The 243793-nt window shown below is 38.7% G+C and overlaps 1 protein-coding gene, 1 non-coding gene and 1 pseudogene across 3 annotated transcripts; 1 reads left to right on the forward strand and 2 right to left on the reverse strand.

The window, feature by feature from the left end:
* The first annotated feature begins 13327 nt into the window (after positions 1–13327).
* LOC148162374 (U6 spliceosomal RNA) lies at positions 13328–13430 on the forward strand. Its single transcript, XR_015766913.1, has one exon. It is a non-coding gene; the product is annotated as a U6 spliceosomal RNA (small nuclear RNA).
* A 69237-nt stretch (positions 13431–82667) lies between these two features.
* On the reverse strand, positions 82668–240771 carry AGTPBP1 (ATP/GTP binding carboxypeptidase 1). Of its 2 annotated transcripts, none has more exons than XM_028122253.2 (26): positions 240594–240771; positions 214591–214655; positions 203582–203706; positions 186655–186722; positions 183690–183753; positions 183121–183267; positions 182182–182313; positions 179822–179915; positions 173065–173102; positions 169764–169972; positions 167353–167530; positions 158133–158230; positions 153333–153449; positions 142178–142890; positions 134969–135052; positions 133305–133391; positions 133072–133220; positions 114892–114979; positions 111432–111576; positions 108525–108678; positions 107213–107393; positions 105199–105328; positions 104027–104158; positions 101779–101955; positions 97853–98013; positions 82668–83389 (listed from the first exon to the last, which is right to left on the reverse strand). In XM_028122253.2, the coding sequence occupies exons 2-26, from the start codon at positions 214620–214622 to the stop codon at positions 83212–83214; spliced, it is 3681 nt and encodes a 1226-aa protein (XP_027978054.1). In that variant the 5' UTR covers positions 214623–214655; positions 240594–240771; the 3' UTR covers positions 82668–83211. The 2 variants fall into 2 exon arrangements, with proteins under 2 accessions (XP_027978054.1, XP_027978055.1); XM_028122254.2 differs by lacking the exon at positions 240594–240771 and adding an exon at positions 240418–240507.
* Positions 225481–227014, reverse strand: LOC148162375 (annexin A2 pseudogene; annotated as a pseudogene).
* Positions 240772–243793: the final 3022 nt, after the last annotated feature.

Consider the following 243793-nt stretch of genomic DNA (forward strand, 5'->3'; position numbering starts at 1 on the left):
ATGTCAGGCCTCTGCTGCCCATATAGCTGGTAGCCACTGTCCTACTATAATATAACCACTTTCTGACACGACTGTCATTTGTTTCATACTGGAGTCATTAGTGCTCTGCCTACACAGATTTTTCTCTCTCCTCCTTCGTGTATGATAGGATTGCACTTCCTTGATCCCTTGATTAGATATAGACCTATGACTCCCTTTTGCCTGAGAAAAGTGATGTGTGTCACTTCTGGATGGAAGCTCTAACACCCAGTGCACATTAGCCATACTATTTTGGCTTCTGCTAAACGAGAAGCTCTCCAGATAGTGGCTGTTCCAAAAGCCGGGATCCTGGAGTGAGAAACAAACCTATTATGTCAAGGCATGGAGAGTTGGGGGCTGTTTGTTACTGCAGCATGACCTAGCCCATGCTGACTTCTACTCCTATATCTTAAACGAGGGTCGCCAGATACTGCTCACAACATAGCCCATGCTGACTTCTACTCCTGTATCTTAAACGAGGGTCACCAGATACTGCTCACAACATATCAAAACCCAGTGGATGCAAGAGTGAAAAATACACATTTAATTTTTAAGTAATCAAAAGTATTTACATTTTACAATATTTGCATTTTCAAAACTGTTCTTCTGTTTTATAATAACTACAGATTATTATATAATAATGACAGATCAGAGGTTGGCAAATTTTTCTCTGAAAGACCAGACAGTAAATATCTTAGCCTTTGTGGGCCATATATATGGTCTTTATTGCAAATATTCAACCCTATTGTTGTTGGCTTTTTTAATATTTATTTATTTATTTTAGAGAGTGAGAGCACAAGCGTGCAAGTAGTGGGTGGGGCTGAGGGAGAGATTCTTCAAGCAGACTCCCTGCTGAGCATGGAGCCTGACAGGGGGCTCGATCTCATGACTCATGAGATCATGACCTGACTGAAACCAAGAGACAGATGATTAACCAACTGAGCCATCCAGGCACCCCAACCCTGCTGTTGTAGCACTAAGCAGTCATAGACAACATACAAGGGAACATCCACGGCTGTATTTCAATAAAAATCTATTTATAAAAATAGATGGTGGGCCACACTTGGCACACATGGCATGATTTGCCAATGCCTGATAGTGATCACTGAAGAGGGAACAGAACCAATCAACTTTGTACTGACTTCCCCAACCATTTGGCTTCATTTATTGATTTACACAGGGTTCATTACACTGAAAAATCTTTCTACAGCTCCATTCAGGACAGGAATCAAAGCCTGAAAATGAATTAATTTCAAAAATTTTAGAGCTTCTGTTAATTAAATAACGGCGCTGGCCCCACAGGGAGAGAAATGGTATAGTTAAAGAAAACTTCATCATACAGGGAATTAGGAAAGAGATCTTTTTTTCCTAAGTGAGAGCCATTAAATTTTTCTGATTTCATCATGACTGGATATTTACTACAAGAAATGAAGCATGCACTGAAGCCACAAAAATACAATATACAAAATTACTCAAAGGACACATTTCCCTAGGTACCTTGCATAAATATTTAAAGGTTCTTTTTGTAAAATTTTCAACCAAACACACTGGAAAACAGTTGCTTGTACAATGCAAATGTAACTCTTTTCTTAAAAAGCAATTATTTTTATCAACGAATTGAATTTTCTTAAAACGAAAGAAAGGGCCAATTTATTTTATTTTGAGCAGTGAATATAATAAGCACAGAAATAAGTGAATAAAATAAAGACAAGGTTCTGGAACTACTAGTTATTGTAGTAGGGTGTATTACTGGCTCAGAGTTCTTTCTTCCTCCCTGATCCTTGCCAACATTCTCCACTGTTCACCTCCCCATCCCACTGATGTTGTGCTCAGCCAAGTGACTAGTTTTGGCCAATGGAGTGTCAACAGAAATGACAGTGTGGCATTTCAGAGCAGAGGCCTGTTTTAACAACCACTCACAAGTTTGTTTTCCCCTCTTGCACTCTGCCATCTTCCATGGGGAAAGATGGCCCTTTGTAGTTGCTATCTGTGATGCAGAACACATAGAATAGACTTGAACTTGAACCCAAAGCACAGCCATTCCAAACAATCTACAGATCTGTGGGTGACAAAATTAATGTTTGTTGTTGTATGCCATTGAGATTCTGGAGTTTTTTTGTTATGCAGTATCATCACATTAATAACTAATACAGCTATTATTTACCATGTTATATTTTTTCCCGTTTTATATTATTTACTACTTTACATTACTATTTTTTCTTGCTTAATCAGAAAATATTTTTACATTGTCATATGAAAAATCATGGTTTGTAAATAAACTGTCATCAGTTCAATAAAAATGTATCAACTCTTAATAAACCCACCTATCAAGTGTGATTAAGCCTAATAATTTCATGGAACTCATTTTCAAAAACTTCTTAACTTTCCTAATTTTTAAATGGTGCAGCAGGGTAGTATTTTGAAATACTAATAGATGTGTCCTTTACTATTCCTTATGTTTCATCAAATTATTACCTGTAGGACCTTTTCTCAGTCCAAGGGCTAGAAAAGAGACACCTCTTAACTTAAGAAGTAATGTTGCCAACTATGGGTTGCAACCATTAATGGATCACCAAATTGATTAAGTATGTCTTAACCAAGATATTTTAAGTGAAAAATAGATTAAAAGGGGCGCCTGGGTGGCTCAGTTGGTTGGGCATCTGCCTTCGGCTCAGGTTCATGTTTCCCAGGGTCCTGGGATTGAGTGCTGCATCAGGCTCCCTGCTCGGTGGGGAGTCTGCTTCTCCCTCTCCCTCTGCCCCTCCCCACTCATATGCGCATACACACCCTCTCTCTCTCACTCTCTCTTGCAAATAAATAAATAAAATCTTTAAAAAATAGATTAGAAAACAGACTGTATCACACATAAAAAGGTAAATATTCTTTTGCAAATATATGTGAAAAAAGAGAGACTGAAATGTGAAAAAAGTCCAAACAAAAACAACTAGGAATCACTGTCTTAAAGGAAGTTTATTTTAGTGGAATTAGAGGCATCAAATATTTGGTTCCAGTTCAATACTCAACCCTTCTCCAAACTGCAATAGGCCACTTTACTTCCTGAATCATTCTGGGGCTTATATTTTTCCTTACATATAAGGAAAAAATGGAAAGACATAATCTAAACATGGAAAAGACCACAACAAATAGTATACAAAACAAAGAATTACTGAAGGCATTTCCATTAAAATCAGGACCAAGATAGAAATGTCTACTATGACCACTAATTTCCAATAATGTTTAGAAAGTTTTAGCTAATGTGCTAAGACAAATAGAATATGAAAAAGAAATATCTTGGGACACCTGGGTGGCTCAGTCTGTTAAGCTTCTGGCTTCGGCTCAGGTCATGATCCCAGGGTCCTGGGATCAAGTCCCACATGGGGCTCCCTGCTCAGTGGGGAATCTAGCTTCTCCTTCTGCCCCCCTTCCCCACTCATGCTTGCTCACTCACTCTCTCTCTCTCTCTCTCACAAAAATAAATAAATAAAATCTAAATAATAATAATAACAATTTTAAAAAGGAAAACAAGAAATATCTTTCTTTACTTATTGATGACATTATCGGATTCCTAGAAAACTTAAGATTTAATAGAAGACAATTAATTTGGTAATGAGGCTAAATACAAAATAAATACATAAAATTAACACTGTTTATCCAGATCAACAATAATCAATTATAAATATGTGTGAAAAAAATCAAGATCGTGATCAAAACCATATAATATATAGGAACAAGAGTGATTTTTTTAAAGCTATAGGACATAAGTGAAAAGGCATGCCACACAGTGGGAAGAGATATTCACAAAGCATGTATTCAACAAAAGAACTTATAACCAGAATATATATATTCTGGATATATATATATATATATATATATTCTAAGTAGGCTCCATGCCCAGCATGGAGCACAATGCAGGGCTTGAACTCACAACCCTGAGATCAAGACTTGAGCTGAGATCAAGAGTCAGATGCTTAACAGACTGAGCCACCCAGGTGCCGCCAGAATATATTTTTTTAAATCAATAAGAAAAAAAAAAGCCAGTCCATTAAAAAAAAAAAAAGGCAAAAGACTTAAACCAGACACTCCATAAAAGAGGTTATCCAACTGATAAATAAGCATATGAAAAATATTTAACATCATTGGTCACAATGAGATGCAATGTACTCATCAGAATGGCTAACATTGTAACAACTGACAACCCAAGTTGGCAGGAATGGGGACATCTGGTCTGTCACAAAGTTGGCAGTAGCGTCACTTGGCACAGGAACTTTGCAGAACTCTGGCATTCTCTGTTAGAGGTGAACATCTGCATACACACTGCCCAGCAATTCCATTCCTGGCATATACTCAATGGAAATGTGTCTGTAAGTGGACCAACAGACGTATATAAGAATGATTTGGGCATTATTCATAACAGCCAAAACGTAAAACAACCCAGATGTCCAGCAAGAGTAGAATGGAGGAGTAGAAATGTAAATGATACACCCACTGTAGAAATGTTATGGTGATTCCTCAAAAAATTAATCATATGGTCCAGCAATTCCACTGCTGGGTATACACTCAAAAGAGCAGAAAGCAGAGATCTGAATGGATTGCTGTACACCGATGTTTCCACCAGAATTATTCACAACAGCTAAAAGGTAGAAGCGACCCAAGTGCCTCTCAACAAAAGAATGGATAAACATGGAGAAAACAAAGTGAATGGGAAAAACAAAAACATTCCACACGATGGAATGTTATTTAGCCTTAAAAAGAAAAAATCTGACTTATGCTACAACACAGATGATGAACCTTGAAGACATTATACTAAGTGATGATGGGAGAGAGTTTGCCAGTTCAACATGGTTTTCTATAAAACACAACTTACATAAAAATCTTAACCTTAAAAAATAGAATGAACATGGGATGCCTGGGTGACTCAGTCAGTTAAGTGTCTGCCTTCGGGTCAGGTCATAATCCTGGGGTCCTGGGATCAAGTCCCTCACTGGGCTCCTTGCGTAGCGGGGAGCCTGCTTCTCCCTCTGCCTTCCTCTCCCCCTGCTTGTGCTCTCTCTCTAAAACCTTAAAAAAAATAGAATGAATGATTTTGCTTAAAGGCGAGAAACTCTTAAGAACGAGTAATGTACAAAAAATAAATAAATAAATAAATAAATACCCTGACTGAAATAAGCCAGACGCAAAAGGATCAATATGATATGATCCCACTTATATGAGGAACCTGGTGTAGTCAGACTCTTAGAGGCAGAATGATGGCTGCAAGGGGCTGGGGAAAGGGGAAATGAGGAGTTATTGTTTAATGCCTATAGATTTGAGTTTGGGATGACAAAAAATTTTTGGAGATGGATGGTGGTGATGGTTGCACAACAATGTAAATATACTTAATGCCACTGAGAGCACACTTAAAAGTGATTAAAATGGTAAATTTTATGTTATTTATATTTTACCACAATAAAAAAAATTATCAGTGGATTTGGTAAACTGTCATACACTCATATAATGGAATAATATACAGCAATGAAAATGATGACAACATGGATTTTAAATTTTTTAAATCCAACAGCTCAAAAAACGTGATGTGTATGTTTGAATATATATAAACAATGACCAAAAAATAGATGCATTTTACATCCTTACAAATACAGAAAACATATTTTTGGCCATTTTAGAATTACATTATATTCCAGCTTTATCCAGGAAGCCTTCCAAAAACTGAGGCCAAGAAAATTTCAAATGATCAAGACAAATACTTAGATGAATTTTCTTTTAATATTTTTTACTGAATAAACAAAAAGCAGAAGCACCAAGCTGCCTAATTCTATCCTGGACACTGGCATCCCCTCCCCAGCTGCACTGACCGTTCCCTCGTGCCCGGCTCTGGGGTCCTAATCAATGGCTAGGAACTGAAGTGGACAAGGCAGTGGGTGCTTGCTTCTCCAGTACGAGATTGGGAGGTGGGAGGGACAAAGTCAGGAATGGCGCTTGAAGAGGATTCTTGCCAAGACTGCAATTTTTTACTTACTGTTTCTGATGCAGGCAGAGTGATAGATTGTTTCAAGTGGCTAAGAAATACAATGTATCCAGTTACTCAGCAGTCCTTTGGGGGAAAGAGGATTGCCGGGGCTCCCATCAAACAGTGAACCGCAGGAAATGCACAGGTACTCATCCTCCTCCCTTGAGATCTGAGAGGAGGACATTGGCAGCACCATGCACAGCTGGGGGGTCAAGGCCAACTCATACCCAGAGCCAGGTGAGCCAGGCCAGACTAGCCCTCCACTGCTCCAATGTCAAGTGGGCGGAAAAGAGCAATGGGGAGCCAAGGAAACAAAGTAGACCCAGAGAAAAAGGAAACAGTATACTCAGGCTACTGAGGAAAATCCACTGTGTTTATTAAAAAAAAAAAAAAAAAAAAAAAATGAGGAGCGCCTGGGAGGCTCAGATGGTTAAATCCTAGAGATTAAAACACTGTAATAGGAGCGCCTGGGTGGTTCAGTCGGTTAAGCGTCTGCCTTCAGCTCAGGTCATGATCCCAAGGTCCTGGGATCGAGCCCCACATCGGGCTCCCTGCTTGGTGGGGAGCCTACTTCTCTCTCTCACTCTACTGTTTCCCCTGCTTGTGTTCTCATGCTCTCTCTGTCAAATAAATAAATAAAATCTTTAAAAAAAAATGAGAAACACGCAAATAAGCAGAAAAGTTATTACAGAAACCCGCAGCCCTGTACTAACTACTCTCCTAGGATTCTCTCCCAGAGCCTTTGGAAGGAGCATGGTTCTGACCACACTGTGATTTAGCTGCCAGAAGTGTGAGAATTAATTTCTGCTGTTTTAAGGCACCCACTTTGTGCCAGTTTGTTATAGCAGCCCTAGGAAACTAATAGAGCGAGATATTCAAAAAAGGGTATTTGAAGTAAATGGACATCTGTAACAATAAAATAAACACCCTTTATCCATAACCTAGTTTATGAAAGAGAAGTTACTATTTGCTTCGAAGCCCCTCCAGAGTGCCCTTCCCAGATCACTGTCCCCACCCTTGTCTCTACTACCCGAAATTTTGTGTTAAGCATTCCTTTCATTTTCTTTTTAATTTCTTTATTCATACATATATGGATATATCCCAAAATAACATGCCTGTTTTGAGCTTTTGTAAAAATTGAGTCATACTTCATATATTATGTGTTCTTTTTTTAAAAAAAAGATTTTATTTATTTATTTATTTGACAGAGAGAGACACAGCAAGAGAGGGAACACAAGCAGGGGGAGTGGGAAAGGGAGAAGCAGGCTTCCCCTGAGCAGGGAGCCCAATGCAGTGCTCGATCCCAGGACCCTGGGATCATGACCTGAGCCGAAGGCAGACGTTTAACGACTGAGCCCCCCAGGCACCCCTATTCTTATGTGTTCTTTACACAATTTTGTTTTGAAAAGTAATTCATGATGATGTGTTATATTTCATATACAATCTATTTATTTTGCTACAAATCATGCTTAAGTGGTTTCCTAATATTGTGTTATTATAAACAATCTTACCATGAACGTTCTTGTGCATGTCTCCTAATACACATGGACATTATTTTAGAACTATAAAAACCTGGATTACAATAGGTTTAGCATTGAAATAGAGTTTCTACATACCAGAAGAATTGCTGAATTATAGGGTGTGTTTATGTTCAACTTTATGAAAAGTATACTTTAAGTACATAGATAATAGAATTAAAAGGAACTTTTCAGATGTCAAAATCACAGACTTGAAACAAGATAGAAAGGATGAGATTAAAAAAACGATCAGTTAATAATTCAAAACATCTGACAAGGATAGGAAAGAAACACAGATCAATCTCACTTATGAATACAGATGTGAAAATCATAAGTAAAATATAAGCAATTCAAATGTAAAAGTACATAATAATAAGATACCAAGTTGACTTTACTCCAGGAATGCATGCATGACTAAATATTATGAAAAATTCATATAATTTATAAAATGAGTCAAACTATAAAACATGAAAGTATATGATCATCTCAATCAGTATTAAAAAGATTGGATAATGTTCAGAATCTATTTCTCTTTCAAAAAAAACTCCTTATGAATCAATACTAGATAAAGAGATTCTTAACATGATAGAAAATATCCACATCAAATTAGGAACAAAGATAGAATGCTTGCTTTCACATCCATTATTCAAACTAAAATTTCTAGTCTATGTATTAAGAGAAAGTGAGGTAAAAATATAAAGGAGACAAAAATAAAAAGGAGAAAAGTTATTACTCAGAGATAACATGATTTGCAAGTGATTTTTCACCTAGAAAACACATGATCAAAAACCTTAGACTGTAAAACTTACCATTGAAAAATCTCCCCATAATGGAGACAGATAAACATACCACTCGGTAGTGTGTCCTGCAAAGACAATTTGTCCTAGAGTATTGGCACAATGTTTTTAGTGGAGCAACGGATTAAGTAAAAGACTGGCATTAATGATCCATGTTGTATGCAAAATGTTAACTACTGACACAGGCATCATGAAAAAAATGGTCACATCATTAGAGGAAACAGCCAGCTCACCTCCCTTTTCTTGTGCTCACTCCCAAACATAACTTTATTGGACGGAAGAGGGAAGGGAATTGCCTAACATTTGTATCATTATCTCTTTTCTCTCTTCCTTCCTCTATTTTTTTTTTCTGACAGAACAGACATTTGAATTCATGTATTTCAAATGCATATATAATCTAACATCATTATAAATAAAACCTTGATATCCAGTTGTGGCCATTTGCAGATTCTGTTTTTGTTTCATACCGAGCTTGATACAAAATTTAACCAGCTACAAATCCTATCTCTCAACAAATAATCCTCTCACACCAAAAATATTAGTGAAAAACTAGAATTTGCTAAGATACTGATAGTGCAGGAAGTCTTGCATGTGTGGGGACTGGGGTATATGGGAAATCTCTGTACTTTTCCTTCGATTTTGCTATGAACCTAAAACTGCTCTAAAAAATAAAACATTTTATTAATTAAAAAATAGAATTTGCTAATTATGTTTCAAAATTAAAGAGCACCACACAGTGCATGTTATTTCCAACAGGCAACTCCTTTGGACAACCAGGACCCCAGCTCTTGGCCCCAGAATTAAGAGGCTACCTTCTGGCTTCTTCCAGCTGAACCCATATCCATGATTTGGGGTCTACAGAGCCAAAAAGCTGTCTCTCAAGAGCCCGTGTCCTAAACGGTCCTTTTGTCCCTCACCTACTCTCTCTCTCCTTTTCTGTCTGTGCAACTTTTCTCTGCCTCCCTTATTTTACTTGTTATTATCCTCAGAAAAGCTTCTTTTTATTTTCGTCAAACCCAAAAACCAACCAAAAGTTAACATCAGCGGCAGAGATTCTAAAACAGTCTTCACCTCACTTACAAATACACACTTCACCTCACTTCCATACACAAACACCAAGTCTTTCTACATATAAACAACTGTTAGAAAATATTAAGGAAAAACTGTCCTTTCACATAGCAACTAAGACAAAATAACCCGAAGTCAAATCAACAAAACATGTGCAGGATTTATATGAAAAGAATTGGAAACTTTTATTGAGGTACCTGAAAGCTACAAAAGTAGAGGGATACACTGTAGTCCAGATTATAAGCTTCTATATTGTAAAGATGACAATTATCACCAACTTAGCATCTAATGGAATGCAATTCCAATAAAATTCTCAATTCTGTTTGTTTATTTTAAACAATAAAAATAAATAGAATAATAAAAGTTGTGCATTATCTTGCCGTGAAGAAGGCCTCAGAAGCATAGAATAAAATCAAAAATCCAAAAGTCTCTCTCAATAGACTGCACACATAAAACTTAGAATTTCTGCATGAAAAAAAAGCTATGAAAAAGTAAGAAAATGAAAAGGCAGATGACAAGCTAAAATAAATTTACAACATATAAAACAGAAAAAAGTTGACATATTCGGAAAAGGTATTTTTAATCAATAAAATATTATGTAACTAGAAATAAGTGAAGAACATGAACAGGTCACAAATGGCCAATAAAAACATAAGTACTGTCCAACATCAATAGTAACCAAAGAATGCAAGTGTTCCTAAAATAAGATAATTATCCTTGATCACCAAAGATTTTTTTTATACGTATTCTTAAGGATTCAGGAATTGCACATTCTCATACACCATCATAGGTATAAACCTGTATAACGTAAAAAGTGCCTTGGCAGTAAACATAAATCCATAAAACGTGCATAACATTTGACTTAACAGTCTTTCTTTCAGGAATTTATTCCATGGAGATAGTTATACAAAGAGTCTAATTATCTGAGCAAAAGAATGATTGTCTTGACCTTTATGAAAAGTGAAAATTTAGAAAAAACTTGAATGTCCACCATCTGCCCCAGCCCACTAAAATAAAGCATCGCAGGGTGGACTAATGGACAGCCATCAAAAATGACGTTACAGGCTCCAGGAATTTCGCAGCAGGAGCAGGAGCAGAAGTAGCCTGGCACCTGCCCTCCCCGCAAGCACCGCCAAGATGCCCATGAGTAAGGGTGATTCGGCCCAAAGGCAGTAAAGGAACCCCAAGCTATCAGCAAAATGGTCCACCAAACCTGTTTCTGCAGAAGTTGAAACCAGCCCTCCACCCCCACAAAAGGCAACAGGGAACACTCAATCTTCAGAATACAAACAAATAAAGGAGAAAAAAGGAGCAAAAGAAGAAGCTGAAGTGGATCACAAAAAAAAAAAAAAAATAGACTGATCTGCAGAAAACAGGACAAACAGGAGCCCCCAGCCCCTGATGAAGCAGGAGCAAAGGAAGCTGAGTATGGTGATGAATATCCTATCCCAAGTCTTCTCCGTGATCCCTACCCCTCCCATCCCTCCCATATTATTCAACTGTGCTGTAAAGACAAGATTTTTAGAAGCTCTGGAAATAATTAAGAGGTGTTTTTTTCTTTTTTACATATTTAGGTAAGTGTAAATGCTTTTTCTTCAAAGGTTAAATTAGGCCCTGTTGTCTAGTGTTTCTGCACAACCAGAAATTAAAGGACTATTGGAGTAAAGAAGTCTTTGACATCATGTGCACCGATTTACCATCCCACAGGCTGGAGGTGGGGAGGGTTAGAGCCTATAATACAAAGCATAATTAAGTGCAATGCACACTCATAATCATGCATGTAGCATGTCTCCAACATTTCAAATTGCGAATCTTCTATCCCCATGTTCTTTGGTAGAACAGTTTTTTCAAGGCACCTGCTCCCTGACTTTGGCTCTCCCAGTTAGACTTGAGCGCCACCTGTGACATTTCCGGTAGCAGCAGTCCAGTTCACCCTGCAGTTTTGCTAATACACTGCTAAAGATGGGACTTTTTTTAGAATGTTACAAGTATGATATTACGTCATGGATTAGTGGAATTTTAGACTTTCACTGAAGTGACTGGGTAATTTTTTAGAAAAGGATTGCAACCGTTCTTTTTTTAGATTGTTAATACTTGCATAGGAATTATGTATAGATTCTTATATGTAAGAATTGTGTATAGATTGTTTATACTGTCTGTGAACAAATCAGGCAGAAGCCTTAATATCTCAATTATTACCAAAAAAGGGGGGGGCTCCTTGGTGGCTCAGTCAGTTAAGTGGCCAACTCTTGATTTTGGCTCAGTCATGATCTCAGGATCCTGAGATCGAGTCCTCCATTGGGCTCCTCACTCACCAGGGAGTCTGCTCTGCTTGAGGATTCTCTCTCTCCCTCTCCTTCTGCTCCTCTCTCTCCCTCTCCCTCTCTCTCAAATAAACAAATCTTTTTCAAAAAAGGGGCACCTGGGTGGTTCAGTCAGTTAAGTGTCCAACTTGGTTTCAGCTCAGGTCATCATCTCAGGATCCTGAGATCAAGCCCCATGTCAAGATTCTCTCCCTCTCCTTCTGCTCCTCCCCCACCACCACTTGCACTTGCTCACTCTCTGTCTCTCAAAAAAAAAAAAAAAAGATGGTGCATATATACTGCATTTTATTGAATCAAACACCTACATTTTTCACGTAGGTCCCGCTGTCCTCCTAACTGCTTGGCCATGCACAAACTCCAGCAAAGTTTCCATATAGTGATCATTTCAAATTGAGTTATGCACTTTATTGGTAGCAGATCCACTGAGTTTAACTGTTATTTAAAATATCTGTCAAAAGATTTCACTATAACTTCATTAGAACAAACATATAATGTATACAGAAAGATAAGGAAACAAAAAAGCAAGCAACAAATTTAATATTACTGAAGCAAATAATCTTCATTGGAAGAATGAATACAGTTTCATATTTTTTCTGGAGAAGACACAACCAAATGCTTAATGGGTCAGAAGAAAGAAAATACGCAGAAGTTGCTGAAGATGAGAAAATACAAAAAGACTGCTATCACACACCATGCAATCCAGCTGAAGGGTGGAGAAATGCAAAACTCAGAAGAGATGAAGGAAATTTTAAGAGCATCAAGAAGCTGGTTCTGTCAGACAGAGAAAGACAAATACCACATTGATCTCACTTATAGGCGGAATTAAAAAAAAAAACTCACAGATACAGAGAACAGACAGGTGGTTGCCATGGGTAGGGGCTGGGGAGTAGGCAGAATGAGTGAACAGGGTCAAAATGTACAAACTTCCAGTTATAAAATAAGTAAGTCCTGGGGATATAATGTACAGCATCGTGACTACAGTTAATAATACTGTATTATATATTTGAAAGTTACTAAGAGATTAGATCTTAAAAAGTTCTCATCACAAGAAAAAACATGTGTAACTATGTGTGCTGATGAATGTTAACCAGACTTATCATGATGATCATCTCACAATATATACAAATATCAACTCATTATACTGTATACCTGAAACTAATAAAATGTTCTATGTCAATTACACCTCAATTTTTCATAAAGATTTTTTATTTATTTATTTGAGAGAGAAAGCAGAGCGAGCGAGAACATGAGTGGGGGGGAGGGGGCAGAGGGAGAGGAAGAAGCAGACTCCCCAGTGAGCAGGGAGCCCGACGTGGGGCTCAATTCCAGGACCCTGGGATCACGACCTGAGCTGAAGGCAGACCCTAACCGACTGATCCACCCAGGTGCCTCTACACCTCAATTAAAAAAAAAAAAAAAAAAAAAACAAGAACCAGGACCACCAATGAAGCATTGCCCCATAGTTTAATTGGCAGATTTGTTTCCTTTCTTTCTCAGCAGTACATAAAATAGATACTAACAATTAATGGTATCTTACACTCATTCAATGAAATATAGTTTCTTTGTTAACATGAAAGATATCCTTGTACACTGTAAGTTTTCCTTTCAGCAGCACACATGCTAAAATTAGAATGATCCAGAGTTAGTATACCACCTGTATAAGGGCAACATGCAACCTCATGAAGTGTTCCACAGTCTTTCTATTTCTTAATCTAGGTGTTTATTCGTGAACATTCACCCATCTGTACACTTATGTTTTGTGCACATTTCACTAAGTGTGCCATGCTTTAATGTAAGTGTCTTGAAATATCAGCAGAGAACAGTGTATAGAGCATGGATGCCATTTTTTGTAACTGGGTGCAGGTGTGCACATATTCTCCCATTTGTTCGCACGTTTGTGAATGCAGGTATAGAATCTAAATGTCAATAGGAATTATCAAAAGACAGGTAGCTTTCACTTTCTTCTTTATGCTTTTCTGTGTCTGAAGACTTTTTCCAATGAGCACATTGTTTCTTTCACAATCAGAAGAAAAAGACCTACCATCACTTTATGAACACATGCACATAAAACCAAACCTGCATATGCTTTGAACAGCAATTGTGCTTCACAGAACTTGTGTACAGAAATAATGAAGGATGTATACAAATTAGCTATTAAAATACTCGTCATATTCATATCTTCCACCCAGTATTTTCATTTCTGAGAATGTAGCCTACAAATGATTAGAGATATTGACAAATATTTATTTACAAAGTTTTCATCATAGTGTTTTGTAAAGTATCAAACACTTCCAGTAATATACGAATAGTTAAATTACTGTACATTCATACAATGAATGGATGTGGATTTTGAAGAAAATGTGATGATATAGGAGATGCTTATTAACACTGTCAAATGAAAATGTGCAATACAAAACTCTAAATGCAGTATAAACCAAATTTTGTAAAATATGCATAAAATAAATATATAAAATATATATGCAAATAAAAAAGGGAGAAATACATGTAAATGTTTATAGCAGTTATTCCTGAGAAATTTTTATTTTTTAATTCTCTTTTTATACCTCTCTGCATTTTCTAAATTCTGTAAAATGAGTATTACATATCCTGTAATTTTTAGAAAGTCACTTTTTAAATCACTGCAGTCACAGACACTTAATCCAGACAGCAAACATCCACACCAAAGCAAAATGCTAATTCTACAGAGAAGCACAGAAAGTGCCCCAGGCCTGCTCTGCAGCCCTGTACTCACCGTAATTGAAGGATGGCCTGTTATTTAGAGTCTATTGGGTTCATTTAAATGCAGTCCTATTACACCTGCTCCTTTTATTTCCTTGCCCAAAATAAATTACAAATACTGATGGAGGCAGCAGAGGAATGCAGTTGTCAAGAGACATAACAATTAATGTAAAAGTGAAAGAAAAGAAAAGAAAAAATAATAGTAGGCATTGTCATAATCCAGGGTTGTTTAGTCACAGGACATAGAATCCTATAGACTTGAGGGCAATAGTGACTCACATCCAGAATGTGAGTCAAGTCATCAAAAACTTTTCTATGCAACACTTCTCTATTAAAAACCCTCAAGTTATAAAATTTCATAGAAATGAGCAGAGTTACAAAAGTTAGACCAAGGAGTTTTGTAATTCTTTTGAATGCATAACAAATATTTATTTTAATAGGTTAATATTGTACTACCATATTTATAGAGAAATATAAATAAAAAATATAATTTTTGAAGGATCAGAGTTTGAAATGTTTGTCTTACACCATAAATGGATCATCTTGTGCACTGATTTGGTTCAGAATTCAGCAAATTAATATCTATGTTTTTTATTCACTCTTTTTATTACTGAACACTTTATTAATACACAAGATAAATTCAGAGAATCATTCTATTCACATTTTTACTGAGAATTTCCCTATTAAAAAGAGAGAAGAAGTAGAAAACACCACCTGCTCAGTAGTTAAATTATCTGTCACCTTATGATTCTCCTGGCAATCTTATAAGGGATCAGAAGAACAAACTATATCCCTAGTCTAACACTATTGGATGATTAAATCAGGCAACATTTTGATACATAATGAAGGACCTCTTTACCTGACAGGCTCCCTATCTCTTATGAAAAATATAAAGCAAAATAGATCATCTTCATAATACCTATTATGTTACACTTTACATAATACGGTGGAAGGGTCTTTACTTCTATCTGCTCATGTCTTCTATAAGTCACAAATTTTTCTCAATGTAAGCACCTAGGATTTGAGACAAAGGAAAGCAATTTTATATTCATAACAATAATAATCATATATACAGATCTGTCTATCTACATATAGTGAGTTATGCAGTGAGTCCTATATTACATGGTAAGGGCAGTTACATTTAGAAAGGATTATGGGCAAAGATGACTTATGAATAAGAATTGCACTAATAGGGGCGCCTGGGTGGCTCAGTCAGTTAAGCGTCTGCCTTCGGATCAGGTCACGATCCCGGGGTCCTGGGATCGAGCCCCATGTCAGGCTCCCTGCTCAGCGGGGAGCCTGCTTCTCCCTCTGCCTGCCACTCCCCCTGCTTGTGCTCTCTCTCTCTCTATCAAATAAATAAATAAAATCTTAAAAAAAAAAAACAACTGCACTAATAACTTACAACAGTGTTTTTCCCAACAGTAGCTCATAAATTATGGGGAAAAGTATTCCAGTTAAGAGGTATTTGCCTAATTTTTAAAATATTACATGAATGGCTGAATAGTTAATGGTTATCATTTACTAATATTTGTAAAACTTTTACATTTTATGTATATTATCCCACTGTTTCCAAAAGCATGAGAGATGCAACAAGCAAAAAAAGCCATTGCAGATGACTGGAATGAAGGCAACCGAGGCTTAGCCACAACAGTAGGGCACATGCAACATACACAGGAGACACCCCTGAAGCACCAGATTCTGGTAAACAGGAGACACTGCACTGCAGGGCACTACAGGACCTCCTCCTCACAAGGCCACTACTTTCAAAGAGCAGGAGACATAGCTGACTTTCCTAACATACACTGGGAGTTAGGCAAAATGGGGAGACAGAGGAATATGTCCCAAATGAAAGAACAGGACAAAATCACAGCAAAAGAGTTAAAGGAAACAGAGATAAGTAGCATGCCTAATAGAGAATTTAAAGTAATGGTCAAAAATATACTAGGTGGACTTGAGAAAAGAGTGGAATATCTCAGTGAAATCCTCAACAAAGAGATCAAAAACAAAAAAGAACCCATCAGAGATGAAGAACTCAATAACTGAGATTTAAAATACACTAGAGGGAATAAATAGTAAACAAGAGGATGCAGAAGAACAGATCAATGACCAGGATGACAGAGTAATGGAAAGCAATCAGACAAACAGGAGAAAGAAAAAAGAATAATAACAAAAGAGACTAGATTAAGGGAACTCAGCAACACCATCAAGCATAACAACAATCACATTATAGGGATCCCAGAAAGAGAAGAGAGAGAAAAGGGGGCAGAAAATTTATTTGAAGAAATAATAGCAGAAAACTTGCTGAATCTGGGGAAGGAAACAGAAATCCAGATCCAGGAGGCACATAGAGCCTCCAATAAAATCAATCCAAGGTGATCCACACCAAGACACATAGAAATTAAAATGGCAGAAAGTAGGGATAGAGAGAGAATTTCAAAAGCAGCAAGAGAAAAGAAAACAATTACATAAAAGGGAAACCTGATGACCCTATCAGCTGATTTTTTAGCAGTAACTTTGCAGGCCAGAGGGAGTGGCATCATATAGTCAAAGGGCTGACAGAAAAAACCTGCAACCAAGATTACTCTATTCAGCAAGACTATCATTCAGAATAGAAGGAGAGACAAAGAGTTTCTCAGAGGAACAAAAGTTAAAGGAATTCATCATCCTAAATCAGCCTTACAAGAAATGTTAAAGGGGATTCTTTGAGTGCAAAGGAAAGATCATAAGCAGGAATAAGAAAGGTAGGAAGCACAAAAGAAATAAAATTAAGTATATCTATAAAAATCAGTTAAGGGATTCACAAAATAAAAAGAATGTAAAGTATGACATCATATATATAAAATGTGGGGGGAGGGAGTAAAAATGTAGTACTTTTAGAATGAGTTCAAACTTAAGCAACCATCAATTTTAATATAAACTGCTATATGCAGAAGATGTTATATGTAAACCCAATGGTAACCACAAATCAAAACCAGTAACAGATATGCAAAATACAAAGAGAAAGGAATCCAAGTATATCACTAAAGAAAGCCCGCAAGCACTGTGAGAGGAGAGCAAAAGAAGAAAGGAACAGAGAAGGACTACAAAAACAAGCATAAAACAAGTAACAAAATGGCAGTAAGTACACACCTATCAATTGTTACTTTGAATGTAAATGGACTAAATGCTCCTAGCAAAAGATAGAGGGTGACAGAATGGATTAAAAGCAAGATCCAACTGTATGCTGCCTACAAGAGACTCATTCCAGACCTAAAGACATATGTTGATCAAAGTGAAGGGATGGAAAAGGTATTTATCATGTAAAAGGAAGTGAAAAGAAAGCTGGGTAGCCATACTTATATTAGAAAAAATAGACTTTAAGACAGAGTGTTACAAGAGACAAGGAAGGAAACTATATAATCATAAAGGGAACAATCCAACAAGAAAATATAACAACTGTAAATATTTATGCAGCCAACATGGTGGTACCCAAATATATAAAGCAACTACTAACAAACATAAATGAAGTAATCGATAGTAATATAATAATAGTAGGGGATTTTAACACCCCCCTTACATCAATGAATAAACCATCCAAACAGAAAATCATCAAGGAAACAGTGGCTCTGAATGACACATTGGCTCAGATGGATCTAACAGATATATTGAGAAGATTCCATCCTAGAACAGAATACACATTCTTTTCAAGTGCACAGGGAACATACTCCATATGCCACAAAACAAATCTCAACAACTTCAAAAAGACTGAAGTCCTACAAGGCATCTTTTTTGACTACAACACTATAAAACTAGAAATCAACCATATGGAGGTTAAATAACATGCTAATAAACAATGAATGAGTCAATCAAGCAAACAAGGAGGAAATCAAAAAATACATGGAGACAAATGAAACTGAAAACACACTGGTTCAAATCTTTGGGGTGTGGAAAAAGCTGTTCTAAGAGGGAAGTTTATAGGAATACAGGCCTACCTCAAGAACCAAGAAAAATCACAAATAAACAACATAAGATTACACCCAAAGGAGCTAGAACCTTAAACCAGAATAAGGAAGGAAATAATAAAAGATTAAAGGAGAAATAAAGGAAAAAGAAATTAAAAGAACAATACAACAGATCAAGGAAATCTGGTTCTTTGAAAAGATCAACAAATGATTTATCCAGATTCACCAAAAAAAAAGAAAGAAAGAGAAGACGACAATGATGATTCAAACAAAATCAGAAATGAAAGAGAAGAAATAACAACTAACACCAAAGAAATACAAATAGTTGTAAGAGAATATTATGAAAGATTATATGCCAGCAAACTGGACAACCTAGAAGAAATGGATTAATTCCTAGAAACATAACCTCTCAAAACTGAATCAGGAAGAAGTAGAAAATCCGAACAGACTGATTACCAGCAATGAAATTGAATCAGTAATCAAAAAACTCCCAACAAACGAAAGTCCAGGACCAGACAGTTTCACAGGTGAATTCTACCAGACATTTAAAGAGGAGTTAATACCTATTCTTCTCAAAATTTTCCAAAAAAAAACAGAAGAGGAAGGAAAACTCCCAAATTCATTCTGTGAGGCCAGCATTACCCTGATTCCAAAACAGATAAAGACATTACAAAAAAAGAGGACTATAGGCCAACATCTAATAATAATAAAATAATCTAATTCAAAATGGGGAGAAGACATTTCTCCAAAGAAGATCTACAGATGGCCAACAGACACATGAAAAGATGTTCAAGATCACTCATCATCAGGGAAAAGCAAATCAAAACCACAATGAGATATCACCTCACACGGGTCAGAATGGCTAAAATCAAACACACAAGAAACAACAAGTGTTGATGAGGATGAGGAGAAAAAGGAACACTCATGCACGGTTGGTGGGAATGCAAACCATGCAACCACTGTGGAAAGTAGCATGGCGGTTCCTCAAAAAGTTAAAAATAGAGTTACCATATGATGTAGTAATTCTACTACTGGGTATTTCCCTAAAGAAAAGGAAAACACTAATTCAAAAAGATATATGCACCCCTGTGTTTACTGCAGCATTATTTACAACAACCAAACTATGGAAGCAGCCCAAGTGTCCATCAGTAGGTGAATGGATAAAGAAGATGTATATTGTATATATTTGTATATTTGTATATATACACAATGGAATATTACTCAGCCATAAAAAAGAATGAACTCTTACCATTTGTAATAACATGGATGGATCTAGAGAGTATAATGCTAAGTGAGATAAGTCAGTCAGAAAAAGACAAATATCACATAATTTCACTCATATGTAGAATTTAAGAAACAAAACAAATGAACAAAATAAAAGAGACAAACAAAAAAAGCAGACTCTTAAATACAGAGAACAAACTGGTAGTTACCAGAAGGGAGGTAGGTGGGGGGATGGATGAAATAAGTAAAGGAAATTGAGAGTACACTTACTGTGATGAGCACTGAGTCATGTATAGAATTGCTGAATCACTATATTGTACACCTGAAACTAATATAACACTGTACATTAATTATACTAGAATTTTAGATTAAAAAAATAATAAAAGCATGAGAGATACTCTTCGACAAAGCAGTTCTGTGATGAAGTAAGCTTAGGAAATACTACATCTTTCTTGGAAATTCAATGTCTTTAATGTATCAAAGGTTCTGAGAAGGTCCAAGGTAAATACTTTGTCTAAATTAGAATTGCCTAACATAGAACTTCCCAAATGTATTTGACCATGAAACTCTTTTTTGTTTGTTTGTTTGTTTGCCACCTACTAATATCTCATGGAACTAAGTGTTCCTGGGATTACACTAGAGAAGCTTTATCTTCAGTTTCCAATAATGAAGTTGACCATGGAGAAGCTGGAAAAACCTGTGGAAGATTTCACAGTGGTAAGAGGCAGAGCGAGTCTTCTGACCCACATCCATGGTCTTCCCATGATAATTTCTCCATCACTCGCTTTATGGTTAATAATAAAGAAGCCCAGTGAAGAAGAAACCTTCCAATTCTCATTTAAAATGCATTCTCCTTGTTTTGTGATTTTTCAGTTGAAAATGAGTCTAGTCTTGTCAATAGTCTTGTCAATTATTAATGAAAAAATGAGGGACTTGTAGCAGGAAAATAAATGCCTTATGAAAACTGTAAAAGAAATGAGGGGGTACTTTACTCTGAACATGATTAGTTTTTCTTCTCTTTAAAAAACATTGCATTGTGAGTTTTCATGCAAATAATAAAATATATAAGATAAATTACCATTATATATTATGCTCCAAAACCAATTCTTGAAACTATACAATGGAAAGAACTGTAAGAACAGTCACTATGCACATCAGTGGGCTTTTTCATGTATTGCTGACTAAATGGCTCAAATAATATTAACAGTGTATTTCTTGTGTTTAAAAAAATGTTTAAATTAAATGCTAAGAACACTCTTACTGAGTTTGTGTGATATGCCAAGTACTTTGTATACATTCATTTCATTCTCAGTGGGACCCTGCAAAGTATATGAGGTATATGCTCTTATTCCCATACAGAAGATAGGAAAATAAAGGCTCAGGGAGTTAGCACAGAATTAGGAGCTCCGAGCTCTAGAACCAATGTGCTTCCGTTTAAATCCTGCCTCTCCCTTCTGTGTGACCTAGCAAGTCCCTGGGCTTCCCTGTGCCTCAGTGTCTTTATCCATGGGGACAATAATCCTCAGAGAAGCTGTCATGATTAATTCAGCCTCAAAAAAATGTATGTTATTTCGAGGAGCACCTGAGTGGCTCAGGCTCAGTCCGTTGAGCGTCAGACTCTTGATTTCAGCTCAGGTCATGATCTTAGGGTTGAGAGTTCGAACCCCATGTCAGGCTCTGTGCTCAGTGCAGAGTCTGCTTCAGATTCTCTCTCCCTCCTGCTTACTCTTCTCTCTCTCCCTCTTTCTCAAATAAATAAATAAAATCTTTTTAAAAAATATATGTTATTCCTGTTTTTAAGTAAATTTCACAAACTCACTGAGTGGATGCTTGTTCTCTCTCATGGAAATAACCAGCTCCTTCCACCTTCTGAATTCATTATCCTGTAAATGCTTTAAGTCTCAATTCAAAAGCAGCAATGTGCGTGATACTTCAATCCACTGCATCCAGATCACAGAACAAGCCCCCACACTTGGCATTCCATGCCCATCACTTTTATACACTGCAGGGAACCATGGAGCCCAGAGGCCCGGTTCTGAAATGCAGGCTGGATGCTGCAGGGCACGCCCCCAAGAGGACAGACCGGCCGGGTCCGAAACCCCTGGCTTCCTGATTGCTTGGCATCCTTCCATATTCTGTGAAGATGTGAGTCAACAGAGCACATGACTGAAAACATCCAAAAACAAAACAAAACAAAAAATCTCGGGGCACCTGGGTGGCTCAGTCGTTAAGCGTCTGACTTCGGCTCAGGTCATGATCCCAGGGTCCTGGGATCGAGCCCCGCATTGGGCTCCCTGCTCTGCGGGAAGCCTGTTTCTCCCTCTCTCGCTGTGTCTCTCTCTGTCACATAAATAAATAAAATCTTTTAAAAAAAAATCTCGCAAGAAAGGATGGAGAAGTTTGTATTTAACATGCTAAACTGTAATTTTCTCAGGCTTGTGAAAGGGGTAAGGAAGAAACATCAAAAAAGCATTCAGAAAGCTGACTGTGACCACGAAGAAAATTCACTTCAGCTGAGCAAATATTTATTGAGAGTCTACTTGCTCAGGCCCTGGCAGATGCAAACGAGTGTGGGACTGGAATTTTACACAGTTTATAATTGGGCTTCCTATTACACATGGCAGGCTGAACACCTGTGTTCTCTCCCCAAACCCATCTAAAATGACTCAAAGAATTTCTCAAAAAGAAGAAACGCAGTTTAAGCTCACCGCCTCAGCTTACCCTCATCCTCACTCTCAGCTAATGACCTCACCTCACGTTCCATGAAAAACCTGAAGCAATTAGAAAAAATGCCCCCAGCACTCAACGCATCTACCCCCCTCCAGCTGCCACAGCATCTGCACCCATGTGTTCTTCCTTCCTCTTACTGAAAATGAGCTAAGCATGAGCACTTAAGGCTGCATTGCAGTTGTAAAGCTCCCCATGCTGCCAGCTAGTTCAGGGAACCACTCCAACATTCTCCCTGTCCCACGCCACCATGTTCCCTCTCTCCTGGGCCATCCTGTCTGTATACAAACTAGCTGGAATTCTCCTTCCTCCTTCAGCTCCCTCCATATTTCTCCATACAAAAGGTCTGCAAAGCCATCTTACACACTATTTTATTCCAATTCCTTTCCGTATTTAGGACCACCCCAATCAAGTTTCCCACTCACAATCTTAGCGCGCCTACCAATGATGTCCACATTACTTATTCCAACAGTCAACTCTCTCCTTTCCTTACCGGGCACAATTTATCACTCCCTCTGACTTGATACACTTCTCTCCCTTTGCTTCTCTAACAACACACTCTTCTGACTTCCCCACCTTACTGGTCCCATCCCTCACATTAACCCTCTGTTCTCTCTGCCTGTTCCAGGGGCAACTCGGATGCCACATGTTGAAGTTGGTGGCATCAAAAGATGGAAGGAGCCTGAGTCCCTCAAAGGTGTAGAGAACAACTTTTTACATCCCTGATGACCTACACTGGGAAAGAAATAAATCTTAATTGTGTCAAGCCAGCATGATGGGGAGGTTGTTTATTACAGGAGTTAACATTACTTAGCCTGACTAATATTCTCAACCACTGTAATAGGAAGGCAATGAAAAATCTGATAAATCAAGAAACAAACATTGAAGAAATTACTTAGATATATGGATGTACACAGCAAAAAAAAAAAAAAAGCGAAAGTGATCCATCCAAGGAATGGAACTAGGGTGGGGTGGGGTAGGTGACTGCTGGTTTTCATTATAAGCCTAAAAGTAATACCTACCTTTTAACTATATTTTTGCATCACTTAAATAAAAATATAAATTATTGATTTAAAAGAGATTTCTAAGCCAGGAGAAGTAGATAGTAAGTAGATAGAACATAGACAATTATAGAATACATACTATAAAAACCCAGTGAAGCATGATGTGTCATGAGTAAACCACAGAAAAAGTTCTTAAAAGAATCAAACACACTTGAGTGTAATAAAAGTTGTGTTCAATTCAGTTAGGTTGTTTTGTTGTAGATTTGGGGTACGATGGCTTCACAGAGTGTAAAAATCTTGGCAGTGTCTTCTTTCTTTTCTTTTTATTCTTTTTTTTTTTTTGAGGAAGGGGGACATGGAAGAGGAAGACATTTTAAATAATAAGTGGAGAAGGCCAAAAATCAAGGCTTTGCTAGCACACTCTTTCCTTTGTGCAAATTTTTTTAAAACACCCCTTCCTCATGATACTTTCATCTGTTGGAAAATTGCCTCTAACACTTACGTTGTTAGAATGAGACACTTTACTGACATCTGGTGGATAAACATCATAATACTCAAGTTCAAATACTCTTACCTGCAAAGTGAATTGCCCTCCTTAGATGTGTAATTTGTTCCGTGCACAACCTGTACAACTCATGCTTTGGGTGCTGTCATTCCTAAAATACCTGTTGACCGCGCCAGGCCTTGTAGACCCTGACCCCTCAACCGATCCAACTGCTAGCTCCTCTCTATCCCCTTCTCTTTTCCATCCCTTTCTTTCTCTCTTGGCCTCTTGTTGAAGAGCGCCTCTCCCTCCAACATACCACCCCCTTCTTTTGCAGAGCCAAGGCCTTGGTTTCACCAAACAAGACCCTTAGAGCTTCACCATCTATCCAGACCTCTATCCAAAACTAAGATGTAAATCCAGAGCGTGTTCTTAATAAAACAAATTATTTTCTACCTCAATATAAATATAAGCCACAATTCAGTATGTCTTTTAATTTAAGGCCCTCTGCACCAGGTCAAAGGGGTCTGGAGTGGGGTGCCTATAGCAGAATCTTGCTCTGAGGCTCTCCCAGCTCCACCCCTAGGACCAGGAACACAGCTGGCTTAGAAGTCAATATTTGCCACGCCCAGTCGGATCATCTTCAAGGGCTCACCTCAACCAGGGACCAGACAGAAAAGCAATGAGTGTGCTTTCTTCGCTTCTCTTCGGAATCTAGGCTGGTTTTGCTGATGTTTGCCTGGAGCCCCTGCCTGATTCGGCTCGGCTGATTAAAAGGCAAGCCTTACTTATTTTCCTCTGCCATTTTCTGGTTTCCTCAAGGGATTGGATATACATCTGCAGAAGAAAAGCTTCATTCTTTCTGGGCCTAACTCACCTCTTTCTCTTTGTGAGAAATTGAATGAACCGGCCTATGATTTGAGAATGTAGAGTGGCCCAATCCCTTTTACCCACGTGCATGGCTTGATGCCACCGATTCTCTATATTACTCTCTAAAACCCATAATCCCAGGTTGGATTAAAAGATTTATCTTCAATGAATCTCTTTCTTGCCTCCCCTCTCCCCTAACACTAGTAAAGGGAAATGAGGTACCTTCAAGCAGGCAACCCAATCTCAATGACTAGCTTCCGAATTATTTTGGTTCTTAAACATGCTGAACTGTAGGAAACATTGTCTAAACCACATGTAGTATAAATTCAAATGTCTTTAGCCAATCTCTTCATAATCTACTGAGTTTGAGTCCTGGGGAAATTTTAAGAAATTGGGCTAGCTTAGGCTAGAAAGGAAAAAAGAGAAATTAGCCACGGAAGGTATGAATACCTTCAGATATAAAAAGAGTTACTGTAAGAGTCTTACCATCCATTTGTATTTATGTCCAATAAAATTAGCTTAAGTTGCAATTAAACAGCATTGGGTTAGAGAAAGATTTTAAACACGCAGATGAATAAGCTCTGGAAGCCCCTCCTCACTCACACGGGAGAGCTTTTGGCTTTGTTGTAAACCCACTGGAGGCAGGGGGATGAAAAGACGGCCTCCTGAGCTCCCTGGAGCTCGAAGTCTACGCTGCTCATTCAACAAGCACTAATTGGGTGTCTCTATTCGCCAGACACTGATGAGATGAGGAGTACAGAGTAAATCAACTAAAATCCTTGCCCTCAGGAGCTCGCGATCTGCCGGTGGACTCCAGCTTGCACAATCCTGAAACAGCTCAGTTTATCCAACGGGTAAGGGGAGGTCACTCCCTTAAAGTCCTGCTGATCTGAGCATCTCTCAGACTCACCTGCCTGTGTAAGTGTGGTTGTAATGTAGCCCAAATCACTGAACACCTGGAATCTGTGCCCTCCCCGAGAAGATCCCTTGGCTCTCTATTAGCCAGCCAGCATGGAAACAAAGAGGGTTTTTTTTAAGCGTCCTAGAAGTTCCTTCAATTATACTATATGTTAGGAATGACTTAGGAGTAACATAGGGAGGGAATGTGACCCCAAATTGGAAAATTCAATGCCGCTCTGTCTCTTCTGCAGCTGTAATCAAGACTTTCCTTGTCCGTCCAGGATTACAAGGTTTGTAAGAAGTCAGAGCAAGTGTAAAATCAAGACTACACCCACTGAAATGTGAAAATGTTATATTACCTATTATATGATCTGCCCTTCTTAGTCCTCGTAGAATTAAGTCATTATTATCATGCTTAATTAATGATCATTTTTCATAGGTCCTATATCAGTTAGGATTCTAGAAGACATGACACATTCAAATGAGACTACTTCAAGAAATACTAAATAAAAGAACAATTTTAAGCTGCATAGGGAAACCACCAGGAAGGGTACAGTCCCCTAGACTAGTGGAATTGGTACTAGACACTTGGGACTCAAAGTGGGAGGGAAGGAGTGGTCACCTACAAGAAGGTATAAGTCATGCAGAGGATACCATTTGATGAGGAGCTGTGACCTCCTGTGAAAGGGCACAGCCATCCAAGCCCAGCTCACAGGGAGCAGAGATCCAGGAGAACAAAGACCCCAGCCCCACTCCCTCCCTTACTCCCTCCCTCCTTCCAATACAAGTGGAGCTGAAGGGCAAGGAAGCCCATTGGTTCCCTCAGGATCATTACCAAGAGGAGGACAGCAAGGTAGAGTAGACATATATGGGCAAAGAAAACATCTAGCCCAGAACCCAAGGTCTATGACCGACATCCAGTTCCCAAGAGTTCCCCAAACAACTTTAAAATTAACTCAGTCCACCCCAGGTGATAAGAAAACAGATGTAGCAAATTCTCAGTCCAAACTGGACCATCCTTCTGACCCACCCTGCCCTTTTTCTAGCCATGTATCATCAGATGCCAATGGACATCCTTAGTAAGGCACCTGAATGTGTTCATTAACTCCATGTGGGAAACACTTTCACAATGCATATGTCTATCAAATCTCATGTTGTATATTCTAAATATCTTACAATTTGTTTAAGTATGCCTCAATAAAGCTGAAAGGAATAATAATTTTTTAAAAGATAGAAAAATAATAATAAGGCATCTGAAAAGATAAAGATACTGGTAACAATTTAATAAACGTATTTAAGATGCAGGGTCAAAAGCATGATTAGTAAATGGAGGAGCACCAGTAAAAACTGAAAAAGTTTCCGCTACTTTTTCTTCTCATTGTTCTATATAATCTATATTGTTCTATCTATATCTATAGATATTTATTCTAAAATAATAGAATAAGACTTTACATTCAAAATAAACAACCACATACCAATATTTACTTTTTCTGTCAATCAAATCCCACTGAAATAATAAAAGAAGTAGTAATTAAAATAAATCCATAGCAATTCCCATAAGCCAGGGCAGTGCCACCAGAAGACCAGACAATGACAAATTTAGAGATAAAGCAGAATGGAAACAGTAGATGCCAAACTCAATGGACCTGAAGAGCTCATAAACCCAAAGTCAACAGAGAGGGGACATCAATAATAGTGGGGATCACTATTCAGAACCTCTGAATAAACCCAAGCCGGCAACAAGGGACTGGAGAAAGAGCTGTTGGGAAGCTAAAATCTGATCATTGGCTAGAGCCTTCTGAAAATGCACTTCTGATGTGGCAGCGACCCAGGGTGGTTGGTGGGGCCACCAAAGCTGACGTTTATAAGGAACAAGCAGTGCTCTTGGAACCCAGAAGACAAGTTACCAGCACACCTGTCTAGCCATGTACCTGGCTAAAAGAAAGCCATGCACCATGAGGGGTGAGGCTCTGGGACCGGCACTATGGCCCTTTGGAGGGGCTCATGCCCTCCAGGTCCACAAACCAGCTGATGCCAGAACCTTCCCCAGCCCAAGGAGTCCAGCAGGTGAGCAGAGAGTGAATTTAAACCACAGTAACATTCCACTTTCTAGCTGAGCGGTGGTGGTGGAAACAGTTATTGTTACATTATTTATACTTCTTGCATGTGTAAATACTTCATCATTTTTAAAGAACTGGAACTTTCAAAGAATTGTTTACAAGTTTTAAAGAACTCTTGTGATAGAATAATATTTATCTGAGTATTTCCCTCAGTTTCACTTCAGCTGCCTTTTATAATAATTTCAAATAATATTAAACTTAAGAAATATGGTTTTTAAAAATACATATGGTATAATCCCACTCTTTTGAAATTCTTTCTGTATGTGTGTGTGTGCATGCCCGTGTAGATGCACAGAAATGTATCTATTTTGGTGTTCAGAAAATATTAACACAGGTGTGCTGGGGATAGTTGGATTTAGTGTGCTTTGTCACCTTCATTTTGTAGTTTTAAAAAAACATGTTAATTTTTTATAATGGGCATGTGTCATTTGTGGAGAACAACAATCAGTAGACCAAGGAGCTGAAATCCTGGAGATCTAGACTACTTGCCCTTAAACATAATGCAGAGGGAAGGAATGGGAATAGTCTCCCGTTTTCTGAGGAATGACTGAGGCTGGTCAGGACACCAGATTTCTGCTGGTTCACTGAGAGAGAGACGGTCAGAGAGAGGTTCTGGGCACCAGCAGCCCTGTTAGGATATCACTGACCCCAGCACCAAGCCCAGCCTCCCACTCCACTGAGCACAGCCATGGAGACAAGCAAATCACCAGCAAGACTGTACAGCCAGCTCCCTCACACTCTCACTCTCTCTTCCCACCCCCACCCCCCCCACACACACGCATGCGCACACACACGCACAAGCACACACACACACACACACACACACACACACACACTGTTTAAAGGTCGAATGAACCACAGGAGGAAGCATACCCTCTTTACTGTAGCACAGCAGAACTGGGGAAGAGCTACAACTTCTTAATCCCACCACTTCTGGGCCTGCCAATCCTCAGCCATACCAGTCGCAGCAAAAAACCCTGAACAACCAGCACCAGAGACTCGGGCCTCCAGAGGAACATGGGGCACCTGATCCACCAGCAAATGTGATTCTTAGAAAATCTGGAGACAGGGACATGAGGGATTCTGAGAAAATCAGGGGAGAAGTGGCCTCAAGAAAAGACTAACCTTCCTGCCAAACTAACGGGTTAGGACTCAGGCTCTTTAGAACCAGGGAGATAAGAGTGACCTAGTCTATTCTTCCAAGATGTTCTCATCCATTCTCTCTCCTGTGTTACTTTTCTTTGCACTGTCTGCTGATTAGAAGGACGGAAGGAAGGACTGCCATATATTTATATTTTTTTGTATCTTCATCCATATTGCTATAAATATGTATATATTGGTGTATCTCTGATTTGCTGACTCAGTCTCTCATTCAATTCCTTCACGACACATATCCCATTAGCAATTATTTCATTTACCTGACAATTTATTTACTCTCCCTCCATACCACACTGGAATATAATCTCCAGGAGGGCAAAGAGTATACCAGGTTTGTTTATCTCCACCCCACCTACCCCCACCACTGCCCCCCCCAATAAAACACCTGTAAGCTTAAAATAGAGCAAATTTGGTAGGTGAGGCTACACCGGAATGGGAGCAAATGCCGATGTCAGGGTCCCAGAGCCTCAGGGAATCACAGTCACCTGCAAGGGAACAAGGCCTTGAATCCACTGAAAATGAGACCCTTGCAAAAAGCCAGGACACCTAAAGTGGCTCAATGAAAAAGCGGGCAAGGGGAAATTGACCAGAATCAAAGGGAACCCATTAGGGAACCTACCTGCTTCTACCAGCTTCCGGCAGAAAAATTAACAGTCATCAGTTCCTTGAGATACTGTAAGCACAGACCTGTTCTCACAAGAATCTGAGAAGAAAATCCCATGCTGACTGCGGTGGCTTGGCAATGTGTTGGCGGGCTAGGCCGGACCACAAGCCCCAGAATTCCCTTCGTCACGTACTTCCGGTTAGGGTGGAAGACAAGAGACTTGTGGGAGGTTTGGAGGAAGGGAGAGGAGTCCTCCCTTGTTGTGGCTCGCCCACATGCCCACCCACTTATCAGCTGGGTTACCTCGCTGCCCGCAGGCCGCTGACCAGCCTACAGCGGCCCCTCCTTCCTCCGGAGCCTCCTTCATCTTCTCTGACTCCGGGGCCACATGTGTGTTCAGCTTCCTGACGAAGAGCCACCAACATCAAAGGTAACACGAAGGGACAAGGGTTCCCGCGTGTCCTCATGGGAGGTTCTGGTATGCGTTCGAGCTTGCCCCTCTTCTCCCTGCTCTATGCTCCTGTTGTCTTCCTGACTGGCCTGCGGGACTTCAGGCTCCAGCGTCGGATGCAGAGAGCGATCGTGACCAGCCTGCGTGAACAGTGGCCACAACTGCATCAAATCAAATCCTCTGAGGACTCCTAGTGCGCCTGCTGCCCCAGTGGAACCCCGATTGATCCTGATCCTCAGAATTTAGAACAGAGGAACAGAACCTCAAGGATGGGTTCCCCGAATTGGTTCTGGGCTTTCTTTTTTTAATTATTATTATTTTAATTTTTAATTGAAATACAGTTAGCATATAACATGTATTCGTTTTAGGTGTATAACATAATGATTTGGTATGATCTCCACAGTAAGTCTACTTAACATCCATCACCACACAATTACAATTTTTCTTTCCTTGTGATGAAAACTTTTAAGTTCTCCCTTAGAAACTTTCAAATATACCCAGAGCAGTGTTAACCGTAGTCACCATGCCGTACATTATATCCCCGGCCTTAGTCATCTTATAACCGGAAGTTTGTACCTTCCAGCCACCCTTCTCCCCAAACCCCCCACAGCCACCAGTCTGTTCCCTGTGTCTAAGTGATACCATACAGTATTTGCCTTTCTCATCTGATTTATTTCACTTAGCATAAGGCCCATCCATGTTGTTGCAAATGGTAGGCTTGCCTTCCTTTTATGACTGAATAATATGCCATTGTGTGTATATATACCGCATCTTTATCCATACATAGTTTAATGGACACTTAGGTTGTTTACATATCTTGGCTATGTAAACAATGCTGCAGTAAACATGGGGGTGCAGATATCTTTTTGAGATAGTGATTTAGTTTCTTTCAGATAAATACCCAAAAGTGGAATTGCTGGATCATATAGTAGTTCTATTTTTAATTTGGGGGGAAACCTCCATACCGTTTTCTGTAGTGGCTGCACCAATTTATATCCCCACCAACAGCACACAAGGATTGACTTTTCTCCATATCTTTGCTGACACTTGTTATTTCTCATCTTTTTGATAGTAGCAATTCTAAAAGGTACGAGGGGCTATCTCATTGTGGTTTTGATTTGTATTTCCCTGATGGTTAGTGATGTTGTGCATCTTTCCATGTACCTGTTGGCTATTTGTATGTCTTTGGAAAAAATGTGTATTCAACATTGCTTCCCATTTTTAAATTTGATTGTTTCTTTTCTATTAAGCTGTTTGTCTTCTTTATATATTTTTGATATTAACCTTTAATCAGGTATGATTTGCAAAAATTTTTCCCCTTCCTTAGGTTGCCTTTTCAATGTTTTGATGGTTTCCTTTGCTGTGCAGAAGTTTTTGTTATAGTTTGTTAGGTTTTGTTGTTTTTTTTTAATGTAGTTCCTTGTTTGTTTTTGCCCTTGTTGCCTTTGCTTTTAATGTCAAATCCTAAAAATCATTGACAAAACTGATGTCAAAGGTTCTAGAGTTTCTTCTGATCTTTAGTTCTCTGGTCTAATTAGGTTTAAAGGCATTAGTAAGTCTGCTTCTGCTGGTAAAGAGAGGACTGGTTTTTAGTTAAGCAATAAACCAAAACAAAGCACTGTTTACATTACATTCTCTTAGCTAGCCCTGCTCTGTGTCAACTGTTCTGTTTCTTGAAATGTTTGCTCCAGGCCTAAGATTACAAATTAGAAATTACATTATTCTTCCAAGTTGTGCCTGAAGACTAGAGGTTATACATTTTAAGACATATGATTTTCATGTTTTTATTTGATTTCTTAAAGCTTAATTTACCTTTTATCTTTACAAATGTATACATAATACACACATTTTTTTTTCCTTTCTTCATTGATCCATGCTCTTGATTAACCGTTATTTCATGTCATTTGGTATCTATTCACCCAGAGCCTTTCTATGGAAAATCCCTCTATCCACAGCCGCATCGGCCCAATGTTAGAGTATTTGGCCACTTCACCACCTAGTCTTTGCAGATTGGATTGGAAATAAACACTTAACCCAAGGGCACCCAATCCATAAACTTGCCAGCAAATATGACATGGCCTATCCTAAGAGGAACCAGAGTGAGCAGACTTTCTCTCCAATTCAAATTGGAAAAATCAGAGATAATGATAGTCACATGAAAATTAAAGTAATTGGGGGAGTGTAAACTGTGTGTAGATAGACCAACCCAGCCCACAAATGCTGTGGAATAAAGCAGGACACGCAGAAGGCTACAAGGATCTTGAGAGGGAACAGGTGGCTCGTGAAATAGAGTAACTGAATCCTGGGTGCTGTTCAGTCTTTGCCGTTTTCCCAGTTCCAATTCTAGATCCAGTCCTTGTGTGCCATTTTCCTGAGTCATTTTCCTCAAATAACAGCCATCAAAGGCTTATCAGCACATAACAGATCAATATTTTTACTATTAATTAATAAACTTAGAAGCAACAGAAAAACTGTCCCAAAAATGACAATGTTAAGATCACTGACCAGTAAATAGCTCTTACAAACCAAAAAGCAAATTAGACCCCAAAAGAAATATGAGCAAAAGAGAAACAAACACTTCAGAAACAAAGAAATATACATTGCTAATGAACATAAGAAAGTAATCAAAATCAGTTGTAAAGGAGAAAACCAGTGATTTAAGTAAAATATGATTTTTTTTTTAAGGGGACGGAGGGGCAGAGGGAGATGGAGAGAGAAAAACTCTCAAGCAGGCTCCACACCCAGCACAGAGCCCACCTGGGGCTCAGTCTCACAACTCTGAGATCATGATGTGAGCCAAAATCAAGAGTTCAATGCTTAACCAACTGAACCACGCAGGCGCCCCAAGTAATGTGATTTTTAACATATCAAATAGCAACATTTAAAAATGAATAACAGAGATGAGGAAATTCCAGGGTTGGGCAATCAGTGCAAAGTATACACATCTCCTGAGGAGCCTGCCAGCCTAGGGAGTGGGGAAGGAAGGGAGGTGGTCACCGAGGACAGGCCCCTCAGGAGAGGATTACACTGTAGAGAGACCAGGCTGAGGTTTGCTAGGCTAGTCTAATCTAATTTCTCCTGGTCTCCCAGCACAGAGCCCTTGGGACACCATTTCTCCAGTGTTTGGAGTGGTCCCTGACAGTCCCCCTTCATCTGCACATTCATCTGCACCTTCTCACCTCCTCTCTGTCCTGGAACATGAAATCTTTTTAAAGTTTAAAGCCAGGTTGCTGACCATAGCTAAGAGTCTTTTTGTTTTTTTGTTTGTTCATTTGTTTTGTATTTTATATTTCATATATAAGTGAAATCATATGGTATTTATCTTTATCTGACTTATTTTGCTTAGCATAATACTCTTAGGTCCATCCATGTTGTCGCAAATGGCAAGATCTCATCCTTTTTATGACCTAGTAATATTCTATTTCATATATGTTTCACACACACACACACACACACACACACACACAACCCTTCATCCATTTGGTTGCCAGAGGTAAGGTGGGTGGGGGGATGGGTGAAATAGATGAAGATGATTTAAGGGGTACAAATTTCCAGTAATAAGTCACACAGATGAAAAGTGCAGCATAGGGAATCTAGTCAATAATATTGTAATAACATTGTGTGGTGACAGTGACTGTACTTACCATGGTGAGCACTGAGTAATGTACAGAATTCTTGAATCAGTATGTTAAAAGTTGAATCAATTGACTGTACCTCTGAAACTAATATAACATTGTATATTAACTATAGTTATAAGTAAATAAAGCTGCTATAAACCTCCTGTGAACAAATGAATGTAGGACATCATTAAATTATGGACCTCACCATTCAGTTATCAACTTACCTCAGCCTTTCTGGTCTGATTCTCTTCTACCTTTCTTTTCACATTGCTCTTAACAAAAGTGTTAAAAGAGTTAAGCAAATGGCTGGAAGAGGCTTGGTCAGAAAATCCACCAAATGCTCCAAGTGTTGCCGATGCTCAGAACGACAAGCTTTGTAAATGTTCTTGTAAAACAAAGGTTTCTCCCATTTTGGAGGTAGAAACAGCAGATACATCCAGCATTGGTAGTTCAGAATTTATAGTTTCACCAGAGAGAAAAAAAAAGAAGAAGAAGAAATCACCAGCAAAGACTTTGCCTCTGGGAAAGATTTGGTAAATATTTAAGATTCTAATCTCAGTATAAGTTGACATCCTCTCCCCTAACCCCGCCCTGTGGGGCCTTGTCAGCTAATTCATCGCCCTCCCAACCATGAAAAGAACATTCTTTTTCACAGAAGAGCTCCCAAGAACTTCCAACGCAGGGAGAAAAACATCTCAACAATAGTAGTTTCAGGGGAAATTTACAGAAGGAAAATGCTCAAATGTAGATGGGTGATGGAGCTGCTCTTTGGCAAATCTGTAGCTTTGGGAGAATATTGGGACAAGGGAAATTTGAAGTGGTCCCTGAGGCTACGGACAAGGAAACGGAAACTGAGTGGGCAAAGGGAGGCTGGAAGCTCCCCCATGAAGTTACTTAGATGGGGGTGAGCATCACAAAAGTGTTAAAACCCAAACATATTGTACATCTGAAACAAGGGTTTGAGACTCCTAAGTGAGTCATCCAGGTAGTTGAGCTTTGTGAGGACAGAGAATTCAAATTCTGAGACTGCGTCAAGGCAGATCATCCAAAGCCTTGCTCACGTCAAGGCAGATCATCCAAAGCCTTGCTCACACCAGCTAGAGCGAACCTTCACAACAGGGTACACTGAGATCTGAAACAGGAGGGCACAATGGTTTAAAGCAGCTTTATGATGCTAACAACTTCAACATAAAGGTAATTTACGCTTAGATGTGAGGAAGCCATGCTGTGCCTCACTGTGGGGTTCCTGCAGCTTGCAATGCGCATGGCCATAGCCAGCATCATGACTGCGTGACATCAGGGCATCGGGGTCTGAGGACACATTCTTATGTGGAGCTTACCCTTTATGGCAAGCTTGGAAGAGAAATTTTTGAATTAAAAAAAGAGAACTACATTTTGAAGATCCACTTTGGGGTTCTCCAAGTGACAGTACTAAAAGCATTTCCAAACAACTTTAAAAAGTGGACCTTGCTCCCAGAAGCACATCTGAGGAATTGCTAGATAACCAGTGGTTAGCAGGCCATATGCTTTCTTTGGCAAGATCCACCAAGGTACTAGAGATTATCTAAGAATGGAAAATCAACCTGGGGACTGATGAGGAAAACAGCAGATCAGTCACTCCATTTAAGAACCGTTGAAAGTTGCCAACCCAGGAGAGTGTCACTGGTTCATAAGACTGCCATTGGAGTAGAGGCAACCCGGCCTTCTACTTGAGAAAATGGTCTCCGGTGACCAGTAAGAAGGCAAAATGGACAGTTTAGACATGTTCTCTCCAGGCTCCATGTCTAGCAAACTCTTCTAGTTGGGTTTGAGGAAGAAATAATAGAGAAACCCTCTGTAACTTCAAGCCAAGGAAGAGCAACCCAAGGCACTACTAAATGTGATGCCCATGTAGGACTGAAAAGAAGGTTTACTGTTTCCTCCCATACTGACAGGCTACTCTTTCTAGGGCTAATGGGAGGCTGGGAGAGAGAAAGGACAGACTATGCCAAGCCTATTAGTGCTGCTGACCCCTACGTCTGCCTGCATCAGTGTAAAACTGAAGCCGGTTATCTCCGAAGCTACATACCCTGCACAGGGGGATTGAAGGACAGCCACCTCTTGGCTTGATGGCAGACTGCAGGTGGAATCCAGTTAAGCCAGATGCAAGGGTTATCTAGGTAGACGCCTTCAAACCAGCAAGACTAGTTGGGGAGGCTTCAGGGGATACTTGCTCGGTTTTACTTATATTTAATTTTAGTCACATTTAAAGGTGAATAAGAGAGGCCAGATATGATCATGGAGGGAACAGATTAGGTGCACTTCACCCTGGAAGACTTGGTTAGCACATTGCTAATAAGCTTGCCACAGTCGTTACAGGCACGTGCTCCAGCCACTTAACACATGTTCTCCTGGTTTGGGGTGGCTAGAGATTGCTCAAGACGACATAGTTTAATTTTAGAAGAACAGGAGCTTTTATAACTACTTGCTATTAACCTACTGCTAAATTCCATATTTTATTGATTAAATTGATCAGAACTACATGCTAACTGTGCCCCCTCCAAAAAAAAAAAAAAAAAGATTTCTGCAAGGGTGTGGTGAGATTCACCACTGGTCATAATGTAATTCAGAACACATTTTCTGAAAAGTAGTGGAACATGCAGCAAAAACCTTAAAAGCATGCATATTCTTTGCACAATCGTCCTCCACCTCAAGTCATCCTACTGTGAAGGGAGGGCAACTATGCCCCCTCCTCAGATTGCTGTGACAGCTGAAATTCTGTGTTCAGATCAACCGAAAGGAAGAGTTGCTCAGTAAACGCCACTTCATTTCTCCCTTCCCTCTGGTAAAAGCCCATCTTGTTCATCACCCATGGCCCTTTGCTACGTCCCACATACGCACAGCAACTCAATGGAGACCATGATTCCCTGTGTTACTATGGAGATCTGGTGCCATGTGACATACACTTTGAGATGCCTTTTAAACAGGGAAGATGACCAGTGTGAGTCCAGGGGCAAGAAGTCAGGTGCAGCCAGCTCATGAGACATTAAATTCATGATGTCCTCACTTTGTTAGCTTTCTGTTCTGAACAAATAAGCCAAGGAGATAGAAAATGCACCAAGACCATTTGTTGTGTACGCAGGACTGCCACATGTCTGACCTTATTTAATCTACCCAGCAACAACCTGAAATAAAGCATTAACTCCCTGTAGCTCGGAGTAAATAAGTGGTTCCCACATGGCAGTCAGAGGTAGACCCATAATTTGAACCTAGGTCCTCTGACTCTTGAGACCCATCCAGGATCTTTCTTCCACTATGCCACCTCAGTGATGCTCCTGATTCCATCTCTGACTCAACTGACCCTACAAGCTGTGGTGTGGTGTTGCAGAGAGGGCAGTGGCCTGTCTACATTCATCTTTCATCAGATACTAATTGAGCATCTTCTATGTGTGGGCACCATGGTATTTTCTGGGCATACAGAGCTCATCTAGTCAAAACCCCTGTTTAGCACATGGGCTTATGTTTCAATTGGGGAGTCAGCTTGTGGGGAACTGGAAATGTGATGAGGGAAGCACTTGGGATGGAGCAGCCACAAGATCCAAGCAGACTGCATTTGAAATGAGATCTGGAAGAACTGACCCTGTAAAGATCTGAGGGTGGAGAGGTCCAGGCAGAAGAGCACAAACTGCACAAACACTGGGGTGGGTGGGGGGTGAACAAGGAGAGGATCAAGAAAATGCTAGTGTGGCTGGAGCAGAAGGAAGGAGAGTGGCATGAGAGAGGGCAGGAGGTGATCAAGGTCTGAGGAGCCACCGCCTCGTGGACCATGGTTGGATCATGCTCTAAAGTATGGTGGGAAGCCAATACAGGGTTTTTAGTGAGAGAGTTACACCATCTGATTCATATTCTTAAACGACTACTCTGGCTTATGTGTGGAGAATGGAATGGGAGCCGTAAGACCAGTTATAGGGCCATTATAGTACTTCCTGAGGGAGCTGATGGGGGTGAAGGCAGAAGCAGTAAAGATGCATGAGAGTGTGGGATGGGCACCTGGGTGGCTCAATCAGTTGCGCATCTGCCTTCAGCTCAGGTCATGATCCCAGGGTCCTGGGATTGAGCCCCACATCCGGCTCCCTGCTCAGCGGAGTGTCTAATTCTCCCTCTCCCTCTGCCTGCTGCTCCCCCTGCTTGTGCTCTCTCTCTCTCTCTCTCTCTCTCTCAAATAAATAAATAAAATCTTAAAAAAAAAAGATGCAGGAAGGTGGACCATTTTGACACCTATGTTAGAGATAGCATCGGGTCAATTTGCTAATAAATTGAATCTGTGACTATTAGGAGTGAGGTAGGTAGGGGAAAGAAAGAACTTGAACAAGGTGGGTGGCAAGGCCATTAACTGAGGTAGGGAGGCCTAGGGGAGAGGCAGATTGGAAGTTGGAAATCAAGAATTCTATTTTGGCCATTTGAGATGCCACTTAGAAATCCAAATGAAAGTGAGAAGTAGGCAGGTGAGCTAGCCTTTTGCCCTGTGGACTGGTCACTGTTGGACTGGATCAACTAGGAAATGAGTATAGAGAAGAGAGGGAGTCTGGGCCCTTGTTTAGAAAGTTGGAGCAATGCTTTTTGCCTGGTCTGGCTTAAATATGGTCTTCACTAGGGCAGAATGAGGTGAGGACAGATCTCTGTTGCAATGCCTGGGATCATCACTGAGTTGTAAACACCACCTTCTTAGAGGTAAGATGGCTGATGAGGATTTTCCAATGTGGAAAAGCCCTCCAATACTAAAGAAATTGGAAGAGGTGCTTTAGTGACCTCACCCCTCCCTCCAAGACTAGCTGGTTTCTCTGAGCCTTAGCTTCATTCCAGTGACCCTGGAACAACTAAAAATGAGCCCATCTTCTTCCCCATCCTGCCCTTGTTTCAGTGACTCCCACCATCATTGTGCTGAAATATGTAGCACAACAGGGCCCGCCATGATGCTGAGATGCTCCCGGAGCCATTGGGCAGTTGGCCTGAGAAGTTTGAGTGAAGCCAGTGCTCCCTTTTCTCAAACTTTATAGGCATATGGAAGGATTCATTTTGTAATTGCCAGATGTTCTTCTGTTATCTATGAGGAAGACAAATTCTTTTTGTTTTCTTTGTTTGCATGTTACACACACACACACACACACACACACCCCCTTCCTCCCATCTAGCTGCAAAGCAAAGAACACCTTTTCTTTGATTTTCATCCCCTGTCCCGGGAATGCAGACCAAGCATGGCAAATTTCCAGTCAAAGGAGTAATTCCTCCCAAAGCTGTGATGCAAATGAGGATGGGGTGGTGATAATGACGTACACTTGCAGAGTGCTGTGCGCTCTTCCCTGTTGGCGCACGGGGCAAGCACCTCCGCAACCTGTCCAGCCTTCCAGCAGCCTCGGGCCACATTTCCCACCCTTCCAGCGAAGAAGATGAAAGCATTATCTCCTTCCCAGAGATGCTGTGGGAAGTGCATGGGAGAATCCACTGTGTGTGGGCGTGTGTTCTGAGTTGCTCTAAGATAGGGAAAAAAAAATGGAAGTATAAAATAAATGCGTTAGCAAAGTCTTCTTTGATCTTACTTGGTGATTAAATAAATCCATATTATTCACTCAATACAAGCTTCTCCTACTAATTCCCTCAAAAAAACTATATTCAAATATATTGTGTCTATATACATCTATTTACACAGACACACTCCTACTCTTGCTTCTTATACACAATTATACACAAGGAGGCTGTAGGTTACATGAATATTGAATATCTAGAAATCTTTTTTGAAGTCCTACCCTGTGTCAGGGTCTAGGCTAATCAGTACTACTGATTCAAAAATGAATAATGCACAAAATATCTTTTCTTGTGGAGTTCACTGTCTAATAGTAGATACAGACTTTTAAACAATCTCATTCTGCTTATCAAGTACATTAGGAATTTTTTCAGGTTTAGAGAATGTTTGGAGGAGCAATTCTATCTGGCAAAAAAATAGGTAGGCCGAATAAAGGCCCCCAAATATGTCCACATCCTAACCCCTGACGCCTGTGGATATGTTACCTTACATGGCAAAAGGGACTTTGCTGATGGGATTAAGGATCTCGCCCATGGGGAGATTGTCCTGGATTATCCAAGTGAGCCCAAGGTCATCACAAGGGTCCTTAAAAGAGGGTGGCAAGAGGATCAGAATCAGAGAAAGATGTGAGGACAGAAGCAGAAGGTAGAGGGATGTGTTAGGACATGGAGGTGGGGGCCACAAGCTGGGAATGTGGTGGCCCCAGAAGCTGGAAAAGTCAGGAAATGGACACGTCCCCTGACGCCTCCCCAAGGAACACAGCGCTGCTAGCATCTGGAGTTTAGACTTCGAACCTCTAGAACTGAGAGAGAATAAATTTGTGTTGTCTTAAGCCACTGAATTTGTGGTAACTGGTCACAGCAGCCATAGGGAACCAGTGTAGAAGGTTAGGAGGGGTTGCCTGCAGGAGAGCAGACTTAGGTTTGAAAACTAAGTAGGATGTTTCTGGAAGCCAACACCGGGGTGACACGTTGGGGCAGCCAGGCAAAGGACCACCTCAGCAATGGGTGGCACTGTAAAAGCGCACGTGCTAGAGAGGCTTCGCTTTCATTTAAATTGTGTTCTTGATGGTAAGGCAGTGGAGGGAAGAATGAGGTGACTGAGCACACCATGAAAGGCCTTCAATGGGGCCTATCAGTTACCTATGGCCACAGTCAGGCCATGTAACAAACCACCCCAACACTGTGCTTCCAAACACGATCTAGCTATCATTTCTCACCAATTAGGTCATCTGGGTGGTTCTACCAACCTGAGCAGACAAGGCTGTTTTAGCTGGACTTGCTCAGGTGTGTGCAATCAGACAGGTTGGCTGAGGGCTGGTTGGTCCAGAGTGGCCTCAGCTGGGAGGTCTTGGCTCTCCTCCACGTGTCTCTCACATCCTTCCAGGGGCCTAGCCTGGGTATGTTCTCTTAGGAGTAGCCAGGGTCAAAAGAGAAGCAGAAGCTCACAACACCTTTTTCAATCTTCTGTTGCTTGTAGATTGCCACCGTCCCATTGGTGAATGCAAGTCACGTGGTGTATTAGTTTGCTAGGGCTGCCAGGACAAAGTACCACAGATTGGGTGGCTTAAACAGCAAAAATATATGTCCTCACTATTCAGGAGACTATAAGTCTAAGATCAAGGTGTTGGCACAATTGATTTTTCTGAGGCTTCTCTCCTTGGCTCGTGGATAGCTGTCCTCTCCCTGTGTCTTCACATGATCTTCCCTTTATGTGTGTCGAGGTCCTAATTTCTTCTTCTTCTAAGGACACCAGTCCTACTGGATTAGGGCCCACCCTAACGACCTCATCTTAACTTACCTCTTTAAAAGGCTGTATCTCTAAACACAATCACACTCTGAGGTACTAGGGGTTAAGACTTCAACATATGAATGGGGGTGGGGAGGAAGGTAGTCACAGTTCAGCTCATGACACATGGCCAAATCCAGAGCTTTGTGAGAGGGGAGTATCAAGTATCAAGGCCATGGACCCTGGGAAGCATGAAAATGTGGGACCATTAATGCCATCGATGTACCACATGAACTGAGAATTTTGCTTTAGCTCCATTAAGTGATTAGAAGTCTGCAGATTTTTAACTGGGAAGTATAATGATTTAAAAAAAATGTGTTTAAAGAGATTGTAGTTCCAAATATATTTTTTGGTATACAGAACACTATTTGCAGAATATGAATAAGGGTGGATTCTAAATGTCATGGCTCTGATCCAAAATACTGATTTCAGGTTTCTATTGCAAAATAGCCCCAAACTTACGGCTTAAACAACCACTTTCTTAGGTTGCACAGTTTTATGGGTTTGGAACTTGGGCTGGACCAAGCTAGTCCCCTTGGAGCACCCAAACAGAGCGTTTCAAGAGAAAGTACAGTCTTGTAAGGACTGTGCCCAGAAACAGGAACAGAGTTACTTCCACTACACTCTATTGGGCCAAAAAGTCACAGACCAAATCAGTCTACTCATTTCGAAAATCCTGTTGCTTCCTCAGGAAAACAGAGTCTGAGTGGCTGGGTTTACGTTATCCTTTTTGCACATGTTTGAGGAGGGCTTTGCAAGAACATGAACAACTCTTCGCACCTGTGTGGGACAGTACTGGATCTGCAAGGGGGGTTGGTAGCCTGTTCTCGGTCCTCCTGTCGATTCACTCTGGAGGACTGAGCCTAGGCATTGCATCCAGACCCAGCGTCTCGGAGCGTGGGCTCTGTGCTCTTGGCCGCTACCAGCAGCAGTGGGCTACCAGTCTGTCTCTGGGGTGGAAAGAATGACGCGACCGACCTTCTGGCCCTTCCTTACTGGTGCTGTTATTCTACCAGCCCCCTCCAACAAAGGAGTGAGAGGCACAGGAGAGCATTGTGCCAGTCCCTCTGCCCCATGAGAGCCTGGGGGGTGGACCTCGCTCCTGAAAGGATTCTCCTCTCTCCCCTCTCCTCTCAAAGGTGCTCACTTCCTCAGAACATCCTCACCTGACTTCCCCTGCTCAAAGGAGAAACGCAGTTAATCTTCCCAGTATACACACCAGAACTTAGATCTTGGGTTGGTTTCCCCCAAAACGGACTGTGAGACGACGATCCAAGTGCAAGAAGTGAACCTGGGAGGTGGTCGCAGGAAGCACCAGGAGTGCAGTGGGGAAGGGAAGGAAGCCCAAAGACAGCATGTTAATGAGCGGATCGCTCTTTTGGGCAATCAAGGCTCACTCTTGCTGGGGACCTCTGGGGCTGGGGCTGCTGTACAGCTCACCTCAGGGTGGGCCCATGCACAAGGTGGGAGTCAGGATAATATTCAGCTTCCAGCCCCATCCATTATGCTGAGGACTGCTCTCAGGACAACTCCCCTGCTTATCAAGCCTGCCCCCTGCATGGGCCTCACAGCCTGAACGGGCTCAGGCAGAGCGCAGGTGCTCACGGGAGGAAGCTGCCAGCACCCAGGGCAGGAACAGTTAAGTGTCAAGGGGATAGGGGCAGGACACCAATAGGATCTACCAGAAACTCATACCCAGGGACCCACATTATACCTCACATCTTGGCTGTTTTTACCAATTACATCGCTGAAATATTTTTTTACCAGATAAGAAAAAAAGCAAAATTTGAATGGCATGTACATCTAAGCAAAATAAAATACACTGAAATGAGTTGCAATATTACAGAAATGTATGCAGTCAAAAATAAAAGTCACTCTCATCTCTTTGCTCCTGTGCCCCATTCCACAGAGGCGTCCACTCTCTTAACTGTTTCTTTTTTCAATGGTTGGTTACAATCATCCCTCTAAATCATATACTTAGACAGAAGGTCCTCATTATCCAAGTACAATCGGCACCAGAATAAAAGGCACTTAAAGTGAATCCATTTAAAACAGAGATCAAAATTTCACAGTAAATGGTGATTAGGAGATTATCTTGAAAACTGAAACTAAAATTATAAAAATAAGTGTGTTTTTATTTAATAAAACTTGTATTATAATGGCAGCTGGGCACTAGTTCTTAGAAAGAGCAAAGAAGAAATCAAGCATTTAAAGGGTTTGGGGAGTCATTTCTCAGGCAAAATTGTACAATAGCAGGAGACGACCTCCTTTGTTCATATTTGACTTTCACGGTTCAATCATAGGACGGTTGTTTTTGCCAAGAGCATTCGAAGATTTCATAAATGTTCCCAAGGACTTCTCTTTATTCTGAGATATTAAAATTCATTTCCAAGCGACAGTACTATTGGCATTCTGGTCAGGCTTTCCCTTCCCAGTTGTTAACCCCCCTCTTCCTGCCAGGCCCTCATTTGCCCTTGGCTTTGAGTGTGATTCATGCAGCTGTGCTTCTTACTTTAGAGTTTACGTGAACCCCTACATCTTCTTTAGGATTTTGATTGAATTAATGTGGTAAGTGGAGAACCACAACAGTCAAGAAGGGAGGGTGTTGGGGAGGGTGGCTCAGTCGGGTAAGTGTCTGCCTTCAGCTCAGGCCATGAACCCAGTGCTCGCTCTCTCTCTTTGTCAAATAAATAAATAAAATCTTTAAAAAAAAAGAAGGGAGGGTGTTGGTGGGAACTAATGTATCAACATTCATATAATTTTTAAGTATATGCATACTTTGACAACTTTTGATTCTCTGTACAACCTCATAACTACAGAGACAGGCATAATGAACACTCAGATAACAGGGGCCACTGTACCTCCATGTCTTATCAGCTTTAGACAGATCTATTGACATTCCCACCATGAAAGATGGGACATTGTTGCCCTTGAATTGCCTGCTGTGTCCCTACCCTACACCTCTTGATTTTTGCCATATAATCTTCAAGTTCTTCTAGGTTTGCCTTTATGTGTTTTTTTAAGATTTTATTTATTTATTTGACACAGAGAGAGAGCATAAGCAGGGGGAGCGGCAGAGGGAGAGGGAGAGGCAGGCTCTCCGCTGAGTAGGGAGCCCGACGCAGGGATCTATCCCAGGACCCTGAGATCATGACCTGAGCTGAAGGCAGACGCTTAACCAACTGAGCCACCCAGGCACCCCAGTTTGCCTTTATGTTTTTAGATACACTTCAACTTGTATCTCCTGGCCCAGAGATCTCAAACTGCATCCATTGACTCTGCCCTAAGAACCACTGCCTTAAGCCCCCAGCAGAGCTTGCCCAGTGCACTAAGAGTACAGAGGCAAGTGCGGGAAGTCAGGCCTCTGGGCTGCTAAGAAAAGGTAGCCCTGCCCCGGGGTGGGCCCTGCTGCGCCTGGGGAAGGGCAGCGCTGAGCCCCAGGGCAGTTGAAATTTACTTGATTCAATCTGGATCTCTCAACCTGGTCCATTCTCAGTTTCAAGGGGAAACAGATAGCCGATTCCACCAAAGAGATATATGCATGTGCAGCAGAGAAAAACATCTTTGAGGTAATGATCTGTTAAAAAAAAAAAAAGAAGAAGAAGAAGCTAATGTTGATGAGAATTTTCAAACCAATGTACCTAGCCTGTAAAGGGAATTAAGCCTAAAATCTAAAAGAATAGTAACTTCCAGGGCAGCAGTCTACAAACCTGGGAATACATCCCAAACACCTGATGAGTCCAATTTCCAGGCCCCACCTCTGATCTCTGGGAGTGGGGCTGGGGAGTCGGGCTTTTCATCAGGATCCCCAGGTTTCTGATCCTTCTGCGGACCCCGCAGCCCAAGGCCTCTGAAGGGCATTTAGGAACAGCTTCTGCAGAGGTGGTCAGTTATCCTGGCTAAGCCACGGCACAGGGAAGTCAGAAAGGGGAGGAAGAAAGAGGCCACCGATGTTTAGTGGGGGCCTCTCCCATGCCTGGTGCAGGACCAGGCCCTCTACGTGCACTATCCCCTTTAATCCTGACAACACCACTATGAAGTCTTTGTGTTCCCATTTTACAGATAATAAATCTGGAGCTCAAAGAGGTCAAGCAAGTCATCCGGGTCATTTAGCTTATAAATGGTAAAACCAAGATTTGAACCCATGCCACGTGATTCAGCAAGACCATTTCTGAGGACAGAAGTGCAGAAGAGGGTATTATGGGCTGAACTGTGTCCCCTCAAAATTTATATTTTGAAGTCCTAACCCGCAGTGCCTCAGAACAAATTTGGAGATGGACGTTTTTAAAGGGAATTCAGGTTAAATGAGGTCACAAGGGTGCAGCCTAATCCAATAGGACTGATGTCCTTATAAGAGGGATGCTCGGGTATAGAGGAGAGAGCAAGTGAGGACTCCGTGAGAAGGCGGCCATCAACACACCATTACACTGGCCCCTCATGGTATACTCTTGGAAAACTTCTGGAGTTTAAATCTACTGTGGGCTCAGGCCAATTTGCAGATGCAGAGGGGCCACAAAGAGGTGTGGGGCATGAGCCCTGATGACCCCGGGCAGCCAGACAGGCCCAGATACCTAGCATAAGAGGGAGAAGTGGGTAGGCACCCGAAAATAGCTACAGCATGGAGAGAGCTGACTTTGGCTGGGGCACTAGCTTTGTGGAGGACCTTAAAGGCTAGGCCATATTTAGACGCTGGGAGACAAGGGCTGGGAGACCGTGGGCGTACTTTGCTAAGAGCTAGAGGTTTCATTTGGCTTTGACGTATTACGGCAGGTTGTATTTTCCAAAGATGATCCCAACAACATCTCCCATGGGCCATGGTCTTCTTCTCTTCCTTTGAAGAGTGAGGCGGGTGCCCTGTCTGTAGCCCCTGGAATGCTGTGTCAAGGATGATATGCCAGATTTCCAAGGCTAGGCCATGAACGGGGTTACAGTTCCTGCCCTGGGAGTGGGAACACTCACACATGGACCCCAAATCCCCATTAAGAAGTCCTACCCCCTAGCGTGAGAAGCCACTCCACATGACTCCTGATCTCCTCCCAGCCTGTTCGGATGAATCCAATCTCTGTGTCTTCGCAGGGGACGCCCCAAGCCTGCTGGAGTAGAGGTAGGCCGACCTCGTGGGCCCTTTAGCAGTGGGCGTGTGAAAGGATTGTTGTCTTTCCTCCCGAGGTGAGGGTGGTCATTCCCTGGACTCTGTGAAACTGGGACATGAGTGTGGGAAAGCGGCATGGCACAGGTTCTTCAATGAGCTTGAAGCCAAGTTCAGTCTCAGGGCTGGAACTTAGGAACAGGCAGTAGGAACCCACTGGAAGCTCTGTTGGAGGAAACAGCTTACCTCAGGCTGTGCTTTTAGAAGAAAAATCTGCAGCAAAATCTAGGACAGGGTGGTGGGTGGAGGCTGGAAAGTGGGGTGGAGACTTTTTCTGGCTGCTTTAGAAGAGGCACAGTCTCGGGCGAGCATGGCCGTGGGAACTGAGAGAAGGGGCCGCTGCAAGGGGTGCTGCTGTGCAAGGCTAGAGAGTTCTTCGTCCTCCAGCACTCCCGGCCCAATCGAGATAACAGAGCCCCTGCAGGCATACTCTGGAACCCGGCTGTTACAGTCTTACAAAAGCAGGGTTTCTGTTTTGAATACACCCAGCGTTCCTCACCAACCAGTGGAGTAATAAAGCACAGAGCTGGTTTCTAGTGAGACTCTGTGCTACGTGGTTGGGTGGGGCACCAAGGAAGAGCGGTCCGAGGTGGTCATCAGGCTTTGATGTGTGAGGGACACAAGGGCCAATGGCTGTGAAAGATCTGGGAAGACAGGCCACAAGCTCCCTCAAAACACTAAAGTAAGATTGGCCTGCTTTACAGGCTACCCTTGAGGGATACCACCATGGGGCTGCTGTGGGACAAAGTACCCACCCACCCCCCAATGCTGTGAATGTGTTTTTCATGGAGATTCTGCCTTTTCTTCCATGGTCAAGATGAAGTTCATCATTCAGAAGTTTTAATATCTTAAATTCATACTATGGTGTAAATGACTGACACACAAGCATTTCCTGAGTGAGAATTCTGAAGCAAAGAGCACTGGGCCACATGAAGATATTGGATTGCTGAAAGAGGTAGAATGGGAGGCAGACAAAAGAATGCAGAAAGTGGAGCCTGGCAGTTAGAGCTCATTGACCACAAGCTTGTATTTAGGTCTGGGTTTGCCTATAGCTAGAGCTCTTCCCCAGTACAAGCCATTGTTAATGGCCATTGTTGGTTCTCACTGGTTGAGTGTCAGTTCTAAATTGTCAGGCGTCTCTTCTGATTGGTTGAATGTCCATTATGACTGGTTGGGCATCTGTTCTGATTGGCTGTTGTGAAGGTCACTTAAGGAGGCCAGACTCCAGCCCCAGGAACAGTTCCTGGGCCCCAAGTATGGAAGACAAACAGTCCAGTTCTGTACCTCTCTGGGGCTCATAGCCCCACCCTCCATGTGCAACCTGCGAGTTCTCCATGACCCATTTGTTTTCAGGAGCTCTCTTCCTCTCCCTTGTGGTCCTCAAAGGCACTCATCTCTCTGTCTTCCCTTAGCAGGGAAGCCAAATGAAACCTCTAACTTTTAGCAAAGTATGCCCACGGCCTCCCAGCCCTGGACCCCAGAGTCTAAATATGGCCTAGCCTTTAAGGTCCTCCACAAAGCTAGTGCCCCAGCCAAAGTCAGCTCTCTCCACGCTGTAGCTACCCACTTCTCCCTCGTATGCTAGGTATCTGGGCCTGTCTGGCTGCCCAGGGTCATCAGGACTCATGCCCCACACCTCTTTGTGGCCCCTCTGCATCTGCAAATTGGCCTGAGCCCACAGTAGATTTAAACTCCAGAAGTTTTCCAAGAGCATACCATGAGGGGCCAGTGTAATGGGAACGACATGTACTGGGGGTGTGTCTGTTGGCAAAACACATCTCTGGCAAGTTTATCAGCCTCTGAATGCAGCCCTGGCCCTGGCCCAGCCCCAGGAGAACAGGCTGGACTAGCTGGACAGCGTCACTTATGCTGTCCTGGCCCATACTCCTGCTCCTGGCTCCTTAAATACGATGCCCTGAAACAAGCTCCACCCCCGTCGCCCCTCGCCTTCTGAGCTAGACAGACATCACCTCCAGGCCTGCATGGAGCAGGCTGGCACACAAAGGTCTTGCTGTACAAAGTCTGGGGTCCCCTAGAGTCTTGGATCAGTCTTGGATGTCTTTTCTGTCTGGGCAATGGTATTCATGTGAAGACTACGGCCGCTCCACCTTCTTTTTAAATTTTTTCCAGCTTTATCGAGGTATAATGGATAAATAAAATTGTAAGATATTTAAAGTGTACATGGTGATGATCTGATATATGCATACATTGTGGAAGGATTACCCCCATCTAGTCCACCTTCTTGACCAAGATTGGCAAACTACCCCTGGGGGCCAAACCTGGCCTGTCACTCATTTTTATAAATAAAGTTTTATTGGAACACAGCCATGGCCATTTGTTGCATGTTGTCTATGGCTGCTTTCCCACTCCGGTGGTGGAGTTGAGGAGTATGACAGAGATTGTATGACCTGCAAAGCCCTAAAGTTTTTACTATCTGGCTGTTTACAGAAAAAGTCTGCTGATCCCAGCTCTAGAGACTCATAGCTGACCTCACCATCCCTCACCAGGAAGGAAGAGCCCCGGTTGGCATGTTCAACCTGCGACTCAGCCCAGGAGTTCAAGCAAGGGAAGAAAGTTTCCAGAAAGCCCACAGGACAGAGTCTCACATTACATCAAATCAAAGGCATAACAAGAAACAGACTCCTGGAACTACCAGGCCGCCCAGCCTTTTCTTCTCCCCTCTCCCCCCGTAGAGATGGGCAAGCTCTTTTTACCTGCCTCAGCTAAGAGCTGGGATTAAAACTGTATTTAAAGAAAACCCAGAGAAACAAAAAAATTGGGGTGATCTCAAAAATTCAGGGTCCAGCTCCAGTCAGCTCAGTGAGAACTATCCATAGACCCACAGCCCCCCTCAGCCAGGCTGGAGAGCAGTGGCCGACTGGCAGCAAAACCTGGGTCCCCAGCATGAGATTCAGGTCCGCCACCCCAGGTCCTGGTTGTCTGGGGTCCTTTTTCATCTCAAATCACAGCTGACACCATGGTCCCAAGACCCCTCAGATGGGACAGGTACATCCATTCTTGTTCGCCACAGTGAACCACCCACCAGGTGACTCTTTACAAAGAGACACCTCTATTGTCACCCATCCACAGCAGAGAGATGAAGACCCTACCCTGAGGCCAAGAAGGCTCACGTGCTTTCCTTCTCAGGTGACCAACTTGTAGCCTTTTCCTTAAGGAAGGAAGCTTGCAGAACTCTATTCCATAAGGCTTTCAAATAATGAGTTCCAAGAAAGAATCCGTCCCTTGCCACCTTGAACCTCAAGAAAATTATATTTAAATCTCCCAAGCCTTGTTTTCATCTTCTGGAAATGGGATAAAACTGCCAACTTCAGATGGTTAAATGACATATATGAGGCCCTCACCAGAGTGACCAGTGCGAAGAATGAATGAGGGCTTTGAACAAATGGGAATAATGACATCTCTATGGCAGGGGAAGTTCTGGTCACCGTACCTCCTGGGATTATGCCTCTTTCCTTCCTTTGTCCTTTCTCATTCAATTTATCCTCATTTATACCCACAGAAATTTCTTTCCCTTTTTATTCCATTCTCAAGGCAATAAAGAATAAAAGATACACTTGTAAATTAAATTTATATTTAGTTAATTATATTATACCAAAATACAAAATTTGGCAAGACCGCCTTACATTCCCACTTCCTTTCTTTCTTCCCTCAGACCAAAATTAGCCCCCACGTACGCAGCCAAATTTATTAATTTCCTATAAACATATGTATGCATACCTGGTTTGCACAAAGAAGTAATAAATAAAAATTTTTAAATGCTTGAACTGAGTGCCCAAAGACTAGAGTTCAAGTTTTTGCTTTGCCCACAGATACACAGTGTGACCTTCAGAGAGTCATTTGACCTCCATGAGTCTGTTTCTACATCTCAACATAAGGGATTTGGACTAAATTCTATTCTGTCTGGCCCTATTGTAACATTTGAGGAAAAACGTTTGGGTTCTTAAGTATTCTTGGAGAATTGAGACTTTTATCATTATGTAAGATCCCTCTTGATCTCTGACAACTTTCCTTGCTTTGAAGTCTGTTTTGTCAGAAATGAATATAACTACTTCTGTTTTCTTTTGGGTGCTGTTAGTGTGGTGTACCTGTGTTCATTCCTTTACTTCTAATCTGCATCTGTTCAAAGTGAGTTTGTTGCAGGCCACATATAGCTGAGTCTCACATGTTCATCCACTCCGGCAACCTCTCTGCCTTTAAACTGGTGCATCTAGACCACTGATGCGCAGCGTGGCTACTGACAGAGAGTGATAGCTACCATATTTGTTACCGTTTTCTAGCGGCTGCCCTTGTTCTGTGTTCCCATTGTTGTCTTCTATTTCCTCCACTCTTTTTTTTTCCTTGTGCGGTTTTATTTTCTTTTAATTATTCATTTATTTTAGAGAGAGAGAGAGAGCATGAGTGGGAGGGGCAGAGGGAAGAAAGAGAATCCAAAGTGGTCTCCATGCTGAGCATGGAGCCTGATGCGGGGCTCGATCTCATGACCTCGTGATCACAACCTGAGCAGAAACCAAGAGTCGGACGCTTAACCGACTGCACTACCCAGGTGCCCCTGCTTTGCCTGGTTTTAACTGATCACTTTATATAGTTTTGTTTTCTTTCCTTTCTTAGTGTGTCACTTGTACTTCATTCTGTACTTTTTTTAGTGGTGGACTCAGATCATGCCTCATACTCACAAGAGCCTGCCAGCTCAACCTCATCTTAACAGCTATCCTCTGCCCGCAGGACTCAGCTGCATGTCTCTGCAGACCAGGCTTTTGTACTCAGCTGATGGGACCGTAAAACCCTGACCCGCACGGAAAACCTTCTTCTTGAGCTGCTATAGCAATCTGGATAACTGAGAATTCGGGCAGATATTTTTATTCCAAACTTTCAGTCTTCCTCCCATACAAAGACTTGCACAGGAGTGGCCAGAGCCGCATTGTTCATAACAGACCAAAAACTGGAAATGATTCAAGCGAGCGATAAGCTGTGAATGGGTAAAAAGAATGTGGTATGTCCATACAATGGAATATTTTTCAGCAATGAAAGCAAACAGACTGCAGATACACGATGAGACATGGATGGACCTCAAAAACATTTTGCTATGTGAAAGAAGCCAGACACACAGACTGCAGAGTGTGTGATTCCATTTATAAGAAATGTCCAGAAAAAGGCAAATCTAGACAGACAAAGTAGATTACTGGCTGCCCAGAGAGCAAGCAGGGAGAAATGGGGATTAACAGTAAATGTGCATCCGGGATCTTATTAGGGTGACAGAAATGTTCTAAATGTGATTTATGGTAATGATCACACAACTTGGTAAATTTACTAAAAAAAAAATTTATTGAATTGTGCACTTGAAATGGATAAATTAGATGATATGTACAATATGTCTCAACGAACTTTTTTTTTTTAATTCTAAAATTCACAAGCCTGTCTTTTAAAATACTTTTTGAGTGACTCTGCCTCCCAGCCTCGGTCAATCAGTAGAGTGGACCATACTACATTTTCAGCTAATTATTGCTGAAGATTTTACACTAAAGTTGCAGAAGCCTCAAATAGAGAGCTAACATCCTGAATCCCACAAGACCTCCCCAGAAAGCTTTTTTTTATTAATACGTCTCCGGCTTCAACACCCCTGCAAGGTGTCCATATTTCTGTAAATTGGGTTCTAAATTAATCAGAATTTTTATCATTTTTCCTTCTTTTTTCCTCCCGAATCTTGTCCTGGGGAAAGAGAGTCAGACCACCAAAAGCATTTGATGCAATTCCAGATGGGGGTGCTATTCATTGCTACACTCCCCGTCACTTAGCGCTTAGTAGGACCTCCATATTTGTGAAGCTGTAGAGAAAGGCAGGTTGTTTGTATTCCATTTGGGAAACAATCATGACCCACTTCCAAAGCACCTCCAAGTGGAGTGGTTGGCTAAGCATAGCACCAGTGAGTCAAATTTGTATTTGCAGGAGAAACAAATAATTCAAACAGATCAAAGACTCGATGTGATAATTAGAAACATGCTCGTGGCTGTTCACACACTGGGAAGATCTCCATTCTCCAAGGGAGAAACAGCCACAGGCACTATTTTAAAACTGTCCTCATTCCCCGCCCCCACCGCTTAGGTTCCCTTTCTTCCTTTCTGTTTTTTTTCTCGGGGAGGGGAGGGGTTTGGAGTTTCTGCTCCCCATATTTGCAACCTAAGGATCGGTCTTCTTTCTCAGCCTGTTGGCCTCTTACACAGTCTTTAAGACAACCTCAAATGCCACATGGTCTGAGAAGCTGGTCTTGGTCCCTTGGGGCTCTGGCTCGTGGCCTTTGGAGCACATCCTCCGTTGTGCTGTGTTGAGCACCTGGGGTGAAGCTGCAGGTTCCACCACCAGGCCGTCGCTCCATGACGGCCAAACCTGGGGCACTCATCTCTGGGCCTTCACTCCTGCCCCTGGCCACACAGTGTCTCTCCCACTCTTCCAAGGACCACCAGCATGCCACAAGAGGCCAACATGTCAGCCTCTTCTTCCCCCCAGACTCACCGAGCAAGGATAAACATTCAGAGCTAATATTCCCTCCACCCCCAAATCGTGGCCCGCTGCCAGTTCTCACCTGCTCCCCTGGAGTCAAGAAGAGGGGACCCCCTTCCTCTCTTTCTTTTTTAAGATTTTATTTATTTATTTGACAGAGAGAGACACAGCGAGAGAGAGAGCACAGCAGGGGGAGGGGCAGAGGGAGAAGCAGGCTTCCCACAGAGCAGGGAGCCTGATGCGGGGCTCGATCCCAGGACCCTGGGATCATGAGCTGAGCCCAAGGCGGATGTTTAAGGACTGAGCTACCCAGGCGCCCCTCCCCTTCCTCTCTTTAAAGTGAAGGCCTCTCTCCTACCTCTTCCCACTTCCGGTTTCATCAAGTATCTGGGATCTCCCCTAAAGCTTCAACCTCTCCCCCCTGTACTTCTTACCTCACCTCCCAGCAAACTCCAGAGGACCCCACCTTGATCCCACCCAGGCGCATGCTCACGTGCTGGCCCACATGGCGCGTGCGACGCACAGCAGTGAGTGGGACAGGAGCAGAGGAAGTGAGTAGACTGGGGATGACCAGGAGGGATTACCGCTGGCCTCCCTGAGTCTCTGTGCTCCACCTTCTTTCCAGGCAATCTCCTTCCCAGCTAAGTCTCAGCTAGGCTCTACACCACGCTCACAGGCCACCCCTAACTCAGTTTTCCCCTGCAGGTTCTGCAAGCAGGTAAACATCAGGCCTTCCCTTTCCATTTGCCCTTTCCCTCCCATCCGCCCCTCCAGGCCCATCTCCTTTAACAGCATCACGTCCCCCACCTGTGCCCATACACAGATGCTCAAGACTGCCCGTATTCAGTCACCAGCCTGGCTTCCCAGCCTCCAGAGCAATCCTTGACTCCTCCTCCCCACCACCGCTTTGTTCACTCCCCAAGTCCCTGATGGGCCAGTTTAGAGAGCCCACTCCTGCTCCCACGGACTCCAGCCTCCTGTGCAGGTGGCATTGCATCACATCTCCTGCTGATAAGCCTCACTGGCTCCTCATCACTCAGAAATCAACATCACAATCCTTGGCTTGGCATTTGAGATCTTCTCAATTCATTACCCTAAGCCTTCCTGCCATCCCCACGCCCTGCATTCCAGCCACACCAAACTGCTGGCCCCTTCTTACCCCCACCAGGCCCGCCCTAGCTCTGTACCTCTACATAGGCTTTTCCCCTTCTCATCTTTCAAGATGGGCTCCAGACCAGCCGTTCCAGGCCCCTTCAGGCGAAGGATTATTTCTTGATCCTGGCTTATGCATCACAAACCCGGGGCTACATTTTTGACAGGTGCTGGGCCTTGAATTCAAAATCTTTCTGGGAACTTTGGGGGGACAGGGGCGGAAGGGGAGCTTTTGGCTAAAATGGGAAGTTGTTCTCACAGTTGGCACATGTATCAGAGACAAGATACCGAGGGCTCCCTGGAGCAGAGACGGTGACAGGGCAGGAGAAAAGTGACCACCTGGGTCGTGCCAGTCACTGCCCCTCGGTGCCCCTGCCACCGTGAGCCCAGCAGAGAGAACACCAGCAGTGAGCTGACACAGCCTCAGGAGATGTGGATGTTGGTGTCGGGTGCCGGAGACAGTGACCCCGGTGGTAGCACAAGGACATCTTGACATTTGCGTAAGGCTGGTTGTGCGTTTCCGTGAGGCAGGGCTGGGCGTGCAGACTGCCCCATGTCTGCTCCCTGTGCCCTGTCACCCCGTTTCTGACGCCCCACGGGGAGAAAACCAAACAAAGGTTGAGCCCAAAGTTCCCCGAGACTCTCATTGCCAGGAGAGTCCACTTCATTTGGAACTTGTAACCACCATGCCTTTCAACAGTGACGCTTAATGAACTGGGGCCTGAGAAATGAGCAATAAACTTTCTGGCCTGCTTAATGGAGTACCCTCTCTCTTGCTCCAACTGCAATAATGTGTTTTATTTCCCCACTTTTTATTAGCTCCCAGCTAAAGGCTGTGCTACATGAGCCCCCGTGGTCTTCTTTTTGGGAGCAGTGGAAAGCTCATGCAGTGGTAAACCAATGCCATTGAAAATGGGATTTCAAAACAAAACAAAAAAAAAACAAAAAACATAAATAAAAAAAAGAAAGAAATAGAAAGAAAATGAGATTTTAGCAATGACAGTGGTTTGCTGTCTTTGATCTTATAAATGCAATCTCTTTTCCTTTTGTATTTGTTTGGATTTATTAAGTTGGATTATGTAAACTGGCAGGGTGTTTTTTTATGAGACTGGTGATGCCAATGTAAAAAAAAAAGTTAAAATCTTATAATCACATAAAACAGATTAAAGTGGGGGATGCACCACAGGGATATTTCTGGGATGCATCTGAAAGTTGGATTTCTGCTCTGTTTCCGGAGTGTGGCTTTCTTTTGAAATATATTTGCACTAGGCTTAAAATCATCAGCAATTTTTAATTGGTGGCAAAGATTTGGTATTTGCGGTGGGAAGGGGAGAGGGGGCAGATAGAGAAGGAGAGGGAGAGAAGCAGACAAGGAGAGAGGGAGAGAGAGAGGTGGTTGGGCATCAGGCATCATCAGGGACTTGGCTGTTAGCCTTGGTATAGCCATTTCTGAAGCCCCTGAACCAGGCTGAGCCTCAGCCTCCTCAAAGCCTCTTTATCTCTGGCCTCCACCATCCCAGTCCAGTAGGTCTGGACTCCATCAGCGCCAATGAGCTCTTCAAAAGTGGGACATTATAGTCTTTATTGCATTTCCTGGGACGGTAAACATAGAGGCCCCCTTCCCCCACCCCCCAATTGGTATGAATTATATATGAATATCTCTACATGAAATAATACTTTGCATATCCAGGGCTAGTTTGCATATGGACTAGACGGCAGATGATATCATGAAATTATTGATACTTTTCTTAGGTGTGATGATAGTGGTGCGGTTGTTAGGAAAATTTAAATACACACTCCTATAGAGCTAGATAAATCCTATGTAGCAAAATGTAAATACTTGAATCTAGATGGAAGTATGTGGGTGTTCATTGCACTATTATTTCAACTTTCTCACAGTTTGAACATTTTCTTTTTTTAAAAAAGATTTTATTTATTTGAGAGAGAGCGAGAGAGAGAGCACAGAGGGGGAGGGGCAGGGGAGAGGGAGAAGCAGACTGTCCACTGAGCAGGGAGCCCGACTTGGGGCTTGATCCCAGGAACCTAAGATCATGACCTGAACCAAAGGCAGATGCTTAACTGACTGAGCCACCCAGGCATGCCCCAATTTGCACATTTTCATAACAAAAAAAACACAATTAGCAAACAGCCAAATAAATACTATTATTATAATAATCAAATGCTTATTAAACCATAATTTATAATGAGAAAAAATCTATTACATGAAGATTTCCCATGTCAGGATATGCTAATCATTCAGAAATCTAAGAGAAGATGCTCGCAGAAAGTGCCCGCTGTGCTCTGGAGGGCGGGGGGTGGGGGACTGGGGGGGCTGTTGAGCGCGCAGACTTCAGGGAGGGCAGTTCTGGACCATTCTTCATGGCATTTCCCCAGCAGTTCCACTGCAAAGGGGTGAGCCTAGGCAGACTGGAAAACAAAGGGGGCAAGATGCAGGTCTAAGGACGTTCCATGCAGCACAGTTTATAAGGGAAAACACAATTGGCACTAACCAACTGTCCCCCGGGGGGCTGAGAGAGCCCCACAGTGGAATGATATTCAGCCATCACCATTTAGGATATAGATCCATATAGGTTGCCCCTGAAAGCTATCGTAGTTGAAAAAGGCAGCTTAGATAATAGAAACAGGGAGACATTAAAGCTTTTTTTTTTTTTTTGGTCTTTACTCTTTGTTTCCCCCCAAATTTTAAGATTTATTTATTTATTTATTTGAGAGAGAGGGAGAGAGAGCACATGAGAGCAGGGGGAGGGTCAGAGGGAGAAGCAGACTCCCCGCTGAGCAGGGAGCCCGATGCGGAACTCGATTCTGGAAGTCCAGGATCATGATCCTTGAGCCAAAGGCAGTTGCTTAAACAACTGAGCCACCCACCTGTCCCTGTTTCCCGAAAAATTTTAAATGATCATTTATTATTTTTGTAATCAGGGGCGAAAATGGCCAGATTCCATTTGGGAACCAAAGGACACAGGCTGGGTTCCCCAGGGTAAACCAGTGGGGCACAGCGCTCGCGACTTGCCCCGCCCGTCTCCATCGAGAGCGGCGAGCATTCTGGCCAGAGCTCCCTGGCCGCCCGGAGCGGCGGGGGAACATGTCCACCGGAACCCCTTCTGGGCATTAACGGGTTAACCGAGTGTGCAGTTCTCAGGCTTCTCGGGAAGAAGTGCACGCAGTGTTATTCTTTCCCTCTCTCTCTCTCTCTCTCTCTCTCTCTCTCTCTCTCTCTCTCCAGGCATGCCAGGCTGCATTTCATAGTTTGATTGAAATTGTGCCATCCAGTCTGTCTCCACAAACAGATGAAATATTCTGAGCTTCCAGCATTTGGAAGCACACAGCTTGCATCTTTCGAAAAAGAAAAATAAACACCGTGTATGGTAACAACCAAGTCATGATGGATCCAACACGCCTGCGATGCAGAAGCCCTTGCGCAGCCCGGGCGACTTAATGCAGCCAGGTGAGGACGGGCCAGCCATGATGGTGGGCAAGGCCGCCGCGATGGGGCGCAGGCTGCGGCGTGGGAAACATGCGGGAGCTGCATGGGGACGTGCCACCGGGTAGGGCGCCCTTATCTGGTCACGTCCCCACCTTTCCAGAAGAACAAAAGGCACACGTTGTTTATCCCAATGGCGACTGTGGTGGCGTCCAGCTCCTGGACGCTTCTAGTCCAAGCTTCTGGTCACGACTCCTGTCATTCGGGTTCACCCCTTCCCCACCCCAGACATTCCCCGGCTGCCCTGGGACTGGAAGGAATCAGAAACCACTCACGTGCGATTTTCCAGCCCATTTCTCACCACGGCCGAGTGGTGGTTCTGCAAGCGCGGTCTCTGGACCAGCAGCATCCACACTTGCAGGTGCTGGTGTCAACTCCAAGTATGTAGGCCCTGGCCCAGACCTACTGGAGGCGGTGGGCCAAGGGCAAAGAACACATGCCAAGTGAATCTGGGCCCACTGACAGACTTTCCAGAAGGTTCTATGGTGTCTTTTCGGCCAGAACTGTGTTGCTCTCTGCAAGGGAGATGGAAAATGTAGCTTTTTGGTTGGGGCCATTGCGTTGGGACACATACACATACGTCCCAGTAAATGAGGGTTCTGTGGGCATGGAAGAAGGGAAAGAAGGCTACTGGGAATGCCTGCTGCCGTCATTTTGTGCCTCTTGTTCATCCTTCCTCTCTCCACCCCTCTAACAAGAAGACTAAGGAGAACTGGTCCACCATCTACACATGGGCAGACTGGAAAGTCTTGGAGTCATCAGCTTTCCTGAAGGTCAAACCCAGGTTGTCCCTGATCACCTTTGGCATTAAGGGCAAGAGAAAGTAACTTAGTCTTTTCTCATCTTTGGATAACACTCCATCCCTTGGCATAGACGTAGAGAGACGTCTCTATCCTTAGAAGAGTGTCTTTTTCCTCACGAGTGCACTTTCTGTGTTTGGGAACTACCCATGTCACCAGCGTTCTCTCTCTGTGCCACGAGGCTAACCGTGTGACACCTCACTGCACCCTTGAACCCCACCATGGCTGGTCCTTGGTATATTCAAGGTTCTTGACTTGCTTTGATGGGACAGTTTGTCATTGTACTTGCAGTGCTTAGTAAAGCTTAGCAAGTCCCTGTAAAGGATGTCCATACAAATCCCTTGTGTTCCAGTCAACCACTGCTGCATAACAAACCACCTCAGAACGTGGCCTGAGACAGTAACATTATCTCCCATAGTCTGGTGGGTTGACGGACCTCAGCTAGAGGTTCTCACAGAAACTCTCACACAGTTGCATTCAGATGTCGACTGGGGGCTGCACCACGTGAAGGCTCAGCTGGCCTTGCCATGCAGGTAGCAACCTCCCGGGGCAGGTGCTTGGTGCTGGCCATCAGCTGAAAGCTCAGCTGGGGCCAGAGACTGGAGTGTGTTCCCACAGCTTCTCCATGTGGCTTGGGCTTTGTCCCAGCATGGCGGCTGGGTTCCAAGAGGGAGTTTCTCAAAGTCAAGCATTCCTAGGGGCCCACACAGAAACTTCAAGGCTCCTTAGGACCCCATCAGAAGTCCCAGCCACATTGCATGGGTCAAGCAAGTTCCTAAGGCCAGCTCAGATGAAGGAGGAGTGGAATCAGATGCCATCTCTCAATGGGAAGAGAAGCAAAGCAAAATGTGACCATCTTCAGTTCACCATGCATTGTTTAATCAATAAGGAAACTGAGGGTCAGGGAGGGTTTGTCCGTAGCTCCTCACAGTAATGGCAGACTCTGAACTGACACCTCCTTCCATCCATCCCACTCCAGCCCAGCAATGTCCACTGCTGCTGAGCAAGGGGACACAGTAGTTTCTGTTGAGAAACAGAATCATTATCCTAACTAGAGGGGCGAAAAAACACTTTACAAGATCTCTCCCTATTTCAAATATGATAGACAGCTGTGGCTGTCCATGAAGGTTGAATTACACTCACTTGTAATAAAGAAATAGCAATAACCTCTTGTGGCCACTCAATTCAGAACTAGATCCTGGAGAAATTCTCAAAGTATTTGTGACAAGTATTCATGAAGCCTCTGTATTTACTGAGTATTTTTTAAAATAGACCATAAAGAAGATCTCTACCTGTGGGGGTTATATTCTAAGACCAGAAACTGAATGAGTAAGTTGTCTTAGAAAGCAAACTACCCTAAAGGCCTCCCTCACATCTTTCTCAGATACTCCAGCATTAACCAAAAATAGTAGGAATTTTTGCCAAAGTGACCTCCTAGTGATATGCCCAAATCAGGTCTCCAATGTTTCCACAAGTTTTGTCTGGCCACATGGCCATTCACATAAGAACTACAATTCCCAGCTGCCCATGCAGCTCAATTGGCCTTGTGACCACATTTGGACCAAAGGGATGTGGGCTGTCTGGATCATGACCTGAAAGGGAAGGGGCAGGCCCTGCCCGTCTCTCGTCCCCTTTCTGCTGACTCAAACACGGATGTCCTGGTAGAAGCTAAAGCTGCCATGTGACACCCACAGGTTGGAAGCCCGCCATGAATGGCAGCGTGTGGCCACCCTTCACGCGGGTTGCCAGTGTTTAGTCCTCATCTCTGTCCCGGCACACCTGTAGGAGAATTTCTGCCCATTGAGTTGTGGGTGAGCATTTCACCCGCGGATATGAGGCCACTGCCGTGACCAACCAGAAATGTTCCAGTAGTGGCTGGTGATCAGCCTGAGGCCCAGATGAGGACAGCACCCCTTTGCTGACCCTCAGTGGATAGGGAGCATAAAGAGGAAATAAAACTGTTGTTTTAAGCCACTAAGATGGGGGGATTGTTTGTTACTGCAGCATAACCTAGCCTCTCCTGACTACTATACCAGCCAACAAGACAAGAGGGATCCTGGGTCCTTGAACTCACGGCACCACCATTTCCCCTGCACCACTCACACCGGTCAGAGAAAAAATTCTTATCTTTTTTTATGGCATTATTACTTTGGCTGTTCTTTGGCAACCAAACCATTTATTTACTAATATAATTCTCTATAAGGAATCAAATTTTGGAAGGTACTCAGCCCCCTGGTAATTTAAAAAAAAAAAAAAAGGGAGGGGTGAGGTTGGGGGTGGGCAGCAGGAAGCTGAACTTTTGAGTTCCGATCATATCTGCACGTCCAAGTTTGGACAAATGGAGTTCAATCCCACAAGGGAAAGCCAGGGTCAAATAGTCCAGTTATCCCAGCTATGGTAGCCAGGGAGCTGGGGTATGTATCCACCCACCCCTGAGAGTTACTGGTTGAATGAGACTCCTGGGAAGTTAATATTTCAGCACTTTAGCCTGACATATTGGCCGCAAAGTTAAGGCCGAAGGAAGAGAAGGCCCTCCGGTGAAGCGGCGAGGATACTGGCATTGTTGCAGGTTGGGCCTGTGAGGCCTGAGGTGGTAAGAAGAGATCTAGAGGAGGTGGCCAGCCCACATGCCACGTGCCTCTAGGCCCCCATCTCCATCCTGAGCCTGAGCAGGAGCTTCTGCATGCCGGGGTTGACAGGGAGGGCATCCTCAACCCAGCAGAGTTGTCTGAGTGAAGGCCCCCACGCAGCCCAGCCCCCACTGCCCTCTCCAGCTTTCTAGAACATTCACTCCTTCCACATGGTGCACTGATCACCATAGGCACCGGCAGCTTCTCCCAAGCTCCGTGCCCGTCTCCAACCTTCTGCATAACCTGTTCCTGCTGCTCAGAATGTTCTGCTCTGGCTTCAGAGTCTGAAGTTCACTCTGAGGTCTCAGCTTAAAAACATCCTTTGCTCTAGAGAGACTGGCCTACCCACGCCAGTGCAGGTGAGATGTCCACCTTCGGGGAGCCCTCTGCCCCATCTCGCCGGCTTTCCCCAGCCTGCCGGGCCAGCGTTCTGTGGGGCGCGTCCTCTCATCCTCCAGGCCACGGCCCCAACGCTAGAGCTTGGTCAGCAGATAAGCAGCCAGGTCAGCAAATCCCAACAGTAGGCGAGGGCCTCATCTGTACAGGAGGGAACCCTGCTCATCAGGATAACTGACCCACTGACCCCCAGCATGAGCACCAGATGGGTCATTTGGGAAGCTCTTTCCGCCATAAAAAGAAGTCAGCAGGATAGAGGACTATAGGAGTAGTAAGCAGAAGAGGGAAGGAAGCTGGGTCCGTCTCCAGACTTTGCACAATAGTCGAGAGGTTGGTCCCCACCCCACCCAAAGCTGACCACCACGCCCTCCCTGAGAGGAGTGAGCAGGCATGACCTTCCACACCAGGCTCTGAGAGCAAGGTCTTGACTCTCCCTCTCAGGGCCTGCTTTGTTCCCTTCTGCCTGGGAGTTGGCTGTGTGTCCCCCAAAGCAATAATCGACTATCTCCAGTCTCCCCAGTATAGACAAATAAAGAAGAAACCCAGGCGATGGGGCAAAAGTGAAATAAATGGTAAAGAATACAATTCTCACCAAGAGGCCAACCGACGATCAGAGCCTCCCCGAAAGCCTGTTGCCTTGCACCTAAATACCAAAGCAGCCCCAGGGGGTTCTGGAAGTGCTGGCCAAGAGAGGCGACCCTCCTCTATCAGACAATTTCCAACCCCATGGGAGAAACCCAGGCCCTGAAGTCCCCAGCCATTGCACAGTCAGGACTGTACTCACCTGCAAATAAAACCCCCATTTCCCGAAGACAGGTGAACCCCCCACTCCCAAAGGGAACAGGACATCACAGCCATACTCTTTCTCCTTCTTCCCCGCACACACACCCCCCGTGACTTTATTTCTCCTGTGTGCTTTTCCTCACTTAAATATGGTAGGCCAGAGGAGTTTGGGGAGATCTTTGTAACATGTATTCCCTCGTAAACAGTGGGGGGCAAAAACATGCAGATGGAACAAAGTCAAAGGAAAGGAGAGACAAGAGTTAACACTAGTTTAACCTAGGATGTACCATGCGCTAAAATAGCTGCTCTCAGGGGCGCCTGGGTGGCTCAGTCGTTAAGCGTCTGCCTTGGGCTCAGGTCATGGTCCCAGGGTCCTGGAATCGAGCCCCACATCGGGCTCCCTGCTCAGTGGGGGGCCTGCTTCTCCCTCTGCTGCTTCCCCTGCTCGTGCTCTCTCGCTCTGTAAAATAAATAAATAAAATCTTTTTAAAAAAATAAAATAGCTGCTCTCATTCATCATCTTATCAATACCACAACAATCTTCTGAGGACAGTATCGCCATACATTACAAAAGAGATAACTGAAAATCAGAGAGGTTCAGCAACTTGTCTAAGACCACCCAGCAGAGTCAGGAAAACCTAATATGATCACCTTTTTTTTGTTGTTATTATGGTTTTCTCCTCACTTTAACATGGCTGCTGACCTTCTCTCCTCCAGAAAAGTGCCCCCCCCCCCCCCGCACCGCTCCTGCCACCAGCTCACACAATCCCATCCAGGCTCCTGTCTGTTTGACAAACCGCAGGAGGGAAACCTGCTCCAGGCATGGCTCAAGCTGCAAAGCTTTTTGGAATGAGGGGTTTAAAACACCTTTTTTGAATGATCCCAAATCTGTGAGAAACAAATAAAAACCAGAATTCTTCAGCTGTGGTCTGTTGGAATATCTGGACCCTTTTCCCAGCATCGTGACATCATTTTCCTTCCAGACTTCGATGTTAAAAATAGCCTAGCAAACCCTTTGAACCATTGTCTCCTTAAAACACAATATGGATTGTGTGTGTGTTTACGACTTTGAAGAAACGCTTTGTGACAGGAGACAGGCTGGCCGACTGTTCCGGGGCCTGACGGATGCTCGGAGGGTACACAGGCTCGTTGTACTTACACTAAACCGACCCGCGCACACACTCAGGCCGCTCTTACGTGGGACAGCCGTTCCAAACCCGCGGCTAACACGCCTTTAAAACGACCCTGTGAGGTGACCAACACTCTGCACGAAGGCCTCATGTTCTGTCTCCCATTCAGGTAAATCAAAAGCCTGATCAGGCAGAATTTTTAAGAAGCTGCCATCTTAATATTCCTAACTGCTTTTCTGTCTGGATGGGCATGACACGTTTTGTTCGAGAAAAAGTCACTCGGGTGACTTTCTGTCCTCTGCGAAGCAAGGCGGTAGGCCTCCTCTGCCCTGGCGCTTTACAAAGGTCTCTCCTTCCGCAGCCACATTATATGCAGAACAGGCTGCTGACAGGACAGGAGAACATTTGCTGGAAGCCAACACACCTCCTGCGAGCACAGGAATGGGAACCGACCTGAGTCGGTTCATGACATGAGAGCCTCTCGGTTGGACTGGAACAGTCTACCGTGGTCAGCTCACAGGACAAGAGCAAGCACCCGCAACGGAAAATGGGCATTTGACTGGAAAGCCCAGCTCAACACAGACCAGCTAGCTGGGCAGCCCTCCCAAACCAGGCGTCCTGACACAAAAGCGGCTGATCCCAGCCAAGTGTGTAAGCGGCTTCCCTCCCAGACAAGTCCAGAGGCTCCCCGAAGATCCCGGGCAAGGGCTCGTCTCGGTGCTGAGCAAAGGCACATCAAACCCTGAAGGGCAGTTTTTAACAGCAACGGGAGGTAGTATGGCACCAAGCGAAGAAACTGGATCCTGGGGCACTTGGGTGGCTCAGTGGTTAAGCGTCTGCCTTCGGCTCAGGTCATGATCCCAGGGTCCTGGGATCGAGTCCCGCATCGGGCCCCCTGCTCAGTGGGAAGCCTGCTTCTCCCTCTCCCTCTGCTGCTTCCCCTGCTCGTGCTCTCTCGCTCTGTCAAATAAATGAATAAAATCTTTAAAAATATTAAAAAAGAAGTGGATCCCCCTAGTTTCTTGGGGGCAATGTGGGGGTGTCAAGGAGGGCCTGACATTTGCCAACGTGACTGCTCCTTTTAAGCTGCACAAACCCCAGGAGGCAAGGATACCCCAGGACCCTCCAGGTTGCCCAGTTAAATTGGAATTTCTGATAAACAACAGGGAAGGTCTTAATGCAAGTATGTCCCAAATATCACACTGTTGTTCCTCTGAAATTCAAGTTTAACTGTGCGTGTGATCTTTTTGTTGGCTAAATCTGGCAACCCTGGCCCCATTGCAAAGTCTGCTGTGGGCCTCTTCCTGCGCAGGTTCCAGAGCCTTCTTCCCGCGAACCGGAGAGGTGGGTGGGCCCAGCAAGGATGCCTGGGCAAGAGGAATGATTTGTTATTTCGTCAAGAGCGGGGAGGATAGAAAAAGACTGATGCTGTAGGGAAACAGGTGTGAGGACTAAGGCCCATGGATCTGCGGACTTGAACCCCTACCATTCTTTGGGCCCTGCTGAGCCCTGGGGCCACTTGATGATCTCAAAGGTGATTTTTTTTTTTCTTTTTTCCCCCAAATCTGAAATCAGCAGTTACCAGGGCACGGAGGTCCCACGACCAAGCTCTACAGGTACCTGCTAACTGCCATGGGCGAGGGCTCCACAGCCAGGCCCTTCCCGCTTGCAAAAGTTCACATCCGCTCATATCACAGCGGAAACGACCATGTGGGAGGAGCGGGGGCTGGCCCTCCTGAGAGAGCAGAGGCAGGACGGCCTGAAGGTCAAGGGCCCCGTGGGTAGCTGTCACCACTGCACCCCTGTTGGGAGGCCTTGGGGCAGACCCAGTGCAGCAGCTCGTGTCACTGTTGTCAAGCAGGAGCGGTGGCCAGTAGAAGAGCCTGCCGAGGCCAGACAAAGGCAACGGGAGATCCCAGACCAGGGCCCAGTCCAGCTCCGCGTGCCGCCAAGCTGCAGGCCCTGACTGGCCTGGGGCCATCCGCAGCTGCAGACCATCCCCTGCCTGCCCTCTCCTCCTGAGCCACCTTCTTCCATTCTCCTCTCCCGGGGTCCCAGAAGAGGAGGAGAAGCCCCAGGTGTGAAGTGACTTTAGGGAGCATCTACCTGCTCCAGTTTCCCATCAGTCTGCATCCTTGCAGACACGAGGAACGCATTCCTTCAGGGTCAGCTTCTTCTACCTCCAGTCATTCCTTACGCCGAGTCCAAACCCATTGGCTCTCACACCCTCACCCAGAACCTGGGGCCACCTGAGCCTGTGTTACCCTTCTACTGTACGACACCTGCACCGATTTATTGGGCAGTTCTCACCTCTGTGGGGGCAGAAGAATGAAACAGTTCTATTTTTTTCTCCATTTTTTTTTATTGAGGTGTAATTGACATAGAACTCTAAAGTTGTTTGGGGGTTTCTTTAATTTTTTTGTTAGTACTCTCTATACTCAACATGGGCTTGATCTCACAACCCTGAGATCAAGAGTCACATGCTCCTCCAACTGAGCCAGCCAGGGACCTCTGACATAGAACTTTAGATCAGTTTCAGGTGTACAACATGATTCAGTATTTGTATGTGTTATGAAATGATCATCACAGTAAGGTCTAGTTAACATCCCTCATCATACCTAGTTACAAAATTGTTTTTTCTGTGATGAGAACTGTAAGATCTACTCTCTTAGCAACTTTCACATACCTAATACAGTATTTTTAACTACAGTCATCATGCTGTTCATTACACTCCCAGGACTTAGTTTATAGTGGGAAATCTGTACCTTTTGATCCCCTTCACCCATTTGGCCCACCCTTTTTTCTCTTTTTATTCTACACAGAAGTGAGATCATATCGTATTGGTCTTTCTCTGTCTGACTCACTTCACTTAGCGTAATGTCCATTGGTTATTTTCGATGATACTGTGTCAACTCTCCCATTTCCTTCCCTTGATGACATTTTGAGTTCATACCATAGACTTAACCTCAAATTCTATTTCAGCCTCAATCTTCTCCCCTCCTCAAGGACTGACTTGCTCAGACCCTGGATGTGTGCAGGGAGTGGTCAGGATTGAGCTCTGAATCAGCTCCTGGTCTTCAGGGCAAGGCTCCTCTGGTGTGGTAGGTATGGAGCAGGGAGAGGGAAAAGGGCCAGTGGTTTTTTAGCTCACTGGGTCCCAATGTAGTCCCTTTCCTATTGGCTGCCTCTACTTCTTGGACTAAGAGTTAGGGTCAAGTTTAGGCCCAGCTGTAAACCTCCTTGTTGTTGAAGTTTTCTGGCTCACACCGAACCACTACTGGTGCCCTTTGGGGGGCAGGTGTTTCAGGGGGGTTGCGTCTGAGTCCTTCAGAGGAGCCTGTGGGGGCCTCCTTATGGCCCAGTTCCCTGCTGTCTCTCTAGGGCCCTCCACTTCTGCCACCAGCATACATCCCCTGGCTCTGGGGATAGGGGAGGCCCATCTGCTAGGAGTGCCCATGGGTGGGACAGTGGAGAACCATCTCCAACCCAGCTGCTTCCACAGCTCCCCTTCCCTGGGCCAACTGACCTTTTCTATATGATAGACGTAACCCCACCTCACCTTTTTTATACAGTCCATTGGCTCAGGGAATTTTGTTCATTGTAATCCCATATGCACTGAAGACATGGGTATGACCACACTTGGTACCAGCAGCTGGAATATTCCACCTTTCTGATATTAAAAGGTTAAAATGGCCAAGATCATTCTGACAAAGTGGAACCTTATAGTAGATTCGAAAATCAAGGAAAATAGCATATGTGGCTGAGAGTCCTATGGAGTTGTGCAATTCTCAGAACATCTATATATTATAAATCACTCCACACAAATATGGACAACCAAAGTAGCTGAGCTGTTTGGGCCCAACTGGGTGAGGCAAGTCCCAGACCTCCTGGCAATCCTAAAGGACAGCGCCGGGCTGCTTCATGGTCTCATCTGGTACATTTTTCTCTCTTTCCCCTCAAAACTTCCACCAAACTATTACTCCACACTTAGCGTTAATCCTGTAAAACTCATGAAACTTGAACGCATTTGGAACGATTTGCCTTTTTTAAATGAGGAAAGTACGTTTTCTCATAACTCAGAAGGAGATTAAAATAAACTTTCCATATGTGCTCGCAAACAAACAAAAAGCAGCACCTTGAAGCTGAGGCCAAACGTGCAGTTTGGAGCTCAAGCAACAGGAAAGGTGGTTCGTGTTGTTTATCAAAGGAATCGTGTTGCCAACCCATCCGAAACCTGCAGGATCATCCCGTGGTAGCCGGGCGGCTGGCTTTTGGTTCCTTCCCCTCTCCTTCTGTATATCCTCCATTTGGATTAGTTTCCTATTGCTACAAGTTTAGCAGATTAAAATGACTACAAGCGCAGCAGATTAAAACAGCGCAAATAAATGTACTGCCTCAGTTTCTCTCGTCAGAAGTCTAGGCCTTGCTGGTTCTCTGTGGTGCCTGAAAACCCACAGGACGGCAATCAAGCTATTGTGGGGCCACGAGGATGAACCCACTTCCAAGTTCACTCAAGTTGTTGGCAGAATTCCCCTCCGTGTAAGACTGAAGGCCCCCCATCCTCCTGGCTTTGGGCCAGGGTCCTTCCCAGATCTAGGAGCACCCCCCTCTCCTGCAGTCTGGGGCTCCGGCCTCCCCTCCATCCCCAAATCAAATCCTTCAAATCTCTCTTCTCTTTCTGCCTCAGTTCTCCAACTAAAATGTCCGCCCTCCTCCGCTGCTTTCCCGGGTTACATTGGGCCCACCAGGACAACCAGGTAATGTCCCCATTTTAAGGTCAGCTGGTTGGTAACAGTTACATCTGCAAAGCCCCCGGGCCTGGGCAGTACCTAGATCTGTGTTAGATTGGATAACCAGGGAATGGGACTCTTGCAGGGCCTGACGAGGCCACCCCAAAATGTGCCACCTTGGCATATTGATTATTTTGAATTAAAGTTACTTAAGAGGGACGCCTCGGTGGTTCAGTCGGTTAAGCGTCTGCCTTCAGCTCAGGTCATGATCCCGGGATCCTGGGATCGAGCCCCGCATCGGGCTCCCGGCTCCGCGGGGAGCCTGCTTCTCCCTCTCGCTCTGCTTCCCCTGCTTGTGCGCGCTCTCTCTCTCTCTCTCTCTCTCTCTGTCAAATAAATAAATAAATAAAATCTTTAAAAAAAAAGTTACTTAAGAAACAGCAGGGCAAGAAGGACACTCCGACCCTCCTTGGTCCCCCTGAAAGCAGGAAAGAAATCTCCCAGGTGAAGGTACCTTCCTGTCCTGGGAGGTAGAAAGCATCCAGAGATGGGGAATTGGAGGCTGCGAAGACCGTATAAACCAACTTTGTTGCTTCTTCATTAATTTGCTACCCCAAGCCCGAAACCCCGTGTTTTGTCAAAGCTTCACAGGTAAGTGGACAGAAAGTGTAAAAACAGCCTGCTCTGGTCACTTCTTTGAGACGCCTGCTTCTCCGGGCTCCCACACTCTCCCGTTCGTCTGTCTTCCGTCAGTGTAATTACTAGACCAGCCAAAGAACCTCGAAGGGAAGAAGGGAAAAGATGTCGTCGGTACACAACATCTCTAGAATCCTGCCTACCACCCTCTCCTTCTCCTCCCATTTGCTAACTCGTTTTTCAGTTTGATTTTCTTCTTTGCGCAGATGGAGATCCAAGCAATTGGAATGCACGTTGTCGCTTCCGCTCCACTCTTCCGACTGGAGGGGCCTTCGCGGGGCCGCGGGGCCCCCTCGGCGGGGAAGCACCGAGCTGGCAACCAGACGCCAGGGTTGGGGCGCCGCCGGGGGCGGCAACGGGTGAGCCGCATGCGTCACCTTCATCCGCCCGGGGCTCGGTTTCCTCAGGGCTCAGATGGGGCTGATGACACACCACGCGCGCAGTTGTTACAACGATGTCATGAGCTCATAAGTTTGGAAAGGCTTCCCGACTGCACAGCGCTTCGCGCACGTGCGCACACACACAGACACACAAAACGTCAACTGAGTTCAACATCACCTCCTGCGTGGGGCCTTCCCGGCCGCGGAGGGGAGCTCCTGGGATGGGGCATTTTGCCGTCCTGCACAATGTCCGGATCTGCTGCGGAGGGAGAGCGGAGCTGCCCCGCCAGCCGAGCGCTTGCTTCCCGGGCTGCATCTCCCAGTAATGAGCGCGGCGCGAACCGCTTTTGGAGAAGACAAGCGGAGCCCTGCTTGTCCCGGCAGAGAAGGGTGCGGCTTCCCGGCCTCCGCCCCCGTGACTGCCCCGTGATCCACCCGCTTAGCTTCTTTCTCAGCACGCTCCATGCGCGCGCGCGCGCACACACACACACCTCAGCACCACACACACACCACACACACACCTCAGCACCACACACACCACATACACACCACACCTCAGCACCACACACACACCACATACACACCACACCTCAGCACCACACACACCTCAGCACCACACACAACACACCACACACCTCAGCACCACACACACACCACACACACACCTCAGCACCACACACACCACACACACACACACCTCAGCACCACACACACACACACACCACACACACCTCAGCACCACACACACACCACACACACACCTCAGCACCACACACACACCACATACCTCAGCACCACACACATACAACACACCACACACCTCAGCACCACACACACACCACACACACCTCAGCACCACACACACACACCACATACTTCAGCACCACACACATACAACACACCACACACCTCAGCACCACACACACACCACACACACCTCAGCACCACACACACACACCACATACTTCAGCACCACACACATACAACACACCACACACCTCAGCACCACACACACACACACACCACACACCTCAGCACCACACACACACCCACCACACACACACACCTCAGGACCACACACACACACCACACACACACCTCAGCACCACACACACACCCACCACACACACACCACACACACCTCAGTACCACACACACCACACACACCCACCACACACACACCACACACACCTCAGTACCACACACACCACACACACCCACACTCAGCACCACACACACACCCACCACACACACACACCTCAGGACCACACACACACACCTCAGCACCACACACACACCACACACACACACTACACACACCTCAGTACCACACACACCACACACACCTACCACACACACACTACACACACCTCAGTACCACACACACCACACACACCCACCACACACACACCTCAGCACCACACGCACACCACATACCTCAGCACCACACACATACAACAGACCACACACCTCAGCACCACACACACACCTCAGCACCACACACACACCACACACACACACACCTCAGCACCACACACATACACACCATACACACATACCTCAGCACCACACACACACACACACCTCAGCACCACACACAACACACCACACACACACCACACACCTCAGCACCACACATATACACACACACCACACACACCACACACCTCAGCACCACACACACACACATCTCAGCACCATACACACACACCACACACACACACACCTCAGCAACACACACACCACACACACACACACACACCTCAGCACCACACACACACACAACCTCAGCACCACACACATGCACACCCCAGCACCACTCACACCACACACACAACACACACACAACACGCCACACACACACACCACACACACACCACACACATCACACATCCCCATCAGACACACATATACCACACACACACCAAACACATACACACCACATACACCATACACACATCACACATGCACTTGCATATCCCCCACACACCAGACACACACACACACCTCTTAAAAGGAGATAAGCTAGAAACCTTCAGATTAGGAAAAAAATATATAAAAATGGTACCATTTGTTCAAATAACATGGGATGGGTGGTCTCCAGGGCGAAGTGGCCAGCGGTGTTTGTCTTTGGGTCTTTCAGGGCCGAGGGCCCCACCCAGAGCTGAGTCCCTGCCCTCCCCCCAGCCCACTCTCTGGCCAGAACCAGAGCTTCTCCTGCTCCACTCAAAATTCAGTCAACATCTATGCCCCAAAGCGGAGAATTCTGAAGGTACAAGAGAATTCCGGGGAGCTGGAGTTCCTCACTCTAGGCACAGGGTGGCGTCACTGCAGGACAGGGGAGCCAGACTATGTGAGGGAGGCCTGGGGGGGGCCAGGAAGGGCAGGCACCCTGCACTATGGGTCGCCCTTGGAAGGACCACCCAGGAGAGCCGCCCCTTGCTCAGCCCCAGGACGTGGGGACGGTAGACCAGTGGCTTGGCGTGGTTTTCCCCACCTTCCTTCTCCCCTGCACCTGCAGGGCATTCGCACACTTTCCTGAAGCCTCAGCAGTACACAGAGCCCGCAGAGGGCATGGCAGGTAGTGACCAACTGGGGGACCAAGTCCCGCAACGGTCCCCCTGGTGGGACAGAGAGGAGGCAGCCCGCCTCCCAGATTTCCCTCCTAGATTTTCCTGGGCAATGGAGCCCGGCCCGAAACAAAAAGGCAGATGTAAGGGATGGACACATTAACTCTTCCTCCTTCATGTCTTCCCTCCCTCTCTCCCCCTTCCCTCCCCCACCTCTCCCTTTTCTGTCTTCCCCTCATCCAAAAGGAGTGTGAGGCTCATCCATCCTGCCTAGTCAACCCACAGATGTTAATCCAACATTTCCCTCCCAGTCCCACTAAGAGGGCTTCTAGATTTTGTGTCTGAGATATAGAGACCCAAGTTCAATATGAGACTAGCAGTAACAATAACAAGCCACAGTATGGCTTACAACACTTGACATTTGTTTCTTTAATTAATCCTTGGCTCAACCTCCAGTTCTGTGTCAGAGTCCAAAGCAAATCCCATGCGAAGACCAGCTTCAATGGGGTGGGGAGGCCACTGGCCTACAGTGGGAAGTGGAGGGGGGGGGCGAATGTCTGCATAATGATCCCACTAGGTCCAGAGGGGTAGGGGCGGTCACTCTCCACCCCGTTAGAACTACTGGTAGTAAGTGTCTATATGTACCGTGAATTTATCAGTGTCAAAGTTAACGTGATTGCTTCAAGTACTTTCCATTATACATGTAACAAAAAGCAGAGAAACCTATCTAATACATGTTTTAACAGATAAAGTTGGGCCAAATCATCCAATCAAAGAGCTGAGGGACCACAGGATCTCTCAATATTTGACGTTATAGACGAAGAAGCAGAATTTCAAGGAGATGCGCTATTTGCTGAAGGTTTGACCAGGGTGCATTGAGTAGACCAGCTGGCTCCCCCCAATTCAGTTCTGTCCACTTCCCAAATTTGGCTCCCCTTAAGGATTTGCTCAGCAAATTCTTTCATCAGGAATTTGTTTGCAGCTCCAGGTGAGCAGGAGAATTATTTGTCAATTTCTGTAAGACCTGTTAGCCTTAGGGGAACTTCATTCTGTGCCAACATTGATCTAGCCTGGAATCCTTAGCTGAAACCTCAAGATCCCTAGTTTGCATGAGCTTACGAAATTCAAGAAGCAGGAGTAACTTTGGTGTGATTATCATTGTCCACGTTCCCTCTGGGCTATAGCAGAGGCAGCAGGCCTGGCTCAGAGGGAGGCTGGGGCTCATCTCCGAGGGCTTTTGAGAGGCTTGTTCCAAGGGGCAGCTTGTGGCCAGAGGTTGCTGGGAGTCAGAGACAAACTCATCCCCAAAGTAGGGAGTGAGAGGCAAACCTAAGAAACCCCATTGGATTGGTTGTCGGATGCAAAAGTGAAATCAGGGGATTATACCCTTCTGATCACTTTTTATCTTTCTAAAACTTAAAGCGACTCCTCTTACTTCCTTGCTCAAGATCCATCTGTAGCTCCCCACTGACCTACAGTACGGATTCCATAGCAGAGCTTCCAAGGCCCTCTGTGACCAGACCCCTGCCTCCCTCTCCCCAGCTGCCAACCAACCTCCACCCTCTCTCACCTCGTTCCTGCTGCCCAGAATACCGACCCTGCTCACCAGCTCTCTACCTGCCCCCTGCTGCCAATTTCCATTTCCACATTTCATAATCCCCAGCATTCCTTGAGGTCCAGCTGGGACTCACATAGTGACCCCTTTCCCAGAGGCCCACCTGGGGATGAGTCAATCCCTTGTGACCCCTCGGCGTGGTGTCCCTTGTCCTGGCATCATGTTCTGCCTTACATCATTGCTATTTATTGAAACTAGGCCTTTCTCTTCCACGAGACTTGAGCTCCCTGAGGACAAGGACCACATCTTACTGGCTTTTGTGTACCTTTCACCCCCTCTGCTGCCTTGCACATCAGTACCTGCAAGAAGTCTGACGAATGAATGAATGAATGAATGCTCTCAATTAAGAGCTGCCAAGCACACAGGCCAATGTCACACGTGTCTCAAGTCCAAGGGCAGCTAGGACTTCCACTCCAAGAATAGAGCCAATTAAACCACTGAGGCAATAGGAGAGAAAAACTTGGTTTTTTGCTAGATCTACAAACAATAGCAAGTACCACTTGTAAACAAAAGACAGAAACATCAAACAGAAAGCTTTGAAAATGAAAAGTCAGTCCTGAGGTACTTTGTTACAATTCTGCAAAATAATCAAAATCTTAACCAGCATTTGGGCAATGACCTGACATTTTGTGCCTTTCAAAATACAAAATGTGCCAACATAACCACGGACCAATGAACAGAAAACTGGTGTCACTAAGAACTCCATTACCAAATCCCATTTGCCCAGATTCCTCATTTCATATGAGCTATCATCTTGCTGCTCTCCTATGCCACCACTTAAGAGCCTCGTTATTAGGCATGGAGCGTGCGCATTTGGATAGGGTAGAGCATTTGCAATTATATTTTAAGGTGCTTCCCAAAGCTATAAAGTCAAAGCTATAAATGGCAAGATGGGCGATGTAATTGTCAACAGAATATGAAACAAGTCTGAAATTAGAGTCAATTCTGCTGAGCTTAAAGGCATGTGCCAGGAGAAGGTACACATCAGAAAGGATTCGGGGGGGGGGGTTTCAAGAAGCAGTCAGAAAGCTGGGTGGCCTCAGGCAAGTCACTTAACCTTTCCTGGATGAATTTCTTCATCTAAACAAGAGTGGGACTGGATGACCTATGAGGGCCAAGATGGAAAAATTCTGAAATACTAAGTAGAGTAAATGAAATGGAGTCAAATGGGCCACCACCCACAGTGTTATGCTATTTATTGAGCTGTTATTTTGTACTGGGCTTTGTGCTTGACACCCTACAAATCTGGGTCTCTATAACCTCACAAGCTGTGATTGTAATATAGGGTAGATTAATTAAACAGACATTAAATCCTCTACCACTGCAAACTAATTCCAAATTAGAAAAGCCAACCTATGGAAGGACATCCTGTCCCACAGTTTATTCACTTCAGATTCCACTTACACAACAATATGAGTGACTTCCCATGCCCACACCAGGCTCTGAACCCCTCCCGGGGAGAACCGGATGAAGGGAAACACTCATTTATCCGGGGATATTGCAATCGGTTTCATCAATAAAGACAACAAACTAGGGACCTGGGCCTGATAAGAGATGCAAAGGCTGAAGTAGGTACTGAGAGCTCTGGAGTTCGGCCTTCTAGCAGTTCATTGACTAAAGTGTCCCCGATTTCCAAGAAGTCTAGGGACATTTTTGACACAAAGTGAGGAGGCAATTTTAAGCAAGATATAAAGCCCATAGGGGGGAAAAAAGACTATAGAATATCTCTTGCTTTCCTCCCCTCTTTCCATCATAAACATGTACTATTACCTTGTGGGAATTGAGCAGACTAAACTCCTGAGGTGCACCATTTTCCTTCAGCCAATAGGTTGTTACTATTACTTTGGGCCCCCAGAACATCACAAGCTGTGACAGTAATATTTGGTGAATTAATTAAATGGACATTAAATCTTTCACCGACTGCAAACTAATTGCAAATCAGAAAGGTTGACCTTTCCCATGAAAAGACATCCTCTGTCCCTTCGAACAAAGTCAGATAATTTGAAAGAATCCATGCTAATGAGATTCCTGGGTTCTCAAACTGGGGACCACAAAGCAAACATACTGGGGAGGGCGGGAGAACATGTGGGTAGCGCTGGTCAGGGAGAGGTTAAAAATGAAAACAAGCATTCCAGAGACCTACGGTGGATTTTTGCCTCTGGGTGTTAATTCTGCCCTTGTCAGTTCCGAGGCAGGTGGCTCTGACATGTGCTGGGCACTATTTAACTATTACCATATGAAGAAAGTAGTCTTACGTCTAGCTTTTACCTGTTGTCTTCCCGTGTGGACCGATAAAATGACACAATTTTTGAAACAACTTCCCACCTCGCTGAGCCTAGAGAGGCTGGTCCCGTACAAGCTGACATTAGTATATAACGCCAACACGTCTGTTTTGGGGGTGTGGGGCTGGCTCCCCTCTGGGAGGCGCTGCCTTGTCACTGCCCACTGGGTCACCCACTGATTCTCCTCCCCGAGCCCTCCGAACCTTCCCACCCATGCGGGACTCCTGTTACTGAATGACTCAAGAAGACAATTTAAATAATACCAACACTTCACGGAGTGGACAGTCTCCATTTGGTGAATTGCAAAAAAAAAGGCAGAAGGCAGAAATCTCTTATGGGATAAAGAATAAAGAACACGGAAGGGGGGAAAAAAAACAGAAAATATCTGATCAGCAGGACCCACATGTTAAACTTGTTTGGGGTGAGAAGGAACAGGGAAGTACAGAGCCTGGGGTTGGCTTGGGATTTGGGGACTGGCTGCCTGGACATACCACGTTTCAACACTCCCTCCACCCCAGGTTGCCCACAGACAGCATCTGCACAGTGATCAGGTAGAGTCCATGGCCGGTCTCTGCACAGAGAGTCCCCCCGCCCCCTGGTCCCTACACTACATGTTCAGTGCACCCCAGGCAGGTGTCTCCCGGGGAAAGGATGGGAAAGGACGTGCTGGAAGGTATGGCACCTCCCCCAAGAGGGAATGAACACTCACAACCCAACCTCCAGATTTATACACAAGTAGCATGGGAGATATTTATTTTAGAACCATATATTTGCTATCGTTTTTCTCGGTCTCAATTAATAATTCTCTTTATTCCAATCACGCCAACAGGACAGTTTTGCTTCTGTTTTCTCCTAACAACAAAGGTTTGACAGCTATAAGTAGAGAACTGGACCGTACAGTGGCTGAACTACTATCTGAATTCCATTGTTCTTGGCTACAGGGATGCCTGCGATGGGGGGAACCACAACACAGACAAGAGCTACTCCTGAGAAGTGAAATGTAATGGGACTGAGGCCATCCTGCTACAGTTCCCGAGTCAGTGAGGCTCCTAAGCTTGGACTTACGTGCTCCACGGCACCTGTTCCCTGGGGTAATGAGCAAAATGGCAGGCCCAAGTCCATAAGCCTTTCTTGAACCCTATCGGTTATGAAATGTGCACCTTGTCAGAAAGGTCACAGAGGCCGTTACTCAATTTCCCAGCTACTAATAACTGCACTCACACCCTTAGAACTGTACAACTTTGAGGATGATTAAATAAGCCTGCTTAGCTTAATCAACAACAAATAAAAAAAGTCTCCATAAATATTTAGCCAAAAAGGTGATCAGACACGAGTACAAATCCAAAGTCAGGGTGTTTAGGTCATCTTACTCTTATTTTGTATTATAAAAAAGATTATGTTCCTCTAAATAAAATTGAATCTAGAAAACAGATTACTGTGGGCTTATTTCTAAAACTGATTTCTTGGCCCTGCCAGTTAAGGTGATAATGAAGCTACAGAATAAACTCTCTTCCCAATAAAAATGGAAATTCTTTAAAGAAAGTGAAGCAAAATTTATTTTAGGTTAAGTCTATCAGACAAAATGTACTTTTCCCTTACCATCATGGCTATAAAAGCAGCCTTTCCAAGCCTTAAGAGAAATCAGAAAAGATGGAGAAAAATCAAACCCTACCTATTTTGTTAAACATAAAATAAAAAAAGACTCAAGGGTCTCTTTCCTTTAAAAAAAAAAAAAAAAGCTACACACAAAATGGTTAGACACAAAAACTATGGATGTACCACCTTCTACCCAACCATCCATAAAAATAGTGATTTGGAAAATATGGGAGAAAATGTTCCCCTCAAGATCATTTTCATAAAGACCCCAGGAGAGTGCTCAACACACAATAGATATTGTCAGGCTCAGCTCTCCCACCTCTGTAGGGACACTATGGTGTGTCCTGATAAACAGTTGCCTATGTTTTCAAAATCATCAAACTGTTTACCAAACTCACTCGCAGGAATGGCAGCAGAGGGCCCGACGCCCCGGTGCGCGTCCTCGCTCTTCTACATACCAGCTAGCCTGGGTGAGGTCTATGCCCTAAGCCTCATGCAGTCAATGGAAATACTAATGATATCTGCTTATCAATAGCGTTTTTGTGATGCTTACATGAGGTAACTTGTAGGAAAGTACTTCCTAAACTTTAAAGGGCTATTTACACGCTCTTTATATATGAATCCTGTGTGGATATAAGGCAGAGATTTGTAGTTCCAGTCAGTCGGGGGAGAGAAATAGCTTAGAGACTGATAACTAAATAATACTGAAACCTCATCCCATTATATTTGCTCACTGGTCTAACTGATGTAACTCAACAAAGGGATCTCTGATCCCTCTCAGCTTCCTCTCTGGGTCCATCTTATTATGATGCACCATTACAGAGGCACTCCCTTTCAATATTAATATTTCACATTTGTGTTCTCTACACAATCTACAACGGAGAGCTTTCAAGATGCTGAAAAGTCAGCTCTTGGGCTAATACTACCTCTGAACAAACCAATGACAAGTCTCATTAATTGGAGGAAATGATTCCTAAGTTTAGAGCAGGATGACAAAAATATGGCTCATTTCTGGCCCAGTAAACCTTTCTGGTAGACATAAAATAAAAACAACCAAGTCTGACATGTTTGAAAGGACAGCTGTTTTTGCCTTTCCAGAGTGTCCCTTTGGGTAAGAGAAATGGTCTCTTCCTTTTAACCGCTCTGTGGATGGGTGCTTTGGGCAGGGCCACCCCTCCGAGGATGGACACTAAAGGTTGCCAGTTTTCAGATAGGTTTCGGACATCCCTGTGTAAGACATACCTTCGCCAGTAAAATTCAATTTAAATAGCTTGAACAACGTAACTGTCCAATTCAAGGTTTCACAGAAAGCTTGATACGAAGCTCCAATGATAAAAGGACCCAGTTTCTCTCAACATGGGCGTGTTCTCCTCTGGGGGTTGTACGGAGGTCAGCTACATCCTTCCTTCGCGAGGAAGGGCCTCTGTTCTAGCACGGCCATCTGAAGGCCTGACATTTGCTCTGTTTGGGTTCGCCTGGATCACATGCCTACCTGACCATCCTTGTGATGGGCTGATGGGCAGGCAGCACGTGCTGACGGGCTCAGCCCATGTGGCCCTCTCCTGAAGTCCCAAGGAAAGGTGCTGACCTCAGAACACACAGGTCTTGAACACGGGTTAGGGCAAGGGGGAGAACGGATAGTCAGGAAGCAAACATGCCCACGTCCGCTCCGTCCTGTAAGAGATCTGGATTTTTGCATGTGAGAATGGTGGTTTAGTTTTTGAGAAGAGTTTCATCTTGTGTAGCCATTTGGGAGGGAGAAATAAAGGGTGACAAAGGTAGGTGTGCACTGGACACTCCTCTCTCTGCGTTAAATACAAATTATAATCCTTTAAAAGAGATCTTTTCAGATTTTGAAATTTATCTTTTTATATGAAATTATATAATTCGTTCACTGTTTCAAGTGCCCACATTCGAAAAGAAAAATAGATGAAATGTCAAACATTTCTAAGAATTAACATGAGGAAAACAGGAGGAAAAGCAATCTTATCAATGACATGGGAGAAAGCATAAATAGTAAGAGTCAAGACATTGCAAAGAGAGTATGTAACTTGACTTTAGTAACTATTTAGCACTGAACATGAAGATAAGTTCCCAGTCTTAAAATTCCCTATTTAATTATACTGTCAGCTAGAGGAACAGCTACAGCACATCTACTTTCAAAGGTGCAGACTTTACTTGTATTTACTAAACTCTAGCCTTTTCTACTTTAATTTTCAGTAACAACCATCCTTGTCTTCCATAATTTCTTCCCATCTGCCATTCATCACAGCTCTTTGTGTGTCTTATGAGCACGTTAAAAACGTTTGGAAAACCAGCATCATAATTCCTCTGACCAGATTTTTGTTATTGCTTGCCTCATATTCACTTGGCATCCCATCAGGACATCTTGGAAAGGGACAGTCCCACATTTACTATAAAGGTAAACCTTCTGAGTATCTGGACCTAAATCTCCCGAGTTGTCTGGGTTTACAAATAGAAGGGCACCACAAGTCCACCCCCACTCTGCAGGGGCTTGTCAGTATGCATGCACGTAACTGCCCAGGGAGAGATCACTTCAGTTCTTGGCAGCATCAGCCACGCCCCAGACTCCAAAACGTCACCCCAGCTGGCAGGCACAGTGCCTCAAAACGCTACCACAGGAAGCCCGTTCATTTGGATTTAGGTCCTGCCTATTCATCAACTTCAAACTGAAAAGTTTAATTACTCAATGACCCCAATAACCACCCACACTCTGAAGCCCAAGAGCTGATAGAAGGTGCCAGGATGTCAAAAGGGCTTGAAGTATAAGGAAGGCTATGAAATGGAAGGAGGGGAGACAGGCCTAAGTTACTGCTCAGGGTCTAGAACGAGAAGGCCCTAACAATCAGCCCCATACAGGTAAGTACAAAGGCTTTATGGAAAACATTAGCGGTGGAAAACAACTGAAATTTGACATTCCAGGAACAGAACCCTCAAAACATGAATTCTCATAAAGAAAATGAGACTTTCTTCTGAGTTTCCCTTTTTCTGTGCAGGAATTCAAATGTGCTTTAGACAGAAAAGTATTTGCTTAATATTAAGAATATTCTATTGGATAAAGTAGAATGGCTTTTCAACTGAAATAGTGTTTCACTAGGTTTTTCCAAATGGAGAGACCTAGGGCTTACATGCAGCTGATTCACTGAATTCATGGATTTTCAATTAATACTTTATAACAAAGTACATACAGGAAGGGTGCCTGGGGGCTCAGTGGGTTAAGCGTCTGCCTTCAGCTCAGGTCATGATCCCAGGGTCCCAGGATCGAGTCCTGCATCAGGCTCTCCGCTCAGCGGGGAGTCTGCTTCTCCCTCTGGCCCTCTCCCCTCTTGTGCTCTCTCAAATAAATAAAATCTCTTTTAAAAATGTACATATAGGAAAACAAAAGGATTTATAAAGATACATTTATGGTTTCATTAGTGTCATTTATTTCTGGATCATGCACAAAGACAATTCCATTAGTACATTTATTATATTATCCATTTTAGTGCTTATAATAATGGTCATCTTCAGTTGGATATTTGAAATGTAGCTGTTAGTGCACCATCTGAAGTGGAACTCCAGGTTACTTATTTGTAATTAGAATTCAAACAAATGTCCATGTTTCTGAATGCTACACACCACTGGCAGACGTGGCAGGAACTGAGTGAGAAAGATACTTAAAGCAGGACAAAACCCTGTTTCCAAACAATAGTATGACTGCAATAAAAGAAAAGCCAATGTGAACCACAGGTTTTTACACTCCGCCTTGCCTGAATAAATTTCACAAACTCCAGACAGACCCTCAAGCTTTTCACATTCCTTACTCTTTGTAGAAAGGCCAAGGACGGCATCTCCTTTTGAGGCAAGAATACGAGGCCAGTCATCTGCAGACCTGGGCTGAAACCCTGGCTCTGCCCCAAGTGCCCTGGTGACCGCACTCGATCTCCATGTTTCTACTGTCTTGATTCTACACCTGAGTTTGATCTAAACCATCCCTTAGTGCTGATTTCCAGTTCACAGGTCCTGTGACTCCTAGGAAACAAGGCTGCAAGAGCACATCAGATCAGACCGTGGTTCTCCTAGCGTGGTTCCTGCATCATTACCACCTGACAATTTTTAAGAAATGCACATTTGGGGCCCCGCCCAGAGCCACATCGTATCAGCAATCTCTGATTTGGGAAGCAAGTCCTCCAGGTTATTCTGATGCACACAACACAGTACGAGAACCACTGGATCGGACCAAAACCACTTTTAAGAAATTCACAGTTCCTAACACAAGGCAAATTAAATCAATCTAAGCTCTATCATTAAACTCAGTTTGTCAGCTACACATTACTTTTCCAGGGCTATGGCACTGAAGGCATCTCATTCTTTGAAAATCCTGAAAAGAAATAGCCACAGAGATAAAATTTAGGGCAATTTTAGCCACTAATAGCCAATGATACTTACTTTTACCCACTAATTCAGAAAGTTAGGGTTTGAAATTCTTATTTCTCCAAAGCTATTTATTAAAGAAAAAATCATTTCCTAACCATAAAAGACTTTCTCTTCAACCTTGTGAATAATGATTTAATAAAGTTCAGGTTTGTAACATATACTAAAAGATGTACGTCATCAATATGAAATATTGTAATAGCACACAATAAGGGATTTTTACACTGCCAACATAATAAATTGAAATTTTGAGTTATCTGCGCACTACAGTAACTGTAATTGCTTCTCATACATGGATACTTTGTGTTTTAATTTCTAGTTTTATAAGAATCAGGAAAAATTTACAGTGGCTCCATAATCCACTCTCTGAAAAAATCATAATTAAATGTGTAATTATTTTATATAAGAAATATATAAATAAAAATAAATAACTTTATGAATTAAATTATTTAATAATATTTTAAAGTATCCTGATCTTTCCCAAATTAGCTCACCACACACTAAGAGGATTGTCAAATCCTCACAATCTAGTCTTTATTTTCTAGATTAATAAGAATTAGGCTACCAAGAGAAAAAGAACTCTATCAATTGCCCCATACTATGTTTTTAAACATAGCTCCTAAGACATCAAAAATAAGCTACACTATGGAGAAACTGTCTCAAATGATACGGTGAAAATCACTGGTTTGGAAAAATGCAAAAATCTGAAATACATTTTATCATTTCTTTTCCATTATTATAGGTTTAAAAAAAAAGATTTAAAAAATTCTAATCAGGAATAAGCAAAGATAATGTACCCAAACAGAAGCACCAGAGTCCTGGCAAGAATCTGTTAATGAGGTATCTCTTTTGGATTTGTTTTATTACAACAGAAACTTAGTTTGTAGGGCACTTATCCAAAGCCGCTGAACCAGTTTTATTCTATTTGAAGACAAAGTCGTTCCCGCAGCAGGGCAGCTTAAACCAGAGAGATGACAGTGCAAGAAATGGCTTACAGTCACTGTGGTCATCTAGACACAGATGCCAGGGTCAATGCGTCTAATAGCATCACAAAACTCAGGAAATGCTAAATACGCTTAATATACAGATACACATTTAACACGAGATCATATCCTCACTGCATTTTTCAAGCTGAACAAACTATCGTGATAAACAGTTTAGATGCAACCAAGAGACACCGTTTTAGAGAAAAGAGTGGTTATAATATATCTTTTACGACAGGTATACCTATACCATAAAAAACTCAGAACTAGTAAATTCAGCACTTTTTTTTGTTTTACAAATTTTTATCAATGTGTTTGGATGTTGGATTTTTATAATATTCTCACAAAGATTCTATAAACCAAATAATCTGAGCTGGTTAAAAAGGATGACAAAATGAATTCAACATTTAATATAGCTTTTATTTGTTTGTTTAATTTGGTAAGTGGAGAATGTAACGCTTTCAAAGCAAACTCTGGGTTATTTCAGTCACAAGTCCACAGTTAACATGATTCTGAAGCACAGTCTTATCTTCAATATCTACCCACCCTACACAGTCACAGCTAGAGAAATCCATGTACATATGTATTTGTTTTCAACAACTCTAGATTCAGATTTTATATTCTCACACACTTCAAAATGTACCCATTTGATGCAGGATATAACCATAAGAAGATAAAAATTCATGCAATGATACTCAGGTTTAAAAAAAAATCCAATATTTGATCATTCAATGCCATATCAAGTGCACTGAATATCTAAAATAAAACAAGTGCCAATTTTATCATGAATTAATAACATATTTATTGTCTTGAAACCAAACAGGCCCAAGTTACTTTTTGTCTTTCTTGAGTCAGCTATTAACTCATTTCTCTCAAACTTCCTGTGTAAGAAAAAACAAGATATTTCCTTTCTTTTTTGCACTTTCAAGAGATGGCAGAAGGTTTAAGGTAGGTATGTTCTTGATAATTCAGAGTCAGAAAGTACTTCTTCCTGAGCAGAAGGTTCATAATCTCCCACGTTTTCCGCCAATTCAGTATCTAAGTCGTCATTACTTTCTGCACTGTAATCCACTTCTTCAAGGAATCGAGGCTCATCTTCATCCAAAACGTAAGTGGTAGGGCTGTGGCCAGAGCACAGAGAGCACACGAGACTTCATTAGATCCCAAGGTTCTAACATAAGGTTATTTGACCACACTGGGTTAACTTTGATTTCAAAATTTTGATTAGCTTTAAAAATGTTATCCAAATGAAAAAGTTAAGAGATTTATAACAGTTGAGACCATAAAGGGTGAAATGCTAAGTATTAATTATATGACAAGGCTGTCAACATATACCCTACAATTAGAGAGCTATAAAAAACAAGAGACTCCCCTATTAGGTTGCTTTTTTCAAGGACTTCAACAATTTGCAGGATTAAAAGTTCTATCTTAATCACTAAAAAGGAACAGACCACTTCAATAAGCTTTATTTTATCTTATTAATTCATCCATTATAAGAAACTGCGGTATTTAAACACTAAAACCACTTATTCTAAGTCTATACAATGATTATTTGCCATAAAACAGCCCATACACTCTTCCTCCCAGTTTCCAGTGGTCAAGAATAAAAACAAAAAACAAGTGAATGCTCCACATCCAGATTAATAACTTGCCCTTGGGACACAGAATAAGATATTTGCTTAAAAGCACTAAGTGCTTCTGAATATTTCATTAGGTAGGCTGTTTGGGATAAAGACAACCTTTCCATCTTTCCTCTTCAAAAAAAAAAAAAAAAATCACAGTATTCTGATTTCTCCCCATTTGGGAGATTTTACACACATGCACGTGCGCACATGCACACACACAGTGTTATCAAAGAAACACTACAGAAATATTTCAATGTCCCCATTTTGTGACCAAAACTATCTTAATTTCACACAGATGCATGTCTGTTTATATCCCACCTGCTTCCAAAAAGGATTTCCCATCATGGATGCAATTAAAAGCTATAAATCAGAAAATAAAAAGGAAACAATAAACTGTTAAAATGAGCAGGGAGGCAAATGTCATTAGGCATCTAGAATGAAAGAAGTCCTGTGCTGAATATGAAATTTGGTTCAGATATCTACAAGTTTAGGCAGGAAAGACGAGTTAATGGATTATACGGTTCTCATATTCTGAAAAGAGAAAGCAAAACTCATCCACTAAGACTATCTCTTTTTCCTAGAATTGTTTTTATCTTGCTCATTAAAAATATATTGCAAAACCACCTTGATCTATTTATATAGCAAACTTGTAAAAAGTTCAGAGCTTGGGTGGGGGGATGGGTTAGCCTGGTGATAGGTATTAAGGAGGGCACGTACTGCATGGAGCACTGGGTGTTATATGGAAACAATGAATCGTGGAACACTACATCAAAAACTAACGATGTACTGTATGGTGACTAACATAACATGAAAAAAAAAAAGTTCAGCACTTGCCCTGTGATGGACTAGTCCCGATAAACCCGCTGAGTGGCTTGAAGGACTACATGAGACTTTATTACTTACCTAACACTCACAAGAATGATTTCACAGCTTTCAATTATGCAACTAAAATATTTATCATGAATCTATCAGGTCTTTAGGAAAAAAATGAGATTAAAAGGAAAAAATTATTTGCCTTTTAAAATGATCATTTTCCTTTCTTTCTTTTAAAAAACAATAATTCATTCCTCCTTCATTCCTCCTTCATGAGTTTGGTGTTTCAAATTCTCAGGGTGTCCCAGGTGAATCACAGCATACCTGGAGGACTATTAGAACAGACTCTTAGAATAGATGGAGGCTTCAGCTAAAGCAAAGGAAGGGGAAGGACAGAAGTGAGGGGACAAACTTGTTTACTTTCTTCCTGGAGACTGTCCAAACAAGAAGAAATGATCATGGAAATGCAAGGGAGGAGGCAGATTTGCTCAAAAGCCATGCACTCCACTGGTACAAGGGCTGGGGAAACCAACCAGAACTGTAGAGGTTCACTCCACAGTGAGGAGGCATCATGCCCAAAGCAGTGCAGTTACCTGCAGCATCGTGGGATCTCCCGACAGGAAGGAAGAGCACAAAATCCATGTGGTGGGTGGGTGGGCAAGCATCATTCAGGAGATCTACGGACCACAGAATTCCAACCCACCCCTGCATTCCACCCCCACCCCATACCACCACCAAAGAAAACAGACTGGCATAAAGTAAACTAGTTGCAGGAAGCCCAGCCAACTACATGGAGGTCAGAGTAAGGACCTAGTTCTACATGGGCAGCTGAATGCTAGAACATTAATCAACATGAACTAAGAGAAAGGGTTTAAAGAAAAAGCCTAGACTTATAGGCTAAAAAACAGTCTTTTAAGTTGAGGAAACAGAAGAATGATTTTGAAGCAACAAAAATGCCCAGGATCAAGCAAAAAAAGCTGCTAGACGTCAAGGAGACTTGGAACAATGCTGGGGTCAGATACTGATAAGCACTTTTATTAAGTCTAAGAAGCACAACCTGGAAGGCAAAGCCCCTGGAAATTTAAAAGAAATCCCATAATAAGGAATGTTCAGAAAATAATTTGAGCCTGTCAATTCCTGATCTTGGCTCCTTCATATGCTGACTGTGACATAAACCCCCCTCCATGTTCCGGCATCATCCATCGTGATACCTAGGAATAGACAGGTTTCACCCTCTTAATTCCATTCCCGGAACCCTCACTGACCCTGATATTTGATGCCTATTTCTGCAGGTCCTATCAAAGTCACATTCCTAGCCTCAGCTTCGTGAAGGTGTACTGTCTGACTGAAATGCAGCGAGTCCATCCGGCAATGGCAAAGGGGCCCTCAGTGCCAAGCTGTGCGCGTGTGGGGGCGGGGGTGAGCGCTGGGTAGACCTAGGGTCAAAGAGCTGCAGGAATCCTGAGAGAGCGGGAACAGAAGATTACAATCCCCATAACTCCACTGAAAGCAGCCTTCTGACTGGTATTCCAGTTGCCACTCTCCAGTCCATTGTTTCTAGATCTCTCTGTTGCACTTAACCGGTAGAAATTCCAATACGCCTCTCTTCCGCTGTGCCTCATTCCCCTCTGTCCCTCCTCACTGCTGATCAAGTGCTCTACATCCTCCATAGTATACCTCAAAAATAGGTGCTTATAAAAATGCTCTCCTGGCACGCTTTTATATGCAAGCCCTCTTTGAGTAAGCTCGCATATTTTAATTTGCATTCTGATCATTTCCAAATCCAAATTTCAAGCCCTGACCTCACCCTTGAACTTCCACTGTGCACACAAACACTTGCTAGCAGATTCACATGGCTATCTCACATATACCCCAAATGTATATTCGCAACGGAACTCACCATACTCCCTAGCAAGCCTGCTCTGCTTGTCCTCGTCCCAACATCATCCACTCAGTGCGTCATAAAACCTAATTCTCAGCAAGCAAGTCCTACCAATCAATCTCTAAACTACTTCTTGCTTCACATTTTACATCACAAACCTTCACTGACATTGCTTCATCTGCTTAGGACATACTTCCCACCTTTTTTCTCCCAGCGACTCATATTTCCTTCAAACTGCAGCTCAGGCTTATTTTTAGATGTTCTTCCTTTCCAGAAGCCCATTTTGGGCTAAGCACCCTTTCTCTGTATCCCCTCTGTACCCTGCGTGTTCTGTCCCATCACTGCTCCCAGGCGGCAAAACCATCTATTTGTGGGCCTGTCTTCTCAGCAGCATGTTAAGGTCGGGAGCTGTGACTTATGCATATTAATCCCTCTTATCAGCTCCCAAGAGTATTCGACACACATTGTAGGCCCTAAATGAATATTTGCTGAACTCCACGAGAAGCCACAGGGCCCACGAGACCATCGATTTTTATGTTACCCCACCCCACTGATTATACTTTACGTAAAAAAACTTAAGGCACAAGACCAATCACAGCAATTCAGCTTTACTTTTATTAATAATTCCAACATATGTTTTGAACAATGTACAACTTAGGAAGGGCCTTCATATACATTATATCTCACAATAACCTCCAGGTTACTGAGAAAGACTTTAAGGTAATTTGCTCTAGAGTTATAAAATAATTAATCCCTTGACATCAGCAGAAAGGAATTCAAGTAATAATTCAATCACAAAGAGAAGCTCTAATCAGCACTTAGTTATTTCCTATCACTATTACTTTTTTCCCACCACAACTTCCTTGTCCCCCTAATTCTCTTCCTGTTAGTTTACTCCTGCTGCCCTGTTCTGCTTCGTTCTCCAACGGCTGGCCTATGTAGACCTGCCCTAACATCCTTCTCTTCTGGATTTTAATCAATGAGAAACATTTCATCCTAAAAGAGAAGAGCATTTTAGTCCAAAACCAAATCTTCCCCATGCTGCTTCAGGAAAAATATCAAAATCTTCACCCAAATGGCTTTCTCACAGGATGAATTTGTTGAAATTCTCTGCTGTATGGTGTTATTATGATGCAGAAGAGGTTCAAAATTCCCACTGATTTCTAAAGATAACAAAAAATTCTGCTTCATTCAGATTCCGAAAGTGTTTTGGCTATCACTATGTTAAACTAGTAAGCATACGCAAAATTAAACCTAAGAAAGTCACCGTCTCCCTCGAGGCACGCCCAGCTACTTGCATTAGCGCTGACTGGACATCTGAGACACCAAGATGCAGATCTTCAGCTCTGTTACCTACACCAGCATGAAAGAAGCAAAACGCTGGACATGGAGTCAGAAATTCTGGGTCTGTGCCTCTCTTCTTCCACTAGCCAGCTGCATGACCTTGAGCAAGTCACACACTTTCTTCAAGCACTGATTTTTCTCAAGAATAAAAGCCAAGAGAACAATGTCAGCACCACTACCTCACAAGTTGTTTGGCTCCAATTAGATAGTGAGTGTGAAAGCATTTGTAAATTCTTAAGCTGTACAAATATAAAATGCTATTATGAAATTAATAAAGCTACCTTGTTAAAGAAAAAAGTTAATCAGTTCCTAAAGAGCCCAGGTAATGGGCTGCCCCCACACCAACAGGACTAAAAATACTACCTTCCTCTTGTAACTCAGAATCCTCCCTTAACCTCATACTCTTCTACAATTTTGAAACTAACCTACCTGTTTTCAGACAGCACAATAAAGATATCCTGGGGGAGAAATTCTGAAATTGATATACAAACAGAAAAATATTCCATTGCCCAAATTAGCAGCAATTTGTGACTTGCTGATTATGTCTTTCTTGTATTGAAATATCAGGTCTAATGTGAAAGAAAAATCTCTTTCTGCCTAAATATCACAGAATGTTTTATTTATATAATTTGATTCCCAGCTCGTAAGAGATGTTGCATCTACTCAATATCAAAGCAAACAAAATTATCCATAGAAAATACAAGTAACATTTTTTGTCAGTCTTAACTGTCCACAGTGTATACATAAGTATTTGCACATTCCTACACATGTACATACCCAACACACAGAGTACAGAATTTCTAATAGGATTATTTCAGGGTGGGGGGGAGAAAGTTGTTAATTTACTGATCCTTTTTGGACCACAAATGTAACTAAGCTGCCTTCAAAAAACAGTCACTAAACTCCAACTGACTTTACTATTGATCTAAAAACATTCCTTATACAAAATGAAAAGGTTAAAGAGTTAAGTTTCCCAATAATGCAGGACAGCCTCAAAAGCTGAAACCATTCCTTTTTAGTAATTTTACTTAGTCACTTGGAAGATACAAGATACAATGAAAGCACAGGGAAATTCTGGAGTCAGATCTGGGCACAATTCCTGGTTTTGTTGGGAATTACCAGAAAGATGACCTTGGGTCAAATTCATCTCTGAGCCTCAGTTTACACAATATGAAAAGGCGTCACAATATCATCTGTCTCTGATCATTCTCAGTAGAGCACAAAAATCTGAGATAATAATCAAACTTAAGAAAAACTCAAAATGGGCATGCGTGTTTGTGGTCCCAGGGCCACCCCTGGTTTAGTGATGCGCTAGCAAGATGTACAGGATTCGGCAGACAGTTGTATTAACAGCTATGATGTATATTACAGTGAAAGGATACAAAGCAAAATCAAGAGCAAAGGTGCATGGGGCAAAGTCCAGAGGAACTCAAGGCCAGGCAAGGGCAGCTGCTAAGAGGCAGAGAAGTCATCAGAACTTTCAGCAATTTCAAAGGACTGGAGGCAAAAATTGGAGTTCAGAGCTGCCAAGTTTCCTGAAAGAAGGGAGTTGCAGAGATATGACCCCAACAGTTCTCTCCCGGAGGCATGTGACAAATTCTTAAAATACACAGTGCAAGAGGCTGAACAGCAAAGCAGAAAGCAGCAAAACAAACCAACTAGAAAATAAACAACAGAATTTGGGGCAGTCTTGTGGTGCTGAGGAAAGGAGAAGCCCTAGGCCTTCCACAGTGACCTCTGGAGGGCTACCACTCAGAGAGGAGAGGCGTGAACCAAGGCTAAACAAGTTTTACAAGTTTTGCAAACCCACCTCCACCTAGCTCAGTCCCTTGTCAGACTGGGACCACCTGCCTACTCCACAGCCTGCCAGAGGATAGAATGAATCCTCTTTGAAGAAATAATTCTTCCTTATTCTGATATACCATATTCTTACTTTGAAGTCTCAAATAGGCACTTACTGAGAGGAATAACTTAATTCTTCCAAGAGGCTACTGAGAATATAGCTTATAAATATTAACAAATATCTACAATCATCAAATTCCTTATACAGCTGTCTTTGAGACTAACAATTACTAACTCCATACTTATCTGGAGCTCAATGATAAGGATCATTTCTCTCTCTTATGATAAGCTTCAAAGCTTTCATTATAATCAAATCTGGCCTACGGTCCTGAAGTGTTCACATTAAATCCCTAACTTATTTTTCTGGATGATTTTAATCTCCTCTATATTTGTAGGTACAACAGCATTTCACTGACTTAGCACAAAAACATAAACGGTTCACTTCAACTATGATTTCCAGTGGACTAGAAGTGGTAATATGATCTTCAATTACATGGCATGATTTATCTGCCTAGAAAATATTCTAATCTAATTATAGCTGTAAGAATTTTCTACATGGTTGCAATAAATGACTCTCACAAATGCACACCAGACTCAAGCATGTGCATCACAGCCATTAAAAAGGATTTTTTAAGGATTAGCTTGATTAAATGGTAAATTGTACATTTAAAATAAAGCACATTAATACAGTAACCTTGACTGCATTGCTGTAAATACTGCCATTAACATGTGGCCACAAATGATCTATACTGACAGACTCTGTCCTTGACCAAACTTGAGTCAGGCTCTTCTGAGTCCTCCTTTCAAACTAGGCCCTGACCTTGGGCTCTGTCCTCAGTCAGGGGCTCTCCTGCTTAGTCTAGCTGTAGTAAGAATTTTGCTGAGTCAGTTTATCAAAATCCCCCACTCTCTGTATCTCATCAGTCTGGCCTGCTTTCAGCAAAAACTATGTCAAGTAGGTTTAGCCAGAATCTTCCTTACATGTAATGGTTCCTGCTAGTAATTGTCCACCCACCAATCCCCCACTCTACTCCCTGGCTATAAATCCCCACCTTGCCTCACTGTATTCACCCCTCGTAGCAGTCCTCCTGAATAGTCTGCCTTCCTAATCTGTGAGAGTGTCACAAATAATTTTCTCTTTAACAATATTAATTTTCTCAGAAGATAAAGTTCCTACATATTTACAAAGAAACACAAGCTTCACGTGAATAAAGTACAGAAAATACAGAGGCTAATATTTCATTCTAGTGTTAACAGTCTGTAGCAATGAGTATCTTTGTACTACCTTACCAATAACTTCCAGCCAGTCTCTCTGATATTGCTAGTGACAGAGGCAGAGCCTTTAACCAAGAAACATTATGATGTTAACTCATTCACAGACCTGTACTCATTCTCTATACCTTATCAGAAATGTACTCTATCAAAACACATCAAATTAGATTTTTTAAAAAGTATTAATAAAAAATAGAACAAACGCTAAGCATATTTTAAAGGTTTTCTCCAGCTTAAGTCCTATTTATTTTATTAGTTGCATTAAGAACAATTTCAACAAATTTTCTAATGTCCATGCTGTATGCACAAACACAAATTAAGTACTGACACGTGCTACACCACAGATGAACCCTGAAAACAAGCTAAATGAGAGAAGCCAGACGAAAAAGGTCATACACCATATGATTCCATTTATATGAAATATCTGGAACAGGTAAACCCACAGAGACAAAAAGTAGATGAGTGGTTGTCAGGGGCTTGAAATGACTTTAATGGGTATGAGGGTCTTCTTTGGGGGTGCTATAAAAAGTTTTGGAACTAGACAGAGGTGACTGATAGTTGTACAATATTGTGAACATATTAAACACCATTAAATTATTCACTTTAAAATGATTTTATGCTGTATGAACTTCATATCAATTAAAAAAAAGAAAGAAAACAGGCTGAAACACTGATTATAAGACAGTCATTAGGCTTCATTTAAACATGGGCATATGTTTTCATTATGATAAAACATTGGATAGCGTTTGGCATTTTTCAACTTCACTTTCCTATAATGTTTTAAATATACTCAAACTTCAAATACTTCTATATATCTAATATCCTGAATGTAGTGACCACCAACCATATCCTGACAAGCAGCACTGTTAAATGTTTTATCAGTTCTCAAATCCTTTAAATGAGACTGAGAGGACTCTTTAATAGTTCAGGTGACAGGTGAAATAAAAACACTTTCACTAAGTACAAAAATACTACATAGCTATAAGCTTTTAAATGAGCGCTACTGATATTCCCAGCTTTGACCTAAAAGAAACACCCCCCCCCCAGGAAAGATATAATGCAGACTTAGTGTTCCATCAGATGAAATTTTTATTATACAACAAATACAATTAAGTAAAGTTAGAATGATTTATGTATGGTAATTTCCAATGAATGCTCTGGGAATATAAAATATGATTAATTTTCAACCACAGGCTTCACTGAAAAGGAAGTTCTATAACTTCTGGTAAGTACAGTGAAATCTCAAGAGCAACGAAGATGATTGTAAAAGAATAACTTTTCTTTTAATGGATAATCCACAGGAAAAAGAACACTGAAGAGGAAATAATAGCAAAGAAGAGATATTAACAAAATGTTAGAAGATGAAGGCAGATGGATGAAAAATGAACGGGGCCTGAGTGCCAACCTCTACTTTGCTCAAGTACTTACAACAGGGGAAGCCATGGGGAAAATGCTAATTTGCATTACACAGTCAGAGGAAAGCTAAAATAATCTGGGTGATAAACCTGATCATCAGGGTGCAATTGAAAAGAGAATGGATTAAAAGATTTTATAAAGAGCAGTTAGACCTTCAGATCACCTTCCTCAGGTTATTCCCTAGTTTACAGAGAGAGAGAAAAATGACTTTCTAAAGAGTTTTATCAGAGAGGCTATTCAGTTGGGGCCAAAAGACAGAAATGGGGGTCAGGAGAGTAAGTGAAAGTCTGCTCAAAAGTAAGTCCAACTGGCCCCCAGAATGCCAGCTACTGGACTTTATGCCCCAGGGGCAACATTTCTCAAAAAATTTTTAAATCACCGCCCAGTGCTCCAAAGGAGTTTTTTTCCCCTGATCCTCCTAATTAAATACAATTAAGAATTAGAAAGATAAATTTTGTATCAGATTAGACTCAGCTAAAGAAAGCATGGGTGAATTAAAGGTTGGTTAGAAAAAACACCTAGCTCTGACGGTCAACAGGACTTGTGCTCACAGGATCTACGAGGCTGTAATAAACAAAGAAGCAAGTCTTAATTGGCATGCACAAGCATATACGCATATGTACATATATAGTGTGTGTATGCGTTCTGCACACTGCCCATCTCCCAGTTTTTCACTGAAAAAGTTTCATCTGCATATTTTAAAAGCTGCAGCCTGAGGGCCAGACTTCTAATTTAGCAGGAACTGTGGGCTGCCATTGTCTTCAGAGACTGGGGAAGCCAGCAGATATATATCCTGCCTTCTCCCCACAGGGTGCTCCAATAACTTCAAAGCAAGTTACCCATATCACCCTTAAAGGAGTTGTACATACATCTGACACCTCAGCTTTTGTGGCTGTCACTGAAGACACAGACCTACAGACAGCCTGGCTCTAGCAGCCAACAGGGCTCGCATTCATGAGTCCCATGTACTGTAACAAAGAAACAGTTCTTAGGCACAGAGGCACCTCCTACAGCTATATACTCAGACTAGCACAAAGGGAATAGGCAAAAATACCCATCTCCCAGTTTTTCCCTGGAAGGGGTTTAAACTACATGCTTTTCTAGCTGCTGCTAGAAGGTCCAGCTTCTAATCACTCTGCATCTAAGTGCTGACTATGATCCTCCTTTTTGAGATACTACTATGACCTAGCACCCTCAACTCCTGGGAGCCACTAAAAACAAAGAAAGAGGCTTGGGATATCACAAAAGTCTGAGACACAACTAGGAACTCAAGCCAGAATAATCAATGAAGTTCATCTCCTACACAAGAGCATTCTGCTAAGACTGGGAGAGATGGCTAGTTTATCTAATGTGCAGAAACCAAAACAGAGAGTAATGGAAAATGAAGAAACAGAGGAATATATCCCAAACAAAAGAACAAGATAAATATCTAGAAACAGATCTCAAAGAATACAGATAAGTGATATACCTGATACAGAGTTCAAAATAATGGTAATAAAGATTTTCAACAAATTCAGGAGCAAAGCATGAACAAAGTGAGAATTTTAACAGAGAGTCAGAGAAAATATGAAAAAATACTGAAGAGAAATCACAGAACTGAAGAATACAATAATGAACTGAAAAATTCAATAGAGGGTTCAATAGCAGACTAGATCAAATGGAAGAAAGAATCAGTGAACTCCAAAAGGGCAGTAGAATTCATCCAAACAGAGGAACAAAAAGAAGAAAGAATGAAGAGTGAAAATTACTTAAGGGACTTATGGGATATCAATGAACAAACCAATATATTCATTATAGAGTTCCCAGAAGGAGAGATAAAAGGGCAGAAAGCTTATTCAAAGAAATAATGGCTGAAAATTTCCCTACCCTGGGGAAAGAAAAAGACATCAGAAATCCAGATTTACAAAGACCCAAAAAGATGAATCCAAAAAGACCCACACCAAGACACATTATAATTAAAGTGTCAAAGTTAAAGACAGGGAAAATCTTTAAAGTAACCGTACGTAAGACTATTAGCAGCTTTTTTTTAGCAGAAATCTTGCAGGCTAGAAGAGAGTGAAAGGATACCTTCAAAGTGCTCACTCAAAAAAACAAACAAATTACAGGCCAATACCCTGATGAACTTAGATGCAAAAATCCTCAATAAAGTATTAGGAAATTCAATTCAACAATACATTAAAAGGATCAAACATATACCATAATCAAGTGGGATTCATCTCTGGGATGCAAGGATGGTTCAACATTTGCAAACCAATCAGTGTGATACACCGCATTAACAAAATGAAGAATAAAAATCATGTGATTATCTTAATAGATGCAGGAAAAATATTTGACAAAATTCAATATCCATTCATGATAAAAACTGAAAGGGGACGATACACACCTCCACATACTAAGTTGATATAAGCCCACAGCTAACATCATATCCAGTGAAAAAATGCTAAAGTTTTTCCTCTAAGATCAGAAACAACAAAAGAATGCCCATTCTCACCACTTTTATTTAACCTAGTACTGGTAATCCTAGCCAGAGCAATTAAGAAAGAAAAAGAAACAAAGGACATGGAAATCAGAAAGGAAGAAGGACAATTTTCTCTCGGTGCAGACGACAGATTACATATAGGTACCCTAAAAACTTAACAAAAAAAATGTTAGATATAATGAACAATTTCAGTAGTGATGCCAAGGAAACAAAATACACAAAAAACAGCTGCATTTCTATACACCAACAATGAACTATGAAAAGAAAACAATCCTACTTACTATAGCAGCAAAAGGAATAAAACAGGAATAAGTTACGCAAGGAGATAAAAGACAAAAACTGTAAGAGAGCGATAAAAGAAACTGAAAGATACAAATAAATAGAAAGATAGTTTGTGCTCACGGATTAGAAGAACTAATGTTGTTAAAATGCCCACACTACCAAAAGCAATCTACAGATTCAATACTATCCCTATCAAAATGTCAATGCCATTTTTCAAAGAAACAACTGAACTACAAAAGACCCTGAATAGACAAAGCAATTTTGAAAAAGAACAAGGGTGGAGGCATCACACTTCCTGATTTCAAACAATCATGCTATAGTGATCAAAACAGACACATAGATCAATGAAGAGAATAGAGAGCCCAGAAGTAAACCCCTGCATATATGGCCAATTAATTTTTCACAAAGGAACCAAGAATATGTATTGGGAAAAGACAGCCTCTTCATTAAATGGCGCTGGGAAAACTGGATAGACAAATGCAAAAGAATAAAACTAGACCCCTACCTTACTCCAAATACAAATATCAAGTCAAAACAGATTAATGACTAGAAAGCACGATATAAAAATATGATATATTGTTTCCTAGAAGAAAACACAGAGGGTAAACTCTTTTGACACTGGGCTTAGCAATAATTTCTTTTCTGACACCAAAAGCAAAGGCAATAAAAGCAAAAATAAACAAGTAGGTCCACATCAAACTAAAAAGCTTTTGTACAGCAAAGAAAACCATCAACAAAATAAAAAGACAACCTATGGAATGGGAGAAAATATTTGCAAACCACACATCCAATAAAGGGTTAATACGAGACATACACAGAACTCACAACTCAAAAGCAAAAAAAATTTTTTTAAATGGGGAATTTCCCCAATTTTTAAAAATGGGGAAAAGGACCTAAATACACATTTTTCCAAAGAAGACATATGAATGGCCAACAGATATACGAAAAGGTGCTCAATTGTACACTGTTGGTCACCATGTTGACTGGTACATCCACTATGGAAAACAGTATGGAGGTTCCTCAAGAAATTAAAAATAGAACTGCCATATGATCCAGCAATGCCACTTCTGGGTAGAGATCCAAAGGAAATAAAATCATTACCTGTTAAAGAAATATCTGCACTCCCATATCCAAAGCAGTATTATTCATAATAGTCAAAGTATCAAAACAACCTAAGTGTCCATCAATGGATGAATGAATAAATTAAAATGTAACATACAGATATACAATGAAGTATCATTCAGCCTTTAAAAAGAAGGAAATCCTTTCATTTGCTACATGGATGAACCTGTAGGGCATTATGCTAAATAAGCCAGACAAAGACAGATAGTTACTACCTGGTGTCACTTACATGTAGAATCAAAACAAAAACAAAAACAAAAAAACAACTGGAACTCAGAGAAACAGAGTAGGAAAGCGGTTGCCAGGGGTACAGGGTGTAGGGAAAAAAGGAGAGATTAGTAAAAGGGTACAAATTTTCAGCCTTGAGATGAATAAGACCTGAGGAAGTAATGTATAACATGGTGATTACAGCTGATAATCCTAGACTGTATGACTGAAATTTGATGAGAAGTGAAATGATCATATTCGTTCACACACACACACACACACACACACACACAAAAGAGTAAACATGTGCGCTGATGGACGGATATGTTATTAAATCAATGGGGCAATCCTTTTACAAGGTATACATATATCAAAGCATCATAAAATCTTACAATTTTATTTGTGAATTATACTTCAATAAAGCTGGGAGAAAAAAGATTACATGAAATAACTTGAAGGAAGGCTTCTAAATATCAGAACAACTGACAATCTTTATATATTTACTTCCAGTAGAGAACTCAGGTGATTACTGTCTCAATTATCATATTAAAAAGAACAGAGTTCTAATTAATGTTTTACTATACTTAAAACTCCTAAACTAATATATGTAACAGAGCAGAGCAATAAACTGACAAATGACAAGTCAATATCTAACAAGAAAAATCATGAAGATTCTACAAAATGAGCATATTCTTACCCACATCCATCAAACTATAAAATGCTAAGGTCTGGTGTTATGATTAAGAATTATAATACTGAATTATATCTGAGCCTGTAACTGATCAAATTTTATATATATTTAAGGAGCAAAGGTTTATCTATTGAGAATATTATTTGGCAGATATAATTAAATTTTCAAAGGGATACTAAATTAATTAGCTGTTTTCAGTATATGTAACCAGACTGTTACTGGAAAGCCATTTGATGTGTGTAGATATCAACAAAATAAAATTTCAAATATGAATCCTGATTCCAAGTCCTCTTATTTAGATATTATCTAAGTACTGTTTTCCACATTGCTTATTTTTGGGTTAAAGGTAAACCATTAAGATCACTAAAAATGGCATTCAATATAAGGATATTTCGTTACAATCTCATCCAAATATCAATGTTAAAAGAACGAAGAATATTATCACAATTTGGAACAAATAAATACATAACCTAGATGTTTAAACTTAATTATTTAATTCTAAAAATGCTCTTGGCTATCAAAATCTCTGTGCCTTTCCTCCTTAATTAATTTAACGAAGTCTAACAGTATACTACAACATAATAACAGAAGGAAACAAGTGTGTCTTACCTAGTTACTTTGCAGTTCGATTCAATCAAGTCATTTTCAAAGTCAAGCAGGCTGGAAGGCAGATTATATTCCAATGGGGACGTCAGTCTTTTCAAACGCAACAGACCAACACAAAATTTTGCTCCCATCTCTTCTAATTCTCGAGTACCAATCTGTAAACCCTAGAAATAAAGCAATTTCATATATGTAATTAGGACATTTGCTGTCCTCTGGCTGTTTCTTATTATAATCACATAAAAGAAATTTATAATTATATTAATAAAATTAAAAGGTACTTTGTACAGGCCTACAACTCAATAAGCACAATGTCTTAACAATATAAGATCATTTTAGGTCACAAAGGAAACTCTCAAAAAACCAATTCTAAATGTCTATTCTCATTCATTACATGCAAACTATTTTCACTAACACACTGGGAAAAAAATAAACATTCTATGGTTATATTGGAGTTCATGTGTGAAATTATATTTTTGCCAGTATTTCTTGTAATCTACTACTTTGGATGCCAATGTTGAAATACTGTACTGTCAAAATCAAAGCCCAAATTTGTAATATCTGAACATTACCATATATAGACACTTTTTACCATATGATAAAAGAAACTGGTAAGTAAAAAACAAGTAAAAGAAAGGTAACTATGTCAAAAAAAAAAAAAAAAATCAAACAGATTTAGGCCAATGAGGTAGCAGTAAAATAAGTTCCTATGTTCCATGGCGATTAGGAATGCCCATTTCAAATCTGGTCTACTGCAGCAAAAAGAAAATTTTACTGCAACTTATTACCCTTTTCTAACTGACAGTTTCCCAAGAAACAATATAAGGCTTATCAAAAGTTAAATGTTACCACATAAAATGATAAAAATGGACTATAAATCAAAACATTGCTTATTGTTTAATTTTCAGATAAAAATGAATCTCTAAAATAAGTGAAATCCTTACACCAAAAAAAGTTGCAGGTGAAAATGAGAGCACACATCATGAGAAAAGGTACTTTAAAACAGCTTTACAAAGACGAGACTGAAAGCACACAGTAACTCAAGAAATAAATTGTAAAAACTGTTACTTAACCCTACACAAAGCACATGTCTTTATAATAATGATTATTTTTTTTAAAGATTTTTTTATTTTATATTTGAGAGGGAGGGGGAGAGAGGGAGAGAATCTTCAAGCAGATTCCCCACTGAGCAGGGAGCCTGATGTGGGGCTCGATCTCATGACCCATGAGATCATGATCTGAGCTGAAACCAAGAGCCTGACACTCAACCAACTGAGCCACAGAGGTGCTCCGGTAGCCTGACGGTTTAAGTATTTTACCCATCTCTAAATATTCTAGGAAATGGAACCTAACTTGATTAGAAGATTCATTTGCCTTCTTAATTTAAAAGCTTTTGAAAGGCTATGACTGTTTCTGAATTAGTTCACAGAAAGTAAAAATAAAGATCATTTACAGCCTAAAATTCAGTAATATAAGAACATTCTTGATGTGAAGAGAACTGTTTCTTAAAATATCATTAAACTCACACAACTTATTAGCTAACATTAACAAGTCTGAAAAGTATACATTACGTGTGTAGGGGCAGATGAGAGTATATGGGAATTCTGTACTTTCCACTCAATTCTGCTATGAATCTAAAACTGCTCTAAAAAAAAGTTTATTAACAATAATAAAAAAGCTTGTAAAAAGAAAATGTTATGATCACAGCACTGAATTTTAGACATTAAAAAAAAACCTGTTAAGGTTTAATGCTAAGACATTTCTCTGCATAAGGGTTTTAAATCAACATTAACTCTATTAACTTTAAATCATATAAAAAAGAAATGAGTATTTACTAGGTACCCATTTTATTTTTTAAAGTCTATAGATTTAAAAAAAATAAGTTTGGAAAACTGCTTTAACATTTTATGTTTCAAAATATATTTTTTAGCTATTTTTTAAATGTGGTTTTTTTAAATGACCAAAGAAATTTATCAAAATACAAATAGAATGTTTTAAAAAATCTAATGAAAGTCTATCAGTAGAATCCAAATATAATAAGAAAGCACTACTGCTATATCCCATAGTTGATTTCAAGGGGCATGCAAACCTCAGTTTCTCTACTTCTCTTCCTGCCCCCAGAGGCCAGTTTCAAAGACATTAATGCTTTAAATTGCCTTCTCCAGTCTGACTGCATAAAGGATCTCTTTAAGACATAATTTACAGTCTGTTTCCATAAATCATACAGCTTAAGGGTTTTTTTCCTCAGAGATACCTATGGTCTTATACAAAAGTGATTCTCAAGCGTTGTTCCCATCCTACACACTTACAGAATATGAGACTCTTGGCAAAGCTGTCCATGACAGCAATGATTAGGAGACAGGGGTTGGGAGCTAGAGTAGTGCTCTAGGACATCTTATCTCTTATCACCATCATGTCCTTAGCAGATGAGAAGTCACTGTTCTACAGTATTTGAAGAGAATTCAAAGGACATTACATTTTGGAAAAATAATATACTGTGGTCAACCTAAAATTTAGGGAAGTCACTCAACAGAAAGTACTGAAATTTCATTAAGTTTTACTCTACCAGGCCCCAAAAGTTTGAATGTCAATTGCAAGATCTATACAATTTTACTCCAGTTTGGTACAGACTAAAAGTTAAGCTTTCAGTCCACTATAATATGTTGACATTTTTCAGTCCACTATAATATGTTGACATTTTTAATACTAACCAATTGGGAGATTTTTAACTCTTTCCAAACAAAGTTACAACCATTTTTATGTGAGAAATCACTCTTAGATTCAGTTTCCTCTTGCCCTATACAAAACCAAATCAAACAGAATAAGGAATAATTAGCATGACACCTGAAAATCTTTCTGTAGCAAAAAAAATAAGTACTTGTCATATTTATTTGTTTGCTGTTGATTATCTAAGCTCCGACTGATTGCTCCTTAGGTTCTCAATCTTTCAAATTAAAAAATTCAAAGTCACGTAATATTTTATTAGTCTTTAATTTCAAAAGTAAACTTTAAGCTCCAGTTGTTTCTAATAAAAGTCTATGGCACCAGGGGTGCCTGGGTGGTGCAGTCAGTAAAGCATCTGACTCCTGGTTTCAGCTCAGGTCTTGATTGAGCCCAGCGGTGGGCTCCAGGCTCAGTGCAGAATCTGCTTAAGATTCTCTCTCTCCCAGGCGCCGGGGTGGCTCAGGTGGTTAAGTGACTGCCTTCGGCTCAGGTCATGATTCCGGGGTCCTGGGATCAAGTCCTACATCGGGCTCCCCCTGCTCTGCGGGGAGCCTGCTTCTCCCTCTGCCTGCCACTTCCTCTGCTTGCGCGTGTGCGCTTCTCTCTCTGTGTCAAATAAATAAATAGTCTTAAAAAAAAAAACTTTCTCTCTTCCTCTGCCCCTCCCATTCGTGCTCTCTCTCTCTCAAATAAAAACAACTTAAAAAAAAAGTCTATGACACTAGAGAAGAGCAGTCTTAGTAAAGAAAACATTTTAGTGAAGGGATATGCATTTAAAAGTCACACACACACACACACAAATCTAAGTATACAAAACTTTATAAATAAATGTAATGTGTTTATTTCTAAATGCAGAAAAATATACTTATATCCAACAAATTAAAATGATAGAAAATTTTTATTGATAATGTACTATTTGCACAGCTCATTATAAATTACCAATCAATATTTAAATGTGTACCACAACATGCCTTCTTAAAAATAATGAATGTAGACAGTCTCAACCAAGATTTCATAAAGACCAAAAGCAAGCTATTTAAGTACAGAGAAGTAAAAAAGAATTGCATATGATTTAATTCTATTCTTGCAAATTACATATAACTCAGTATAACGAACGTGTCATTTTATACTTGAAAACCATCAGCATACTATATGAAAAGGGAGTCCTTAAAATAATTGTTACTGATCAAAGTCCTGAGATGTTTTACCTTGTATTTTCCCTGATCACAGCCACATAAAGTACTTTCCATGGTATAGCTTCTTTGTACTCCTATCTCCCTCCAAACTACAACACGTGCCGTGGATTCTTTAGATTTTTCTACTACAAAGCTACAGCTGCTCATGCAAAATGCTGGAGCAATATGGCTCAGTATCTTAGGCAAAGTCTGCAAAGATAAGAATGATAAAATATTTCAAGCAGGTTTTTTTTTTAAATAATTTTTTTGTAATTTTTAAAAATTTTCATGAAAACAAGGTGATTAGAGTAGGGCCATGTGGATCTTCTTGCTTTATCCCCTGCTATTCCAAGCATCAAAATCATTCCTTACTAATTTAGAATTTTCTGTTTTCCTAGATGAACAGTAACCAGTTAGGAAATAGAAGGATTACATTCATAGTAGCAACCAATAAATGAACGAACACTATGTTAAAAATGTTTAAAAATATGAAAAAAACCATGTTTAAAAAACAAAGCAACTTTAGTCATGAAAGATGGCCTATTAATTAAGAGATTTAATATTATAAATGTCAATCACCTCTAAGTTAATCAATAAGGCTAAGGCAATCACAATCAAAATGCCCACAACCTTTTTTTTTGACTTCACATTATTCTCAGGTTCACCTGGAGTGTGTTAAGAACAGGGGCAGAGCCAGTGGAACTCGGAAGGAGGCTTTGACTACAGAAACAATCCAACAGATATTCACCTGATTATATATGTAAGGGAAGTAAAATCGTGATACTGTGTTGGAGTAGATACCTCTCCAGAAAGAGAATTCCGAACTGGAACCAAAGGCAGGTGTTAAAATTAGAATGATTAGTGGAGAGAAGGCTGATCACTCCCTAACTGCTGGCACTGCTGGAGAGCCACTGAGAGAAACTAGCTGAAGCCACTCTTCAGTACGTTCAAGTCTAACCACACTGTGAATTTAAACTTACAATTAGTAAAATTTCAAAATGAAATTAAAAACAGTAAACATGGAACTTTATTTTTTAAATCTTGGGATAAGAAGTCTTTCTAAGCCTCAAAACTCAGAAGTCATTAAAAAAAAATCAACAAATATGATGTGAGTTTTAAATTACCACACACAAAAAAATGTTTCAGCATATTTGTAATACATATAAAGAGTTATCTTAAAAACAATAATAATTAGATGACCAGTATAAGAGTAAGCAGAGAATATGAGAAAAGGCTTTTAAAAGAGAGGGAGAGGTCATAATTGGCCAAACATATGAAAAGATACTTAACCTCATTTATAATTACAGATATGAAAACCATCAGATAGTTCTTCCCTGGCAGAGCTGACAGCATGCTGTAGTAAGGGTATGGGAACAGCACGGTCAGTCACTGTACGGGGCACTATCGACTTACACCATGTTTATGTAGGACAATCTGGCAATACTAATCAAACAACCACTAGTAGTAGCTGGACTACTAAACAAATTTTGGCACATGTGTACAGTGATAAAAATGCACAGCAATGCATACTGGCTGTGGTGTCAGAATAAAAACAGAACTTCATATGCTACATGTATATACATTTAAGAATGAATGTCCTTAGAGGCAAATCTCACAATACATTGGTACAAATGATTAGTGATTGACAGAAGATGACTTTTACTCACTACTCTTTGTTTCTGGAGTGTTCCCACTTTTTTAATTTAACTCTAATCATTTTATTTATTTGGGAAAGGGGAAGAAGAAAGAGGACACCAAAAAGAAAATGTGCCTTTGAATTTCTGCTCACAGCAGTGGGACGCTACTAAAACTCTTTTGGGAAAATAACCTGGGGTGCTTTGTTTGAGCACAAATACAGTAGGAAAGCCACTGTGCCCGAATGGAGAGCACCCAGGATGTGAAGCAGTAAGATCTTTCAGTCCTGGGCATACCTCAAAACACACCCAGACGTGTGGAAACATGGTATGTAACAGATGGCTTTATAAATTGGCACAGGAAGGATGTACTGTTTAATAAATGGTGCTGAGACAACTGGCTATATACGGGAAAACTAAAATTAGATCCCCAACCCTCATACAAAAATAAATTCCCAATAGATTAAAAATCTAAATGTGAAAAGCAAAAATTTTAGAATGGTTAACTTGAAAAAATCTGAAACAAGAAAAAAATGGCAAAATGGCAACACTTGCTGAGTCTGAGTAGTTCGTGTATGTTAAATTATTTTCTGTAGTGCTATGCACATTTGAACTCCAAAAACTCCAGACTTATCTGTAATAATTACCCTGTATCCTACATCTTCCACAACATCACATGAAGTTGCATTATCGTTGGTATGCCATACGGTCTCTTTGATGCTGCATCCATACATAAATACATTCTTCTTTCGGGAATGGCCATGATAATCACAATAAACCTTGAAAACACAATATATTTTAAAAATTAAAAAACTTCAAATTCATATAGTGCCAAATAAAGCTAGTTAATACCAAGACAATAAATAGGTGTGTTTCTTTGCCCTTTATATTATAACTGAGCCATCATTTAACAAGAAGAAGTAATAAAAGTAGTAATATCTAGTTCTGGAAAGGATCTGTGATTAATTCCAGAATGGCTAAATCCTTTCCAGGGCCTGCATCAAGCCATGACTTCCACTCTTTCTTATGTATCTACTGTTCATCATTTAAAAAATAATAAATTCAATTATAGGTCAAATCTACAGCAGCAATCATCACTGATCCAAGGGTTGTTAAAACATTTACCTAATTTGAAAGAACATGAAAATGCTCTCATGAAAAACACTATTTAAAAAAGGGTATGGTTTCAATTCAATTTTTAAGAGCATCATTTTTAAAGTGAAAAATAAAGAACAGGCTTGCATGTCAATGCTGCTCCTTCTCTAAAGTTTTCCCATCTTTCCCAAAGGAAGATTACCTCATTTAAACCATAATATAATGGGAACATTCTACACAAAAACTTTCTGCAGAAAACAGCATATATACACAGTTTGGTAGTCTACCACTATGCCTATGCCACCTTTCATATGTATACTGGAGACTTACCTGATTCAGCGTTGACTAAAGAACTCAGAAATAAGCTTCTACTAGTTTGAGAATTTGGAAGATACATCCTGTTACCTTAGTGTTGTTCGAACAGTGAAGTTAAATACCTAAAATTTACACCCAGAGTTACAAATATTCATAAACAAAAAAATAAAGAGCTCATGGGAACTATAAAAGTTAAACCTGATGAAATAATATGGATACACTGTATTAATTTGACATCATAATACACTGATATTATGTAATTGATAACAGAAGTAATTGATAATAGAAGGTATTTTAAAGAAATTACTTTTTAAATTAACATTTAACTTTTATAACCAGAAAATGGTTATAAAATGAGTCATTAATTAACAATATCATTTCTTTGACTAGACAGAGTACAAATACTTACCAGTGGTAAATGTTTCACAGCTGCCAGGTATTGTAGCAGTCCCTTAGCATGGTAAATTGTAGGATGTAAATCTGGATTTGGACTTTGCCATTGTCGATTCAGATCCTCTCCACTTAAAGAACAGCGGTGACTACACATATGTAAACACAACCGCAAACATTAGTACTGATAAACTCTTACATATATTTAATTTTATGATTCTATTCCAGTAACTATTTCCTGTAAATACACTAGTCACTAAATAAACACTTATTAAGTATTTGCTTTGTGTAAAATCTTGTGTTACATGCATTTAACTGTGGTGTTTTCAGATATTTAGGCCAACATTTTCAAGCTACTGAAAAAAAAAAATACTTAGGGGCACCTGGGTGGCTGTCTGTTGAGCTTCTGACTCTTCATTTCGGCTCAGGTCAGGATCTCAGGGTCCTAAGGTCGAGCCTGGCGTAGGGCTCTGAGCTCAGCGGGGAGTCTACTTGAGATTCTCTCCCTCTCCCCCTGCCCCTCTCTCCACCCTGTGTGCACACATACTCTTTCTCTCAAATCAATAAATAATAAATAAATAAAATCTTAAAAAAAGGAAAAAACTAATTCTCAATTCTGGGGTCTTATTCCAGGCTCTATAAAATTTATTAATGGTCACATTTTCCATTCTGACTACATAATAATCATTTGTTATATACTAACATCCTGTACTTTGATTGTATTAGTTATTATGTAAAAGTGCTATCTGGGGGAGGCACCTGGGTGGCTCAGTTGGTTAAGCATCTGACTCTTGATCTTAGCTTGGGTGTTGATCTCGGGGCTTTGAGTTCTGGCCCTGCGTTGGGCTCCAGGCTGGTCATGGAGCCTACTTAAAAAAAAAAGAAAGAAAAAGAAAAAAGAAAGTGCTATCTGAGCTGGGCCCTCCTAAAAAAGAGAAGTATATGAAAAGTTTACATTCTTTTTTTATTTTTTTTAAAGATTTTATTTATTTATTTGAGAGAGAGAGAATGAGAGATAGCACGAGAGGGAAGAGGTCAGTGGGAGAAGCAGACTCCCCGCCGAGCGGGGAGCCCAATGTGGGACTCGATCCCGGGACTCCAGGACCATGACCTGAGCCGAAGGCAGTCAACTGAGCCACCCAGGCGCCCGAAAAGTTTACATTCTTGCAAAAATTCAAATATATTTTCATTTAATTGCAAGTATTAAGTATTAAAGCAACTGAGCAAAAATTTAAGCAAACTACCAAAGGTGGTAACAGAAATATAAACACAATTTTAACTGGTCAATATTCTTCTAAATTAAAACCAGTCATAAAAATCTCATTTTAATTTCATAACATACTACCTAAAAGGAAATTATTCTGGCTTTTTCATTCAAAAATTTCCTAAAATATGAGAAATACCCATTCTACCTTTATTGAATAAATAAAATATGGTATCCTCAGCTTTGCAGATGCTCGTGACAGCAAGACCAAATTCCCATCTTTCAGAAACAGAGACCTTTCCTAATTCCCGCAAAAAATAAACTGCACTAACTGTAAGCCATCTCCACTTAAAAAGAAGTTATCTTCTAGTATTTGCAGTCTAAAGAATTCTTTCTGTCAAAACTACACCTCTTCCTATAAGGAAGAGGTCAGCAGGTAGAGCCAATCTGTATTAGTGGAAAGAGATCCCAGAAGTTTCTCTTAGAACAACCCAAGATCATGCCACTGACAAACAAACAAAAATATAAGAGGATATGTTAAAAATCTTTCTCATATCCTGACAATGATTTTTTCTAAAACAATTCAAGCAAGACACATTTTATGAAATCATATTCTCATGGAATACAGAATTTCTCAAAATATACAGATATATAAAAATGTATTTTCCTTTAAAAATTTATCTTAGATGAATTCCCCACCAACAATTTCTTTGTTCTAGAAAAATCACTCAATTTGTTTTCCAAATTAAGCTGGATGCTATGATTTTGACCAGTTTATTCAAGACAGCCACATCGTTTATAGCATTTCTATAACATTTGCTTCACTTACTTTCCATTGATGACACCATCTGGATTTAGCATAGGGACAATTTTAAAAATATAGGATTCTCGTAGGCTCTGGGCAGTAGGGTTATTACTCATGAGGTACTCCAATGTTCCCTTCATTACCCAACTTGCATTAGTTTCTCCAGGATGTACCCGAGCAGATAAGAAAACATAAGGGCGATTTCCTAAAGTACACATAAAATCTCAAATTAAAATGAACAGCTACTAAGAGTCTGTGTGATGTCTGACTTTGGGGATTTAGAAATATTTCTATTCAATTGTGAATTCTGATATAAATTCATAGCAACACTCCCTGTGCACCTACTATATACAAGAGTGGCACTAGGCCCTATAGAGAAAACAGATAAAACCCATATAGGCCATGTCCTAAAGAAATTCATAGTATGAACATAACACATAACACAATAAATAGTATTTGAGTCACTTATTTACTTCTCAATAATTAATCTGACATATAAAACTAGGTCTTTTATATAATAGTGCTTTTTATAAAGAACAAGTAGTTGGGGAAGCTTTATATATAAATTTATTTTTCATAAAGTCATGGGGGAAAATATCATTTTACCCCTGTTTTATAGTTGCTATGATAAGCAGAGATACAATAAGATATATCTGTTCAGAGATTTACAAAGAAAAATTTTTCAGCATACATTTAGATATATAGGTCTACAATATAACCACTCAGCTCACCTGCTCATATTTTCATGCATAGCAAGCTTTCTCTTTCCTGAAAATACTTTACCTTCTTATCAAAATTGGAGTTTTTTAATTTTTTCTATTACAGCTGTACATCTGAGACAACTTTAAAAATATAAATGGCAGGGAAAACCAAGTAGCTATTCAGTGCTAGCATCAAAGCATTTGATAGGTTTCTGGTGGTTTTATTTATAAATAAAATTATTTTATTAGTTTAATAAACTAATCTTAATAAAATTAGCTTATTGTAAATTTTTAATAAAATCAGTTTATTGTACATTTTTAATTGTGAAATTTAAATTTTAAACACTTAAAATTTAAACATCTTGTTGTATTATACTTTGGGTAGGACTTCTAAGGATAAGAACTACAGAATATTCATATTGAGAGAGACCTCAGAGATAATCTCACACAACTCCCCCATTTTTGAAATGAGGAAAATGCGGCCCAGAAGTAGGCCGAGGGCTAGGCAGTAATAGGACCAAGACTAGAACCCAAGACTTCTAATGCCTATTCCTATACTGTTGCTCTTACAAAATATATATGAAGCAAAGGAAAATAAGAATAATTGGTATTTTGAGTGAAGAAGACAGACTTACTGAATTGACAGATATGTTCATAATAATTAGACTCTGGCATTGCTGTTATAGTCACCAAGGGACAGGTGTTTCCAGACAGGGTTTCACATAACACATCTTTTCGAAAGTAGATTTGCTGAGGATTGTGTGCTGATTCCAATTTTTGAAGATGCATCTTGATAAAAATTTAAAAGCAAAGTATACAGTCATTTAAAAACTCCCTAGGATAATTAGGAATAAATGCATCCAGATCTCCACATAACGAAAAGTAAATCAGATTCCTCATTCCTTCTCTGAAACCCTCAGGGAGCCAGAGGTAGTTTAAACATCAGTTCTTTGAGGCAGCTGAGAAAGGGGATAGATATGGTGCATATGCCATTAATTCTGCAATACCCCAGTGGGGCCAGCAGCAGCCTGTAATAAGTACATTACTGTTTCTGCAGCAAAACATACGAGGAGTCACTCAAAGTGGAATCAATATTCTAAATAAGTTCACATCAATTCAGGCCAGGCTTTGCTGCCAAATGGGCTATGAGAAAGCTTTTGGTTTTCAAAGCTTTCTGAATTTTCAAACTGTAAGTGACTATAGACCTGCAGAATGAAATATGTAGCACAAATTTTTTTAACAACTTTTCCTGATTTCAAGATTAATACAGGTTCATTGTAAAATGTCTAGAAGACACAGAAAGTACAAAGAAAAAATTGAGAACACCCATAACTGCATCACCTAGATTACTACTAACAAATGCCAATGTAACCTGCTTTTATCACTTAATAATTTATACACACACATTCATAATAACGAACACTATATCCTATCACTCAACACATGAAATACGTGTTTTTTGAAAACACAAGTTTTAATGTTTTTAGTACATGGTTATACCACACATAATTGTTCAATTCCTTATTTTAAGATACTTAGTTGGTTTCCAAAGTTTTGCCTATGTCTGTTCACATAATCACAATTTACTATGTGGCTGCTATTTCTGTGCGGGAAACTGTACCCGACACTGGGGATGTTAACAGTGAATGAATAGACCCTACCTTTGGGAAAATACAGAGTGCTGTGAGAGCCTGTGATCAGGGGCGGGGAGCCTAGCTGCATCTGGACAGTGAGAAAAGGTCTCCTAAAATAAGTCATTCAAACTGAGATCCAAAGGATGAGTGAGGAGGGTAGAGGGGAGTGCTGGAGGCAGAAGGAAAGTATATGAGAAGACCAGGATGAAAGCAAAGAAAGAGGAAGGGCATCTTAAAGAACCAACCCAAGATGCCCTGCAGCCAGCCCAGGAAGGGTGAGAAACAATTAACAGCGACTGAAGGGCCTCACAGGCCATTCTTTCACAAGATACAGCATATATATGTATGGCTGGTAACTGAGATAGAAAAGTGACATGTGGATAACCTTAACAAAAAATAAACAGGCATATATTTTACTGTGAATTAATACCACAAATATTAACTTAGGATGAGGACAAACTTTAAAGAGTTAAAGTCCATTTAAAGATAAATATTAAAGGGCGCCTGGGTGGCTCAGTTGGTTAAGCAACTGCCTTCGGCTCAGGTCATGATCCTGGAGTCCCAGGAACGAGTCCTACATCGGGCTCCTTGCTCAGCAGGGAGTCTGCTTCTCCCTCTGACCCTCTTCCCTCTTGTGCTCTCTATCGCTCATTCTCTCTCTCTCAAATAAATAAATAAAATCTTAAAAAAAAAAGAATTAATCCATTAAAAAAAAAGATAAATATTAAGTATGTAAATAGTTTAAACAGTACATGGATATGGCAAAAATTGTGAAAAATAGTAGAGAAATGATGATATGAACCATGGTAAGAATCTCAGACTTCATAAAAATGGCAAGAGAAATCACTAAGGAGCTTTTAAGAAGGAGATTTATGGGATCAGATCTTCCCATCAAGGAGCCCTCTTGCTATCATGTGGGGGAAAGACTGATGAAGAGGAAAGGGATAGAAGTGAATTCTAGAACACCAGTGAGAAGAAGTGGCGGAAGTCCAGAGGAGAGGCAGCAGTAATGCCTACAAAGGTCATGGTAGTGGCATTGGAAAAAAGGGGGGGAATTTAAAATGTATTAAAAAGGTAACGTCAGTAAAGAACAATAATATACAACCCTGTGAATAACAACACTGTATATTCTGATGCTATGTTATTTGGCACAGAAAGATAACTGGTAATACCTTTATTGTAAGTTGTAACCTTTATTAAAATAAAGTCAGCCACATTCAGTGTTCTTAGCCTCGTTATCTCTTCAGTTCAGTAGAGTATGTTTTTCTCTCCTTTTCCCCTAATAATCTGGAAGCTTGTTTCTAAATCACAGTGTTCCAATTTCTTTCTGGGTAAACTGATCATACCTCTATGATCCTTGATCATTAGGACAGACATTCTGAACTGAGAAAAAAATCTACCACAGTAATTACTCAAATTCATTTTTCAGTTTTGTTTTACAATGCAAATACTCAAATACCTCAAAAGAACCCACACAAAACAATGCTTTATATCCTAAATTCTAAAGAATCTGGACCTAGAACTTCACATCAAACCGCTAAAAGAAATGAATTCCCTACATATTTTTCTATTGTTAGATTTTCTATGAGCTTCAATGCCTCTCATTAAAACAAGTGGAAATCTCATCTAGTTAAAATGTGTAAATCATGGAGAACTATAGATTTCTACACAAAGATGGAGAATAAAAACCTCTTCAAATTTCTTTGGTATTTCTACTAAATAAAAATAAAGACTACATTCCCATTTCACTCCTTTTAATGTTTTCAACAAGTATTGTACTATTTTCTAAAATATTCAGCAATTTTTTCTCATCTTATTAATATATTTCATTAAAACCATTTTTTTCCAATTCTCTGACACATGTATATAGCACAATAACAGCCATAATACAACTTAATGAGTTCTCACCTGTAAAGTTGAATATGTGTATGGATAATGATAAGCAAAGTAGCAAACATCATCTTTATGTGGAAAATTGACAGTGAATGTAATTGTATAGTAGGATTTTCCCTTTTGCCCACCTGCAGCAACTGAACTTCTTGAGAAGTGATTTCTGCAATAGAAAAGCACAAAACATGTTTATTTCTTCCACACAAAAGTTCTGATTTTCCTTACCACTTTTTACACAGAACTTCAGGGGGGAAAAAACCCACACAGTTTATAAAAAGTTTAGCTTAAATATTTTATAAAAATTAGAGTTGGTACTAATGCAACAGTTAATTGCTATCAGCCAACATTAGTTTTCACCTCTGGATTTACTATTAAATGGAGCTGAGACTCTACACATCAAAAAAAGTTTAGAACCTAGTTCCTTGTTAGCCACACACATTACTGGATCTCAGCAATTATCATCAATAACTGCTACCACCACTAGACGAAAGGCTAATGGCTGCCTTTCAAGTGGATGGATCAGAGGACAATAACTAAATTCACTATTAATCTTAAGATTACAAAAAAAGAAATAACCAGACGTGATGTGTTTCCTGATATGACGCAAGAGGAATTCACTGCACCATCTATGAAGTATTCTTGCCAAAAATCAAACCTGAAGTTGATCAAGCTTCTACATCTAACTACTACTTTATAGGAAATCGGTGAGATAGAAGAATTAATTATTACCACAGGGATGCAACCAGCAAAACCCAAAATGTGGAAAATCTTGCATGACAGATGACCCAGTTTCTTCAACAAATAAAGGAGAAATAATAGGAAAAAAAAAAGGGAAACCTACATATTAAAGGAGATTTAAGGGACATAGCAACAAAAATCAAATGCAATGTGTGGCCTTGGTTGGTCGGGTTAAAACAATCCAACTATAAAACAACACTTATGAGGGGTGCCTGAGTGGCTCAGTCTGATAAGCATCTGCCTTCGGCTCAGGTCACGATCTCGGGGTCCTGGGATGGAGCCCCATGTCAGGCTCCCCGCTGAGCAGGGAGGTAGCTTCTCCCTCTCCCTCTGCCTTTCCCCCCTGCTCGTGCTCTCTCTCTCTCATGCTCTCTGTATCTCTCTCTAAAATAAATAAATAAAATCTTAAGGAAAAAAAACACTTATGAGACAGCTGGGGAAGTCTGAACAATGGATATTTTATCATATTAAGGAATTTTCTTAGGTGTGATAATAGCATTATGGTTAGACTGTCTTTAAAAATCTCTAAAAGACAAAGATCTTTGAAGTATTTATTGATAAATATGATACCTAGAAATGCTTTTAAAAATTCAGTGTAGAGGTAGGAGTGAAAGTATTCCTAAAACAAGCTAAACACGTGTTGATAATTGTTGAAACTGGGTGATGAATAGATGTGGTCTCATTATCCTATTACCTGCTCTTGTAAATGTCTGAAGATTTCCCTAATAAACTGTTTTTAAAACTACACATTACTTTCCAGACTTTAAATATCACTGACATTTGATGGCCTAACAGGGCTTTGTCTATCAACCTAATTTCTAAAATTTCAAATCATCTTATATTATTTAAGTCATGAACTGAAGAAAATACATGACCAACAGTTTATTTACTTGCACACACATACACATGCATGGTATTTTCAAACTGGTATTATCTTCATTAACGTAGCCACCATATCTTGCATACTCAATGACAAGGTGCTATGGGTTGAGGAAAACACAAAATAAGTTCCAGAACTTTTGGCCAACTCTTTCCCCCCCCAAGATTAACATCTAATTGGAGAGGTATTGATAATACCACATTACAGCTATATGGTAGTCTGTAAGTTATATTCTCTCATAGACTGGTGGAAGTAGTTTTATTCTCATTGTGCAGATGAGACAAAGAAGCATCAGAAGACTTGGCTGACATGAAAAGTTAAGACAGATGCAAAGACAGATTTTAATCCTATCTGGATTTCCAGCTTCAGGAAAGCAACTAGCATAGTTTGTTACACAGAAAATAGTTAATAAACGTCTGTCGAATTGACCTGAATTCCAGTTCCAGGTCTGGAAGTAGCCAAAAGAAGAAATAAAAACAAAACTAAACAAACAAAACTCCTTGCCATCACCCCCTACACAAAACAGAACCACCACCTGTCATGTTATGACCATTCACTTTACAATGTGAAAAAGAAAAGCATTCATTGATTGACGATTTCTATTCCAACTTTAAGAGAAAGAGATAAATAAGAATATTTTTATGTTAGCCTACCACTAAAAGAAATACGAAATGTATTCAGGCACAGATGAATTGCATACCATCTTACATTTCTATTCCTCACTTACTACTTATTTTGCTATTCCAAGTAGGGGGGAAACCTGCTGAGATGAATTCTAGGAAACACGGACTTTCTCTAGAAAGTAATAGCACTTAAGAACTAGGTTTTTCCAAAGTCATGTCTTAAACCAATAAAAAGTTTAATTTCAGAAGTCTTCTGATTAAAAAAGGAACATTAGAGCTAGTTAAACACAATATAAAAACCCAAAATCCACTGAACAAAAATGTCAGAATTAAGATTAATAACAGAGAAAAGACAGGGATGTCAAATGCATTTGGTGGAGGAAGTTATCTAGAAACATATTACATGCAGAAACAGTAAAAACAGGAAGCAAGGTATATGATAATCCCAGATTACTTAGATGTGAGGCTAAAGAATAATCCAATCATTCCAAAGAAGCAATAAATGATTGCAAGCACTTATTTCTGACTGATAAGTAGATGGCCTATTTGAGGTCACGGTGAACTGTATAGGCTGCTATAATGTAACTTTGGAATATATCTCCACGTAAAATATCGTGGAAATTCAAATCAAGTAAATATTTGCATGCAAAAGAGAAAAGATAAGAACTGTACTTAATATCATCAAAACAAAAAGGCACATTATTTCCTAGAATTCCCAACTTTAGTTTTATTTAATGAAGTTTCCAGAGCCTTAAAGCTAAAAAAGTTGAGGACACATAGCTATCTAAGTGGTGAAGATAAGATTTGGACTAAGTCTGTCTTTAAGACACATTTTGTTTCCACTAAATATACCACCTCAATAAATCTCAAATTTTATTTTATTTTTTTTAAGATTTTATTTATTTATTTGAGAGAGAGAATGAGAGCCAGAGAGCACGAGAGGGAAGAGGGTCAGAGGGAGAAGCAGACCCCCCGCTGAGCAGGGAGCCTGATGTGGGACTCGATCCCAGGACCCCAGGATCATGACCTGAGCCGAAGGCAGTTGCTTAACCAACTGAGCCACCCAGGCGCCCTAAATCTCAAATTTTAAAGGACTCTGCTAGAGGTAACAGTAAAGCATATCACCACAGTTCAAATAATGCAATAATGACTCCACTTTCTAATCTTCAAATTTAAACAGAATGAAGTTAAGATCTCCTTCTGTCAGCTGATGTCCTATTATTCTTAGAATACTTACTTATAGTAACAAATGTCGGTTCCCACACGAATCCACCATGGTCTGGCGTTTAATGCTTCCTGAACCGAATACATGAGTGGTTGCATACCTTTGACAGAGAGATAGGAAAAATAGGGGGAAAAAATCGTTTCAGAGTTTCTGAGTTACAAATTAGTCATGCCATTATAGAAAGCATCAAATGTTCAGGAAAGCTAAAAGAAAATACATTTCAGTTTTTAGTATGTATAAAAAAATATGAGATATTTCTTTAAAATCTCCTCTAAGTCGATCAATGATACGTTTTTAATCCCAGTTTACCTAAAATGGGATTACAACTCTAATGAGTGAAAAGCTATTAAACTTTATTAACTGATCTCTATATGAGATCAAATAAAAATAATAAGTAAAATGTACTCCTTGGAACAAGTGAGAGTCAAAAAATATATAAAGAAATAGTATATAATCACACTTCTAACTCTCCATGGATTCCCATCTACACTGAGGTTAAGGAGGAAAATGTCATGAAAATGTCAAGATTGTTTTCTTTTTAAACTTCTCCATACAAATATGTGCTTATAGTGGGGAGGAGGTGGAGAGACTATTAACAAAAATAGGATTAAATATATAGCGCATTTTGTTAGGCAGTTTCAGAAATATACTCTACAAATGAACTTTAATATTATCTTATCCAATTTCATAAAATAGTACACTCGATTCTAACTGGAATTAATGAAATTCCTATGTTAATTTTAGAAATGTTGACAATTTTTATTGAGATCTAATTTGACTTTCCTAAAGATAGAATCATTTTCTTCATTTTCTTGCTACAGAACCATTTTGTTAAATTTAGCTCTGAGTATTTTTATTAGTCTTTAGTAGTCTCTTGGATTTTCTACATATGAAAATCATATAATCTGTAATTCAAAGTATTTCACCTCCTCTTTCAGTGTTTATATCAGTTATTTCATTTTCTACTTTTATTGTATTAGAGAAATCAAACAACCTCAAAAGTGATTCCAAATACAGTGGTAAGAAGACCAACAACTCTGTCTTGTTTTACATTTTAATCAAAATGTTTTGCCATTCAATGCAACATTTGCCAACTTTTTTGCATATCAACTGTATCTTTTTTAATAAAAAGAGCTAACGCTGAATAATTTCTATGTGCCAGACACTGCTCTTAGTATTTTTACGCATGTTAATTCATTAAATCCTCACAACAACCCTCTGTGACAGGTGCTATGATTACTCCCATAACTAGAGTAGTTTTTTTCATAATTCTTATTGCACTTAAGTATTTTAATTATTTTATCGTCAGCATTCACTAATAGAATCACACGGCTTTTCTCCTTTAATCTGTTGACGCAGTAAATTATGGTGATAGGTTTCCTACTGTGAACTATCCTTGCATTCCAAAAAAATGCTATTCTTTCACTCGTATATAATTATATTAGCTAAAATCTCATTTAGAGTTTCTGCAACTAAAAATTGGCCCTTTTTAAAAAAATTACCTTTGCCAAGTTTTGGTATAAGATTACACTAGCTTCAGAAAAATATACTGAGAAACTACCCATTATTTATTGGAATAAATAAAAGTATAGCCTATCTCTTAAAAAAATATAATTCAGCTGAAATGCCATCTAAATAAGGTGACTAATAAATACATTTTTTAAAGATTTTATTTATTTATTTGAGAGAGAGAGAGAGAAGAGCATAAGCACTGGGAGGAGGAGCAGAGGGAGAGAGAGAAGCAGACTGCCCGCTGAGCAGGGAGCCAGATGCAGGGCCTGATCCCAGCAACCTGAGATCATGACATGAGCCGAAGGCAGATACTTAACCGACTGAGCCACCCAGGCACCCCAAATACATTTTTATTTTCCTTTTCAAAAGTTATAGTCTGGGGCGCCTGGGTGGCTGAGTCGGTTAAGCGACTGTCTTCGGCTCAGGTCATGATCCTGGAGTCCTTGGATCGAGTCCCGTACCGGGCTCCCTGCTCAGCGGGGAGTCTGTTTCTCCCTCTGACCCTCCCCACTCTCATGTGCTTTTTCTCTCTCATTCTCTCCCTCTCTCAAATAAATAAATAAAATCTTTAAAAAAAAAGTTATAGTCTGTTCAGAATCTCTATTTTTTATTAATCAATTCTGGCATGTTTTGTTTTATTTCTACCATTATATTCAGCATTTTTAAAAATTCATTCTCTTCCTTTTGGTTTATTTTCTTGTTTTTCTACTGTCTTGAGTACTTAGTTCACTTACTTTCAGTCTTTTTTATTTTAAATAATGCAAGTTATTAAAGGCTTTCAATTTCCCTCTAGCTACCAGTTTAGTTATGTCCCGTAAGTCTATAAAGTGTCCTCTTTTGAAGTACTTCCTACATCAGAACTGTCCAGTTGAACTCTACCAGAATGGAGATGTTCTGTATCTACAATCTCCAAGGTGGCAGCAACGTGTAGCTATTAAGAACAGGAGATGGGCCCAGTGCCACTAAAATAACAGAATTTTTAACTTTAAATTAACTTAAATTTAAATAGCCACACAACCGTGCCACACACAGCAAGGTTCCAGTGATTTGAAACACCAATTTTAAATTTTCAGATTTTTTATTTTAGGAAGAACTTTATATTTCCAAGTACCCAGTTTTTGTGTCCAGTTGATTTCCACTAATACTCTGAATTACAATGAAATCTGTAAAATCTGAGTTTTTTAAATCACCAATAAGTTGTGCCTGTAACAAAATATACCAAGTTTTAAATGTTTCATGAACATAAGGAAGATACCTTCTTGCACTCCCTCTTGCACTCTCTAAAGCAGAATGTAAAATGTGAAAAACAACAGTACTTATATTCTGATTCTGTAAGTATAGTTCACTGCATGCCAGCCCCCCCCCCAAATAAAGTATTTCCAGGGTGAAGTTCAAATGGATTCTTTCACACACTTTATCAAATACTCCAACTCATGTGACATTTTGTTTCATTCACATTTGTAGCGTGACTTTTTTACAATTCTTCTGTTTTATCCTTCCATGGGAGAAGATACTTAGGACTTCTGCCCCATGTCCCTAACATTTCTCAGTTTCATAATCATATTATATCATACCATTTCTTGGGACCATTTCAAATTTTTTTAAGGCATAATTTCAGGATCCCACTAACTTCCCATTCTAATTTGGATGAGTTGCTTTCTAGAAATGCTCCTCGGCTTTCATCCTGTCCTCACTGGAATCCCAGGTTAGTTCCACCATTCCTCCCATCTCAGACCTTACATCTCACTCCCAGTCAGCTGGAACACATCTTCAAATATATTCTCAAAACAGAATCCTAATGAATCCAAAAGTCAAGCTTGTTGACTATATTATTCAAATTTTCTGTATCGTTTATGTCTTCTCTTCTTGATATGTTAAATTATGAAAGGGTATTTTAAATTCTTACAATAGCTGTCTTCTAATTAAGTTGCATTTCTTGGAGCTTTTGTTTGATCTATATGGATGCTTTGTGGTTATGGTTGCTGTTGTATCATATAAAGGTCTGTGTTCTACACAGCAAAGGAAACCATAGACAAAATGAAAAGGTAACCTACCAGTTGGGAGAAAATATTTGCAAATCATGTATTCGATAAGGGGTTAATATCTAAAATATCTAAAGAACTCATACAACTCAATAGAAAAAAACAATCTGATTAAAATATGGACAGCCATAAAAAAGAAGCAAATCTTGCCATCTGCAACAACATGAATGGACCTTGAGGGCATTATGCTGAGTGAAATAAGTCAGAGAAAGAAAAATACCATACGATCTCATGTGTAGAACCTAAAAAAAAAAATCTCATAGAAAGAACAGATTGGTAAGTCAGGGAGGAAGTAGAAACAGAGGTGGGCAAAATGGATGAAAGTGGTCAAAAGACACAAACTGTGAATTATAAAATAAGGCTGGGGAATGTAATATACAGCATGATGACTACAGTTAATATATAATACTATTATTACACATCTGAAAGTTGCTAAAACAGTAGATCTTCAAAGTTCTTATCACAAGAAAAAAACTTTGTAACTGTGTGGCAACAGATGTTAACTAGACTTCTTGCGGGGATCATTTCAAATATATACAAATATTGAAGCATAATGTTATACACTGAAACTAACATAAGGTTTTACGTCAGTAACCTCAATTTAAAAAATGTTTGTGATTGGGGCACCTGGGTTGCTCAGTCAGTTAAGCTTCTGCCTTTGGCTCAGGTCATGATCCCAGGGTCCTGGGATCAAGTCCCACATCAGGCTCCCTGCTCAGTGGGGAGCCTGCTTCTCCCTCTGCCCCTTCCCCCGCTCCTGCACGTGCTCTAATAAATAAATAAAATCTCTTAAAAAAATGTTTGTGATTACTATACATCTTCAAGAACTGCAACTAGTAAATACACAGTATCTATTTGGTGCTTTTAAACCTGAATTTTTCTTTGTCTGGATGGGAATGTAAATTGGCGCTGCCACTATGGACAACATGCATGGAGGTTCTTCAAAAAATTAAGAAGGGAAATACCATATGATCCAGCAGTTCTACTTCTGGCAATAATATAAACATTTTGCTGTATTTTATTTGCATTTGGCTAGTTTATCTCTGCCTAATCACTCAACTTTTCTTTGTCATTTAATTAACACTGCCCTCCCTCCTATTGTATAACTTTTTTTTTTTTTTTAGATTTTATTTATTTATTTGACAGAGACAGACACAGCGAGAGAGGGAACACAAGCAGGGGGAGTGGGAGAGGGAGAAGCAGGCTTCCCGCGGAGCAGGGAGCCCAATGTGGGGCTCAATCCCAGGACCCTGGGACCATGACCTGAGCCGAAGGCAGACGCTCAACGACTGAGCCACCCAGGTGCCCGTAACTTTTTTTTTTTTTTAAGATTCTATTTATTTATTTGTCAGAGAGAGAGCACAAGCAGGGGAAGCTGCAGGCAGAGGGAGAAGTAGCACCCCTGCTGAGCAACGAGCGGACAGCAGGACTCAATCCCAGGACCCTGGGATGACCTGAGCCAAAAGCAGATGCTTAATCAACTGAGCCACCCAGGTGCCCCTGTATAACTTTCAATATTTGATTTCTGAGGACACTTCAGCTCGTAGTTAGTGATGACAGATATACATTTCATCTCATTTTCTTTCTACTATTTGATGTTTTTTTCTTCTTCTCTATCTTCTTACTATTACTGGCCTGGCTGCATTTCTCCACATTTTCTTTTTCTTTTTCCATTATTTGGAAGCTTTCTATTGTGTTTATCAATCCCACTTCCCATCCTCATAGTGATGATTAACTGGTATTTCTCTGATACTGTATCAATAATTAAGCAATCCCACCAAGGTAAGTTAACTTTCGCTTCTCCCATGTCACCCCCCTTAGAACATTTTTACTTTTAACACATTTTATAAATTCCAAGTGTTCTATCTTGAGATGTTTTCCTCATTTACTTTTCTCACAGAGGGTTCAGGGGTAACATATTTTCTGAATTCTACATACACAAAGATACAGTTTGTTGGCAGCGACAAACAAATGACAGATTTCGCAAAAGACATTTGGTTGTCCTCTAGCTTCCAGTGCGCCACAGGTGAGAAGTCCAACACCAATCTCATTTTTTCACATGCAGAACAACACAGTGATTAAGAGCATACAATCTGCAACCAGACTACCTGGGTCTGAATTTCAACTTCATCACCAACCAGATGCATGATCCTGGGCAGATTACTAAACCACTGATGCCCCCTTTTTCTCTTCTGTAAAATGGATTCTGTTTAATGGACGAAGAGTGTCACATGTGTTAGCACTTAGAACAAGGCCTGGCACATGGTAAATATTCAATAAATGTTAGCTGCTCTTACTATTATCATTATTTAAGTAACCAGTTCTTTTAAAGTGGAAGTATGTTAAGATTCTCTCTTTATACCTGAAATTCAAGTACTTCACTGGTACATATAACGGATTCCTATCTTCCTTATTCCTTTCTAGGATTCATAGAGCCATATCAATCTGAAACTTCAAACTCCTCCAGACAAATAAAATGCATAATAATAGCTAAGTATAAGTAAGGTTCCAGCTGAAGTCAGGGCATATTAGACTTATCTTAAGTGTTCTAATTTTATAAAAGACAAGGTATTATAGTCCTTTTTAAATGACAGTTAATTCCAGTCACAGTGGAAGGAATGATACTTGAAAATTCTGACTATAATAAAAACCATTTGAACCAAAGAGGTAGCCCTAGTAAGAATCAATCAAATGAGGTAACTCAGACTGAATAAACAATCTATTCAACCTGACATTTTGGCTATAATTGTTGTCATTAGCCACAGGATAAACCTTTAACATGCATAACAAAAATATGCTAAGAATGGTCAATCTTATCACTTGAATACAGACAATCAAAATATTAAATTGACACAATGAAGCCAACATCCAATGGCATTGGCTTCTAATAATAGCTAAGTAAAGGCCAAAGTTGTATGGAGTAGAGGCTCAATAACAGTACAGACACAAAAAAAGACAAGGTGTTTTAGGCCCTAATCATCAAATGTACTATGAATCACAGATTCATGAAATTTTCAAGTTGAAGCTATTACCCTCATTTAACAGAGAAGGGAGACAAGTAAAGTTTAAAATGGAGCTCGAATAACCTAAAGGCACCTATCACAACCTGCATATATTGTCTGGACTCAGTGACTCTACAGAGAAAAAATACATGCTTCTAATATGACTAGTATGACAGCAGAGATTTATACTAAAAATAGGAAGATCATATTGTTGGTCTGGAGGATAACGGTAGCCACTTGAACCTGAATCTCTACACACATCGTCACCACCAAAAAGTAGATAAATAAACTGAACAAGTAGCACCAATAAAACCACACATAACCCAGGTTTTTAGCATTACTAGAAGACAGAATATACCAAATTTTTTAAATTACGTGTAAGTATAAAAATGGGCAAAGACACACTAGGCAAATAGAAACAAAACAGGGGTCAAAATACTGAGATCAAAGTAGATTACAGGCCAAAAAATATTAAATGAGACAAAGAAGGAACTTTATAAAGTGACCATTCACAGTGAAGTATAATAATACCCAGTACCTATGCACCAGGGTAAGACCAACCTCCTAAGTAAAGAGGAAACTATAAGAGATACAGAAGAGAGAAACATACCATTGACAGCAGACGGACACATCACTCTCAGTACATGACAGACCAAATGAACAAAAATGAAAATATGTATAGAGAAGATTTAAAGAACATAATCAATAAGGCAAATCTTATATACAAATGTTGAACACAACAGCCTGATAACACAGACTATATATAAAATACCTAAGAGCATGTGAAATAGTCACAAAAACTGATTATAAAGTAGATGAAAAGGAAATGTCAGAAGTTCCATAAAAGAGAAGCACTACAAACAAAACTGCTTGCCACGTAATAAAACTAGAAATTAAAAACAAAATGAACACAAACAAACAGGGAGGCCACACTTGCAAGGGGGGGGGTGGGAAGAAAGACTGACTTGGGTGTCAGACCCTGAATGAGGTGAGGAGGTCACCTGCCCAAAAAGGCATCAGAAGGATTTTAACATACACTTGAACTGATCACTAAGCAAATATATTAAGGATAATGGAAGCCCAGATTCTTCATGTTGGAGGACACTGTAAATATAGGGGAAAAAACAGAATAGAGTCTGTGGAATTAAAGGTATCAGTGTGACCTCATGGAGATTGTGTGGGGATGTGTGTATATGTGCACAAAACACATACACACACACAAACATAAATATATACATACATACGGAGAAACTACTACAAACGAAAATTTCTGTATAAATATTTGTACACACAGTCCTCAGCTCTGTCTACTGAGAAGTCCAATAACAATGTGCATATTGTGCACACAGACCTTGGTTTTTAAATACCATTCACCACTAAAACAAACCAGGGCTGTTCCAAGAAATGATGGATACCAGGTTGAGGCAGGGAAAGGCAAGGTGAGCTTTGAGCACTATGTGCCAAAAATCCAGGAGGCCCACACAGAATGACAGGGATGTAGCAAAAGGACACAGAAGCCAGTACGAAAGGGATTCCATTGGCCAAACCTTGGGCAATTTGAGCATCAAAATAAATAATGACAGAAATAAATTACAACCCGTGAGTAAAACAAGAAACCAATTCTGGACTGATACTCACATGTTAAAAGTTTGATGAGGAAAAAGATATTTACATAGTTTCAAAGTACTTCCACCTAAAATACTTATTAATTCCAAAAAGAAAAAGGGTAACTTTACAATGGAAAAGCCAGACAGACTCAAACTTAATCAAGTGATAAAATGATTATCATCAATATTGGGACAAACAAAATGCTGTATTCACCAGGGTACATCACCTCTGTAATATTCCTGCCAAAGACACACCTAATTTGAATTGAATCACGAGAACATGAGACAACAACTCCAAACTGAGAACCACTCTACAGAGTAAGAGTCCTATAACTGTCAAAAATGTCAGATCATGGGGCACCTGGATGGCTCAGTCATTAAGCGTCTGCCTTCGGCTCAGGTCGTGATCCCAGGGTCCTGGGATCGAGCCCCGCATCGGGCTCCCTGCTCTGTAGGAGGCCTGCTTCTCCCTCTCCCACTCCCCCTGCTTGTGTTCTTGCTCTCGCTGTCTCTCTCTCTGTCAAATAAATAAATAAAATCTTAAAAAAAAAAAAAAGTCAGGTCATGAATGTTAAAGTCTGCAAAACTGTTCCTGACTAAAAGAGTTTTAGACACTTGACAACTAAATACCCATGGTTTGAGCTGAATCCTCTTGCACATTACTGAGAAAACAGATGAAACTCAAATGAGGGGCCTATGGATTAGAGAGGATTCACATATCAGTTATAATTTCCTGGTGTTGGGGGATATATGTTATTAGGTTTTAAAATCAGTACTTTTTTTTTTTAAGATTTTATTTATTTATTTGAGAGAAAGAGTGAGAGAGAGAGAAAGCACATGAAAGAGGGGAGGGTCAGAGGGAGAAGCAGGCTCCCCACTGAGCAGGGAGCCTGAGGCGGGACTCGATCCCGGGACTCCAGGATCATGACCTGAGCCGAAGGCAGTCGCTTAATGACTGAGCCACCCAGGCGCCCTAAAATCAGTACTTTTTAATGAAAACAACTTCACCAAAAATCTGTCACAGAATTTTGAAAGCCATTAAAACAAAAGTTTAATGAGAAAAAAAAAATGCCACTGTTTGTAGAACATATACTAAAAGTATCCTAGGGTAATGAGACATCATTTCAAATCCTCAACATCTGCATTAAGAGTGCAACTTTTATAAATTTGAAATTATTTCAAAACATTCAGAAAAAGTTGATCATAAATTGAACTAGAATCTCCTTTTTTTTGAAGATTTGTTTATTTTAGAAAAAGAGAAAGAATACATGAGTGGGGGGAGGGGCAGAAGGAAAGGAGAGAGAATCCTCAAGTAGACTCCCCGCTGAGCATGGAGGCTGATGCGGGGCTCAATCCCAGGACCCTGAGATCATGACCTGAGCCAAAATCAAGAGTTGGCCACTCAACTGACTGAGTGACCCAAGTGCCCCAAACTAGAATCTTCTTGACGTATTATTCTGTGCATGTTCATTTTACATTCCTAATGGGATCTTCTTCATAGTTCATTCATCCATTGCCTCATTCATTTAACAAATCATCCATTAAATGCCATACTGTAAGTACAGAGGTGAGCAACAGTGACACTGTCCGTGATTACTGTGGAATTTATAAACAAGTGGGGGAGGGCGGAAAGGGATTAATCAGCCACACACACAAACAACGTAAAACTGTTATGAGCACCCCAAAGGAAAAAATTACAAGGAACATTTATCAAGGGTACTAATCCAACCTGAGGAGTCAGGAAGGCTTCCTTAGTCAAGAGATAGGTCAGCTAAACTTCCAAGTATGGAATTAAGTAACATGGGGTAGGTGGGAATGCTACAGACTAGACTCCAAAATTCTATTCTGCTGCCTGGTTCCACACATGTTCAATTTACTTAAAAAAGTGGTTTAAAATGCTCATGTATCTGGGAGACATGGCTATGGGGAAGGAGGGAAGGAAAGGGAAGGGTAGTGGGGAGGAGCTAGAGACATGGAGTGCAAAAGCACCAGGGAAGAAGCTAGAAATGAAAGCTCCAAGTTACTAAAAATGCAAGACTGCCATCTAGTGGTAATTTGAACAAACCCCTTTCAAGTAATGGGAGAAACCGATTACAACAGATAACAGCATCATTATATAGTGACAGAAATTCTCAAAATTCACAAATAAGATCATTCACCTGTGAGAAAACTAAGTATTTAATCCAATCTCCTAAAAAAATTCCCAAGGAAAGGGCAATTTGAGAAACAAAAGCAATAGTAATTCTGCCCCTTTTGGGGGCATTACCAAAGAGTAAGACATCTTTGGACATATTTGCTAGAACCCAACACTTAAATACTCCCGGAACCAGAACGTCCCAATCAAAAAAAGAAAAAGAATTAATTAAAACTAATTAATATTATTTCCTGATTTCAATCATGTATGGCAATTAAACAAATTCTTCTGGCTGAACAAGTTTCCACTGCAAATATTTTTTATCATCAGTACCATTCCTGAAGTGAAGTCAAAATGAATCTAATGACAATAACATTAATTACATAGCTAGTTGCAATTTTGTACAATGTTGAATTCCAGTTTACTAAGTCCCTTCCTTCTTCTATTGGGGTTAAGACAAACCAAGATTTCCTTTATGTTGTACTAACAACAAAACTAATGACAGAGGTTCACTTAAAAAACTACATCTACCTAAAAGCTCATTTCACAGCTATAACCAACTTCCTAAATACTTACAAATACATGGAAATAAAAAGAACTCATAAGAGACCACTTCTTGTCAGAATTTGGGAGGAATCTCTAGTAAACTTAAGGCAGATGGAGCAGGACTGAGAAAAATCCAATGCAATATGCTTCATGCTCTATTCTTTTTATATACATATTTTGGATTTCCACAGCTAAAAAAAGTGTTGTACTACACCTTGAAGTCCCCTAAAGAATAACAGATAAAACAATAAAGCACAAAAATAGGAAGCATTAAAAAAAACCAAACATGTCTATTAAAAAAGAATTTTAAATAAGTTAAAATCATGTTAAAGACAAGGGTCAAACAACAAAGTCAACCTCTATTTACAAGAAACAACAGGCAAAGATATATCAAGCAAATTCAAACCAAAACAATATAAAAACAGAATTCAAGGCTAACTATACTGAGTATGACTATTATTACCATTAAACGGTACATACAAAAGGAATATGGAAAAGTTATAAACTATGTGCCAAATAATACTGCTTCAGCAGAAAAAAACATGTTTTTGTAAATGAGGAATTGACAGAAACACAATAGAGCTGAAAGACAATTTTTTTAAGTCTTAGGCAGAAAGAGAAGATAAAAAATAAATAAGGACACAGAAAACTGAAAAATGGAATTATAACACTAAACTAAAAATGTATATTAAGTTGTTGCCAGCAGAGAATATATATTATTTTCCAAGTGCCCATGAAATACAAAACTGACCAGATATTAAGCCATAAAGTTATTCCAAATCATAAATTTTATACACATATGAACAAAATGCACTAAAACTTGAAAGTAATTAGAAAAATTTTAATCAAAATAATCTAACCAACTAGGAATATAACAAATGTTTTCCTAATGATTCTTGTATCAAAAAGGGTACCAACACTACATACAATTAGAGGCAATCTACAAAATAACAAGGAGTCTTAATATTAAAATCTAGAAGGGAAGGGGATACAGAAATAAGTTATAATCAAGAGCAAACGCTTGGTCATCAAACAAAAATAAATTTAGGTGGGGGCGCCTGGGTGGCTCAGTCATTAAGCATCTGCCTTCCGCTCAGGTCATGATCCCAGTGTCCTGGGATGGAGTCCTGCATCGGGCTCCCTGCTCTGCGGGAAGCCTGCCCTGTTTCTCCCTCTCCCACTCCCCCCCCTGCTTGTATTCCCTCTCTCGCTGTCTGTCAAATAAATAAATTAAAAAAAAATCTTAAAAAAATAAATAAATTTAGGTGAACAAACTGAACGTTAAAAAGAAAAAAAAACTGCAGGGAGGAAAAGAGAAAAATTAATAAATAAAAAACTTTTAAAGGAAATAATGAATAAAACCAAGAGCTAGTTTTTTAAAATAATAAATTATATTTTGAGCACACACACAAAAGGGAAATAAGCAAAAGTAACAAGCAAGCACATATACTGCAGATATCATCTAGAAATCTATATGATTTCTAGTGAATTTTGAAAATCTAAATGTCATGTGTTTAAGAAAACATAAATTATCAAGATTGCCACAATAAGTTAGAAAACTAGCAGCACCTGTGTGGCTCAGGTGGTTAAGCCTTCGGCTCAGGTCAGTCTGCCTTCAGCTCAGGTCATGATCCTGGCATCCTGGAATCTAGCCCCACATCCGGCTCCCTGCTCAGTGGGGAGTCTGCTTCTCCCTTTCCCTCTGCCTCTCCCCCCTGCTCATGCTTACACACTCTCTCTCCCTCTCTCTCTCAAATAAATAAAATCTAAAAAAAAAAAAAAGAAATAGGAAACTAAGTCACAGATATCTGAAAAAGTTACCCAGATACTCCTTCTCCCACCCAAAAAGGGGCACACAATCAAATAGTTCTACAGGTGCATTCTTTCCAAATTTCATGAAGACCTGTAAATGCTGTTTAAACTCTCCAGAACACAGGATGGGGAAATAAAAGCTTTTCTATTTAAGTGTTCCAAGTTAGCATCAGCTTGCTTCCAAAACTGGATGAAGACAGCCTTCCAAAAAGGAAACTCTTGCCTAACTTATGACCAGTGATATAAAAAGCCTTTAAAAAAAATACTAACAAATCAAAAATAGATGTATATTAAAATATTAATTCACATGGCAAAGTGAATTTACTTCTGAAACCCGAGGATGATTTGATAGTAGGAACATTAGTACAACACATTAACAGCTCATAGTATTATATGGTCACATCATATTAATAAACGCAAAAATAAAATACTTTTGATTTTTAAAACTTAGTAAAAATAGAAATTCTTTACTATGAGAAAGAATCTGTACTCAGAAGAGCTAATGTATTTAATGTAAATACTAGCAAAATTCACATTAAAGTCAAAATAAAACAAGGATGCCCAGTGTCTCCTTTCTACTTTAATCATTCTCATGGTTATATCTAAAAGTTATGAAACAATGAAAGATACACAATATAACTATGGATAAGGAAAAATTCTAGGGACCTACCAAGAAAATCCACAGTATTAACTGAGAAACTATGAAAACTAGTAAAGTTTGGTAAGGAAGTTGATTTTCAAGTGAACATATGAAACTTGACAGCTTTCTTAATTATAAGTAATAACAAGCCTGAAAACAATAATCTCTATCATAAGAGAAACCAAAAAAAAATACATAAAATACTTAAAAGTAAATAGAAATGAACAGAACTTACAAGAAAACTAAAACACTTAGGTGAGTGCATAAAAAATGAATAAACAAACCTATACACCATGTTCCTAAGCAGTGAGACTTAATACAAAAAATTCATTTTGTCAAAAAAAAATCAATTTCTCTCAGATTATTCTAGAAGTTTCATGCAATGGAAATTTTTTGGCACTTGAAAAAACTATTTGAATACTATTTAGAATAAACTATTCTGAAAATAGGTAGAAAAAATTCTTAAAATTGTTTTTGAAAAAGACTACAGGGTGTTAGCTGTACTGTACAGTTACCCAACAGTGATGCTAGAGCAACAAGACAGAAACGTCAGGATCATTAAAATCAAGGGTACTAGAGCAACAAACAGCCCCCAAACAAATGCTAGTCCATAGCTTCTGAGAACTGTGGTATTTCAAACCAGAGGGGACAAATAATATAACTAGGAAGTCAGAACAATTCAACCGAGATTCCAAAAGTCAGGAACTAGGGACAATAGTGGTAACTCACCAACCAGTTTCCAAACTGTTTTTACTAACCACACCATGTTTCTGTAAGAGTTCCCACAGAGCAACCACATACAATGTCTTCTAAGCAATGTTTCCTCCCCTTCTTTTACTAGAGGGTCAGGAACAGAGTTGCAAATGAGTTATAAATGTAAATATTTGAGAAATAACTCAATTTATCAACATTTTAAAATTCTTTGGAGAAAGAATGGGTTCAGCTGTAGCTGCTTAACTACTAACAACAGGATTAAGTAAAATATAAACACTGAAAGCATATTATCAAAAGCACTTGAAAAAGGCTGAACTAATTTAACACTCCTACCAGCACAAAAAGTACCCCTTTTCCCTAGTCTTCAGCAACCTATGTTCATTTTCTTTCAGAAATTCTACTTGGAGGAACTGGTGGCAAAGCAATAATCAGAAATACACACAAAAAAATAATTAAGGATATCAACCATATCACAACTTATAATTTTGAAATGCTGAAAACTTAAATTCCCAAACTGTTAACATTAAAATAATCACTGTACATTACTCAATAGAATATTATATAAACTTTAGTAATGATGTCACTGAAAATACTGAATGGCATGGGGAGATTTTTTTATAAAATACTGTGCAGTAAAAATAGTTTTGGTGAATTTTCATATTGTAAAACCAATCTATGAAAGGATAAAATTTAATTTCATAATTGTGAATAAGTCTGAGGATAGATAACAAAATGCTAAACAGTGGATTTTCTCCTCTTCCTACAGATTCTTCTCTAAATGGTTTTTAATTTACCAAATTTCCCACATAAAGATCCACTGCTTAGGGTGCCTGGGTGGCTCACTCAGTTAAGTGTCCCACGTTTTCGCCTCATGTCGTGATCTCAAGGTTGTTGAGATCAAGCCCCGCATCAGGCTCCCTGCTCAGTGCGGAGTCTGCTTAAGACTCTCCCTCTCCCTCTCACTCTGTGGCTCCCCGCTGCGTGTGCGTGCTCTCTCTCTAAAATAAATAAATCTTATATATAAAAAAAAGATCTATTGCTTGATAATCAGAAAAAAATATTTACAGCTGGCAGACAAAGATATTCCACATTTGTGAATTTGTAACTAAATAATTATACATACAAATATTTTGTACAATAATGTTGATCTCAGCATTATTTAAAATAGAAAATAATTAGAAACAACTTAAATGTACAACAATGAAAGGTTTAGGTAAGTTATAGTAGCTCTGGAGGATGTCCATTTAAACTCTGTTTCAGAGGAATATTTAATGACCAGAAAAAGTGTTAACAATGTAATGTTTGGTTAACATAGACTGTGAAACTGCATGGGTTACAAGCCTTATTTTTTAAAATAAATACCTAACTGTGTATATGTAGAAATCATATATTGCCTTAGGAAAAAAAAAAAGGCTAGAAGAAAACAATAATACTAAAGTGATTATCTCTGGATGATGCATTGTTGATGGTTTTAATTTTCTTAACACCACCTCTGTTACCCAAATTCCCTACAAGGTTGAGTTTGGAAAGTATGATAAACACACAAGAATATCCAAAGGGCAAGTGCTAAGGAGAAGGGGAAATTTTAAAATAAAGCAGCCATCTGTCCCATTGCTTTGATTTGGTTTCAGTTATAGAATTTTATTTATTTTAACTTTAAAATGACACTAAAGGAAGAGGTTTTTTATGTATCACATAGAGGTACAGGTTTTAAAAAATTTTTTAATAAATAAATTTAAAAAAAATAGAGCACTGCTCCAAAACATAAGCTTTTAATTTTATTTATTTATTTATTTATTTGAGAGACAGCGCAAGTGAGTGAGCATGCACAGAGGGAGGGAGAGAGAAAAGGAGAAGGGGAATTTCAAGCAGACTCCCTGCTAAGTGCAGAGCCCAACACGGGGCTCGATCTCAGGACCCTGAGCCAAAATCGAGTCTGCCACTTAACCAACTGAGCCTCCCAGGCACCTTTGTAAGCTTTTAATTTTAAAAATTAAAATACTTAATAAAGTTTAAAGTAGTAAGAGTACTATTTTATAAAAGTAAATAAACAAGTATAGTTAATAAAGATGCCATCTACCTATAGCTCTACAATTTGAAAATTATTTCAGGAATAGAAAGCCTTTTTTATATTTATATACTCGCAAGGAGCACCCAAAATGCAAACATAATTCCATTTAATTGATTGTCCTTTTCTCCTCTAAAATACTATGTTAGCATTATGCTTACAAGTTAAATAGGGAAAACAGGAAGTTCTTTAATTGTTGTAACATTCTGAATGAGTTTCAAATAAGGTAATTTTTAAAAAATATATGAATGTTTAAGGTCAAAAATAAATTTTTCTAAGAAATGTGACATTCAATGATTACTAGTTATGTCCCCAAATCCCAAAAATAAAGAATGTGAAATAGATTTGTATCAAGAATATTCTTATCACTCTTCATGCAAAATATAACCAGACTCCTCAAACAAAATATACATATTTAAAATGGATTAATTACTTAAAATATTTAAAAACTTTAAAGTGTTTATAACTAAACCAGATTATTAATCTACCTAATCTTCCTATGATTATTGCATTAAATTAGTGAATTTGACTAAAGCTTTTATCCCACACATGTAATCATTCAGCGTATACAATTTCCTATTTTCCACGAAAATAATGACAACTGAGTACAACCTCTTCAACTCTTGAAAGCTATAATTTTCAGAAATGCCCCTTAAAAAGCATCATCATATTCATACTTTTAACAGCTTTAACATTTTTGCTGGTACAACACTACAGTTTTTAAAAACTCTCTCATGAGAAAAAAAACAATGAAACTAAAAGCTGGTTCTTGGAAAAGATGAAAAAAATTTAAAAAATTCTAGCAGGACTGACAAAGGAAAACAAAGAGAAAACACAAATTACTATTATCAGGAATGAAATGGGGTGTCACTACAGATACTGCAGACCTCAAAAGGTTAGTAAGGGAATACTGTGACCAAATAAATCTACATACACTTTTGACAATTTATAAGAAATAATCAATTCCTAAAAAGCACAAACTATCACATACCATAACTCACTCAAGATGAAATAATATGAACAGCCCTAAAACTATTAAAGAAATTCAAAGACTATCAAAAAAGAAATCCTTCCAGACCCAGATGGTTTTACTGGAATTCTACCAAACATTTAAGAATTAACACGAAATCTACACAAGCTCTTCCAAAAAACAAGAGGAGGGAACATTTCCCAACCCATTTTATGAGGTCAGTATTACCATGATACCAAAACAAAATATAATACAAAAAGAAAAAAGAAAACTATAGTTCAATATCCCTCCTGAATATAAATGCAAAAATTCTTAACAAAATGTTAGGTATTATACACAATGACCAAGTGGATTTTATTCCATGGATAAAAAAAGGCTGGTTCAATATTCAAAACTCAATCAATGTAATATGCCATAGCAGCAGTCTAAAGAAGAAAATCGTATCATCAGACCAACTGATGCAGCCAAAGCATATGACAAAGTTCAACACCCACTCATGATAAAAGCAAAACAACTCAGCAAATAGTAATAGAAGGAAACCTCAACCACATTTTAAAATTTGCAGAAAACTACAGCTAACATCTTATTGAAAGGTGACCGATAAAGGAGTGGCACAAGGCTGTGTGGTGATAGAAGTATTCTGTATCTTAATTATGGTGACTAGTTCAAGAATCTACAAATGTAATAAAATGTCATGAAACTCTGCACCCACACTGCACCAATGTCAAATCCTGACTCTGGAAGATGTAGCCAGTTGAGGAAATTCAGTGAAGAGAACATGAGACCTTTCTGCAACTTCTATCACATTTCTACGAGACTATTCAAAATTAAAAAAGATTACTTTATGTAATTCTCTTCTAGATGAACTGACATTAAAAACTAGACTTTATGCAGCATAAGTAATGAATCTTTAGCTGTACTTGGATGAAATCAAAGATACTCACTGCATTTTAAAGGGTTTTTCACCAACAAAGCAAAGCTCGGTTTATTTCAAATTTTGCATAATAAATACCTGAATTTTGAGAACTAGAGAAAACAAAAGAACAATGAACCTTTTTTAAACACGTCAATAAAAAAAAAACTTATGTCCTTCAGTTATGATGCCTGCATACTTTCTAAAATTAGGGGAACAAAACATGTCTTACCATAATTAAATTGACTGTTGGACTTTTCGCAGTTGATGATGTTAAACCTATAAGCAACACCTGGTCGCATTCCACTGACTTCAAAGTAAAACCACTGGTGATAATGATTGCTATTTATATCTGAGTTCAAAATAAGGTCATATTCACTTCTGAAAATAGAAAATAAAGAAATCTGATGAAAATTAGGAAAATATCTGTGTACGGACAAAATGAGAAAATTTTAAATGACTTACTTTCTAATTTGAATTACTTTGCGCAGATTCCCAGATTCAAATTTGGAGTTAAACTTCAAAATATCTCCCTCTTCTGGAATAGTGTAACTAAATAAAATTTTTAAAGTAAGTATAATAAAATACATTGCACGTAAATAGGTGAACAAAAGATAAATAAAACTACACTACAAATTAAAAATATACCACTATGGCTACTTCACCCTCCTCATTGTTTTTAAACCAAAAAATATAACCAACACAAGCAAAACACAAACTCTGGCTAACATTTACAGATTTAAAAATTATAACTACAAGTAGAGATGTGTTCCCACATTTATAGTGAATGTTAATCACAAATAAGAAATTTTGCCTCACTGAATAAATGTCATTCCTAAATACTAAAAATCATATAAAAAGGCCAAATGTATTTTTTAAGAGGCACATGACCTGTATTGAGTAGCAATAATTCTAATTAAACTATGTAGTTCTCAGGTGAAAATATTAAATTTACAGAGCTGTATTAGATAACAGATATTATCTTATGTAATTAGTACCAAAAAGGTGAAGGAATTATCTTCACTTTACATAGTCACTACTTTGTTATTTACTGATGCGGTTTTAGTTGTATGTCTGTCTGTTTCCCTGATTAAATACAAATTCTTGCTCTTCTGAAGCTTATATTCTAATAGGGGAAAACGAAGACTCCAAGAAGCTCAATGACTATGGCCAAAGTCATTTCAGTTACAAATAGCACTGGTATGTATGCTATACTCAGGGTTCCTGAGTTTCTCTTTTTATCACATCTGCCTTATCTGTCTGACACAGAATTGTAACCATTGACATAAGTAAGACATTTTGAATAAGTAGATTTGGTTTCCATTTTTAAGATGATTCCAAATTCAGTCATTAGCTTTGATACAGCTTTTACCCTTATTTCTCTGACAAAGATCTTTAAAAGGTGTTTCATTTCCTCCAAAAAGACCAGTAAGATGTGAAATTTCCCCCCAAATATTAGAATGTTGAGGGGGAAGAAAACCCATTGAGGGCTAAACTTTTCCTCTGAGGAGGCAAATAATAGTCACATTCATCACTTCTAATTTTCATTTATTTACTTATATTGAAACCCTAAAATGTGATGACACCAGTGATAACCCTAAATTGTAAATAACACCAAAGCATCAAGCATCATAAACAAATGGCCTTAAAGGTCAGGAAAGTAATCAAAAGGACCAATGCACATCATAAGCAGTAAAAGATGGGAAAGAGTAGCGGGGACTATGGAGAAATTGGAAAGCACATATTCCTTCTAAAAGGGATGGTAATTTGTTGTCCCAAGGAAATGAAGGCTCATTATTACAGGACAAAACTGCAGCCTTTCATATGAAATTTCCACTTTCTCCAATGGAGGTAATTTCAGATTTTTTTAAAACACAATATCAGTTTGTGATCTTTCCCCTTATTAAGCCCATTAAAAGTCTACTTATGAACAAACAAAAGCCTGTGGTATATTCAATTTAACATGATTAACTATTTATTCCATTACCATTATATCCCTGCTAAAAGATGAAAATGGAGTAAGGGCAAACTAGGTGGAAGTTAGTTATATTTTTTTATCTTTTACAAACAACACTGAAACTTGAGAGTACAAATAAAAGTAAAAGCAACAACAACAGCAACAGACTTACTTTGAGTTATCTAAGTCATATACCACTCGATCTATGATATCACTCTGATGTATTAACCTCTCGATATCTTGAGCAATTTTTGTCCTGAAATCATAAAAGAGAAGCGTGACTACCAAAATTCATTATTATATGCCAAGGCACAAGTTTTTCCTAATAAGTTTTGGATGAAAAAAGTATAAAATGACCAAACTTCCTTAAAATAAAAATGATCACTCCTCTATATCTGTACTCACAAATTTATCAATACACAAGAAGACAAAAACCGGTATTTTTAAAGTCTGAATTCTAGAAAATAACCATGTAGAATACAGCTACAAGTCCAATAGCTTAAAAAAAATCTTGAACGCATGTTATGACTCTCTACATAGAAATGATATGAAACCTCTCTCTAGCCCTTAAGTAAATAATTTTACATAACAGCAGTAAAGATCTAAAGCCAGAAATTATGTACAAAGGAGATTTGTTAAACCCACCCTTGCTGGAACGTAGCTAAAATGTAACTGGCAAACAGTTTACACATTCCAAAGAATCTGTGCTCTCTTCTGTGGCTGGAGAGGAAATGTGGAAGGTGAGGGGAACACCTGTGTCAGGAAGCAGAGAGTGGACCCTGAATCTCCAGGATCCTCTAGGCCTGATCTCCCCATGAATCAGTCCTACAAAATGGACACCAACTAACTGAAAAATTCCTAAAATCCCTGCCACTGTCCTAGAAGAGTGAGCCACACACAAATCCCACAAGCTTCCCTGTCAGTAATTAAGCCAAGGAATACAACAATCACTAAAAGTGGCACCAAACTGTAACCAAACCAGAACAAATTTGGATAAAGCCAGGTGCCTGGAACCCCAGGTAGACTGGCCACAAAGGTCTTGGTGGGAAGATGCCTGCTCGTGTTAACAGTCACAGTATCACTTGTCATATTAGCACTTATTCTAAAGAGGAGGCCAATTATATGAAATGATTTAAATTTCAAGTTTGTCTGTTTCAGCTAAAGATTGGTAATGCAGATTAGAACTGTGGTCTATTGACTAGACAGAGCAGAGTGGGAAAGCTTGCCAAAATGGTTATAAATAAAATCTGAAGAATACACTAAACACTGAAAGTCTCCTGAACTTCAGGTAGATGTGAAACTAGTCTCCTGCACAAAGATACTTCTTTGTGATTATGGAGTATTAACTCTCATATAGTTTAGAAATATACCTAATAATATCACAGTATAACTTCAGAATAAGCTAAGAATCTATCCTGCTGAACTAAAAATTATCAGGAAAACATTAAAAGGTGTGATAAATACAGGAAAAAGAAGGTACAACTCTAAATTTATTTTTAGTTTTATTCCACAAAAAACAACTCATCACTGTAAGCAGTCTATCAAAAATAACCCACTGCCAAAGGATTATGATATAAATCCTTGAGTTAGGTTCAATATCATAACTTTCAAATGCCAAATTCTTTCTAAAGAAACAACCTTTTAAAAAGCTATTAATAACAAACAAGTCCAAAATTTATATCACCCAGATCTTCAACAATAAAAGAGATGGCACTCACATATATTCAGATATGCCATACAAAAAAAAAAAAAAGTGAGTATTCAAGTATGGGTGAAAGCATAAATATATCCACTTGTCAGAATAATTTATTAAATAAGGTTGATACATATCACAAATGTGCAAAAATTAATACCTACAAAAGTCTTGAGTGTTTTTTTTTTTAAAGGAAAATGTTATTAATAGGCTGATACAACAGCTCAGTTCTACAGCAAAGTTCCATAACATAAGAGAGGGTCAGAATAGCACAGAGAGCCATGGGCCGGCAGGTGTAACTGCGTGAGCTGACCCGTGGCGATATGGAAAACTGCAGAGCACAGCCTCTGTCTAAAAAACAAACTGACGACTGCCAGGTAGGAACCAGAGGTTAAGGTTGTCATACCAATTTTTCAAGAAACATCAGAAACTTGGATTTCTATGGGGAATCTCCCAAATTTTAAATGTTGGCAATCAGTAAAAACAAAAAAAAACAAACCAGTCTGCAAGTGAAGTCAAAATCATGTGCAAATTAATATGGCCTACAGGCCGCTGGTTTTCAATGTCTGACACTGTATTTTAGAGGACATAGTGGCCCGTGTATATTAGACTAAACCTAAAATTACACTTGAGGGAAATAGCTGTCCTGCCATCAGCCCTCATAAATAAAGAGGAAAACCAGTCCTTTATTCAGATATGGATTTGTGTTAAGCAGCACAAGTTTCATAAAATATCAATCCTTCCTTCCTTTACCTCACCTGTCTATTAAAATATATGGCTCTCCAGTCAAAACAAAACAATAAATATTTTCCAGGTACCCTCTGGGACTATAACCTCAAACCTACTGATATTCAGTATCTATCAAAGGCTTGGCCCAGAAGATAACTCCTGCAGGGCAGCCTGAACAGTAAATACTCAGAAGGTCACGTGATATGCGGCCACCAGCAAAACTGTCCTGTGTTAGTTAGGTTTTAACCCATACAGAGCAGCCTTACAAGAAACAATTTAATACATCTCAATGCTGTACTTGCTATAAGGATGTCATGGGAAATGTTCATTACAGAAGTACTCCCCGAGGAGCCACAGAAGATAATCTTTATAGAAAGTACGGTTCAAGCACATACACATGATCTCTATATAAGGAATGAACAGGACTGGCTCGTGACCTAGACCAGAGTTTGATTCTTGGCTCTGCCGTTTACTAACGGCGTAACCTTGTTGCTCAAAAACCCTAAGCTTCAGCACAGCCTTGTGTAAAATAAGAGGAAGAAGAGCAATTTCCTCACAGAGCCATTATAACATGAAATGGCATACATCCTATACACATGTACACTGCGCAAAAAGTGTTGATTTTACTCAGTTCTCTGGCTCATAAACACTCAGAGTCATCTACCACTGCTGCTCCTACTAAGATTTCTACCACTGTCTCCATTCCAGAAGTACTTACATTTCCCCTGAGCCATCCTAGACTTACTATAAGGAAATCCAGGGTTTTGCTTTCCTTATTTTGCTTTTGCCACAATTCTTTCACCTACTTTTTAATTTTAAATTTCTGAACACGTAATATATAGACAGGGAGCAAAAATCATATGCTGCATAAAAGTATAAGATAGAGACTCTCAACACAACCCATATCCACCTTCCATCTAGTTAACTACTTGTATTACTTTCCCTCCGCAAGCACCTTATAGCTCCTTCCATCAGTGCCTAGAGATTTTTCTGTTTTTTAATCACTGCACAGCATTCACAGAAAAGATATACCATAATGTATTTAACTAGTCTGACTGGTGAGCACAACGCCATAATGAAAAACTTTGAACACCATTTCACAGATGTGCGAATTATATGTATATATATCATGCATATAAATTATAAATTCCCAGATGTGGGATTAATGTGTCAAAGGAAATATGTACTGTTAATCTTGATAGACCCTGTCAGACTGCCCTCCACAAGAGGTACTATCAATTTGCAATCCCATTATCAGTGTATAAGGGAGCCTGTTCCTCCACAGCCTCATTAACAGAATGTGCTATCAAACTTCTAGATTTTGGCAATTTGGTATGTGGGACATGATACCTCAGTACATTTTAATTTGCATTTCTTTTATTTTGAGAGAAGTTGAACATATTTCTGTGATTAAGAGTCACTGTATTTCTTTGTCATATTTTTCATTTTATTTTGATAAAAGTACTTGGTAAATGCTTTTTAAAACAAGGCAATATGAATTATATTTTATTATAAAATACAGATAGACAATTCTAAAACATACAGAAAAAATAACGGAAAGTAAAATCAAAATGCTAAAAGTTACCACCTCCAGGGAATGGGGTAAAGAAGGAACTTTCTTCTTTCTACTTTTTCTCATGCTCTAATTTTATAGAATATGAAAACAGGTAAAATGTACCCAAAAATGCTAAGCATACTTTAAACTACAAGAGATGAGTTTCACTTTAATTTGTAAGCCAACTTAAACCAAAACTATGGATTCAAGTAATTATCAGTATGTGATTACAGTAAAAAAAAAAAATTTAAGAGTTAAAGTACTATCTACATTGAGATATGAAGCTTATAATAGGCTTTCCCCCTTCCATATGAGGTGAAGAAATTTTTAATGAAGTTTTATTCATTTGCTGCATTATTTTAAAAAGATTAATGATTAAAAGGTCAGTGATAAAGTAGAAATTCAAAATAACAAAAATATTTTCATTGAGTAATTTTAAGAAGTCTAATGCTTCCTTTTTCTGAAAATGATAAAATAGTAAATCCTTATTAATTTTGACATTATTCATTTACAATTTTACTGCATTCGAACAGGGGCTGGGCTAAAAAGTTGGCAAATAATTTATAAAATGTTTATCATTTGTTCAAAAACTAAGTTGCAGAAGACTAGGAAAATAAGATAAGCAAACTAGAAACAATATCCTCAATGTAGTATTTCAAAAACAGCAGCATTCCTGAGTACTAAGAAATACTTACTACCTGGCCCATATGGAATATTTTATCACATATACAGAACCAGGAAACCTTCAGACTACCTAGCTACTAGAGTCAAGCAAATTTTTCCTTTAAGGACCAAGTAGTAAATATTTCAGGCTTTGCAAGCCACATGGTCTCTATGACAACCATTCACTTCTGCCATCGTGGCACCAAAATAGTCATAGATCATACATAAACAAATAGGAATGAATGGCTGTCATACAATTTTTATGTGTCACAAAAAATTGTTTTTCCAGATTTTTTTGAACCATTTAAAAATGTAAAACCACTCTTAGCTTGTGGGCTGAACACAGACACTAGTGAGCTGTATTTAACATAACAGGCCGTGGTTTGCTAACCATGATTGAGGTGAATGACAAACTTTTCTGATCATGACCTACTAGAAATACATTTTAAAAATCACTGTCCTGATGAGCCGTCTGGGTGGTTAGTCAGTTAAGTGTCCGACTCTTGATTTCGGCTCAGGTCATGATCTCAGGGTCATGGGATGGAGCCCCAATTCCGGCTCTGTGCTCAGCAGGGCGTCTGCTTGAGATTCTCTCTCTCCCTCTTTCCCTCCCCCTGGGCACACTCTCTCTAAAATAGATAAATAAATCTTTAAAAAAAAATTACTGCCCTCAGTGCACGCATGCACATGCATGCACTCACACACACGCCCCTGAAACAAAAGTTTATGAAATAATACTTTGATGTACTACGTGTGATACACTATTAGTTTCTCCTTTATCCTGGTTACTAAATGGGTATCAATCCATAGTTTGAGAAGAAAATTGACTAGAGAAATTAAGTTATTTCACTCCAATATGCACACAGAGAATTAATGGGACAGCCAAGTCCAGAATCCAAACACTTTACTTGCTTTTCAGGTGCCCTGTCCTGCCAGGACACACCACAGTGACTCATCACACTTATCAAGTCAAACCCACTGGTTCAAGTATGCTTGCTACATGCATTTATTCTTCCAGTCTCAAATTGTCACTTGAAGGAACAAATGCAGTTCCCCCACAGTTCCTGTGAGCATCTCCTAAGGAGAGCCTGAAAAGACAAATATGAGCAGAACAAACTTTGTCCCCAACACGGCAACCGTTCTCAGGGCTGCAACTCCTCATCTCTGTCCCCCAACATCAATCTAAATCCCCCTCTCCCTCAGCTCCACTCCTGCAAGTCTTGGATTAAGTGACCCAAATTTAGAGAGGTCTGAGCCCCTGGCAATCATATCATCTCATTTCAGGGTCACTGTAACATGCCCACTCACACTTAAAATGAGTGGATCACTTGAGTTCCACACATATACAACCTGCTGCAATGGTGTGTACAAGCAATCTTACCTCCTTTAGCTGATCTGGGTCAAGATGGTAGAGCCTATTTCTGCCTGCTGGTCCTAGACACAAGAATCCACAGTAACCTGTTGGCAACCACAGCTTGTAGTGAAGTTGTACCCTTACTATGTCCCCCCATGGAAACACTACATCCACTTCGGGAACCCGGACTACTAACCCTGCAGAGATCAGAGGTACAGGGACAGAAAGCACCAAGGCCCCCAATGGAACGCTGCGAGCTACAGGAAGGTAGGACTACTTCTTGTCCCCACCTCCTGGTATGAGACTTATGTGTTCTCTCTTTTGGGGATACAGAACCATGTGGAAGTTTCTAGTTTGGTGCATATACACTTCATTCTGAAAGATGGCAACCCATCATTGCAGAGTACTTCCTCCTAGTTGGAGCTTCACCTGTGCCTTCTGAAAGCCATTCTAGCACTCCAAGAGGCCAGCTGCCTCTGGAGAGTACAGTGCGTAATGCGACCAGTGGATGCCAGAGCACATGGTCACTCCTACACACCTTTCCAAGCAAAGTGAGTCCCCTGTTCTGATGCTATGTTGTATGTCATTCCATACCTGTGGTTCAAGGAGCCAACTGGTAGCATTAAACATATACTAAGTTGCTAAGTAAAAATGATTAATTTATATGATACATTAAATACAAAAAATTAATAAAATACAACCGTTGCTTTAAAAAAGCCTATAGTCCAAGGAAAATCAAATGCCCACAGCAGTGTCTTCCTATATCATTACATACTATATTCATAACAAGATCATAGAGATTAGGCACTAGTAAACCATCACCACAAAACCCTAAACATAATCATTGAAAACAGTCAAGCTGCACCACAATTGTACTTAATATGTCAAATATTACTAGATGGTAATAGTTAATACTATTTGTAATTTCTAAAATTAATAGGCAAGGTTTAATAACTTTAGTTACTGCTTTTATGAGTCCCAAATTTTCATACTATTTCCAATTTCAATTTTTGCAAAATAATACTGTCCACATTTCTATTTTTAAATCATATATCTAAATCAAGTTCAAATTATAATCAAATTACTAAATTAATATATTACTACTATTTATTCAAAGATTAGTACATTATATATTCAGATGCCATCTAAATAAAAAATTTCTAAATTGTCCAATGGTCAGGTTTACTATGCTGGCTTCATCTGAATAAGTAATGAGCTTAGAAAAGAAACAAAGTTAACCCATAAGGATAACTGCAAATAAGCGCAAATTTCCAAAAAAAGGATAAAAAATTACATTAACTTTAATCCAGAGTATTTTTCTTCCTAAATACCCACATTTAACAATGGTCTTGTCTTGTTTAAGAGAAAGAAGAAACCTGAAACTCACCTTTGTACACCATAAGGTCTTTCTAAAATAGGCTCTTTGAATGGAGGTGGAATGTGACCAAAATAATCAGGATAAGCCACTTCTGAATATTCTGGGACAGACTTTGTATTTTTCACAATCTCAATATAGAGATCTGAGTCGTGGAGGGTGGGTCCATCAGAGACTTCCACTGATGCTTGTTCCACTGATGAAGTAGACTCTGTATCTTCATCATCCTCAGTTTCAACTCCTGTACAACAAAGCTTCCCTAGCTGAACTGTTCTTCCCTCAAACAGAACATTTCCACAAGTGGCCATGTGTGGACAAGTTTTAGTGCACGTGAGGACGGTAATAGGGAGACTGTAGTCCTTCTTCGCTCCTGCATTAAAACCTGGGGCTGTCTGAGAAGGGATATTCTGCAACGTAATTCGGTCCAAGGCCTTCACAATATCATTGTTTAAGCCCTGGGCCGAAGAAATAGTTCTGTTTTGATCACCTAGCTGCTGTTGTGATGTTCTGTCATTATCTTTAATATCTTCTTTCGCCAAATCCATACACGTAGGTTTATCACCTTCATCTCCTTTAGGAGACACATTTGCCTTCCTTACAACTCCTTTTTTTAAATTGCCTGGATTCCCAGATGCTTCCTCTCCCGCAGTAGGAACAACAATAGGACCACGTACTTTTCCCTCAAATACAAAAGGCTTTGGTTCTTTGGAGATTAAATCATAGTCCTTTGAAAATAAAAAAATATGTTTAATCTTTAATCTGTAAATATTAAAATGTATTAACAAAACTAAGACTATATTCTTGTATATACTGCTTCAGAAAACTAACATTTGAAAATTATAAAAATGGATAAAACAGAGTACGTTTTAATTTCACTAAATAAAACACAAAATATTTAGCCACAAAATTCATCACACTTATTTTACTTTTTCTATTATAAAAATAATGCTTACATACAAGAGAAATATGGGAAATTTTACAGAAGCACAAAGACATTAAAAGCATCCAGACTCCTATTAAAGGAAACACAACTTAACTGTTATTCATTAACTCAACAATTAGTATATCTGTTTTGTGCCAAGCAGTGTTTCAGGCACTTAAGTACCACAAGCTTAAAAACAAAAATAGAAACAAAAAACCACTTCCCTCTTGCAGCTTACATTCTTCTATGGAAGGGAGAGGACTGTCAACACCACAAGTAATAAACATGACATAGGTGTGGGGGTAGCTCAGTCGGTTAAGCAGCCACTCTTGATTTCAGCTCAGGTCATGATCTGATCAGGGTCCTGAGATCGAGGTCCCCAACCCCATCAGGCTCTGCGCTTGGCAGGGAGTCAGCTTGAGGATTCTCTCCCTCTCCCTGTGCCCCTCCCCCCGCTTGTGCACTCTCTCTCTTCCCTCTCTAAAATAAATAATTTTTTTAAAAAAATGACATAAATGTATTTTATGGAACATGAGTAGGCTAAAGTGTTAAAGAGGGGTACTGTGGATTCGGAGTGCCAAGGGGTGGGAAGATGGGCTACAATCTGAAATCCCATGGATTACTGAAGCCTCCCTGAGAAGATGACATAAAAGCAAAGGCAGAAAGGACTGCCATGCACAGAACCCAGAGTCGAAGAATGTCTGGGGTATGCAGAGAACAGCAAGGGGGTGAGGATGGCTGGCAAAAAATGAGCAAGATGAATTCCAAGATGTAAAAGAGGACCAGATCCTGTCGGGCTTTGCAGGCTATTTTAAGAATTTTGGTTTTTACTCTGAATGACACTGGGAGCCAATGGAGGGTTTGGGGAAGAGGAGTGCCATGAGATGGCTTACATTTAGAACAAAACACAACAAAATAGAACCTGTAAGTGCAGAGTTTCTTAACCACCTGGAATACAGGGTTTCTTAACCACAGGGGTTGAGACATTTGATCTAAATAATTCGTTTTTAGAGAGAGGGAAGCAAACCATAAGAGACTCTTAACTATAGAGAACAAACTGAGGGTTAATGGAGGAAGGTGGGTATTAAAGAGGGCACTTGTGATGAGCACTGGGTGTTATATATAAGTCATGAATCACTAAATTCTAGGCATGAAACCAATTTTTCCCTGTATGTTAACTAGAATTTAAATAAAAATTTGAAATTGTGTGTGCGTGTGTGTGTGTGTATTTCTTTTTTGTTTGGTTTTGGTTCTGTATTTCAGGGGTCAGGGGTAGCAAGATGGGCAGCACTGTCTTGCACATTGTAAGATATTTGGCAGCATCCCTGGCCTCTCTCTTCTGTACACTGTAGATGCCAGTAGCATCCCCACCCATTTGTGATCACCAAAAATGTCTCCAGACATTGTCAAACATCCCCTGGAGACAAAATCATCGCAGTTGAGAACCACTGTTCTAATGTCCTTCTGAGGACTGAGGAGAGTAGAAGCAGGGGACCAATTAAGAGTCTAGGCAAGTTGGTAAGAAGGGGTTGGATTCTAAATGCACTGTGAGCCAGAAGTGCCATGATATTGTCAAAGACCAGATGCAGGACATAAGGTACAGAGAGGTGTCACACATGGTGCCTAAGTGCTTGCCTAAATAAATGAAAAGCACCAGTTTAGCTCTGAGAGGTTAAATGTGAGTATTAAAGTAGGCAATTAGACATATGAGTCTAGAATTGAGAAAAACTATCCATCCAGAAGATAAATATTTAGGAGTCATGAGCATACAGATACTATTCCAAACCATGAGACTGGAAATCATCAATGGAAAGAACTAAAGAGAAGAGAAAAGACTGAACACTGAGGCACTACAATCAATCTACATAGGTTGAGCAGATGAAGATAAAACAGAAGAGATGGAAAAGGAAAAGCCAGTCTGGAAAGACAAATACCAGGAAAGAAAAATGTCCTGGAAGCCAGGTTTAAAAAAAGAATACTGCTGATAGGTCAAGTAAACATCTCTCTTTTTATACTTACAGAAATTTTTTTTATCTATATAAGACTCTACCAAAGAAATATACAATTGATTTAACCTTTATTCCACAGTTAGGCATTAAATCCTTTAAACAACAGTGAAGGATTTAAACACATGAACAAAGTGTATAACTGAGCCATTTCCAAAATTTTATTATTATAAAGAATTCCATAATGAACATTGTTTTGCATATATTTTTTCTTTGTTTAGGATGATTTCCTAAGCACTGACATGGACTTACAAGGTCAGATACTATAATCAATTTTAATGTTTAATACACATTGTCCAAATACTCTCCAACAAAACTTAATGCTTATTCTCAATAACGGTGTATGAGATTATCTATTTCAACTGCCCCTCTTCCTTGCCAACATCAGGTATTATAGTTTTAAAACACTTTTTCAAAAGTGGTTGTAAGAGATATCGTCTAATGCTATTTTAATTTTAATTTCTCTATGAGAAATTTTCTCTATGAGAAAAGCAAAAAATTTTCTATACATCTGTTAACTGGTTTAATTCTTCAGAGGTAACTTTTTTGTTCCTGGAATATAGGGTTTTTCTTATTTTGTTGTATAAATTCATATATTAAAAAATACACACATACACACACACACACACACACACACACACACACTAATCCTCTAAGCCATTTTTTGCAAATATTTTTCTGAATTTGCACTTCTTTTAATTTTCTTTAACTTCTTTACACACATTATGTCATGAAAATTAAGAATCTTTTCCTCTGTGATCCATTCCTTAAATACCCACTGTATAAAAACCAGGGACTCAAAGATGATTCATTCTCAGCCCCTCTACCACATCTAATCGAAGGAGACAGTGGAGGCACAGAGGAGGCAGTAGGTAGGTGGCTCTGCATTACAGCTGTTAAAGGGAAAAAACTCTGTTGATTTATAAAGACTAGCATACAAAGAATAGTGCTGAATTAAGTGACATTTAATATCTAGATGCCATTTTGATCCAAGAAGTCGCCTCAGTATCAAAGTCAGTATACAGCACATGAAGTTTTCCCATAAACAAGAGTGTAATATGAAAGCTGCTTTTTTTAAAGAGTATAAGCACATGCCATGTACATAAATGAATTTAAAATAGTAAGTTGAGGCAAACAGTTAAAAGAGGTTTTATTTTTAGAACAGCAAGTTAACTGTAAATATTTTGATGTTAGTCTGCTCAGCTATGATCTGAGATCATGCTGAATTGAGAACAACATCCCCCAAACTACAATTTAATGCATTGGGGAAAAAAACTAAAAACAGTAATTCCAGCTACAATCTTCAGATCACCCTCGTGATATGTGTTATGGGTCCATTCTTCCTGAAAGAACTTAAACTGAAGCAATTTCCCCTGTTTTGGAGAATTTTGTAGTTAATTTTAACTTTGACTATTGTTTAGAAAAGATGGGCTGCCTACGTAGATATGAAAGATAGTTTTTTCATAAAACAGATGTTTATTTTGTATTAAAAATACCAATGCACTTGTTTTACACCATTTGTATACATATGGTAATATTAATGCTGAACTGTAAAATTCAGGTATTAAAATGTGATCCTGTAATTCTAAAAAAAAAAAAAAATTTCTGTTGTAGGAAACATGGTGAGCTAGGTATCAACCCACAGGAACTCTTACAGTTGTTGGATAAGATATTAAAATATTTTAAGTACAACAAGTGGATAAGACAGCAAAAACAAAGAACAAATAGTAATGAAGATGGGACCCCAAAGTGCTAAGACTGAAGGTGGCTTTCACTTGGAAAACATCTGCTAAACCAGGTGACCTGGGGTTTAGGTTTTTCTATCTCAGAGTATAAAGTATAAGAAACTATCCCAGAACCTGCATAAGGTGGGGAGTCTACCAAAAGATCCTCCTCCCATAAAGATGAAACCCCAGAGAATGAAACATTTGATATAAATTCCCTAGAAATAGCCCCACCACAAAAGAAATAGCAAAGAAAACCAATAGTCTCAAACCTTAGCACTAAGAGGGTAAAAAAATCACTACTCATAAATTAGTACCAAAAGTCTGCCATCACATCACACAGACTGCAGCCTGAATTCACATTATCTGAGGGGTCCAAACACCCTCAAGGAGGAATGTAACCTATAAGAGTGCCTGTCAAAAGGAATAACAAAAACTTCTGGAGTTTCCACATAAGCTCCACAAGCAGAATTATAAAGAAATGATCAGCTCACTGGAGAAAAAAAAACAACTAAATGAAAAATTAATCAAGTAGAAGGAACTAAAACAAACACGTAGGAAAAGACCTGCAAGAATTTCAGACACTAAAATTATAAGACTAATTAAATGGCTATATGTAATATGTTCAAAGAAATAAAAGACAAGAAACAAGAAGTTTACCATAGCACATACCCTCCCCCAATGCTATGGTGAGCACTGTAAGACTGCTGAATCACAGATCTGTACCTCTGAAACAAATACTACATTATATGTTTAAAAAAAAGAAGAAGAAGAAGAAGAAGAAGAAGAAGAAGAAGATAGTAGGAAGGGAAAAATGAAGGGGGGTAATTCAGAGGGGGAGACGAACCATGAGAGAATATGGACTCTGAGAAACAACTGAGGGTTCTAGAGGGGAGGGGGTGGGGGGATGGGTTAGCCTGGTGATGGGTATTAAAGAGGGCACGTTCTGCGTGGAGCACTGGGTGTTATACACAAACAATGAATCATGGAACACACCATCAAAAACTAATAATGTAATGTACAGTGATTAACATAACATAAAAAAATGTAAAAAAATTAAAATTAAAGAGGATTGCTATATGTTCCAATGATAAAAAGAAACAAGAAGTTTAAGAGTGATGAAATAAATTTTTTTAAACCTTCTAAAACCAAAAATAAAACAAGTTTTAATATCTAATGGATGTTTATAATGACCAATCAGATAGAACCAAAAATAAAATTACAAAACTGGCAGACTGTTCAAATGAATTTAGTTGAATGCAGCATGGAGAAAGAAAACATGAAAAAGAGTTAAAAGATATGGAAGAGAGTAAAAAAGTCTACAACCAATTAGTAATGCCAAAAGAAAAGAGAGAAGGAAAGAGAAAAAAGGCAGTGTCTGGAGGAGAGGTGAGTTTTTCCAACCCCTAAGAGAAAACAACTCAGATTCCAAAAGACAGTGAATCCCAAACAAGATTTAAGAAAAGAATACCTGCCTTTAGTCAACACTACTAGGAAACTGGAGCATGAAGCTAAAGAAATTATCTTGAAAATCACCAGAAACAATGTGTTTATATAAAACGAAAACATACACTTTGCATACATACTACCCAGCGATTTCACTCATAGGTATTTACCCAAGAGAAATGAAGGCAAATTTCCACAAAAAGCTTTTTACACAGATGCTAGTATCAATTTTATTCACAGTAGCCCCAAACTGCAAACATTCCAGTATTCATCAAGTGAACAGATAAAGAAATTGTGGTACTTCCATACAATGAAATACTACTCAGCAATCAGGAAAGAGCCACTGATACATGCAATAACATCAGTGAATCTCAAAACCCTAAGATGAACACAGAGGCCTTAAACAAGAGTACATTCACATAGTATCAGAAGTTCCATAACAGGCAAAATTAACCTTTAGTGACAGAGAGCAGATGAGCAGTTACCTGGGCAGGAGGTAAGAAGACTGACCACAAAGACACAGGGGCCCAGGGACACACCTGGGGTGACAGAAATAATTCTGTATCTTGGCTGGGTCGGTGGTTGCACAGTTGTATGAATTTGTCAAAACTCAATGAACTTAAAGATGAATAATTTACTGCATGTAAATTATACTTCAATAAAGCTGATTTTTAAAAATTAGCCAGAGAAACTAACTTTCAAGAATAATCATTCTTGAAAGACACTTTCAAACCAAAAGCGAGAGACAGAGACTAAAAGATGTAATTCCAGCAGAAGGAAAGTAAGTCAGACTGAAGTTCTGAGAAACAAGAAGTAAAAAACCAAAAAAGTAGTAAAAATGTCCATAAATCTTAAACACTTAATGTAAAACACAAAGCAGTACCATCATATGGATTTTCTTTTTTTAAGCTAAAGTTAAAACATAAATTAAAAGTGTGAACATTGGTTTGGGAAGTGATTATACTTAAAGTATCCCAAGTTTCCTTTTATAATTAAAAGAAAGAAGAAAGGTCCCAATTAACGTCAGAATAGTAAAAATGTATGTTACAACATCAAGAGTAGCTAAAACTTCTGTATATGTGTCAATACTCAAACTTACACTTTAAAGGAATGTACTTTATTGTATGTAAATTATACCTCAACAAAGTTGATTAAAATAAAAAAAGACTGTATAGCTTTCAAACAAATTAGGGTGAAAAAGTGAAACAAAAACATAGTCAATCCAAATGAAGGCCAAAAAAAAGACAAAGACACAGAGATGAAACAAATGGAAACACAAAATAAGATCTCATAAATATAAAACCAAATACAGTAATAATTATATGTAAATGAACTAAATGTCCCAGTTAAATGGCAAAGACGCAGACTTGATTTTTTTAAATCCAACCATATACTGTTTGTTTATACTATATACTGTTGTATATAGTAGTTTATAGTATAAACTATACTGTTTATACTATATACTGTTTAAAAAGATACACACCTAGGGATATCAAAAAGTTGAAAGTAAAAAGATTTAAAAAGATAACAGGCAAGGGGCACCTGAGTGGCTTGGTAGGTTGAGCATCTGACTCCTGATTTCAGCTCAGGTCAGGATCTCGAGTTGTAGGATTGAGCCTGCACTGGACATGGAGTCTGCTCAAGATTCTCTCCCTCCCTCTGCCTCTGCCCCCCGACTCATGCACTCTCCCTCTCTCAAAAATAAAAATAAAAGACACCAGGCAAGTCACCAAAGTTAATTTAGCTACATTTTTTTTTTTTTTTACTTTTTTGCCTTAAATTCTTAGAGATAAGCAACTTTACAACATCAGTAACTTCATAACTATTAAAAGTTCATTTCAGGGATGCCTGGGTGGCTCAGCTGGTTAAGCGTCCGACTGCTGATTTTGGCTCAGGTCATGATCTTGGGGTCCTGGGACAGAGCCCTGCACTGGGCTCTGCGCTCAGCAGGGAGTCTACTTGGGATTCTGTTTCTCCCTCTCTCCCACCCCCTACCTGCTCTCTCTCTCTAAAATAAAATAAACTCTTTTTTTAAAAGATTAAAAAAAAGGGGGGGCAGGAAAATCAAGATTTGGCACTGTAAGCCTACCATTTAGATACATGGGAATTTCAACTTCAAAAACATGCTAAAAGTGATTCCAGGAAATAGCAAGTGGGAAGGGGACCCAGTTTTTCCTGATTAAACTATATAAAACTATGTGACTCTTCAAATTCTGTCCACACATAACTTCAATAAAAATTTAAAACCAAATTAAAAAGAGGAAAAAAAGAAAAACAAAAGTCCATATGGTAACTGTCATCATGCTACCACAAACATTTGAAAAAAAGAGCTGTGAAAATTCAGAATTTTGACACTTCCAATATTCTGCCATTAAGAAACAAAAGCAAATAAAACTGTAATTGTCACTATGAATAAATAATTATAGTTTTAAAAGCATGGTAAGGGCCTTCAAAAAGTCTGTTGATAATTATTTTAACAATTCTATATCTTGCATTCAATTTGCTTCCATCTGGCCACTGAATAATAGCCTTAACACATGTGGAAACAAAGTGGATGGTGTTCAGAATTCCAACAAACACATCAAGTAATTTTAAGCTCCAATGGTTGATACTGAAAATGACATGCAAATCCAAATGGAAGAAGTCATAATCGAAATTAATTTCATTTATGTTTAATATGTCATGATCTGACAGTATTTGATAAGATGATGGCTGAAAAAAATCCTTTCAAATACTTCTTATCTGGAACCAACCAATATTTTTAATTCTCAAAAATATATTACTTAAATACTGCTGCTTAGATATAGTTCCAACACACACTTCAAAAAAGAGACTAAAGTATTTGAACAATGCGTTCCTCTGAAATTTAAAAATGCAAAAGATAGTCAAGTGCCAACACAACTACTTTAGAAATGATTTTCCAGTTATGTAAATAAAAGACAATGTGCTATTCCCCATAACACATGCTACAGAAATACAGCTGTTCTACATTTTTCTTTATGGCAAAATAGAGAGACACATTAATAAATACATGTTATCTGAAATACTTGAAGCAGCTTCTTTTGCTTAAACATAATAAAAAGGAGTGACTCACTTGGGGAGACTTTTCAGAGCACTTACACTCTGACAAACCTGTCTTCACCATCTGACCCTGGCCAAGTCAGACCAAAAGTAGGAACCTGCTCTCCTACAAGCAGCCAAACTAAAGGACAAGCTGGCTGGCTGTTAGGTGCCGAGCAGGAAACCATCAAGGGTAGCCTGTTCCAGGTGAAGCATTAACAGGCAGACACACAAGAACTCACCATCACAGCCTACAAGAAAGAAGTGGCCTGCGAAAGAATGAGAATCAAAATCCTGGCCTTGACACCCATTAAAAAAAAATTATTTTTCTTTATTCCCACATCAAAACTCTTACCATTTTTAAACATGTTATATAGTTCTTATACATACAGAGAGAAGAAAGTAGGTGACTTCTTCACATAATAATCAATCCCCTCCCCACCCAAATCCCTTCCACAATATTTTTCTGCTTTGAGTTAGCAGTATTTATTACCTCCAGAGTTGCATTTTGAGTTCTTTAGCTGGGCACAAAGGTGTTGAAAAGAGTAGCCAGATACTTCTGGTACGTTCAGTGGGAGAAAATCACACTGTATCGTTTCCCAAATGCCTCTTCCTGCATTCTTGTTCTCTTTTTGACAGATAGCGCTCTCCTTTATCCCTGCCTTCTTTCTAGTTCCCCTGATTTCAGAGGACCCTCCAACATCCCCCAAATCTCTGAAAGTGCCAAGGAACTGAGGAGGGGAGGAAGGGCAACCTGCTGCTGCTCCTAGTGCATCCAAAGCTCCTAAGTTCCTAAAGAGAGCCCTGAATATGACAACTGTGAAATACAAACATTAGCTAGCAAGCACAGCCCAGCCCACCCTTGAGCAACATGGTAGGAACTGCACGGGTCCACTCACACATGGATTTTTTTCTGATACATACAGTATAGCAGTTTACTTCCTTATGATTTTCTTAATAATGTCTTCTTTTCCTTAGCTTACTTTACTGTATGAACACAATATATAATACATATAGCATACAAAATGTGTTAATCAATGGCTTACCTTATGGGTAAGGATTTCAGTCAACAGGCTATTAAGTTTTGGGGGTGTCAAAAGTTATACACGCATTTTTTTACTCTCCTGGAAGGCTGGCACCCCTAACCCCTATGTTTTTCAAGGGTCAACTGTCTTTCCTTTTTTTATTTCCCACATATAACCTTACATTAAAGTCCTTTTCTTTAAGCAACTAGGAATTAAATGTATGGATTTGGGAGGCATGGGGTCCTGTAGTAAGAGCTGAATAAATCTGAGATTATCTGGTTTGAATGCTTTATTTTACAGGTTAAGATCCTAGGCAATTTCAGGGACTTATTCAAGGACCCACCATAAGGGGGCAGCTGAGTGAGAATAAGAAACTCTATCTACTAATTGCCATCAATTCAATCCGATTTACTTGCTATGTAACCCACGCTAAGTAAGTAGTACATTCCAGTAAATAAATGAGGGTAAGAAATGTTAATGAGAAGTCACTCTCCCTGTGAACCAACTCAGATATAAAGACTTCACGTTGTTCTCCCCTGGCCCCCCAGTTATATGGTGACTGTCAGGAAAAACAATCCAACAAACAGAGACTTCAGTTTTAATTTAGCAATTTCTCAGCTCCCACCTCCCCCTTCAGTTGGATGCAACTGACAGAAAGATGACTTCAACATAAGATTTTAAAATGCCATTTTAAAGATTATTTTTTAAAAACTATGCCAATTAAAGCAATGAGCCAAAGTGATGAAAAAATGTAAAAGCTAGGTCCAAAAATTTAATGAGTTAGTCCCCTCATTTTACAGATAAGTAGTTTGTAGCTCAGAATGCTAAAGTAACTGTCCAATGTCACCCAGAAAGGCAATACTACTTTCATATTTTAGAAATAAAAAGCAAAGGGAAAACAGGGATTACAGGCCTAAGGAAGGAAAAACAAAAAAGAACTGTTTCTTAAAATCAATTAAGATGCTGTATTTTCTATATTTATACCTGAAAATCATCAACAAGCTCAGGGAAAAGGTGTTCATACATTTTAAGTTCTTCTATCGTTCGTCCGGGTTCCTGTTGGGGTTTTAGTTTGTTAATATCCGTTTCAATATCATCATTCTGAAATAATAAAAATGTAACCAGTTAAGAAAAAGGTAAAATTACAGACTACATTTCAGAATAAAGTTTTCCAAATTATTAATTACATGTAGAGAATAATCACTGAATAAAGGTTGTACTAATTTTACCATAAATGAAATTTGCTGGTATTGGGTCATTGTTGTGTTGAAAATAGTATTTGGGCTCCTCAAGATAGAAAACCTAGTGTCAAGATCCAGACTAAAGGATGCTCCCCTCAATCTCCTTAGTTGCCATAGTTTTACTCATATTAAAGGGTAGTTAAACTTAAGAAAACTAAATTGAAAAATATAAATATATGATGGTGGTGGTGGATAATCAAAATAACTAACATATACTAAGCACTGAAAATGTGAGAAGCACTATGCTAAGGATTTTACATAATTTAATCTGCAGAAGAACTCTATGAAGTAGATAGCATCATTACTTCCATTTAACTGAAGAGGAAACCAAGGTAGAGAGAGGTTAAGGGGCTTGCTCAAAATTACATAGTGTGCAAAGAGGATGTAAAACTAATCATGGATTTCAGAGCATACTCTGTTGGTCAGTGCACTGCCTCAAGACAAACCAATGATTACCCTGTACTCTTCTATTCCACGGTCAACAAAGTTCCCTTAGAAAAGCTCAGTGTCACCACACACTCTTTTTCTGGGGGAAAAAAGAGTAAAAAAAATTGAAAAACAGCCAGAAATTATTTCCACGCCCCTTTAGGAAGGAAGAGGGTAAATTTAAAGGGGAGGTATGACCTCAGAAAAACAGGATATGTATCTGGGATTAATTCAATCTGTATCTGTTCAAAGACCTAATATACACTGTGCCAGAAAGACAAGTGTCAGTTTACCTACCATCCAAGCTATTCTCTCTATGACCTTCAACAAATCTGGCCTCACACAAATACAAACTCATCATTATCTTCATTGCTAAAGAGAGATATAAAGACCACTTACTAATTTTCAATGGGTTTTAATTTCAGTGAGTAAACTTACTTTTAGCCTTAAATCTACTCTACCATGCTTCAATCCTTATAATGCTTTATATACATGTATCTGACTAAATATATACACTTCATATTACCAAGTAATTTAAAAGGAAAAACATATTTTATATTTCTCAAAGTTCATATTCAGGAACTTAGCTATTATTTGTATAACCAATAAAAAGATTTTCTCCCTTGCCATAAATAATAAACACTGGTTGTATTTAAAGAGTATCATGTTAGTGTATAATTATTGTATAATTATTAGGACATGAACATGGAATTTCACAGATCTTAAATTATGCATTGATGAACCAAAATATATAATTTCCTTGTTTGGCACCTAATAAAGTAGACAATGCTTTCAAAATAACAAAAAGTTTACAAAAGTATTCCTTCTCTAAACAGACCAGAATTCAACATTCAATACTACTTCATGAAAATAGAGCCTTACATATTTGCTCTCTACTTTCAAAAAAAATGAATTTATCTGTAAAATAGGCACTGTGAGAAAAAAACTACACTTTGAGAGGTCAATAGCAGGCAATTTTGTTTTGGTTTAGGGGAAAACAAAGATGAAGAGCTCCTGACAGATTTAGGAAAAAAAAAAAAAAAAACAGCCACCTTCCACCACTGCGTAAAGTTCTTCTCAAGTAAAGGAGGGGAAAAGAACGCATTGAAGTTTATATACTGACAAGTCCTAGAGCTAATGGAGATGAGTGTTCTAAATCTCCAAGTTTCTATAAATGCTCCAAACTGAAAAATCTGGGGTAAAGAGAATGGAATCACTATGGTGAGGGAAAAACAGTCTCTAAAACTATAATCACAATCCAACACAAACAAATATTAAGCCTGTATGTAGCAGGTTCACCTGACACAGGAAATAAATAACAAGATTTAGATAAAAAGGAAAAATTAAGTCCAAATGTAACTGCCAATGACAGTAAGGCAAACTATGGTCAAGAAGAAAAATAAGATAATACAGCTCAGCAGTCTCAAAAAGCCAACAGTTCTGTAGTCCTTAAAATAAATAAATAAATAAATAACATTTTGGCTGGGGCACCTGGGTGGCTCAGTTGGTTAAGCTTCTGCCTTCGGCTCAGGTCATAATCCTGGAATCCAGGATCAAGACCCACATCAGGCTCCCTGCTCAGCGGGAAGTCTGCTTCTCCCTCTCCCTCTGCTACTTTCTCCCTTTCCTTTCTTTCTCTGTCAAATAAATAAATAAAATCTTAAAAAAAAAATAACATTTTGGTATAGTATGGTGGTAGAGAGAGTGGACATTCACCTCAGACTGCTTTATTCTGAATCCTGGCCCCACATCTTATAAGGTACATTCTGTGCCTCCCTCTTCTAATTATTAGCCCTGTAAAGCAGAGGTAATAATATCATGTACCTTATAGGACTAAGATGAGGATTTAATAATTACTATAGGTAAAGAGCAGGAACTAGCATAGATGGTAAATGCAAAAGGTCTAACTAGACTTATCGTGGTGAACATTACATAATGTCAAATCACTGCTGTATACCTGAAACTAATAAAATATTGTGTGTCAACTGTATTTCAATTTAAAAAAAAAAAAAAAAGCATGGGCGCCTGGGTGGCTCAGTTGGTTAGGTGTCTGCCTTCGGCCCAGGTCATGATCTTGGGGTGCTGGGATCGAGCCCCGAGTTGGGCTTCCAGCTGAGCAAGGAGCCTGCTTCTCTCTCTCCCCCTGTTGTTCCCTCTGCTTGTGCTCTCTCTCTAATAAATTTAAAAAAATAAAAATTAATTAGTTAATTAAAAAAAAGACCATGGACTAGAATAGGATTAGATGTTGAATAAATTGAATCTATTATTTTTTTCTCATTATTATAACTGGTGTGTTAAGATAAAGCAGGAGAAAATGTAAGCAATCACAGCTACTCCAGTGAATAATACAGCCAACAACTGTATTTTTCAAAGATATAAATGTCACAAAAGACAAAAAAAATATGGAAATATTCTAAATTAAGGGAGACTTAAGGGACAAAATAATTAAACACAATATCTGATGCTAGTTCCTATTCTAGAGAGAAGGAAAAAAAAACCTCACAAAGGACATTTATTAGATCAACTGACAAAGTGGAATATGGATGGCAGATCAGATAAAAAATGTTATATCACTATAAATTTATCAAGTTGATAACTGCCTTGTGGTTATGTAAGAGAGTACCACTATTCTTAGGAAATAGTCACTGACATATTTAGGGGTAAAGGACCATGATACATAATATATGTAACTTACCCTCATATGATTTTTTAAAAAATTTTAAGTATGTATTCATGCATACACACTGACAATTTCCAAGCAGCAAAATCAGAATGATTGTTATAATTCCTATTAGTTCTATTTCCCCACCAATCTCTGTCTTTACATCTGTAGTGATCCCAACAACAGATATGTTTAATGAGGACCCTGAGCCATAAAGTAAATTATACTCAACAAACTATGCTTTTAACAACATGGAAACATACAGTACAAAAGAGAAAGGCTTCTATCAAAATATGTTAAAGTATAAATTTAACAGCAATCTGAAATTTTACTATCCCAAAACATTCAGTTCCCAAAGAATCCAAACAGGTGATGTTTAATATAGCTTCTATTATCTAAAGAACACTTTACACAACAGAATTTAAATTCTCATAACTTGGATCCCACAGTTCTTCCACTTATATCAAGTCCAGAACCACAATCACACAGTTAACCAGATATTTTGCCTTGAAAATCAGAGCCTGCACTGTTTCTCTTCTTTCTAGCTTCTTGAGGCAAGAATGCAAACCATTATTCTGCCCAGACTGGCTAACTTGACAATTCTGCCAAAGCTTGCCTTGGTGATTGCATTCGGTGATAATGAAACTGGAACTACATCTACTATTAAAATGGGTATCTCCTTCCAGTATCTTAGATTCTATCTCCAGAGAGGGTCAAATACTCAGTGTACCCAATTGTGATGTAGCATTTCAAGACGAAAAGGGCCAAGCAGGCAAGGGTCAAATGAATCCCTTCCCACCCGCCAAAAGAGACTAAGCTAAACAGCTAAAAACTGAAGGAGTTAAGCAGGCATTTTTTCACAGATACTAAAATGACCCCCTGACACTAAATAAAGCAAATACCATCTCTACACTTCCAGAAGTGCCATAAAAGTCTAAAAACTCCCCTGCCTCTTTACTTAACATCACACATAACAATTTTTTTTATCTTGTTTCAATTCAATAAACACTTTTGTCCATTTCCTCTCCAATGAACTGAAACCTAAGAATCATTATGTAAACACTAATTCTTACCAAAAATCCAGCAGTTACAGATTATTTTCCTACTATTTTTATATCCCCAAAAGACTGTTAAAAGAGGAACAGGTTGCCACTTAGAGTCTCAAACCACTTTCCTTCAAACTCAGACTTTGAAACCTAAGTCAGATCAGTTACCTGAGGTTATCCTGGTCAAAAAGAGTGAAAATAAGTTATTTTAAGGACCTTTTCAGACCAATGCATTCAAAGCAACATCATTTTTCATTTTCCCTTGCCTTAGTGTCCACAGTTATCACAATAAAAAGATGTGGACAAAACCAATTAATCTACCATTAAGCTACACCTATTTCCCCAATCTTTATTTTACAACTGCATATATAACTCATAAAGTTGACCAAAGATAGAGATTTATACTAACCTTAAAATTCTGATCTACGTCATCTTCATTTTCAGTTTCGTTTTCGGCTTCTAAGTCAATATCATCATTGTCATCACTTTCATCTACTACGTCATCCACTGTGACACAAAACATGCTATAAGTAGGTCAGAGGTAAGCATCCTACAACATGCACATATGAAGGAAGGATGCTATATACATACAACATTGGTATTTTAATCACCAAATGAAAAGTAAATGAAATTCCTTATTAAAAATGTCTCTAAGGCTGTCCTAGGTGTTGAAAACCTATGAGATACTAAAATTTGAAAAAGCACTGTAGAAATGTATGGGTGTTTTTACTGATGTTCTCGATTTTTAAAAACGAATGTCTTCCGTTGCAACAGCCTGAATGAAACAGCTTATTTCCTGTACATGATAAATTTCAAAAACTGATTTTATTCCTTTAACAACTGATTTCCCATTTATTTGTTTCAATGGCTACCATGTGCCATGTATGTAGTGTTGTGTGCTGGGAATTTTTAAAAATATGTGTAAATATAGTCCCTGTCCTCCAGGAGCACATAAGGTTAAAGAGCAGAAAAGACTAAACAGGTAACTACAATATAAAAGTAAACATTAATGAAGGCAACGTTTGTTTGGGAAAACAAAGGATGGAATAAGTAACTAACTTGAGGTCAAGGGGCTATGAATAATCACTCCACAGAACAGGTAGTAATTAAGCAGTATCCTGAAGAAAATACAGCAGCTTTCAAGGCCAACATAAGGGTGGGTGAGTGTGGCTTTTAAGAAGAAAAAAAGAGTTGAGATGATATCCCTGAAAAACGGCAAGTGTAACTAAACTTGTATACTTGGGAAAGTACTAAAAAAGGCAAATAAGAATGAGAAAATGAAGGGACCAAGTAGTTTAGATTTTTAACCTATGCAAGACAAGCACTGAGAATTTTCAAGAGAATGGCTTAATTTGACTTAACATTGCTCAAAAGATCACTCTGGCAGATGTGAGAGAGGGAGCACATATACAGAAGGGGGCCAATTAACAGGAGACAGTAACTGAACCAGTACAGCAGGAATGGGGATGAAGAATGAATATGCATTAGAGAAAAACTCAGGGAACAGAATGTAAAGGTACATGAGGACCATGGCCATGGGGGAGACAAGGCAAGAAGGGTGAAAGAGTACTCAGGGAAGTGCGCACTTTAAAACAAAGGAGAGAATATTTTAAAAGGACATTCTTCTAAACTATTTAACTCTATTGAAGAAGAAATAATAAATATTAATTGTAATATAAAGTGTACAAATGTGATGATCTGATACAAATATACATGGTAAAATGATTACCAAGATGAAGATAATTCACACATCCATCACCTCACATAATTAACAATGTTAACTGTGATGAATGTTTAAGAGCTCCTCTTGGAAATGTCCAAATATGCAATACCCTATTATTAACCATAGTCACCATACTGTACAATAGATCCTCAGAACTTAATTTTCTTAAACTGAAAATCTGTACCCTTTGATCCCAGCACCCCATTTACCACTCCCCTCACTCCTGGCATCCAACATTCTATTCTGTTTCTACAAAATCATTTTTTTTTGTTTGTTTGCTTTTAAAATTCTACATGTAAGTGATACCATACAGTATTTGCCTTTCTGTCTGGCATATTTCACTACCCTCCAGGTTCATCCATGTTGCTGCAAATGGCAGGATTTCCTTTCTTTACATTATCTTAATAATATTCATATATATCACTGTCCTTTATCCATTTATCCATCAAAGGACATTACAGTTATTTATAAATTTGACTACTGTACATAATGCTACAGGGAACATGGGTGTACAGATCTCTCTTTAAGATAATGATTTCAATTCCTTTGGATATATACTCAGAAGTAGGATTGCTAGATCATACGGTAGTTCTATTTTTAATTTTTTGAGGAACCTCCACACTGTTATCCAGATTAGCTATACCATTTTACATCCCCACCAACAGTGTTAAAGGGTTCCATTTTCTTCACAACCTTGCAAATAGTTCCTATGTCTTGTCTTTTTGATAACAGCCATTCTAACAGGTATGAGGTGATATCTTACTATGGTTTTGATTTCCATTTCCCTGATGATTACTGATGTTGAGCACTTTTTCATATACTATTGGCTATCTGTATGTTTTCTTTGGGAAAATATTTATTCAGGTTCTTTGCCCAATTTTTAACTGAATTACTTGCTTTTATATTCTTCAGCTGTGTGAGGTTTTTTATATATATTTTAGACAGTAGCCTATTCCCAGATACATTTTGGAAATACCTTCTCCCATCCTGTAGGGCAATAAATTGAAATTGCCGTTATAATTTATTGTTTCCTGGGCTGTGCAGAATCTCTTTAGTTTGTCATAATCCCATTTGTTTATTTCAGCTTCCACTGCTTGTGCTTTTGGTATCTTATCCAAGAAATCACTGCCAAGACCAATGTCAAAGATCATTTTCCCCAAGTTTTCTTCTAGGAGTTTTGCCATTTCAGGTCTTATAAGTTTTGATCCACTTCAAGATAATTTTTTGTTAGTGGTATAAGACAGGGATCCAATTTCATTCTTTTCTATGTGGATATCTAGCTTTCCCAATACAATTTATTGAAAACGTCCTTTCCCGCCTGTGTATTCTTAGTGCCTTTAATCAAAAATTAGCTGACCACATATGCATGGGTTTGTCTGGGCTATCTATTCCATCCCACTAGAGGTCTATGTGCCTGCTTTGAGTACCATACTGTTTTGATTACCATAGCTTTGTAATAGCTTGAAATCTAGAACTGTGATATCTAGCTTTGTTCTTCTTTCCCAGGATCACTCTGGCTACTGGGGGTCTTTTGTAGTTCCATAAAGTTTGAGGATAGTTTTTTCTATTTCTGTGAAAAAATGCTATTGCAATTTTCAAAGAGATTGCTTTAAATCTGCAGACCACTTTGGGTAATATGGGCATTTTCACAATATTAATTCTTCCAATCCAAGAACAGAGGATATCTTTCCATTTATTTGTGTCTTCTTCAATCTCTTTCATCAATGTCTTGTACAGGTCTTCCAGCTCCTTAGTAAATTTATTCCTATTTTGCTTTCAATGTACATAGGATTACTTTCAATGTTACTGTACATAGGATTACTATCTTAATTTCTCTTTCAGAGAGTTTACTATAATTGTATAGAAACACAATTGATTTTTATATATTTGATTTTATATCCTGCAACTTTACGGAACTTGTTTATTAGTTCCAAGAGTTTTTTGGTAGAGACTTTACAGTTTTGTATATATAAGACCATGCCATCTGCAAACAGATAATTTTACTTTTCCTATAGGATTTGGATGCCTTTTCTTTCTTTTTCTAGCCTAATTATTATTATAGCTAGGATATCCAGTACTGTGTTGAATAGAAATGGTGAGAGACAATATCTTTGGAAAAGTTTTTAACTTTTTATCACTGAGCACAATATTAGCTACGGGTTTATCATACACGGTCTTTATTATGATGAGGAACATTCCTTCTATACCCAGTTTGTTAAGAGTTTTTAATCATAAAAGGATTTTGAATTTTGTCAAATTTTTTTCCTGCATCTATCAAGATGATATGATCTTCATCCTTCATTGTTAATGTGCTTTATCACATTTTAAGTTGTGGATGGTGAAACGTCCTTGCATCCCAGAGATGAATTCCACTTGATCATGGTATATTATCCTTCTAATTTGTTGTTAAAAATCAGTTTGCTGTTACTTTGCTATGGATTTCTGCATCTATGTTCACCAGAGATACTGGTCTGTGTAGGAGTGCTAATAACACCAACTCCATCTTTGGCCCTCCATCTTGTTCATGTCCAAGCAATGATCTCTGTCAGGGCCCAGTAATGCCCTGATCATAAAGCAGGAAGGCTTGTTCTGATCTTCCCTAAAGTGGTGCATAGATGGCACCAGTTTGGATATCGAGTAGAGAGCTTCTGGTGCACATATGGCACCACTTTAGATAACTACCCTTTGACCACACCACAAATGCCCCCTGCTCTATAAAAGCTGTGGATTAAGGTCTGGCCTGGGCGAGAACAGCTGTGTAGCAGCACCTGGATTGCCTGACCTTGTCAGTAAGTTACCCTGAAAAAAACTCTATAAATGGTATGGAAGGGCTTGGCTTGCGTAGTTTTTTGGTCTCAAAGTGCCCTCTCAGTCTGGAGGATATTTACTATTCCATTTGAGGATGCAGTTGCTTCTTCCAGTCTTTTAGGACTGATTGGCTTGGGTGGGGAAAGACTTTCACCAGAAAACAGCTGTGAACGCACAGACTGGGGGAAGATGTAGTATCTTTGCTTCCTGGAAAGGCAGAGCAGCATAGTCTCCATACAGCTCTGTCAGCAGAGGTCAATGTTAACACTGACTGTGGGGGGTTCCTCTGTGGCCAATACTATGGAGGTCTTCAAGTAGCAGTGGTACCTATGGCTAGAGGGATCTTAAGAGGCAAAAGCTGCTAGGGTCTTCTTGCTCTCCTTGAGAGAGAGAACATATGAGTCCTAGGCAGGGACCCCTCTCAGACTGTAGCCTGTTTCTCCACTCCAATGATTGGGAACTCTGCCAGCTCAGGCACCCCCATTCTTTCTGTGACCCAATCCTGAGACCACACTGTCCCACCTAGGATTCTGCCCTGCTTTGCCACCTGAGCACCCATCAGGCAGGGATGTCTCTCACTGGAGCAGACTTCTAAAAATTTCCATTTTGCACTCTAGTGCCATATCACTTTCTCGTAGCCAGCTTTCAGAGGCTCCCCACCCCCCTGACATTTATCTTCCAATATATCCCCTCAGATTCACTTCTCTATACCTTCTACCTTGCAAAAAAGTGGTTGCTTTTCTATTTGTAGAATTCCAGCAATTCTCTTCTTACATCTCAGGTTGAATTCATAGGTGTTCAGAATGATTTAACAATTATCTAGCTAAATTCAAGAGACCAGATGAAACGAGGTCCCTTACTCTTCTGCCATCTTGCCTCCTAGTCAATTCTTCTCCTTTTAGTCAGAGTATTTTATCCATTTAGATATCTTATTACTAAAGCTGATTTGCTGGTCCTTGCTTTGTATTTAGCGCTCTCAGGATTTTTGTGCATCTCTGAAATTTCCTTGCTTTTCTGTAACAGTAATAAATGAGCCTCTTTAAGAATTTTTCCCAGGAAAAAAAATACATAATTTATATAGAATTTAAGAGTGTTCATAGTCTTTGAAGTCCATCCATGGATTCCTATGAGTCAATAGTTCCCAGGCTAAGGATCTCCGTTTCAGAAGTACTTTTACATTTTAAAATGCATATATGAACCACTATTCCTATGATTATTTTAGAAATGCAAGAATAGTGTAATATCCTAAGAATAGGAACTCTATCAAACATATATATAATATAAATAAAAATTTTAGTTTATTTGTGTAAAAAACCCAGTTTGTTATAACTGTGTATTATGTATCCTTGGCCAAGAGTTGGTTGATGTATTTCAAAAAATAGTGTTATAATTATTTAGTATTACATAATTAACAATTTGTACTGTTTAATACAATGATTCTGCTACCATGTTGTCTCTATTCTTGTCATCTTAATTCATCACTGGCCAGACTAGAGTAATATTTCGTGTAATTACTTCAGAAAGGGTACCTGGATAATCACTTCCAAACCCTTATATACCTAAGAATATGTCACCTTCACATATGGATGGCAACTAATAAGTGTTCAGAAATCTTGAATCAGGACTCTCCTTGAAACCTCTGTAAGATGCTGCTTCACTATCTTTTGGCATTTAATGTTCTAGAGACTAAGCCTTGAGGTCAGCTCAATTCCTTCATCAACAAATGTTAAGTGTACACTAACTGTGTCTAATAGATGCTGAGGATAAAATGAAGGAAAAAAACAACAGTTCTATCCTCGTGGAACTTACATTCTAACTGAGGAAGGTAAAAAATAATGAAAATTGTGATCAATGTAACGAAGTCTGATATATGAAAAATGGTGAACAGAAAAAGGGTATTTGCCTTGTGTCTGCACAGATGCTGTCAAAACTCTCCTCTCACATCTTAATCATGAAGACTTGTCCGTCAGTGTAAATCTCCCTTTATAATTTAGTGATCCATTAGTCTGAGATGAGACAGGAAAGGAGCCCTCAAAAAATATCATCTCTGTCATTTTTTCCCCATGTTTGGTGAATTCACTGCACTAGAAGTGCTAACTAGAAGTTACTTTCTTACCTCATATGTGATTATTCTGTACACTGAATAAAGAACACTATGGGGTAAATCCTATATCCTATCTCCTCCCAGTATTACCACCTGCTATATCATACAGAAGTCTCCCCAGCTTTCTAGCAGTTACAACCACCACTTAAACCCCCATAATCCTACACTGAGATACAGGAGAGAAAAGGACTCCAACTGCTCCTTGATTGTCTGTCCAACTTAGGTGCTACTGGTACCTCAACTTGGAGACAGACGTACTGCATTCACAGAAGGGTGAGTAGAGAATTGATGCTCTTCTTTAATATAGTCATACCTCCACGATGTTTGGTGCACGTTCTATGTTTATTTCATGAGAATGTTTCTTTTACCTTGTTTTCACTTTTGGTACAGATTTTCCCCTATTTTTAAAGTCTCTTGGTAATTTTAAATGCAATGGGAAAGAGAAATTAGATCACTATTTTCACTTCACTATCTTACTCAAGTCCCATACTGAGTTGTAGACTTTTTAAACCCTTTAAAGGAAGTTTCTGAATAATCCATCTTGGTATTTTGCATAGACTAAAGGTGCACTTTAATAATAAAATACTTTTAAAAAAATCATACAGTGCACTCTGCATTATATACCACTAATAAATCTGCATCAAAGATAATAAAACTATAATTACCTGAAAATTCTCTTACATCATAAAAAAATTTATCAACTGATGAGAAAATACTTTAGAAATTCTAATAGTCCAGACTACATTCCCTTTTCCATTTTACTAGATCTTACCCAAAAGAATTCTACTTTTTCCCCACATTAAGATTTCAACTCTTACTTCTTTTACTATGTTCCCAGTATTGTATTGAAATGGCAAACAGCCAACTTCTAATAATTTCATTATTTTCATTTAGGTAAGTCACATGCAAGTTTTCTTAAGCATAAACCGTAACATTTTTGTTTCCTGTATTGTTAATTTTTGCTACTCTAACTGGTGTAAGGTGGTATCTCATGTGGTTTTGATTTGTATTTCTCTGATGGCTAGTGATGTCAAACATTTTTTTCATGTGTCTGTTAGCCATTTGTATATCTTTGGAGAAGTGTCTGAACCCTCTTACACTGTTGGTGGGAATGCAAGCTGGTACTGCCACTCTGGAAAACAGTATGGAGGTTCCTCAAGACATTAAAAATAGAGCTAGCCTACAACCCAGCAATTACACTACTGTGTATTTACCCCAAAGATATAGATGTAGTGAAAAGAAGGGGCACCTGCACCCCAATGTTCATAGCAGCAATGTCCACAATAGCCAAACTACCGTGGACTCTGGAAGGAGCCAAGATGCCCTTCAACAGATGAATGGATAAAGAAGATGTGATTCATGGGCGCCTGGGTGGCTCAGTTGGTTAAGCGACTGCCTTCAGCTCAGGTCATGATCCTGGAGTCCCTGGATTGAGTCCCACATCAGGCTCCCTGCTCAGTGGGGAGTCTGCTTCTCCCTCTGACCCTCCCCCCTCTCATGTGGCCTCTCTCTCTCTCTCTCATTCTCTCTCTTTCAAATGAATAAATAAATAAATCTTTAAAAAAAAAAAGATGTGGTTCATATATACAATGGAATATTACTCAGCCATCAGAAAGGATGAATACCCACCATTTGCATTGACATGGATAGAACTGGAGGGGATTATGCTAAGTGAAATAAGTCAAGCAGAGAAAGTCAATTGTCATATGGTTTCACTCACGTGTGGAACATAAAGAATAGCATGGAGGACCACAGGGGAAGGGAGGGAAACTGAATGGGAAGAAATCAGAGCAGGAGACAAACCATGAGCAACTCTGGACTCTGGGAACCAAACTGAGGGTTACAGAGGGAGGGGGGTGAGGGGATGGGTTAGCCCGGTGATGGGTATTAAGGAGGGCACATGTGGTGATGAGCACTGGGTGTTATATGCAACTGATGAATCGCTGAACACTACATCAAAAACTAATGATGTACTATATGCTATATTGAACATAATAATAAAAAATTAAAGAAAAAGAAGAATATTGGTAGGCGTTTTTCTATTTTCACCTTCCCTTTTCCAAAGCATTATAATACTACGCATATTTATATGCAAATTCCGAATCACTAGAAAACACTTCTGTGAACCATATACACTAACACTGAACCTTTTTCTTAGGAGAACTATGAATTTACATAAGGAAACTAACCCTGATAATAGAAATTGTAAAATTTTTAAGTATTATTTAAATAGTTGAACCTGATTGCAGTAGAAAGAAATTACTCTGTTAATTTGGACCAGTATTTTTTTATGCTTCTTAAAGTACATTTTACCTTCTCTTTTCAATTTTTTATCAGTGAGTCATCTGTTAAATTCTTGAATTCTTGCCATAGAAATTTCATGGGAATATGTAGAAACTCTATGAAGAGAGATGAATTATTTTATAATAAAAAATGCAGAGGCACCTGGGTGGCACAGTTAAGCCACTGACTCCTGGTTTTGGCTTAAGTCATGATCTCAAGGTCCTAAGATTGAGCCCTGTGTCAATCTCTAGGCTCTGCACCTCCCTTCTCCAATAAATAAATAAATCTTAAAAAAAATAAAAATTAAAAAAAATAACATTTTTGGTGATTAGGTATTCTTAACTTAAACAAAAATGAAGCTCACCAAAAAGTTATAAATGTAAGCCCAAATATAACTACCTAAACATTTAATGTTTACACTCTTATCCTTTGAAAATTTATGTAAACTACGAAATAATGTTCCTATGTAATGCTTAAAGTTTTTCAAATTCAAATTTACATATATATAACACATTCCATACTACTGCCTTTAATTATCAGAACTCAATTTCTTATATTTAAAGAAATATTTAACTTAAAATATAATGTGAAAGTTTATTGTGTTCATTAAGGTCTTCTTTTGCTGTGGAACTAGAAATGAGGGGAAAAAAAAGTCGACAGTCACACAATTCCAAGAATCACTGAAAGCCAGCAGTAAACATGCAGTTTTACCTTCAGGGGGTAAACTGTAGAGCTGGGCCACAGGCCCAGTCACAGGAATAACTGGCAACTGGAAATGGAAAGAACTTTTAATCGTTGGGAGTGGCAGGCGATTTTTAGGAAAACACTTCCTCATTATCAGACTGGAGGTGTTGACAAGAGGATCAAGGGTCCTGACTGCCAAACATTCCTGTTTTTTAAGAAAAAGAAAAAAAGAAAAGTAAGAAAAAAGATAATATGCCTTTGGTGAATAAGTAAATCAATTTTACATTACTTCATAAAGTAATATATTAATAATTTTCAAGAGACAAATACACAAAAACCAGTATTTAAATGTAATATGATCATAAAATAGCTTTGCCTATTCAGAAGTATCTCTTCATAGGTAAGAACTTCATGTGACAAATTTAGTAATACTTTTCGTAAAATATTTTAACTAAGCAGAAATCAGTACCATCTTTGGCACCAAAAGTCACCCAAGTATATTAGTCCCACTTCATCCCTGGTTTCAGTTACCCATGGTCAACTGTGGTCCAGCACAGATGATCTTCCTTCTGACCTAAGGTCAATACTAACCCTAATGCTATAACACAACATACTTACATCAGTCCCTTCATTTCATCTCATCACAGAGGCATTTTATCATCTCACATCATCATCATCATAAGGATGAGTACAGTACAATAAGATATTCTGAGAGAGAAGGACCACATTCACTTAACTTTTATTACAGTATATTGTTACAGTTTTTCTGTTTTATTATTAGTTGCTCATCTCTTACTGGGCCTAATAATTCAAACTTTATCACAGGTATGTATGTATAAGGAAACACACATTGTATATATAAGGTGAAGTACTATCCAAGGTTTCAGGCATCTAAGATCCAAGGGATCTTGGACCGTATCCCCCACAGATAAGGGGGGACTACTGTGCTACATAATATCTATGATTGACCTATAAGTCACTTAGCAAGCCTAGGGCATAAAATAAAAATTATTTTTAATTTAAGGGAAGAAAAAAACATTAAGTAAAAAAGATAGTAAGAAAGGAGTAAGAAATGGGCGCCTGGGTGGCTCAGTTGGTTAAGCGACTGCCTTCGGCTCAGGTCATGATCCTGGAGTCCCAGGATCAAGTCCTGCATTGGGCTCCCTGCTCAGCGGGGAGTCTGCTTCTCCCTCTGACCTTCCCCCCTCTCCTGCTCTCTCTCTCTCATTCTCTCTCTCAAATAAGTAAATAAAATCTTAAAAAAAAAAAAAGGAGTAAGAAATAAAAAGGAATGTGCACTGGCTGAGCCTTTCTCAGAACTGTTATCAGTTATCATACAATAGCACCTCTAATAAGTTGACTCTTCAACTTACAAAAAATAGTCTGAACACCATGATTTTAAGTTCTAAGAGTTTAATATGCTGTCGTGGTATCCAATCTTGACAAGGGCTAATGGACAGGGGATATGAACCTATAACATAAAACACTACTATTATTGTTATTATTATTGACAACTGGCATTTAGATAGCACTTTCATATCCCATAAAATTTTCAATACAAATTTTCACATCTGACCTGTCAGAACAGATGAGAAATTTAGGCTCAGAAATATTAAGTGGCATAAACAAGGTCACCCAACTCTTCCTGATACATCAATTATCCATCACTGTCTACATGAGGAATAGTAAAAACAAGTGCGTATGATTGATCTAGAAAAGAAAAAGCTTAGGGTAAACATAAATTGTGTGTTCAGGTTTCTTAACTACTGCCATGTAGAAAGAGACTGTTGTATGCAAGACCAGGAGGGCACAACCAAGATGACTGGCTGCAATTTTTAAAAGACAGATTTCTTTCCAATAATTATAACCTTCTAAAAACAAAATGGTTGCATTGTAACATCCCCACTGCCCAGAGCTGACAGTCTTCTTGCTAAAGATACTGTCAAGAAGGTTTACGGTTAAGATGGCTGGCAGAACTAGGATTCCTAACTCCAGGTTTCACTTTTGTACCTTCTGTGTGTAAAACTGCTCTATCTAGAAGGAAGACATTGACAATACTCACAAACACAGAACTGCCTCACCAGCTATAATGGATCCATAAATATCTCATGAGGGGAACATGCAAAACTGAGTACAGCCAACTGCACATCTTAGCAAACATGGCTCTACAGATTCCCTTCCTGCCCAGTGGATGGATTTATACATCCTCCTTTTACCTAAAATCTCATATTGCAGAGATATGCACTCAGCACTTTCTCCAACACAGTCTGAGGAGGTCACATGAGAAAGGTTTATCATGCCTTTTCATCTTCAGATTTTTTTCTTAAACATAATTATCATACTTTTTGAGTATTTATAAGAATACCAAATTTTCTTAAGAACCAAATAATATCATTAACACATAACCACAGTAATAGGAAGAAAATTTAAAAACTCACCTGTGAAGTGTTATACAGAATTTTCATCCCATTGGCGTCTATAAATGCTTTTCTTCCCAACTTGATGTTTGTAACACTTTTTAAACTCTGTAAAATTCCTTTCCGAATGAGCATGTTTCTATGCCGGTTATCATGGCGGTGCCAATCTACATAAATCGTTAAAAGGACTTGGACATATCCTCTGTCTACAGCTCTTCTGGCGTTTGTTTCTTTAACAAAAGAAAATTGAGAAAGAACATTTTTAAATGACAAGAGAAAATGGTAGAATAAATTGAATTAAAAATATCACAATATTGTAATGAGTTTTTTTTCAAAAAAATATACATAGCAGCCACATACTTAAATATTTTTTTCTCTAACAAAATAAATGAAAAGTCCCAGATGGCAAACTACATTGTTATTATTGTAACGTCTATTATAAACCCTATTTCCACTGAAATTAACTCTACTGGATTGTAGCTTCTATTACAAACTATGTGTTTCCACTGAAATCACCTGCTTTAATTACCCCCACAATTATATAAATATCCATGCCATAACAACACTAAGTTAAGAATACTTATAAAACTTTTAGTAAATGAAATGTGAAGAGCACTTTACTGCTTTCTGGTCATTAATTATCTAATATAATAAAAACTACATTAAAGAGGGTTTTTTTGTAAATGGTTGATTTTACTAGGGTAGAATTAACAGAAATCCACAAATTTGATCTATTTTATTAAAGTGTTAATATTTTAGATTATTAACCGAAAGGGTACATTTCACTAAAATGGCACTAGGGGAACCCTATCATAGCAACATCTGGAGCCACTCAGTACCACATAGGGGAGTCAATGATAGGAACACAAACTAATGTCGAATACCAACCCATCCAAGCTTGTTTAGTTACAAAGAAATTCCAATCTCTCCCTAATATAAGTTTACCCTGGCTCACGGCATAGGCACTAAGATAATGTAACAGTAAGGTAAGGCTCTGCTGCTTTTAGTTACCTGAAAGGATTACTACAGCTTCCATATTGCTAATATGTACCTAAAACATAAAGATGTTGAGGTCAACAAACTAATAATGCTCTCTCAGAAACCCTGTTCTGACTTTAGGGAGCTGGAAGAAATTCACCTGGTGGGGAGAGGGGCTTTCTTACATAAACGCTTTAAAATCTCTTCTGTGTCTTCAAGAGCTAGTTGGCCAAGGTTGTGGCTATTTACACAATCAGGTCAACAGTTTTGACTAGAGTAGTTTCATGTATTTTAAAGGAATATACACTTTGTTTACACCACCTGGAGTATATAAGCCTTTAGTTTACTAGCTGTGAATATGATTTTCTTAAAAGACATTATGAGCCTAAATGGTATTTATGTGAAATATTTAAATTCTTATTAAAAATCAAATAAGAAACTTGCCCGTAACTCAAACACAGGTGCTGAATGAAGAGAAGTAAACAGAGCTATGTGCAATCTGCAACTGAGCACAACTAAAAAGTTTAGTAAAGGGGTTTTATTCATGTGTTCAGGACACCTAACCCACTATCAACCTATGTCTCTTCTTCCCTCTCCAGTTAAAAGATAACTCAGGTTCCCCTTTAGACTGCAGCATCTCATCCATACTCTAGCGATGGCACCTAGGCTGCCTGTCCTTCTGCACTGTATGTATACATGTTCTTTGCTTTATACTAGCTCAGGGTTATTATAGTAGCCTCATTTACCCTTTTATTTTTTTTCTCTCATTTACCCTTTCAAAGTAAATAACTGCCCCCTCCCAGAAAGCAGTTAAAAAAAAAAAAAATCAATGAATGAGAATGTTCCAAAATGCCACAGTGCATTTAAAAATATGCAAGTGCTACTAAACATTATCTTGCATTATTAAATTTTTTTTCTATTTAGTGCCATGTGCCCTATGAAAACATACCAAATATAAACTAGACTCATCCTACTGGTCAGTTACTTTTTTTACCTGATGCAGTAAAACAGGTATGTTTGTCCACCACCCTCCTTTGAAGGAGGGAGTAAAAGGAAGATTACTATTTAAAACGCAAGATACCAGATTTCAGTCCTCTTAGATTAACCAATTTCTATAAATAGTTGAAACTAAGGAGGGTTTTAGTTTCTACTGACTTAGAATCAGTGATTTTGTCATCAGTGATTCTGAAAATAAATAAGCTTCAGTCTTAATAGCTATTTTAATCTACTCTAATTCAAAAATATATGCCTATATGAATTTAAAAATTAATCTTTAAATAACAATTTGAACCACAAAGGGCACAAGGCCAGGCCACAAACATCTTTTAAAATTAATCCAAGTATTCTGATCTTGGTCTAAAGTTTATCACATCATATATGAAAATAAAGCTACATGGTTCATCTAATTGAGTTCCACACACTTCATTTCAAAGATAAAACTGTTAACTGAGTTTTATATACTCTGGTATATAATACTAATACCTAAGATGACTTTTTAAATTTAATAAATGTAACAAATCATTACCAAATACCAGATTTTCAATCAATTAATCATTTGCTACTGTTCAAATTAACAATTCTGGTCATTCAAATTTAAGGGCAAGTTGGTCTCACCCTTGATAGGCAGTTTTGGGGAAAAATAACATTGAAAGCCATCATAACCTTAGAACTAAATGTTACTGTGGTTAAGACGTTAATTTAATCAACCAATGAGAATGGAAGTGCTAACAAAGGTTATATTTAAACCACAGATACTGAGTACCTTGGAGAGAGAGAACATATAATGTAGATAAATTTCTCTCCAAAGGAATCATAAGACACATTTACTCCAATGCTTCAATTTTGAAGATAAAGAAAACAGTTGCTTTAGTTTGTAAATTTACATTGTCATTTTTAATGATTTAAACTTGAATTTGATAGAAATAAAATTTTTAATAAGAGGTTTCTAAATGAAAATCATTTGTGTTCAATATACAGTAGTTGTTCACAATATTCTTCACAGTAAATATCCTCAATATCTTGTTCGCTTCACTTTTAAAAAGATGATACTTATATAACACTTACATGTTACTTGCCTCTATTAACAGGACTTTATATTTATATAATGAACTTATAAAAAGAGAGTCAATGTACTGGAATGAATTACACAGATGTACTTACATTATAGCTCAATAAACGACATTAGCTATGATCAACCATATGAAAAGACAATCAACTTTGACATTAAATTATAACAAACTAGCTTTATAACTACAGACTAAATCTACATTTCCAGTTTCTTTAACATAGTAGATAGAATACTTGGAAAAATAGTATCTAGTATTTCTAGTATTTAAAAACTTACTTGATTTTAGCAATGCAGCAAGAGTGTCTAAAGCAACCCTGTCAACATGAGAAAACACAAACAACAACAAAACTAGTAAAATTAATCTACAATAGTAAATTCATACAATCTTTTCAGATAAGTAATTATTATCTATTCCAAAAGTCATTCCTGTTATAGTCAATTACATATGGTGTTTCTCTGTATGCATCTCTCCCTTCAGGTTAAAATCAGGTATGAGGAAGATTGAAATATTAACAGGCCAAGCACCAAAAAAAATTTTTTAAGGAAGAAAAAGAAGACACTGTTGAAGTCTTTATATAGGAGATTAGATATATAGAATCGATTATTGTAGTTGTATCTGACCCTGACAGAGTTCACAAAATAACAGTATTAAGAATCAGAGGCCCTGATTCATAAAAAATTAAAACAAAAACAAGTTTTAAGACAAAACTTGTAACTACAAAATTCTATAGATACTCATAGCTATCTGACTTTAAAGTATTTTAGCTCTTTCAAGCAATAATCCTACTATTTAAGGTGATAACAAATGTAAAATATTTTGGAACTAGGAGGTTTGGGGAGAAGTAGAAGCCCTTAACATTTTTCAACCATAAGGCACCAAAGAGAATAATGAACCTAATTAATATCTCAAAAATTCTTATTGCCCATTAAAGGACAAAGGAATTGCCCCAAAATTTAAAAGTACTTATATTTTCTTTGAACATAAATACACAAATATGCACAGTGAAATTAACTGCTATTAATTAGCTTTAAAAATGCACAAAACATCACTGTGGAAAACCCATAATTGAAATATTTTTTAAAGAAATAAGTTACTGAAGAAATGGCACCTAATTTCAGTAACTTTAAAAACATAAGGCTACATACTACAGTACCTCTTAGCAAGATTTCAACAACTATAATTAATTTGCATAAAAATATGCACTATGACTTAAGCATGTCACTCATCATTAAGCATTTGTTGAATGCCTACTAGACACCCACAGGGGCAGGTTCTTCATTGGTATAAAATTAGCACACTTATCTCTTCCACAATTTTACAATCTAGATAATGTGATAAAATGTACATATCTATGAAAAAACTACTCAAGAAATTAAAACCAAAAACAAAGCAGTAAAGTAAAAGTTGCATACGTTAATGTGAAGGAGACCCAGCACGATGGAGTATGTAAAGGCAAAGAGCACAAACAACTAGAAGACTGAAGATGGATACTGGTTCACAGTAAAACCTGCAACAATTATCTAGAACTAGGCACAGAGTAAGTGCTCATTCATAATAAATGCTCATTAATGCTACCCTCCAGAGCAAGTCATTAATGGTTGCACTTTGATTTACTAACACAAATAAAGCAATCATATAAACCTTTATTTAAGATAACATTCATAAAAAGAAAAAAGTATATGCTTTAAAAAATATTATAAATTCAGACCTGGAACTTTCTCAAAACAATGTGAACTTTTGGTAATGGTGAGTTAAAAGTAAATGAAAACTATGAAATTACATACTGACTTTCATAGCACTAAATCATCAGTAAGAAACTTTCCATAACCTTACAATTATGTACTAAAATGCGCATAAGACTATGCAACTACCAGCATAAGGATGGCTCTGAAATTGGTCAAAATTAAACACAGAACTAAAGGGATCTTCCGAGTGAAACAGCAATACAAAATAATAGAAAAGCAAAATTTGATAAATGCCAGAAATTGTTATAGATGCCTTATATATGTGTTTTCTAGTTTATTTTTTTATAAAGATTTTTATTTATTTGTCAGAGAGAGAAAGAAACAGAGAGAGAGCACAAGCAGGAGGAGTGGCAAGCAGAGGGAGAAGGAGGCTCCCCGCTGTGCAGGGAGCCCGATGCAGGACTCGATCCCAGTCATGACCTGAGCTGAAGGCAGACGCTTAACTGACTGAGCCACCCAGACATCCCTGTGTTTTCTAGTTTAATTCTTAAAACAATCCTGGTCCACAGAACTGGCACATTTTATGGCTAAAGAAACCAAAGATTTCAGAATATAATAAATATGCCTAAGCTCCCAAAAAAGCGAGGTGCTATGGAAAATGAGTAATATAAGCCTCCTGTTGAGAAGGAAGCTTTTGAATTCAGAAATATCAGTCTCCTCCAAAAGAGATGTTGAAGTCCTAACCCCCCAGTACCTCTGAATGTGACCTTATTTGGAAAGACGGTCACTGCAGATGTAATTAATTAAAATGAGGTCATACTGGAGTAGGTGGCCCTTAATCCATCATGACTGGTGCCCTTATAAGAAAAAAGGAGACTACCTGAAGACAGACACACAAGGAGAGAACCTCATGTGAGGACAGAGGCAGAGGTTGAAATGTTGCAGCTTCAAGCCAAGAAACACCAAAGATTGCCAGCAAACCACCAGCTAGAAAGAAGCAAGGAAGGATTCTCCATAAAGGTTTCAGAGGGAACACTGGACCTACTGACAGGTTAATTTTGGACCTCTAGCCTCCAGAACTGTGAAACAACAAATTTCTGTAATTTTAAGCCACCAAATTTGTACTAGGTACTTTGTTACGATAGCCCTAGGAAGAAAATACAATCACTCGGATGCAATCACTTGCTATGAACTAATAGGATTTTCCCATCTACAGTTAAGCCTTTATTCAAAATTATAAAAATCTTAGAGTACTTTTAGAAACAGTCTTTCTCCCTGGTTGGTAGTAGTTTATAATACATTTGAACCAAATAAAAGTGCTTCTGACAGTTTCTAATCCTTAAACTACATGCTTTTGGGTTGATGTTTATTCTTCAACACCGGCAAAACTAGGATGTGAACCCAGTTTTTTCTGACTCCAAAGCTCATCATGCTTGTTTCACAGCTGCACTAGATTAAAAGAAATTATGAAGGGGTGCCTGGGTGGCTCAGTCAGCTGGGTATCTGCCTTCGGCTCGGGTTGTGATCCCAGGGTGCTGGGATCGAGCCCCGCGTCGGGCTCCCTGCTTGGCAGGCAGCCTGTTTCTCCCTCTCTCTCTGCCTACAGCTCCCCATGCTTGTGCTCACTCCCGCTCTCTCTCTCTCTGTCAAATAGATAAATAATATCTTTAAAAAAAGAAAAGAAAAGAAATTATGACGTTTGGTGCAAAGTCACTTGATATTTTCACTAAAATTTATTTAAAAGGTATTTTTTAAAAACTTAAGTACAAAAAAATTTCTGAAATTCTCTGACATGTATAAGCCAGTACAAATTTGTAAAAGTTACCAAAGAATTTTAGAATAACAAATTTATCGAAATGCACAGTCTGTATTATGTTAATTGAATAGAATTTTTTAGTTTCACTATTTTATACTTCCTCACATATTTTTCCAATCTTCTTAAGTCCCACACAGAATAATACAACCAACAATGGCTTAAAAAGCATCCTGTGGCTTATTCATTTAGGAGCAGTGAAGGAAGAAAAGCTTCAGCTCCAGGTATTCATGAAGTCATAGCTCCTTTAAATTGGAGGGTCAATCCTTATGGGGACATTCAAGAAGAACCCATTACGTCCTGGGTTGCCTCCATCTGGATTAACAGTATTTAAATCCAAAACCTAAAATTGGAAAGGAAAGGAAATCTTCAAGGGCAGCATCACCCTTCAAACATAAATAATAACCCTAACCTTATTCCACTAAACATAGGGCATTGTTTCAGAGGAGGAAAAACAGCAAAACAAATGTTTTAGATGTCAAGACTTTTTAATTAAGGGGGAGACCCTAAGATTATTAAAAATGATAAAGAGATCAAGATATAGATATTTGGTCAATGAATATTTTATTCTTATTAAAGTAAAAACAAAGTAAAAAATTTGTTTTTCTTTTTTAAATATAAATACAGGAAGGAATTTAAGGGATAATTTAGATAGCACTATTCCTTTCTGAGTTTAGACCCACTGATTTCTGCCTATTTTGGATATGTCCCCGTACTGTATATTATAATGACACTTGTGAAATGCTCTGTTCCTCCTAGGAACTTTATACTAGATTTGGTAACTGGTTAGAATAGGCTTAATATAGACCCTAAGAATGAGATCATAACCACTAAATAAAAAATAAATTATAAAGTACTTTATGAGTCAAGGGGAGAATTGGTATATAAATTTTAAAAATAATGAACATACTTTTAGTACTAACTAGAATTAATTCACAGCCACATTACTACATTACTTACCTAAACTAATTACATTGCATTCATAGGCATTGTGTTAATTAGAAGAATCATCTCATTAAATCCTCACATCAACCTTCTGATGTAGGGGCTAATACTACTATTTATAGACATGAAATAATGGCTTAAGTTAGGTAACCTACTATGTATCCTGGAGCCAGTAAATGACAGAGCTAACATGCAAATCCAGGTCTCTCTGTCTCCAGAGCCTACTCACGACACCACACCAATCTATAAGTCGGTTTTACTTGTGATAATCGCTTTTTGTTTTGTTACATTTCATCAGATGTTCTAGGATTATGTATGATCTTTACATAAGTAAAAAGTTAAGACATCCCACCAAGTAATATTAAATGAATAAATATATATGCAAGTAAGCTCCCATTTTCAAAAGGGATACAAGCTAAAATATTTGACTTTTTTTTTCACCCTGATCTTTATTTCAAGAAGAGTGAAAAGAATGGAAATGTTCTGAATTTATTTGTAAAATTTAACCAAATATTTGATGTGGGTAAGTTCTTCCTCACAAAAGAGTCACAACTAATAAAAGTAGAAAGAATGAGAAAATTAGAAAAGTCACTATTCTGCAACTCCTAAAGAAATAGTGGATCTAGACAATGTCACGAAACACTGCTAAATTATTAGGTGAGAAGTGAAGGGATCACCTCAACTCAGTGATCTTAAGTGGTGCAAGAGAGAGTACCAGCACCACATATGAAATATTTTTGACCAGAAAAAAGGAACCCAAATCCAATCAAGCCTCCAGCTCTATGGGTCTACAGGAAATTCGAGGGACATACCTACATGTTAAAGGATCCCAGGATACAGTCATCTTAATCCAGAATGTTGGGACAATCTACAAGACATCACCGAAGTCTTTCAACAAATAAATAAAATAGAACCCCAAAAATAGAGGAACTGTTATTGATTTTTAAAGATTACAAGACATAGCAATCAAATAAAATGTACAGATCTTATCTGGATTCTGACTGGAATAAGCCAACTGTAAAGAAGACATTTCTTAGACAATCAGAAAATATTAGATATTAAGGGATTATTAATATTGTTGGACAAAGAAACAATATTCTGCAAACATTAAAAGAAAAAAGTTGTGTCTGATAGTGATCATACTAAAGAACTCACAGAACAAATGTAATAGCCAATATTTGCTTCAAAATACTCCAGAAAAAAAAAAGAAAGGACAGGGAAGGAAAAACTGAGATCAAAATGGCACAATGTTGGTTACTGATGAAACTGGGTGGTGGGTATTATCCGTTCTCTTGTAGTTTTGTGTAGGTCTGTAATTATTCTATTTTTTTTTTAAGATTTTATTTATTGATTTGTCAGAGACAGAGCACAAACAGGGGGAGCAGCAGACAGAGGAGGCAGAGAAGCAGACACCCTGCTGAGCAGGGAGCCCACCGTGGGACTCGATCCCAGGACCCTGGGATCATGACCTGAGCCAAAGGCAGCCACTTAACTGACAGAGCCACCCAGGCATCCCTATTCTATTTTTGTGTAGGTTTGGAAATTTCCTAAATGTGATGAGGAATAATGTGTGCACCTTGTTTGGATTCTGATTCAAACAAACCCATTATACAAGGGCACTTTGAGACAACAGGAGAAAACTGAACACATACTGGACTTTAGTTATGTTAAGGAATTAATAATTTGGTTGAGTATGATTTTAGTATTATGGTTATTTTTTAAGTTGCTATTTAGTAGAGTTATATACTGAAGTATTCAGGGAAAAAATAAAATATATTTGGATTTTTTTTTCACAAACTTATATATGAGAATGACATCTGGGATTTGCTTAAAAATACCTCAGCAAAAATAAAAGTATAGAGGGGAAATAAATGAAACAAAAGTAGCAGAATGTTAATAACTACTGAATCAAATAAGTGATTAATAAACCTAATTCAAAATAATTTCATCCTAATATAATATAAACTCTAGGTATCTTTGAATAATTGCACAATAAAATATTTTTTTAAATAATGACTTCTAATATGCCTTAAGAAAAAAATACTAAATATAACCAAATAACTGGAAATTGCTTTAATTTTCTGAGGCTGAAAGACTTACAAATGAATAGATATATAAATATAGTAATATATATATAATTTAAAATAAGAAAAAAGAAAAAGAATGACATTATTTTGACAAAAAAGAAATGTATAAATTTAAAATACATTCAGATAATTGTGCGAATGAAGGGTACATTCATTAAAAGATTGCAAACCTGGGTAGGGAATATAGCAGGCATTCAATAAATGTTTCTGAATGAATGCTACTCTATCAATGATCATTTTCCTCTTATATTATCTAGGAATGTTGGACATCTAAATTTCCATAACACTACAGTCAATGAATGTAAAGCTTTCTAATTTTGATACACTTCTGAAGATTAAACTTTATATTGAAGAAAATCTTTATCATAATAAAATCACTATTTAAGAACTAAGAAAGGACCCTAGATATAATACAATTCAACCTGTTGTTGCACAGATTAAGATGATAAAGCCCAGAATAACAAAAAATACACCTCTATTTATACTCAAAGCATTTACTCACTTCATGAGACCCGAATTCTTCTTACTAAATGGTCCGATGATTTTAAACAGCAGCTCCACAACTCCATTTTTCCCTAAGGATACTGAATTCACAGCTAGGAGGCAGAGGAAAGGATGTAAAATGATTTCAAAACCTCAACAAGTAGAAATGTGTATTCTTGGTGATACAGAGCTGAAAACATACACAAATTCTTTAGAAGACCCAAGCCCCTCATAAAGCCTACCCTAGCCAATCACTTGAAAGGACGATTGTTTTGGGGGGGTTTTTTTTGGCTTTATTTATGACCTTGCAGGGAGATTATGAAAGAAGTTATATAAAACAACAAAATGTTACTTAAAAAAAAAAGAGTTTTAAGTTAACTCTGTTTGTTTCTTCAATAATTTAAATACCAGGTCATGGAGATTCAAAGACAAAAACAGTGTGGGCCCTCAGAGAACGCAGTATAGAGAGTGAAAAAAAAAAAAACAAATAATTACTAAATTACTTTCTAAATAGATTAAGACTTGCAGGCTATTTAGGTTACACCAGAATGGAGTCCCAAGTCCATAATGAAACTGAAGGTATCTCTGGAGAAACTGAGCCTGGGTTCACTCTTTACCAATGAAGAGGAGCTAGCTAGGGCAGGAGCTGCTCTAAGGAAATGTCTCCAGAGACAGAGATAACATGGCAAACCGAATCGAGTCAGTGAACATCATGGGTATAAAGTTACACATTAAAACATACAGTATCAGACAAAAGCTTATCAATGGAAAGATGAGGTGGGAAAAGAAGGTAAACAAATTATAGAGCCCTAGAAGTTGTTTGTTCTTTCAACTACAGGGAATTGCCCGAAAGGAACAACCAATCAGACATGCATTTTAATACAGGTCAGATGTCACAGCACTGTGACAGATTTGAGAGACATGGTAGCAGGCTGTGGTCCAGGTGGGAGGTGATGAGGACCTTGGCTAAAGCAGCTGTGGAAAAAGAGGTAACAACTGTAGAGTTTCACACAGAATATGCAAACAATTACCCAACCAGGAAATTGTGCCTAATAATTTTCAATTCTGAACAAATATATTTTAAAAATCATAAACAATTTACTAGCCTTCTAGTGGTAAATTCAGTAAGATGCCACCAAAAATGTAAGCTAAAGTCTTGTAGGATTTTAATTTCCTCTGTATCTATTTTTCCATTATCCCTTCTAATTTTATCTCTGTGCGGTCTTCCTTTTTCCTTAATTGGGGAATTCAATGGTTTATCTGTTTTATTTAGTTTTTAATTTTATTTGAGTATAGTTGACACACAATGTTACATTAGTTTCAGGTGTGCAACTTAGTAGTTTGACAAGTTTATACATTATGCTATGTTCACCACAAACATAGCTACCATCTGTCCCATTACATCACCATTACAGTATTATTTTATTTTTAATCCAATCATTTCATTTCTTAAATCAACTGGGGCTTTTTTCTAATGTATTCTTTTTTCCTCTACATTCCTCTGCTTTCCTTGTGTTTATTCCTCCTTTCCTAACTTCTTTGGTTAGATATCCAATTTATTCATTTCCTTCTATTCTTTTTAATTACGTAAGTGTTAATTATTTAAGTGGTCAAAGCTATTTTCCTATGAGCTCACCCTTAGCCATACTGTCAAAGTATAAATACAGATAAATAATCATATACATACATAAAATTTTATACATACACACGCACACACATATATATATAACCCCACATCTCTACCACTTTGAATACCATTATTCTGCAATATCATGTACTCCCCACAACTTCAATTTCAGATGTCTTGTTAACCACTCCAATCCCATAGTGGAAATAGAAAGGAACTTCATAGCACCTAGGTTTGGGACCTAGTATTAGAGAGTATATATGTGTGTGAGGAAACAATTTCTCCGTGATCTCTCTTCTCTCCAGCTTCCTCAGAGGCTGTTGTACTATTTTTTTTTTCTGTTCTGCTACTTCCTATCGATTGCTGAACATAATTAACTCCAGGTGACTACGCTTCCACATGCCTTCCTTCTCAGCTTTCCTCTCACCTGTGAAAATCCAAATAGGCGCAGCAGTTTTTCCTGCTGATACCCTCCTGTTCTTCCACATCTTTCCACAGGCTGTTACTCATCCCCTTCACTACAAGCTTTTACAAACTGCAGGAAATGAGAATTCTCAAGATTTTATCAACTCACCTTCTTACCCCACATCACTTTTGTGGTGGTGGGGTTAGGAGTTACAAAGAGTCATATTACATATTCTCTTTTCTTGTCTACAATTTTTAGAGCTCTATGGAGTTCAGGTACTTTTACATTTTCATTTTGTATAACCTGACAACACTGAGTTAACTGAAAGGTGCTCTAAAATACTTACAGTTGGCAGAATATACTCGTAAAAGCTGAAGACAAGGCAAAACCAAGCGATGATTCTGCAAATTCTGTTTGACCAAATTCAGGGTTATATTCAGAGCTCCATTAATTCTAGCTTTCACTCCAAATTTTTTGTCTGTTTTAAAAAAATGAACAAACACAATTTATTCATAACTTTTGAATGAAAATGGAAATGTCATAAACTATATACACACATACACACTTTTTAGAATAAGCATTTTAACCAAATACTTCAAAGTTTAAAAGCTCATATGTATGCCACAAAGCAATGGCAGAACTCTTAAATAATCACTATTCTAAGAGTTTAGAGAATCATTTTAATCTGTGTAGCTAGACAATTATAAACTGAACTTGGGTTCTATTCCCAGGATGCCTTTCTCTGTTAACCTAATCTAAATCAGCTTTCTCCTTGTTTCAAATCCCATGTTTTCTTGATCTGTATTTTTTAACATTTTGCATGTCTTACTTTTGTAATAATCGGTCCTACAATTTTTTATATCTCTTTTGGTCTTGACTAGATCATAAGCTTTTTAAGCATTGAGACTGTGCAATACAAATATGACTATTAATGAAAAGCAAACACATTTTACCTCCATGTTCCTCAAAGCATTCCCATCCATATTCCCTCCTTCCAACTTCAACAATATATATCCTTTACACACACACACATGCAAGCACACAAACAGCGACACACTTGTGATTCTGATATTTTTCTTCCTTTTTTCCAGTCTATGTAACAGAATTCCTCATAAATTTAGTATCCTCAACTTTGCAGGCCACTAGCTGACTGTAAAAAGGAGTCCATGACTAAGATCAAGAAAAAGCAGTACCACGTTAGATTTTCAAAATTTACCAAATTTCAAGGCAAACAGAATCAATGTCACAAATAGTTCTAAGATAAAAACACAAGTGGAACCCTCACCTTTAGGTCCAATCTTTGCAAGAATAGAATGAATCTGTACCATCAACTCCTCATTCGGGGGAGATTCTTTGCTGGCATTCATAAGTAGCTGCAACAATATCTGTGAACCACCTTTGGTGACCAAGAAACTCGCTCTTCGACCTCCACCTAAAAAAAAAAATTGTTTTTAATTGTTTAAACAGCAAATCCTCCCATAAAATATTAGACATCACAACTTGTTAGCATTCAATATTTCAAATGATGACTTCTGAAATCAAACACCTCAAAATCAATTTTTTTTTATTTCATTAGTACTTTAGTTAGAAAATAGCAAAGAGGGTAAATACAAGTGATGCCAAAATTCTACAGTCAAGGCTCTGAAAATGGGTTTTGGGGTGGTTTGAGGGATCCTGGAAGACCCCTCAAATCAAAAACAAAGCAACAATAAGAGTATGACATTTCAGGTTCCAAATTCTGATACTCAGAATAGCTTCTATAGAAGTATCAGAAAATTCCAAATAAAGTACACATGATACATTGTTGATCACTGTTTACAAACGGAAATTAGACCAAAGAAAACAAAAACTTACCAGCTGACACCAGCTCAACAAGAATGCTTAAGATATTAAGTGTAGTTTGAAGATCTTTCGTGTTCTGAAATAAATAGTTTATTTGCTGTATTAAACCATTGTAAATCTGTGATTCCCAAACCTTTTCTGTTCCTGCTGTGAACTACCTGTATTTTTACAAATGGCCCTTCCAATTTCCCTAAGGACAAATGTATTTGGGCTGGCACTATTCTCACTTACCACTTCAGTAGTTTCTTCTTGCCCTTGAAAATGTTTTGCAAGTCATCTGAGCTATTGTTTTCTTAGTATCAACACTATTACAAGAGGAATTAATTTGTCATTTGAATTTATCATCTTCTACCCAATAGATAACCCAAATAAATGAATCAAAATGTAAAAAGCACTACAATGTATATATGGTGACCACCCAGTCACCTAGCTCCCCTCTCAGAAGCCAACTGCATTATCAGTTGCTTGTGTATCCAGCCAAAGATAATGTGCACACATGAAAGAAATCCATGTAAATATATGTGCATATACAGATTTATTTCTCCAAATGGTAGTGCCCTATGGATACTATTTTATATTGACATTTTTATGTATCAATAAATAATTTCTTCACCCTTTTTTAAGGGCTACCATATGGATTCTATCCATCATATGGCTATGCCATTGTTTATGAAACCAGTCACCTACCAATGGAATATTTGTTTTAATCTTTTGCTACTAAAAAACTGCAACAAGAAATTAACATGTTTATACAGAATCAAGTACGTCTCCATATGGGATAAATTCCTAGAATTTCTGGGTCAAAGAATATGGGCATTTACTAAATTGTTCATGGAGTAATTTACACTCCCACCAACAATGTAGAAGAGTAACTATTTCCCAAAGTCTCGATAACCAATCTAGTAAGAGAAAATGTTTAAACACTGTACTTTGGTTACATCTCTCTTATTAAAAGCAATGCCTGGATAAAGAAAACCACAGAGAAGCAGAATTATGGCCTATTTAAGGAACTGCCTCACCCCCAAAGTATAGGAATTTTAAATGTTTATACAGAGGAATTTGAGAATTGTTATGTATCGGTAAACTGGCATGGGACCCTTATTCCTCCCCTTTCCAAAAGGGAGTGAGTGTTGTCTCCACTTCACCATTTTTAGCTTATAGATTAATGGAGCCAAAAAGCCATATCCAGACCAGTTAGAGGATTACACATTAACCAGAAACCCTTGTCTCAGCATTGGAGGTATTCCACTTATTGGACCATCAACTCACTAGAGAGGAATTTGGAAGAATGAGAGGGACAGACATGTGTTAAAGAGAAGAGTGGACTGTGGCAGAATATTGCTTGTGTCTAGCAAACAGGTCTCATCTTCTTCCTGGGTACACAGCCAAACCACATTTTCCAGCCCTTTTGTAATTAGGTTTGGGCCATGTGACTGAGCTCAGGCCATTGGAACCTGAATGGAAGCTGCACTGTTATCTCTAGGCCTTACCCAGACAAGTCTCCCATACATAATTCACTGCCTCCCACCCCTGCTGACCTCAATAAACTGTGATAAAGCAAACAAACGAATGGTGTTCAATCTCAAGTGCCATTTGCATTTCTTTCCCTGGGAACTGTCCATAATGTCTACACATTTAAATCAATGTCTATTGATTTAATTTTTCCTTACTGATTTGTAAAAGTTCTTTAATATGTTAAAGAAATTTTACAAGTTGAAACATTTTTTCCTCAGTTTGCCAAGTGTCTATGGTGTTTTTTTTCCCACATGCTTTAGTTAATATAATTGAATTTATCAATCTTTTCTCTTTTATAGCTTCTGGGTCTTTGTTCATATTAGAACACCCTTCCCTGTTTTAAGATTATTTAAAAATTTCTATTACTTCCTCTAGTATTATGATTTTATTTTCCATGCTTAAATCTTTGCTATAGATACAGAATTTACTTCAGTGTAGAAGTAAGGATCCACTATTCTTTTCTAAGTGGCTACCAATCTGTCCCAGCTCCACTTAATAAATAATCACTCCAGTTTTCACTGATCTGAAATGCTACCTTTCTTAAGTGGTTTTAAATTGCCATATGATTTTAATTTATTTTTGGACTTTCCATTCTGCTACAATGATGCTATATTGATGTCTATTACTAAGGCACAATTTCTAAACTATTTAAATTCCTAAAGTTTTATATAATGTTCTCTGGTATTTGGTGCAGCTAGTCCTTTCTCTTTTCTTTTTCAGAAACATCCTTTCTACTCTTATTTTCTCATTGAACTTTAGAAACAAAACTGTTGGTATTTTTACTGAGATTACTTTAAACTGACAGATCAATTTAGGGAAAAATGACATCTTGTATCATTTTTAATAGGAAGTAATTCCTATCAAAAATATGAATTAACGCCCTGTTCTTTTTTTTTCCAGTTCTATTGAGATATAGTTTGACTTATAATACTATGTAAGTTTAAGGTATACAACAAACTCACTTCCTGTTCTTAACACAGCACTGAATAAAATTTAAAATCCTGATTCTGAATATATCCTGCTGATCCACCCAGAAATTTCACACTGGGATAGAAATTTAACTGTTACCAACATAATATAGTTATTCAACCAATATATGTAGTAAACTGAATCACAAACATATATCATCTAAAACAATACAATAAATGAGAATTTCCAATATCAATCATTTATTTTAAAGATTTATTTCCAGCTAATGCTTTATTTTGTATTACCAATTAGAATGGCATGTTAAAATTTAAAATATGGTTATCATTACAATCATAGGGAAATATACTTAGAGGTTTACCTAATATATATTAGAATGTTTCTGTCACCATCCCAAGTGATAATTTAAAACATAAAACTAACTTCCATTCATTAGCTTTACCTCTAGGATAAAAATTTTATACTTCATATATACATTTTTTTCTTCTACTAGATGGTATTACAGTTACAAAATTAAAGCCTGCCAGTGATTTACCTCTAGGGTTGACAGCAGAACTTCCATTCCTGTAGAACCTTTGGCTGTCATTTCTCTCCTTGTTTTTTCTGAAAGGTATAAAAAAGTTTTCTTCTAAAACAAGAAAAAATTACATATAGCTTAATTCTATAGCTAATGTAGAACCAACATGACTCCATTGGTCTAGCAAACATTCTAAATTGGTTTTTAGATGTTCCTCCCTCTGATGTTGCTAATTCTACTGGGTGGGAACTTCCAGATCTCAGTTTACAAGCCCTTCCTTGCATTTAATCATATCTCATATCATGAACTAGATGGATCCCTGTCAATCCATCTATAATTTTAAAATCAACAATACAGTATGAGTACCAGAACTAGTGGTGAGGTAGGAGGTGGTAATGGCAGGCCTCTTTATTATCTTTACAACTAAAACTAGAAAATATTTCATCAAAATTGGTGAAAACAAAAACCTAGTACTATTTTCAAATGTTTTTACTGAATTAATACTATTTTAAAATTCTGAATTACACAAAAATAAAAACTAAGGAACAAACAAAACTTGCTTCTTCTGCCAAGAATCTGTAGACCAGATCACTCAGATAAGCCCTTTCATCTGAGATGGGGTGGGGAGAAACTATAAATTTTTCTACTATTTTTTTTAAAGATTTTATTTTTTATTTATTTGGCAGAGAGATACTGAGAGAGAACAAGTAGGCAGAGAGGCAGGCAGAGGGAGAGGGAGAAGCAGGCTCCCCGCTGAGCAGGGAGCCCGATGCGGGGCTCGATCCCAGGACCCTGGGATCATGACCTGAGCCGAAGGCAGCCAGCCGCTTAACCGACTGAGCCACCCAGGCGCCTCTAAATTTTTCTACTATTTAAAGGTTTCTAGAGCTTCTCCACTATTCTTTTCCTTTGATTAACAAGACAAGAAAGGTAGATCCTAGGCCAACACTTAGGTAGATCACATACAAATTATATGTACTTGACCTATATATTACTTCATTTATGATTTACTTTAACCCTCCAGGAGGATAATTACTCTTTTCATAGACCAGAAATTTGAGTTCAGAAAGGAGAAGAAACCTGCACAAAGTCATTGAGCAGGTAAGTGAAAGAGAACAGGTGACCCAGGTGTTTCTGAACCCAAAGCTTACAGTCTTTCATTGATTTCATGTATTTCTAAAAGAGCCACAGAAATCATTCTTTTAGGCAGGACTGTTGTACAAGAGACTTGTTAACCCTCTCCAACTGTTTCACACCTGAATATTAGTGCCAGAAATTCTTCTAATATAGGATGACAATGCCATTTCTTTCACACTTCAAGATTTTAAAAACAGAACACAAATAATCTATTCTCAACACAGCACACATTACACACATTACACAATAAAGTTCAAGAGATTGATACTACCAAATTTTTTCTACACAGAGATAATCAAGCAGTCTAAGACCAGAATGAATGAAGCCGAATGAAGCCCTGATGGGGGGAGGGGGAAAAAGTCAGGCTAGGCCTTTAGAACATCACACTTCTGCCCAAAGCAAAATCCTGTTCAACTTCCATTACAAATAAACAAAAATCCCTATGTGGTATAGTTTTGACACATACAAATTACACATTTACAATTTCACAAGAACATGAAGTATATAAGAATAGGAGTCACAAAATCTCAGAAAAAAACTCTTCAGTCTGATATCCAGCTGAAAATCAGGTTATTCTAAATTAGAAGTTATTAAAGGGACAAATGTGCTCAGAGAAGTTACAGTATAATATTATTTGTGACAACTATCAGTAACTACCTAGAAAATAAAAACAGAGATTAGAAATCATATTTTTCTTTAAAACAACAATCTCATGCTATCATGCATCATCTTGGGTCCAGATAATGAACTTTGTAAAACTGACAAACACCTTACAATCTTTCTAAACACATTGCATAAATGATCTAAAGATCTAAAACAGTTCATCTCTACATCCTGTTGCCATAATTACTAATGCTTAAAAGAATGACAAATTTCTTTACCTATAAAAAAAGGGGAAACTCATTAATATTTGTAAAACCCAATTCCTTTTTTAAAAGTGATTCCTCTCCTGACCTTTCATCATTTCCCTGGCCCAACTGCCTCCATCAGTAAGTATGAAGCTGTAAAATAAATATCGTTTAACTATCCACAATGCACTCTTAACATTTTAAATAAGACAACTGATTTAATGTTAAAGCCAAATGATTTTTCAATATTAATCACACAGAAAGTCAGAAGACTGAGATCTCCTCTACTAACAAACCATTATTTTTTCACCTTCATGGAACAAATCAAAAACTCCCATTATAACATCCACGATCATGTAGTTTACTCCTCACACTAAATGAAAAGTAGCCACTACAGTTTTCTACGCTACTCTAGACTCTGTCATCATCTAAGAAGACTTCAATGTCAATGTGGATGATTCATTCAAATACCTAGCTGCATAGCTTCTTGACCATGTAACAACAAAACCCTTCCCCCTGTGCTCCAATTTATCAACCCTCTCAATTCTCAGACCTCAAATTGCCCTACCTCTGAAATCTTAACCTCCAACCTCCCACTCTCAGACCACAGCCTTCTAATACTCCTATTCCTCTTTGCTTTCTAAAAATTAGGGAAGCCTCACTGTCCCTTTCATGGAAACTTCTAACTCATCAGTGGTAGTGCTGTTTTCCCGCAAAATCAGTTTTAGACATACACCGCTTGGATTCCAAGGTTCACCTCTTAAACATCCTCCTGTGAATGCTTGTAATTAAGTAAAGGCTAATATGCACATTCTCTATTCCTACATCACAGTAAAAATAAGGCCACAAGAATTTCTTCTCCTAAGTTTAAGATTTTTACCACCAAAAAATTCACCATTTCCATCCTCATTTGGAAACACAAAACTACTGTTTTCACTTATCTCAACTCTCAGCCATCAACATCTGCCCTACCATAGCCCACAGCTATTCCAAAATGTGTGCCAGTTCTCAACCTTTGCTCTCAATCTCTGGACCTCTGTTCCCAACTTTCAGCATCTACATTTCCCTCAGTGAATTGAGACAAAGTGATCAGTCAACCACAGATAAAATCCTATAAAACAATGACCAAGTTCCATACACTCATGTACCCAATCCTTGACGATTCTGCATTCCTTTTTCCAGTCTTGAGGAGGGAAAGGGGATGTGTCGTTTCTACTATGTTTTAAATGCCATTCTTTCTACCTACTTCCAAACCTATGGCTTCAACCTCTACCCACATACTGTTTTCTGTTTTCACACATATATAACAAACCTTATTTTAACTTGCCTCCTCCTCTATTTCCTTCTGGTTTCTCAGTGAAACTCCCCCCATGACAGAAAGTCTACACGCCCTGTCATTATTTCATTTGCCAATGACATTACAGCATAATGCAATCTTCCTTCTAATTCCGCCACTTGAAAATGCTCTTGTTGTGGCCAATAATTTATTAATTGTCAAATCAAAAAGATCTTTATTTTAACTAACCTCTCTATGTTACTTAAAATTGCTGATAATGCTTCCTCTGTTGGCTTTTCTAAAACAGTCCTTCCCAGTTCTTATACCACTACGTGCTTTCTTCAACACCTTCAATAATCTAAATGTTCTAAGAGGCAAGAATTTTAAAGCAGGTATTATAATTACGTTCAATTACATTAAGGAAAATAAGCTCACTATGAACAAAAAGATAAGAAATCACAAGACAGAAAAATAAAAAGTATAAAAAAGAACCAAATGCACATTTTAGAAAAGAAAAATACAATATGTGAAATAAATATCAGATAGACATAATGGCAGAATGCAGAGGAAAAAGGCAGTGAGCCTGAACACAGAAAAAGAGAAATTATCCAATCTGAGTAACAGAAAGTATTAAGATTGAAAAATAGGAGCCTCACATTGCCTGGGTGGCTCAGTCAGTTAAGCGTCTGTCTTCAGCTCAGGTCATGATCCCAGGGTCCTGGGATCGAGCCCTGCATGGGGCTCCCTGCTCAGCGGGGAGTCTGCTTCTCCTTCTCCCTCTGCCTCTCCCCCTGCTTGTGCTCTCTCTCACTCTTTCTCTATTAAGTAAATAAAATCTTAAAAAAAAAAAAAGGAAAAAGAAAAATAGGAGCCTCAAGGACCTCTGAAACAATCTCCAAAAGTCTAACATATGTATAATAATATACCAAAAGAAAAGAGAATGAGGAAGAAAAGAATTTTGATAAAAAAATTTCCTAAAATTGATAAAAGACACAAATTTACAGATTCGAGATGCTCACAAATTCCAAGCAGGATAAATACAAACAAAACTACATGCAAACCTCTGAAAACCAAAACTAATGGAAAATCATGAACTCAACGAGAGAAAAATGACACATAACTTTTAGAAAACAAAGATTCAAAAATAGCAGACATCTCCTTTGAAATTATGGAGGCCACAAAATAGTGGAAGGACTGTTTTACATGCACTTTATAGTGCTGAAGGACAACACCATCAACACAGAATTCTACACCCATTAAAAACATCCCTCAAGAATTAGGTGAAATAAATCCATTGTCAGATAAAAAAAAAATTCTTCCACAGCAGACCTGTCCACTAGAAATGCCAAAGGAAATTCTGTAGGCTAAAGGGAAATTATGCCAGATCAACCTCATATCTTTGGCAAAGAAAAAAGAGCTTCAGGAATAGTAAATATGTGAGTAAATATAAAAACTACTTTTTTTCTTCTTAACGTCTTTAAAATACACATGACTGCCTAAAGCAAAAACTGTCTTTTAAAGTTTATAATGTACATAGATGTGATACATATCACAACTATAGCTAAAGAATAGTAAATATAAATGGATATGTAAGGTTCCAAGGTCTCTAAATTTCGTACGAGATTACACTATTAATTCTAAGCAAAGTGTAAAGTTAATGATTGTTTATTGTGATCTCCAGAGAAATGACTTTTAACAAATGCAAACAGGTATAACTAAAAAGTCAATAGGTAAATTAAAATGGAATTCTAAAAATTGTTCAAATAAATATAAAAGAAGGCAGGGCAATGAGAAACAAGAAATAAAACCAGAAAGGACAAACAGAAAACAAGTAACTGTAGATCTAAGTCCAATCATAATATTAAAAGTTATCAAACTAAATGCTCAAATTAAAAGAGAGAATGTCAATGTGCTATGTACAAAAGACACACTTTCAGATTCAAAAATACAAATAGGCTAGAAGGAAACGAAAGGGAAAAGCTAATCATGCAAACAACAAGCATAAGAAAGCTGGAGAGGGGGGCGCCTGGGTGGCTCAGTTGTTAAGCATCTGCCTTCACCTCAGGTCAGGATCCCAGGGTCCTGGGACAGAGCCCATTGGGAAGCCTGCTTCTCCCTCTCCCGCTCCCCCTGCTTCTTCTATTCCCTCTTTCGCTGTGTCTGTCTCTGGCAAATAAACAAATAAAATCTTAAAAAAAAAAAAAAGAAAGCTGGAGGGGCTATACTATTATTATCAGACAGAATAAACATCAAGGTAAAGAAAATTACGAGAGATAAAGACGAAAAATCCATAATGATAAGTGGGTAAATTCATCAGGAGGACATAAAAATCATAAAAATGAATGAACTTTATCATTTTCACAGTACTCTATTGTAGCAAAATACGAAATGGAGACAGTTCCCAGAACACAAATCTCAACTGTCTCCCTCTACACCTCCTCCCGAGAAAATTTCACTTCATTTCCATTACTTTTTTTAATTTTTTATTGTTATGTTAATCACCATACATTACATCATTAGTTTTTGATGTAGTGTTCCATGATTCATTGTTTGTGCATAACACCCAGTGCTCCACGAAGAATGTGCCCTCTTTAATACCCATCACCAGGCTAACCCATCCCCCCACTCCCCTCCCCTCTAGAACCCTCAGTTTGTTTTTGAGAGTCCATCGTCTCTCATGGTTCGTCTCCCCCTCCGACTTACTCCCCTTCATTCTTCCCTTCTTGCTATCTTTTTTTTTTCAACATATATTGCATTATTTGTTTCAGAAGTACAGATCTGTGAATCATCAGTCTTGCAAAATTCACAGCACTCACCATAGCACATACCCTCCCCAATGTCTATCACCCAGCCACCCATTCCCTCCCACCCCCCACCACTCCAACAACCCTCAGTGTTTCCTGAGATTAAGAATTCCTCATATCAGTGAGGTCATATGATACATGTCTTTCTCTGATTGACTTATTTCACTCAGCATAACACCCTCCAGTTCCATCCACGTAGTTGCAAATGGCAAGATCTCATTCCTTTTGATGGCTGCATAATATTCCATTGTGTATATATACCACCTCTTCTTCATCCATTCATCTGTCGATGGACATCTTGGCTCTTTCCACAGCTTGGCTATTGTGGACATTGCTGATATAAACATTGGGGTGCACGTACCCCTTCGGATCCCTACCATTTGTATCTTTGGGGTAAATACCCAGTAGTGCAATTGCTGGATCTTATGGTAGCTCTATTTTCAACTCTTTGAGGAACCTCCATACTATTTTCCAGAGGGGTTGCACCAGCTGGCATTCCCACCAACAGTGTAGGAGGGTTCCCCTTTCGCCGCATCCCCGCGAACGGCTGTCGTTTCCTGACTTGTTAAATTTAGCCATTCTGACTGGTGTGAGGTGCTATCTCATTGAGGTTTTGATTTGGATTTCCCTGATGCCGAGCGATGTTGAGCACTTTTTCATGTGTCTGTTGGCCATTTGGATGTCTTCTTTGGAAAAATGTCTGTTCATGTCTTCGGCCCATTTCTTGATTGGATTATTTGTTCGTTGGGTGTTGAGTTGGAAAAGTTCTTTATAGATTGTGGATACTAGCCCTTTATCTGATATGTCATTTGCAAATATTTTCTCCCATTCTGTCGGTTGTCTTTTGGTTTTGTGGACTGCTTTTTTTGCTGTGCAAAAGCTTTCTATCTTGATGAAATCCCAATAGTTCATTTTTGCCCTTCCTTCCCTTGCCTTTGGTGATGCTTCTAGGAAGAAGTTGCTGCAGCTGAGCTCAAAGAGGTTGCTGCCTGTGTTCTCCTTTAGGATTTTGATGGACTCCTGCCTCACGTTTAGGTCTTTCAACCATTTGGAGTCTATTTTTGTGTGTGGTGTAAGGAAATGGTCCAGTTTCATTCTTCTGCATGTGGCTGTCCAATTTTCCTAACACCATTTCTTGAAGAGACTGTCTTTTTCCATTGGACATTCTTTCCTGCTTTGTCAAAGATGAGTTGACCATAGAGTTGAGGGTACATTTCTGGGCTCTCTATTCTGTTCCACTGATCTATGTGTCTGTTTTTGTGCCACTACCATACTGTCTTGATGATGACAGCTTGGTAATACAGCTGGAAGTCCGGAATTGTGATGCCGCCAGCATTCCTTTTCTTTTTCAATATTCCCGGCTATTCGGGGTCTCTTCTGGTTCCATACAAATTTTAGAATTATTTGTTCCATTTCTTTGAAAAAGGTGGATGGTATTTTGATGGGGATTGCATTGAATGTGTAGATTGCTCTAGGTAGCATTGACATCTTCACAATGTTTGTTCTTCCAATCCATGAGCATGGAACGTTTTTCCATTTCTTTGTGTCTTCTTCAATTTCTTTCATGAGTATTTTATAGTTTTCTGAGTACAGATCCTTTGCCTCTTTGGTTAAATTTATTCCTAGGTATCTTACTGTTTTGGGTGCAATTTAAATTGGATCGACTCATTGATTTGTCTCTCTTCTGTCTTGGTGGTGGTGTATAGGAATGCCACTGATTTCTGTGCATTGATTTTATATCCTGCTACTTTACTGAATTCCTGTATGAGTTCTAGCAGTTTTGGGGTGGAGTCTTTTGGGTTTTCCACATACAGTATCATATCATCTGCAAAGAGTGAGAGTTTGACTTCCTCTTTGCCGATTTGGATGCCTTTCATTTCTTTTTGTTGTCTGGTTGCTGTGGCTAGGACTTCTAATACTATGTTGAATAGCAGTGGTGAGAGTGGACATCCCTGCCACGTTCCTGACCTTAGGGGAAAAGCGCTCAGCTTTTCCCCATTGAGAATGATATTCGCAGTAGGTTTTACATAGATGGCTTTTATGATATTGAGGTATGTGCCCTCTATCCCTATAAAGAGTTTTGACCAAGAAAGGATGCAGTACTTTGTCAAATGCTTTTTCTGCATCTATTGAGAGGATCATATGATTCTCGTTCTTTCGTTAATGTATTGCATCACGTTGATTGATTTGCGGATGTTGAACCAGCCTTGCAGCCCAGGGATAAATCCCACTTGGTCATGGTGAATAATCCTTTTAATGTACTGTTGGATCCTATTGGCTAGTATTTTGGTGAGAATTTTTGACTCCATGTTCATCAAGGATATTGGTCTGTAACTCTCCTTTTTGATGGGGTCTTTGTCTGGTTTTGGGATCAAGGTAGTGCTGGCCTCATAAAATGAGTTTGGAAGTTTTCCTTCCATTTCTGTTTTTGGAACAGTTTCAGGATAATAGGTATTAATTCTTCTTTAAATGTTTGATAGAATTCCCCTGGGAAGCCATCTGGCCCTGGACTTTTGTTTGTTGGGAGATTTTTGATGACTGCTTCAATTTCCTTAGTGGTTATAGGTCTGTTCAGGTTTTCTATTACTTCCTGGTTCAATTTTGGTAGTTGATACATCTCTAGGAATGCACCCATTTCTTCCAGGTTATCTAATTTGCTGGCATAGAGTTGCTCATAATATGTTCTTATAATTGTTTGTATTTCTTTGGTGTTGGTTGTGATCTCTCCTCTTTCATTCATGATTTTGTTGATTTGGGTCCTTTCTCTTTTCTTTTTGATCAGTCTGGCCAGGGGTCTATCAATCTTGTTAATTCTTTCAAAGAACCAGCTCCTAGTTTCATTGATCTGTTCCATTCTTTTGGTTTCTATTTCATTGATTTCTGCTCTGATCTTTATTATTTCTCTTCTCCTGCTGAGTTTAGGGTTTATTTGCTGTTTTTTCTCTAGCTCCGTTAGGTGTAGGATTAGGTTGTGTATTTGAGACCTTTCTTGTTTCTTGAGAAAGGCTTGTATTGCTATATACTTTCCTCTCAGGACTGCCTTTGCTGTATCCCAAAGATTTTGAACAGTTGTGTTTTCATTTTCAATGGTTTCCATGAATTTTTTTTAATTCTTCTTTAATTTCCTGGTTGACCCATTCATTCTTTAGTAGGATGCTCTTTAGCCTCCATGTATTTGAGTTCTTTCCGACTTTCCTCTTGTGATTGAGTTCTAGTTTCAAAGCATTGTGGTCTGAAAATATGCACGGAATGATCCCAATCTTTTGGTACCGGTTGAGACCTGATTTGTGACCTAGGATGTGATCAATTCTGGAGAATGTTCCATGGGCACTAGAGAAGAATGTGTATTCCGTTGCTTTGGGATGGAATGTTCTGAATATGTCTGTGAAGTCCATTTGGTCCAGTGTGTCATTTAAAGTCTTTATTTCCTTGTTGATCTTTTGCTTAGATGATCTGTCCATTTCAGTCAGGGGGGTGTTAAAGACCCCACTATTATTGTATTGTTGTCAATGTGTTTCTTTGCTTTTGTTATTAATTGCCTTACATAATTGGCTGCTCCCACGTTAGGGGCATAGATATTTACAATTGTTAGATCTTCTTGTTGGATAGACCCTTTAAGTAGGATATAGTGTCCTTCTTCATCTCTTACTACAGTCTTTGTTTTAAAATCTAATTTGTCTGATATAAGGATTGCCACCCCAGCTTTCTTTTGGTGTCCCTTAGCATGGTAAATGGTTTTCCACCCCCTCACTTTCAATGTGGAGGTGTCTTTGGGTCTAAAATGAGTCTCTTGCAGACAGCATATCAATGGGTCTTGTTTTTTAATCCAATCTGATAGCCTGTGTCTTTTGATTGGGGCATTTAGCCCATTTACATTCAGGGTAACTATTGAAAGGTATGAATTTAGTGCCATTGTATTGCCTGTAAGGTGACTGTGACTGTATATTGTCTGTGTACCTTTCTGATCTATGCTGCTTTTAGGGTCTCTTTTTGCTTAGAGGACCCCTTTCAGTATTTCTTGGAGGGCAGGTTTCGTGTTTGCAAATTCCTTTAGTTTTTGTTTGTCCTGGAAGCTTTTTATCTCTCCTTCTATTTTCAATGACAGCCTAGCTGGATATAGTATTCTTGGCTGCATATTTTTCTTGTTTAGTGCTCTGAAGATATCATGCCAGTCCTTTCTGGCCTGCCAGTCTCTGTGGATAGGTCTGTTGCCAATCTAATGTTTCTACCATTGTAGGTTACATGTTTCTTCTCCCGAGCTGCTTTCAGGATTTTCTCTTTGTCTCTGAGACTCGTAAGTTTTACTATTAGATGTTGGGGTGTTAACCTATTTTTATTGATTTTGAGAGGGGTTCTCTGTGCCTCCTGGATTTTGATGCCTGTTTCCTTCCCCACATCAGGGAAGTTCTCTGCTATTATTTGCTCCAATATACCTTCTGCCCCTCTCTCTCTTTCTTCTTCTTCTGGGATCCCAATTATTCTAATGTTGTTTCGTCTTATTGTATCACTTATCTCTTGAGTTCTGCCCTCGTGATCCTGTAGTTGTTCATCTCTCTTTTTCTCCGCCTCTTTGTTTTCCATCATTTGGTCTTCTATATCGCTGATTCTCTCTTCTGCCTCATTTATCCTAGCAGTTAGTGCCCCCATTTTTGATTGCACCTCATTTATAGCCTTTTTGATTTTGACTTGATTAGATTTTAGTTCTTTTATTTCTCCAGAAAGCGTTTCTCTAATAACTTCCACACTTTTTTCAAGCCCAGCTAGTATCTTTAAAGTCATGATTCTGAACTCTAGGTCTGACATCATACTAATGTCAGTATTGAGTAGGTCCCTGGCAGATGATACTACCTCTTGTTCTTTTTGCTGAGGTGATTTTTTTTGTCTTGTCATTTTGTCCAGAGAATAGATGAATGAGAGAACAGAATGTTAACATTAGGTTAACAACATCTCCAGCATATATACTCTATACAAGTCAGAAAGACCTTAAATTAGGGGACAAGAAAGGGAACGAAAGAAGAAAGAGAAAAAAATAGGAAAAAGAAAAAGATAAAAACAAACAAAAACAGAACAAAACAAAACAAAAACAGAGTATGATCAAATATGATCAGGCTAGTGCATAGATCAGTGCCACACACTAGATTTTGGGCGTATTTTGGTCTGTTAGAAGAAAGTGCCTCCTAAAATTTTAAAGGAAGACTTACATATGTACAAAATAAGGGTTGATACAATGAAGGGATGGAAGATGACTGTAAAGATGAAAATTGCAAAAGATTTTATAAAAGGAATTGATAAGTTGTTTTTAAAAAGAAAGAAGATTTAAAAAAATGGAAAAAAAAAGGGACAGAATGTGATCAGGCAAGAGACTAGAACAAAGCCATACACTAGTGATTTAGGGTATACTTCGATCTGTTAGAAGAAACTGTATCTCAAAATTTTAAAGAGAGAACAACTTATATATATATGCCAAAAATAAGGGTAACTACTATGAAGGAATAAAAATATGACTCTAAAAATGAAAAATAAAAAATGTTTTTTTAAAAAAGGGATTGATAAGATGTTGGTTGAAAAAGGGAAAAAGAAAAATTCAAAAAAAAAACAGTTAAAAAAATTAACTTTGAAAAACTAATGAATTATGGTAAGAAAGCCATGAATTCTATGTGCAGTATGCCCGAGGCGCTGGAGTTCTCCCATTCTCCTTGATTGGTAAACTTGGTCTTGGCTTGCTGGCTGTTCATGCTGATCTTCTGGGGGAGGGGCCTGTTGCCGTGGTTCCCAAATATCTTTGCGGAGGCAGAATTGCCCCGCCCTTGTGAGTCCGGGCTAAGCAAGCTGCTCGGGTTTGCTCTCAGGAGCTTTTGTTCCCTGCAAGCTCTCGGTACAACTTTGGAGGACCAGGGTGAAAATGGTGGCCTCCCAATCTCCGCCTGGAGGAGCCGAGAACTTGGGGCCCCACTCCTCAGTGCGCCCCCAAAGAAAAGCAGTCACTCCCGTCTCCCCGGTCTCCGGCCACACTCCGTGCTCACCCGGCCTCTGACCCAGCGTTTCTATCTCTAGCACCAGACCCTGTGGAGTCTCCAAACCCAGCAGATCCCTGTGGTGCGCTTCCACGCCGCTCCCCCGGGGGAGGAAGGAGAGTCTCCCCAGCTCTGCCGCTTGTTGGGTCCCTGCTGGAGGAGCAGTGGCCCGAATGGGCCACGGATCACAGTTTATGGCAACCCCGAGCTGAGCCCATGCCTCAGCTCAGTCTCTGCAGCCGACTTCCCTGCTCCGATACCTGGGAGCTCTGCCGCACTCAGGCACCCCCAGTCTTTCTGGGACCCCGAGGGTTCTGAGACCACACTGTCCCGCGAGGGTTCCACCCCCCGCTTAGCCACTGGAGCGACATCCCTCAGCGGAGCCGACTTCTAAAAGTTCTGATTTTGTGCTCCGCGGCTCTATCACTTGCCAGAAGCGGCCGACGGAGGCCCCCTCCCCCGCCGTCTATCCTCCCGAATATCGCCTCGGATTCACTTCTCCGCACGTCCTACCTTCCAGAAAGTGGTCGCTTTTCCATTCAGTGTTGTTACTATTCTTATCTTTGATCTCCTGTTGAGTTCGTAGGTGTTCAGAATGGTTTGATCCCTATTCAGCTGAATTCCTGAGACCAGAGGAAATCCGGGTCTCCTACTCCTCCACCATCTAGCTCCGCCCCCTTCATTTCCATTACTTTAAGCTTTTCGCTCTAAATCCTGCTCTTCATTCAAAACCCTGTACTGAACTTTCCACTTTTCTCCTTTTTTACAAGGCATAAAACTGTGGAAGCAATAATTATAATATTGTATCACTGGGTTTCTAACATCTATAAATATAGTATACATGACAATACAACACAAAGGAGTGAGAAAGAAATGGAGCTATATTGAAAAAAGTTTCAATATTTTACCAGAATTAAGATGGTATTAATCTGAAGTTCAATGTATATTGTAATCCCTACAGGAGCCACTAAGAAAATAACTAATAGTTTTAAAAGCTAAAAAAGGCAACAGATGACACAAAAGAAGGCAGTAAAGGATGAGAAGAGGAATATAAAAGACATGAATCATACAGAAAAATAGCAAAAAGGCAGATGTAAATCCAATCACAGGAATGAGTACACTGATTTGGAAACGATAAACACTCAGATTAGATTTTTAAAAAGCAAGATCCAACAATATACTATCTTCAAGAAACACACTCTAAGATAAAAAAGAGAGATTGAAGGTAAAAGAAAAGGGTATAATATGCAAAGAATAACTAACAGCTAGAACAATGATATTATTAAACAGATTTTTTTAGATTAAACAGATTTTAAATCTGGAAATATTACTGATGACAGAGACATTTCACAATGTTGAAACAGTCAAACCATCAAAAGATTTAACAATTTAAATGTTACACAGCTTCAAATATATGTAAACCAGAACTGTCAAAATTGAAAAGAGAAATATACAGTTCAACAATCGGTAGGGAATTCAATACTCAATTCTAATACTTAATAGAGCACCTAACTAGAAAATCAACAAGGTATAGAAGATTTGAACAACCTGACCTAACCAACATTAATAGAACACTGCACCCAACAATAGCAGACAGAACATTCATGTGCACATGGAACATTCTCCAGGAATGACTGTATATTAAGCCATTAAACATACCTCAATAATTTCAAAAGGACTAAAATCATACAAATCTCCAACCACAGTGGAATTAAATTAGATAACAACAGAAAGAAATTAGGAAATTCTGAAATAATGGGAAATTAAACAACACACTGCTAAATAATCCATGGGTCAAAGAAGAAATCACAAAAGAAATTAGAACACATGCGAACTGAATGAAAAAAATACAACATATCAATACCTGTAGAATGCAGTTAAAGCAGTGTCTACAGAGAAATTTATAGCTTTAATGATCACATTATAAAAGAAAGTTCTCAAAATCTATAACCAAAGCTCCACTTTAAGAAAATGGAAAAGGAAGCACAAATCAAAGTGGAAGCAAGTAAAGGAGGGAAGCAATAAAGATGAGAGATCCATGAAATAGAAAAAAGAAAAACAGAGGAAATCAATGAAACCAGAAGTTGGTTCTTTCAAAAGATCAACAAAATTGACAAATGTTTAGCTAGACCTGGGTCTCTCAACCTCAGCACTGTTGACAATTTGGGCCAAATAATTCTTTCTTATAGGGGGTGGTAGTATGTGTTATATAAGGTTCAGCAGCATCCCTTGCCTCTATCCAATAGATGCCAGGAACAATTCCCTTCTCAAATTTCACAACCAAAAATATCTCCAAACACTGCCAGGGTCCTGGGGCAAATGGATGGGAAAACCACCCGGGACTGAGAACCACTGATCAGATCAAGAAAAGAGATGACAAAAATCAAGAATGACAGAAAGAAGATCATTTCCTATCCTACAGAAACTAACAGGATTATAAGAGAATTACTACCAAGAGATATATGCCAACAAATTAGACCATCTACATGAAATGGATTATTATGTTTCTAGGGAAAAAATTAAGGGTAAGTTACAAAAAGTACCATGCATGCTACAAATAAATAGTACATTATTAAAAACAGAAAATGTAATGCATTCAAGGAAAACTAGCCCCAAACTGTGGAAATATATATCTCCACTATGTAAACAAGTATTTTAGGAGTTTAGGTTTTTTTAATCCTTTTGTATACACAGGTAGTATGTTCTTATTGCAACAATTCTAACAGTAGAAAAGTACCTTAAGTAAATTTCAGGAACTTACCTCATTCCCCTCCATTTCTATCCTACTGATAACTACTGCTAAAAATTTGGTAGGTATACTTCTGTTTTTATGTTTGGTTTTTTGCCTCGCTCACATAAACATTACATACATATTTAATGGTTTATTTTGTATAAAAATGAGGCTATACATATAGTTATATGAACTAAAGAAACTTGCTCTTTTACTTAATATATTAAACTTAGGACTCCAGAACAATTCATATAGTTCCACATATGAACTATCTGTCCCAAATATCACAAATAAATTCTTAGTAACTATATAATATACTTTAAAAGTTCCACAATTTGGCTACATCAAAATTAACCCAACCATTCTCTCACTGATGGATATTTAGGGGGTATCTTGATCTTTGATATTACAAACAATGCTGCAAAATATCCTCAAACATTCTTTTACATACTAGCACTTTTATTTTAGCCAAATACATTCCTGAGAGTCAGTCAGCAAATGCACTTTAATTTTAATAAACATTGCCAGATTCTTCTCTCCAAAGTTAGTAATAATTATTGCACCACCAACAGTGTATGAGAATACCTTATTTTCCATGTCCCCAACACTGGATATTGTCATACTCTAATTTCTGCCAATCTAACTAGTGAGAAGCATCTCTGTTGTTTTCATTAGCAATGCCCGACTTTCAAGGAGTTAAAGAACCTTCTCATAGGTTTACTGGTTATTTGCATTTCTTCTTCCTTGAACTACAAATTTCTAATCTTTCTCTCTCAAATGGATAGCCAACTGAATTATCCTAGATATGATGATGGGACAGTCTTCCACTACTAATTTGCACTGTTTTGACTGGCTAATCCAAGGTACTATAAACAAAGTCACTGTCTTACACAACCCAGGGGACAGCATTCAGGGGTTGGACCCCAGTGGTAAGTGGCAGGGTAGAGGGGCAGTCTCTGGTAGTGGTACGGTTGGGCCATTTGTCAGTGGTGATGTTGGAGTAGGGACTTCTAGGCTATGATGGGAAAAGTCTGCAGTGGCGGGGGCAGTGTACACAACTGTTATCTATAGGTCAGAGAAATTTGTTTTCTTTAGTTTTTGTTGGTTTTGATTTGAGAAAGTTTTTCATATAACAATACAGTGAATATACTTGGTACATCTAACTTTGCCCTAATACAATGTACATCCTTGTAAGCTGACCTTGGATGATAAGCACAATACTTTCAAAGGCTAGAATCCAGTATAGTGACTTCCTGAATTAAAAAGTATAGACAGGTATCTTAGATTTTGCTAGAAACAAATGTCATCTATTAGAGACCTCGCCTAGGTTTTGGAGCGCTGTCAACTACCCCCTAAACACATGGACTGCATGGCAGGAAGTTATCAAAATAATGGTCTATAACCATGGAGAAGGGTTAATAGATACTGAATTCCTGAACACAATAAATGCCTACTAATGGACCTGAAACTCCAGAATAATGAAACAATTAAAAAAATTAAATACTAGTTATAAAATGTCTGGACTTTAACAGAAGGCATTCAATATACTGCTATTAAAGGCAGCTGCTGGTTTACCCTTATTTAAAAAAAAAAAATCAGGTTTGTTTTCTTTTTAATCAACCAGAGGTTTTATAACCTTAAATTCCTTTTTTAGCATCTATTGAAATGATGCCTAATTATGGATATCATTTATTGAACATTTTAACATTCTTTTTACATGCTTCTCATGTAATCTCAGGATAATTACTGATATCTATTTTCTCTATTTTGGAGATGGTGCAGCTGAATCCTACGACTCAAAATTTCCCTAAGAACATCCCACCACTGAATGACAGAGCTTGCATTTCAAGTGGGGATCACACTCTATACTACTTGACATCTTTTTGTCAACATTCTAGAACAAGTAGCACTGGAATTAAGTACTGTTTGAAAATGGGGGGGCAATCATATTCATTTTTAGAAACAGTGCTTTGAACAGCAATTCATTCCAGTTATTCAGTTTTCTACTTCTTGAGTCTATTTGAGAAAGTTCAATTTTTAAGGAAAATCATCTATTTATCAAAAGTTTGAACATCTGTAACATCTACTTTTAAAGAATGGAACAAGTATTTCAAAAACAAGAGATTAAAGTTTACCTTGACTTTGAGCCAGATGAAGAATTTTTGATGTAACATATCTGGCAGTATCTGATTCTGTAGATTCAGTATTGATCTTCTCCAGCTGAGCCAGGAGTCCCACGATCCGAGAATTATTGGTAAGGCTAAAAAGAATGTTATTTTACATTAGGGCACATTCTACATCACTTGTAAATTCAATACTATAAAGATCACTGTTTAAAAAAAAAAAACTCTATCCTTTCTTAAAAACATTAAGCATTTATGCCACATTTCCTTACTCTGTTTTATAGCTTAACATTGATAAAATTCTATTAAATGAGAAACACATTTCATTTCCGAAAACCACAAATGTGCATTCAACCCTGTCCAGCGATCTTACATCATACCTTGAAAGTTCACGTTTCCACTCTGCAAAAATACTTCTTACATATCCTATGCTCGCCTCAAAACTAATCATCCCTCCCACCCCAGTCCATTTTCAGAGTCCTGCTTTATAACTGTTACAAGCCCAAACAGTAACACAACATATTCCCACTAGGACATCCTTAAACCTTTCTGATTCTCTACCCACATTCTTTCTTCCTTGCTGTCTTTCATTATACATTTGCACATTTGATAGCATTCTAGGTATTAGCAACAGTAAGAAAAAATTCCTGCCCCCTACAGACTGAACATTCTAATGGTGAGAGACAAATTAAATATGTAAATAAGCATATAGTATTTAAGGTGGTAGGAAGTGCTATAATGAAAAGCAGGTTAGGGGGAATAAAAGATGCAGGGGGAGGGATACAACTTTAGAGAGTGGTCAGGGAAAATGACATGACAGGGTACCATTGCGGGAAAGGCCTGAAAAAAGTAAAGGAGTAAGTCGTGCAGGAACCTGCAGAAAGAGCTGTCCAGGAAGGAGTCACAACCACCAAGACCCCAAGGCAGGGATCTCCTATACTGAGTTAAAAGTGAGGTGGCCAGTGTGGCTGGAGCAGACTCAAAGGAGAATAATAGTAAGAGAGGAGGTCAGAGGTGGGGGTGAGGTGGGAGGAAGCACCATCATTTAAAGCTTTGCAGGCCACTGTAGAGATTTTGACTTTTATACTAACTGGGATGGAAAGCCTTTGAGCAGAAGAGTGATGTGCTCTGATGTTTTTAAAAGGCTCTCTTTGGCTGGTATGTTGAGACTCAAAGAACAATTTCTCGCCTGTTTACATGACCCAGCAACCCTTCCTGCATTCTCAATGTATCTGCTCCTTCAATTAATCTTTCCCCGATTCATCATCTCTCTCTCCTTTTCAACTGGATCATACCCACTGGCACTCACTAATATGACGGAGAAGAACTCCCACTGGCTCCCACCCCACTCCTCTGCTACTCCTTGAATGAGGTGCCTATACTTGCTCACCATCCTCTCACGATCTGTTCACTTTTCAAGCTTGCCTTCTGCACCCTGAGGTCTCCCAACCTCCTGTGGTCACTTCTTTCCTCGTCATACTCAGTATCTCAGCAGTATCCAAATCAGAGAGCCCCCTCTTCCTTCACCTCCTCCTTTGGTTTTCAATGACTCCACTCTCTATCTTCTTCCTGTCACCACCTCTCTGAGATCCCCTCTATTGGCTCCTCCTGTGACATATTTCTAGACGCTGACTCATGGACAGCTCTATCCCCAGCCCTCTTCTTTTCACTCTCTCCACTCTTTGCCAGTGTGATCTCATCTAATCCCACCACTATAATTATGATCTAAATGCTGCCTGGCTCCTACACTCAACTCCAGCTTCACCCTCTTAGCTTACCCAACCTAACAAGCCCAAATATAAAACAATTTCTAGTTCCTCCTCTCAACATATTCCTCTTCCAATCTTAACCCTCCCAAACTCAAATGAAACCATCAGTTGCTCAGGAAAAGATCTGGACTCCCTGCCTCACACACCAACCCAGTAAAAGCTCTATCTCTGAAACGACTTAGCTCCATCCACTTGTCTCCATACCTACTATTACTACCCAAGTCCAAGCAATCATCATCTCTCATGGCCTCATAACTAGTCTGCTTTCATTCTTGCTTGCCAATAATCCATTTTCTCAGTGATTGTCTTTATCTTTTGATTTTGAAATAATTATAAATACTCAAAGGAAGTTGCAAAAACAGTAGAGTGGTCCCTTCTACCTTTCACTTAGTTTCCCCAATGGCTACATTTACATGAACTATAGGGCAATAACAAAAACCAGGAAATTGACAGTGGTTAAGTATATAGTTCTAGGCCAATTTATCACATGTGTAGATTTGTAGAACCACTAACCTAATCAAGTTGCTATCCAGCTAAAAAAAAAAAATCCCTTCAATGGCTTCCCTTCAGACTTTAGGTAAAATCTTATTTACTTATCACAGCCTACTAAGCCCTTTATCATCTGGCTTCTGTCTACCTTGTGGAAACGTTCCCCTCAGGCACTGGGATCCACTTCAATGGCTATCAGTTCCCTGAATACAGCAAGTTTTTCCCCAACCACAAGGCCTTTCTGTCCTCTCAATCTGGAGATCTAGAGGGTGTTTTCTCCCAGCTCTATTTAGAGCTGGCAACTTCGCACTGCAGGCTGCAACCCAACCATGTGACTATTTCCTCACCAGCCCCTCCACTTCCGAAATTAAAAATGTACCTAAAGAATTTACTACTATTTGAAATTATGTAAACTCCACAAAGGTAGACCTTGCATGTCTTATTCTATATATCCAGTATTTTTTTAAATTTTATTGTTATGTTAATCACCATACATTACATCATTAGTTTTTGATGTAGTGTTCCATGATTCATTGTTTGTGCATAACACCCAGTGCTCTACGCAGAACATGCCCTCTTTAATACCCATCACCAGGCTAACCCATCCCCCCACCCCCCTCCCCTCTAGAACCCTCAGTTTGTTTCTCAGAGTCCATCGTCTCTCATGGTTCATCTCTCCCTCTGATTCCCCACCTTCATTTTTCCCTTCCTACTATCTTCTTTTCTTTTCTTTTTTTAAACATATAATGTATTTCAAACATTGGCTGGCACAGCACAGACAATACATATCTAGAAACATGAAAAACAGTATTTTCTTTTTTCAGATTAACTGTGCCAAATGCTTTAAATCTGGAGCTACTTCAACTGAAAAGGTATCTGAAGTTTGAAAATACACATTAAGCATACATTTGAAAATGGGCCTAATGTACCATTTAAAATAATGCAGTATTTCCCATTTTTCAAAGAGCCAGCATAGCACAGACATGAAGATATATATTGATATGTATAAAAAAACCCAAAAGACTTTAATATGTTCAGTATATCATTAACAGTTTTATAATATACAAATTCAATACAATATGTTCTTTAGCATGTGTATATATATATATAAATATATATGTGTGTGTGTGTATATATATATATAAGAAAACATTATACATACACACACACACACTCTCACACATAAAAACACGCATGGAAATGGTGGCCATCAAATCCAAAACAGTAATTATCTCGGGATAAGGGAGAAAGATGTTAATAGGGAACAGTACACACTGTGTTTGTAATTTTTTTATTTCTTAGGTGATCAGTACACAGGTGTTCATTATATTATTCTCTATCCTTTTTGGTTTTCAGAAACATTTCACAATTTTTTTAAATAAAAGAACTCTGTAGCTATAAAACTATGTTACATATTTAACTTTGTACATACTTTCTTTTTCTTCCCATGTTGCAGGAGGAAGGAACAATTCCTTAAAACTGTTATCATAAGTCTGAATGAGCAAAACCATAACTATGGAAAATTCCATAATGAACAGAAAAAGAAAAAAATAGTATAATGAACCATCATTTGCTCATCACCCAGCTTCAACAATCATCAATCCACAATCTTATTTTACACATACCTACCTAAAGGCACACCCATCAATGGGCTAATTTTGAAGCACATCTCAGAAAGATAATTTCCTGAAATACTTCAGCATTCTCTATTTCCCAAAATATAAAAACTCTTCAAAATATATATAACTACACTATCACTACCATACCAAAAACAGTAACAATCCTTTAATACCAAAATCTAGTCTGAATGCAATTTTCTTAAATTTATTAGTTCATCCTCATTCTCTCTCATTTTCTTTAACAGTCTATACAAATCAGAAACCAAATGAGGTCTATATGTTGCATTTGTCTTTTTACCTACAAGTTTCCTATTACTTTTTTTTCCTCACAATTTATTTGTTGAAGCAGCTTGACTGTCCTATAGTTTCCCACATTCTAGACTTTACCAATTACACATCCACAGCATAATATGTCTATCTTCTATATTTTCTGTAAATCGGTAGTTGAATTTAAAGGCCTAATGGGATGAAAGCTTGACTTGGAGATGTGAATTCCTTGTAAGTGGTACTATAACCTTCCATAACAAGGCAAATAGTGCCTGGTTCTCTTACTTTTGTAATATAAGCAGTCACTGGTCACCAATACCTAGATTACTCCATTAAGGATTGAAAAACAGTGATATCCATCATCCCACTCCTTCTTCATGTGTTAACTAAAACAACTCCATAAAGAGAAAAATTCCTTATTTGATTATCCAGAGGTACAACTCATCAAATAAAAGCAAAATAAACGCTGGTTTTTTAACTTACCTGTATTTACCAGTTTTCAAAGAACGAGTTCATTCCCTAAAATCCTTTCCAAGTAACCAATGAAGTATTTTGGTTTCATGCATCAGTATGAACTCAAAGATTTAAACACATTTGATATTTTATCCACTGCAATTATAAACACTCAATGATCAATGAATGGGAGTTTCCTAAGTCGGTTCCAGAGTCCTTTTGATATGATCCAGTCCTTTGATAGCTTTCTGGCTTTCCGGTATGACAAGACTATTATTGGCAACAGTCTTCAAAGTACTCCACAAAACTCTGAGAGTACGTGAGACCCTATAATAAAATCTACACAGTCAAAACCTATTTTCATAAAAATACTAAGAAACTATTTGACACTGTGTTGAGATTTGCACTGATGATCTAAAAGCACCAGTGGGTAAAGTGCAGGTACCACAGCACAAATCAAGGCAGTGACACAAAACTGTACTAACAGTCACTGTGTTCTTCACCCTCCTGCACTCAGTTAAAAACAAAAATTCCAGTTTCATCCATGAGGACATATTTTTTTAATACTGTGTGTGTGCATTAAACATTTCAGTTGCACACTAAATACGATGGTTACCTTGGGGGAAGAAAACCTGTGACTGTTTAAAATGCAAGCTGAACTAGCCACTTTTTTCACAGAACATCATTTTTAATTCAAAAAAGAAGTCAAAAAATAATAGTAAGAGAAATTTTAAAAAACAACTGACAAAGATTATTCAGAATTTGGGCGTACATACATTTTTTGGAAATAAACAAAGTGAGTCAATCATTTCAAGAGAACTGACAGATCTATTGCCAGTGATAAAATCTGGCTTTTGAGCAAAAATTAGAATTTCAAAAAATGTGGATCTACCATCATAGCCTTGACAGCTTGCCGCTAATTAAAAAATTTTCTAGGCGCCTGGGTGGCTCAGTGAGTTAAGCATCCAACTCTTAATCTCAGCTCAGGTCTTGATCTCAGGATGGCAAGTTTGAGCCCTATGTTGGGTTCCAAGCTAGGTGTGGAGCCTACTTAAAAAAATTTTTTCTTCTGATAAAAATCAATGGTGGTATTAATACATGCAATTTATTAATACTGTGTAATAAAATGTACCACTATTTAAAATATCTGCATTAGTCATGGAATCAATATTTCTGAATGACAATGCTGGATGTTACAAATTTAAATATGGGAAAAAAATTATTCAAAGTGCAAAAAAGACCAATGGAATTTAACGTAACAGAGAACAAAAAGTTCACTAATACAGTTTCAGATTCCACACTGCAATTAACCTTGAAGAAAACTATTACTTAGCAAGAATATCCACTTCATTTTGAATTTCAACCAATATGGCTTTATTTCCAAAGAATATTATTGTCATTTAAAGGTCTGTTCCTCATTTAAAATTATTATTCTTGCTTTAATCACATTTTTACTGTTTCTTTACAAATACTGAACACACAATTTTATTTTCCTCCATCATAAATCACAGGACAATTATCCACAATTATCTAAAATGGCCTTTTGGGGCACCTGGGCGGCTCAGTCAGTTAAGCACCTGCCTTCAGCTCAGGTCATGATCCCAGGCTCCTGGGATCGAGTTCCTCGTAGGGCTCCTTACTCAGTGGGGAGCCTGCTTCTCCCTCTGCCTGCCACTCACCCTGCTTGTGCTTGCTCTCGCTCTCTCTCTCTCTCCCTCTGACAAATAAAATTAAATAAATAATAAAAAGGCCTTTTATTCAAGTACTTCCTTCTTTTCTAATTACATATCTACATAAGCCCAGATTTTCTTCATATTCTATAATAACACCACACATGTACAAACTATATATGCATATATAATATGTACATATTATATGTAATATATACTTACATCATGAAAAATTGAACTCAGAAGCAGATAAGAGAATCTAGCCATCTTCCATTAAGCCACATACCAGATTTGCAAAAATGTAGTAAAATAATTCTAGTCTTCCATTTTTGAAAATACAGTTATTTCTAAAACAAAATTTTCTATTATTATACAGTTGGTTTATTATTATTTCTAAATGAATAAATAGGGGCACTTGGGTGGTGAAGTCAGTTAAGCTTCAGACTCTTGGTTTCAGCTCAGGTCATGATCTCAGGGTCATGAGAGCCCCACACCGGGCTCTGCACTCAGGACGGTGTCTGCTTAAGTTTCTCTCTCCCTCTCCCTCTGCTCCCCTCCCCCAGCTGCCATGTGCACCCACAGTTTCTCTAAAAATAAATAAATCTTTAAAAAAAAAAGTTTTAGTTTCTCGGTTTTAATGTATAATAATGTAAATATCAATAGATAAAATAACTCACATCAACAAAAACTTTTTGGAGTCTTCATCACTTTAAGAGAGCACCAAGAGGTTCTGAGCTAAAAAAAAATGTGAGAACCACTCTTCTAGGCTTATCTTGCACATTTTGTGCTTCTGACCTAGAATCAGCCCTCTCTCCAAAGAGCCCTGGTTCTTTTTGGTGAGAAATGATATTAAGAGACCACAGTTTGAGAACTAAGAGGCAAACTACATCTTTAAAAACAATTCCATAAGCCAAATTTAAGAGAAATTTGCATTAAGAAAACCAAACTTCTGACATTTAGTAACAAAGTGCTTCTTAAATTTTCTCCAATTAATATTTTTCTTAAAGGTCATCTCAGTATTTTTCAGTAATTAATAAAACATCTACTATTCAAAATATTCACAAACATACCAAACACACTAAGCATAACACCCATTCAATTCTATTCCCAACTAAGAATCTGTTTTATCAGTAACTCTTAAAATTTTAAATTACACCACATATAAAAAAAAGAAAAAGAAAAAAAAATTTATATATATATATATATATATATGTGTGATTCCTTTCTGAGAATCATGCTCTTTCAAACAATAGATGGGTGAACAGATGGATGAATTTTTGGAAGGGAGGCAGATGAATGGAAATTGAGAACACAGGCAAATCAATCTCCCTCTCTATTTCTACTTTTCTCATCTACACAATGAAAACTGAACAAAATATTTTAAGCCACCCCAACTCAGCTCTAAAAATGTAAGGCTGTTGGGGTGTCTGGGTGGCTCAGTCGTCAAGCGTCTGCCTTCAGCTCAGGTCATGATCCCAGTGTCCTGGGATCGAGCCCTGCATCAGGCTCCCTGCTCAGCGGGAAGCCTGCTTCTCCCTCTCCCACTCCCCCTGCTTGTGTTCCCTCTCTCGCTGTGTCTCTGTCAAAAAAATAAATAAAATCTTAAAAAAAAAAAAATGTAAGGCTGTTGACACTAATGTTGAAAGAATCATAGGGTGAACACCAGAGGGCAGCTCTACCTTCTGAATAATTTTTAGACTTTGGAAAATCTGAGGGGGGTGGGTAAAGCTATACAGCTTCAGTGGATAATCTCAACTACAGTGAGAAAATTTTTAAAATAACAACTCAGAAAAGGATGTTATCTTCCTTACTTACCCTACTTTTAGATGAATCAAAATGAGGCTAAGACCAAACTTCAGAGATTCAATTTAAGATTGTTAATTATTATATAGTAAGAAAATCATGGAATTGAAAACATGATCACTATGAAATACATCAAATCAAGTTAACTTTCAAATGGATATTTTAAAGATAGTATCACTCAAATATTTGTTTCATTGTGGTGGTCTCCTACTGCTTTGATGTCTGAGTTTACTCTCAGTCTTAGAGCTATTTTTCTAAAAGCATAAATGTTCTTGGATATTACAAAAGTCCCAATGATGTACAGATACTGTCTTCGCAACAAATAATTTCCCAAGTGCAAGTACTATAGAACCTATCTTCATATTATAAATAAATGTTATCACCTTTTTTACCTTAAAATGCAGGTAATAGAGCTGTCCTCATAAAAAAGGTAAAAACATCTCACAGCAAAAAAAATCCATAGAAATATATTACGGTTTTAGACTTAAACATGACTCACAGCAACTAAGATTTAATTTCAAGCAGTATGGTTTCATTTCCAAAACGCACATTATCTTTCAGAAATTTCTGTTCTTCATTTACAGGTCTTTTTTAACTTTCTTTTATTACTTGTACTTTGTTTACATTTTTACTGTTTCTCTCCAAATACTGAACACACAACTTTATTTTCTTCCATCATAAATCAAAGGACAATGAAAAATAGAAATTTCATTAACATTCTTTTGTAGAAAGAGTTAAATATTTAAATATGTAAGTATGGAAAACAATATTCTTTTAACTGGAAGAGAAGAGTAACTACTTCTCTACTTCTTATAATTAAATGCAGAAAAGGCTTCTTTAACAATAAATTCTAGTTCAACACTACCAAGTGACTTGTTATGGACAACCAGTAAAAACTTGTTAAAATTTTAAACTTCCTAAATTTATATATCAGCAATAATTAGTCAAGTTATCCTTTAAATTCCTTCACCAAAGTAAAAAAGGAGAAGGTGAATGAGAGAAAATAAAAGTCAATAGATTAGCACTCCGGGTAAGGCAGGGCTTACAGGGCAGACACTGGAGCTAGAAAGATGCCAAGATTATAGGAAGAGAAAGGAAAAAGATTTGACCCTTTTCTATTTATCTCAATTCATCTTTCTGCACCCAGCTTTCTTCACAGAGCAAAATGACAAGTATTAGTAGAAATTGTCATTTCTTTAAGATGAAGACCACTTGCAGTGATCCTAATTTGGTTAGCCTAAAACAGTGACCAAAAAAAACAAGAAATATCCAGTAAACTCTATCTCAGGAGAAAAAAAATTAAAACTAACCCTAGGAGCTAGAAGTTGTCAAACTAATTTCATATTCATATGGAACAACAATCTAGTAATTTTAGATAGCTTTGCTAATCAACCTAATCTGAAAAGTAAGGCTGGTGCTCCTTGACCTAATCCGAAAAGTAAGGCTGGTGCTCCTTTTTGTTTTTGTTTTTTTAAGATTTATTTATTCTTGAGAGAGTGTGCACGCGCAGGCGAGCAGACGCGCATGTGCATGAGGGGGAGGGGCAAAGGGAAAGAATCTTGAAGCAGGTTCCGGGCAACCTTGAGACCGTGACCTCTGCCAAAACCAAGGGTCTGAGGCTTAATCTACTGAGTTTAGGTCATGATCTCATGGGTCCCGAGATGGAGCCCCAAGGTGCATGGAGCTCTGCCCTCAGCGAGGAGTCGGCTTCAGGATTCTCTCCCTCTCTCTCTCTCTCTCTCATAAATAAATAAATGAAGTCTTTAAAAAATAAAAATTTAAAAACTTGGGGCGCCTGGGTGGCTCAGTCGGTTAAGCATCTGCCTTCGGCTCAGGTGATCCCAGGGTCCTGGGATAGAGCCCCACGTTGGGCTCCCTGCTCAGGGGGAGTCTGCTTCTCCCTCTCCTTCTGCCCCTTCCCCCAGGCCCTCCCACTCTTGCTCTCTCTCTCAAAATAAATTTAAAAAATCTTTTTTAAAAAAATAAATAAATAAAACACAATCACTAATTCCTTTCCTATAGAAATTACAAAAATACTTAATAAAATTTGTTATAATGTATTACATAGTTAATAACTGGAAAACCTAACAATTTAAGGAACAAATTTATCTAAACTGTGTATATACTTATTAGAAAACGGAGTCAAACCATACCTGAAAATGCAAAGTTGTAAAAATGTAAATACAACATACAACACTAATACAAAGCAAAAACTGATTATCAATATTAATAAGTTGTCATTTACTGAGCCTGCTAGACATTATTTAATCTTCACAACTTAATAATGATAGCATTATTATAAAACTCATTATAGAGATGAGAAAATTGGGACTTAACAGAGTTAAGGAATCAGCTAAAAAAAACTCCAAAACAGAATCAGTTTGTCCGACTTTTAACTGAGAGAGTCCACAGTAAAACCTTGCTAAGGACAATTTCTTGGTACATAAGAGCTTTAACAGAGATGATGCTTTAACTCAGGGGTTAGTTAAAATTCTTCTGGAAAGGGCCAGACAGAATGTATTTTAGGCACTATGTGCCATACAGTCTCTGTCATAATTACTCAACTCTGCCACTGTAGAGCAAGTGTCCAGACAATATATAAAGCACAGCTGTGTTCCAATAAAAATTTATATACAAATTTCAATTTCATATAAACTTCATGTGTCATAAATATTCTTCTTTATACTTTTTATCACCAACCATTTAGAAATGTTAAAAACTATTCTTAGCTAATGGGCCATACAAAAACAAGAGGTAGACCAGATCTGGCTCATGGGTCATAGTTTGCTGACTCTTGCTTTAACTGAAAAGTTAAACATTAATAAATATTAATTAAAAAATATAAATACAACATACAATTAAACATAAATAATATTTTCAAATAAGGAGTTTCAAATAACCACTTCATGTATTATTTCCCTGATACATATTCGTATTTAGAATTACAGTACCTTTTCTCTGATATCACTTTTAACTTGCTCATCTTGAGTTACTTCATTTCAACATTGCAGATAATCTAAAAGAAAAAATGTTAATGATATTAAACACACAATTGTTTATATATATTAGATGTCATAAAAACCATACCACTGAAAGTCATTATGGGCAACACAAGATAACACTGGAAACCAAAGGAGAATGTTTTGAGTTTTACGTGCTTCTGGCAAGTTACTTCAATATGCAAAAATGTGTGACTATTACATGATCTAAAACCAGCCAGTAAAAGTTATCAAAATCCTGGAGCTACAAAAATGAAAAAAACCTAACAGTCTATGATCTACTGTTAAAGATTTCTTTTAAGACAGTTCAAATTATCTTTTCCTGTTCTTATATTCCACCTCAAAATAAAACTACAGCAGTGTACTTCGTGTCCACGATTCACACAGTGGTCAAATACTGGTAAATATGTAAGATTATTTCTATGTGAGAACACTTTTTAATAACAAATTATTTAGACAGTAAAAACCACCTATAACATCTTCTCATTTAATATACTTAATATGTTTTTTCCTTCAATCAAGTTTTATCATTAGAAAGTATATATTATACACTTTAAAACTTTAAATCTTGATTCACAGAATCCTTACAATTTTTCAGATTTATTTTGCAACTATTCAGCCCCCACAAAAGGAAAACAAACAAACAAAAAAAAAACCCTGGACATCTTTTAATTTTATATATATCAATGCTTACTGAAGTAGAATTTTGTGGCATCAGTAGACAGTAAAAAAATACTGCCAATTCAACAAGTTTCTCACATATTTATGAAATATTTAGTAATGCTACTTAAAGGGAAATAAACATGCAAAAGAATATAGTAGATTTAGAAGCCATAGATATTCTGGATGTTTTTCTTCAATTAACAAAGAACTTTCACTTCAATAAAACACACATGGTTTTTTGTTTTTTTTTTTCAGTTTTCTCATTAACTCAATCATAAAAAAGAAAACACGTATTTAGGATTATGTACAAAAATTACATGGACTGTTTTTCAGGTTGGCAAGAAATTTAAAACTACTGACTAATCTGTCTTTTAACTGACTTTAAAAAAAAAGATTACAAAGTCAAAGTAACTTTTTCCCATTTCCAAATTAATTAAGAATCAAAAATCCAAAGGAGGGGAAAAAAAACTGATTTCAAAAGCACTACTGCTGCCATAAACATAAGGTTAATTAAGTTACTTCTACTTGTTGAGTGGTAGGACCTTCTCTAAAAGTGCATTAATAACACATCTCATGAAAAGTTTACTGTGAATCTTATTAGAGCTGACAGAATTGGAAAGGTTAATGCTGGGCACTTACATCACAACCAATTCTATTTCAACAGTTAAGAAATGATTCAAATTTCCAATTCACAATAAAATAACAGTTGAAACAGGCTTTCCCTGTCCTCTCCCTCCCAGGACTAGAGTAAAGTAAACAGCAAAGCAATAAATAGAAATTATGTTTAAGCCCACAGTGACAAGAAGGAAAACTAAGGGGGGGTGGGTAGGTACTAGAAGAATTCAGGAAACTCGGAACCCAAGGACTTGGAGATGCCAAGCACAACAGAGGAGGAGACTGTTCAAGAGCTAACGAAAAGTCTGCAACTCCAAGCAACTTCCTACCTCCTCGATATCCCATACATCACCATTGTAGGAAATGTTCAACTGCCAGTCCTAGAATTCCGGACAAATAATCCTCATTAAAGAAACTGATAATCTCAAAGAATTCTGCTTTCTGGGACTAAAGAGTCCTCCAGGAAGAAGGCCAGCTCTCAACCACATCATCCTAGAGCTAAGCCAGTATTGTCCCTTATGCTCACTTTTTATAGCGTAAGGTCAGAGTGCCCCCAGAGAACACAAACACTTTCTATTTTGAAAGTCTGTGTTTGTTACAGTATCATGGAATTGAAAGAACAGGCACCTAGAAGCAGAAGTGCTGCATTTCACCAAGTTTGTGGCTTTGCCAACCAAGTGTGACAAAGCAAGAAAGAGGCAAAGATATTGAGACTGTATTATACAAGGGCGTAACTATAAAAACAGACCATGAAGTTTAGCTATAATCTACTCATTCCCCATTATTGGGTCATTTTCATCACCATAAAATCATGTTGTTATTTCCGTGTCTTGAAGGAAAAAAATAAGCTCTCTTCGCTCCCACTTCCTGAATCCAGAGACCGTCCCATTTCTCCTCCCTCCCAAAAGCAAAGAGTTGTTTGCACACACTGTCAACAACTCTTCCCCTTCTCTCCTAAACACACTCTGGTCAGGTTCTCCACACCCCACTTGTCAGTCCCAGTGACCTCCATTTCCCTGAATCCAACTGTCAATTCTGTCTTGTCTTATCAGCAGCATTTGATAGAACTGGTCACTCCCTTTTCTTGGAAATACTTTCCTCATTTGGCCATACTCTCTTAAGTTTCCTTCACTGGATGCCCTAAGCTCAGGTCTTTCTCGTCCTTTTCTAACTCCAGTCTCTTCCTTGGTGACCTCATCCAGTCTCATGACTACTTGACATCTCCATATCACAAACTCAACATATCCAATACTGATCCCCTGAACTGCTCCTCCCTACTAAGTGTGCTCTCACCTCAGCTTTTCCAACTGCAGTTGAAGACAATTCTCTCTCCCATTCTTAGTCCAAAACCTTAACTTCCTCTTTGACTCCTGTCTTACATCCCACATCCAATCCATCAGCAAGTCCTGATAATTCTACTTTCAAAATATATCCAGAATCTGATCACATTTCACCATAACTACTACCATGGGCAAGCAAACCATCCTTATTAGTCTCCCTTCTACCTTTGGGCCTCTATACTCTACTCTCAACAGAACATCCTGACTGATCCTTTTAAACCCTTGGGGAAAAGAAGCGGGGGGGGGGAACCTTAGGTAAATCTTGTTACTGCTCTGCTCAAAGTCCTGAGATGCTGTCCATTTCAGTGGCATTAAGGGCCCTAGGAGAATACCTCAGCCCTTCCTTCCTTGACCTCATCTCCTACTTACAACTCTCCTTACTCACGCTGCTCTAGACACACTGGCTGAGCCACCTTGCTTTCCTCCAATTCTTACCTAGCCCGAGCTGTTTCCTCCACCTGAAATGTTCTGCCAGATATCCTAATGACTGACCAACTTCCAAACTTCCTTTGCTTGAATATCAACTTTTCAATAAAGCCTACTCCAACCATCCTATTTAATGCTGTAAACTACCTCCAGACTCCAGCATACCCATTGCTGCTTGCTTGAATCTACTGTCTTTTTCCAGAGCACTTACCACCTTCTAATACAGGATGATTCAAAAATAACTGAACACATTGAAAACTGTACTATTCAATAACTGATTACATATGAACCTGTGTCGAAACAACATTTAAGGGAACAATCACTAGTTCTATAAACTTTTGAATGCTCATGGATGCCCCATTACACCACATGTATCAATCCTGTAATCAAATTCATCCCAGACCCTTACCAGCTTATCACCACTGATAATGACAAAAGCAACCACAACGGGTTCCTTCATTTCCTCAAAGTTTTGAGGAAAAAGTGGTAGCAACCCAAAGTTCTTGATATATACAAATAAGAAATCATATGGTTTCTAGTATCTCACTGGCCAATATTTCACTCGTTTTAAACATCTTGTAAACTAGATAATTTATTTAACTCTGTGTTTTGCTTATTATCTCTATCTCCCTGCTAGAAGTAAAGCTCCATGAAGGAAGAACTCTGCTTTGCTTACTAAATGCCTCCCAAGTGCCTACGACAGAGACAGCGCACGGCAGGCACTAAAAAAAAAATTTAAATGAATAAACCAAAGTTTTAAAGACTTGCTGTGAGAAAATTTTACCACACAAATGTGCAAAAAAGTCTTCATTTTAAAAAATCCAACAACATGGAATATATGGTATACTGGCATACAATATCTATCCCAATTTCCGTCTAGTGTGTCTTCCTGTACTATACGCACTTGAAAGTTTTAAGGAAAAAAAAAAGTACTTCCCAGACTCCCCTGCAGCTAGAGTTCCAGCTGTGACTTAAATCCACCAATTTCGATCTCAGCATTTGGGAGAGACTTAGAAGACTGAAAGGATGCCTGATTCCACAGGCAAACACAGACACACACATGTTCAGTTCTTGGACAGCAATGCATGCAAGAGGTCCCAGAGTCTAGTCCAGGGTTTCTCATAAGCTGTTGCTAGAATTCTTTGAGAGGTCACCACTGGGATAAAAAAATTTTTTTTCTTTTTTACTTTTGTGCACCAAGCAATGGCGGCATTCACAGTAACTAATGATTGTGTTAGAAATCTGACATATAAGGGGTGTCTGAGTGGCTCAGTTGGTTAAGCATCTGCCTTCGGCTCAGGTCATGATCCCAAGGTCGTGGGATCAAGCCCCACGTCAGGCTCCTTGCCAGCAGTGAGTCTCCTTCTCCCTCTCTCTCTGCCCCTCCTCCAACTCCTGCTCGCATGCTCTTTCTCTCTCTCTCTAATAAAAACTTAAAAAAAAACCCCAAACCAGCCATATGTGACAGTGTACAGTAGGACCAGGTCATTTGGTTAGAGTTTGCCTTCATAGTTGGAGGCTGCATGGCACAGGGGGAGGATGGTAGGCTAAGGAACACCAGCTTCTCCCTTTCAAGTTACCTCCCCTAATCTGGTAAGATTACTAATGAAGAATTGTATCTTGTGAATCATTTCACTAAATGAGCACAACAGGAGACATACACACAAAACCCCATCTTTACAGTGAAAACTACTTATCAGGGGCACCTAGGTGGCTCAGTCAGTTAAGCATCTGCCTTCAGCTCAGGTCATGATCTCAGTGTCCTGGGATCAAGCCCTGCATGGGACTCCCTGCTCAGCAGGGAGTCTGCTTCCCCCTCTCCTGGCCCCACCCTGCCGCTTGTGCTGTCTCTCAAATAAGTAAATAAAACCTTAAAAAAAAAAAAAAAACTTATCAATGGGCTGATACATGGGCTGGTAATTCTAGTTTTCATACTCCATTTTATGTGGGCTGTGGAAAACCACTTTTCAAGTGCAGCATGGCTCCAGCAATATTCAGAAAGCATGCAACTATAAGTCATCTGACAAGTTAAAGATACTACTGGAGTCTCAAAACAAACATGATAAACCTTTTGTTAAAAAAAAAAAAATTACATACAATTGAAAAGGCTGAGGTAACAAGTTATACAGTAGCAGAACTTACTGACCAGAAAAGGGAAGGCCACCCAATTACTGAGACCCTAATGAGGCCAGAAGTAAAATTATGCTTAGTAAAATGTTTGTACAGAAGCGCCTGGGTGGCTCAGTCAGTTAAGTGTCTGCCTTTGGCCGAGGTCATGATCCCAGGGTCCCAGGGAGCCTGCTTTTCCTTCTCCCTCTGCCTGCCACTCTGCCTACTTATGATCCCTCTTTCTCTCTCTCTGCCCAATAAATAAATAAAATTTTTTAAAAAATAAAATAAAATAAAGTGCTTATATGAGATGCCTGAAATTTTTAAAGTTCTACAGTACACTACCAGTAACTAACAGTAACATACTGATGGGTCACGTAATTTTAAATACCACATAATAAGGAGAAAAATAAGTTTCTCTAACTAGACTGATAACTCAACAGAGATTGCCAACTATATTAAGATTATATTCCATACATACTATATATTTATGAATATTGTAAGATTTGAAAATGGTGAAATCAAGAAAACTTTTTTTGCTAGAGCACTGCCCAAAGCCAACAAAGGACAGGATATTTAATGTTTTGTCCTCATATCTAGAAACAGGTGTGTCTTGAAGAACACTGTTGACATCCGTACTGACAAAATCCCATCAATAGCTGGCTCCATGTGGGAAGATTTGTCACTCTTGTTTATAAAAAAAAAAAGAAAAGCTGACTTCACAACACAGTGTTTTCTTCACAAAGAGGCGCTACTGTCAAAAGCTCTGGGAGATGAAATGAAAAAAGTTCTATTTGAAACTACAAAAAAGGATTAACTTTATTAAACAAAAATTGTTCACTCAAAAATGTTTAAAGAACTATGTTACAACCTGAACAAAGAGCATATAAATCTCCCACTATATGCAGAAGTCCAGTGGCTTTGGTGGATGAAGAGTTCTCAATAGCTGTCTGAGTTGAAAGGTGAAGTGCAGAGTATTTTCACAAACACAGTAGGCTAAGTGCTTGGAGGACAAAGTATGGCTACTGAAACTAGCCAACTTAGCAAACACTTGTTATCACATGAAACAAGTGAACAACTCTCTACAAGACCTTAGAGAAAATATTTTGACTTCAAGTGACAAGATTCTTGGGAAAAAAAATCATGTGACAAAAGAAAGTCATAAAATTGCTCCTATTGCTGCTTGGGTTTGAGAGTGAAAGGGGTATCTACAAATCTCAAGTCTAGCTGACCCAGAGGAACAAAATTAAAAAGCAAAATTAAACAAGATTTTCTTATTTTCAAACAAATATAAGACGGAATGAGGGGCCCTTTCTCTGTATCTTCTGCTAAGGCTGAGAACTTGACTTTGAGGAAGAATAATTTTATGTGCTGTGGTCTGATTACACGCTCAAGATGAGATTTATTGATCTGTCCCTAAAAAAGTTCTGGATTTCTATGAAAGAGTACTGTCTGGAAATCATAGGAAAGTAATGAACATATGGCTACAGGTTTTCAACTTCTCATGTAAGAAATATTTTTGTTTTTTAAGAAGTATCAAGAGCAAGGAAGAAATCATCTTCTGTCAGTTGAAAATGAAATCTGTGAACGGTTATTTCAAGTTCAACATAGAAAACATTCAAAAGAAAACAAAAACAAGTTTCATATGGGAGATAAACTTCATTCTTTTAGTTTTAAAAAATAACAATTTTATTGTATAAAGCCTTTTCATAAAAAAATCAACACATATAATCATTTATAACTTCTGGACCTATATTTGAACCTCATTCAAGTTAGTTAAAAAAAAAAAGTTTGGGTTTTTCCCAAATTCTGGTATAAATTATGTCTTAGGCTCAATTTTTATTAATATTATTTTAACCTATGGTTTTTAGTAGCTTTGCTATTTGACACTGTTAATGTTCACATTGTAAATAACGTTAATTAGAATCATTTAAAGTGGTACTGGCAAAAAGAGAAAAGCAGGCCAACAGAATATACATTAAAGTCTAGAAATAAATGCACACATCTATGGCCAGCTGATATTTGGCAAGGGTACCCAGTCCACTCAATGAAGAAAGAATACGAGCATGCCTCAGAGATATTGCAAGTTCAGTTACAGACCACTGTCATGAAGCAATTATCACCATAAGGCAAGTGAAACGATTTTTTTAGTTTCCAGTGCATATAAAAATTATGTCTATACTATACTGATAGTCTATTAAGTGTGTAATAGCACAATGTCTAAAAAAACAATGTGCATACCTTAATTAAAAAGTACTTTATTGTTAAAAAAGTGCTAACCATCCTCTAAGCTTTCATCAAGTCATAATCAATGATCACAGATCATCATAACAAATAATTACAAAGTCTGAAATAACGTGAGAATTACCAAAACACACAAAGTGAGCAAATGCTGTTGGAAAAATAGTACTGATAGTTTTGCTAGATGCAGCATCGCCACAGACCTTCAATTTATAAAAAACACAGTATCTGCAAAACGTAATAAAGTGAAGCACGATAAAATGAGGTATGCCTGTAGTCCCTTCTTTGCTGGGACAACTGGACACATGTAACAGAATGAAGCTGGTACTCAAACCATATTATAAAAATTAACTGAAAATGGGTCAGTGACCCAAATATCAGTAGTAGAAACACGGTAGAAAACATGGAGATAAATCTGCATGACCTTGGATTTGGCAAGAGATTCTCAGTGACAGCGACAAAAGCACAAGCAACAAAAGAAAAAAAGACAAAGTGGACTTCAAAATTAAAAATTTTATGCATCAAAGGACATTAACAAGAAAGTGAAAAACACAGAATGGAAGAAAATATTTGCAAATTATATATCTGATGAGAGTTTAATAGCCAAATATATAAAGAACTCCTACAATTCAACAGCCAAAAGATAACTCAATTCAAAAATGAACAAAAGGACTTGAGAGGCACCTGGCTGACTCAGTTGGTAGAGCATGTAACTTGGGGTTCTGAGCTCAAGCCCCATGTTGGGTGTGGAGATTAATTAAAAATATTTTTTTTTAAATGAGCAAAGGACTTAAATAGACACTTCTCCAAAGAAAATATTCAAATGACCTATAAGCACATGCAAAGATGCCCAACATCATTAGTCATTACAGAAATGCAAATCAAAATCACAATATTAGTTCATACCAACTAGGATGTCTATAATTTTAAAAATGGTAAATAAGTATACATCCAAAAGAATTGAAAACAGGGACTTGAACAGATAATTGTACATTAATGCTCATAGAAGCATTATTCACAATAGCCAAAGGCAAAAACAAGTCAAGTGTCCACTAACAGATGAACAGACAAAATGTGGTATATAAATACAATGGAATACTATTTGGCCATAAAAAGGAATAAACTTCCACATACACTCTAACACGAACCTTGAAAACATTAAGTGAAATAAGCCAGAAACAAAAGAATATACGTTTCCACCTATATGAAATATCTAGAATAGGCAAATCATAGAGATATAAAGTAGATTAGAAGTTTACCAAGGGCTGGAGGCAAGAGGAAATAGTCACAGTCTGTTAATAATTACAGAGTTTCTGTTTGCAGTGAAAAAATTTTGGAAATAGTGGTGATGGCTGCACAACTCTGTGAATGTAATTAAAATTAATGCCACTGAATCAAAAGCTTAAAAATGGTTAAAATAGCAAATTTTATGTTAGGTATGTTTTACCACAATAGAAAATTATTTAAAAATTAGCTTACATTATTTATTTAAATTAAGTCCATCAAGCCTATCTTTATTTTTTTTAAGATTTTATTTATTTATTTGAGGGGGAGAGAGAGAGAGCATGAGCAGCGGGGAGAGGCAGAGAGAGAGGGAGAAGCAGACTCCCCGCTGAACAGGGAACCCGATGCGGGGCTTGATCCCAGGACCCTGGGGTCAAGACCTGAGCCGAAGGCAGACACTTAACCAACTGAGCCACCCAGGCACCCCAAGCCTATCTTTAAAAAAAAAAAAACTATTCTCTCTCTCTCAAATAAATAAATAAAATCTTAAAAAAAAAAAACATTTAAAAAAAAATTTAAAAAGGGCGCCTGGGTGGCTCAGTCGGTTAAACAACTGCCTTCGGCTCAGGTCATGATCCCGGAGTCCCGGGATCGAGTCCTGCATCGGGCTCCCTGCTCAGCAGGGAGTCTGCTTCTCCCTCTGACCCTCTTCCCTCTCGTGCTCTCTATCTCTCATTCTCGCTCTCTCAAATAAATAAAATCTTAAAAAAAAAATAAAAAAAAAATAAATCCCATTTTAGCTGAAGTCAGTTATTTAATAGAAATTTATTATCTTCACCATATGAGGTTTTTAAAAATCATGAAAAGGAAAAACAACAGTTTCCAGAATGGTAAGGTAAGTTTAACTACCTATTTACTTTTCATTTAAGGTTCACTAAAGTTTTTTTGTGTGTGCTTTAAATAAAGAAAAATAAAACTACTCTTGTATACATCATATACGACAAGCCATAATTTATTAATATCTTGTGTAGTAAAAAGCTGTGGTAAGACTCCTAGGCTTACTTATATAAAGTGGGAAATTTAAGAAATGGAAAACCTGTTTCTCCTACCTGCATTACTAACTCACATTAGAGCTTATATCCTTTTGGGGGAGGATAGAGATTCACATGCACAGGAAGATACTCTCTTTCAAAAGAGCATTAACAATCATCACTGGAGTACTATTACATAGACCTAAAATTTCAAATGCTGCCCCACCAGCTTTGAGCCTCACAGGGCCCCAAAGGCCTAATGTTTTGCCATAGGTACTCCCATCTAGCACGAAAGACTTCACCCAGCTAGTTCCACCATCAGCTGTATCAGCTACACTCCACTCAGTCCTCAAGCTGTCAGCCCTGAGAATTATTCAAACAAAGGAATCACATCCTCCCGAGAGGGTAGTAGTCCTTGTTACTTAATCCTTTTGTTATTACACAGCCTGCCTGCCATGGCCTCTGTGACTGGTTCACTCTATTCCCAAGTGCAACCCCCATGAGACATGCAGTATCCTCCACTCCCCAGTTGTGAATATATGACTAAAAAACTGTTGTTAATATCATCTGGTCAATGTCAGGTAGTAGCCATCTCATACTATTTAAGACAGAAGATACTTCCTTCACCAATGAATTGAATAGGTGATCAAAAAATAATTACATCTAAACTTTCTCTTCACACTAATATCCCAGCTGTAGATGTTCTAATTTTTATGGAGGAATTCCCTGAGACCTGAAAATTATTTCATGGACCATTGAGGGTATAAGGAAAGAGCAAGACGAGTAGGCAGGGCTGGTGCAGACCACAACAGGTCCTGGTCCACTGTGGTTCTAAGCTAGTAAGTACAGCAGGGCATTCCTGATCACCATAGCCTCCTGACCACCATAGTTTCCTGATCTTACTATTTTTTTTATAAAGTAAAAATTCAGTTATTCACCTGTTTATGACATGGTACACAAGAGGCAAAGTGATTCACATTACAGATTTCACTTCCAACTCCTTGGAATGTTCATTTCTTTGGCTAATAGGAGAGACTAGACATGAGAGGCAGGCCATGCTTAGGCAACTGAAATAAAGATGAGGGGGCAATGCTAACATCATCCTCAAAGACTGTTGGTCACAAGCTATTTTCTGGAACTGTTAGCTAGAAACAAAGGAGCACCACTGCTGGATGCTTATGCCATCATGGGCCTCAGTCATCCCCACCACACAAGTACAGCAGCACTCGCAGGTAGTTGCCTTTGGTGTCTTGCTGGATGCAGTAGTACCAGAACTTGCCGTACTTTCTCTTGAACTCGGACCTAATTTTCAACATGTCCACTTCACTGTGAGAGATACTATGACTCTAATCAGGACTTTATAGGGACACCTGGCTGGCGCAGTCCGTAGAGCATGTGACTCTTGATCTTAGGGTCATGAGTTTGCACCACGTTGGGTGCAGAGATGACTTAAAAAAATTTTTTTTAAGATTTAATCAGGATTTTATCACAAGTCCCTCTGCCCTTCTTGGAGTCATACAGTTGGTCAGCAAAATTTAAGGGCTTGTTCTGAATGTACTGGACCAGGTTCAGGAAAGCATTTTCCAGGTCTCCTTTGACCTCCCTTTTGATGCTCTCCAGCATGTCATAAGGATTCAGGAAAGGATTATTCAAAGTATCATTTATGTGCTCTTATCAAGTAAACACATTATTAGAAGTGAGAGTCTGAGACATGTATTTTCAGATTAACCTAACTTTCTTTCGACAGAATTAATTTGTAAAAGAACAAGTAAAAATGGCAGTAAATCTTGACTTCTACAAGGTCTTGGAGTAGTTTTCTTATTACATCTTCCAGACTCCAAGGTCCTGAGTGTAAGGGATTAAGCCTCATTTGTCTTTGGGTCCCCCAATGCCTGGAACAGTTCTTAATAGTTTGCTAAAGTCTGTGCTCTAGATAAACAAATATATTAACTGAATGAAGGAGGCAGAAATAAGACTCAGATGCTGGTATAATTGAGCGGTTACTCGTTAGACAATCTTGCCTAAAAGATTCAGCCAATAGATCAGTACCAAACTAGACAAATGAGAAGTTCAAACTGTGAAATGGGTATCATTTTGGTTTTGAAAAATGACATATTTGCAGGAAATAATAGAGAAAATCTTTATTATTTCAGAAGGGAGTGTAAACTAGTATAGCTGTTGTAGAGAGCAATCAATATTCAGTGAAATTAAAAATACTTTATATCCCAACAATCTGACTCCTGAGTAGGTATCTCAGAGATACTCTTCACAGGTCCTTAAGGGGAAAGAAATGACAATGTTTATCATAATTTTGTTTGTAACCAAGGACAGGAAACATAGGGGCAGTACCTTAGACCTGGGCAAGCGGGGCCTCTGCTCTGGACCCTGCACTTTAGAAGTCTTCACATATCACAAAGAAACAAAAAGCATATTTCTTGAACTACATATGGGCACTCTGGTCACCGACTTGGTACTCAGGGCTAGCATGGCCTGACCTGTAACCGTACATATTCTCAGTTGTAATTCCTGTCTCTGTTCATTGCTGCAGTTGGTCAAAATGTTGGCAATAGTGACCTCATCCACACCTTTGGTCTTGATGGCTATGTTCAGAACATCACACTCAGCATCAAAATTGGTGTACACTTTGACCAACCCGTATGCTCTTGGGGGTGTGGAGCGATCACCCTCCAAGTTGAGCTTGCAGAGAATTTCATGAACAGTAGACATTTTGAAAGAAGCTGGGGCAGATGCCGAAAGCTGTAAGCATCCCCAGTTGTGGAGGCAACAGTTTCCTAATTTAAAACATCAGTGTGGTTCTAGCAATGAAGATCTAGAAGCAATTTCACAGAAAGGAAATCTCTTAATCATAAAAGAGACAATATCTCCCTTGGTTTCTCAGTTTCACGTAGGGTATTTGGGAGTTGTTGCTTAGAGCTCAACCTAGAATCTCTTTCTTTAAATCTCCAAACAATTCTGTAAACCACTTAAAACCTGTGCCAGATATTGATTTATTGCCCCTCATCTCCAAATTCAACCTTTTTGCCTGCTCTGTGAAAATGGATTTGCGCCCTTAAAATACTAATTTCTTTGCCAGCTGGCAAGATATAAAGCTTTGTCAAAAGAGGGCAGTGGAAAGAGATCACAGAGGAAAAGGATTTTGCTTCCTGGCTCCAGGGTATTCACTTGGCTGCAGCAGGCAAGGCTTCTCTGGGCCCTATTCCTGCAACAAGGATGGCTTCTACGGCACCAGGCTCCTACAGGACAGGGAACTTCTCCAACAGGATCCTAAGCTGTTCTGTAGCGGACTGCCTCTGGTGAGACCTCTTCCTGTGAACAGCTTTCCCTGGTACCCTAGAGGGCGAACACGCAGGAAATTACACTAGTGTCACACCACACCTACTTGCCTTAACCTTGCCCCTTCCAACCTTGACCTTGCCCTTTCCAACAAGTCTTCAGTGGGGGGAGGGGCCCACTCTATCTCAGCCCTGGGAGTAGTAAGTGGTCTTCATATCAACTATTCCCCTATTCTTTAGAGCTATCTTTACTTCTTGCTGATAAAGCAATTCTCTAATCCCTGTTATAGCCAAACAATTTTTACATTAATTTTTCCCTGTTAAGTTACGTGTCTATTTCCTGATTTGACCCAGACCAATACATCCCAACAATTCTTTAAACTATTTAGCACCCTAAAGTAAATAAGCCCTCTCTACTTAAGGTAATCTAGAGTGAATTCTGTTCTCCACAACTCAGACTTCAATTCTTTTTCAATAAAGAATTTTGTGGGAAAAAATCATACAATACCTTCAAAGATTAGATAAATCTATGACATTGTTTTTAATTAGTAAGGGATACTAATTATGCATAGCCAGGGTTAAGAATCGCTTCTGATGATTATATTCCTAGGTCAGCCTATTAAATACTTTAATTGTAATATTAACTCCATCTTAGAGTATTATCACTCCGGTCATGCTTAACCACTACTTAAAAACTTAGTCTGCAATGAGATACCACTTCACACCCACTAGAATGACTATAATAAAAAAATACAGACAATAACAAGCATTAGCAAGGATATAAGAAACTAGAACCCTCAAACATTGCTGATGGGAATGTAAAATGGTACAGCTGCTTTGAAAACTATCTAGCAGTTCCTCAAAAGGTTAAACATAAAGTGACCGTGTGACTCAGCTATTCCATTTCTAAGTATATACCCAAAGAAATGAAAACATGTCCACACAAAAATTTGTACACAAATGTTCAGAGCAGCATTATTCATAACCAAAAAATGGGAATAACCCAAATGTCCACCAACCAATGAATGGATAAATAAAATGTCGTATAGCCATACAATGGAGTATTATTCAGTGATAAAAAGAAACAAAGTACTGGTATGTGCTATATGAACAAACTTTGAAAATATTATGCTAAGTAAAAGAAGCCAATCATGAAAGACCACAACATTATATGATTCCATTTATATGAAATATCCAGAATAGGTAAATCTATACAGACAGAAAGTAGATTAATGGTTACCTAGGACTAGGAGACAATGGGTTGGAGGAGGTAGGAAACACTAAAAGGATGTGGAGTTTCTTTTGGGGGCAATAAAAATGTTCTAAAATTCACTGTGCTTATAATTGTGATGTGGGAAACAAAGACAGAAGAAAATGTAGATAAAATTAAATGTCCTTATTACCTGCAGTCCATTGACTAATACTTGGGAGAGGCAGATTATAACATTCCTCCAGGATCCTGTGAGTCTTCTTTAGCATATAGAAAGTCCTTCTGCAACTTCCCTCATCTTTATGTCCCCCATCCCCAAGGTATATAATCAGCTCCTCCTCCCAACCCACCCCCCAGCATCAGGGAGCCTCAGCAGCAGCAGGTAACAGCCCCAGCAGCTCATTCTGCCCATGGGTCGTGTCCCCGTGCTTTAATGAAACCACCATTTGGCACCAAAGACACATCTCAAGAATTCTTTCTTGGACGTCAGCTCCAGACCCCACCAACACCAACATCCCAAAAACTGTATCAGTTGCACAACTCTATGAATATACTAAAGGACACTGAATTGCATACTGTAAAATGAAAATTGTACAGTATGTGAGTTATATCTCAATAAAGCTGTTAAAAAAAAAACAAACCTTAGTCTCTACCAGAACCTTCTAATTCAACCCATCCTTAAATTAGGGTCAGGGGCTTACATCCTCTGTAGTTCAGTGCCGGATTTCCATGATAAAATATAACATCCTTTTACACAAAAGCAAAACTACAGACCCACCTGGGTCTTTAGGAAATGTATTCTAAGTTATTCATCCCGCAGAGATTAAAAAAACAAAAACAAACCCTGCTGGCTGTACATAAAAATCCACAGTATACATTTCCTGGGGGAAGTGTTTGTATGAGTTGACTTTTTTAATATATTTAAAGATGACTTGAACTAGATATAAGTGGGAATTTGACCTTAGCAGAAAATCATACAAGATCAACTTGCTCAACCTAGCCCACACACAAGGAAAACCAAGCAATTTTATATAATATACCCTAGCTCAAGGAAAGTAAAAATGTTGGATTTTCTGAATTTTTTTAGATTCTCATCTTTTGCTCTCAACTAGAGCTAGTTCCAGAGCCCAGGGAATCAAAACTGAAGAGCTCTGCTCTCACAGGCTTAAGCCTAAAATCAAGATCATCAGCCAAGTAAGTATGCATACACACACGAGGCATTAAACGTCATACATGTAAGTTGTCCTAATTGTCATTCCACACAGAAGCAATGAAAGAAATTGTGACACACACACCTTAAAATTAAGATTCTATATTCTAAATATATAAATACTTCAAATATACATGGTTTTTAATTTATTTCAAATCAAACTGCTACAAAAAATAAGAAAAAATGCAAAGAAACATACACTATTCACTCTAAAGTCCAACCTAAATCTTTTAAATACAATCTGAGGAAATAGAATTCCCTTCTGACCTGCCTTGTTTAAACAACTTGGTCCTATTCCCATTAAACCAGAACAACTTCATTATTGAACTTTAATCTGTTCACAACTGGGCCTCCCTACAAGATATCATTAGGCAAAAAGCTTCCACTATTTAAAAACTTTGGGGAAACATTGCTCTGCTCTAGTCAACAATGATTACCTTTGCTGTTAAAAATTAGACGTTCTTGTTGGAGTGGATGTGGACAACTAAGGAAAGACTACAGTTACAGATCTGGGTAGTTGGTTCTACTGTGGGGAAGTGGGAAACAAGTACATTGAAAAAGCATCATCTTTTGTCAGTTTTCTCTAATTGTTTCATGATCTGAAAAGAAGAAATCACTTCTTAAGAACGTAAGGAAGCTACTATTCCCCCACACCAGTTGTGTCAATGTGATGGAAAACTGTAAATCCTGATTACTGGAAAAAAAAATCCCAAAGAATATGACCATATCTCTGGCAGCATTACTGAAGGAAAAGAGAAACTTTAAGGGAAGGAGGTAAATAATATCTGTTGTCTAAGAAAGAGGAATAACATTCCCAGCAAAAAGCATATAAAGATTATTTCCATTTAAATTGAGAGAAACATTTATGTTGTACATAGTCTGCATATACTAATCTATACATCCATAAACATTAACCTACTCTAAATTACTAAGGTATACATTTTCATCCAGTTACCTTATTCATATGCCATTCAATTATAGCTGACTCTTACACAAAATGGGATTGGGGCAAACACAGACCCCCATGCACTCAAAAGTCCACATAAAATTTTTGACTCCCCCAAAATTTAACTATTAATAGCCTACTATTGGGCGCCTGGGTGGCTCAGTTGGTTAAGCGACTGCCTTCGGCTCAGGTCATGATCCTGGAGTCCCTGGATCGAGTCCCACGTCGGGCTCTCTGCTCAGCAGGGAGTCTGCTTCGCCCTCTGACCCTCCCCCCTCTCATGTGCTCTCTCTCTCTCATTCTGTCTCTCAAATAAATAAATAAAATCTTTAAAAAAAAAAAATAGCCTACTATTGACCAGAAATCTTAACGATAATGTAAACTGTCAATTAACACATATTTTTGTGTTATACATATTATATACTGTATCGTCAAAGTAACACATATTTTGCATTATATGTATTATATACAGGGTCCTTATAATACAGTAAGCTAAAGAAAAGAAAATATTAATAAAATCATAAGGAACGGAAAATATGTTTACAGTACTGTATTAATCAAAAAAAAACCCTGCAGATAAGTAGACTCACACAATTCAAATCCATTTTGTTTACAGGTCAACTGTACTTTATGAATGTTTTAGCCCAATCTGCAAACAGGCAAATTTATTTCACCTACATTATTGTCATTAATTTTACCAAAAGACTGGGGGTAAAAGTAAACCTATAAAAGTTATACCTTTTCCTTTCTTTGTCAGGCATCCTCATTAAAAACACAAGTTTGGATAGTTCACACACTGCCCCACAAAGATGTTTCAGCACTTATAGAAGGTCTAATTTGCTATATGATGTTTTAATTATACTACAAATAATAAGGTTTTACTGTTGGGTGAGCAGAATCACACCACACTTCAATCTAACTAAATAATAATAATTTATTTAATATAACACTTCCCTCAACTCATATTCCAACTATTTTTAGATTTAAACAAATGCCAAAATTCCTAAGTCTATATAAATGATACTTCAAATTAAAATTCTTGCCTTGAAACACACATTTTCCTTGCCTCTAACTTATGACTGACCCACTAAAAAGGTTTGTTTTGTCTGTCTTTTAAGGAAAGTATCACAGCCAAACAGCTTCAACAAAAATCAAAATATACAAGATATGAGGGACTCAGAAAGTCATAAGGCATATAAAAAACAAACAGCAAAATGACAGAAGTTACTCGTTACCAGTAATTACTTTAATGTGAATGGATTAAAACTTCCAGTGAAAAGGCAGAGAATGGCAGAACGGATTTAAAAAACATAATCCAACAATATTCTCTCTACAAGAGACTCATTTAAATATAAAGGCACAAATAGGTTGAAAGTAAAAAGATAGAAAAAGATATTCCATGCAAATAGTAACCAAAAGCAATATGGGGTGGCTATACTAACATCAGACAAAACAGACTTTAAATTGAAAAAGATTATAAGGAGGACATTAATTATTAATAAAAGGTTCAAGAGAGCAAGAAGATAAACACTTATAAACATTCACATACCTAATAACAGACCATCAAAATACAAAAAGCAAAAATTGACAGAATTAAAGGGATAAAACAGTTCTACAGTAATTGTTGGAGACTTCAATACCCACTGTCAGTGATGGACAGAACAACCAGACATAAGAGAAATACGTAAATAGAGGACCTGAACGACACTATAAACCAACTAGAGATAACAGACATATATAAAACACTACCTAACAACAGAATATGTATGTTCTTCTCAAATGCACATGGGATATGCTCCAGGATAGACCATCTTTTAGGCTACAAATTCGGTCTTAACAGATTTTAAAAGATAGATATTATACAATGTATCTTCTCCAACCACAACAGGATGAAGTTAGAAATAAATAAGAAAGGAAAACTGGAAAATTCACAAATTTGTGGAAATTAAACAACACACTCCTTAACAACCAATAGGTCAAAGAAAAGATCAAGGGAAATGAGATAAATGAAAATAAAACATACCAAAATTTATGGGATACAGAAAAGCAGTGCTAGGAGGGAAGTTTACAGCTATAAACACATTAAAAAAATAAATTTAAAAAAAGGGGCGGGGCGTGCACCTGGCTGGCTCAGTCAATTAAGCCTGAGTCTTCCAGCTCAGGTCGTGATCCCAGGGTCCTGGGATGGAGCCCCGCATCAAGCTCCCTGCTCAGCAGGGAGCCTGCTTTTCCCTCTCCCTCTGCCCCTCCCCCACTCATATTCTCTCTCCCTCTCTCTCGCTCGCTCTTGCTCTATCTCAAATAAATTTAATAAATAAATAAATAAAGACCTCAAATCAACAACCTAACTTTACAAATTAAGGAACTAGAAAAAGAAGAACACAAAGCTAGCAAAAGGAAAATATAATGATTACAGCAGAGATAAATAAAATAGAGAATAGAAAATTAGAGAAAATCATCAAATTAAAAAAATTGGTTCTTTAAAAAGATTAATGAAATTAACAAACCTTTATAAACTTAAGAAAAAACAAAGACTCAAGTTATTAAAATCAGGAAAGCAAGTGAAGACATTACTACTGATTCTACAGAAATAAAAAGGATTTTAAGTGAATAGTATGAAAAATTGTGCACCAACAAAATGAGTAACCTAAATGAAATTTCAAATTCCTAGAAACACAAAACCTACCAAAATTAAACAAAAAGAAACAGAAAATCTGAATAGATTCATAACTATTAAGGAGACTGGATGAGTAATCAAAAACTTCGCAAAAAAGAAATGCCCCAGATCTGATTGTTTCACTAGTGAACTGTACAAAACATTTAAAGAACATCAAACCTTCTCAGATTCTTCCAAAAAATTGAATACTCCCTAATTAATTCTATGAGGCCAGCACTGCCCTGATACCAAAGCCAAACAAAGACATTACAAGAAAACTACAGATCAATATCCTTTATGAACACTGATGTACAACTCCTCAACAAAATAGCAGCAAACAAAATTCAGCAGCATAAATGCAAATCAAAACCACAATATACCTACCACCTCACAACCATTAGAATGACTCCACACACCACCACCACCACCACCACCACCACCACCACCCCGTGCAAAAAAAGACCAATCACACGGAAAACAAGTGTTTACAAGGATGTGAAGAAATTGGAGCCCTCATATACTGGTGTGAATGTAAAATGGTGCAGCTGCTATGGAAACAGTATGGGTTGTGACTCAAGAACTTAAAAATAGAATTACCATATGACCCAGCAATTCCACTTCTGAATATGTACCCAAAAGACCTGAAAGCTGGGTCTCGAAGAAGTATTTGTACACCATGTACATAGCAGCATTATTCACAATCAAAGGTTGATGAAGCAACGCAAGGGTCCACTGACAGATGATGTGGTATATACAAACAATGGAACATTATTCAGCTCTAAAAGAAGGAAATTCTGATGAATCTTGATGACAATGCTAAATGAAACAGCCAGTCACAAAGGGGCAAATACTATATGATTCTACTCATAAAAGGTACTTAAAGCAGTCAAATTCATAGAGAGAGAAAGTAAAATGGTGGTTGCCAGGGGCTACAGGAAGGAGGAAGTGAGGAGTTACTGTTTAATGGGTACAAGGTTTCAGTTTTGCAAGACAAAAAAAATCTGAAGATGGTGTGATGGTTGCACAACAATATGAATGTACTTAATGCCAATAAACTACATACTTAAAAATGGTTTAAATGAGGGGCACCTGGGTCGCTCAGTCTGTTGAGCATCTGCCCTCAGCTCAGGTCATGATCTCAGGGTCCTGGGATCGAGCCCCACTTCCGGCTCCCTGCTCAACGGGGAGCCTGCTTCTCCCTCTCCCTCTGCCTGCCTGCCGCTCCCCCTGCTCGTGCTCTCTCTTGCTCTCTGTCAAATAAATATATAAAATCTTTTTAAAAAAAGGTTTAAATGCTAATTTTTATATTATATATATATAGCCATAATTTTAAAAGTAAATTTTTTTAAATCAAAATATGAACCAAAAATATGAATATAAATCAGTATGTTAAGAATTGGGAAAAGTAAGTTTCAAATGAAAACACAAATTAAAATTGATGAGATGGAATTAACAAATGAAAAAGACATTCTCTACAGGCAAAGAAAAAAACCCAGAACTCTAGAGCTGTAGGAAGCCTCAAAGATCACTTGGGAGTCAAATTCTCTTACTTTGCAATTAGGAGAGAAGCTCGTCAAAGAGGTTTGCTGTCTTGCATTATCCATCATCACTTCTACCTACATGCAACTAGAAACTGTGCCTACAATAAATTAATAAATCTGGAAAATTCTTGTCAAAAGTAGTACCCTTTTCAATTCATTAAACTCATATGTAGACAGTGTTCACATTTTTATTACCATTATTCTATCCTAAATCCTTCATAAATTTTATTACTTTTATTCCCCATGTTACCTATACCCTTATAATCTTCATAATCTTAAATCACTTTCCGCCTAAGGTAACATGTAAGGCAAGGACTGCAAGTGCTGGGTACCTCTCCTTAGGATGGTTCGACCTCAGCATGAACAGATAAGAAATGAATAGAAATTAAGGGAAGCTAAAATGCTTATTTTAGCTTAAGAGCTCAGTATCAGTTGAGCTTTTCACATTATGCCTTCACTATTTGCCTAATATGTAAACCCCCCCAATATTAGATTTGAACATTTGTGTGGATATGTACTCCCAAATTTTTTTGTTTTTAGATAGTGTAATTTCAGATTACTAATACTATAGTTCCCCTGTATCAGCACCTGACTAAAACCCTTAAGAAACCTCAACTTTCTGTGAATAACCTTTACTGGGCTTTAAAAAAATAAAATAAAATAAATTCAGGAAGGCCTTTACTGGAGCCCAAAAATCTGAAGCAAAAACAGACCAGTGATTGTCACTACCACTTCCCTTCCTTATCAAAGTTTGGTAGGAATCAGCTGATTTATACCAGAAGTCCTCAAAATGTGGTCCACGGTCCCCTCGGGTCCTGCCACCTTTTTAGGGGGTCCACAAGGTCAAAACTATTTTCATAATAACACTAAAATATCATTAACCCTTTTAACTGTATTAACATTTATACTAATGGTACAAAAGCAATGATGTGGAACATTTCTGGCATCTTGGAAGAACTTATGGTACTGGCACCAAACTGCACTATTAGTCATTATATTTTTCACCATGAAGTACCAGTAGCTATTAAGAAAAAAAAAAAAAACTTTTTTCACTTAAGAATGTCCTTCAAGGGTCATCTGGGTGGCTCAATCAGTTAAGCATCTGCCTTCGATTCAGGTCATGATCCCAGTGATCCTGGGATAGAGCCCCACATCAGGCTCCCTGCTTGGCGGGGAATCTGCTTCTCCCTCTCCCGCTATCCCTCCCCCTGCTTGTGCACTCTCTCTCTCTCTCTCAAATAAAATCTTTCAAAAAAATAGTAAAGATTATTTTATTAAATCTCAGGCCTTGAATATACATCTTTTTAAATATACTATGTGACAATACGGTAAGTACACATGAAGCATATAATAGCTGATGGCTGTCTCAAGGTAAAGTACTTGTATGACTGAACCGAGGGCTTACACTAGCCTCTTTTTTCATGAAACACCATTTTTGGGGCACCTGGGTGATGATCCCAGGGTCTTGGGATCAAGCCCCACATGGGGCTCCCTGCTCAGTGAGAAGCCTGCTTCTCCCTCTGCCACTCGCCCTGCTGTGTGTTCCTGCTCTCGCTGTCATATAAATAAATAAAATCTCAAAAAAAAAAAAAACCATTTTTACTTGAAAGAATGACTACGGTTATTCAGACTTAAGTATTCTGGCAGAGGTTCTCTCAGAGATGAACAAAATCTGCTTGTCCCTTCTAGGAAACAACTGGCAGTCATATTTCTTGCCAATGATAAAATTTGAGCTTTCAAGCAAAAATCAGATTTCTGGAAAACTTATATCCACCATCAATCAGGTCATGACCTGGACAGCTTTCCAATAATTTGTTTCTGACAGGGTTAAGTGGTGATATGAACAAATGTGATTTTTTAATAACATACGAAATGTGTCAACATTTGGAAGATCTTCATAACTGAACCAATACTTAAAAAGGACCAAGGCATGATGTTACAAATTCAGGCGTAATTATATAAGATCCATTCAAAGTTCAGACCAAGGGATTTTAATAGAACATTATGAAAAAAGTCCATTGATATGATCTCAGATTCCACATTGCAAATAACTAAAAAACTAACACATGTTGAGCTGTGATGTAATACCAAACAAGAAAATCCATTACTATCTGAAAAGGCTATTAAAATGCCTCCCTCCCTTTTCCAGCCATTAGCTATGTAAGGCTGGATTTCTCCTCCTATATACTTCAAACCAAAATACATATTGCCAACAGACTGACTAAATGCAGTAGATAGAAGAATCCAGATGTTTCTATTAAACCAGATATTAGAGAAAAATGTAAATCAAAACCACTCTTCTCATTGCCTTATTCATTTTGAAAAATACTTATTTTTCAATAAAAAAGCTTATATTAACATATTATTGTCATATTTCAGGGAATTAATAAAATTTATATATATCTTTTTAATTTATAATTTATAATACAGTAACTACAGACATAATCCACAAAAGCTCTTTGGGGTGCTCAATAATTCTTAAGAATTTAAAAGGGTCTTGAAATCAAAAGTTTGAAAACAACGGATTTAAAGAACTGAGTATTAATATTAGATCCCTGCAAATGAAGAACAGTAAGTACATAAAATCATTAATTAAAAAAAACTTTCCTAGAAAAATTACATGAAAGCTGAAAAGGAATACAATGTCAAATCAAAACTAACCTCACTCACTAACACCAATAAGGAAAACAAAAGAATGCATAGATGAAAGTGATTTTGTATGTCCTGGAAACATCATACAATATCTTGATCAGATAAACTCATATATACCCATTAATAGTTTGATAGATATTTTTGATAGCAGGACATGACAGTCAAAGAAACACGCAATCACAAACTCAAAAACAGGTGATTAAAATAGCAGTCACCACCACCATGAGGGAGACAATCCAAGGTTCTGTCAGAAGGGACAAACAGGGATACTTCAGCACCTCTCCAGCAGCATCACAGGGCACCCAGCTGTTCTATTTAAAACTAAATTACATGCTTCCAAGGCAGGATAGTGAGACTAAGCTCTCACTTAGTCCCAAAGGAGCAAATGGGTCACAGTGGAATTATTCTACAGTAATAATTCTCCATCAGCCTAAAGTCCTTCTTCAGCTTACTAGGGCCCTTGGAAAAGTGAGGAAAAGCAGTAGCAGTAATATTTACATGCCAGGCACTGTGGACTAAGAACTTTATGTGTATTAACTCATTTAATATTCAAGATCTTAAGGGTATAACATTATTACCCCCATTTTTGGAATTAAGAAAACTTAAGCACAAAGAGGATAAATAATTTCCTCAAGCAAAGCCAGAATTAGAACCCAGCCAGGCTGGCTATGAAGCCCAACTCCCTAACCACGACATTATAGTACAGAGGCACAGTAACCAAGAATAAAATATAAAATTTAAAATCCCACGTCACTCTAAACAACTCCTGTCATTCACATCAAGACCCACTGCCTAAGGGAGGCTCCCAACTTGGAGAGAGCCCTCTGACAGTTTCATCCATTACTACTCAAACACTATTCAGCTTCCAGGTATTGAGCGACCTTAAGCAAGAGTACATTTTGGAAGGTGAATACTGTGGAGATTTATTGAAAACTCCAAAATGTAGAATCCAATACAAATTAGGTAATTTCAAAAAGTCTTAGATCTCTCTTCCCTCTACTGTTGCAGATAAAAAAAACCATTATTATATAGGAGTCTAGCTAAACTGTTCCAAAGAGAATAATGCCTCAATTCAACAGGAAAAGCTTTATAAAAATTGCTTCTACAAAAGCTTAAATTACATTAAAACACTTAAATGTTTTGCACTGTTGGCTAATAACAAGAGGAACTCTAAATCTATCCCCTTCATTTCAGAGTTCGAAGTGAGACTGCAGTTCTAAGTAAGTGTAGAAGCAATTAATTCAAGGCAGAGTTTTGAGGTCATTAAAAATGAATCTATAACTTCATTGTAGAACCCAACTCAAGCGAGGTGGAATGGGAAACTAAAGAAGTCATATTACAACAAGAAAATAAGGAGTAGATAAGACATGGCTATCTCACAGCAATTTCAGGACTAATGACAGCAATTATAGGAAATGCTTATAGATCTCCCAGGGTTTTGTTTGGTTTTGATTATTTGGCACTTTCTGAAATAGGTACCATTTAAAGTGCCTGAAATAAACTACTTTTTTAGCCTACTGAACTGAAAACATTCCACTACACTATTACGAAAATAACTTTCTAGTTTTCTCAGGAAAAAAGACAATTTCTAAGAAGGACTCAGAGGTTACTAAAGTGATAACTCGATTTACATAAAGATTACAACACAGACATATAAGGTAAGTGAAAATGAGTGATCAAGAAGACTGTTCATGTCCTTTCTCACTGCAAATTGTCATGCATTATAATGAAACACCTGAAGAAAAACAAAACACCCACAAGGAATTAACATTGCCAAAAAAAAAAAAAAAAATCCGCTAAGTGTTACAATGCATTAGGTCATCAGCAGCGCTGGACCTTCAAGCACTGAATTGAGCAAGCTATATTAAAACAAGAAATGGCAAGCTGTATTAAAACAAGAAATGGCCTTTAAATTATCAACATTCACATCGATTATGCTAAGATGTATAAAAACTCCATTCTATAATGAGTAAATGCCCAGGAAACCGATTCAAAACTGCACTGGTACTAGTAAGAGGCTTAACCGTCACAAGCGGGAAACAACAACCGTAGAGACAAGCATGCCTTGGCGTTGGGGTTGCAGGAGTCCTTGAATACTAATTAAGAGCCCGCAACTCAGGAAGGAAGGCTCTAAGGAAACTCTGCACTGTCATCTAGGGAGATCTGATTCACGTTCAAATCAAACCCAAAAGGCGACAACTTGTAAACAGAGAACACACTTCAGGCCAAACCACCCCCTGAAAGGAAGCAAATCTAGCCACCGCCGGTAGCATACCACACCAACCCCACCGCAAAGCAAGGCACACCTAGGGGGTGGGTGCCAGGATGGGGTGGGAAGACGGGGCGCGCGCCCTCCCCCGGCCCGCCGCCCTTCGGCTCTGCTCCGCGCTACACCGCGGTGACCGGCGCTCCCAGCCCCAGAGAAAAGGGCAGGGCACAGGAGCCGCCTCTGCCCGAAAACTGCGTCGAGGACCCTCTGCCGGGTATTGAGGCGGGGGCCACCGAGTGGCCGCGGGTGGAGGCAATGTGGAGCGTTTTCCAGAAACCAGCCAAAGCCCCAAACCATCAGGGGTTTCCCTCCAGCTCCCGTCCACTCCCCCCGAGAGACACGCGTTACACAACCTGTCAGGTGAGGGGCGGCGGGGTCCCAGGACGCAGACCGCAGCGGGCCCGGCGTCGCTCCTTCCCGCTTCTCCCGCCCCCGGGAAGCCGCGGCCGGGGGAGAGCGGAGAGGCAGCGGGCGGGCGGGAAAGCCGCAGCGGAGGGGCGGCCGGCCCGGACGGCGGCGGGGCGCTCACCGGCTCAGGACGGGGCGCTGGCAGGGACTGGGCAGAGCCGCAGCACCCGGCTCAGCGTCGGCAGCACCAGGGGCCGCTCTCTGGAAGAACAGCGGACTCCTCGCCGCCAGCCGCCCGGTGTTTTCATACAAACCCCGGTGGCGGGCGAGGCGAAGGCGGCGAAGGCGGCGAAGGCGGCGAAGGCGGCGGAGGCGGAGGCGGAGGCGGAGGCGGAGGCGGCGGCGGCGGCGGCGGACCCTGCCCGCATCCCGGGCAACGTCAGCGCGGCGCCCCGCCCACCGCACGCCCGGGGACAGCGGGCTAGCGCGCGCCGGGCAGCAGGGAGGGCGGAGCGCGCGTGCGCGCGGGCCGTGTGGGCACGCGCTGGGGCGAGGGCGGGGCACGCCCGGGCCTGAGCAGGGATGGGACTCGGGGAGCGCGCGTGGGCAAGGAGGGAGCGTGCGCAGGAAGGAGGGCGGGGCGCGCGCGCCGGCGTTAGGTACTGTAGGGCGGGGAAGGCGCGGCCGAGGTCGGGGGAGGAGGACTGACTGCACGCGTCGCGGGCCCTGTGCCTGCAGCGGGCCTCCAACCGAACGGAACCGGTTCGCGGGCCGCTCCCCACTCTGCGATTCACCTTCCTGTACGGTCCCATTTAGAGCCTCCTGCCTTTTCCCGGAACTAAGCCGGCGCCCACCCCCACTACCATCAATCACCCCCCCCCCCTTAGGAGGCTGTTAGCTGCGCTGGAGGAGCGGTTCTTAATTCCTCCACGTGGCACCAGGGTCGCAGCAGTCCGTGGGGACCGCGGTAAAACAGCCTTTTCCTGACCTCAGGAGAGTCCATAAGAAGAAACTGGAAGACAAGCAGTTACCACAGCTGGGCTCCCAGAGCACAAGGAAATTGCACCTCATGGCCAAACTTCAATAAATTAGATGCCTAGAGCTGCGGAGAAAAAAAATAGCATGCTGACTTATTTTTTGCTTTGTCGTAATGTGCCTGCCTATAGTCACGAAAATGGTAATGTTAAATTGGCCACTGAAGGCAAAGACTGTTTTTTTAGTCAGAGCCTAAGTAATGTGTCAGAGAGATTGAATACCGATACACCCCCTTCTGTTTTGACTGTACATAAAGACACTATAATAGATTCTTAATAAATACTCGACATTTACTTTTTTCCAAGATCATGGATCATGTTTGCTGCTGTTTATACTAGCTGCCACGGAATGTGAAATTATTACAACCAGATAAAGAAATAAATTGAGAGCTGTGAGATTTTTGTTTTGTTTTCTTATGTTTAAACGAAATTAAACAGATGTGAAGGCAGTTCACAGGGTAGTCTGGTGCACCACACAGGCTTCTTGCAGTTTGCCCTTGGGAGATAACTTGACTAAGATAAACAAGGGACTGCCATTTCATAAATGTCAAAATTTCCCTGGCTGTGAGCACCAAAAGGTAGATTACAGTATTTTAAGTAATTTTAAAACAAGGACCATCCCAAAGCACCTAGTCTGAAAAGCATATCTGACAACACCTAATTACCTAAGACTTTTTAACATTTTACAGAAATTAAATACATGTAATATACATAAAACTTTATTCAAAGAGTATCCTCCTTAATGAATCAACCTGCAACATATAAAGATATAGACATAAATGTGAATGTGTGTGTATATAGAATTTGAATTCCACTTTAGCAAAGCATTGTTAGTGTGGTCTGATGGCCAGGACACAGACCTAGTAGATTTAGCCACACAACTATGGAAAAAGCAGAGCCACTCCCTGTCTGTCACTCTTTTCCACTATTTTATACAGTTCCATCAATACACCTTGTTATGACATATAAAACTAAATATAAATAATTGTGTGATGTAGCTCGGAGTCTCATCATATAATAATATTCATTTAACTCCAATTCCTCAAATCAGTCTAGCCAGTGCCTTGTAGGAATTCAACAAATGTTTGCTTTTTTTAACTCCAGAATAGTCAGACAAAGAAAGATGAACAGTGGAGCCCAGCTATCTCTTTCTCCTCTTTTGCTGGTTTCCCTGCCTCCATCCAACTCTTGATTTCGGCTCAGGTCATGATCTCTGGGTTGTTAGGGTGAGCCCCTCATCAGACACTGCACTGAGCATGGTGCCTGCTTAAGATTCTCTCTCTCCCTCTCCTTCTACTCCTCTCCCCACCACTCTCCCTCTCAAAAAAAAAAGTAACCATAAAAACTGCAACAAACATTGTAACAAAACTATATAGCCATAAGGTTTAGAACAGCCATGGCCCCTCTCAAAGGTCTAAGCCATTTCCATCTTGAACCATAAATATTAAGAGCACAATCTCGATCATGAAGTTTCTGAAACATACCCAATCCTCTGAAGTTCTAGGATTATTATAACTATCCAACATCATCTAACAACCATCAGTTTATTGAGCACCTCATGTGCCAGACCAACCCTGAAATCTTCTGAGAAGGTAAGCAAATGATAGCACTCAACAAAGTACCTAACAGCTGCCCTGTGTGAAATTGAAAGGTTTTATATATCCATAGATGGATGGACAAAGAAGATGTGGTATAAAGAAGATGTGAGGGGCAGGGCACCTGGGTGGCTCAGTTGGTTAAGCATCTGCCTTCGGCTCGGGTCATGATCCCAGGGTCCTCGGATTGAGCCCCCCATCGGCTCTCTGCTCAGCAGGAAGCCTGCTTCTCCCTCTCCCTCTGCTCCCCCTGCTTGTGCGCTCTCTCTTTCTTCGTCAAATAAAAAAACAAAAATAATAAAATAAATATATTTTAAAAAAAAGATGTGAGGGGCACCTGGGTAGCTCAGTTGGTTAAGCATCTGACTCTTGGTTTTGGCTCATATCACGATCTCAGTGTTGTGGGGTGGGACTGAGCCCTGCGTTGGGCTCCACGCTCAGTGTGGAGTCTGCTTAAGATTCTCTCTCCTCCCTCTGCCCCCTTCTCTCTCTCTAAAATAAATAAATAAACCTTAAAAAAATGTGATAGATAGATGATGGAATATTATTCAGCCATTAAAAAAAATAAATGAAATCTTGCTACTTAAAACAACATGGATGGAGCTGGGGGTATTATGCTAAGACAAGAGAAAGACAAATACCATATGATATCACTTATATGTGGAATCTAAAAAACAAAACAAATGAACAATGATAATTTAAAAAAAGATTCTTAAATACAGAGAAGAAACTGGTGGTTGCCTGAGGGAAGG

Source organism: Eumetopias jubatus, unplaced genomic scaffold (assembly GCF_037043125.1).
Source record: "Eumetopias jubatus isolate StellerSeaLion01/CBP00866 unplaced genomic scaffold, mEumJub1_p1.0 scaffold_15, whole genome shotgun sequence".
NCBI lineage: Eukaryota > Metazoa > Chordata > Mammalia > Carnivora > Otariidae > Eumetopias > Eumetopias jubatus.

Excerpts from the sequence above, each read along its gene's own strand:
- AGTPBP1 (XM_028122253.2), bottom strand. The coding sequence starts at position 214,622 with ATGAGCAAGTTAAAAGTGATATCAGAGAAAAG. Across the intron at positions 158,231-167,352 it reads CTACAGTTTACCCCCTGAAG|TGGATGACGTAGTAGATGAA; the intron begins GTAAAACTGCAT and ends TTTGTGTCACAG. Across the intron at positions 133,221-133,304 it reads AAAGTAATTCAAATTAGAAA|AAGTGAATATGACCTTATTT; the intron begins GTAAGTCATTTA and ends TTCTATTTTCAG.